Source organism: Equus przewalskii, chromosome 19 (assembly GCF_037783145.1).
Source record: "Equus przewalskii isolate Varuska chromosome 19, EquPr2, whole genome shotgun sequence".
Classification (NCBI taxonomy): Eukaryota; Metazoa; Chordata; class Mammalia; order Perissodactyla; family Equidae; genus Equus; species Equus przewalskii.
This window is the reverse complement of record NC_091849.1, coordinates 7,504,422-7,792,779: the sequence shown is the minus strand read 5'-3', so window position 1 is coordinate 7,792,779 and position 288,358 is coordinate 7,504,422. Positions and strand designations below refer to the sequence as shown.

General features: G+C 43.9%; 3 protein-coding genes and 2 long non-coding RNA genes across 40 annotated transcripts in view; 2 read left to right on the top strand and 3 right to left on the bottom strand.

Annotated features, from left to right (window-relative positions):
• The window catches only part of CAGE1 (cancer antigen 1), a 45,645-nt gene extending 15,899 nt beyond the window's left edge, over positions 1-29,746 (top strand). For 12 of the 16 annotated variants that reach the window (XM_070584008.1, XM_070584004.1, XM_070584006.1 and 9 more), the window contains 8 exons: positions 1,133-1,243; positions 3,396-3,476; positions 3,700-3,807; positions 14,498-14,602; positions 15,236-15,306; positions 25,376-25,444; positions 27,933-27,972; positions 29,473-29,746. In XM_070584008.1, the coding sequence (XP_070440109.1) occupies positions 1,133-1,243; positions 3,396-3,476; positions 3,700-3,807; positions 14,498-14,602; positions 15,236-15,306; positions 25,376-25,444; positions 27,933-27,972; positions 29,473-29,514 (627 nt within the window). In that variant the 3' untranslated portion in view covers positions 29,515-29,746. The remainder of the gene's footprint in view (positions 1-1,132; positions 1,244-3,395; positions 3,477-3,699; positions 3,808-14,497; positions 14,603-15,235; positions 15,307-25,375; positions 25,445-27,932; positions 27,973-29,472) is intronic. The other 4 variants (XM_070584013.1, XM_070584011.1, XM_070584005.1 and 1 more) reach the window with 1 other exon arrangement.
• On the bottom strand, positions 1,805-41,069 carry LOC139077238 (uncharacterized). The gene is made up of 3 exons (XR_011529572.1): positions 40,919-41,069; positions 35,506-35,615; positions 1,805-1,915 (listed from the first exon to the last, which is right to left on the bottom strand). It is a non-coding gene; the product is annotated as an uncharacterized lncRNA (long non-coding RNA).
• A 1,622-nt stretch (positions 41,070-42,691) lies between these two features.
• SSR1 (signal sequence receptor subunit 1) lies at positions 42,692-85,615 on the top strand. 2 transcript variants are annotated; one of them, XM_008517546.2, is made up of 9 exons: positions 42,766-43,063; positions 45,557-45,669; positions 51,100-51,187; positions 52,725-52,987; positions 55,074-55,150; positions 55,904-55,982; positions 57,865-57,958; positions 68,098-68,161; positions 84,770-85,615. In XM_008517546.2, exons 1-9 carry the CDS (start codon positions 42,985-42,987, stop codon positions 84,792-84,794), a joined length of 882 nt encoding a protein of 293 aa, XP_008515768.1. In that variant the 5' UTR covers positions 42,766-42,984; the 3' UTR covers positions 84,795-85,615. The 2 variants fall into 2 exon arrangements, with proteins under 2 accessions (XP_008515769.1, XP_008515768.1); XM_008517547.2 differs by lacking the exon at positions 84,770-85,615 and having other exon boundaries at positions 42,692-43,063; positions 68,098-70,453.
• Positions 85,616-88,106: 2,491 nt separating this feature from the next.
• On the bottom strand, positions 88,107-91,340 carry LOC139077240 (uncharacterized). Its single transcript, XR_011529574.1, has 3 exons — positions 90,711-91,340; positions 88,955-89,259; positions 88,107-88,868 (listed from the first exon to the last, which is right to left on the bottom strand). It is a non-coding gene; the product is annotated as an uncharacterized lncRNA (long non-coding RNA).
• Positions 91,341-101,562: 10,222 nt separating this feature from the next.
• Positions 101,563-274,686, bottom strand: RREB1 (ras responsive element binding protein 1). 20 transcript variants are annotated; one of them, XR_011529567.1, is made up of 14 exons: positions 230,441-230,760; positions 171,339-171,456; positions 167,506-167,628; positions 166,664-166,876; positions 161,889-161,978; positions 160,464-160,627; positions 139,049-139,193; positions 138,364-138,500; positions 123,677-123,866; positions 119,740-122,653; positions 112,210-112,374; positions 110,653-110,763; positions 106,428-107,252; positions 101,563-104,968 (listed from the first exon to the last, which is right to left on the bottom strand). XR_011529567.1 is itself a non-coding variant. In XM_070583990.1 (14 exons), the coding sequence occupies exons 5-14, from the start codon at positions 166,832-166,834 to the stop codon at positions 104,448-104,450; spliced, it is 5,322 nt and encodes a 1,773-aa protein (XP_070440091.1). In that variant the 5' UTR covers positions 166,835-166,876; positions 167,506-167,628; positions 171,339-171,456; positions 189,961-190,102; positions 192,218-192,384; the 3' UTR covers positions 101,563-104,447. The 20 variants fall into 20 exon arrangements, 19 of the variants coding, with proteins under 19 accessions (XP_070440091.1, XP_070440088.1, XP_070440090.1 ...); XM_070583990.1 differs by lacking the exons at positions 110,653-110,763; positions 230,441-230,760 and adding exons at positions 189,961-190,102; positions 192,218-192,384; XM_070583987.1 differs by lacking the exons at positions 110,653-110,763; positions 230,441-230,760 and adding an exon at positions 274,552-274,686.
• Positions 274,687-288,358: the final 13,672 nt, after the last annotated feature.

Here is a 288,358-nt window from a genome sequence, read left to right as displayed (position 1 = left end):
GGCTTTGTAGTATATTTTGAAATCAGGGAGTGTGATACCTCCAGCTTTGTTCTTTTTTCTCAGGAATCCTTTGGTTATTTGGGGTCTTTTGTTGTTCCATATAAATTTTAGGATTCTTTGTTCTATTTCTGTGAAAAATGTTGTTGGAACTTTGATAGGGATTGCGTTGAATCTATAGATTGTTTTAGGAAGCATGGACATTTTAACTATGTCAGTTCTTCCAATCGAAGAGCACAGAATATCTTTCCATTTCTTTGTGTCTTCTTCGATTTCTTTCAACAATGTTTTATAGTTTTCGGTGTACAGACCTTTCACCTCTTTGGTTAAGTTTATTCCCAGGTATTTTATTCTTTTTGTTGCAATTGTAAATGGGATTGTATTCTTAATTTCTCTGTCTGCTACTTCGTTGCTAGTGTATAGAAACGCAACCAATTTTGGTATGTTGATTTTGTATCCCGCGACTTGACTGTATTCATTTGTTTCTAAAAGTTTTTTAGTGGATTCTTTAGGGTTTTCTAGATATAAAATCCTGTCGTCTGCAAAGAGTGACAGTTTCACTTCTTCTTTTCCAATATGGATCCCTTTTATTTCTTTTTCTTGCCTGATTGCTCTGGCTAGGACTTCCAATACTTTGTTAAATGTGTGGTGACAGTGGGCATCCTTGTCTGGTTCCTGTTCTTAGAGGGATAGCTTTCAGTTTTTCTCCATTGAGAATGATATTTGCTATGGCTTTGCCATATATGGCCTTTATTATGTTGAGGTATTTTCCTTCTATACCCATTTAATTTAGAGTTTTTATCATAAATGAATGCTGTATCTTGTCATATGCTTTCTCTGCATCTATTGAGATGATCATGTGATTTTTATTCATCATTTTGTTAATGTGGTGTATCAGGTTAATAGATTTGTGGATGTTGAATCATCCCTGCATCCCTGGATTGAAACCCACTTGATCATCATGTATGATCTTTTTAATGTATCATTGTATTCAATTTGCTAGTTTTTTGTTGAGGATTTTTGCATCGATGTTCATCAGTGATATTGGCCTGTCATTTTCTTTTTTTGTGTTGTCCTTCCTCCTTTTAGCTTTACTGAAAATTTTTACTATAACTTCTCAAACTGTTACCCTTAGGACATCACCAATCCTGATGCTGAACATTTCAAAGAGAGTGAGAAAGTGAGTGATATAATGCTAGAAAAATTGAAGAGCTTCCACCTTAAAAAGAAAAATTTAGATATACAGGTACTGTATTTAGCCTTCATTCTAGAATTTGTGTCATTTTTGGTGAGAAAAATAGTCGAAAAAAAGATAATGTAAAAGTATAAAGAAACTCCTAAAATTTGGCTTTTTTAAAAAGAGAAACCAGGGGCCAGCCCATGGCCGAGTGGTTAAGTTCACACACTCCACTTCGGTGGCCCAGAGTTTCACCAGTTCAGATCCTGGGCATGGACATGGCACCACTCATCAAGCCATGCTGAGGTGGTGTCCCACATGCCACAACTAGAAGGACCCACAACTAAAAATATACAACTACGTACCGGGGGCTTTGGGGAGAAAAAGGAAAAATAAAATCTTAAGAAAAAAGAAAGAGAGAAACCAGATTACCTTTACTATGGCCCTGACTAAAGAGATATGTTGTTCAACATTTGCCTTGTTCTAGAACGTAAATCTGTATTAGAAAATCTCATTCATCTACCAAAAAATTGGGATGGTTATTTTTTCCCTTTTGCATGACACTACTGATTCCTGAAGAATAGTGTATTTTGACATTCCTGCAGTGATTTCAAACTTCATCACTTGGAATAATGGAGACATCGAAAACACATTGTTTTATTTCTCAAGTGGGACAAGGGTAAGGGAAGCGGCTCCTGGAATTTCTTCAGTTGTTCCTTTCTTGGTCTAGTGGTGCAGAGACTGAGGGATAAAATTAAGAGAGTAAGTTAAATAGAGAAGGTGATAGGATGTTAACTTGTGCCATTTTTAATCTGAGAGGAATAAAGAAGTGACAGATTAATCTGGCTAAAGGAATAAAAACATTCAAATCTGGGATCTTGGATTGTTGTAACAAATTCAGTCCTAGCCCATCAGGAAATTACTCCTCTGAACTGAGGTGGACAGAAAATTAGTTGCGAGTGTTCTGGGGAATCTCTTTGTCTCCTAGCCAACCTGTGGAGAAACACATCAGGGAATAAATAGACATGCAGAAAACCCACTGGCCTCCACTTCTTAAACCAACCTTCAAAAATAGGCCCAGTTCAGGTTGGAGCAGGAGGTTACAAAAATGCGATTTCAGATATTTATGTTCTTTTGGTAAATTTCTGTGTAATTGCAGAAATATTGGCAGATGACATGATGTGATGTCTGTGATTTGATTCAGTGAAGGGGAATGAGGGAGGAGGAAGAGGTTGGGGATATAAATGATACAAGATTGGCCATTAGCTGTTAATAGTTGAAGCTGGATGATAGTTGCATGGTGGGGTCATTAAGTTTTTTTCTCTATTTTAAAAAATATTGGAAATTTTTCATACTAAAAAAATATTCTGTGCAGTACACTTTTACCTCACTGATATTTGGAAAAGTTCATATACTGAATACTAAGATTTATTGTTATACTGAAAAAACAAATGAGAAATGATTATAAATTGCATCCAGAAAATCTTGGCTAATTTTTTTCTTTAAAGAAGAATTTTAATAGCCTGCCTGTAAAAACAGTTGAATATTAGGATAAGCTTCCTGGGGATCCCAAGCCCACCCTCAGGTTTGATGGTTTGCTAGGACCGGTGGATTCAGCATACAGTCGTACTCACAGCTATGGGGGACAACAGTGAGAGGACAGAGCAAAATCAGCAGAGGGGACAGGTGCATGGGGCAAAGTCCAGAGGAAACCAGGCTCAAGCTTCCCAGAGTCTTGTCCAGTGGAGTCACACAGGACAATGACTTGTGACAATGCCTGTGAAGTGTCATCTACCAGGGAAGCTCGTTAGAGACTCAGTGCCTAAGGTTTTTACTGGGAGCTGTTCACAGAGGCACCTCCTGCCTAGCAAGTACCAAAATACCAGACGCTCCAGAAGGAAAGAGGTGTTCAGCATTAACCGCATTCTCTGTACAAATAGGTGAGCATAGTGAGCCATTCACATCAGGGATGATGGAAACGCTCCCACAATCCAGGTCCCCAGATGCCACTCAGGGGGCAGCCTCGCTAGCAGGCCTTTCCAAGGAGGGCAGTCCCAGGCTTGCTGGGGAACTCTTTTCTGCACACGAGCTATGAAACAGTAGACCCTTTGGAGACCAGAGATTAGACTGTGCACGGTTTGATGATTTTATTGTAAATGGTATAAAATGTAGTTGTATTTCCTCTCCTTCTCTGAAATGTAAAATGCTTTTTTTTTTCTAGCTACTGAAACATAAAGACAGAATCACAACTTTTAGAGAGTTAATTGCTAACGAAAAAGCATTTCAAGATCAGGTTATTGAGGTGAGTTTCACATTTACTGTGTACTGTCTTTAACATACAAAAATACAACTTCAGATACTTATGGTCTTTTGATAAATTTGTTGAAATTTTTTGGCTTTAAGTTCTACACTTCTATTATTCTAGCCACTGAAGATGTCTTTGATAAACTAATAAAGTATTTATTGTCAAATCTTCCAAGGAGTGTGAAAGTATTGGAAGTGAGCACAAATATATTTAATCTCAGGTTACAGACTTTGATTCAAATGAAGCCAAGAAGGTCAGAGATGTACCTCTCTTATTGGGAGCCAAACTGGATAAGTACCACAATCTAAATGAAGAGCTTGATTTCCTGGTAAGAAAGAACTTTTGTTGCTTTGCTATCATTTTTATATGCAACATAATTTTATTACCAAGTTTAAGAAATTATCAACCTTCAAAAAATTGGCTTATTAAATTGTCACACACTGGCATAGTGGCAGTATTATTCATCCACAAAAACAGAGAATTGAAGTTTGCATTTTCAGGTTTTGAAATTTTGAATATTGTCCCACCTGATTTCTGTTTAGACTAATCAAACTTTTTTCTTTCAAAATGCAGAAATAAAAACTTATGTGCTACTTTTCATGGTGAATGAAGTACATTTGTATAGTTGCATGTGCTGCCACAATTCTCATAGCAATAGATGTTTACATTAACCATGATTGGGGTGCTTTGGGAAATAGCACTCATAGTTTACTTTAGATGGCATCTAAAGATAAAGGCATCACCACAAAAAAGAAATGGCAATTATGTGGGTGATGGAGTTGTCAGCTAATACTATGGTGGTTATCCTTTTGCAATATATAAGTGTATCAAATCAACACATTATATATCTTAAACTTACACAGTGTTATATGTCAATTATATCTCAATAAAGCTGGAAAAGATGAAGGCAGATAAAACAGGAAAAATATGGTAGAAGAAAATGAAAATATCTTAGTGTCTAGAAAGTTACAATCCAACTGCATCCCACTATAATGAAAAAGAGATCACTTAACATAATTTATTTTTTAATAGTTAGAGAAGTCTATCATCATATTTCTAAATTATTAAAAATTGGCATTCCTCTGTTTAAGAGGAAAAACAAAAATCCAATGCTGTGAGGGCTCTAATTCATTAATCTTTTTTCATTAAATAAGTAATTATTGACTTCCCATGAAAGGTTAAGCAATGCTAGTCACTATGGAGACAGAAAGCTAGATCACGGATAAGCCCTGCTTCCAAGGAATGTAGAAAAGAAGATAAAATACATAAATAACTATTTATGAGGAATCAAGGAAAAGTTTTTAAAAAAGAGACACGGGGACAAGCATCTAACAGAGGGAACGCTTGTCAAGTGACTGGAATTCAGAGGAAGAACAGAGGGCATCCAAGCGGGAGACTCGTGGAAGACTTTGTGAAGGGGATGAGAGTTGGACCTTGTAGACCAGTAAAATTTGAGCCTAGGGAGAAAAGAGGAGAGCACGCAATAAATCCATCATTCCTCATCAGCTTCTATGCCTCCTGGCCTGGGGGTAACGGCCATGAAAATGGACCTTAATCCCCCTAGCAGTGGGAAGCTGGAATGAGAACAAGGACACAAATGAAAGTGTGTCAGACACACCATGGTGCTTGCAAAACGTGCTACAGTCTGCCCTGTACAAACTTTATCTCAGAGAAGCCAAATAATTGAAGAGGGAGAGTTCTTCACTGAAGAATGTAAGCTTTTAAAAGCAGAAGAAAAGATACACTTAGAAAATTATATTTTGCATCCCTGAAGAAAATAAGCAATCTAGAGAATTATCGTAATTCCTTGTAAAACCTTTAAGTTCAAGACTGATAGGGAACTTCTAATGAATGGGTCAGATTGACAAACCTCTGAGCCAGCTGATCAATCTCAGCCCCACTAAAGGTGAGACAGGCAGACCTGTGCACCCTCACGTGATGCAGGAGGACACACGCAGCGCTATTTATAAAGTCTTCTCATCAGAACAACTGGATCTGAAAGCAGGCTTCTGGACCTGACTACCAAGTGACGATGGATAAAGAAACATATTAAATGACACCATGATAACAAAATCCAGAATGTGAAAAATTCTAATAAGTAAACAATTGGCATGAGAAAAGGGAGAGAGGAGAGGCACAGCTGTTGCAGAGTAAAAGAGGTTAGAGACTTAAGAGACAACTCAACCAAATGCAGTGTGTGAAACCTGTGTAGATCCTGATTGCAACGAACCCACTATGAAAAGACATTTGTGAGATAATAGCAGAAAACTGAACACAGTCTGGGTATTAGATAATATTAAGAAATTATTGTTAATTATAACAGATGTGATAGTGGTATCACTGTGTTTTTAAAAGCCCTTGTCTGTTAGTGATACATATTGAAAAGTATTTATGAGTGAATTCATACGATGACTAGGTTTGCTTTAAAATAAATAGGTGGCAGAGTGAGAGTGGAGTGGGGAGAGGTTGGAGACAGATGAAAATATAATGGAAAAATGTTAATAATTGTTGAAGTTAGGTGATGGGCACATAGAGGTTCATTTTACTACTCTCTGTACTTTTGTATGTGTTTGAAATTTTCCAAGATAAAAAGGGTTTTGTTTTTGTTCTTTGTTTTTGAAATGCAGAAGTATGCTCCAGTAGGCTCACTCCTCATTCTCTAAGGAACTCTGGGCCAGCAAGACTTGGTCTGCTGGAGTTAAATTTGATGACTCACACCTCCTCTGATGCTTTGTCATGTGCTTCTCTTGTGGTCCGTCTGACCCCTAGCCTTTGGTTCTTCTTCACGATTCTGATCCTGCTGTCTGCTCCATTCACCCCCTGACCTCCTCTCCACTGAGACAGGGTCCTTGACCCCAGCTTTGCCTTCTGGCTGGTTCTAGCAAGTGCTTAACTGTCAAGTGGAAAATGTCTCCTGGTCCTGGAAGCTCTTGATAAGGTATCTCCGAGTCAGGGATGTGGTCAGATAGTCTTTACCTAGTGTTATGGAAGATAGAGAAAAAGTGTTAATGCAAGCAAAAGCTTCTTAGGAAACCTGGAATTATGAACTAGAGAGTGCCAAACACCCTGGCTCTATGGCCAGGCCACTTGCACCTCAAGTCATGGGGCCTCGCTGATCTTCTTAGAGGTGTGTGATGGGCATAACAATGGCCCCCCAAAGATATCCACACCCTAGTCCTGGAACATGGCAAGAGAGACTTTGCATCCCTTGATAAAACAAGGCATCTAGGCAATTATGGCAAAAGGGACTTTGCAGATGTGATTAAATCAAGGACCTTGAAATGCGGAAAGAGACTATTCTAGATTATCAGGATGGGCCCAATCTAATCACATGTATCCATAAAAGTGGAGAAATTTTCCCAGCCACATGAGAGAGAGAGGTGACTACTAAAGGATGTCAGAGTTGCAATATGGCTGGCTTTGAAGGTCAGGGAAGGGAACAACAAGCCAAGGAATGTGGGCATCCTTTAGGAGCTGGAAAGACTCCCCTCAAGCCTTCAGAAAGGAACATCGTCTTGCTGACACTTTAGTGGAGTGAGACCCCCATAAGACTTCTAACCTACTGACTGTAAGATGATGTTTTTGTGTTGTTTTAAGCCACTAAGTTTGTGCTAATTTGTTACAGCAGCAATAGGAAACTAACACAAGATGTGTTCACCTCATTTTCTTTAGTCACTTCGATTGCAGTGCCTCATAATATACTGGAGCAAGTTAACATATTATTAACTTGAAACTATGTCCACAAATCTAGAATACAGGGGGACTTCAGAGGAGATTCAACCTGGGAAATCTTCCTCTGGAGGACTTCATGACTGAGCAGCCCCTCCTGGACTGCGTGAATCTCATTCAGCACCAGCAACTGGCTGGCTTCTCTGCCTTGGTGCCTGTCGTCCACACAGCACGGGTGAGCAGCTTTCCAAGAGGACTTCCTCCTCTGCTACAATCAAGCGTATGTTGCTGTGGACAAGGCCAGACATGGGCTCTTCCTCAGCCTAACTCAGCCCTGCCCTTGGAGCCTGCTTCTTCGAGATGCTTGGCAAGGCCCATCACAACTCCTGTGGGTGTGCCTGTACGCCGTGTGCTCCAGCACACGTGGGCAGGCCCCATGGGCAAGGAGAGCTGGGGAGAGGAGAGCATGCCGCTGCACCTGCTGTTAGCCCTCACGCACCCGGAAGTGGGGAGGTCTGGTTAGACCTTATTTCCTATCTCCACGTATGTAAGGGCTGTGATGCTCTCTTAAAGATTACTTATTCCAAATATTTCACATCAAACTGTGTAAACACAAATATAACAAATATGCAGGTACCTACCACCCGGGTTAAGAAATAAAATATGAATATAGTTCAAGCCCCCGTGGCCCCTCTTCGGTTGCACTTCCTCCCCTCCACCCAATGGTAACCATTATCCTGAATCTAGTGTTCACTTTTACCATGCATTTCTTTATTTCCTGCACACATGTGTATCTCTAAACAATGCATAATATTGTTTTGCATATCTTTTTTTATTGTATCTTGTATATCCTTTTCTAACTTTTTCCCCCTCAACCTTATAATTGCAAGATTCTTCCTTGTGATAGGAGTAGCTGTAGGTTACTCATTTTCACTCCTGTATTTTAGTGTATGAATAAATCATAGCTCATGCTAGAACATTTCAGACACATCCAGTCATTGTCCACATACTTTTACAGAGTTGAAATCATAGTGACATAAACTCTTCAATGTTGTTTTAATTAATATACCACACATTTTTACATGTTACTATGCTAGCCTTATAGATTGTATATTGATTATATATAATTCTTAATGGCCACATAATATTCCAGAGTGGAAATACAGGTTTTTTTAGCCCCTCCCCTTGTTGGATATTTGGGCTCTTTCCTTTTTTTTTTTGGAGGAAGTTTAGCCCTGAGCTAACTACTGCCAATCCTCCTCTTTTTGCTGAGGAAGGCTCGCCCTGAGCTAACATCCATGCCCATCCTTCTCTACCTTATATGTGGGATGCCTACCACAGCATAGCTTTTGCCAAGGGGTGCCATGTCCGCACCTGGGACCAGAACCAGCGAACCCCGGGTCACCGAGAAGTGGAAAGTGCGATCTTAACTGCTGTGCCACCAGGCCAGCCCCTCTTTCTGCTTTTATGTGGAGAGGTTTTTCCTTTGTGGGTTATTTTCCTAGAATAAATTATAAAAGTGAGATTACGCTTTTTTTAAAGCTATAAATATACATGTGGATCTTTATGTACATAATCAAATGAATTTTCAAAAGAGTTGAATTTTACCTTGCGGATATCAGTGTGTCATTGGTACTGTTTCACCAAAACCTTGCCAGAATTAAATATTATCACTTAAATTTTTTCTAACCAATTGCCCTTTGAGTTTATCCTTACAGTAAGATGGAGCATTTTTCAGTATGTTGCTGTTATTAATTGTGTCTGTGGGACAGTCCCACACAGATTTTAATATATGCAGATTTTAACAATTCTCATTTAACACAGATTTTAACACATGCACTATATTTTCAAAGAATAAGAATTGTGATAGAATAAATGTTCACTATGCAGAGACTCCAGACTGCTTTCCAAGCCAAAGTTGTTTTAAATCCATACAGCACATATTCCTGGGCCTAGTACCCCTCTGAAGATTTTTTTTGCTTTTTCTTCAATTTAGCTTGTCCCCAAATCTGATTTCTCTTCTACCTTCTCTTAGGTATGGCCACTGACTTGGGGGAGGGTGAGAAGGGTGAGGAGTAGGGGGAAGAGTTTCTCCATGAGAGCTGAGATCTTCACTGGAGGCAACAGAGGATGCCCACATCAAAGGACTAAACAAGGCCACAAACCATGCAGCATGCGAAAAGCCTAGGAGGGAAACCTGAAGAATCATCAACCAAATAGGAGGTTGGGATGGGGGCGCAGTGGCACCAGGCACAGGATCTATGGATCCAGACATCTAGGGCCAAGTGAAAGCCGGGCAGAAGGCTCCTCTGTGAACTGTCTGGTGGATGGGAGGGTCGAGGGCAGGACAAAGCTTTGGAGTTTGCTTCTCGCCGGAACTCTCATGTGTTTCTCTCACAATGATCTGTATCCCCTGCCGTGTTAAGTCAGGCGCAGAGAAAGTCACTTTACCAACCATCAGTTTCTCTTGTTTTATTCAAATTGGTTTTCTTTTGGTGGAGACTTTGAGTGGGTTCAATTCCTAGCATCCAGCTCTGAACATTCCAGCATCTCTGAGACATCAAGGAAAACACACCACATTAAAGGACAGCTTTCATTAATGGTGGTCAAACAACCATGTTCAAGGTTATCTGGTAGTGTCTTCCTTTACAAAAGAAAAATGTTGCCACCACTTTATCCTTTAAATTATTCCATAAATATTACTTTACATATTAAAAAGTACATTTGGTATGATTTCATGAAAATATTTTAGACTTTTTCAGTGATTTGACTTTAATAGACTGTCTTCCAAAACTTTTCTATTTTGAAAATTTTTTTAAACTTCAGAATATTGAGCTCTTAATGAAAAGACAAGCCAGAAACTGGGAGAAAATAATTGTAAATCACAGACCTGATAAAGGACTTGTGTCTAGAATATGTAAAGAACCCTCAAAACTCTATAATAATAATAATAAAAATAAAATAAACAACCCAATTTAAAAAGTAAGCAAAAAGATTGTAAGAGACACTTCACTAAGAAATACATAGATGGCAAATAAATACATGAAAAGATACTCAGCATCATTAAGAGGCAAATTAAAACTACAATGAATACCACTACAGACCTATTAGGATGTCTGCTAAAAAGACTGACTGGAAGACATTAAAAGACATTGAAGAAAACACAAATAAATGGAAAGATATTTTGTGCTCATGGATTTGAAGAATTAATATTGTTAAAATGTTCATACTACCCAAAGCAATCCACAGATTCAGTGGAATCCTTATCAAAATTCCAGTGGGATTTTTCACAGAAATAGAACAAACAACCTACAATTTGCATGGAATTTTGACCACAAAAGACCCCGTGTAGCCAAAGAAATCTTGAGAAAGATCAAAGCTGGAGGCATCATACTCCCTGATTTCAAACTCTATTACAAAGCTACAGTAACTAAAACAGTATGGTATTGGCATAAAAACAGACTATAGGTCAGTGGAACAGAATAGAGAGCCCAGAAATAAACCCATGCATATGTGGTCAATATATGACAAAAGAGCCAAGAATATACAATGGGGAAAGGACAGTCTCTTCAATAAATGGTGTTGGGAAAACTGGACAGCCACATGCAAAAGAATGAAACTGGACCACTATCTTACACCATACACAAAAATCAACTCAAAATGGGTTAAAGACTTGAACATAAGACCTGAAACCATAAAACTAGAAGAAAACATAAGCAGTAAGCTCCTTGACATAGGTCTTGGCGATGAATTTTTGAATCTGACACCAAAAGTAAAAGCAACAAAAGCAAAAATAAGTTGGGGCTACATCAAACAAAAAGCTTCTGAACAGCAAAGGAAACCATCAACAAAATGAAAAGGCAACCTACTGAAGGAGAAAACAATTGCAAATCATATATCTGATAAGGGGCTAATACTCAAAATATATAACGTACTCATACAATTCAATAGCAAAAAAGAAATAATCTGATTTAAAAAGGGGCAGAAGATCTGAATAGACATTTTTCCGAAGAAGACATACAGATGGTCAATAGGTACGTGAAAAGATGCTCAACATCACTAATCATCAGAGAAATGCAAATCAAAACCACAATGAGCTATCACCTCACACCTGTTAGAATGGCTGTTATCAAAAGACAAGAAATAACACGTGTTGATGAGCACGTGGAGAAAAGGGAACTCTTGTGCACTGTTGGTGGGAATGTAAATTGATGCAGCCACTATGGAAAACAGTATGGAGTTTCCTCAAAAAAATTAGAAATACTGTATGACTCAGCACTTCCACTTCTGAGTATTTATCTGAAAAAAAACAAAAATACTAACTTGAAAAGATATATGCACCCTCATGTTCATTGCAGCACTATTTATAATAGCCAAGATATGGAAACAACCTAAGTGTTCATGGATGGATGAATGAATAAAGAAGATGTGGTGTATACATACAACAGAATATTATTCAGCCATAAGAAGAATGAAATCCTGCCATTTGCGACAAAATGAATGGACCTCAAGGGTGATATGCTAAGTGAAATAAGTCAGACAGAGAAAGACAAATATGATCTCACTTTTATGTGGAATCTAAAAAAAAATGCTCATAGATACAGAAAACAGATTGGTGGTTGCCAGAGGCAGGAGATGGGTGTGAGAAATAGGTGAAGGGGGGTCAAAAGGTTAAAAAAAAAAAAAACCAACAGGGGATAAAATACCTTCCTGGAGATTTCGGGAGGCAGGAAAACTATGAAGGGGACATAGTTCAGGAGGGAGTAGCTGGGAGAGCGAATGACAGACATATCAGAGTTTGCTCAGTGGATGGAATCTGTGAGGGTACAGAGAAAGATGTTAACTTGGGGAGTTGGGGGGGAAAGTGAGTGCTCTGATTGAGTGAAAGCTGGGAAGGGACATTTAGGGAAACAGCCCAATATCCCAATAGAAATCCAGGCCCTGGAGGAGAGTGTGTGAGTTCTTCTCTAGTCTCATCCATGGGTTCTTATGCTGAACCTTTCACCTTCCTGATCTCAAAAAAAAAAAAAGGCTGTCGGGGGCGGCCCTATGGCTGGGTAGTTAAAGCCCTGTGCGTTCCAATCCACTTGGGTGGCCCAGGTTCACAGGTTTGGATCCCAGGTGCACACCTACTCCACTCATCAGCCATGCTGTGGAAGGATCCCACATACAAAGTAGAGGAGGACTGGCACAGATATTAGCTCAGGGCTAATCTTCCTCAAGGAAAAAAATTAAAAAAGGAGGAGGATTGGCAACAGATTTTAGCTCAGGGTGAATGTTACACACACAAACAAAAAAAATGCCTATCCATACCAAGGATTGGTGAGGATGTGGAGCCACTGCAATTCTCATACACTGCTGGTGGGAACGTAAAATGATACAACCACTTTGGATAAGACTTTGGCAGTTTCTTAAAAAGTTAAACATACACCTGCCATCCTTCTATTCCTAGGTATTTACCCAAGAGAAATGAAAGCATACGTTCATACAAAGACTTGTACATGAAGATTCCTAGCAGCTTTATTTATAATAGCCAAAAACTGAAAGCAACTCAAATGTGTGTCAACAGATGAGTGGATTAACAGATTGTGGTATATCCCTACAATGAAATACTACTCAGTAATGAAAAAGGGATGAACTACTGATACACAAGCAACCTAGATGAATCTCAAAATAATTGTGCTGAGGGAAAAGAGCCAGACAAGAGTAAATACTGTTTGGTTCCATTATATAAAACTCTAGAAAATACAAACTAATCAGTAGTGACAGAAAGCAGATCTGTGTTTGCCTGGGGCTGGCATAGAGTATGGAAGTTAGGGAGGAAAGGTAGGCAAGACGAAGGGATCACCAAGAGGCAAGAGGAAGCTCTGGTGGGAGGGGCGGTGATGGATATGTTCATTATTTGATTGCTGTGATGGTTTCATAATTGCATACATATGTAAAAATTTATCAAACCGTACACTTTAAATATGTGCAGTTTATTGTATATCAGTTATACTCTTAAAGTGGTTAAAATTTACACTCTTTAATGGGGACTTAAAATTTTGGATTCCTTTTCACTGTAATCCAAAAAGCTGATTTACAAAGCTATTCTTTTATCTCTAAAATAAATATCCTTTAAGAAATCTTTTGCTCTTCTTTCTTTAATCTGAGGTTAGCAAATAAAAAAATTCAATCTGAGGACTTAAAAGAGTTATTACTTTGAACTTGAAAGCCATTAAAGAAATTTAAAATGTGCCATGAAGTCTATAATGAAAAACAGAAGTGAGAAGGAATTCCTTGTTGCTTCAGTAAAGTGTCATGAGGGATGTGACGCTAAGAGTGGAACTCCACCCTCCAGGATGCAGTGAGGAGGTGCAAAGCAATAGAATGGAAAAAGCCCTATGCTAATGGATGACAAAGATGGATTTTAGTCTTTTCCACTTCTAGATATATCCTTTCAAAAATCTCTTAAATTCTCTTCGCCTTGGTTCTGTCTGTTAAATTGAGGTAATAATGTCTGTACTCCCTACCTTAAATAATGTATGTGGTCAGAGGAGTAGGACCACTGACTTGATACTGTCCCCATTAGTTTATTTATATAAGAGAGAAAGAACAAAAAAAGTTGCTATTTCTGCAGCAAATTTGTTTTCCTATTGCTTCCTCCAGGCTGTTTCACTACAGACGTGTAAGTATATTTAAAACATTAGAAGATTGATGGCCATTCTTAACATTGTTATTTAATGAGAACATTTCTGTTGTTTTCTTCTGTAATTGCTTTGAAAATTAAGGTAACTGCTAAGAGCACTTGTGAATACCCTTTCCTGATAATCAATCCTGGATGTCACTTTTAGAAATACAGTTTTTAATTTTTAATGGGTTTTTTTGCAAATAAAAATTGAACCATAGGTGAGAACAAGAAGTACATTTAGCTGAACTTTTTCTTTAATTCACAGTCATTTATGCAAGTGGGAATATTTATCAAACCTGAAATGCACCATCAAGCACATGAGTGCTTTCCTTCAGGTAGAATCATATATGTCTATACATTGGTTATATAGGGAAAGAAGGTAGTGAAGATTTGTGGCATTATAATAAGTACTTATGTTCACTAACAGATGTTTAATTACTTGCAAAGCTGTTTCATAGTATTAGACTGGAGAAAAGCTGAAACATCATTATAATCTGTCCATCTGTTCTCAGTGCAGTCTAGCTAGGATCTGGTCATAGCATCTCTTGACTCACCTATGGTACAATTCAGTTTAAGAGAATATTGGAATAAATTATAGCTGGTTGTTCTCATTTGTTCTTAGCATCCATGCTTTCATGGCAGTTTCCAGGTTAGTATTTTTAATGATGTTTCTCCATAGATTGCAAAATTGGGAAATCTTTTAGAGTCAAAAGAAGACCACTGCAACAGACTCATTGAAGAGAATGACAAGTATCAAAGACATGTAGGCAACTTACTAAATAAGGTACAGATTTTCTTACAGAAATATTTATCTTTTAAAAACTATGCCAAATATTAAAGTAACAGAATTTTGGAGCTAAAGAGGATCTGAGAGATGATATCACACAATTGTATCAATTCTTTTTACTTCATAATGACATTATAAAATGCCCCCATTTGCCTTTTAGCTGAAAGCTAGCAAAGAACATAATATCTGTCTTTCCTTCTGCTGTCATCAGTTTCAGGTCTTAGTATTGCTACTTCAGTTTGGAGGTAATTATAAATCTTGCCCACTTAGTGTTCTAGTTTACTTTTTAAAAACTGTGTTAACTTTAACCAAATGCACTGTAACTTTAATCAATACATACACTGCTTGTGTGGAAGACAACTGGATCATAGTTGACTCTTTACAATTGTGCATTTTTTGACGCTTCACTTTTTCTGCATGATGAGTAGACACATTATCATTCTATTTCTATTCGTATCTCTGATTTCAAAATATAAGGAAAATGTTTTGTTTATTGTAAAACTTTCATTGATGGAAGTCATGTCATTGAACTTCAATTTGTAGAGATTTTTAAAAATCAAAAAATAAACAAAATTAGATAAAAATTCCAGAATTTATCAGAGGATAATTTTTTAGCTTATTTTTTTCCAGGTTATATCATATGAAGAAATTATCGAATGTGCTGACCAAAGGCTCGAGATATCCCACTCCCAGATTGCACAGTAAGTTGAAAAACATTAAATTAACTTTTAATTTTGTAAACATTTACTGATATTTTATGTGACCCTCTAAATTACGAAGTTCATATTCTTAGATTTCAAGAAAAAGGAAAAATGTGCAGTTTTATAAATTCAGACCATTCTTTAATAATATAACTAGTCTATTTAATGTCTGGACTTCTTGGTCAGAGTCGAATCACAAGATGTTCATCTTCCTTCCTCAGAGCTCCCTTGATTCCCAGGGCTGGTGAAGGATTAGTGAGAAACATCCGACATTTTTAGAGGATACTATCATGGTATCCAAGTAAAACAACTTTGCAGTGCTTAGAATTTATTCACAGAAAGTTTTGGAATGCACACAAAAGGAAACATATCCATATATATGTTAAATATCAAGTAACCTTTCTCATTAGAACAAGATTCAGCTTGAAACACTCCGAAATTAGTGTTTTTAAATTCAGCAAAGTTTTTCCACTGATTTATTATCCTCCTTTCTCATATGCTTCTTCCTCCTTCCTTCCCCAATTTCATTTATACTGTCCTGGCTATCCTAGAGCTTAAGCAAAAGGTCCAATCTGACCTAGAAAGCACCCCCCAGCACAGGAACTTTCTATGGCACTAACTCACCACAAGATGTGAAACACAGTGTGGGTATTTGTACCTTGGGAAGTTTGCCTCTGTATTTCACTATTGTTTCTAAGCAGAATGAATGGTAAAACAATTTTCCCATTTTTCAGACTGATGCAGACAAGTTTTAAATTTGGAGGGGGAAGTGATGTTACACACTCAAGAGAAGTAAAATTAGACTCCTCCCTAGCTTATAACCAAGAAACTCAACCAATGCACAGTCCTCATGGGCTCATGAAATATCAAAATAAAGAATAACCTAATATTTTAAAAACAATATCAAACCATGAATCTAGCCAGATTGCTTTGCCCCAGTTATTTTTTTTTTAAGATTGACACCCGCGCTAACATCTGTTGCCAATCTTCTTTTTTCTTTTTTTTCCTTCTTCTCCCCAAAGCTCCCCAGTACACAGTTGTATATTATAGCTGTAGGTCCTTCTGGTTGAGCTGTGTGGGATGCTGACTCAGCGTGGCCTGACGAGTGGTACTGTGTCCGAGCCCAGGATCTGATCCGGAGAAACCCTGGGCTGCCGAAGAGGAGCACACAAACTTAGCCACTCGGCCATGGGGCCAGCTGCAGCCCCAGTTATTTTTAAAACTTATATTTCAGTTGAGTGGTGGATCCAGCTTGTGTTCAAAAAGAGACCTGGAATCTGAGTTTTATTAACTTTATTAAAAAGATTGTCAATTGTGGCTGCTTATTAGGATTCCCTTGAATGCTTTTTAAAAAATATCCAATGCCCAGGCCTTACTCCCAGATCAAATCAGCTAAAATACCAGGTGGGATCTGGGCATCAGTATATTTCAAAAGCTGCCCAGGTGATTCTAATGTCTGGATAGGTCGAGAACCACTGCCAGATATTGCGTAAGTTGATTTCGTTAAGTGATGAGCGTTGTCATTGATTTTTTTAAATCAAATATAGTCTATTATATCCATGAAGAACAGTATTTTTGTTTATAGTGAATTAGCTTTGATCTCATTAAAAGGTATGTGCTGCTTTAAAGTTACCAAATACACGTCATCAGAGCAATGTTTCTTTAAATTGGTGCTCGTCTATTCTGTTAAAAGTTAGCAGTGTTTGAAGTATCTTTCTTCGATTACATTCACAGGCTATACTGTAAATTTTCAATTCACATGCCTTGGAGTTTAGAAACAGCTGCTTACTTACAACAGCCGTTCATGATATTTGATTTTTCTAGAAGACTAAAAGAAGGAGCTTGGTGCAGTCCATTTTGTACATGTAACCAGAGTGCTCTTTCTGAAATATAAATTTGATCATGCCCCTTAAAACACGTTAGTGATTTTCCAGGACTTTTAGGTAAAAGCAAAAATCCTTAGCATGGTCTACAAGTTTCTTCATGATACAGCTCCTGCCTGCCTCTCCAATCTCATGTCACCATTCTCTGCCTTGCTTTCAGCCACACTGGAGATGTTATAGTTTCTCAAATGCATCACATTCTTTTGCCGCGTGGCTTTCGCATATATTGTTCCACCTGGAATGTTCAGACTACCCTAACCCATTATCGCCTACTGTCCTTCAAATCTCCACTCAAATGCCCTTTCCTTACAGGTACACTCACTGTCTTCCCAGTCTGAATCAGGCAGCTTTTCACAACGCTACAAAGATTCAGGTGGTCTTGCATCTCTTTCTCCCAAATACTGCTTCCTCTGTAACACCTGTGGCTAGGTCAGTTTCAGGTGTGGGAGTCCTGCTCCATACATTCCTGGCTCTGGAACACTTTCCTATGAAATGTCAGACTTGTTCTCTCTACCTCACTTCCTATCACGTCTATGACAGCATCTTGGTGAGAAGTGGATCCTCTCACAAAAATGTTCCTGTTCTACCTACAGATGGTCAACAGGCGCATGAAAAGGTGCGCAACATCATTAATCATTAGAGAAATGCAAATCAAAACCATAATAAGATACCACCTGACACCTCTTAGAATAGGCGTTATCAAAAAGACAAGAGGGGCCCGCCAGGTGGCACAGCCGTTAAGTTCGAATGTTCTGCTTTGGTGGCCCGGGGTTTGCCGGTTCAAATCCTGGGTGTGGACACGGCACTGCTTGGCAAGCCATGCTGTGGTAAACGTCCCACATATAAAGTAGAGGAAGATGAGCACAGATGTTAGCTCAGGACCAGTCTTCCTCAGCAAAAAGAGGAGGATTGGCAGCAGATGTTAGCTCAGGGCTAATCCTCCTCAAAAAAAAAAAAAAAGATAAATAAATCCATTGGTGTTGCCAGTTTTCTTTAGCAATACACTATTTAGCACTATCTTTTGGCCCTACAAGATATCCATATCCTAATCCTTGAAACCTGCAAATGCTACCTTATATGGCAAAAAAAAAGGTCCTTTATGTTAAATAATAATCTATTATTCTATTAATGTAATATAATATTATTGTATTAATTATATTACTGTAAGCCAACATATTAAAAATTAAAAAGGAAAAACCATATGATCATCTCAATAACAGAAAAAACATGTGACAAAATCCAACATTCATTCATTTAGAGAACACTATTCATTTAGGGCTAAAAACTCTAAACAAACTAGGAATAGAAGGGAACTTACTCAATATGATAAAGAGCATCTATAGAAAAAATACTGCTAAAATCATACTTAATGATGAAAGACTGAATACTTTTTCAAGATCAGGAACAAGATTTCTATTCACACTGTACTGGAAGTTCTGCTCAGTTCAGTCAGAAAGAAAGAAAAGCCATCCACATTGGAAATGAACAAGCAAAATGAACAAGCAAAAGTGAATTTATTCCTTAGATGATATGATCATCTGTGTAGAAATCTGATGAAATCTACAAAAAAGCTCTTGGACTGTTAAGTAAAATTAGCAAAGTTGTAGGATCCAAGATCAATATACAAAAATCGATACTATTTCTATATACCAGCAATGAACAATCAGAAATTTAAATTAGGGGCCAGCCCAGTGGTGCTGTGGTTAAGTGTGCACCTTCCGCTTCAGTGACCTGGGGTTTGCCAGTTCGGATCCCAGGTGTGGACATGGCACCACTTGGCAAGCCATGCTGTGGTAGGCATCCCACATAGAAAGTAGAGGAAGATGGGCATGGATGTTAGCTCAGAGCCAGTCTTCCTCAGCAAAAGGAGGAGGATTGGCAGCAGTTAGCTCAGGGCTAAACTTCCTCAAAAAAAACAAAAATTTTAATTGAAAAAATAAAAACATTTCAATAGTACCAAAAATATGAACTACATAGGGATAAATTTGACAGGAAATGTGGAGGACCTATACACTGAAAAGTATGAAACATTGCTGAGAGAGAATTAAGAAGACTTAAATAAATGGAGAGATAGACCTTTTTCATGGCTATTTTTTTTTGTTTGAGGGAGATTAGCCCTGAGCTAACTGCTGCCAATCCTCCTCCTTTTGCTGAGGAAGACTGGCTCTGAGCTAACGTCCATGCCCATCTTCCTCTACTTTCTATGTGGGACGCCTACCACAGCATGGCTTGCCAAGCGGTGCCATGTCCACACCTGGGATCCGAACCGGCAAACCCCAGGCCACCAAAGGGGAATGTGAGCACTTAACTGCTGTGCCACCGGGCACGCCCCTTTCATGGCTCTTAAGACTCAATATTGTTAAGACTTCATTTCTCCCCATGGTGATCTTTAGGTTCAATGAAATCCCAATCAGAATCCCAGCAGGCTTTTGAAATAGAAATCGACAAGCTGATTCTAAACTTCATATGGAAATTCAAAGGACATAGAATAGTCAAAAGAACTCCAAGAAAGTGGACAAAATTGGAGGGCAAATCTGATTTTTAAGACTTTTTATAAAGCTACAATAATCAAAACAGTGTGGCAGTGATGTAAAAATAGAAAAAAAGATCAACAGAACAGAATAGAGACTCTTGATATAGACCCACATATATTTGGACGACTGATTTTTGACAAAGGTACAAAGGTAATGAAGTACAAAAAGGATGGTGCCGAAATAATTGGATATCCATTTGTTAAAAAAAAACAAAACACTGATTTATACGTTGTACCACATACAAAAGTAACTCAAAATGGATAATAGACCTACGTGTAAAGCTAACACTATAAAACTTCTAGAAGAGAACATAGGGGAAAATTTCTGTAAACTTAGGTTAGGCAATGATTCAGATATGATTAATGAACATGATCCATAAGAGAAAATTTTGATAATTGGACTTCCTCAAAATTAAAAACTTCATAGAAAAAACAATCCCAACTTTATATGGAACCACAAAAGACCCTGAATAGCCAAAGAAATCCTGAGAAAGAAGAACAAAGTGGGAATCATCACACTTCCTGATTTCAAGCTATATTATAAAGTTCTAGTAATCAAAACAGTATGGTATTGCCATAAAAACAGACACATAGACCAATTGAACAGAATTGAGAGCCCAGAAATAAACCTATGCGTATGCAGTCAACTAATATTTGACAAGCAAGCCAAGAATACTCAATGGAGAAATGACAGTCTCTTCAATAAATGGTGCTGGGTAATTGGATATTCACATGCAAAAGTATGAAACTACACCCCTATCTTACACCAGTCACAAAAATTAACTTGAAATAGATTAAAGACTCAAATGTAAGATTAGAAGCCATAAAACTCCTCGAAGAGAACATAGGAAAAAAGCTCTTTGACATGAATCATGCCAACAGATTTTTGGATATGACACCTAAAGCACAAGCAAAAAATCAAGAATAAACAAGTGGAACTACATCAAACTAAAAAGCTTCTGCACAGCAAAGGAAACCAATAAAATGAAAAGACAGTTTATGAAATGGGAAAAAGTATTTGCAAACCATATATCTGCTAAGGGGTTAATATCCAAAATATATGAAGAACTCATACAACTCAGTAGCAGAAAAACAAAAAGTCCAGTTGAAAAATGGGCAAAGGACCTGAATAGACATTTCTCTAAAGAAGATATTCAAATGGCCAACAAGTACATGAAAAGATGCTCGGCATCACTAATCATTAGGGGAATGCAAATCAAAACCACAATGAGATATCACCTCATGTTGAGGTGAGATATCACCTGTTAGAATGGCTATTATTCAAAAGACCAGAGGTAACAAATGCTGCTGAGAAAGTGGAGAAAAGGGAACCCTGGTGCACTGTTGGTGGGAGTGTAAACTGGTGCAGCCACTGTGGAAAACAGTATGGACTGTCCTCAAAAAATTAAAAATAGAACTACCATATGATCCAGCAATTCTACCTCTGGGTATATAGCCAAAGAAAATGAAATCATTGGGTCAAAAAGATATCTGCAGCCCCATGTTCATTGCAGCATTATTTGCAATAGCCAAGCTATGGAAACAACCTAAGTGCCCATCAACAGATGAATGGATAAAGAAGTTGTGGTATATATATATACAATGTGGTACATATATATGTACAATGGAATACTATTCAGTGATTAAAAAAAGAAGGAAATCTTGCCATGTGGGACAACGTAGATGGACGTTGAGGGCATTATGCTAAGTGAGGTAAGTCACACAGAGAAAGACAAATACTGTATGATCTCACTTATATGTGGAATCTAAAAAAACAAAACAAAACCCAAGCTCATAGAAAAAGAGATCAGATTTGTGGTTACTAGAGATGGGTGGTAGTGAGTGAGGGAATTAGATGAAGGTGATCAAAAGGTATAAACTTCCTGTTATAAGTACTGAGGATGTAATGGACAGCATAGTGACTATAGTTAACAATGCTGTATGGTATATTTGAAAGTTGCTAAGAGAGTAGATCCTAAAAGTTCTCATCACAAGGAAAAAAATACTTTTTTCTCTTTTTTTTTTCCTTGTCTAGATATGAGATAATGGATGTTAACTAAACTTATTGTGGTGATCATTTTGCAATATATGTAAGTCAAGTCATTATGCTCTACACCTTAAACTTATACTGCTGTTTGTCAGTGCTGTATGTTAATTATATCTCAATAAAACTGAAATTAAAAAACAAATTTAACTCCTGCTCTTCAAAAGATATTAAGAGAATGAAGAAACAAGCCACAGTCTGAAAGAACATGTTTGCAAGTCATATATCTGATAAAGAAGTTTTATCCAGACTATATAACAAACTCTCAAAACTCAATAGTAAGAAAACAACCCATTTAAAATGGGCAAAGATTTGAACAGACATTTCACCAAGAAGATATATGAATGACAAGCAAGTACATAAAGAGATACTTAGGGGGCTGGCCCCAGTGGCTGAGTGGTTAAATTTGCGCGCTCTGCTTCAGCAGCCCAGGGTTTTGCCTGTTGGGATCCTGGGCGTGGACCTGGCACCGCTCATCAGGCCAAGCTGAGGCAGCGTCCCACATGCCACACCCAGAGGCACTTACAACTAGAATATACAACTATGTACTGGAGGGCTTTGGGGAGAAAAAGAAGAAAGAAAGAAGAAAAAAAAGATTGGCAACAGATGTTAGCTCAGGTGCCAATCTCTAAAAAAAAAGAGATACTCAACATAATTAGGAGGCAAATTAAAACCACAGTGAATATCACTGCAAATCTATTAGAATGTCTAAGAGACTGACCATACCAAGTCCTGGCGAGGATGTGGAGCAACTGATATGCTCATAGCCTCCTGGTCGGAATGGAATATGGCACAACCACTTTGGAAAACAGTTTGGCAGCTTCTTAAAAAGTTAAAACACACACCACCATATATGATTCAGCCATTCTACTCCTATGTATTGATTCACGAGAAAAGAAACCATGTATTTACAAAAACCATGTACATTACAAAAAGATCAATGTTCATAGCAGCTTTATTTGTAATGGACCAAAACTGGAAACAACCTAAATGTCCCTGAAATGGTGAAATTTAAACAATTTGTAGCCTAGCCGCACAGTGGAATACTACTCAGCAATAAAAATTAGTGAATGAGGGCCTGCCCCATGGCGGAGTGGTTAAGTTCTCGAGCTCTGCTTCTGTGGCCCAGGGTTTCACTGGTTTGAATCCTGGGCGCAGACATGGCACCGCTCATCAGGCCATGCTGAGGCGGCATCCCACATGCCACAATAGAAGGACCCACAACTGAAAATGCACAACTATGAACTGGGGGGCTTTGGGAGAAAAAGGAAAAATAGAATCTTTTAAATAAATAAATAAATAAATAAAATAGTGAATGAACTCTTGGTACGTGAAACAACATGGATGAATCTTAAAATAATTAGGCTGAGGGTAAGATTCCATTGTATAAAATTCTAGATAACATGAACTAGTCCATAGTGAGAGAAAGCAGATGAGTGGTTGTCTGGGGATGAGGGAACGAGGAGGGATGGGAGGGAGGGAGTACAAAGGTACATGAGGAAAATTTTGAGGGTGATGAATATGTTCCCTACCTTAATTGTGATGATTGTTTCCTGGGTATATACGTTTGTCAAAACATCAAATTTTACTCTTTAAATATGTGCAGTTTATTGCATGTCAACTATACCTTAATAAAGATGTTTAAAAAACAAAAACAAACCTGAGTGCCAAAATAGACTCCACGGGGGTAAGTCCAATTTCCACTCCCAAGTGGGAAGATCACGGCCCTTGTTGGCATGGTCCAGTTAGCACCATCATCCACTCAATGGTGCTGCTTTGCTTGCCTAGCTCTCTGCATGGGCAGCCAGGGCCCTCTGAGGGAGGACATCACTTCCTCCATGGTAAACCAGGGACTCTATTTACTTGGTCTTAGGCTGTAGCTTTTTGCCTTCAGCTCTATACACAGGAGTAAGTGTATAAAAACATTCCATTGGTGCTTTTTTGCACACTTGGAAAATTCCTTTACTTTCTTTTCTTGGGGATCCTTCTCCCCCAAGAGTTGGGGCCTTTCTTTTCAACTCTAGAAATACAGAAGACTTATTCCATGCCATTTCTCTGAAAATAAAGCATGATAGACTAAGGCTTTTGGTGTATGGAGGACCTATTTAATGTTGTCATCTCTTCTCCTGGGTTGGACAGCTTCTCCTCTCTACCCTCTGAAAACAGAAACCTGATACCTCTGGACAATGAGGCAGAGGTTTCAAAATGACAGTCCACAAGTCAAATCCTGAGACAGATGTGTTTTGTTTGGTCCCTATAATGTTTAAAATATTTTTAAGTTATTGCCAAAATTTAAAAAGGACAATTTCCTGCAAAGGTTTAGATTTCTATCTCCTCTTTAAGATCTGACGACATTGCTGCAACATTCCCACATGGCAGCACTTGGCAAGAGGTGAATAGCAACTTCTTCCTTTAGGTGAGGAATAGGGTATATTCTCTTGGCTTTGTTCGAATCCCCACTTAGCTGGCTTTACTCATTCCGCATACTTGCCTGACTCTCCCACAGGCATTTGAGGCTGTGATCCCTGCAGTAGAATTTCCTGCCCTCTAAGTGTCTGTTTACCCTTTATAGTAGGCTGAATAATGGCCCCCAGAGATATCCAAATCCTAATGCCTGGAACCTGTGAGTGTTCCCTTATATGGCAAAAGAGACTTTCTGATGTGATTAAGGATTTTGAGATAGAGAGGTTGTCTTGGATTGTCCCAGTGGGTCTCAAAGGCAATCACAATTGTCATAAGAGGGAGGCAGAGAGAAATGTGATGACATCGGAAGGCAATGTGACCATGGAAGCAGGGGAGAAAGGGCAAACCAATGCAGGACCATGAGCCAAGAAATAAGGACAGCATCCAGAAGATGGAAAAGGAAGGCAAAGAATTCTCCTCTAGAGCCTCTGGAGGGAGCGCTTCCCAACTAACACCTTCATTTCAGCCCAGTGAAACTGATTTTGGACTCCTGACCTCAGGAACTGTGAGAGAATAAATGCATGTTGTTTAAAGCCACCAAATTTGTGGGAATTTGTTACAGCAGTCACAGGAAACTATTACACCCTTGCTGGATGGGAAAGTAAGTTTAGGAGGAGACTATCTTAATGGAATTTGCCCTCCTAGGGGCAACAAGGGGAACCATTGGTATTTCTCTTGCTAAAAGCCATAAAAACATAACACAAGTAAATCTCTAGCAGGCCACCTGCATGCTGTGATCCTTCCTGTAACACTCCTACACATTTCCCCATGTTAAAGCAGTCCACAGCTCAGGGGTTTTGTATTTCACATGTCGCCTCCAGGATCATGTTGGGTTAACTCATACACAGTGGTCAGTTCTCGACCCACCGTGTAAATGATTAGAAGAACATCTACATGTCACTTTATAGCTTTACTGCTATCTGCTTTCCTTCTTCACCACTGGAACCTATGAAGGGAAAAATTGATCAAATGATTTGAGTTGCTAGGAAAGAATCCCAAATTCCCATATAGTGAGATGGAGGGACAATGTACAGAGAGCTAGACCACCATTTGAATATATCTACTCAAATCCTCCAATAAATATAACAAAAAATTAGTTTAGAAAAGTCAATTTCAGTCATAAAATTCAATTGTTTCTTCTTTCAGTTTAGAAGAGAGAAATAAACATTTGGAAGATTTAGTTAGGAGGCCCAGAGAGAAAGCCAGAAAACCAAGGTAAGTTTTTCTTTTTCTTAATAATAATGTCTTTAACTGTAGAATATATGTATAATAATAATACATTTTAAAAAAACTTTTTCCTTATCTCAATTTAAGATAAACAAGATAAATTATGTGAAAGTGTTTGCTGTTTTGCCTAGTATGAAATAGTTGCTTGATAAAAATGTTTTTTGTAGGACCTGAATTGGAGAGCCATGTTCCCTGCCCTCTTGGAACTTGCAATCACTTCTAAGGAAGACGCTATAGAGATTATGAGCTAATATTTTGTCTACAATAAAACAGCTTACCCTGCTATCAATATATATATAGCAGACCAGATTTTCTTACACTAATGTTAAATCTTATAATCCGTTACTTTAGAAGACTCTCAGTATTTGATGCTACAGGGTATATGCCCAAACCCTATGGAATTAATTAAGACCATAGTAGGATGTTAAAATGGGACTTTTCCTGGCCTAATTCCTGAGATGCTAAGAAAACTTTTACCATTTCCCAAAACAAGAGTGAGTTTTCCCCATGTGCAGTTTCTGAAGGAAATTTTGAAGAACCTGTGTCATGACTCATATCCCTTGGCCAGATCCAATATGTAAAAAGTGTAGAGAGTGGGGAATATTGGAGAAGAGATTTCTTTGACTCTGTCATGTCGTGAGCCCCCATCAGCCCCAAGTAATTCTACCTCTTTTACCTAAGCCTTGGGAGGGGTTTCTAGGAGATCAGCTAGAGAGAGAGCTTTGAAATAGTTTCATGAAAGTTGGGAAACATAGAGGATGAATGACTCATTCATGCCTGAAAAACTAAAGCAAGCTGTGGCAGCATGACAGAGGGGCAGTTGGGGTGGCTTGTTCTTTCTGAGCTTGTCATCAGGACAAAGAATGTATGCAATAGTTCCTTAAGAACTATGCAGGTAAGAGTCAAGTTATCTTGGGGTCTACCCAAGGCTTCCTGAAAGGATACCAGTGGCAAGAAGCTGGAGGGGAACATTAGATTCTTAGGTGCTGATCAAGCAGTGACCATCAGAAGAGAGATGCATCAGCCTGAGTCAAGGGAACTGTAGGACCCAGGTCCTCAGCAATGGCAAGCTCCAAAGAGAAAAAATCAGCCTTAGCCATTTGCCAAACCCAGAGACTCCGGAGCCACCCAGCCACATAAGAAATGTGCTGTTTCCTTACTTCTCCCTCCTGCTGCAAATGGAGGTAGTGAGCGAAGATGCAGAAACTGACCTCCAAGGGCAGGTGGGTCCACCAACTAAAGCCTTAGCTGCGAGAGGGAGAGGAGAAGTCTTATTTTTGAGTGAAGATTAAAGGATTGATTAATATTTAAGACTGCATATTCTGATAACTGAATTGAGACTGTGTTCATGCCTCACAGTCAAGACTGACCATTACCTTAGAGTGAGCAAAAATCATTGGGCTGCTGCCTATTCAGCTACTGGCAAAGGAAGAGCTTCCCCAAGTGAAAAAAGGCTAGAAGCAAGAGGCAGACATTAAAGTTGCATTTTGATTATGTCATGGGTCATGTTGGTTCAGCATACCATTTGCAAATACAACTATATTTTGAAAATCAAAACCCCTTAGCAGATTATACTAATATTTGCAAAATGATAGGTTAACTACAATTTTTTCCCTGATATGAAGGAATAGATCTCATGTCTGTTATATTACAGATGCTCCGTAATTGCTAATTTAAACTGAATATGAATCTTTTCTGAGTTGCTGAAACTGTGGAATATTTTTCTCCAGAATTATTTTAAAATAAGAAAATTTGCATATAAACTTAAAGGTTTCACTAGTTCAGATATTTGTCTACTTATACTCGGCCTATTTTCACAATTGATTTGAGGCCCATTTGTATAGATTTAGACTGGCCTTGAAGCAAGGAGTTGAAGTGAAACAGAAGGGATCTCAAGGCCCTTTCCAGCTGATAAGGCTGCTGCTTAGAAACTTAAGCCTTACATCAGCCGTCAGCCACGACCATCCGGGAAGCCTCCCGTTGACCGATTGACCTCAGTAAATTGAGCGTGTGACCACACTTCAGACTACCTCTGCCCCATCTCAGAATCATGGTTCTGCTTTTGCCAATTGTCTTCAGGAGTAGAAAGAGTGGGAAATAGGAAGATAAAAGTGAGCACTTTAATAGTCTCAGATGTCTTATTTTTGCCTCTAGTTCTTCATCATTTCCAAGGAAATTCATGAGGTTTTCAAGTCACAGCCAGAATCTTATCTTAAGCAGTAAATCTAGAAGAAGGTTAAAATGTAATGAGACTGTGGCCCAATATTTTTATTTATTTTTTAGTGAGAATAATCTATATATTACATGCTAAAAAGCTTTATCTTAATCTTTTAGGGTCTCATTGTTCTATCCTAAATGACAATTTCTCCTTGAAAGGAAAGGAAACTATATTAAATAGTGGCATGTTTGTTCACTATGTTAGTCCTCACACCCACCTGTTTTTTTTTTTTTTTACATTGTTTTCTCTTTCCTGTAGACTAAGAAGATTAGAAAATCATCCCAAGTCCATGACCGTGGTAGGTCCAATCTTCTCATTCATTGCTTCCTCCTCCTTGTACACACCAACCATATCTAACCACTTGCTATTTTCTAAACATGCTATGTTATTTTTATGCCTTCCTGTTACTGCCCATGCAGCTTCCCCTACCTGGAATGCTCTCTCCCAACTCCTTTTCTCCCCTTACTTCAGTTCCCACCTCACACATCTGCCAGCTCAAGCTGCATCCCCTCTATGAAACCTTTCCTGCCCTGTCTCCCGGATGGAACTGACTTGCTTCCTCCCGTGTGCCCATCCTGTACCCTTTGGTGTAACAGCACCTGTAACATTTCATCACAATTCTCTGCTTACATGTCCCTTGATTTAACTACAACTCTTTTAGTGCAGGATTGTCTCATATTCATTTTGGTATCCCCAAGCACCTATCCTATAATAGGTACTAAATGGGAGTCAATATTAGACAGACTTGGGACCCAGAACCAATGCTACCCTTGCTGGCCATAGGGGTGTATTCATGAATACTGTGGCCTATTTGTGATCTAGCTTTGTGAAGACAGATACAATCAAAGGGCATGTCTCCATATGCTCCACTGAGATCCAGCTGTTCTAATAGTTGAATTATGAGGACACCTTAATACTATCAATTCTTAGTTATACTGTGCTGGTGAGTCACTTCATGAATTATTCAGATTCTTGCTCCTATTCCTTCTTCATTCTGCCAGCTGGCAACCGAACCAAGGAAGACAAAACTCAACCAGCCTTATTCCTTGTCATACTCCTTGGTGTGAAAAAGGTTGAAACAAAAATATTGATTAAAATACAGTATTGGTATTATCTAAGTTCATCTATCCATAGGTTTTCCTTGAACCCCTTTTTCATATGTAATCAAGAATTAGGGGCTGGCCCCGTGGCCGAGTGGTTAAGTTTGCATGCTCCGCTGCAGGCGGCCCAGTGTTTCGTTGGTTCGAATCCTGGGCGCGGACATGGCACTGCTCATCAAACCACGCTGAGGCAGCATCCCACATGCCACAGCTAGAAGGACCCACAACGAAGAATATACAACTATGTACCAGGGGGCTTTGGGGAGAAAAAGGAATAAAATTTAAAAAAAAAATCTTTAAAAAAAAAAAAAAGAATTAGCTGTTTATGGGGGTGGGCCCTGTGGCCGAGTAGTTAAGTTTGAGCACTCTGCTTTGGCAGCCCAGGGCTTTGCCAATTCAGATCCTGGGCACGGACATGGCACCGATCATCAAGCCATGCTGAGGCAGCGTCCCACATAGCAGAACCAGAAGGACCTGCAACTAGAATATACAACTATGTGCTGGGGGGCTTTGGGGAGAAGAAGAAGAAACAAAAAGATTGGCAACAGATGTTAGCTCAGGTGCCAATCCTTAAAAAAAAAAAGGAATTAACTGTTTATGGAATAAGAATTCCTTATGTAATCAAGAATCAGCTCTTCTGTCACTGAATACTTGTCTTTCCTGAAAACTTAAGAAACATTTTTTCCTTTCATTTTTAGATGCCAGAAATTTTAGAACGAAACAGAAATGATTCAGATTAAACAGGACTGAAGATTAAACATTAATCATTTTTGTCAACCACTCCAGGAGCAGAGTCACTACTAACTGTGCCACCCAGATCAATACATACTGATGATGCTCTACAATCTGTATAAATGGTGAAATTTTACATTCCAAAAAATGTGATTACTTTTCTTCTTATTTCTTCCTGTGAACAATCAAACATATTCCACTTTAACATAAATAGATTAATAAAGTGGCTTCTTTTCCAAATATGTGTCTCTTTTTACTCTCACGGAATACCACTCCCACAGTATCAGTGACACGTAAAAATTGTTATGGATCGCACGTCTACGTTTTGTTTCTGTCTGCAAGATATCCTTTTTCTCTACAGAAAGGCAGGCTTTTCCTAACACCCACCAAATTTCAAAGGATACTAACTCTGAAATCCTTTGGAATTAAAGCCCAGATGAAAGGAGAGGAGTGTTTTTTTTTTTAAGACCTAACCCTTCTAATTTCCACCTTAACATAGTGTTGAGAATTAGTTCTGAATTTAAATATGAGAACCAGAGACAGCTGGCTTTGTGATGTGTCAAAAAAAATAAATGCACATAACGTACATATGATCCTTTTGATAAATCCCAGAACCGTGATGGAGGTGTAACTATGGAAGCAAAATACAGCTTGCGTGGAAGGGAAGAAATTATTTGATCTCACGGAAATTAGTTTTGCACTTAGGTAAGTACAAGAGGAAAATAGATGTAGAGTATATATCTGGCCCTGAAGGAAGTGCTGAATAAATCAAAGCTATTATTTTTGTTGAGCAATTCTATAAGACAGGTTTTACATGAATTTTGAAACAAAACTTGTTAATTTCTTAAATTCAAAAAGTTGCAATACAATTTAAGACAAACCATGAGAAATACATAGTGAGTTGCAGCTGTAACAGTGTTCTGTTTCAGAAAGTTAAGCACTGAAGACTTTGGAAGTGATTCAAGTTTTAAAAAGAGACACTAATATTAGTTCCATGGGATCCTCTGGGGAAAATTAAATATGATAGGAGGAAAATATTAAGATAAAGATGGCTAATGCAGCCTCTGGACTCTGCACACCAACGTGATGAAACAGATGGGATGGAGGGATTAACACAGGTTGTCTGCAAACAGGACTGTGTGCATAAGAGTTACATTTACCATGTGTGTTATTAGACATTTATGATCTTTCACCTACCGATTGTCCCAGAATGAATTTGCCTCCTTTGGTGCATGGCTCAAGGATGTAGAGTCTAGGCCAGTCCATCTTTTAATAAACATTTAGTGACTTTCAATAAACTGTATGATAGCATCTGTGTAGGATGCCAGGAATACAAAGAAAAATCAGGCAAAGATCACCAAGGACTGCATAATCTATTGAGGGAGATAGATAGATAACCTTTGTTCTAGAATGGTGTATAAGTGTCTATCTAGGGTGCTCTAGGAGCATGAAATAGCCCTGGGCTATGTGAGAAAACCTCAGGGAAGATTTTACAGAAATGATGACAGTTCAGCCAGATCTTCTTAGCTGACAAGGTATTCCCCAGATAGATGGACAAGGAAAGCAACAGCACACTCAAAGCCTGGAGGCCTGAGATACCTCGTTACACTCCCTGCACCATGAGTAATGTCTAAAACCTACGTTCTTCATATGGCAGGAGATGAAGATGATCATGAATAGCATTATATGCCATGCTAAGAAATTTGAACTTTATCCTTATGAGAAGCTCTGACGGATTTTAAGTAGAGTGATGTGGTCAGATGTGCATTTAGAAAGATCACTCTAACAGTGATATACTGGGTAGGTTGATGGTGGGTGATTCTAGAATCAGAAGTTCCAGTTAAGATACTGCTGCAGTGCTCCAGGCAAGGAAAACCAAGGCCAGAAACAAAAATAGTGGCAGTGGAAATAAAGAGCAAGCTATGAATGCAAAGCTATTTTAAAGGTAAAATGAAAAGACTTTGGTAACTGGTTAGCTCTGGGAGTGACAAGAGAGGAGTCTGGGAGCCTTTCAGGGTTGTGGGCGGGTGGTGGTCATCTTCCCGAAGCAGAGACTACAGGAGGGACAGCTGGTGTGCGCGGAAAGATACGATGAGTGTGAGGTGACTATGAAACATTCGGGGAGGCCTTTAATAAGTAGTTAAATATATGCTGAGAAGGATCCAATGGTCAGGGCAGGGACCAAAGATAAAGGAGAAAGCAGGGATTGACGATTCAAGGTTCTAGAGGAGGAAAGAGGGACGAGGTCCCACAGCACAGCACAGGAGCAGGAACAGTCCTCCTGGGAGACTGGAAGAAAGGACATCAAGACGGGCATATTCAGGCTGACTGTGAGCTGTGGCATGGGAAGTTGGGGCTCTCAGCTGAGAGCTTGCCTCTCTTCTTGCAGTAGGAGGCTCGAGGGGAGAGGCAGAGGTTTGAAGTAGCCACAGCTTCTGCCCTCACAGCAAAGCTTTGGCTCTCACCACAGGATATTACAAGGAGGCACAATGTCCCCTCCGCCTCATGGTTTCTGTATTTTTATCCACTTTCTTCTCTTTCCCCCAGTCGTTTGTTCCATTGATTCTGACCCAGCATATCTTCTTGAGGACTCGCTCCATCAATCATTTTGACTCCCTCACACCTTTTGTTTATAGCTCTTTAGTGAATTCTTACCCTAGCCTAAAAATAAATCCTTCCTGCAGCCCGCTTCTCTAAAGCGCTCCTGGTTCCTCTCTTTTCACTCCCCATTGTGCCTTCTGAAAGACTGTTATTTACAGTTCACAAACCACTTTCACATATTATCTTAATCAAGTAGGCTATGTCGACTCATAGTGTTGCTGATGTTTTCCATCTTGCTAGTCTCTCTATGCCACTCTCATTTTTAAAGGCTGTATAATATTTCATGGAGTGTATATACATACATCATCATTTATTTAGTCATAGTTTATGGACAGGGTTTCAAGTTCTTACCTGGTAGCCCAGCGTTCGTTGCCTTATGTGCTCTGGCCCCAGACTACTTCTGTGCGTCAGCTCATACTGTTTCCCTTTCCCAGAGTGCCCTTCCCTGCCCTAAGTAAACTCAACTTCCTGCCCTCTCCACCTCCACCACCCAGTTCCTCATATTTAAAACGTTTGTATCCTTCAAGGCCTAATTTAAATGTTGCCCTCATCTTTATCTGAAAGTACTACCTAGCTCCTCTGTTTCACCTATGACTTGCTAATGGTACTTAGCACACCTCTCTCTAAATTATAGTGCATGGGAGATAGGACACCACAGCAGAAAGAGCACTCAACATGCAATCATAAGATTTAGGTTCAAGACCCAACTCCTCCATACTAGCCATTGTGAGAAACTGAGTTCACAGTCATACTATTTTAAGAACAATTACAGGACTGTGTTAATATTAATGTAAAAATGTAAATATTTTGTATATTAGGTCTATCTTTAAAAGATTGTAACATTTGCTTATATAAATACAACTCCTTGTTATGAGTGAGTGACATATATAATTCAAATGTAGCAGATCCAGTCTGAAATATTTACAAAGGACTTTGGGAAATAGTATGAATTCATGATTGTGAAATTAGACAAAGTTCTTCCTATATTTGGCAAGGCCAAGCGTGCATGAAGAACAATTAGAATATATTCTTTAAGAAATTCTAGTGAGCACAATATGGTGAAAATTCAACAACACTCTAATACAGTTGAGAATTCGTAGGGTAAATGTGTCCAAGGTCAGAGATGATGTTCCAAGGAGAGAATTTTCAAGATTTCACAGTGCAGTTACTCCACTGACACATCCCTCCAATTCAGTTGAACTCAACATGCCTAATCAGAGAGCTTCGGAAGAATGGTGCTCAGGAACAACTCAGTTCTCTCCCTCCTGTGTGTCTCCTTTACCCTCACACTACTACCATATTCACAACACTTCTGACACCAGATGTGTGTGGTTTTCCCCCATCAAGCAAATCCTCCGACACTAGCTAGGTGTCCTATCATTTAACTCAATTCTGACACTGTCTACCTGGAGATAGCATCAGATCCCACAGGCTAAGGGCTCAGTCCCACGAGGCTGCCCTCACTCCACTTCAGATGCCATCACAAGTCCAGGTTGTCACCTGTGCTTCTGACCGATAGGCTACAAATCAGAAGTTTCCATGACATCCTCCTCGGGTTTGATTAATTTGCTAGAGCAGCTCACAGAATGCAAGGAAACACTTAAGCTTAACGGTTTACTAAAGGATACAGATGAACAACCGATGAAGAGATACACAGGGTGAAGTCTGAGAGGGTCCTGAGCTCAGGAGCTTCTGTCCCTGTGGTGTTGGGGTGCGTCACTCTCCCGGTACTTGGATGTGTTCACTCACCTAGAAGCTCCCTGAATCCCGCACTTTTGGGACTTTTATGGTGGTTTCCTCATGTAGGGATGATTGATCATTAACTCCATTTCCAGCTCCTCTCCCGACTCTGGAGAATGGGAGGTGGGGCTGAAAACTCCAAGCTTCTAATCATGGCATGGTCTTTCTAGTGACCACCTCCCATCCAGGAGCCATCCAGGAGCCCACCCAGAGTCACCTCATTAGAACAAAAGATGCCCCTAGTGCTCTTCGCACTTGGGAATTTACAAGGGTTTCAGATGCTCTGCACCCGGAACTGGCAGCAGAGACCAATACATGTATTTTCTATTATCTCACAAATAGGTAGAAACTACAGTACCTAAATACATGAAGAATCACTACAACTAATAAATATATCTTTTTTATATACTCTTCCCTTTATTGAGGGATGATTTACATACTGTAAAATTCACCTATCATAAGTGTACAACTCAATGATTTTTAGTAAATTTATGGTCATGCAATAATCACAATCTAATTTTGAAATATTCTATCATACCCTCCCCCCAAAATTTCCTCTAGCCTGTTTGCTGTCAATCACTGCTTCCACCCTCAATTTCTCCAGGATTCTGGTCAGTCTTGTTCCTGGAAAGCATGCAAGAGAAGGTTCAGCAGGATAAACTGATCAACTGCTGCGTTTGACCCTGGGGCATTGAGGCTACCACCTGGTTACATTTGGGTATTTCACTGTCATCTGCCATGATCCATGTAGTTTTTGTGAGGGCCAGCCGGCAAATTAAGTTGGTATTTGACAGAGACCATCACCCCTTTAAGATGTGGCACGCATCTTACCATTGCCCTGGGATGTGATAGTGCTTTTAATTTACTATCTTGACTGGGGAAGGGAGTGGTGGTGGCAGTCTCAGAAGCTTCCACTTAGCCTTTCATACTCTTAATAACTCTCATTAGGAACCAGTGTAAGTTTCTTTCAAGTATGTCCATTCCAACTGTACTTTCAGGGACCAGACACTGGTGGGGCTCACAACCTAAAGGACCCACTGTGAGCTGGGCCTGGGCTGGGCCTCCACTTATTACCTGGCTCCCATATACTCCTACTCTAAACAGGGGCCGTGTTGGCACTTTAGTTCCTGGATATAATGCCAGTTTAGACCTTGTGTCCAACAATCCTGCAAAGGGCTGGGTGTTCCCCTTTCCCCAATGCATGGATACTCTGAGTAAATGTCCACAGGTCCCTTTGAGGAAGGATGGGGTATTCACTACTGAATGGCAGTTGTGGTGGTGTTTCAGGCCTCCTCATCATAGGAACCTGGCTTCCCCTCAGTTACTGGGTTCCAGGATTGAGAACTGGCTTAGGCCCAGCTGAGGGAGAGAGCATGACTTTTTATGGGGGTGACCGCCCTCAGCCTCCTGATCTTTCTTGATTTCTTTAATTGTATAAATTAAGCAATACGTCTGAGTCCCAAGTATCACATTAACCCTGCCCTGATTCTCTACAGGTTATTCCTCCTGCCCCCCTCCCCCTCCCTCTCCCCTGACTGGGCAGCTCATGATGGTAATTGTTCCCACCTTGTTTCTGATGGTTAAGGGGTGCCACCTGGCCTCCATTCTCATCCTCATCCCCATTGCTATTAGCCCGGTTCCAAAACAGCATCTCTTACCCTCAGCCCTGGTCTACAGAGGACAGCTGATCACTGGTCTTCTCAGCAAGGCTGGAGCTCCTCAGCGCGTTCCTTATTGCTTTGGTAAACGGAGTGTCCTCCAGGTCTTCCTACAGAAGTAAGCTGATGAGTTTTCCAGCATTATGCAGTATATCCATTCTAACAGGCCTAGATTTAGGGGCCAGGCAGAGAGAAGGAGGGGCCAGTGAGGTGGAAGGAAAATTAGGAGAGCATGGTCGTCATTGAGCCTCGAGAAACAAGTGTTAAACAAGCAGGTGGGGAGGGAGGGCTCAGATGACGACTTTGGGATTTAGCAAGACGGAGATGGATGTTTGAGTGCAGTGGTGAAAACAGAAGCCCAGTTGGACTAGGCAGAGAAGAAAATTGAGAGGTGAGATTCTGAAGTTTTACTGTGTCAGAGAGCAGAGAAATAAGGCTGTCCCTGAAGGGGAACAGAGGCCACGGGAGAATTTCGCTTTTTAAGGTGGACAACAGTATATTTGTACTGACGGGAGCAATGAATTGAAGAAGTAGAAATTTATTATGAAGTAGAGAGGAGAGTGGGGTTTTCAGAACCCCACCTTTTTGGGCAGGAGACAGAATCCAAACCACAAATGGTGGATGGCCTTTGATGGAACTATAGAAGTTTTTATTGTAGCAGAGAGGAGGGTGGAGCGTGAGTGCACAGATGGAGGTAAGGGGTCAGGTTTGTGGTGAGTGGTCAGGTGATTGTGATTTTTTTTTCTGTTTTTTTCCAAGGAAATGTGAGCTGGGGAGAGGTCAGGAGAGGTCTGTGAGCTGTGGAGAAAGAGGACCAGGTGGGAATGGTGCTCTGGGAGGGCGGGGAAGGAATGCAGGCCCTGCTTCTAAGTGAGGAGTTGGGCTGGAGAGCCAGGATTCCTTTGAAAGTCCTTCTTATTTTCTTTCTTTTTCCCATCATGCCCCTTTTCATAAGGATCACAAAAGAACTTCTTTTCTTTCAGAGGTAAAGTATAGTACAAAAGCCCTAATTCTTTTTTTTAGCCCTTACTAGGTGAAAGAACACTTCTTTGCATATAATAGACATAACTTTTTCATTTTTAGGTAGTGTAGATGCAAAACAACCAATAACCATTCTATAGATAAGAGAGATAAGGTGAGTTTTACTTGAGCCAGGGTGAGGATTAATTATAACCCAGGAAGGCAGTTGAAACCAGCAAACAGTTAACCACTGATGATTAAGTAGCTAGGAACTAAAGTTTTTTCCCTTTTTGCAATGACTGATTATAGCTTTTAACTGTTTGCCCACCCCTTGTTAACTGCGCTCTTTAGGCAATATGCTGTCCGACTCCTACCAGGTTCCTATAGATAACATGTCCCTGGAGCCTGGGTCACCATGGTAATGGGTGTGTGAGGGGTTTTTCACGAATTAGAACCCCTTGTTCACTTCAGGCTGGTTGAGACCACCAATCCATCAACTGGGCCTGCACAGATATCTGATAAATGACCTTTTGACATCAAGAGGCTAAAAATTCCACCCTCAGATCATGCTAATGATGAGGATCAAGGCTGCTCCTGTCCCAAGGAGAGAAGTCCAAGGTGACCTGCCCTCCATACCGAGCTATATCATCCTCTGGAAGCATAGGATGTCCTGACCTTATCTGATTCTTATCTAAAGTTATAGGACCAACCAATAGCCAGATCCCACCTACACTGATACTATTTTAATGACTTTTTTATATAAGCTTTCCTTTGTCATGTAAAGAAATAACTCATATATCTATGCCTTATGAATTTAGCCCTGCCCTCATCCCATTGCAGCTCTTCCTGCCCACGGGTCCTGTCCCCATGCAGGCAGCTCTTCCTGCCCACGGGTCCTGTCCCCATGCAGGCAGCTCTTCCTGCCCACGGGTCCTGTCCCCATGCAGGCAGCTCTTCACTGCCTATGGGGCCTGTCCCATGCCGGCAGCTCTTCCTGCCCATGGGGCCTGTCTCCATTCTATTCTCTGAATAAAAGAGCACTACTGCCAGACCTTGAGAGTCCAAGAAATCTTTCGACTCCTCGACTCACTGAGCCCGCATCACCAACACCCTCATTTTGTGAACACATGTCCTAGGAAGAGGCATGGAGTCTGACTACGCTTGCCCAGATCATCAGTTGCCTCACCTCCGATCACCTCTCTCCACGTTTCAGACGACCTTGCACCCTACCCCATAAATATCCCTGAGTCCATATTTTTGGGGAAGCGGATTTGAGACTCATTCTCTGGCTTCCTCTCTTGGCTGCCTTGTGATTAAATCCTCTCTCTGCTGCAATCTGGTTGTCTCAGTGTTTGGCTTTCCAGGCCCAAATGAGCCTGGTTCCGTAACAGAATGTCCACAAAGGAAGAAAGCATTCTGGAGAAGCATGGTTTTCAGTAGTCTTATACCTTTTTGGAACAAAGAACATACATTAAACACACCCAGGATACATATTCATCAAAGTTTCAAAGAGGTATTCAGTTGCAAATTAGCAGGTCAATATAACCCTGATGTTGGGAAAGGGACTAATATGGGCATTACCATAGGGTGTCTGACGGGAAGTATGCATTCTTACCTGAAAAGCGTGCATTCTTTAATGGTTAAAGCAGTCATACAACGTATGTTTGATCGGCCATAAATCAGGCTTTTCAGTTCAAGCCAAATCAGTTTTGAACCAGAAGTTACCCCCTATAAATCGATATGTGAAAATCTCCTGTCAATATTTTTTCATTTCTTATTAGGTCTATAATTGAACTTAGGTTGCAAATTTGTGGAGGAAAGATGTCACTTGTAACAATACAATAAATTCAATAACTGTTTTCTGAGTTACCACTGGGCATCAGGTGCTGTTCTACAGCATTGAGTCAAAGGCCTCAAGAGCCCTGGCCTCAAGATGCTGAGAGAAAGGCGGCATAACACGGGACATACTGTGCTAGAAGGTAACAAGTGCTATGAAAAAGGGAGAAAGGAACTGAGAGGGCAGGGGAGGGGAAGCCGCAGGGTGTGGTTTTAAATTGGAGGTGAGGGTGAGCCTCGCTGACAAGGAGACAGTTGAGCAAAGGTTAACGGACATGAGGACGGATGTTCACTGGCTACCCAGTTACCAGAGGAAATGAAACAGAACCAAAACCGGTGATTAATAAATACATTCGCTAATGACGCCAAGAGAAATCTTAAGTAATCTAAGGAAAAGAAAGCTCTGCTCTAACAAATTCTAAGGGAATAAAATGACATAAGTGGAGAATCAACTGTGAATTTGCCAGAGCTGTATGAATGAGAATAACCAGAATGTGGTATATTCTTGGAAAACACATCTTCAAAGAGAGAGGTGCAGATGTGAGAGGGAGAGAATATGGGGAGACATCTGGGAGGACCTAAATAAATTAGCAGATGGAATTGTGAATTCCCTAAGGGAAGGATTGGAACCCAGTAAGCAGGAGAGCCCTGGGTGAGCACCAAGGGAGAGCATAGATCACAATAATGCAGAATTCATGAGCACTAAGATCAGGGCGAGTATTTTACTTCCCTGATCCATAGGCTACTGCTTTTTATGCCAGTCAGACAGCCACACAGGTCTCTCTGTTATCTGTTTGTATGTTTTTATTTTCCCTAAGTTCATCACAGCAGTCACCTCCAGAGTGGGCATGCTTTATTTGTTCCTGCTGCACCTTTAGTAGCTGGTTGTCTAAAATTCAAGCCCCAAATAAAATCCATTAGTAATCATTTAATAACATAACCGGAGTGAAAGTCCCAGTTTAATCCTAAACTGGCTTATCCTCACAGGTTCAGGCTATGTCTAAACATGTCCTGAGAACTGGAGAGACAGACCGACCAGGAATCTCCTTAACGTAAGGCATGAGAGTCCTCCCTGCTGGAAATCAGGCCTCTGCAGGGAAAAGAGAGTCAGTGAGACACCCTTGGTCCAGGGACAAAGAGGTGATTTTGAATACAGTGTAAGTCTGTATCTTCTACTATAGGTTACACTGGATTCCTGTGCTAGGAGGGAGTAGGGAGTTAAATAGAAGGATTGTCACCGACTAGTTACCCCAAGGAACTCAAGGGTGGGTTTGGATATTTTAACTGTTTTTCCAGATTGTTCTTTTTTCCTTTGTTATGTTAAGGAGATGCAATCACTAAACTCCCTGAACCAGACCAAGCCTCACCAGGAGAGCTATGCCTATGACCTTTGCCTTATTTTTAATGCTAAGATCTTTCCAGGAGAAGCTCAGGCCTTATTACCATAACCTGCAGTGTGTGTGGAAGCGTGTTTTCCAATTGAGCATGCACAAGCAAATACCCACTGCTCCCTTTTGAATGTTCATTCCCCATCCAAAGTAAATGTCCCTGCTTCCCTTTGTTTGGGGATGCCATTACTCTGGAAATCATACCTCGTGGTCTCCTATTTGCTGCAAATATCCTTTACTTTGTGAGACAATTACTTGTGGTGTATGATGAGGATTTTTAGGCTGCTTAATTTTAAATGAGGATTTTTAGGCTGGTTACTTTTAAAACTACAGATGAGAGAGGCAGGCTCCAAGGAGTAGAATTTGCTTGTCCCTTTGTTGGGAAACATTTACATTTCTAAGGGAAACCTCTACCTGTGAAGATGCCTCCCTCTCTGTGCCAGGAAGAAGGGGGATGGCTTTATCTCTAGAAACTCTTAATCAATGCCAGAGGCAAGAACTTAAGTTGGTTACTGTCTGGCAACCTCATGTAACTGACCCCCCCCCCCCCAAATCCTCCTTTGTCTTTAGCTGAGGATAAAATTCAATTGGTGACTTCTGCCATTTACTCAATCCGGTTTGATTCTTATCTAAAAGTTGTGGGACCGCCATATGGCCAGACCCTACAGGCACTGATACCATTTTAACCTTTTTTACATATTCTTTGTCTTGTAAAGAGATAACTCACATACCTATGCCTTAAATTTAGCTTTACTCACCACCCAACTTTGCAGCAGCAGAAGCAGCAGCGGCAGCAGCAGCTCCCCATGCCAGCAGCAACTCTGACTGCCCGTGGGTCCTGTCCCCACGCAGCAGCTATGCCCGCCCATGGGTCCTGTCTCCACGCTATTCTATTCTCCAAATAAAAGAGCACTCCTGCCAGATCTTGAGAGTCTAAGAAACCTTTCTTTCGACTCCTCGGCTCACCGACCCTGCATCAGTGTAGAGTCTGATTTAAATCACCAGGAGGGACCCCATTTCAGTTTTGGTAACAGGATGTGTTTGTCAAAAAACCTGCCAGACATCAGGAACTCAGAGCAGGTCTGAACTGAAACTCGTGAAACAGAAAGTGCCTCAAAGTTGGGGAGAGAGATTCTTCCCATGCCAGTAGAGTACTCAGCAGGGTTCAGCCACATCAAAGTGGGGTCACCAGTCCTGTTGGCTTTGGTACAGAGTGGAAGCTTTGGTACCTGTGCACAAGAGTGGAGGCAGCAGCAAAGTGGGAGGATGCCTTCTCACAGAGCCCCTCCACCTCTGGCGGGTGCCTTAGTAGCAGCAGCAGCAGCAGCAGGAGCAGCGGCGCTAGTGGCCTGGCGAAGTGGAGCAGAGCTGAGCTGGTTCAGCCCAGCGCTGTCAGGTTGTGACTTGAGTAGGCAGAATTAGACAGTGGCGGTAGCAGCCACAAGCTGCCTTAACAGGGGCCCTAAGGCACGAGGTCTTTAGCAGAGCCAGTGCTGGAACAGATCAGCAGATGTCCTAGGCCAGTGTGGCATGGAGGCTGGAATCAGACTGCCAAGTTAAAATTTTGCCTCTGCCATTGACTAGCTTTTAAGCCTTGAGTAAATTACCTTTCTGTATCTCACTTTTCTTAGTAATACCCAGTGTGGGGACCTGAAATTGGCCACCCCAAGATATGGCATCAGGATTATTTGAGGCTGATTGCTTTTGATAAACTGGGACAGGGAAGGAGGCTCTGAGGAATGGAACTTGCCCTTTGTTAGCACACATTTACATTTGCAGGGTAAATCTCTGTCTGTAAAAGGTGCCTCCCTCTCTGTACCAGGAAGAAGAAAGGAGATGACCTTCTCTCTAGAAACTCTTAATCAATACCAAAGGCAAAGACTTAAATCTGCATTTTATTGTGCTTCTCTGGTAACCTCCTGTAACTGACTTCCCTCCCCCTCCCAACGTTGGCATTTCTTTAAGGATTAAGCATCTTTCCTTAGGCTGGGAACTGATTGCTGCGCTCACTTGTGACCGCCCAGCTCCAGACAATCGACTTGCCTCCGGCTATGCCCTCTGAGACAGCAGACCACTACCTGCTGTGTCCATCAAGCACTGTGCTGACAGGGCAATCTTGTGACTATTGTGGGAGGGACATTTCAATCACATGTGAAACACCTTGTTTGGGGGTATATAACCACTCTGTGCACCCTACTTCTTGGGTGCCCTTTCTTCCTTCGAGAAGAAAGGCTCCGGACCATGGTTCCTCATAAAGCTTTGTTTAATTTTCTCTTGCTATTCTGTCTCATGTGAATTTAATTCATTCTCCGGCCAGACGAACCCACATTTGGGAAGAGGAAATGTCTTCCTCCCCTACACCAGCTCATTGGGAGTTTTAGAGATTAAATGAGATTACACATGAAACACAGTTCTAAGGGACAATCATTAGCAATAATAAACACATGAGAGTCAGTTTATTTATCTGATCATCCATACGACATGGATTGGATTGGTCCAGTCCAATGGTTCCTGGTATTCAGATTGTTTAATTGCATGAAATACCAGATTTTTGGCAGCAACCCAAAGCCAAACTAGATCAGAAGGAAACTGAAGGAAACTGTACAGCCACTGCTGCCCGCACTATGTATTTGCCAAATGCTCACTATAAGCCAGGCACTGTACTAGGTGATTTGTAACTCTGGAACCTCAGGTAAGAATTTAAGAACTGCTGCTATTTAACTTTGGGTGAGGGTGTGGGCAGATAGGGGACAAAGGTTTTACACTGTGTAGTTTTTACGCTTTTTGGGTTTTTTGAACAATTATCTATGCTAGAACATTTTTGCTTTTCAATGCCACCTAGTTCACGGTCCTTATATCACTATTATTAAAAATTATATAAAGACTTCTAAAAAAAAAAAAAGCACTCTACTGCGCCAGGAACCAGGCGGATCGTCATTCATATAAAGTAACCACAAACGACGCTAATTAACTGGGAGACACGGTCACGGTGGGGCACGCAGCAAACAGCAGGTCGCCAGCCCGCGGCTACCGCGGGATGAGAACTCTCGCGAGAATGTCAGAGGCCCGGGCAACCAGTCACGTGACTCCCGTACTGCCGGCGCCCCTCCAGCACTCCGAGCGAAGCAGCCACGTTGGCGGCGTTCCTCAGCCAGGGAGGGGGCGTAGCGAAAAGCCGTGCGTGGTACGTGCCCCGCCCCTCCCCGCCCGAAGCCCGGATGAAGAGTAACGCCATTACCGCCGGAGCCGCCGAGAGGGCTAGCGGACGGCGACTGGGCACCGGGCCGGCCGCGCCATGAGACTCCTCCCCCGGCTGCTTCTGCTTCTCCTGCTCGTGTTCCCCGCCACCTTCTTGCTCCGGGGCGGCTCTGGAGGTGAGGCGAGGGGAGTGGGCCGCGGGGCTTGGCCGAGAAGGGACACCAGCGACGGCAAGTTTGGGGCTGGAGGCGGCGGCGACTCCCGCGCCGGGCGTCCCCCTTGCCGGCCGCCCTCCTCTCCGACCCCGGCTCGGGTAGGGGCCTCAGCGCGCGCGGCCGCAACCCCGCTGGAGCCTCGGCCTCTGCCGCGCGGAGCGGGGGCACTGCCGGCGGTCTTGCGCCTCGGGCCGGGCCTTGCGCCTGCAGCAGTGGCCGGAGCTGGCGGATCGTCGGGTCGGGGAAGGAGGCGAGGGGCTGTGGGCCCGGCCGCCCAGGGCTGCAGCGGCGCCTTGGCTTGCTGTCGGCCGCCGCCAGCGCCGCTCCGCCCCTCCCTGCTCAGGGCTGACGTGTCCTTAGCGCCGGTGCTAGGAGACCTCCATTCATTTGCTGGAACCCTTGTTTTCTACACACCTGAACTCTTAGAGCGTCTTTCTTTTGGCCGTCTTCCCGTTTATCAGCACCTGATCCCTGTGTGTCACCAGGAGTCCTGACTTCAGAAAAGCTCCCGATCCTCGTCCCCACTGCCCACGCCTGTGCTCTGAGGCGGACTGAAGAATCCCTGTGGGATGTCTGTTACTTGTGCCCTCCTTTTCTCGCCTCTCTTTTTCTGTAACCTTTTTATGTTTTGTGGAAGTGCCATGTCCTGAAAAAATAGTCTACTTCGAGTTCTAAGTTTATTCCTTCCAACAGTTGACCTGGTGTGGCAATAACTTGGATAGCAGATCGTTGAAAATGTAGAAACTTGGCTTCTTGCCCTGGTTCTATCATGAACTTCGATCGTTTAGTTTGGCTGTAAAATTTAGCCTGACTAAACGATCGCTAGAATTTCATTCTCTAAGTTTGAGCAAGCTGTGTGGCAAAATGAGTGATGGTGACAGGTATCCACGAATTGTTTTGCAAAGAAGTGAAGTGATTGGCTTCTGTTTAGTGGATAGAAAACCAAGTGAGAATTAACCAAAACTGTGAATGAATTCATTTGCATATTTAAAGAGGAGTGCTTGCTGGTTTGTTCTCATTTGGGTTTTTTAAAGAAAATTTGTTCTACTTGTGTAGAATCTAAACTGTATTTTTTCAGGTTTTATAAATTTTCTTTTTAAAAGAAACATCAGTGTTTAAACTGGATTTCTGTAAACATTTTTGTGAGGAATGGTCTTTCTTTCAAAAGATGTGTTTTCTCTTAATTTTTCCCGTCGAAAATTGTTAGATTTTATAGGCATAAAATTGTTGCTGGTTAACATTAAAATAAATTGTTTAATATCCACTGAAAAAGGGGATGAAAAGACATTTTATATATTGAGAAGTCTTGAAATTTAACTAAATACAACTTTATGTCAGACAAAGATATTTTTCTTACTGGTTTTTTGAAAATTTGTAAAGTTAGGAATGACTTATAAATTATGAGTGCACTGTTGTAGTCTTTGTTCAGCAAGCAGTAAAAGCTGTTTTTAGTTCGTAATGGGTGATCCACTGTTCTTTAATATTTTGCATGAATTTTAACAGCCAGTAAGGACAGACAGGAAGAGACTTAAAATGCATGGTCCCTAATATATACTGTTTTTCTTGGATATTGCAGCATATGTACATGCTTCCTTTCCCACATTTTTTCCTTTACTGAGCTGCCACATCATCATTCTTTCTGAGAAATGTTGAGAGTTGCTAGAACTTTGAAATTTCTTTGCAGGATCTGAAGTAGATTTAATGTGACTTATTTAGAGTAGTACTTTTACCTATAAAATTATGATTTTTAATTTCTTGGCATTACAGTTATGCTTAACTTTTATTTTGATATTAAGTGTAGGGGAAATAGAAAAGTATCGTAAAACATGTTTGAAGCCATATGCAGAAATAAATGCTGTCTTTCTCTGCTATAAACCCTGAAGTTACCACTGTAGTTTTTACTAAACAGGATGTGTTTTATGCAAGCTAATTTTTGCCCTGGATACCATCAGATATTTGTTCCTTGGAATTACACGCTTTCAAGTTCTAAGAGTGAGCCATAGTCAACTGTAGTAACAGTGTTTCTTGCCTAGATAGTGAGATTGCTGTTTTCCTTTAGAGCTGAGTTTTTTGTTTGTTTTATAAAATGGTTAATGACAGGGATTAAATTTTGGAGTTTCTTTTAACACAAACTTATTTTCCTTAATTTGCTTAAGACAATTGTTTGAAGTTCTTTATCTGGGCTTCAAGGCATCTTTGGTTTCACCAGTTCATTTTTCCAACTGTTAGGTGCTTTTTAAAATTAAACAACATTTTCCATTAAAAGGAACATGCAGTTGTTAAGACTACTAATAAGATAATATGCATATTTTTAGATGCATTGTAATTTGGCCTCATTCGGGTGCACTGGGAGATTGAATTACTCCAAGGGGAAAATTTTCTTGCCTATGCCTGAGATTAAAGAACATCACTATTCCAGGGTAGTTAATTACTTGTCTTGTATTTTATTGTTAGGTTCGGTAGCAGTGGCTCAAGATCTTACAGAAGATGAGGAAACAGTGGAAGATTCAATAATTGAAGATGAGGATGATGAAGCAGAGGTGGAAGAAGATGAACCCACAGATTTGGTTAGTGTTACATATGATTTAAGATATGTGTATAATGTATCTAGAATTTATTCTTTTTATAGAAAAATTTGTTGTTAAAATTCTTGCTTCTAGAGGTTTGTTACTGTGATCAGAGTGGATTGAAGTTGGGAGAGTAGGGGCCAGTCATTGACGATGGATCATAAGTATTTTCTGGAACAGGGAGGGAGACATGAAACAATTCAAGATCATATGGTCAGAGCCTGAGTGTAACAGTATAGTGGGAATAGCACTGGACCATTTGTTGGTGGATTTGGGATACATACTACTCAGCTTTCTGACCTTGGGTAACTTATCTCTTTAGGTCTCAGTTTCCTCTTTCTTCTTTCCTTCATTCAATAAGCAAGTATTTATTGAGTCCCTTCATGTGCCAGTCACTGTTCTGAGGGCAGGGGTCAACAAGCCAGATATTTTCTCTGCTGTCATGGAGCTTATGTTCTTGGGGGAGTATATATGTGTTTCGGTGGTAGGGGTTGAAAAGCAGACAAACAATGTATAAAATGTGTTCTGTGAAGAGTAAGGCGCTTAGACAAGATCTCTTAGGAGTCATCCAGCTCTGAAACTTTTATTATATAATTATAGTATGACAGTAAGAATGTTGAGCTAGAATAAGGATTATTGTAGCATGCTTCCAGCTAATTTCATTTCCTCTCTTGGACTACTGTAATCTACACAGATTTTTTTCTTTCTCTTTTCATTATACCACACTTGAACCTGGAAGTGATTCTAGATTTTTGTGATTCTAGATTTTGTCATTTTTTTTCAAGATTGAACCAAAAGGAAAAGTCCCATTTCTTTTAAGTCAATATCAAAATAATTAGTGTCATATATAGATTTCTGCTCTTCTTTTGACTTATCCTCGTTTTTATGGAGTATGCCTTCCAACTAAGCTCATCTGCTTGCTATTTTGTTGATGTTTAAGTTCCCATTTTTATGCATCTGTACATACTCTTTCACTTGTGTAGAATACCGCTACCCATTTTTGTGCTTTCCTAATTTCCTCTCCTTCAGGAAAACTTTACTGATTACCCATGTATCAAGCCTTTCACATGTATGTTTACCCATACTTTTAGGGTTTATATTAGGGCTCTGCATCTTCAGCCTAGTTCATTAGATGCACAGCTTTAACTAGATCAATATATTCCTCCATCAGTGCTGGTAATAAAGATTTGACTGTTTTAAAAGTGCCACTTGTGGTAAGATAACTTAGAGTGAACATTGGAAGGGAGTTGATCCAGGAATTGAGGATTAAAGGTGATATTTAGGGCTCTGAAATTTGGGCGTCTACAGAAATTTAGTAATAGATTATATTGTTATAATTACTTTTCTGACATTACATGGGCTCTCTAGTGCTGGAATGTACTTACTCTGGAGGGAGTAGAGAAGGGAACTATTAGATCATTGTTACACAGTTGGCCCTCCAGCGTCTGTGAGTTCCACATCTGCATGTACAGAGGGCAGACTGGGACCCGTGCATCCTTGGATTTCGAAATCCGTGAGGGGTGCTGGAACCAATCCCCTGCAGATGCCAAGGGAAGACTGTACTTACAGTTTGGCTAGAACTTTTGTTTTGTCTTTCTTTTTTTTAAACATTGGCACCTGAGCTAACATCTGTTGCCAATGTTCTTTCTTTTTTCTTCTCCGCAAAGCGCCCCCACCCGCCGTACATGGTTGTATACTCTAGCTCAAGGTCCTTCTGGTTGTGCCATGTGGGACGCTGCCTCAGCATGGGCTGACCAGTGGTGCCGTATCCGTGCTTAGGATCTGAACTGGCAAAACCCTGGGCCACCGAAGTGGAGCACATGAACCTAACCACTTGGCCACAGATCCTGGCCCTAGAACTTCTCTATACCTTAATCATCTCCCTGCCTTGACAACCATTAGAGTTAAAAGAGCAACTCTAATTGTTCACTCCTCACCCTGGCCGATTAGTACAGAAGTGTTAGTACCCCTTGCTATGTTGCTTTTCTCAAATCAGAAAATGGTTAGGGCAAATTGAAGCAGAAAGGCAGGGAAGGTGTTTTCTTCCTTTGAACTAGACCATCCCAGCAGTGGTATGCTTGCATGGGACCGTGTAGGCTGTCCAAGAAAGGTAGGCCCTTAGATCCAGAGCTCTACAAAAGTTATTTCCAGAACTGAGCGCCCTAGAATTTCTCCGGTTATTATTTCCCAAGATTTATATTATCAGCTTGTACACAGTTGCCTTAGGTATCAAAGAATTGGGGGATTCGTAAGGGTCCTCTGCCACTCAGCCTATGTCTGTAGTCACGGGAGGGAAAGGAGATTTTTCCTAAGGCCTGAGACTCCAACGGCTGGTTTAGATGCAGGTTATTGGTTTAAAATTTTTCAGTGCAAACCTTTTTTTTTAAGTCACCTTGAGCTTTCCTACTCTCTTGAATATCCTCTGTCTCTAAAAGCTGTGGCTTGCACTGTAGCTTGCCAGCATTCTCTGAAAGTATTTTTCTTAAAGTCAGTGATAGCAATTTTTGTTTTTCGTTTTTTTGAGGATGATTAGCCCTGAGCTAACTGCTGCCAATCCTCCTCTTTTTGCTGAGGAAGGCTGATCCTGAGCTAACATCCATGCCCACCTTCCTCTACTTTATATGTGGGACACCCACCACAGCATGGCTTGCCAAGCGGTGCCATGTCCGCACCCGGGATCTGAACCAGCGAACCCCAGGCTGCTGAGAAGCGGAACGTGTGAACTTAACCGCTGCGCCACCGGGCCAGACCCGCAATTTTTGTTTTTATTAAAACGAGCTATAGTAGTAATAACACTAGCTAACTTAAAAATATTAGTAGTATTATTTAAAGTGGGTAGTATATTCAGATGGCTCTGAATTTAAAAGGTACGAGTTATATAGTGAAAAGTTGCTCTTGCCTGCCTGTCCTCCAGCAGCTGAAGTCACCTTCTCAGTGCTACAATTTCCTTACTCTCCTGGAGACAGTCTATAATAGCTGAAATATTGTGGAGCATTATCAGGTTGTAGGTCCTAAGAATTGTACGTCTTATGATATGCTAATTAGCTATAAGATAAATGAGTTGTTTGCTTTTGCTTACCTATACTCTCCAGTTCTTCACAGCTAGCATATCACCACCTTCAAACTCCAAAGTCAGTCCTCTTCAGTCTTAGCAACAACATTGCCTTCAGTGTCAGTGAAGGTCATCAAGTGTGAACTCTATTAGATTTTCTGCTTTCTGTTTCTAAATATATTATTTACCCATCCTTTCTACATTTTATCCTGTTTATTCACGAGTTGTCTTACTCTCTTCTAAGGCCAGTCCTACTCCCTCTGTCCTGGTGGGATCTGTTAAATTATTCTCTTTCCTTCTGTTATCTTCGAGCATTGATCCTGCTCAGCGACTTATTAAGCTACACATGTGCTCATTTACTCTGCTTTGTAGTCCTTCACCTTAAATTGCTGCACATTTCTTTTCTCTACCGGCATGCTTCTCTAACGTGCTCTAGTCCCATGTATCTAATAAAACTGTTGTTGCTGAGTCACCAGTGACCTAATTGCCAAATTCCTGGCCTGTTTTCCATTTTTATACTGTTGGAGCTCTCTTTAGCATTTGCTGATTACTCCTTCCTTGAGTTCCTTTGTGCTGGCTTCTGTTGCTCACCTCTCAGTTTTCCCTGCCCAGCTGCTGCTGCTTGGTCTCTCTCTTACTTTCGTCTCCCTCTGCTCACTCCCTTAATGTTGGTGAAACCTCTGGTTTCAGCCACACCAGCTTATATTGATGACTTTCAGATCTTGTTTCTAGCCACCTACCTTACTGAGCTCCATACCTGTATTTTCAGCTCTTTGCAGGATAGTACCATCTGTATGCTCCGTAAGTACCTCAAATTTTATATGTCCAAAATGGAATTCCGCATTTACCATCCGTCTTGTCATCTGTTTCTTGTTTTGATATGGCTCCAGTGATTCAAGCTTTTGCCTTGTTATTTCCATTTCTTTTTATTCCACAACCCCATTAGTCAAATCTTAGGGATGATTTCTTTTAACTGTTTCTCAAGTATACCTTTCCTCTTCATTGCTACAGCTTATGGGCCTGTCTTCCTGTCTCTGGTCTCTTCCCAAAAGTAGAAATTCACTGACTCTTACTAAATGAATAGTATCATTAAGGATACTTAAAATATAACATAATACAATTGCACAGGCGTCAAACAAATGTTTGAGTAAGCCTATGAGCTGAGTGTGGAGGATTTTTTTTTTTTTCCATTTTCTACCCAAAGCCCCCCAGTACATAGTTGTGTATTTTTAGTTGTGGGTCCTTCTAGTTGTGGCATATGGGATGCCACTTCAGCATGGCTTGATGAGCAGTGCCATGTCCGTGCCCAGGATCCAAACCGGCGAAACCCTAGGCTGCTGCAGCAGAGCACGCGAACTTAATCACTTGGCCATGGAGCTGGCCCCTGAGAATTTTTAAAATATAGGACAGTCTTTGCCTTTGAGAAGTCTGTCTGTTGGAAGAAAGAATATTTTACATAAATGAGAAGTTAAATGACAATAAACAAGGCTGTCATTAAGCATCTTGATTTATGTAGGGCCCGGACACTTCAAATGTATGAATAGCTTTATAATCCTCATTGATGCCTAGAGAGATGCTACACTGAGATTTAAAGTTAAATTAAAATCTGTTCACATTTTTTAACTGCTTTATTGAGATATAATTTGCATATCATATTCACCTGTTTTCATTATACAGTTCAATGATTTTTAGTAAGTATACGAAGTTCTTCAACTCTAATCAAGTTTTAGGACATCTTCATCACCCCAGTATGATCCCTGGTCACATTTTCTTTTTTTAACCATTTCTTCCAAGACGTGTGATGAATTTTCACAGGAAAATTGTTAATTGTGATGGAAATCTCTAGGCTGATGACAGGGTGATCTAGGTCATGGGTTGGCAAAATGTGGCCATGGGCCAAAGCCAGCCATGCCCATTCTTTGACATATTGTCTGTGGCTGCTTTCACACCAAAGAGAAAGCAGCCACAGAGTTGACTAGTTGCAACAGGGAGCTCATGGTTCCCAAAGCCAGAAATAATGGATATCTGGCCCTTTTAGTTTACCAACCCATTCTCTAGAACCTTGCAGTTCAAAGTGTGGTCTGAGTACCAGCAGCGTCATTTCCTGGGTATTTGTTAGAAATACAGGATTTCAGGCTTGATCCTAGACCTGAATCAGATCTGCAGAATCCTCAGGCGATTGATATGCCCATTACTGTTTGAGATACACTGCTCTGGAAGTTTTATTTTAACTGATGACATACAGTAAAATTCATACCACTGCTAATCTCAACAAAGCCTTGAAGAAGCAATATTTTCTCCCAGACTTAGTGAAGTCATTATCTTCTAATGATGTATTTTCCCTCATAGTAATTCCTTCTTAATGTTCTTTTTCTTAGGCAGAAGATAAAGAGGAAGAAGATGTATCTGGTGAACCTGAAGCTTCACCAAGTGCAGATACAACTATCCTGTTTGTGAAAGGAGAAGGTAATAGAGGGATGTTGGTTTTAATTCAGATACAGAAATTTTTAAAATGACAAGTTCACTTTTGGGGAAGCATTTGTAGTGCTTAAGGTTTTGATTCATCTTCGTCTCTTATGTTACAAGTGGGCTGTAAACGTATTTTTTTTAAAACCCTCTTTTATTTGTATAAATACCCATATATATAAGGTGGTATTCCTGTCATTAAAATAAGGAGAAAAATAAATACTACCCAGTTTAACTAGAAATTAAATGTCAGTTTGGAAGATACTGTTTTTAAACTTTTTTCAAACAACCACAGTAAAATAACTCATACTTTGAGTGTTAACATTAGTGAAATATTAAATCTTTACAATTAGGCCTTGGTTGGAGCCTAGGTTTCCTTAAAGGAAAATAAATATAATGTCTTCTACTTATTGAGGGCTGTGTGGTAGGCACTGTTGTCAAACACTTTGCATGTATTTTTTAATCTTAACAGAAATCCTATGAAGATAGTTAGTATTGTTAAACCGAGATTTAGAAAGGTTAACAGCTTGTCGAGGGTTACTCAGTTAGTAAATAGATTGTGGAGACAGGTTTCAGGCTCAGATCTGACACCAAAGCCTGTGCTGTGCTGGGTGAAACTCAGCTCTGTAGATTATAGTATGATTGTTGAAGACTCGTTACTTGAACTTAGTAATTTTCTCGGTCTTCTCAAGTTTTTTTAAAGATTAGCACGTGAGCTAACAACTGTTGCCAATCTTCTTTTTTTTTTTTTCTCCCCAAATCCCCCCTGTACATAGTTGCATATTTTACTTGTGGGTCCCTTCTAGTTGTGGCATGTGGGACGCCGTCTCAGCATGGCCTGATGAGCTATGCCATGTCCGTGCCCAGGATCCGAACCTGTGAAACCCTTGGTCACTGAAGCAGAGCGCATGAACTTAACCACTCGGCCCCCAGGTTTTTTGTTTTATTCCCACATGTGATCCAACTTTATGCCTACAAAAAGTATGTAATTTGATTAAGAGATTTTTTCCCATATTTTTGTAGCTTCCTCCTTGAGTCTTAAAATATGTATTTTGAGTAATTGCTTAAAGTAGATAGGGATTGCCTGATTAATTTTTTTTATGTTCTAACAGATAAAGTTTTTAGGTGAACTTCTTAGACTTTGTCTTTTTGTTATTCTTCTCTCCATTATCTGTACCAATAACAGATACTAAGTTGGTGGAAAGGTGACTTCATCAAGATATGTAGCCCTACTACAAGATAATCTACTGCAGAAAGTATGCAGCTCTTTCGTAGACCACGTAGTTTGGATGTGATCTGGTCTGAAATTGAAATGTTCAGTTAACTCAAGTTGGAGTGCTAGATTACGGACAAAAGGGTTCATTTGTACACCAACTCCAATTACTAGTTAGTAGATGATTGGAGTGCCCTATTCAAAAGGATTCTGAAACCAGGTTGACACACAGCAGGAAAGGGTGCCAAAATCCATTAGTAACGTCTGCTGCTTATTTTATACTCTTTGAACCTTTTCTAATCTTCTGTCTTTTTTGTTTCTTAGATTTTCCAGCAAATAACATTGTGAAGTTCCTGGTAGGCTTTACAAACAAGGGTACAGAAGATTTTATTGTTGAATCCCTAGATGCCTCATTCCGTTATCCTCAGGACTACCAGTTTTATATCCAGAATTTCACAGCTCTTCCTCTGAACACTGTAGTGCCTCCCCAGAGGCAGGCAACTTTCGAGTACTCCTTCATTCCTGCAGAGCCCATGGGTGGACGACCCTTTGGTCTAGTCATCAATCTGAACTACAAAGATTTGAATGTAAGGCCTTCTAAACCTTTTTTTTTTTGTTAGAGATGGGATAAGGGAAATTGACATTGTTTAATGAATATTCTTGTATTTATTTGTTGAGGTGCCTTGTCTGTGGTTGAAACTGTAATAGGCACTAGGGAGGCAAAGATAAATGGTCTCTGTCGTCAAGTCTATAATCCACTGGGAGAGATAGATGTAAAAAGGCAGTATCACAGTATGATAAGGGATACATACTAGAGATAAGTATATAAGGTGCTCTGGTATGAAAGTGGAAGTGACTTGAGCTGGATCTTAAAAGGAAAAGCAGCAGTAAGCCACACACACAGTCTACTGTTTTTGAAATAGTTTTAGCAGTAAGGTTTATAGTTTATGAGAACCAAATAGCCTAATATAAGCTCTGTTGTCAACTGTTGCCAGTCTTTTTTTTTCTCCCCAAATTCCCCCAGTACATAGTTGTATATTGTAGTTGTGGGTCGTTCTAGTTGTGGCATGTGGGACGCCGCCCCGACGTGGCCTGACAAGCAGGGCCATGTCCGTGCCCAGGATCCAAATCGGTGAAACCCCGGACCAGTGAAGCGGAGTGTGCGAACCTAACCATTCGGCCACGGGGCAGGCCCCTTTCTTACGGTTTTTAATGTATGTAGTATATATCCAATGAATGAATGAATGAGAGCAGCCCACTATAATTTTACTGCTGAGAGTTGACCTCTAGATGCCACATATTATGTCTGTCTTCAGACGAGAACACATCTAAACCATTTCCTTTTCAAAAAAGTTTTCAGAGAAGGAAATTTCACCCTCTCTTGGAAGCGTAGTCAGCCTTTTCATCTTCCTAGTGTCATGTTTACGCTATGTCTGAGTTAAATTTCTCATGCCGCAATGAAGTTTTCCTTTTTTTTTCAGTTAGTAGAGTAGGAAGGGTTTTTCATTCTTCCTATCTTCAAAGTAATGTATTAAGCTTCTTCAACTTTACAGTTAAGTGGCTTGAAGAATTAGATATTTTCTTTTGTTTTCAGAATTAAACTTAATCCAACAGGCATATATGTAGTTTATCTCATTTTGAATGTTAGTTTCATCAGTGCGTTCTGATTATTAGAATTATCAATAGAAGAACACAAATTGAAAGATCTTGAAGTAAAACTTAAATAGTTACAGTTTAGCAATAAGTGACAGTTTTGAAAAAGTACTGCTACCTTTGTGTGAAGCATCAAGCACTGAAAACAGCTCTCTGTGTATTGTCTCAGTGATTCTGGGGCATTTGAAAACTGAAATTGTGCTGAACTGACAGAACTGTTTCAAGACCACAACAGAAAAATATTTTGATACTGAACATCACCAACCCATTTATTATAAAGATACTGATTTCCAATCTATTGTCAGTTCCCCCCTGCCAGGAAGATTAGCCCTGAGCTAACTGCTGCCAATCCTCCTTTTTTTGCTGAGGAAGACTGGCCTTGAGCTAACATCCATGTCCATCTTCCTCAACTTTATATGTGGAACGCCCACCACAGCGTGGCTTGCCAAGCGGTGCTACGTCCACACCCAGGATCCGAACCGGTGAACCCTGGGCCTCCAAGAAGTGGAACCTGTACAATTAACCGCTGCGCCACTGGGCTGGCCCCCATTATCAATTTGAATTTGACTTTTGTTCAAGTCTAGTTCTTAAAATGATCTTCTGTTGCAGCTATTGTTGTGCATTTTTTGCTCTTCTTTGTTTTGGCGGACTACAGACAACAGAAGCTAGGGGTTCTAGTGTAAGAGTGTTGTGTGGGCTTTGTTTTTGCACAGTTTTATCTTGTTTTTTTTTTTACTTACCTGGTTCCTCATACTTTTCTCCTCCTCCCCCCAAAGAAATTGGGGGACAAATGCAAAGTTGGAGGCATTTTTTATTTTGTAGGAGAAAGTAACATCATGATGTTGAATCCCTGACATTGAATTAGGGCAATTATGTATGATTTTGTTGAGTCTTACTGACCTTCTAAGTGATAAGAAGGCTGTAGCATATCTGTTAGGGTAATGGTTTTAAGAAATCTTGTAAACTTTCATTCTTTCAATGCATTTCAGATTTTTGTTTTGGTTTTTTTTTTCAAAACAGGGCAATGTATTCCAAGATGCTGTCTTCAATCAAACAGTTACAATTATTGAAAGAGAGGATGGGTTAGATGGAGAAACGTAAGTAAAAGTAGAAATATGTAGATCTTGATCTCATTAGGTGGGACTGGAAGGCTTGCTCCTATCAACATATTTTTAAATGGTGAAAATGGAGTAAACTATATATTTGGTGAAATCCTTACTACATAAATCCATACTTTAGATGATTCTTAAAATTGTTAATTCCAAGTTAGAAAAGATAGTTGAAAATGAAAAAAAAATTTTTTTAAAAGATAGTTGGCTTTCCATCTTTCCCCTCTTTTAAATTCTTTTCCACCCTGTGCTCTTAAACTGATCATAAGCCTTATCTAAGTTGCATACCTCTAAAATTGCAATTGAAAACGTAAATCATAAGATTGTATCTTGAAATGTGTTCTTTGTGGATGATGAATCATTTCATACTGTATAATTATGTGTAATTCACCAAAAGTTATTTTTAAATCAAACTGCAAAATAATCTAATATTTGAGGGAGACAAAACCTAATGCAATTATAAAGTAATTTTTTTCACTTTAGATCATATAATTGCTTTTTTTGTTGACTAATTGTTCTTAGAGATAAAGTAAATTTATGAACTTATTACCTAGATCTAAGTTGAATTTAAAAAATTTTATTCCTTTTCCCAAGAAGTTATTTGGAAAGCTTATATTGTGTTAGAATTATAGTTGTAACTAGCTGTGGTGTTTCTTATGAGGTAAAGCAGAGTTAACAGTTTTAATTAGCTGTGGTATTTCTTATGAATTAAAGCCAGTTTGTTTTCTTCTTTTATATCAGAATCTTTATGTATATGTTCCTTGCTGGTCTTGGGCTCTTGGTGGTTGTTGGCCTTCATCAACTCCTAGAATCTAGAAAGGTAATTACGGATGAACAACTCTTATAGCCATAGTTGAAAAGTTGTTACAGTGTCGTCAAAATTAAGTATAATCTAGTTATTTGTGGCTTCTTACTTTCACCCTGAGTTTGTAAATTTACAGGTTTGTTGTACCTTTTTAAAATAAAACCGGAAGGTGAGACCTTGGATATTTGGCTTGGATTTGTTTAGACTTTCATACACATGTGCAATTAATGCCCTTTGTCTACACCCTCCAGACTGATCTTTACCTTATTGTTATTGGAATTCTAAATTATGCTGGAATTCTTATTCCTTAAACTCAGACATAAGATTTCATTGTTTACTACACTTTTTCATGGATGTTATTTTATTTTATCTGTAAGCAGTGCAGCTTTTACATTTGTGTTTATACTCTTAATTGTAGGGATAATGCATAATTAGCAATTAAATGAGTCTTTATTTGAAAAAGAAGGAATGAATTTGGCTGTATTTGTTCTGTCAGTCAAACTTGTGTTTTCTTGTTAGGGCCGTAAGGTGGCCACACTGAAGCATCCCGTCTTCATGGTTTCTCTCTCTTGACGTGGTGGCTAATTTCACCACCATGTCTTCATCTCCCTCTTCTCCCCCACCCTGCAAAAAACCCCAGAAAACAAAACAACTCATACTGCTCCTCTCAGTGGAAAGTATAACATGATTTGTGTCAAATATATATATCAACCAGACCCTAAACAAGTGCTAGACATTTTGGTGACTCTCTATTAAGCATTAATTCAGGCAGTCAAATCTATATTAAAGGGCCAGCCTGGTGGCACAGCGGTTAAGTTTGCACATTCCGCTTTGGCAGCCCGGGGATTGCCAGTTCGTATCCTGGCATTGGCGAGCCATGCTGTGGCAGGCGTCCCACATATAAAGTAGAGGAAGATGGGCATGAATGTTAGCTCAGGGCCAGTCTTCCTCAGCAAGAAAAACAAAAAAAAAGAAAAGAGGAGGCTTGGCAGCAGATGTTAGCTCAGGGCTAATCTTCCTCAAAAAAACCCCAAACTTTAAAAAAAAAGTCTATGGTAAAATTAGCAATAAATGTTATTAGTAAGTACTTGCTCTTTAAAAAAGAAATACTTAATGCTTAAATTTAATTTCCATGACTCACTTTGCCTCATTATTATAATAGCATTTTTGCCTACACTGTGTATAATGGCATCTCCAAATTTTTTTTCCCGTATGCATAAGCCATTTTTTAGTTATCTTTCTGTGTGTTCAGAATCAGTGTTTGGACTGTATAATTAACACTCTGTTTCATAGTAAATAATTAGTTTTTGTTTTTAAGAGCAAGGCTAGAGAATGGGATTGAATCACTTTCTTATTTTCTAGCAGTTTTGCTGCAAATACTGCTCTAGGGACAAAGTTTGAGATTGTTAGCTTAAATGAGATTTTATGTTCTTGTTCTGTCTGTGCCAACTGTTTAAGTGTATTTAGCTAACAATGTAGAAATCTGTTGGCATGCAACATTTCAGTAACTTTCCTGAATTTTGTTGAATATAGAAATAAATTTATTCTTTAAGATTTGATTCCCAAAGGAGAAGAAAATCATTGTATAATTAGAAATTCTTCCTTGGTCCACCAATTGTATAGTAATATATGAAGCTTTATAGCAGAGGAAAATGTCTTTAAAGCCTGAAAATAAATAATTGTTGTGAAAGTTTATTCCTTGTTATTTATTGTTTATAATTGGTGCTGGACATGATTTTCCTTTCTCATTAATAAAATTCTTAAGTAAGAGTATGTTTTAAAAGAAAAAACACCTTTGTCTATTAAGATATTTAACTTAAGTAGCTTGATAGATCTTTTTAAAAGTATAGTAAACAATATAATGGAACTCCTTTAAAGTAATGTTTTATATTCTCAGCGCAAGAGACCCATACAGAAAGTAGAGATGGGTACAGCAAGTCAGAATGATGTTGATATGAGTTGGATTCCTCAGGAAACTTTGAATCAGATCAGTAAGTACTTTTATGAACTTGGCTGGGAACCTTTTCTCTTAAAAGGAAATTAAATATCTTAGATTTAGCAAAAGTGCTTGGTCAATGCTATTCAGCATTCATCTTTTCCTTTATTTGTGTACAACCTAGCATAATTGATTAATGAAGGCTTTAAAATTTTTTTATGTGGTGTATTTATGCTTTAATTTAGAAACGTCCAGATCTACAGTTTTATATAAATATGTAAATTCTCTATATTCCTAATCTTTCTCCTGTCTCTTTTCTTTCCTTTTGCTTCAGTGCAGAGTAGAAGAGGTGAGGTGATTACCTTTTTTCGTGGCATTTGCTGTGGTATTGGGGGCTCTTGTATAGCACATGAATACTTTACAGTCAGCTTAATGAGTAATGGACAGTCTTCTAGGACTGTTTGTTAGAAAAACTACCCAGTATAGTTTGAGAGAAGAAATGGAAAATACTTCCTGCTAGTTTACCTAACAGGTATATTTCAATTTTATTACATATGCAGTCAGTTAGAATACTAATCTTTCTAAAAGAGTATAGGATGTTTTTTCTCCAATTTTAAATGGACTTTTAAAAAGCATTTATTATAAAAGCAGTGAGGCCTCATTGTAAGAAAAAATATAGTACAAAAGTGAAAAACTGAGATTACCTTTTGGCTCCACTAATCCCGTTCCCCATCAATATTTGGTGTTTATGTGTTATTCTGAGTATTTTCAATATATTTATCAGCATATATGTCTATTGTTTCCATGTGTTTTACACAAATATCATGCTGCACACACTTTCTACAGCCTGAGTTTTCACACTTTGCATATCTTTTTGAGATACTTAATAAATTTGCTTCAGTGTTTTTAATAATTAGATAGTAATCTTTTTTATAAAGGTGTCTGTCACGATAGATTAAACCTGTTTTGAATTGAAGAGTGTTATTTCCAGTTTTAAACTCTTACAATTAAAACTACTGAGGAAACTTAGATAATAGTAAGAGGTGGAGCCAGGATTTAAATGAGTTTGCAGTTAAACGCTCACCATGCTACCTAAAGTAGTATATTGTAAAGGGGAGTGAAGCATAGTTATCAGATAATACTAAGTGCTCATGTGTAAGCATTTATTAGAAATTTTTTAAAAACTTAATATTCTTATTTAAATTTGTGAGATTTAAAAAAATTGAGATGTAACTAACATAATATTAGTTTCAGTTGTACAACAGAATGATTCAGTATTCGTATATATTGTTAAATGGTCATCACAGTAAGTCTAGTTAACATCCATCATGACACATAGCTACACAATTTTTTTTTCTTGTGATTAGAACTTTTAAGATCTACTCCTTAGCAACTTTCAAATATACAATACTATGTAGTATTATTAATTATAGTCACCAAGCTGTATATTACTTCCCCATGACTGACTGATTTTATAACGGGAAGTTTGTACCTTTTGACCCCCTTCACCCATTTTGCCCACCCACCACCTGGGATAAATTCTTAAAAAGTAGAATGGCGAGGTCTAAGATTATGTACATTTTAATTTTTATGGAAAGTGTCCCATTTCCCTCCCAGAAGATAATGCCAGTTTATGTCCTCATCAGTGTACAATATTGCCTTTTTCTCCTCTGCTCTCACTAATCATTCTGAAGTATTAAATATTGTCAAATGTTTTAATCTGTCAATATGATACAAAGTGGTATGTCATTGTTTTTCATTTACAGTTAAGAGTGAGGTTTGGCTTCTTTACACACGTGTTTATTGGCTGCTTAGTATTTCTTTTCCTGTGAGTTGGCTGTTCAAGTCCTTTCTGGGTTTACAAATTGTTTTCCTTATTCCTTTCAGTGAGCTCTCTCTATTGAAACACAATTACAGTGTGGTAGGTGGTTTATTCAAAGTGCGTTCAGAGTAATAAGAGCATAGGAGGGCCTTCCCCCTCTAGGGGAGTAGGGAAAGCATTCACAGGAGTTGATATTTGACCAGAGTCTTGAAAAGTTGGATGAGGCGGCCTCTTCCAGGTTTGTATGCTATGCTAAGGACTTTTGACTTTCCTTCTAGGTAGAAGGCAACCATTAGATACTTTAAAGTAGAGAAATAACAAATTTATGTTTTATATGGTGAAAGCCTTGTGGAGGATGGTTAGCAAGGAGGAGCTACTGGAAACAGGGATAACAGTTAGATAATTTCAGAAAAACATATGAGAAATCCTTAGGACCTAAGCTCAGGCAGTAGTGATGGGTGTAAAAGGGAGTAGAAAGATGTTTCAGAAGTGGAGCAGAGTGGGCTTCTTGGATGTTTTAATGAGGGAAAGTGAAAGAGTGTTCTGCGCTTAGGCAGCTGGATGGAAGGTGATCTCGTTAATATTAGGGAATATGGGAAGAGGAGTGCACATGTGTGAGGAGAGATGAGTTTGGATTGTTGCATGTGAGGAGCCCATGGAGCTCCCAGATAGGGATGTGCGGTGAACGTTTGAAAGTTGTTGAGAGCACAAGTGAATAGAGCTTTGAAATCATTGGGACATATAGCATAGGTGGTAGCTGAGGTTATGGGAATAAATCTATCTTTGTAAGGAAAAACTTCCTATATCATCCTGACATTCAGTGTAGCAAAAAAGAGAATTGGGGTGAAGTGTAGACCATGGCCTCTCTACGATGCATCAGAATTACTTATGAAGTCTGTGGTATGTTTAAATACAAGTTCTTTAAATATAGTTGTATTTTAAATATCTTACACAGAATTAGCTGAAACTACTTTTGAAAAACATTAAAATTATAATTAAAAACTAAAGTCACTGTAACAGTTACGGGACCATTTCTTCAAAAGAAATTTTACATGTCAAATAGATTGAGAGTTTGGTTTCATAGTATCTTTCTCCCTGTTCATGAAATAAAAAGCTGAGAATTATTACAGTTATAGAGCAAAATTTAAATCATCTATAATTGTATTTTCAATTGGCAAATATTCAGTATCTGCTATGTTACAGTACTAACTAGGTTCTGAGTGATTTATTTGAAAGTTAAGAATATTACTTTTAAGAATTTACATTTCTACTTGAGGAAAATAAGGCGCATATATGAAATTTTTTTTTTTTTAGATTGGTACCTGAGCCAACAACTGTTGCCAGTCTTCTTCTTCTTCTTTTTTTTCCTGTTTTTTCTCCCCAAATCCCTCCCAGTACATAGTTGTATATTTTAGTTGTGGGTCCTTCTAGTTGTGGCATGTGGGATGCCGCCTCAGCATGGCCTCATGAGCGGTGCCATGTCGGCGCCCAGGATCTGAACCAGTGAAACCCTGGGCCACAGAAGTGGAGTGCGAGAACTTAACAGCTAGGCCACAGGGCCGGCCCCATGAAATATTTGAATAGTCAGAGATAGTATGTGATTATGTGGTAGAATGCGTAATATGGATAACATAAGTTAGGTAAAGGGACCATATTAGAGTCAGGGGAGACCTTGTTGAAGGAAAATTTAACTTATGTTGGGTACCTTCTATGTACTGGGCATTCGCTCTGTAAGGTAAGCTGCTATCTCTGTATTTACTGATGTGAAATTGCTCTTAAGAAAAAGTAACTTGCCAAGATTCACAACTAGCTTTGTCCGCATTCTAAAGCCCGTTTATTTTTCCCAGTGACACTTAATATTCAAAGATAGATATAGTTAAAGTCACTGAATATTTTTTAACAATACTTGCTTATCTTGCTCAAAATCTGATTGTTCAGCCTGAGTTTGTTTTAGGACCATGCCGTTACCACCAAAGACACTTTTATTATTCCTTATCTTTTCCCATTTTAAATGAAATCCTTTGTTTTGAAAAAACTTCATAAACAATGGAGCTCCTAAACGGCATTGAGCTAATCCAATTACCCAATTAAGGTGATAAACTTTTTATCAAATTCAAGAGATTTTGATCCTTTGCGTCCCCTAAGCTTATCGTTGAGAGGCATCTTATTTGTTAATTAGTTTTGGAATTTGAAAATATCTGGAAGACACATAACACACTGGCGCATAACCATACTCCTTTCTCACTATTATGACTTTTAGCAAAACCCTGGGAGCCTGGGAGCCCTAGACAGAGCCTAATCCTGTGAAATCAAAGGAGTCCTGAGAGCATTTCGGAAGTCGGGCTGGGCCGGCCCAGTGTCGCAGTGGTTAAGTTCTCATGTTCCGCTTCTCGGCAGCCCGGGGTTTGCCAGTTCAGATCCTGGGTGCGGACATGGCACTGCTTGGCAAAAGCCATGCTGTGGTAGGCATCCCACATAGAAAGTAGAGGAAGATGGGCATGATTGTTAGCTCGGGGCCAGTCTTCCTCAGCAACAAGAGGAGGATTGGCAGTCGTTAGCTCAGGGCTAATCTTCCTCAAAAGAAAAAAAAAAGACTTGTTTAGAAGTCAGGCGCTTAGAGGTTAAGGAGAAAGAAGCCTCTGAAAAGATAATCATGTTTTTTGCCAGCTAGTCTTAACTTGCTCTTTTAGAGTATAGATTTCTTTTTTTCCTAAACAAAAGTCACCTTTTTTAACTTGCTTTTTTAATACTGAGATATTTTAAAATTACAAATATGATGATGACACACTACCTCTAAAACATTTCTGTTTGCAAAGAAACATTTTCCTAACTGACAAATAACATTATCACATTTAAAGGATTATTAATTATATTAATAACCAGGGGGCCGGCCCTGTGGCCCAGTGGTTAAGTTTGTGCGCTCTGCTTCGGCGGCCCAGGGTTTTGCAGGTTCTGATCCTGGGCACGGACATGGCACTGCTCACTCATCAGGCCATGATGGGGCAGCATCCCACATGCCACAACTAGAAGGACTCACAACTAAAAAAGTATACAACTATGTACTGGGGGTCTTTGGGGAGAAAAAGGAAAAATAAAAATCTTTAACCAATCTATGTTGAAATTTCTCCACTTGTTTCAAAAATATCTTTTATAACTTTTTTCCCCCCAACATAAGTTGATGCATTGCATCTGGTTGTTATATCCTTTTAAGTCCCTTTTAATTTACAACAACTCAAGAGATTGGCTACCTGTCCTCTAGAAAAGGGTTTCTCAAATTTTGTATACAAATCACTTGCAAATCTTGTTATGATGCAGGTTCCGATTCAGTCGCTCTAGGGTGGGGCCGAAGCATCAGGCGTTTCTAACAAGCTCCCAGATGATGCCAGTACTGCCCACCCATTGATCACACCGAGTGATAAGGCTCTAAAAAGTCCCACCTCCAAATTTGTCTGATTGTTTTGTCCTGGTGTCTTTTAGTTATAGTTTATTTAACCTGGAAGATGTAAAGCTGTAGGCTTGATTAGATTTAAGTTGTTAGTTTTTGGATAATAGCATGCATTGTAGCTCATGAGTGCTGCTTCCTGTATCACATCAAGAAGCAGCATCTGATTGTCCCATCTTAGTGATGTTAAATCGAGCGCTTGATTAGGGTGGTAGCCGTATGATCTTTCTATGTAACCAGGAAGGGTTAGGTCTTTCTGCTTGCAACTTAGAAATTATCTGTGTGGTATATCCAGTTCTCTAAGCGACTCACCAGTTGATAATCCTTGCATGAATTGGTAATGTTTCAGAGCTTGTAAGTGATGAGTTTTTATTGAAATTTCTTCCATTTTTACTAATTGCCATTCTTTTGTAAAGTAGAGCTTTCCCTCATCAGCTGGGGCTTTTTGGTTACCCTAAAAGACAGCTCCTACTGAAAAAACAGGATAAATGCTTAATTCTTTCCTTTGTTTTCCAGTTTTCAAAGTAAAGAGTCTAGAAACCACCCAAATGGTGACAAATGAGTTTTTTCCTAATTTTCTCCTTTGTTATTTATCATAAACTTGGATTTTCATAGAATCAGTGTATTTCAGTTAACTTTTTTGGAAGTAACCTTGGTTTATAACATTATATAATTTTCAGATGTACATCATTATATTTTGACTTCTGTGTACACTACATCGTGTTCTCCAGCAAAAGTCTAGTTCCCATCCGTCACCGTACACACATGGCCTTTTGCTCTCCTCCCACTCCTTTCCCCTCTGGTAACCACCAATCTATTCTCTGTATCTCTGTGTGTGTTTTTTATCTTTCACGTAAGTGAAATCATATGGTATTTGACTTTCTCTGTCTGACTTATTTTGCTTAGGATAATACCCACAAGGTCCATCCATGTTGCCACAGATGGCAAGATTTCATCCCCTTTTTTTTTATGGCTGAGTAGTGTTCCATTATATATACATATACCACATCATCTTTATCCATTCATTTGTTGATGAGCACTTAGGTTGTTTCCGAGTCTTGGCTATTGTGACTAATGCTGCAATGAACATGTAAGTGCATGTATCTTTTCAAATTAATGTTTTCATGTTCTTTGGATAATACCCAGAAGTGGAATACCTGGATCACATTTTTACTTTTTTGAGGAATCTCCATACTGTTTTCCATAGTGGCTGCACTGTTTTACATTCCCACCAAGAGTGTTATGAGGGTTCACTTTTCTCCACATCTTCTCCAACACTTGTTTCTTGTCTTTTTAATATTAGCCATTCTTACGGGCATGAGGTGGTATCTTGTGGTTTCGATTTGCATTTCCCTAATAATTAGTGATGTTGAACATGTATTCATGTGTGTGTTGGCCGTCTTTTTATCTTCTTTGGAAAAATGTTCAAATCTTATGCCCATTTTTTAATTGGGTGGTTTGCTTGAGTTCTTTTTATATTTTGGATATTAAACCCCTTATCGGATATATGATTTGCAAATATCTTCTCCCAATTGGTAGGTTGTCTCTTTGTTTTGTCGGTGGTTTCTTTTGCCATGCAGAAGTAACTTAGTCTTTTTGATGCTCAAACATTGTTACAGTTTTGGCTAGACTTTAGGGATGTCATTGATACCGAGTGACATTGTAGGCCCATTCTGTGAACTAAGCTAGAATATATGCATTTTTTCAAATCATGAAATCCTTTTGATATTTTCAGTTTAATTTTAACAATATTTTTACTTAATTTTGTATGCTTGTCTTTCTTTTTTTCTCTAAAGTCTTGATTCCTCAGAGCCGGAGTCCTCAGACTTTAGCTTTCATCAGAATCACCTGGACTGCCCATTAAGCTTGCTGGGCCCCACCCCTACAGTTTCTAGTTGAATTGGTCTGGGGTGAGACCCAAGAATTTGCATATCTCAGTTCTCAGGCGATTTTAAGGCTGCTGATCCAGACACACAGAACCACTGTCTTAGAACATGATTTTCTTAGAGTAAAGAGGTTGAGCCAAATTGCAGATAATTAAGGAAAAAATAGCCATTTCTTTCAAAGATAGGGACATGTGCTTTGCGTATTTGAAGACAGAATGGAGAAAACCCAAGAGAAGTTTTGAAGATTGTGGAACAGGAGGTGTACATGGAAGTGGAAGGTCCTCCAGCTTTGAGGAATTCCCTTTGGAGAGGAATGGTGTTGAGGACTAGGATATTTAAGAGGCTGATACTTACTTAATTTGGCAAGAGCTTTTTCTCATCCCTGTCTCATGAGAATGTAAGGGAAGGAGGAATAATTTGAAACACTTTGAACCCATTAGTAGTAAGTTTTCCTGATAAGTTTTGCATTTCAGATTAGGGCACTTGCTTCCCTGATGTCTTTTTAACTATAATTGATGGGCTAGCTGATATTTTTTTCTTTTAAAGATTGGCACCTGGGCTAACAACTGTTGCCAGTCTTTTTTTTTTTTTTTCCTGCTTTATCTCCCCAAACCTCCCTGTACACAGTTGTGTATCTTAGTTGCAGGTCCTTCTAGTTGTGGGATGTGGGACGCCGCCTCAACGTGGCCTGACGAGCGGTGCCATGTCCGCACCCAGGATCCGAACCCTGGGCTGCTGCAGCAGAGCGCGCGAACTTAACCACTCGGCCATAGAGCCAGCCCCCTGACCAGCTAATTTTGATAGAAAATTATAGGATCTTTGCTTAATTACTAGTTTTTTAAGTGTATACATAGGAAAACCTTAGTCAGAAACTATAAGAATGAAATCTTTTATATAATTTGACTTTTCTTGTTAACTCAGGGATCCATAAGAAAACTTTTGACTTATAGCTCATTAATAAAAAAAAATCCCTCTGAAAGCTATGTATGTAGTACTACTCTCCCTGAGTAAGATAGAAAATTAGACAGATTATACAGTCCGAGAAAGGGAACAGGGACTGGCTAAAGTTGCTGTTAACATTTTTCCTTCGTCTTCTAAAAATGAAAAAAAGTTGCAGACAGTTAATGATTTTACTACAATTAGATAAATTTCTTTAACATCTTTCTTTTAAATGAGCAGTATAGGCATTTTCAGATCTCCCTCATTTGTTCAACATCCTTAAACATCATGCTTAAATGTTTTTTCACTTAAGTGATTTCTTTTTTCATGTTGTGTTTTCTACATGCATGAAAGCTAAAACATTTTGACCTTAAATAATTTATTGGATTTTTTTAGGTGTTTTTTAAAGTTTTTTTAGGGTTTTGAGAAGGGTGGTAAGTGGGAGATTGGGTTTTTCTTGATGGTGAAGAGCATTAGTATACATCTCAGTTACTGTTCTTTGCTGAAATGAAATGGCGCTTTCTGGGTTATCGAGGTATATGGAGCCACTTTCCCAAAAGCTCCATGACTCCACAATATTCTCCGACTCTGTTTCTCATTTGTATGCTTCTTAACGTTGATGTGCTAGACAGACAGGTAATGAAGCTTTTTAGACTCATTGTTAAGGTAAACTGAATCGGCTGCCCTACTGACAGGGTCAGATTCTTGTGTGTTGAAACAGGCATCACAGGTCCTCTAAGGCTCTTTTCCATGTATTCCTATATTTAAAATCCTGCTTCAGCAGGTTGAAATTGTTGGAAATCAATAATCACCACTTCACATAGTAACAGCTGTGTTCACATAAAAGCCTATTAGATTCCAAAGTACTTTTTGAATCATCAGTATATTAAGCATATTGTTTATTTTAAAAAAATTATTTAGAAATTGGTCAACTATGTAAAAGCAGTACTTAATCTAACCTTTTTGAAAATCTGATGAAAGTTGTAGTCTTTCTTCATCAGAAAAATGCTTCTATGCTCAGTTTTGGACACACATCATTACTAAGCTGTTTAATAAAGTAGCACGAGGTCAATTTTCATGTGATGTGTAGACTCAGTCGTAATATTTCAGTCATTAACTCTTAAGCAGATTCTTTTAAAAGAATTCTTAGCTTCTAAATATTCTTGACAAACATTTACTTATATATTTCTTAAATATAGGTATGGTCTAGTAATTTTGGAAAGTAAAAATTAAGCTCTTTTAGACAGATTTTTTCATACCTGTTAATGAAATGCTTACAAGTGAACCCCATACTTTGTTGAAAACATCTTTTTCCAGCCCTTCACTTTTTTTTAATGGGAAAAATAGAGTTTTTAACTTACTCCACAAAGAGCTTATCTTCCTAATATGTAAAATGCTCCTAGAAAATAAGAAAAAGACAATGGTCAGAGAGAAGACAGCCCTTCCCTTTTCAAAGAAGCTTAGAGATGACTCTTCTTACTGAGTGGAAGTAGAAGAAACTCATCACCAATTTATTTTTTATTTAATAGACCCCACTAAGAATCTAACATAAAAGATAAAGAGAAAAAAAAAGATAATGCTTATGTGCGTAAGATAGTTTTAATATTGATATACTATGTAATTTCCTTTATCCTGCTGCTTCTTCCAGGTAAATTTATGAAATTGCCAAAATTTGCCAAATGCATGGTTGCATTTGTAAATACTGTCTTTAATTTGTAACCAATATAAATTTGTCTGAGTTGCAAATTTCATATCTTTTACACTATTGCTAAAGTGTTTACTTATGCATGTATAAACATGTTAAGTTGTACATTCAAAATTTTGCAGGGTGGCTTCAACATTACAGTAACCATGATTAGATCTTTTCTCACCCTAATGGCAAAAAGTTTCATTTTAATTGTGTTACCTCTTGAAGGATTATTTTAAAGCTTAGTTTAAAAACCTAAATTAGATAAGAGGCATTTATTATTAGATAGTATCCTTGCATTTGTGTTCATTTTTTTTTAATTTAATGGTAAAGTTGAAGGAAAATGCTTTTTAAATGTCTTTTGAATCCAACGCACTCATAATAGTCAGGCAAGTTAAAACTTTCTCTTTTCTTCCAGATAAAGCTTCACCAAGAAGGTTGCCCAGGAAACGGGCACAGAAGCGATCAGTGGGATCTGATGAGTAAATGTTCCTTTGTGCAACAATTCAGTCTTTACTTAACCTGCCCTAATGTTTTTCGGCCTGATGGGAATTAGTGCAGAGAAGCCATATCACCATAGAAGGCAACTACTCCTTATGTGTGGACTGAGCAATCAGAGTCTGTGATGATAATATTGCTGAAAATGCACTGCATTCGTTTTTCTAAAGTAACAAATTTGGTTTTTTTTTAAACCATTAAAATCTGTGTGTGCGTGTGTATGTATGTGAGCAGTTGGTCTTACCGGAATCATTGTTGAACTACCTGAAACATGCCTTTAGAATACTAAATATGATGCAATTGTCTCTTCCTTTTTGACATTTTTATATTTTCCCCCCAAACGCAGTATTTGCCCGATAGGATATAGATGTCCTGCCTTGAACTGTTTTAAAGAAAACAATTTGTTTCTTAGAATAGCTCAAATCCCAATTGATGGCACAAATTAGCATTTTGTTGTTATTGTTGCTGTTTTACAAGTAGTATTCTAAAGGCACAAGCTGGAACAGCTGCTTTTTAGCAATAGAATTGTTTTGGTATCTTGCTGCTGTTTACTGTGATGCGCACCTTCAGAAAACTTCCCAGATGAGTTCAAGGAATTTGGGGATCTCTTGAGCAACAAAATTGTGAAACATGAAAATTCTGCTGATCTTGTTGTATAAAACCAATCCCACTCTTTATCGTAAAGAAAATGGTACATTTATGGAAACTGAGTTGTTTTGTCCATCATTGCTCTGTTTCTGACCTGAAGGATAGCTCTGGAATGATTTTAGACCCACTGAGTTTTTTTTTGTTTTAAGAGATCATTTTTCTCTCCTTAGAATATAGAAGCATCTTGCTTAAGAGAAGTTGCTTTGGTCACAGACTGAGCCGAAGGTAAATTTATAAAGAGAGAGAGAGACTCCAACTGATCCTAACCTGTAAAAGAAAAAAAAAAGAGAGTTGGGTATTTTTTAAATGGTTAACCAGTTTTTTTAATCTCATCTTTTGGGGATTTTTGATTGTTATATAACCTTTTTAAAGTTAATCTGAAGACTTCCAAAATTTTAAGCAGTTAAGCCGTCAGAACCAAAATTAAATTGGACTTCATAGAATTGTCTTAGAGAGTTACTGTGGCCCTAGGTAGTAAATTGTTTGGCATTATTGTCATACTGGATGAAGGGTGAAGTAAAATAGTGTGAACAGATAAGAGGCTTTTCCCGTCTGTCTTTAAGCCATATTCTCCCATATATATTTTGTAAGGAAAGGGTAAATGAAATTTAAGTGGCTGTTTAATTCCTGATCTGTCTTCATTATAATGAACTGACCCGTCTTCATTATAATTTACCCCACCCGTACCCATGCTCACACAAAAACAGCAGAGCAAAACATAGCCAACAAAAAATATTTCTAAGTTGTTTAAGTATTTAAACGTCTGAGCCAAAGCCAATGATAATAAAATAGAAGTTATTGTATAGTTGTTAATCGCTTTGCAAGTAGGGGCTAAGGTGTCAAATTTATATTGGCATTGCTGAACTATAAACTTTCTATACCTGTAATATAAAGTGTTTGAGTTTTTAATTGGGCTGTATGATCAGTAGTTTATTTTGGAAAAGCTCTATGAGCTCTAAGAAACTGCATGGTTTTTTGTTTAATGTAATATAGGAGACCGTCCACTTTCTCAAGGAATATATTCCAAACGTTTTTGTGAATGTCCAAGTTTGTGAAACTACTAGAACATAATGCAATGAGGTGTAATTACGAAATTTGAATGACCTATAGAGCATTGTATTGAATACCTGGTGATATTTAGGTAATGGCAAAGCCACACTGAGTTACAGGTGCCAGTCCTTGTGACTGCTAAGTAATTTGCCTTACATACCAGCCCCTTCCCCTTCTGAGGTTCAGATTAGTGCTTCAGAACTTATTTGTCATGTTTTATTTTTTTAGCATAGATTCGGAACACTTGAAACTCTTAAATCCTCAGATGCCAGGGGTGTTCTATAGTATCAGTAAGTGTTTAGCAGAAACTAACTCCATAATGAATGGAATTCAATTCCACACATGGTTTGTTCAAGCACACTTAATAAGTAGCCTATTTTTTAAATGTCTTTTTTAAATGTAAATATTTGGATGAAGTTTTTGTTTTGATATATTCATTTGCTACACCAACCATGGTTTCAGAATTCACGTTTTGAGCAACTTGGTTTCAGAATCTGTAAAATGAGCTGAGAATCTTGTATATCCAACCTGTCACTCAGATGTGTGAGAATAATGTGTTCATAAAGCATGGATCTTGCTTTGGTTGTGCAGCTTCATCATTCATTTCATGGTCTTACACAGTAAGTGACTTTGAGACTATTCCTGCCCTCTAACGTGGTGTCCGAGGAGGGGGCCGAGGGAAACGACACCGCCAAGGCTGAAGCCTGAGGAAAATAGAAATCAGAAGGAAAGGAGCGTGGACTTGATTTTAGTGAAGTTTTTAATTTTAAATAAGCTTCAGAAAATAGTGACTTTGATAGGAAGAAAAGGCAAATTTAGATCTTAAAAAAAATAAAATGTTAAAAAGCCATTGCCTTAAAGGTGTATTTGCAGTGCATCAGCCTGGAGTTGTACTTTGGCTCTGTTGGGGAGACGCAAATGTTGGTACTGTGACACTGAAACTTTTATTTAATGACTTGTGTTATTTTGGAGGTAGAATAATTAGATAAATGACATAATATGCAAGGCTCTCATATAGCATTTATCTTTTATGGTACAGTGATATCCATACCCTTGGTATGAAGGAAAATTTACATGATTTAGTGCATTTAAATAGTGACGTAATCTTTTTTTAAACCACGAACTCAGCCATACCCATTATCTCTCACCAAGATTCTGATAGGTTACATCCTTGATTTTTCAGTCTTTAGTTCCAAAATTAGATGTTAGCTTAAATTCAAAAACATTTCCAGATACACTTGAAGTAATCTACCACAGTTTTGGACAGTATCATTTATAGCTGTGCAATCAATAAGCTTGCTCTAATTTTATTAAATAAAATCCTACTTTTCTTTGAACTAGTATCTCCAGCTTAGTGAAGAGCAATGTGACACACAAACAAGACCCTTGTTAGTAGTATAAGTGGAACATTTCGATTCTGCTGTTAAGCTGATATGTATAAACATCATCCTTAGAGGATATAAGGAGGGAAGAACAAAACTGACTTGCAAACATCTAAGTAAGAATTTCTTTAGAACTCTTAGGAACTTTACTAATTAGTATTTGTAATGATTTTATCCTTTTTCATTTACACAAAAGGCTGGGACTTTTACAGTAATTATATAATCTGAAGGTCCTGGAGTTTTTCTTTTTTCAGATTTTGGAATTATTTAGGAATATGGCTCTAAGGTTGGGGTACCGTTTAGCTGCCTTTTTTAAGGCGGTATGAAAGGAAGTCATTTATTAAAATCAGCCATGCACTGTGTGCTGTTGGGCCTTTCCGCTCATCATCTCAGAAACCTTCACGACAACCCACTGCGATGGAACACCACTCAGCCTAAGCGGATGCTGCTCTCATTTTATTCATGGAAAAAACAGGACCTCCCGAGTTTCAGTAGCTTGCTCAAGGTTACATATTGAATATGGCTTCAGAGATGTCTTATTCTGAAACGCACACCGTCTTTCCCCTCCACCCTGTTTAAGATGGAAATTTCATAAAACCAAGCATTTATAAATGCTTGGTTTTCCAGAATCAATCAACCAGAAAGTTCAGATAACCTTAGTACTGAATATACTATATATATATATATATATATATATATAAGGGTATATAGTATACATCACTTTAGTGTACTGTACAATAGTGTGTAAATGCCCCTCAACTCCAGAACACTCTAAAACCCCAAAGAATCTTCTCTGCTGTTATAAGATTTATCTTAATGTTTGTGGTATATATATATATATGATTATTTGAAATTTGACCCTTCATTTTCTATATGATAATTCAGTTATCCACAGTACCCTGTGTAATCTCTGTTAATGACACACACCTCTTCAAATGTCCCCGATTAACAAAATCATCATTTTTACAAGCATTTTCAAGATGCATTTCGTAGTTTGATTGGATTGTCAAGTTGTAAAGGGTTGAAAGATTGATCTTCTGTTGGAGATGAGAGCAAAGGCCCTGTCCGTGGGCTGTACGACCAGAGAAGTGATAGGACTGGGATTACAGGTTAGTCTTCTGGCTTCTCTTCTTTCGGTTCAAATAGAGATTTCCCCTAATAGGCATAATGGAGCATTAAAAATAAAATCGAGTATCTCCTAGAAAACACAGGAAGGACAACCCATACTTAAAGTCCCTAAATCAGAGCCAAAGATGATTGACTAGGCCGTTTTTTGTTGCTCTGTTGTCCCTTACATAGATTTCTGTCACACTGCCTGTGACAGTCTCTAAGCTTGCTGACAGGTCTTTCTCCCTCTGCTGGACTGTGAGTCCAGTGTCTTTTTTTCTTTTTATCCCCAGCTTCTGGTTCACAGTTATCACCTGGAAACCTATCACAAGTGTTTAAAGAAAGAACAAGAATATGGGGCCAATTTTCATCCACCGTTCTTCCATGGGCCTGTGTTCAGAAGTATTCCTGGTGAGAACCCAGGATCGCTAGTGGTTCTCTGAGGTTGGACAAAGAGAAGTGTTACGCTCTGCCAGCTTGGGGATTAGAATATAGTTAGCTCTGCCCAGTAACCAGTGGTGACCTTGAGAAGGCAGCTCATCCCTGGAGTCATGCTCTTTTTTTTTTTTTAAGCCATTTTTTTTTTTTTGAGTGAGGAAGATTGCCCCTCAGCTAACATCTGTTGCCAGTCTTCCTCTTTTTTTTTTCCCCAAAGCCCCAGCATATAGTTGTATATCCTGGTTGTGGGTCATTCTAGTTCTTCGACAAGGGATGCTGCCACAGCATGAGTTGATGAGTGGTATGTAGGTCTGTGCTCAGGATCTGAACTGGCGAACCCCAGACCCCTGACTTGGAGCACATGAATTTAACCACTTGGCCACAGGGCCAGCTGTTCGTGTTCTTATTTTGTTTTTTGGGGTTTTTTTTTTTTAGGAAGATTAGCCCTGAGCTAACTACTGCCAGTCCTCCTCTTTTTGCTGTGGAAGCCTGGCCCTAAGCTAACATCCATGCCCATCTTCCTCTACTTTATATGTGGGACGCCTACCACAGCATGGTGTGCCAAGCGGTGCCATATCCGCACTGGTGAACCCCGGGCCGCCGAGAAGCGGAACGTGTGCACTTAACCGCTGCACCACCGGGCTGGCCCCTCGTGTTCTTTTTTAATTGAGAGATATTGAAGTGTCAATCTCAAATTGTCTGACTCTATTACCTACATACCCTAACCTAATACAATGTTATTAAATGATAACATTCCTCCTTAAATCTGGTCTACTCAGAGGAAAAAGAACTGAGGTATAGAATGGACTTTTGTCAGGCCACCTGGGTTCAAATCCCAGCTCCCCGTTAGCTGGAGGCAAGTTCTGTAACCTCCCTGGGCTTCAGCTGGGGCTGCCAGCCTCCTAGGGTTGTTAGGTGCTCAGAACATGGCCTGGCGCGTGGGGAGCCATGTGAGTGGCTGCTGGTGCTGCTGTAAAGCACCGTAGGCTAGTAACAGCCTTGAAGCAAGACAGGTATGTGTGTGTGTACTTCCTGGCCTTCGATGTGGGGTGACAGTTAAATTCTACTGAAGAGAAGGAAGAGTTAAACATGATTCTTGTGTAACTAAAGAGTAAAAGCCTAAAATAGACATGTAATGTGGCTAGCTCTGGCTTTAATAACCAACCAGAGCGATACGGCTGCCCAGGGGAGCTTTTGTTGTAATAACTCCGTTAGAACCTGCACATCCGATTGAGAATTACATTTTTCAGAACTCTTGGAGAGGCTGCGTGTATTTCAGGGATGCCACTGCTGTTCAAAACGTTCTTGAAACTCCTCACGGAATTTCTTTCAGCTTCGGACTGGGAGTCTCCCAAAGAAACTCAGTCTTATGTTTTTTCAGAGATCCATTTGTCTGATCAGCCATGTTACTCACAGTTACCAAAGCAGGTGCTCCAGTTTTAAAGCCATTTTAGAAAGGAGTATGAGAAATATTTCAGTCGAGGATAGTGTTGGGATGGAGCAGATGTGTGTCAAGCATCTGCTCTGTGCTCTCCACATGCGTTCTCACAGCCACCCTCAAACCCCGTTACCCAGGGTGAAGCGGCCTCATAGAGCCCAGTGGCCCCCGCTCTTCACATGGGGGCTTCTGCGTTCTCTGGCTTTGTTGGAGGAAGGCATACTATGAATACTGTGACAGGGAGCACACTCATATTAACGCACATAACAGACTTAGTGTTCTAGGTGCACGATTTAGGATTTGCTTGACATTTTCTCTGAGGTAAATGTCTTCTCACAGCCAAGAGTCAGGCTACGTTTATCATGACGTTACTCCGTCTTGACAGTGGCTCTCTCGAAGGACCTGTTGCCATCATCCTCGGTAGTAGAAGGTCTGAAGCAGCTGGTCCTTAGTACACATGAGAACAGGACTGCGTCCCCTTGAACTCCTCTGCGCAGTTTATTACTAGAGTTGCATGTATTTTAAGGTCTTTCGTTTAGTATCTTATCCTGTGCATAATTGAGTGACCTTGTCACCGCTAAAACATGCTGGTTATGTATTTTAACAATTTGTCCCTACAAGCTGATGGCACTCTGTCTCCAGTAAGTGGGAAGCAGGATGTAGAGCAGACTTCGTCTGCTGTCCTGACGCTGTCTGCGGAGAAGACGGTGGCGGGGCTCAGTCTGATGGTGTGAGAATGTTGTATCTTGACTTTCCTCCGTTGCATTCCACCTGGACAACGTATGTAGTTTATACTGAAGCCCTTCCGAGAAGTCCTCTCATTTCAGGAACACCGGTAAGATTCGGTGACCCACTGGTCACTACAGGGGCTTTTCACACGCTGGCTGATGGTTTCAAGGAGAAACCCTGTACACACGCTGTCTCGGTCATGTCTGTGCAGAGAGGACCTTACTGTACCGACTGCAGTCTACGCAAGGCACTCGAGCTGTTACTGAGCCTTGCTTGTTGTCACGAGGGCCTGTCTTCCAGATTCTTGAGAGACTTAGCTCCCGACCTGCACCTTCTTTCCTCTAGTCCTCTGCATCTCTGTCGGCTTTCCTTTTTTGCCCACCTGGGTGGAAACCTCCGTGTCTTAAGTCTTGTGCGTGATTGTCTTGCTCCTCCAGCTGCATTCCTGTTTTGGTGGTGGTTTTCCCTCTTTGTCAAAATATCTCCTGTGCTCTTGGCTTCATTTTCTTCACCAGGCTTTCAGCCTTTTAAATTTCCTTCAGTGTAGCTTCTTCCCCCCAAAACCTGCTCTCAGGATCTCACGACTCCCTTCTTGACAGCCTTCTTTGTCTCAGTTTTCGGCCTTGACTTGTGCATTTAACCCATTGGCCACCAGCCCCAAATTGCCCTTAGCTCCTGTGACCTGCTCTCACTTCCTTCAGGTTTCCTTTAACCCCAAACTCAGGCTCATCGGCCCTCCCTCTGTGCTCGTCTCTGGGCAATTCTGGCTTCATCTGGTAGCTGTGTTTATTACCTCAATCCTAATTTTCTAGACCTGAATTATTTTCTTAGTGCCATTCTGTGATTGGCTTTCACTTAAATTTTTTATTGTGACCCTAAACCAACACATCGCAGATGTTTATTTCCCTCCGTAAACGTCCTCAATCTAACTTCTTGTCATTCTTCAGTAACATGGCTCCAATTTGTCCAACATGGACAGTGATTCGCGTATAAGTACTTAATCAATTCTTTTTTCATTCTTCTTTTTGTATTTTTATTATAATATTTTGTAGTTTTTATTATAATTTCTTCTTGAGATACATGTTAATTGATTACTGTGATTTAAAAAAAATTTTCTTTTGAAAACGATCTTTTTAAATTTCTTTTTGTTGCCGTAACTTTGGTTTATAACATTATATAAATTTCAGGTGTACATCGTGTTCCCATTCCTGTGTAGATTACATCGTGTTCACCATCCAAAGACTAATTATAATCCATCACCACACACATGAGCCTAGTCACCCCTTTTGCCCTCCTCCCTCCCCACTTCCCCTCTGGTAACCACCAATCCAATCTCTGTCTCTGTGTGATTGGTGTTTTTATAACTTCTACTTATGAGTGAGATCATATGGTATTTGACTTTCTCCCTCTGACTAATTTCACTGAGCATAATACCTTCAAGGTCCATCTATGTTGTCACAAATGGCCGGATTTCATCATTTCTTATGGCTGAGTAGTATTCCATTGTATATAAATACCACATCTTTATCCATTCATCCTTGATGGACACCTGGGTTGCTTCCGGGTCTTGGCTATTGTGAACAATGCTGCAGTGAACATAGGGGTGCAGGTATCTTTATGCATTCGTGTTTTCATGTTCTTTGGATAAATACCCAGCAATGGAATAGCTGGATAATAAATTCTTATTAATGTTAGCTCTGCTATGAATTAAATTTCAGTTCTCTGCATTTCAAAATCTAAGGAATATAAGAACTTTAAAGAAATCTGAATTCATTCAGTCTAGGCAAAATACCTCTGGTTCAAATTTCTTTTTATATTTCCTAATTCACTGCAGGAAGTCTTGGGTTTGCTGTTTTAATTCTAGAACTTGCAAACTTGACACATGATTTCTGGCAGTGTATTTTTAATCAGGTTATTTATGACAAAACTTGCTTCTTCAGTATAAGATTTTCTGTGTTGACTGTCTGAGAATGTTATCTGGCCATCTTTTAGGACTGACTGTTTAATGAAAGTGGGAGTAATGAATCCATAAAACTTTTGTACAGCTTTGAGAAGTGTTCCTACATTATAGGTTCCTGGAAATCAGTTTTCCAGTTTAGTAAACCCAAGAGCACCTTTTTTCTTGGTTATTTCCATCAGTGTGACCTACCACACAAACGAGACTGCTGTCCTGTGAAATGCTTCTTTTTTATTTACGTATCCCTTAGTTAAATCTGGTCTTGAGAGTATTTGTGTGCAATATAAAGTATTTCCTAAAGTGCCAATGCATATTACTGCAATGTTTTAATGATGAGAAGCACAGAGTGAATCTTAAAGATTAAGCGAAAAAAGAATGGGGAAAAAAACCCCTACAATATTGACCTTAATATTTCCCTGGAATTTGTAAAAAGCTTCATATGGGGGCTGGCCCCATGGCCGAGTGGTTAAGTTTGCGCGCTCCACTACTGTGGCCCGGGGTTCGGATCCCGGACGTGGACATGGCACCGCTCATTAGGCCACGCTGAGGTGGTGTCCCACGTGCCACAACTAGAAGGACCCACAACTAAAATATACAACTATGTACTGGGGGGATTGGGGGAGAAAAAAGCAGGAAAAAAAAAAAAAAAGATTGGCAACAGTTGTTAGCTCAGGTGCCAATCTTTGGGGGCGGGGGGAAAGCTTCATATGTTTTCTGCATATAAAATTTCGACATTTCAAATAACAAAGTCTTATTTTCGAATAAAAATGATTTAAGATGAGTTTTCCATGTGCTCTTTGACTGTCAGCTAGTTGACTTTTCAGATGATGGTCCTGGGACACCTCCCTCCCCTCACACATGTATGGAGACTTGGGTTCCCAGCAACTGTAGAGACTGCGTACGCGGACCATTTAGACATTTTGCAGCAAGTAGAGATACAGTTTTTATTTAAGTTCCTCATCTGTGTATCAATGAGTCAGTAGTACCTAGAATTTCCTTCTTGTCAAGATTTATTGTAAGTAGTAGAACTGAATTATGTGTTCTTCATTGAAAAAGTAATTTTTTATTAGAGTCTGTGCAAACTTTGGAGATTTAGTCTTTGTAACTATGTAATGTTTTCAGTCTTTTCTGCAGAAAGGAAAAAATGAAGAAGCAAAAAATATTTAATTAGGACAGTAAGAACCAGCATTTTCTTTCTTCTCTACAGTGCTTGAAACACTCAGTATTAAATAAATTTCAGATTAATCCAAAGTCTGAAAAGAAATAGAAATGCTAGAGCAGTTGTTCTGGTAGGGTGGTGGATTTGTTTTTCTTTTCAAAACGTTTGTGATGTGCTTATATTTTATAATGGAAGAAATAAATGTCAATTTTACATTTATCTGAGCCTCCTATGATGAGTATGATAATCAACTTTGTGAGCAGCTTTTCTGTAGCTCAAAAAGAAAATGAGCCAATTTTTAAAAGTTGAATGTATTGTCCACTTTACGTATTCAAGGAAAATCAAGATCGAGTATTGCTGGAAAATCCTTGAAAGCGTTTTTCCTTTAAAGGAACCCAAGTTTCCCATCTGTTATTTTTAAAAATTAGTAAACTACCTGCATCTGCAGCTGGGTTTATGCAGGCACTGGACTGAGTGCTGCCCCCCTGCCCTGCCCGGCTGGAAACCCTCTGGCCTCCCCTGTACTTAGGGGAACATGGAGACTCCACTGCTGCCTGCAGGCCCTCTGGGATCTGGTCCTTACCTGTCTCTCACCCTTCCTCTGCTTCCTTCTGGCTCCTGGCCCTGGCAGTGAATCCCTCTGCCCAGGTCCAGCCCCACGTCATCCCTGCCTGTTACTTAGCCTCGCCTGACCTGCTTACCTCCTCAAGGCGGGCACTCACATCCCCCTCCTCATCGCCTTCAGACCCCTACCACTGTCTGAAATTACCTTGTCCTTCCATCACCAGTCACCCTCTTTTGAAATGTAAACTTCATGACAGCAAGAGTTTTGTCTTGAGCCAGCCCTGATGGCCTAGTGGTTAAAGTTCAGTGCGCTCCTCTTCAGCGGCCCGGGTTTGGTTCCTGGGTGCAGAACACACCACTCGTCTGTCAGTAGCCATGCTGTGGTGGCAGCTCACATAGAAGAACCAGAAGGACTTACAACTAGAATATACAACTATGTACTGGGGCTTTGAGGAAGGAAAAAAAAAGGAAGATGGGCAGCAGAAGTTAGCTCAGGGCAACTCTTTCTCAGAAAAAAAAAAAAAAAGTTTTAAAAAAAAAAGAATTTTGTCTTGTGTAAGTCACTGGATCACCCAGTCTAAAAACAGTACCTGGCACATAGTAGTTGTTTAATAAATATGAATTATTTAATCATCAACCATACAGTGAAGTAGGTACATCCCCATTTTGCAAATGAGGAGATTAAATACACAAAGTTAAATAACTCACTAAAAATCACTCAGCTGTTCAGTGGCGAAGCTGAGGTTGAAACACAGGCTTGTCTGTGTCCAGAGCCTTCACATGATTCTGCTGCCTCCCTCATAGTATGGAAGTTCTCCAGAGGCACCTGTCACCATGTACTGAAAAGCCAGGATAAAACAGCAGGTTGAATCGCTGTGCTTTGGATTCACGCATGCCCAAGTCTCGGGCTCGTGTGCGGACGTGCACGAGACTTCTGGGCTGTCCCGGTGGGCCGGTGCACGTGGAGGGTTTCAGAGAAGAGGTTGAGGTTGAAATGGCTTCTTGGTTGTACATGGCCACTCCACTTGGAAGCATTTACCAAGACAAAAGTAAGGAAACTGCAGGCTAGCGCCTGGGAGTTGCTGTTAGAGTGGTCACGTGAAATCCCTTAGGGGAGTTCTAGAAAAGAAAGTGAAACAGTAGAGAGATCCCAGCCGGAGCTTCAAAACAAAACATTAGTTCCTGACTTGTAACCTTAAATATTTTTTCCTGAAATGCATAATGACAAGCTTAGCGAATTACACCAAGTTGAAACAACTAAGTAAGCTGTCGTAGGTGCAAAGAAGTTGCCCACTGGCCATTACAGGAGCACCAAGAGGAAAGGGACCAAAGAAAACTATTGAAGTGCAAGCCCCGTTTAAATTGTGTTTCAAGTCAAGAGACTAGCTGTGTCATGGAGACTTTCTAAAAACACATTACTAAGTTTCTTATAAGGGAATAGTTCATTACTTGTGTCTGTATTTTCCGTTTCATAATTTTAAATTAGTAGTATTTCCTCCTCTTCAAGATTTCTCCAAATGATATGAAAACATTTTAAAGCATAACCGTTACCCCTGGGCTCTCTTGATACCCGTCCGCAGAGGTGTGTTTTGCTGCCCTCTGCTGCTCATGGTGGGTACAGCAGTGAACAGCCCATTCCCAGGGCTGCCCTTTGGCATTGCCAGAAAGGTGCAGAAGGATCGAGGAGACAAGACTGTATTAGGAATTGTTCTCTCCTAAAGCAAACTACCTCTTCCAACCAGTGCAACCCAGCTAACCTCTGCATGCCTGTGCTCCACTCCCCACCCCAAAAGTAAACCTCAAATTAGAGTGAAAATGGTGCTCTTGCTAAGACGTCAATGAAATGATTTAGATTTTTAAGTTATTTGAGTGATCATGTCAGTAGAAAGGTGAATGCTGTAAGAGTCACCCCTGTGGGTCACTGGTAGCGCTGGCTGGCCACACTTAGAATGGGTTCTCTGGGGTCATCTTGTCTCCCAGAGGAACAGGGTTTCAGAGGGCGGAGAAAGCCCCGCCCCCCTCTGCTTGCCTCCGTCCTGTCCAGACATAAACACACACGCATGTTTGTTCCGGAAGACTAAGCAGGTATTTCCGCTCACTGGACATCAGGAGTGTGATGGTTAATAGCTGTTGGAGTTAGCTCTTGTTGGAATCAAGACTCACCCAATTAGTAGCTGGGTAACCTTAAACAAGGCACCTACCTGGTCTCAGTCTGTTTCTCCATCTGTAAAATGGGGATAATACTGCCTAGAGTTACTCAGTGAATATTTACAAAGCCTCTCACTGTATGTCAGGTGTTTCGTTGAAGTTTTAAAGATATTGCATGTAGAAAAGCTCCCAATGCCTGGCCCAGAGGAACCTAATTTTCACTGCTTGGAATGCTCTTCCGCATTACATGAGCAACGTTCATTTGTCAGCCAACTAAAAACCATCATCTGCAACTTTTTTCCCTAGAACTCTGAAACATAAAAGGTGTTGTCCTCTTTTTTCCCCCTGTACTAAATAGAGCCTCATATAATATTAGCGTTGAAAAGAACCTTAGGAGTCGCCCGGTCCAGCGTTTTTTTGCCCAGTGCAGGGCTCTCCTGCCAGTGCGCGAGCCTGTATGGACCCTCCGCCTGGCCAGGTGGCCCTTTGCGTCTTTGAACAGCCCAACTTTTATTCGTTCTTTCTTGAATCCAAATGAGCTTCCTTGTGGTCTGTGTCCTAGTTCTGCGCCCTGATCATCGTAGGAAGAGCCTCCTTTCCCTCCCTTAGGACAGCCCTTTATGTATTTGAAGAGATCTCTCTCTCTTTCCTTCGTCAGAAATCATCTTTTATTCAGGCTAATGTAAAAATAATAACCACCTCAAGCTACGTGGATCTTTTTTTCCTAAAATATTCCCACAGAGTATTTTTGTTTTCAAGGGAAGACTGCCAGTATTTATTAAGATAATGGGAATTGTTTGGGCACATAAAATCTTACATGTTATTGAATAATATAAATGAAAGGGTCCAAAATGATTACTTGAGATAAAGGGTGAAAATAGTTGCCTTTAGGACTCTCCCTCCACAATGCATTACTTTGACACTTATTTCTTGCTCTTAGGCAGCATTTGCAAACTTAGTTGCCCATGAGATGGGGGTGGGGGCCGGGGAGAGGTGGGGCCGGAGGAGGCTTGCCTGAAGCACAGAGTTCGGGGCACCATCCCCAAAGCTTTGGACTCTAGCTCTGGGCTGGGGCTCAGAAATCTGCATTTTAATAAGCACCACTGGTACTCCCAAAACCATGCTGCCACACCTTCCCCAGGCCTCTGAAGGCACTCCCTGGCTGCGACGTCATGCGCCCATCTCCCCTGCTTGCCCCCGGGAAGCCCTGAACCAGCTGTATGCCAGGACGGCACATGCGCTGCAGGCGGCGGCCATTAGCCTGGACCTGAACAGGCTCCTTGCCTTCTACAGACATGGGGCTACTTTACTTGCCCCTTCCTATTGTTTCCTACCCTCTTGTTGGATGCCTGAGAGGCCAACTGAAATTAGTGGCGGTGGCGGTGGCTGACCCTTTTGAGCCCTTCCTGTGATCCAGGGACTCTTCTAAGCGTTTCACTTGTGTTCTCTCATTTCCTTCTCAGGGCAACCAGCCCTGTTTGAGGTGGATTCTCGTATCACCATGTTATGGCTGAAGAAACTGAGGCACAGAATGATAAAGCAACTTCCCACGGTCACCTAGCTTGTAGAGAGAGTAAGGCCACCCGGGATTTGGACACAGGCAATCTGACTCCAGGAGTCCTGCGCATCTGCTCTGCCACGGCTCCTGGACCTCTCCTGGAGGCGCAGGCCTGTGCAGCCAAACACCCGGTGTCCCAAAGGCACCTCCCACTCAGTATGGGCATTGCTCGTTTTCCTCCCCTAAATCACTTTCTCCTCCAGGATTCTCTCTCCCAGTTGGTGCCATCACTTCCACAGGAAATGTCCTTTTTACAGGTCCCCACCATCCTCCGGCCCCATGACAGTCTTAAATCCAGCTCTTCTCTGCCCTTTACCCTGCCCTGCCTCTCACCCTCATCCTGGAGGTGCTGGAAGCTCTTTGCTCAGTTCCTGCGTGGTAAGCAAGCACTTGACAAATGCCACAGCCCCGTCTGGTTGTGATGCAGCCGCTGCCTGCAGGGCTGCAAGCTGTGACCCAGTCTAGACCCTTCAGACTCGCCCCCACGAGCTGCCCTGATCATCGGAAGATGGCCCTCTGATCCTTGTTGCTCTCCCCTGCTTAAAACCTTTTGGCAGTTCCCCACAGCCTGCGGGACGCGGATCCAAACCTCTGCTCTTTGCCTCCGCCTGACCTTCGAACCTGAGCCCACTGGTCCCTGCTTGGAAGCTTTACTCCAGCTGAGCTGCTCATTCCCTGCGCACCACACGCGTCGCCATCTCCCGGCCCTTGCCCGGTCCGCTCCTATATGGGAGACGCTGACACCCCGCCCTGACCTGCTGTCAAGCACCTGGTTTAGGGGGAGCTTTGAATTTTGATATAATTTTGAACTTACAGGAAAGTTGCAAAATAGTATAAAGAAATTCCCCACACCCCTTCACCTTCACCCGGATCATTAATTGTTAGCATTTGGCCGCACACATACAATCGTGCGTCGCTTAACAAGGGGAATGTGGTCTGAGAAATGCGTCATGAGGCGATTTCGTCGTTATGCGAACATCATAGAGTGCACTTGCACAAACCTAGATGGTGCAGCCTACTGCACAGCTGGGCTACACGGTGCTAACCTTATGGGACCACTGTCGTATAATGTGGTCTGTCTTTGACCGAAACATCACTGTGCAGCGCGTGAGTGTACATTTTTTCTGATCTATTTGCGAGTGGATTGCAGACATCGTGCTCCTTGCCCCTGAATACACCAGCGTTTACCTCCTAAGAGCAAACACATTCTCTTACATAACCAAATCACAGTTACCAAAATCGGGACCTTTCACATGGACGCACTGTTTTCTAGTCCACCGGCTGTGGCCGGATTTCACTGCTCGTCTCAGTAATGCCCATTACAGCTGTTCTTTCCTGGTTCCGGAGCCAGTCCAAGATCACGCATCGCACTTAGTTGTCGTGTCTCCTTAGCTCTTTTCATCTGACACGTTTCCTCCGTCCTTCAGGATGCTGGCATTTCTAAGCAGTACAGGCTGGTTGCTTTGCTAGAGCTTGCGCACTGTTTCCTCATGAACAGATTCAGATTAAGCCTCACCGGCAGGAACAGCACAGAACTGATGCAGGACCCTCCTCAGTGCAGCAAATCCAGAGGCACCCCACGCTACTGGCTTGTCCAGTTGTTGTGACGTTGATACTGATGACTTGGGAAAGGTGGGCTCTTTAGTTTTTCAACCTCAGTTTTCATGTCACCTTTTTGAAAGAAGCTTTCTTAGGAGCCCTTGCCACCCCCAGGCACCCACCGTTAGGTCAGGTGTCTGTTCCCATCATGCCCTGCGTTAGTGCTCCATTCACATTGACTTGATTGAATCCTGGTGGTTGTGTATCTGTCTTCCCTACACTGCCACACGTTCCAGGAGAGCAAGGACCACGTCTTGCTCGCCGTGGCAGCCCCAGCTCCCAGCCAGGGCCAGGCACAGAGGAGGTGCTTACTATTCGATATTTGCTGAGTGAATGAAAGAATGAATGAGACTATTTGGGAGCTGATTCAGTTACAAAGCTAAAACCCCCAAATCTCTCCAGATGAGTCTTTGTGGGGTTTTTTGCTTTATGCATGGAGCATGGCTAAGTTTTTGGATTCCTTTTTATGCCAGATTCTCACTGAAGCATGACTAAATCTCAGTAAAGAGGCACGGTATTTATCTTGCTTTTGAGAATCACAGAATGGACTACTTTTAGAAACTTTGAACCCCAATCCTAGATTTTTCCATTTGTTCCTTCATGGGAGGAAGGCTGGGAGTGAGGGGAGGTTTTCTGGGTCTTTCATCATGTGACATATTTGGACTTGAAAGGGCAGCCTGAAGTGTCTGTCATAGTAGGACGGGCCCTTGGCCCGTTGCCGCTGTCCCGCCCCCACTGCACAGCCCGGTAGGGAAGTGACTCAAGGGCCATCCTGAGGCCTCTCAGGGGATCACTGTCTCCCTTTGTTGTTTCAGACGCAGGAGGAGGGAGACACACTGATGCTGTCCTCAGACCTCTCCTGCAGCTCTGCGTGCATGGTCTCCGGGCCAGGGCTGCGCACTCCTCGAGGCTGCTGCAGGAAACCCCTGGACGTGCGGCTCCCGGAGACCGGCCATCCTTTCTGCGCTGTTTTGCTATTTGTGAAACTTAGGACAGCACCAACCCACTCGGCTGGCTCCTCCGCTGGCTCCTGCTGTGAAGTCACCGCTGGGAATGGCTGCGTGACCAGGGCTTTGTGGCTTATGAGTAATGGCTGTTGTGCATTGTTTCTGGGTGGAGATTTCCCAGGAAATCAGGCTCCTTTGCCAGCCAGTAGGATGGGGATGTGGGTCCCCACCAGCGAGGACTGGATGAACTGTGTGGCCCACGCTGGAGCTTGTGCAGTCCAGCTTGCTCCTGCTCCACTGTGTAGATGGTGACTGAGGTCAGGAGACAGATGGCTGCAGGCGAGGTGAGCTCAGGAGCACCTGTGACATCATGGTGGCAGCACACACCTTCGCAGCTCCCAGGCTCACCTGAGGGAAACGTTGAAAGATGAGCTAAGTGGGGAGGGGCCTCACAAAGGGTTGGGCACCTCAGCCATCCCTGGGCCTCGGCAGAGGAAGAGCTGGGGCCGAGCTGAAGAATGCTCCACGGGCGCACAAGGAAACCCGTCTGACAGCACATGGGGTCCTTCCGCCGACTTGCAGAGGCCTGGCTGCCACGTGTTACAGGTGCTCAAAATGGCTCCCGGGCTCTTCTGTTATGCAGACAGGAATCATTAGTTGAAGTGCATTGAACTGAATTGGACTGAAATAAATTGAATTGAAAGGCACAAACAAGTATGAATCTCTTGCTGAGTGCCTGGCCCTGGAGCATCAAAGACACTTAAGACAGTCCCTGTCATCACACTAGCTGGGCCTGTAACTACCATATTGTGGCCTTGAGCAGAGTGCATTTGGGGCTGGGGGTGAGAATGGGGAGGGAGGAGGAGAGCGGCCTCAGGAGGAGATGCTCTCTGAGCTGAGCCTCCAAGTTCAGAGTGGGAATTGTGGAGAGAAGGAGGAAAAGGCAAGGAGGACATTAGGGTCCCAGGAAGGAGCAGGGGCAAGGGCACGCTGTATTTGAGGAATGACAAAGAAGAGGCGATGAAGCAGATGATAGCTGAGAGTGACACAGATTTTCACGTGCATAGACAGATTCACAGAGAAAGGGCATCTCAGGTGTGGCCTGTGCGCCCCATGCGTGGGAGTCACCTAAAGCAGAGCAGAGCTCTCCAGGAGCTGCGTCTGGAGCCTGCGTTTTAGAACAGACTCTACAAGTGAATCGAAGTTTGAGGCTCACTGGCGGGGGTGGGGATGAGCCTCTCTAGCTGATGGGGAGCCACTAAATGACTTTTAGGTAGGGAGTATCAGGATCAATTCCCGTGTCATTGTCACACTTCCAGGCACATCAGAGTCCCCTGGAGGGCTTGTTAACACACAGACTTCCAGGCCCACCGCCGAGATTCTGAGTCCCTAGGTCTGGGGTGGGGCCTGAGTGTGTATTTTGCTGGTAGGTTCCCAGGTGGGTGATGCGGATGCTGCCGGGACACAGGGCATTCTGAGGGATACTGACCTGGGAGGCATTTTGAGGAAGCCGGCCAGACCGAAGAAAGCCCCACTGGCTCTCTGACGCTCTGAGGACCAGAAGCATCTTTCTTATCTAGATAGCCATCCTAGGTTTCAGACCGTCTGCGACAGAAGTAGGGTACCCTGGGCGTGTGACAGATTCCAGTGCTCAGTGCTCCAAAAGTGGGCGAGCCTGAGCCGAGCTGCCTAGTAGCCCCAACTGGGGCATTCTCGGGTCCCGTGCCCAGGGTTATGCCATCTCCCAAGCAGACCCTGCTGACGCCCAGGGCTCTGAGGCCACTTAGACGCATTTCTAGGACTCTCTGCAATGCCTAGATTCCTGCAACCAGAAATGGTTCCAGTTTTCCCCAAGGTCACAGCTGAAATCCCCAGCTGCCCCTTGGAAGGGCTGTGCCTGCTGTCTCTCTGGGAGCCTGGGCCCTGTCTGGGTCTGGAGGGGTTTCTTTATTAGCAATCTACAAAGGATTGAAATAAGGCTTCTCTTGATATGACAAGTCTGTCTTACTAGCGTCCCATTTCCCACTGGCAAGGAGCTCTCAGGCCCAAAGGCACCACCAAACTAATTCCCAAATCCCATCTTTGTGGGTCTGTCTCCTGGGACGACTCCTGGTACCAACTCTGTGTCAATCAGGGTCCAGCCAAGAGAGGTGGACCCCTATGTTAATTTGAACAGGGTAAGTTTGATGTGACTATAACAGGGTTAGAATAATGAGGGATTGGCTAGTAAGAAGTAAAGGGGACTCTAAATAATATAGGAATAAAAGACGCAAGGAGCAGCTACTCCCCCGGGGCTGAGATGGAGCACTGGAGGGAGAGCCCCCCACCCCAGGGCTGAGGTCATCTCCTGTGAGACAGCTCTGCTGCAACTCCCTGAATGGCTGACAGGTTGCTGTTGGTGCCACACTGGTGGGGCTTGCTGGAAATCCAGCCTCTGGGGGACCAGGCTCCGCTGTTCCCGGGAATTGCCTTACTGGAGGAAGCTTGCTACACACCATTTGAGGGGGATGCCAAGGAAGCACTGGCTGCTGGGTACAGCTGCCCACCACGCTGCAGGAGCCTGGCCCTGGGGATGCCCGAGCCCTGCAGGAGTCAGCCCAGTGAGCACAAGGAACCTCTCCTCGTCCAGGGTCTCCCCACTGTCCTCTGCTGACGGAATTTAACACTGTGCAGCCAGCAAAGGCAAACATTTAAAGGGCCCAGGTCCGTTTTTTCAAAGCTGCCAATGAAGGGTGAACTTGGAGCTGCACAACACTAAAGTGAGAAGAGGCACAATTCTCAGAGATTGTCTGGTTCCTGACAGAGCCCAGAGCATAGGAGTTGGGCAACCCTATTCTCTGATCAGGGAAGTTGAATGGGGGAATCAGAAGAGGCCTTAAAAGCTCCTCTGTCAAATCCCCTCACATTCTAGATGCCAAATGCCTTGATGAAGGCCACACAGCTAGTGGGGGTTATGAGGGTGGCGCAGTGTGGCAGCTGAACCCCGTTCTCCTTGCTTCCTCACTCTGCCGTCCACAGGGCGTTTGCCTTTGAGATGGGCAAGCAGACTCTTGGTGTCCATTTTACAGCTAGGCACCCAGAGTCGAAAAACCTCCTCTGAATGGATAAATACTCCCACCCCAAAGAGAGTTCAAGTCACAGGTGTCTAGTTATAGGCCAGGGGAATTTCCTGCCTTTCAAAAACAAACAAAACCACACTTTCTCATTTTCTGAATTCTATAAAGATATGTTTAATGAAATGTGAGAAAAAGACAGTGTGAGGAACACAGCCCGTTACACACCCAGTTTGGGCACTGTGGGGCCACAGAGATTTGTCGACTTGATTTATAACACCTGGCGCAGTCCTTGGAACGTGGGCCATGTTCCCCTTGTGAGTATCAAGGTAACCATTTCATAGTAATGCTAGGTACAGCCCCAACATTTACTGAGTGCTTCCTTTGTACCCGGCCCTCTGCTACGTGATTTGCAAGCAGGAGTCCATGAAACTCCCTTTTCTGTTTCCTCCACTAACCCTGCAGTAATCCACTTGTCAGTTAGTGGTGGTAGGTACTCACAAAATCAGGCCAGGGTGGCGTGTTTGTTTGCTAGAGCTATCCTAACAAAGTACCATGGGCCGGGGGCTGAAATGACAGGAGTATGTTTCCTCACCAGTCTGGAGGCTGGAAGTGCAAGATCAAGGCGCCGGCAGGGTTGGTTTCTTCTGAGGCCTCTCTCCTGGGCTCGATGCTGCCTGCTCCCTCCATCTTCCCCGGTCCTTCCTCTGTGCACGCACGTCCCTGGTGTCTCTGCATGTCCAGGTTTCCGCTGCTTATAAGGACACCAGTCAGATGGGAGAAGGGCCACTTAACAGCCTCGGGTTAACTAGGTACTTCTTTAAAGCCCTGTCTCCAAATACAGTCTCGTTCTGAGGTGCTGGGGCTGGATTCGGGGGACACAGCTCAGTCCATCGCAGGCAGAGTTCCCTTCACTGTAACCTCAAGTAGAGACGTGGTTAAGGGCTTTGACTAAGAATTTAAGAAGTACCATCTGTCCCATTTAACTGTCCTTCCTTACCTCACCAGCCGGTTAATTTTGTCTTCAGATAAACATGTAATATTTGCAACCTCTAAACTCTTGAAACTATGAGGCACTCCTTCCATTTAGAACTCTAAGCGGCTTCTTGGTGAGCCTCTCTCTAGCATCAATAAAAAATTGAACTCTGGGCCGAATTTCCCAGCTGTCGCCACTACCGTGGTGTGAGACAATGCAGAGGACCTCGTCAAACGACCCGGACTCAGAGGAGATCCATGACGCTCTGCCGCTGCTTCTTGCACAGCCGCCAGTGGAGGGACTTGCTGCTTCCCGCAGACAGTGCGGACCTGGGGAGAGGAAGGGACAGTAGCGGGGTTCTCATCACGGCCCACGGCCCCTCCCGGCCTGGTGAGGAGTGCTGCCAGGAACTACCCACAGAGGCTCAGCCCGGGCCTCACAACACGCTGGCCCGGCACCCGCCTCCCCCGCCGGGGTCTCCCACTGCCTTTTAGAAAAGCGAAAGTTCTAAAGTGAATAGCTAATAGGTGAGAATTTTGTATAACATATAGAAGCACTTAGGTCAAGTGAGGGAGCCTGTGACTCCTTTTCCCTAGAAGCAGAAGGAAAATTAAGACTTTTCCTGTCCCAGCTCTGTGAAATGACTACAGAGGCCATCATCTGAGTCACTCTACCCTTTTGAAAGGGCTTCGTTGTCCCCACATGTCCCTGGATGTGGGAGATGGAGGGTCTCTCAGCGACAGCCATAAGCACTTGAGATGGCTGGGGACTGTCACTTTAGGGGCTCCTACTTGTCTGGAGCTCTGTATGCAGCTTGCATTCTGGGGATGGGCCTTTTATACCCATTTTGGAGATAAAGACATCGAGGTCCGGAGGAGCCCAATCGCACGCAGAGAGTGGGGCTCTTTGGCTCCAAATCCTGTAAGCTTTGCACTGTATCAACACCATCCAGGATACCCAGCAACGGCGGGCCCCAGCCCTCGGCACTGGGGAAGGCTCCGGGAGCTTTGAAAATTCCCAGTGTGTAGCCCCACCCCAGGGACTCTGATTAAATTGTCCTGGGGAGGGTCCCCCATCCCCCCATCTAAACAGTGCCCAGGTGGCTCTCAGGAGCTGCCAAGGCAGAGCACCACCTTCTGCGGAGCCCACAGTGGGCTCCGTGGGGCAGCAGGGGTCACTGAGGGAAAACTTGCGTCAGCTTGGCTTGGGCACAAACACCAGGCCAGGCACTGGCCCGCCTGAGGGACGAGGCCCACACCTGGTGTCCCCACCCACTGCACAGACACACAGCCCTGCAGGGGCTGCCAACTGGGACCTTGTTCCGTCTCTGAAAATACAGATACTGAGAAGCTAAAATGTGCAGGGCACTGGGCTAAGGTTTGGAGGGGACACAGGAAACAGTGACTGCCTCTGTCCTGTCCTTCAGAATGGCCGAGGAGACACAGCTCAACTAAGAAAAGAAACTGGAGAAAAAAGGACAAATACACTCCGATGTATGATAACAACCAAGTGAATATCTTCCGAGAAGAGCCACAGCAGTCAGGGAGGGCTTCCAGGAGAGGGTGAGACCAAGGAAGCAGAATGGGTCTGGGAAGAACCTGGCAGAGTCAGGATGTCTGGAGGGTTCCTCAGAAGATGGAGCAGAAGAGGGCGTGGCCATTCAGGGGTGTGGTGGCCCAGCAGACAGGGTGGGCTGGGTCAGGTTTGGGAAGTAGAGTTTGGGTGTCATTCTCCAAGGCCCTGGGGCCATGGGAGGTGTCAGGCAGGGATGATGACTCACGGGCTGCGTGCCAGCTTTAGTTCGTCCTGGTGTCCCGTCCTTAGGGCCCTCTGCAGCCGAGCGCTCACCCGTGGTGATGGATGGGCACTGGGAGGCGTCCGCTCTCCGGAGACAGGCGACTCTGGGCCGGGTCTGTGTCGCACTGCAACATGCACTCTGGCCACATCATCAGCGCAGAGTCATTCACTTCTTGGGGACAGAAGAAGGCGCCTTCCTGCTGCTTCGCGGGGAGAGCATCCCGGTTCCTCTGCCCCCAGGGACCGGGGAAAGCTGCTTCAGACTCCAGCTCCCTACCTGAGGGCGGGACTGCGGGTGAAGCACCCACATCAAATGGCTCTCACGCCTGACCCTGACATGGCCCTGACCCCGACACTGACCCCGACCCCGACCGTGGGGCTGGCCTGTCTTTGGTGAAGACAAGAGCTGCCCTTTGGGTCTGCTTCACTGGCCAGCTGCTCCAGCCCTCACGTGAGTTCTGCAGTCCTGTGCCCCCTCACTCTCCCCTCTCCCAATGGGACAGTCCCCTCTGAGCAGCTGGCCTTCTCACTCTGCTCCTCCCCTCCCTGAAAACATCCAAATACCAAGGGGTTGGCCCTGTCCTGACTTGAGTTCCTGTCCCTGACCACAGCTGATTGATCCGGGGCTGCCCACCCGGCCAGGCCAATCAGATACCCGTGCCGAGGATTCATGGCCGGCAGGGAGAGCCCTAGAGCCCCAGCACCCAGCCGGCAGGACAGCCTGGACCCCGCCCTCCGCCGTAAGGCAGCCAGCCTGTTCCCGCTGTTTGCCTTCAGAAGAGCTCAGCCAACCCCAGGGTCTGGTCCCCGCCTGCTGCTGGGCCAGCCCGCCTTTCCCTCCCTGGTGGGCTCGCTGCCTCTCCTCTGACCACCCCGGGCCCTCCCTGCCCTCCCAGGCCTGGGTGACCTCAAGCACTAGCTGTGGGGCCCTGACCAAAGGCCCTGTCCCTGGACACTCCAAGATGGACAGAGGTCTGTGAGACAGGGCTGAACTGAGCCGCATTTTGTGTTGCAAAGCTAAGCAGGGTCCTCAGTGCTCCCCTGTGTCACCATGGCTCAGACCCAGCTGGTCCCTGTCACCGGGTCTCCATGTAGCTGCTCTGCACCCCCGCTGCCGCAGCTTCCTGCTCCCAACCTTGTCCTTGGCAGGTAATCTCCGCCTGAGCTGAAACAGGGCAGCCTCCTCAGCGGGGCTTCCCAAGGGTCCTCCTTCCCTCCCAGCGCCCTGTCACCGTCCTGCGTTTTCCTCTCTCCCTGGGTCCCCATCTCAGAGGACAGGGCACCTGTTCGTCAGAGCCAGGTCATCCCTCCTGCCTGCGCTTTTAATCCCTTCTCCTTCCCCTCCTCCAGGACCCCGGGCAACCCCTGCCTTAGCAATGCATCCCTCCCCTCTGGGAGCAGGAATTTCCCTCACCCAGAACATGCTCTTTTCCTTTACCCTTAGAAGTCTCCCAGGCCCCTGTAGTCCCTTCTGGTGACAGTATTATCTGGCTCCTGCCCATCTTTGCCGAACTCTTGTCTTCACAGCCTCACCTCCACCCCCACGTCCCAGCTCCTTCCATCAGGCTTCTGCCTCCACCACCTGCCCCGTAGGGCGGCAGCCAGCGCCATCACCAAACCCGGCAGCCGGACTTCATCCTGCCCGTCCCGGACTGGGCACGGTCACCGGCCTCCCTCTTTGTTTGGCAGCGCTGTTCTCAGCTACTTCTCGGAGCTTCTCATCCTCTTCTCCGTGGAGGCTTTCTTCCCTGGGTATGGTGTCTCTTTCTGGCTCACTCTCCAGCACCCCCACCCCAGCCCTGCTTCCCTCCCAGTTTGGGATCTCATTCACTCCTGAGCTGCAGGTCCCTGGTGACTCACATCCGGCTCTAGCTCTCACCTGCGCCCTAAGCTACAGCCGTCCCCACCTGGACGTCTGTAGTGGGCCCAGAAACCCTCCCCCTCCTCCTGGTGGCAGCCCCTGAGTTCTCCTCTGGAGAACTTTCCACCCAGGCAGTTCAGGGACATCTGACTTGCCCACTGCTCCAAGAATGGCGTGTGACCCAGAGATGGGCATGTGGCTCAGACCGGCCAGAAAGATTAAATCCTGGGCCCCTCGTTAGAACCAGCAGCTGGGTATGCCAAACTGTTGAAAATGAGCATGTGCTGCTGGGGACACTATTGCTGCCCCCTAGGGGCCCCTCCTTGAGGATGAAAGCGACACCAAGAAAGCAGAATGGGGAGAAGGGACAAGGACATTCTAACATTGTCCCTTGAGTATCTGGATCTGGCTGTGCGTGAAGCTCCCACTCCTGGACTCTCAGCGATGTGGGCTAACATGTCCCATTTTTGCATGAGCTGGTCTGCGTTGGATTTTTTTAGTTGCCAGCAAAAGCCTCCTATAGGCACCTCAACCAAGATAGAACCCAGGAGCTCTACCACCCAGCAGACCAGCTCCTTGCCGGGCTTTCCCACTTCCTTCAGGGCACCACCTCCTCCATCACCCAGACTGCAAATCTGACTTTCCCAGCTTCCATCACACGCAGTGCCAAGTTGTCTCTCTCCATCGCTCCTCTCTTCTCCGTCCCACTTCAGACCCTCCTTACCTGTTGCCCACACTATTTAATGTCCTCACGGGGCTTCCTGTCTCTGCTCTACCCTATGCTCCCCTGCTCGGATGTTTGTTGAGTGCAGCTCTGATATGCTATGTGATATGCTCAAGGACCTTCGATGACTCCATCTGTGACCAGAAACTAGCCCAAGTGTTTGCAGCTCTCCGGACTCCCTAATGCACTTACTCATGCATTTCTCACGGTCCGCCGTGGGGGTCAGGAGTGGCCCCACTGCCTGTGGCAATTAGCCCTCTGCACTGGGGCAGCCCGCACCCTGTACTCCCTCTCTCTGCGCCAGGCCAGGCCTCCCATGCCCCACCCCCACGCCCCACCTGTTCAAGCCCTTCAAGGGGCCTCTCTCCAGAGCCACTGGGTCCCCGACCAGAAGTGTCCTCTGGCCCCCGAGCACCCACGGGCTCTGCGCTCGGCCGGCATCCTTCTCCCGCCCAGGTCCTCACATGCGTCCTTCCCTCCTAGACTTTGGGCGAGCAGAGTGTGCGCCTCACTCGTCTGCGGGTTTGCTGCCAGTGCCTGCACATCCGGGCACCCCCAGGGACTGGCTGAATGACCAGGGGAATGGACATGCCTGACCTCCACGCCTCCTGGGCTCAGCCCCCCGCCCCGTGATTCCCCGGTCTCCTTCCAGGTGGTGCTGACAGGCCAGGAAGCCCGTTTCTCACCTGCCTGGCCCGGCTCCCTGCCCCTGCTTTCAGAGAGAATTGCAAAACTCACCTTCAAGAAGCCAATTGCAAACACTTTTCTTGCTCCTTTCTTTTCCCCTAATTAATCAAAAAACTTAAAAAACAGCGCAGGGTGGGAGGGCTGAGCAGGCGGAGCACAGCGGCCTTTTAGGGCAGTGACACCTCTGTATGATGCTACAGGGGTGGATGCACGTCCTTACACAGTTGTCCAAACCCACAGAATGCACAGCTCCCAGAGGGCCCTCAGGTGAACTCTGCACTCTGGGGACGACAAGGTGTCAGTGCAGGTTCACCTGTCGCATTGCAAGTCCCACTTTGGTGGGGATGCTGATAATGGGGGAGGCTGTGCATGTGTGTCGGGGGGGTGTGAGAAATCTCTGTACCTTCCTCTCTGTTTTGCTGTGAACCTAAAACTGCTCTAAAAAACTGAAGCGCACACACACGAAGACAGTACATGACAGGAAGAACGGGCGTGGTGTAATTCAGGTTCAATAAAAATTACTAGGTGTTTCCCTCTTTTTATTCTTGCTCCCGTGTCCCCCGTCCCCTCTGCCCATAGCCTCCGTGACTTTGCTTTCTGTCTCCTTCGCGCCCAGAGTCCTCTCTGTCCTGCCTCCTCCCTGCGCTCAGGTCACCAAGCCTTCATGTGTCAGTCAGTCCCACCTTTCTCCAGCAGGATCCAAACCCTTGAGAATCAGGACTTCCCAGGCGAGGGAGGGCTAGGCTGCCACCTTGGGAATGAGCTGGGAAAGAAAGGCAGGTGGGAATGATCCGGAAGATTCTGGAAGGACATGGGCAAGGCAGGGGCGGGGCAGTTCTGCTGACTGGTATGACCACTTTTGACCCACAGGTCCCAGAGCTGGAGAAAGGGCATCATCGGTGAGTGGGCACCTACTCACAAGGACCCTCCTGCCAAAGGGAGTTCAACCTTAAAAAGGAAATAAAAAGCATCATGATGAGAGAAAGTGAGAGAAAAAAGGGTTTTCCTGCTTTTAGAACAGGGCTCCACATTTTCATTTTGCACCGAGGCCCACAAATGACACAGCCAGCTCTGGCTGAGAGCCAAGGGCTCATCCGAGGACAGGCTGCCCAACGTTCCAGGAAGGCAAGTCAGGAGGGCACCTACTCCAGAGTGCACTGTCAGGCCATGGCTGGGGGCAGGGGTCTGGGACAGTCTTTAATTTCTGGAGCAGTGGTTTTCAAACTTTCCTGGGCTTCAGAATTCTCTGGAAATTTCCTAAGAATGCAAATGGCTGGGTCCTACTTCCTGAAGTCCTGAATCAGTAGGTCTGAAATTGAATTTGTGTGTGTGTGTGTGTGAGGAAGATTGGTCCTGAGCTAACATCTGTGCCAATCTTCCTCTATTTTATGTGGGGCACCACCACAGCACGGCTTGATGAGCAGTGCTAAGTCTGCACCTGGGATCTGAACCTGCCAACCCTGGGCAGACAAAGTGTAGTGTGTGAACTTAAATCCTGTGCCACCAGGCCCACCCTGAAATTTAACAAGCATTCCAGGGAATTCTTTTCAGTGGGTGGGTTATCCACACTGAGGCGCCCAGCCTGAGGAGGAGAGACCGTCTTGGAGGTTCTGCCCCAGCAGATGCCCTGTGGAGCAGGGTGAGCCATCCCTGCAGACCGAGCCCTGCCTGACCCTCAGTTTTGGCGTCGTCTGTCTTGCAGCCAAAGAGCTGGCATGGCTGGGAATTCACCGAGCGAACTTGGGAATGTGGACGCCACCTGATTCCACGTTCCACAGGAGCATGTGCTGTAGGAGGTCATCGAGAGGACTGGCCGCCTGTTGACCGTGAGCTGGACCCGGGCTATCGGAGGCTCCTCACTAGGCCTGCCCTTGGAATGTACGTCCTGCCCAAGGTGCCCACGGTGGGCGCCGTTTCAAGGCCGCGGCCTGGAGACAGTAAGTGTTCCTGAGAGCATCCGGGCCGTGTATGTGGCTGAACCCAGCTGAGGCCTCTGTAGAAACTTTTAAGATGTGGCTGGAGGTGAGGAGGTCTGCTCATCTTGCAGCACCCAAGACGAGCCTTGTATGTAAGTCCCCTTGTTGTTAAACCTGCCACCTGCCCATCTAGGGGTTCCGCCTCGTTCTCTGTCTCTCCCTGCCCTCCGTGCATGGGGCCAGTTCATGAACCAACAGCCTGTGCTCCTAGTTTTTAGTAACTGTCCTTTCAGTGGACAACATGCATCATCACAGACACCCCACGACACCCACGTTCTGTTCTAGAATTTTTCAGGTGGGCAAGGCCATCTTAAGGCCACTCATTCACGGGCTGCCCTGGGCAAACCACTTCGGTGCTTGTCTCTGTTCCAAGGAGATAAGGATTTCTTTCCTTCTCAGCTCACTGGACTCGGGTGAAGACAAGAAACAAAAACCACAGGAAGACGCTCAGCAACATGCGAGTGCTGTATAAACACATTCGAGAAAGAGGAAGGAAAGGAAGTTGGGCCTAGCTAAAACAGGGATGTTCCACGAATTAAAATAGTATCGGAGAGGCGAAATGACTATTCTAATTTTTTCTTCTTATTTTCCTCAAATTTCCTAACTGAGCAGGTTATCACTTTTACTTAGAAATCCCATAAAAGAGCTGTCCCAGGACCACAGACAGAGGCAGGCTGGAGAGCAGCTGCACCCCACGCCGATGCCTCAGCCCGAAACGTCAGCTCCTGCCCTGGCTGCTGGGTGAGGATGGAGGCAGAGAACAGGCAGGGACAGGGACATCGCTCCACACAGCTGTGGCGTCCTCCCCGCCAAAGTCACACGGGAAACGAGCGTCTGCTGGTTTCTTATTTAGGACACTAACTTCGGCAGCCCAGAGTTGGAGGGGACCGTTTTGTTGTTGTTAAAGGGCAACCTTCAATTTTAAGTTTAAAATAAACCCAGTCATCCTCCTTGGTTCCTGGCCTCTCGGGGGGCTGGTGGTGGAAAAGGAGAGGCCCAGGCCTCCCGGCCCCCGGACAAGAGCTGTCCACAGCCCGCTGGCACGTCCTTCTCGCCGCTTGACCCTTCGAGGAGGCTGTGGGAACCCCCGAGCAGGGCCAACACGCAGCAACCCCGACGGGGGCTTTGGGAGGCTTCGGGTGGCATGTGTGCTCCGTGACTGACGGGGACCTGGAGTTGCCTCCAGAATCCACATGCTCTAAAAGCCCGGGGCTGCACCTCCCTCCTGCGAGATGCTTGCTCTCTGAGTGAGGAGTGCGGCTGGCTCAGCAGCAACCGACCGCTGGGGCATCTTCTTGGGAACTGGGCTCTGGGCTCCGGACCAGACTTGTCACACTTCCTTGTGCACCGGGTCCCTGGGGGCTCCCGGGACCGTCCAGGTGCTGATTAGCCGGGTTGGTGGGGCTGGGCTCAGTTCCAAGCGGCTCCGGGGATGCTGACGGCACCAGTCCTCAGCGCACATTTTGAGTAGCAGGGGAGCCAGGCCTGGGCCTCCCCCGGTGCTGAGCCCGCCTTCACAGCCTGTGGAGAAGGGCCTCCCCCCAACGCCAGGCAGGCGCGAGTGAGCACCAAGGCCGGCATGGAGGCCCGGGGCTTGGAGGGGGCAGGTGACTGGACCGCAGAGGCCGGCTGCCCTCTGGGCTGCTCACCTCCACCTGCCCCCCGGGGAAATTCCATGAGGGCATGTCCCTAGTCCCGGCCAACGTGTGCTGAGTAAATTCTGTCTTTCAAACATAATGATGTTCTTTCCACTGATAGGACGTCCCTAGAGGAGTCACATTCACAGAGACACAAGGTAGAATGGGGCTGCCAGGGGCTGGGGGAGGGGGTGGGGAGTTAGTGTTTAACGGGGACAGAGTTCCAGATCGGGAAGATGAGAGAAGAGTTCTCGGGATGCGTGGTGGTGATGGCTGCACAACAGCGTGAAGGTACGTAATGCACTGAACTGGACACCGGAACAAGTTTGAGAAGGCAAATTCTGTGCAGCGTATTTTATCACACGCACAAAAATAACACGTGAAATCAGCAGCAAGAGGTAAATTCCTTAACACTATTTCCAGGGGGAGAGCGGACAGTAACAAAAGGCCCCGCTTTGACCTAAATTCTCCAGGCACAGAGGGGCTGATGGTCCCCTTGTGGGTCAGGAGCACTGACCTTGGAGTCAAGCGAGTCAAGGTCAAGCCCAGCTCCACCATTGACCAATTGTGGCTCCTCCAGCAAAAGCCAAATCAGATACCGTGTGAGGGCGCAATCAGCAGGAACAGGTGATCGATGTGCTCGTGTCTGTCTGCTATCACGTGCCCACTCTGCCTCGGGAACGGGAGTCAGAAATTGAGGGCAGGGCCATTGGGATTAATGGCCACTCAGCCCATCAAAGCTCGTGTTGTCCAGGCAGAGCCGCCAGGCTGCACTCAGTCAGGGACTCGAAATCCTGAGGTTCCCCAGCCTCCAGGAAGAGTCCCGTTGAGGGGTCTGGTGCTTGGCTGTTCTGCACTGCCGTTTGTCCCTCACTCATCCTCAGGACTGTGCACTTCAGAGGACAGGCAGGCAGGCCGGTCCCCATGGTGGGCCTGGATAAGGATGAGGCCGGTGTCAGGGATGGAGGGAGGCTGCTGTTTCTTTGGGACCCACCACAGAAAAACTCGAGTGCCCCTGGCCACAGGGACGTCAGCAGCCACTTCCTAGAAATAGGATGCTTATGTGGGTGGACAGAAAGGATCGAGGATTTCTTTCCCTTTTTCTTTTCTTTTCCTTGGCAACATATCCTTTACCAAGATTATTTTTCAGGAGTGAAGCCTCCCTTTTTAAAAGTGAATCCTGAACATCTGGCAGTCCCAGCTCACCTCCGAGCCTTTGCTCTGGGTGGACTCTCAAAGCTTCGGCTTCTGTGGCTCACTCACCTGATCAGTCATCTGATCTGTTGGCTCTCCTTGAAAAGACCCCAAATCCAACCACTTCGCAAGCCCTGCGCCCCGTCACTCTGCTCTAGGCCACGGCCATCTCCTGCCTGCATTACTGGGACGCCCCTCGATGGTCTCCCTTCATGCGTCCTTGGCCCCCACCCCACTGTCAGCATGCAGCCAGCATGCCCCCTCTCCTCCTCCACTAGGGGCCCACCCCTTGCTCATTCCACTCCAGGCACAGCGGCTCCTGCGAGGCCCGGCATGCTCCCCGAGGGCCTTTCTCTCCGAGGCCCTTCCCAGACACCTGCATGGGTCTTTCTTACTGCTTGCTGTCCTGGGACCTGTCTGGTCATCTCCCCGATCCCTCCCGAGCCCCGCCCGTTCATGGCCCACTCTTGCCCTTGGAGTTGCATCAACTGTGCATCTATCTTCCTTGTCTAGTCTGTTTACTACCTCCCACCGTCAAAACCTAAGTTCCACAAGGAGAGAAGCCTGTTTTGTTCCATGCTGTGTTCTCCGTGCCTAGGACAGTGCCTGGCTCACCGTGGCTGGCCAGCAAACGCTGTGTACTAAATGCATAACCGAGGAGGCCTGGATCCTGGGAAAGAACAGAAAACAAAACACCACTGAAGCTCAGTTTAGTTCACAGGCCTGAGCTGCCTCTTGACAATTACAAAAGTAAAACTGATTTTTAACGTAACTCCTTTCATTTTCCCCTTCTAAAAGGGAAAGGAAACGTCGAGAAGAGGGTGGAGGGGACGCAGAAAGAGAGCACAGCGTCTGCTGAAGATGGCACTTGGTCACGTGAGGGTCACCTCTGCCTGACCTGGATTCTCTGAAGGCACAACAGAAGAGAAAACCCAAACCTGATTTTTTCCCTAATAAACAGATTGTTCTTCTTCTTTTGTTTTGGTGAGGAAGATTCGCCCTGAACTAACATCTGTGTTAATCTTCCTCTGTTTTGTATGTGGGATGCTGCCACAGCATGGCTGACAAGTGGTGTAGGTCCGTGCCTGGGATCTGAACCCACGAACCCCAGGCTGCTGAAGCAGAGTGTGCTGAACTTAACCATTAGGCCACAGGGCCTGCCCCAAAACAAGATTATTCTTAATGATGAGGCTTATGTAAATCACTATTGGAGCCAAAAAATAAATTCTGTAAAAAAGGTCCTCTCTGCACGTGCCTAAGTCCCTTTCTCTTCCAGCACAGCTGCCTGGAGAACTGGACCCCACCTGAGACCAGGGTTTCTCCACCATCTATCCAGGATTTCAGCCAGCTCATCCCTGGGCACACAAGTTCAGAATAGGCTCAAAAGTGGGGTAGAGAGATGGATGGCCCCAGAGGGAGGGGAGTCTGCAGGAGAGGGCAGCTTATTCCCGGGAGGCCAGAGTGGTCTCACATCTGGAAGTGGGAGAAGCAGCAGCCCAGAGGCACTGCATTTGCTGGACATCAGACCTCTTCGTAAGTGACAGGCAGAACTCTTTTGGCAAATTCCACCTTCTCCCCTCCTATATGCCTCCTCTCTCCTAACCCAGACTGGGGGTGGGGGTGGGGTGAGGTGCGGTAGGGTTGGGCTGGATACACGCCGCCGCTGGGAGGGTGGAGAGGCCTTTCCCGCAGGTCTGCACTCTTGTGTCTTTTCTATCACTTGCCTCTGGGGCCGCCCCTTTGCTCTTCACATTGACCAGGTACAGTCCAAATTCTGTCAGGACAACTTTTCTGCCTACGTCGGGGGCTGTAAATGTTGCTTGTCGGTGACTGGCAGCACCCACCTCCTATAATTGGAGAGGTTGGGGGCCTTGTCTCTTTGTGAGCTCCTTGTTCATTTTACCATTCCCAAGTTATTTGGCTGTTTCATCTAACACAAGTTCAGGCCCCCCCATTGCTGTTTCATCACAGCTCGGCTCCTGGGGCTGGTGAGGGAGGGGCGTGTGGTTGTGTGTGTGTGTGTGTGTGGGCAGCAGGGGGCCCAGGGGAGGAAGCCTGAAGGACCAGAGCACTGCAACTCTCCTCTTGCTGTGACCCGGCGCTTAGAGCTGAGAACGGTCAGCACATTTTAAGCATCGTCTATAATTAGCTTCCCTGAACCCAGCTGCCTTCACAGTTGCTGAGAACTGCCGTGGAAGATTGGAGACTTCGCCCATTTGCTGCTTTATGATGGCAGGCCTCCCCCAAACAGGACTTTGGACCTGCTCCATCGAGCCCTGGGGTCACTGTAACGTCAAGGTCTCCCCACCGCCACCCGCATGATCACTGTTTGAGTGAAGGGAGTCCCCCTCTACCCAGGGGCAACTAGACCCCTTAACACTGGGAGAAGGAGAAGGCCGAGCAGACTTCGCCAGAGCTGCTGCCTAGGAAAGAGAACTCCTGGCTTTAGCTGTTTCTAAACCATGACGCTGCTGCAGGCCCATGGGCCGCCGGCCACCCTGGAAGAGCCAGCCCGGTGCTCCGAGAAGTCCAACAACAGGCCACAGCGTGTGCTTCCAACTCCACGGGCGAACACAAGAAGCTTCTTTCTAAAGACGCCACCTGCTGGGGTGACGAGCGGTTCCTGGGAGCCCATGCTGACAGGGAGTTGTTGTGAGACTCCCCGGACGCCCTGGCACCCGTGACCTGCCGGAGCAGGCTGCAGTCTGGGGGCAGGAGAAGCTGACAGGATGACAGCAAATAACAGGACGGCTGCGTGACCGGCAATCTGCCGTTTTGAAATATAACATTTATTGCTTAGATGGTTTGATACAGAATAGCTTTTCTTCTCATTCTGAATTTGGAAGTACTATACAACTGAATACAAAGAGGAACAAAAAGTACCAAAACCAAACGTGTGATTCTGTTCGTGTGGCATAAACCAGTTTTGTACATAACCTGTAGCAGCAGTTTGTAAGTTCCCTTTAGAAAAATATGAATTCTACACATTTATTATTGTTTCCTGTTTAATGCATGGGCTGAAATCACTAGGATCAACTTCCTTCTTGAAGAAAGAGAGGAGGACAGAGAGGAACGGAGGGCGGAAGGGACGACGACTCTTCCTGAAGCGCACCCGGCTGCGCAGAGCTTCCCTGGGGCTGTCCGCACACGCCCTCTGGGGTGTCTGTTTTGTTTTCACAGCCAGGAGTTTCATGTAGTGATTGAATCTCAGCATTGTGTCCATAAATCAAAGAGAAAAACAAAAGAGAAGTTGCACCTCAAAAAACTTTTCAGAAGATCCATATATATATAATTTTTTTGTAAAAGCCCTGAGAGAAGGAGAAAGAGAATCAAACAAAATGTGTAGAAACAAATGAGCGGGACATGCAAACTAAGCTATGATTCACCCAGAGTTTAAACAAATCACAAATTTCACAGTTTAATATCGGGGGAGGGGGCAGAACAACGAACAAATAATACATTTCTCAACCTCACTAATAAAATGTGGCAAGACCTTATCGACTACGAGGGGACAGAGGAAGCCTGGATAAAGCTTTGAATCAAGAGTGATGATTGCGAGCCGCAGCCTGGCCGTGCCGTCGGCTGCACCTGCTACATTTCAGCGCAGCGTAGAGTTAGGTCGTGGCTTCTCCCCACAGTGTCTCGAGTTTTAGTGTGGGGAGTTGCAGAGAAAAACAAACACAAGAAACCCCAAATAATAATAACAACGAAAATAACAACAATCGTCATAAAAAGTTCATGGATGCACAAACTGGTTCTGATGCAGCAGACCACGCGCGGCAGGAAGGGAGACGGGATCATTGGTTCTGATTTGTGTTCATCTAGAGTAAATAACACCTTGTTTTGAAACTGGTTCATACATCCCTAATACAGTTAAAAATCATATATACCTCAACCTTTTCCTTTCACATGCAACGGTATCACTTTTCATTATCTCAAGAATATCTACCTTCCTTTGAAGTGTGGGCGGTTGGATTTTGGCCACCAGAAATTGGTGTGGAAGTGGAGAGAAAAGGGTCTGTGTGTGTCTGTGCATAGTGGCACTGAGAGCTGCCCGGGGCAAGGGGCCTGGTAGGGGCAGCTCCCTGGGGAAGGCAGGAGGGGCTGAGAGGTGAAGCAGCGCAGGAGGCCCCGCAGCACGAAGGCTCGGGCGTCCTAGAGGTCTTGGCTGAAGGACAGGATGCTGAACCCAAGCTCAGCTACAGTAGGATCTGTTTCTCTTCACTGCTGGTGGCTACCGTGAGGGAAGTCTATTGCCTGCATAGGACGGATGCTCGCGGAAAAAACACTGCCTTTTTGCACCCAGGGATTCAGGCGATTTAAAGCAACTAGAAACAGCACGTTTATCTTCCAGCACCAGCCCCAACACACAGGAAGGTAAATATCCATCTACATCTCATCTTCCGTCTTGCACGTGCAGTTTTATTACCAGTAGTAGTAGTATTTCCTCGCTTTGCAAATGACAGTAGCACAGGTGGGTAAGGCTTGGGCTGATGTGGCAGGGAGACCAGTGAGTAACAGGTCTCCTCTCTGCCTGGCTTTCTCAGAAGCCCCGGGCGCACGTGCCCTCGCTCGCCCCTCTGAGCTGCTCCTGGGCCGCGGGCGGGAGGACCGTCGTGGCCCCTGCTGGATTCTGCAGTCCCGGAGGAAAGGCTTGTCTAAGTACAGTAGAACAGCCACCGCCCGAGGGCGCCAGGGACAGCTGCGGGCAGACGCTCACACGGGGACTGGGCGGCCCAGGTCTCCCAGGACAAATATTGCCCATTTGTTTCTGCTGACTACAGAGACCAGCAAACCGATCAACTAAAAATAATAATAATAATAATATTATTAATACATATACCGAGAGGGGGACTCCGCTACGTGACCTCTGTGCCTGTTCTCTATAGGTCAGGTTGCCAGGGTAATTCTTCTCTGGAAGTTAAGAACGGAAGTTCTGAGACTTGGACAGTGACAGCAGGTCTAATGCTGAAAAAGTGGACACATGAATGAGGCTGAAGCTAGACTCTTCCCTGGTTTTGGCTTGAGCCAAATTGGACACCTTAATCAACCACATCCGGCAATACTGAGGACCGAATTACAGCTCCACCGCGTAGCAAACAGAACAAAAGAAAAGGTCTATTTGAGAAAAGAGCATCTTATCCATACTTCCTGTGGTAATTTACATGAAATTCACATCATTTTCTTCCAGTTATTGGCTACGGGTATCCAAGGGCATGTTTTTGTCTTCTGTTTCCAGCTCACAGAACAAACGTTACTATCACAGATTCACAAGAACGAGCTCACACACACCAATACAGAAGGTAACGTTAATGCTTAAATGAAAAGGTCATCTCCAAGTAATTCATTAAAATATTTGCTTTGTTTTTTAAAAAGTCATTTTGGGAAAACACAACACCCAGGCTGACGCCGGGGGACTGGTAAGTAGTTAAGGCACTCGAGTTGACGGCTGCGCCTCCCGCGCGGGGACGTGGTCAGGCTATGGCACCGGGCGAGATGGCCTGCTCCTGCTCGGCCCTCGCTCTCTCAATCTCTCTCACTCCCCAAAGCTGAAGGGCACTGAGGAAACCTCATGAAACATAGATTCAGGACACTTTGCTCTGCTGGCTTTCATCTGTGTGCTGGGGGCCACGACGAGCGGTCACTCCAGCCCCAGGAGTGGTGAGGCGCCGTCGGCTGCGGCCAGGATGGGGTGGGACGGCCTCTTGCTGTGCAGCTCCAGCAGGTCTTGCACCAGGGGCCCCGGGCTCTCCCGCTCAGGGTCACCCTGAGACGCCCGCTCCGTGGGGCTACCCACTGGAGTGGCCTTGGGAGCACTCCGGCCCGCTTCAGCCTGGCCGGCACCAGCCATCCGACCCGTCGCCCTCTCTTCCCTGTGGCCGGAATCCTTGGTGGCGTTGGCCAGGCTCTCCTTCCGGCTCCGGGTGACTGTCACGTGGTTGCTGGCCGGTAGAGCTGAATCTGCCTCGTTCTCCGAGATGGGGTTGTTGCCACTGTGGGTGGACTCGCTCTCACTGTCCTCCTCACCCCGCTCGTCCTTGTCGCTGTCCTTCCCGTGGTGTTTGGCATGCCTGGCTTTCTGGTGGACCCGCTGATGGCGAACCAGGCTGTGCTTCAAGGTGAAGGTTCGCTCGCAGGTCTGACATTTGTACGGCCTTTCTCCTGGAACGACGGGAGAAAGAAATTATGTCTGTTAACGGTAAGGCCGCCAGCATCCACCTCCCTGCTCGGTGTGAGGGCGGCAGCCATGCGAACGAGCAAAGGGGCAGAGGGTGGCAGGGGCCAGGACTCCCTCCTACAGGGGAAACTCTCTGTTGTGCAAACTGTCAAAAGGGGAAGCAGAAGTGTGAGGGGCCGGCCCCGATTTCTTTCTCCCTTTCTCTCTCAACCCAGGCTTTTCACATACTGATCCAGGGACCAGAATCTCAGAAGTGGAGTCCTCAGGGACATCCAGACTGGCCTGAAAAGAATCTCGTGGAAGGACAGCGGTGGCGTCCCTCCCACAGGGACAGGCACCATTTCCCAGAGCTCTGCCCAACAGTGGCCCCTCCTAAGTCAAAGGTCCAGACACTCTGTGTCCTGATACGGAGCAGCTGGGGCTTTCCCTCCTGCTCACAACGCGGACCTGTGAGCAGCTGAGAAGACCAGCTGCCAGGAGCCCAAGAATATCTCTCTGTTGGGAGCCAAGCACAGGAGCCTCCAAATCCCCTGAGCGCAGGGCCGAGCTGACTGCACGAGGCGGGGGTAGTGTGCGGGGAGCATGTGCACTGCCGGCTGTGGCAGAGAGGGAGGAGGAAGGCCGAGAGCAGGACACAGGGTTTTTTATTTTTGGGGAGGATATGTTTGCGTCTTTTGGCTTCATGATTTTATCCAGGTCTCCTCTTTACCGAAACAGCGGTCCCTGCCTTGGGGTTTGTGGCCTCGACCCCACGGGGTGGTGAGTTCCGGGAGGAGCAGGGACGCGTGAGCAGGGGCGCCCTGATGTGCCGTGCAGCAGCCAGGTGAAGAGCCCTCTCAGTTGTGTCACCCCAGCTGCTGCAGAGCCACGGGGAAAGCCCCTCCCGCTGCTGGGCGGCTCTGCCGCAAACTGCCTGCCCGACGGCAACACAGCTGCCCAGGCGCCCGGCAGAGCCTGGGGTGGCGAGCGCCACAGAGCGCCTGTCCCTGCTGCCTGCTCAGGACTTGACGAGACCACACGCCCCAACTGCCCAGCACCTACTTCTTCCAGATACTCAAGAGACAGGGCAGCCATCGTCTCCATTCTGGGGAGAGGAAGACCGAGGCTCAGAGGACGGAGGGACGGACCAGACGTTCTCAGAGCCCCAATGCCGAGGGACGCTCTGTGGCTTCGCTGCAAGAAGCCTGCAGTTTCAAGTGCTAAGAAAAGAACTCGTTAAATCCCTGTTTCCCGGGCTTAAGGCGCACGTGTGCGAGCTCAGGAAATTCCCTCTGGCCGGGTTTCCATCACTGCTTCAGGGGAGGCTCCTCCTACAGACTGAGGTGGGCTGGAGGGAAGGGACAGAATCAAAGTCGCCCCCCTTGGCAGGCTTGGAAACCAGGGCCTTCCCGAAACGACGCCCCGTGGCCACCCCAGGCTCTGCAGGAGGCCGGCCGCCCCTACCTGTGTGGGACCGCATGTGCCGGGTCAAGTCCTGCAGGGACCAGAACCTCTTGTTGCACACGCTGCAGACCTTCTTCCTCTTGTCGGCCTTGCTGGCCACGCTTCGGGGGGAGTCTGTCTTTGGCTTCTTGTCATCGTCACTCTTCTCCGAGGACTTCTTCTCGGTTGTGCCCTCCCCATCGGAGGCACCCTCCACCTCCTCGCTCTGCTTCTCAGTGGAGGCTTCTGACGAGGCCTCTCCCTCAGCCGGCGGCTCCACTGCCAAGGTGTGGGCAGGCTTCTCCTCTGGCTCAGGCGGAGGGGAGGTGGTGGGGATGAGCAGAGGCCCCTCGGCTGCTCTGCTCAACTCCTGGCCCTCCCGAGGAAGCGCGCCTTCCTCCTTGGGCTCCTCGCGGCCGTGGGCCTTCCTGTGGCGGCTCAGGGTCCCAAGGAACTTGAAGCTCTTGCCACAGATGTCGCAGGCGTGCTTCTGGTCCTGCTGGGTGGAGCCTCCGCTGCCCACATTGCCAGCATCGCCCTCTGCCAGCTTGAAGCCCATCAGCTTGCTGGCGAGATTGAGGTCCAGGCTCTTGTTGCTGACGGTGTCTTCCTCTGGGCCATCTGCATCCTCGTCCGTCTCCTCCACCCCAGGCTTTTCCTCCTGCTCCTGGCTCTCCTCGGCTGCCTTCTCCTCCCTGTCCACAGCCTTCACCTCCTCTTCGGGGAGCTCTTCTTTGACCTGGCTGGGCTCAGAGGTTCCCTCCATTGTTGGCTGCTCTTTCTCCCGAGAGGTGAGGTCCAGCACCTCGCCTCCTGTGGCCAACATCTCCACATCTGACTGGCTGTCTGTGTGAGCAAACACAGGGCATAGGGTGAGACTGAATGCCACCAAACATGCCACTTTCAAGGGCTCTGTCATGACTCAGCTGAACACACCCCCGAAGCCTGTACCCCAACCCCAGCAAGGATTTCTCTCACCCCAAATCCTCGTCACCCCTTACATGCCGGAGGGCCAAGATGAATCTGGGGTTAATTCACAAAAGGCAAAAAAGAGCCTCCACATACACACAGATTGGGGGTCACAGGGCTGACCGTGCCTCGGAACTCCTGCCCTCCCCTTTTACTGCCCACTAGCCATGCCCGGCGCCCTTCACTGCCACACACAGGGATGGTGAGGCCCCCAGGAAGGTGAGAGCGACGCAGGGCAGTGCAGACAGAGGGACGGCGAGAGGAGAGTGGGTGCATTCCAGACTTGCAGCACTAGGGAGATTGAGGAAGCTGAGCTGTAAGTTATTTTCCAGTGCAGAGAGATTATACAAACATGCGACATACACAGGACTACCCCCAAAGACGGCATCTGGTGAGCAGCTCTGAGAAATGGCTCAAAGCATGTGTTCTGTGCTATGGGGCACGCGCTCCCGCCTGACGGCTGATTTCCAGGCAGAGTTCCAAGGCGAAAGCGGCCCCATGCACACCTGGGGGCCTCCCTGGCTGCTATTAGGACCCCATGTAGGGAGTGGAAACATTTCCTTCTGTTTGTTCCTACCTGTCCACTCTCCACAGCAAACCCAGAGGTGGACAGTCCACCACAGTTTGTACCGACCTTCTTAAGGGATGGCACTGTGGCAACACTAACAACACTCAACAGAGGACAGTATTTATCAAAAGCAACGTTTTTGAATGAGGACTTAATGACTTTTCTATTATGTGCTATGACAGTGACGCTATCTGCCGAGACCTACCATTTAACTACAGATCCAAAGGCCAATTTATCACTGCAGGGACTCAGCAGCTCCTCCGAGAATCAGGCTGACGAAGTTGTTTCATGGCACATACGTTAGATGCACCTCCCTCGTTACGCCAGGTCTCTGATTACAGTGCTGGAGCCAGGAGATCCAGGCATGTGACCCAGACCCTCACCTGATGGGACAACACGTACCACAGTGTCCACCCAAGCCCATCACTCTCTGAGTCACATGCTTATTTGCCATCAAGGCAGTCCCCGGGCTGGGGACAGAGGAGCTGGCACCACCCCTCCCATGGTCACATCTACCTGAGACTTTTGGTTTACCTACAACCAAGTGGAAGCAGCACTTCCACTCACATCATTTCATTGGTTTTATTCTGACTGTACTTTTTGGCAGCTTCTGTTTGAGTATCTCAAAAGGTTTCAGAAGGAAACAAGTAATTATGGTGTGAATATAATATTTCTAACAATAAACGATTTTTGAAAATTATCCAAAAAGTTTAAAAAAGATGAATTTTGAGATATATACACCAACGTCTAGGTCCCAGTCTAAGGAAAAACTAGATATCATTTTCTTGAATCACTCTAATACAGAGCACCTATTAAATGGGTCTTGGTATAAACTCTGTAATAAAAAAATACAGAATGCTCAGTTTCTTATTTGCTGGCTTTGGGGGTAGTTACATTGGAAAAAAAGGCTTAATCTCTGGTTACTACCTATTTGTCACAGTATATTCTAGGCCGTCACTCTTAATTATTAAATTTTTTTCACCAAAGAACATAAAGTTTAACTGTAGTAGAACATATTTAAGATGATCTTGAAAAAAAAAATAATGAATTCTGAAACCAAACCCAAGTAAATATAGTAAGACCAGACTGCTCTCACTCTCGGGCCGTTCCCTGGCATGAATAATGGAGAGTTCACCCTAAATGCAACGAGAGGCCAACTTGCTGCTTCTGGTGAGCAGAGGGGGCTTGGCTGTGCTCTACCCAACTTCCACTAGGGGGAGTGGTCTAGCAGGGCAGCCCGTGCCCTTCGAGTTCCAAGCAACTCCAACAATTCTTATTAGCGATTCTTGGGAGCAAGAGACTTACCCTCTTCTTATCTCACGAATATCCAGCTTATAACATCAAGTCCTATTTGGATTCCGCAGTCCTTGGCCACCCACACTTCCAAATGCAAGAAGTGAGCTGATGACTCTCTTACTCGGTGCTACCTACCTTCAAGTGTTAATTCTCTGTCCCCATCAGTCCCTCATTTGTGATGCTAAATCTAAGAAACCGCTTGAGGAAGCAGACGGAATCCTGAAGTCACTAGTAGATAATAAGCCCAGAGCTCCTCCTGCGGGAAAGTGCAGACTTTCACGTCAGCTCAACAATGAAGTAGCTATTGCTTCCTAGAAATTCCATGTTACTCAACTGATGTGACAAACGACCAAGCTAAATACCTAATCTGATTGGGCAGGGGCACAGCTGTGCAGGAAGTTGCTCTGTCTGCTCTTCACCTACCGAGCAGCAGAGCAGCACTTCCTGTGGTGCAGTCCACGCTGGCACGTGGGGCTTCTGGGCTGGTAAGGGAAGCCACCATTAAGGGATGGTTTAAAAAAACCTCCACGTTTATAACATGCATACTGATTTAAAAAGTCACAGGTAGGTGGCCACAAATATGAAGGCTCCTACAGGCATCTTCGGAGGAGGGGCCAGGGCACCTCTCTGCCCACTAGAGAGTGAATGAAGAGTTTCAGTCTAACTCTGAATGGCCAATGTGCCCCTCTAGGCTGGAAATGCCCCATCGGAGCATTTTTAGCATTCCTTGGGGGAAACTCTAGGGTACATTTCTGTGAAAGGCCTTATGTGAGTGGAAAAGTCAGACCTACATCATAAAACATGTTTAGGGATTTTAAGAAAATGTAATCTAGGCATATAAACCCAAAAAACCCAAGAACTTCCTTGGTCATTTCCTGCCTTTGTTTTTGTACGGTCTTCCTCCAAGGCCTCACCTTTAACTTCATGGGAGGGAGCCCCGAAAGAAACTTCCAGTCCCCCCACCACGCTCACCTGGTTTTAAAACTCTCCTTGAAATCACTCCCCCATCCCCATTCTCCCTCTCTTGAATCTCTGACGGATTGCGAATACAATTAAACCAAACATATATTTTCTCTTTGCTGGTTTTACATTACAACTTTCAGTGAATTTTCGTTTTTCAGAGGCTTTGTCCCTTAAAGAAAACCTACACAGCTTCTGGGGCAGGGCGGAGGTGGGGGAGGCTCTGATGGGATTTGGAAAAACAAAACTGGGAGCTGCAAATTAAAAAAATAAATACAGCTTCAACGTAAAACTTGGTGCTCAATCGAAGCTAAGATAGAAATTCCAACTAGCTTTGTGTCTGCAGGCTTCTTCAGATGCCCCCTCGGACGTCAGCAGGGGTCCCAGGTCTGGTGTTCCTCCATATGATCAAGAAGTTGAACCCAAAATGTGCATCCAGCACACGGTTATTACCCTTTAAGACTTGTCTGCAAACCAGGAAACCAAGGGCTCCCGTGGACTCCCTCAATTATCTGCTGCTTTCCCTCCTTCAGAGCCACTAGGGGTGGGATCACAGGCGCTTTCCTAGAGGCCGAGAGAAAACATGTCACTGTGGGTTTCCTCGGGGTTGAACAGCAGCTCACCCAGTGACCTTTGGTGCCAGAGGATCCAAGTCGTGGCAAGAGTCTGTGGGCGTCTATGCCTTTCTTTACTCAAAGATCCTGGCAAATTTTGTGGAACAGGAAGCTGGAGGGAGGAGCCAGCAAACTGGCCTACACTTTTACGTTCCTAGAGGGTTGGATCTTAACCAAAGGGCCTGGCAGTTCACGGGCTTGCTTCACCAGGGTGGTGGTGGGGTGCCCACGGGTGGGCAGAGGGTTCCAGATCAATTCCTCTTCCTGGAAACCCTACCTGTTCAGATGTGCCCACTCCCCCTGTAACTGACACAGAGACAAGGGGGCTGGGATTAAAACCCAACACTGACTCCCAGAGGGGGTGAGGGGGGGCTCCCAGACAGCACCCTACCCCTACCCAAGTCTGAGGGAGAGAACCACAGGGCACCATTACAACCCTAGAAAAGCACATTTAGGGGGCATCTCCTCGGCTTCAAGCAATGGGGAAAGGTCAAGATTTCAAGATTTGCCAAAGTGAATCCCTACCTGTAATACTGCTACCAACCAATGGCCAACCAGCCGTGTGTCTAAGTAAACTGCAGCAGCCAATTTTTTGTTTTGTTTGTTTTGGGGGGTGGGGGGCACAGAACCCCAGCAGTTGGAGATGACGGAATGTGCTGAATAGAGGACATGAGTAAATACAGAAGCTGTAAGGAAAAAAAAAAGGTGGCAGGAGACGCACTGGGCAGCCGTTAATTGCTCTGTAGGGGGCTGGAGGAAGGAAGCACATATCAGCACATGAGAATAATACCCGGATTCAGGTCAAGCAGAGATGTGATTAAAGAAAGGACATGCAGAGTGCTTTTTCAAACAAGACAAAGTTTTCTACCGGGAAGAGAGTTATTGAAAAGAAAAACACCCCCACCCCACCCTGCCCCTCCCTGTCAAGGGCTGGGCACCATGAGTTCCTGCAATACCCTGACATCTGAGCAAGCCCATCCCTGCTCTGTAGGATGCAGCAGAGGCTGGGATTGGAGAAAACAACACCCTGAGCCTTGAAGGTTTCACATCCCTTTTAGATGTGATCCTACCAAGAGCTAGGACTGTTCACCCTCCCTCACACCCCTCCTCCAGCCGGCCCAACAGCAGGAACAGACGTCCGCTGGGAGGGTGACATCTTCCCTAGTGGCTCAGAAAAGCAACCTAGGGGCGCTGTCCCTGTTTCCCAAAACCCAATCCTGCTCATGCTCCCAATCCTTGGCAGGGCGCACCTTGCTGGACTGCGGAGTCCTACAGAGAAGAGGAAAAGGCAGCCCCGCCATAGCTCGGAGGGCCGAAGTTGGCTACGATGCTAACCGAGTACTCCGAGCGGCCCTCCTCTCTCCCTCTCCTCCTCTCCATCACCTGGAAGCACTACCTGTGCTATCATGGGGTCCAACATCACTCTCTTTTGACTGGGGGATAAGCCCGTTTCTTCTCAGGGAACAGTTGGTAACTCCGTGTTTGCGCAACTGGTGGCGTTCACAGTTAGATTTGGTAGAAAAGAAGGCATCGCATTTTTGACAAGGGAAGGGTTTCTGACCTGAAGCAGGAAAAAAAATATATATTTATCTGGCTTTCTACTGCAATGAAAAAGAAAAGTTGCTTTCGATTCATTTTCCTGGGATTATCAGCATTTGTTCCCTCCCCTCCTCCACCCCTTTAATAAAATAAACAAAACACATTAAAAAAAATACTGAGAATATCAACCACTCAGGTGCTCATTTTCCCTTATCCTCAGTGGAATAGAAAGAAGGTTTTGTCTTCAAAATACTAAAAGTTAACAATGAGACCAAGATACATACGTTTAAAGTAAAATAACAGTATTATATCTAAAACCTTAAATAACAACAAAGTGAGTAAAGCGATTTTGAAGCACAGCAAGAAAAACCTGGAGTCTGTCACAAAGAGAAGACACTTATAGAACTCCCAGCACGGCAAGGACTATGGATGCTGGGAATCAAATGGGATGAAGGAACATGCCCAGGGGCCCTCCTAGAGGAATCCTGAAACCCTTGATGTCTTTGGGGCCAACCCCCTCCTGCTGACCTGGGTGGGGCTGGCCTCCCACAGCAGACCGGAAGTGGGGAGTCTGACTTCTCAGGACTCCTCCTGTCTAACCTGCTGAGTCGTCCTGCAATGACCTCTGGCCAAGGTCACTGTGGTCCTGGTTGGCATGACAGAGGTCTGCTCTAAGAAGCATTAAAGCTTCTTTGTTCCCCTGCTCTAAGGTCCTGCTCAGGAGTAAATAAGTGACCAACAAATAACTGAGTCTGGTTAGGAGATTGCTGCTCCACTCAACAGGCTGCGCCTGAAGAGAAGCCGCTGAGCAGCCCCCTCCCACCCCAGCTCCACGAATGGGGTAAACTGCTGAGAGAGGAGTGTATCCCCCACCCCCAGCAGTTATCTGCTCTGGTGTGCCTGCCTCTCCTTTTATTTGCATTCCTTCTGTACTGTAAACACAATATTTCAAAACGCAAGCTAGGCTCTTCTGCAATCATCCTGTGTTTGTGGGGATGGTGTGAGGGGCAAGCAAGGGCCAGGGCAGACAGAGTGTGGATGGAAAGAAGGGAGGGAGGAGGACAGGGGAGAAGGGAAGGGAGTAGGTGGGTTTCAGGAGAGAGAAAAGGGTCAATCATTTACTGGATCACTAGATTCTTCTGTTTTCCCCCATACCAGATTCTAAGCTTCCAGTTTCTGATTTTACAGGGGAAAAGGTTCATGTACTAACAGACACAACTTCGGCACTGCAGCCTAGCACTTCTGTCTCATAATCTTGGGGCTGCTACAATCACATACATGTCCAGAACTGGCAGGAAAGTCAAACACGCACAGCTCCTTTGAAACACCAATTGCAGGGCCTTCAACCTTCCGTCTAGATCACCATCGAACGACGCCTAAGTCCAGGCACTTACTGCGAACACCATGGGCCCGAGCCTGGGGTTTGCAGAAGGGGAAGGAAGGTCTAGCACTGCCAAGTCACACAACTTTGGGGGGTGCCATTCACCCCCCAAGCATGCTGGTGTGCAACCCTTCATGGCTGGAATCACGGTACTGCCAAGTTTGAGCATCAGTAGTAATCAAAGAAAGGGGACGTTCATTCCCTCCTGAGCTGAGAGACCCTCTCAGGGGATGGTTCCAAGTCACCAGTGGAGCTATTCAAGAATACAGATGCCTGGGGCTGGCCCCGTGGCCGAGTGGTTAAGTTCGCGTGCTCCGCTGCAGGCGGCCCCGTGTTTCGTTGGTTCGAATCCTGGGTGCGGACATGGCACTGCTCATCAAACCACGCTGAGGCAGCGTCCCACATGCCACAACTAGAAGGGCCCACAACGAAGAATATACAACTATGTACTGGGGAGTCTGACTTCTCAGGACTCCTCCTGTCTAACCTGCTGAGTCGTCCTGCAATGACCTCTGGCCAAGGTCACTTGGGGAGAAAAAGGAAAAAACAAAATCTTAAAAAAAAAAAAAAAGAATACAGATGCCTGGAATGATCAAAGACTAGGGAATCAGGGGCTGGTCCAGTGGGGTAGTGGTTAAGTTTGTGCACTCTGCTTCAGTGGCCTGGGGCTCACTGGTTCAGATCCTGGGCACCTCATCAAGCCATGCTGTGGCAGGCGTCCCACATAGAAGAACTAGAAGGACTTACAACTAGGATATACAACTATATGATGGGGCTTTGGGGAGGGGGAAAAAAAAGACCAAGGAATCAGAAACCTGGGAAGGGTGGAATCAGAAGCCCGGAAACCCAGAAACCCAGCATGTGAGCCTGTAAGGAGCTTCACAAGGGCCCTGCAGGATGAAGTGGCGAACCCACCACCTGCCTTACAGTGGTGCCTTACAAAGTTCAGCGGGCGTTTCCTGCTAAATTTATAAAAATGCCCACGTTAAAAAAAACCCCACATTTTTGTGTCAAGTTGTAAAGTATTTTAACTTTTATTGCGTACTTTTCAAATTTCTTCTTTTTGCTAAAAATTGGACATAATAATTATTTGGGCTCCATTTTAAGTAAAAAAAAAAACCAAAACTTTTTCCTTTAACATTTTATTGTCAAAAGGCAACATCACAGCTTCTCTAAGTCAGGCTAGACTGCGAGGAAGACAAGTCAGAAGCTCTGACTATGAACTGGGATACAAGTCTTGATTTCAAATGAAACAACTGGTTTCTTGCTTCTACATGATTTACTCTGTAATTTTCACACTGGTAAATGCTTCACTTTTACAGCTAGTGTGGATGCTAGGCTGATGTGCCATGATGATGAAGATTCCTATTAAGGCTCAATTCAAAAAACAATTCAATGACGCGAAAGTATTGCATCACATTATGAAGAGTCCCAAAGTGACAACTAACAGGAGTCTTTACAAGTTTACATTTTATCGCGTAAGTTTTACATCTGAAACAGCAGCGTGCTCTAGATTGCATGGACAGAGGAGAAGATGAGCCCTTTCCATATTTTATAATCGTACAGGTGTCAATAAAACTTGTTGACTGGTAATCTATATGGAAAGTTTCAAATGATTTTATTTATTTGGTAACTGCCACAAATTACTGATTTAGTGGGGTGTTTTTAAGTGTAACCACAGGATATCAAAGACCTATGATATCCCTCCACTTCCAAATTGACTGGTAAAAGTCATCAGCTGGCCAGTTTTCACTCTCATAGAACAGTCAAGAAATGAAGAGGGAAATTTTATACTAAATGATGTTATCTGCCAGGGACTGGGGAAACAGCAAGCAGAAGAACGAACAATGATGACATGGCCTCACACCTTCAGACTTCTCTCCATCGCCCTTGCACCCTCTCAGTGAAGGTTTCTTTCCATATTTTCTTTCTTTCTCTATTTGGCAGGGGTGTACACAAGGCTGGCTGTGTAAAAATGTCCAAAGTTGCCACTTAAGAGAGTTAAAAGTAGCCAAACACAACCAGTGTCAGAGTGCCTTCCACACTTAGCTTTGCACATCTTACTGATTTCAACTCCAAAGCCTGTTGCCTGTGAGCAAGTGCGTAGGAGAGGTGAGTGGGGAGGGCCCCAGGCTGGCAAAGAAAAGCAGTTAAAACCAACCGTGAGAAAGTGAGCGAGCCAGGGACCCCCAGAATGTCAGAGCCAGGGGGCACCTCAGGCATCCCCAGGTCCCAACCCTTTCTTTTTATGAGGAAAGGGAAGAGAGGAGGAAGAGGATTAGGACAGAGGCGGGAACTGACTGGCTGTGTTTTCTGGCACTCGCTCCTCCACTTGTGGCCTAAAAACACACGAGACGCTCACGAGGGGAAAAGGAAGAAACCGTGAACTAGCCTCTCCTGAAGAGGCAATACTGTTCAGCCAGAGAAAGGTAACTGTCTCCGATCAACAGGACGCTATGGGCTGGGAGAGGGCGGAGAGGAGTGAAAAAGGAAATACAGCTGTGTGTGGAGAGCACGCTGGGGGATATGAAATATGACAGCAGACACCAGCTTCCTCATAAAACACAACTCCTAGAACTAGAGCCACACACAGAGAAAGGCCTGAAACCATGTGCCCCTTGCCTGCAGCAACAGTGAGGCCCTAGATGGACACTTGACATCAGGTCTACTTAATGCTGCCCGTTTAGGGGGTGGAGTGAACCGGAAACATGTCTATGAGACAATGTACACACATGACGATAATTCTACACATTTGCTGAGAGATCAGGAGAAAGCTGAGTCTCAAGACCCAGACAGTTTGCCTAAATGCAATCTAAAACTGGACCCTGCTCAAGCTTCTGGCTGGAATGCAGCTCGATTTTAATGCTACAATGGAAAAAAACGCCTCTCCCCTGTATAACACCTGTTTACAGGATCATTTCAGAGTCCGTGTTTAATTTCTGTACTCTTTCATATGTGCCTTGGTCTTACTTCAAAGTTTCTGGAGGGAGCATCTCACAGAAAGCTAGGCAGCCAGGAGACAGGCAGCTCAGAGATTCTTCAATAGCAGAAGCATCTACCAGGAAAACACCAGTGTGTGGGAAGAGCGAGTGGATCAGATGATTTCCCAAGCTCCGTCCAGCTCTAGCGCTTGATGTACGGAAAATGTTCTAACATAGCACCAGACACCGCCAAGTGCTCTACAAAATTATTTAATAGAGGTGATGCTGAGATTGTTGCTGGAAGCTGAAGCAGGGCGACAGCAAAGGAAGTTAACAGAGCCCAATGAGAGCCGACCTTTATACAATGTCTAAGCATGTGGCTAATACCACTCTGTGGCCCTTAAGTCTTTGATGAATGGTATTCTGGTCCACATCTGTGTTCTATCTTATCTCAAACCACTTCCCAATCTTCTGCATCGGGACATGTCAGGATACAGGCAGGCCAAAGGAGGTACACTCTATACACCTTCAGATAGAGCACCAGTAGCCACACCAGCCTGACTGTGGGGCAGCTACAGGGAATCTGACCCTGTCTTTGAACTCCACCTCTACTGCTCATTGAGTAGGCAAATTACTCAGCCTCTGTGAGCCTCCATTTCCTCATGGCAAAATGTGGACAACACTGCCCTTATGGGACGGTCACGAAGACTAGCTCTGAAAGCTCTCTCTCCCAACCCTGTACACAGGGATGACCCCATGAGTCAAGGCCTGCAACCCCCACTACAAGATCATAATGTGATAGCATGTCAGGGATGGGGCTGAGACAGACATAGCCATTACGGGTGCAGTAACTGTGAAGGGAAAAGGGGCAGAACGTGTTCATATTTACATCCACTCCATCCTACCTGCCTTAAACAAACTTCCCATCTTCCTTGCTCAGTTTCTGATGCTACCAAATTTTAAACCAACTAGGACATTTTGGCATTCAAAAGCTAGGCAATCCAAACGACTGGATTCACAAGTGGGAACTTACATCAAGCATCTGCAAAGACACAGGTACAACCCTTGAAAGGAAAGACTGTCTGCTCCAGCCCTCTTAGGGAGGCTGTCAGCTTGCCAAGCAGACAACGTCCACGAATAAATGGCCTCATCTGGGGAAACATGCACGGGATCTCCTAGCACACGGCTCCTAGCTGGAGGAGGGTGGTGGAGAGGCTGGGTGACAGCGGGGGGAGAGCAGAGGGTGAGGCAGGGCAAGAGCCGCCCTCATCATCAGATCCAGACCATCTGCTTTCTGAAAAGCGGTAACAGAAATACTCACTTCTCCAGAGACTCTGCAGGCAACAAACAGGTGTCACCCAAAAAGGGTAGCAAAAGACACTGCTGTGTGGAGCACCTTCTTTTGAAGATGCATCTTCTTTCTGAAAGGCTTTCTTCATCAGAACTGTTACTTTGTCAGGCTTAAATGATTTCAAATGGATAGAAAATGATGGCCTGAAAATGCAGCATACACTTCAGACATCTACAAATTCTGTGTCCTGTTAATTGAGTCCTCCATGGACAGGCACGCCATTCAATGCTCACACGCCTGCTGCCATTCAATTCCTGGATTTGAGGCCCTACCACACCAAAAACAAATGCCGCGTCTATGCTGCACCCAGCTTCAGAGACTCCACAGCTTGCTCTCCCCTCCCCATCTACTCTCTGCTCACTTTTCTTTCACAGGGATGACTCTGACCTCACTCCTGCTGTTCCACCTCCTTAGCAGAAACAGGCTTCTTCAGAGCTTCAAGTGACCCTCAAGCCTGAAGGAAGCGTTTGCACCTGGAAATAAGGCGCGGCTCACACCCAGTCCCCACTGCCTTCCCCTCACCACATGTAAGCTTCGTGAACGTAGGGTTGCCAGATTTAGCAACCAAAAATACCAGGATGCCCAATTAAATCTGAATTTTAGATAAACAACAAATAAGTTTTTAGTACACCCCAAATATTGCATGGAAAATATTTATACTAAAAATTGTTGCTTATGTGAAATTCAAATTTAACTGGCATTCTGTATTGTATCTGGCAATCCTGTACCACACAGCTCTTTATTTGGTTTTAGGTCCTATTAATATTTGGGTAGTATCTCCAAAATGTTAAGGATCGCAGTTAAGATCTCACCTAATTTATCCTTGGAGTCCAATGATATAAATCTTGTATGAATATTCAGTAAATTAAAATTAAATTGAGAACTACGCAGTCATTTGACTACTAGAAGTTGCGAGTATAAAATTATTTAAAGTGCACTCCTTATCTTAAACTTCTCTTTAAAAATCAACATATGGAAACTAACATTTGAAAAATACTTTCGGATGCCTTTTTGGTAATTTCAGTCTGCTTTTTAGACTATTTATATGTGCGTGTTTCTCTGGAATAGCTGACAATTTTAGTATAAATAAAACTTTAAAAGAATTCCAAAACTACTCGTCACTGATTTTTACAATATATAGGGGAAAATGCGACCACCTTAGTGAACTGAAAGATAAGAGCAAAATTTGCAATATTTCCCTTTAAGAATACCTGGTGGTCAACACAACATCACAGAATGTTTAACATTTTAAAAGCTGCCTTGAGGATGTCGACGCGCAATTTCTCCTGCCAAAGCACCAAGTTGATTCTGGCCCAACACCTCAAGACCAAGTTCCACTTCTCCCTGGCTGCCTCCCGTGCGTACCCAGTACATAACCTTGCTACCTTCTCCAGAAGGAATGAGGCGGATGGAAGTAAGCGATCCGACTGGCCTACGACCACGTTCACCTACAAACACCTTACGTTTCACCCCTCCCTTTACCAGCCACCCCTGGAGAGCTCAGACAACAGGAACAGGTCATTCTGGTTACAAGACCACAAGCGGAAAAACCGACAGCAGCATCAGGCAAGAGCCCGGCCTCTGAGACTGAGGAAGGAGAGAAGGTAAGAATGGGGTCATAGGCAAACAGTCCCGTGCTTTCGACTCCCACCCCTGCTTCTCCCTCACCCGGCTGGCCAGGCCACAGCCTCCCCGCAGGGGAGGAGGACCCACAGCCTGGCAGGATCCTCTTACCAGTGTGTGTGAGCATGTGCCTCTGGAGGGAGCTGGCCCAGGGGAAGACCCGGGGGCAGTGAGGACAGTTGATCTTCTGCAGGCAGTTGGCGTAGGAGTTGCGCTTTGCCCTTAGCAGCTTATCTTCTGGGGGGCTGCCCTGCTCTTCATCACTGGGCCCGTTGTGCTCAGCAGGCGCTCCAGCCACCTCATCCTGAGTGTCGTCCTCCGCGGTCTGCAGAAACGGACTGAACTTGTTGGTGTCTGTAGTAGCCAGCATCTTCTCGATGCTGGCAAACTCCCCACTGGAGTCCAGGTCCATGCCGCCGCTGCTGGCTTGGGGCCGGCTCCTCACCCCCTTCTTCCGGCCCCTCTTCTTTGACAAGCCAGCTGGCCCCTGCTCGGTGGGCGAGGCCGCCTCTGGGCTGTTGGCAGCAGGGGGTGAGTCACTGGATTCTTTTGGACTTGCGGTGTCGGTGGGAGCGGTGGCAGCTTTGGGGATGGTGCCTCCTAAGCTGTCGGAAACTGTGGTGTTACTGCCAGTGCTGGTAGGCCCTGGGTCAGCCACCTTGGTTTTGAGCAAGGTGGGGGCAGAGGACACAGATGAGATGATCTGGGCAATAGAGGCCAGCGGAGGCAGCTCTTCTGTCATAGAGGGCTTTGGCAAGAGCAGGGGGGGCTTGGGGCGCAATGGCCGCAACAAGGCTGGGCTGCTTATGAGGGTAGAGTTGCTCAAGAGTGGAGAACTGTTGACCACGGCTGAGGAGTAGATGGGGACCGCAAGCTGAACAGAGCCCTGCAAGGGCTGAGTGTGGGTTTCCAGGATGGTGGTTGCCGAGGTCCCCACTGCAGGGGCCATGGGTTTATCCAGGATCCCGCTGGGCCCCACGGGCACCGGCAGGGTAGGGCATGGTGGTGGACAGGGTGAGGGCTGCTCCCCACTCCCTGATTCCTGCTCAGGCTTCTTGGCTTCACCAGGAGCAGCTGTATCCTTATCTCCTCTCCTGAAGTTCTTAGGGATGGACAGGTCGATGGGCTCCATGGAGCAGTCATAGGGGGCTGAAGAAGAAGGGCTCAGGAAGGAGGCGGCGTTTTCCTGCTTCACTTGCACCAGGGCCAGGCCCTTCTGGGAAAAGTCCAGGGGTTCGTTGAAGTCCACTGCCAAGCTGCTAACGGGCTCCAACTTGACCGAGATGTGGGGAGGCGGAGGCTGGGTGGGGCCCCCGTGAAGAAAGCCATTCTGGGGCTCCAGGAAGGTGGCGAGGGGCTTGCGCTCGCCAAAGGCCCCGCTGCCCTCCTCTAACCTCCCTGAGGCCTCGGCAGGCGCTTCCACAGGGCCCAGGCCTTCAGCCGCTAGGACGTAGCTCTCGATGTCATGCTCGGGCACGTGCAGGTGCTGCTTGAGGATGTGGTGGACGCAGTTGCGCTTGGCCGAGAAGGCGGCGCTGCACTCCTTGCACTCGAAGGGCTTGCGGCCCTTGGGGCAGCCGCCCAGGCCACGGCCGCAGTGCGTGCGCATGTGGATGCGCAGCGCGCGGTAGTGCTTCAAGTCGTCGCCGCACAACCGGCACACCGTGTCCGGGGAGCAGAAGGCATCCACCATCTCGGCCGCGCTGCTGGTCACGTACTCAATGTTCTTCTCGATGTCCTTGCGGGTGGCCTTGAGATGCTTTTTGCGCAGGTGCCGCTCGCAGTTGGCCTTGACGGTGAAGGGGTAGTGACAGATCTTGCAGATGTAGGGCCGCTCACCGCTGTGTGTGCGCAGGTGGCGGATGAGCGCGGCCTTGTCGGCGGCGATGTAGTCGCATATGTTGCACTGGTATGGCGAGATGCCCAGGTGGGAGCGCACATGTGCGCGTAGCACCCCCGAGAAGGCGAACACCTGGTTGCAGAAGCGGCAGGGGTAAAGAACTTTACGCATGGCCGGCGTCTTCTTGCTGCCAGGGCCCGTCATGATGGCCTTAAGGTCTCCCTCCGTTATCTCCTGCTTGATCTTGGCATCCATGCTCAGGGGCAGCAGGGCCTCGATGATGCTGTCCTGCTCCAGCTGCGTCTTCATCTCGGCCTGGCCCGGCAGCTCCACACCTGGCTGCTGCAGGAAGAGCTGCGCAGCCGTGTTTGGCTGGGCCCCGGACTTGGACTGCAGCAGGTGGGCGTTGGAGGCCGCCTCCACGGAGCCTTTGAGGAGCTTCAGGGGTGGTGGGGGGAGGCTGGGGCTGATGCAGCCCGGGGAGGCCTGCTGGGCATTGATGAGAGGCGGGGGTGTGGAGGTGGCTACCACTGTCCGTGGGGCGACCAGGGGCTTTGGCTTGAGAGGGGGCATGTGCTTGAAAATCGCCTGCAGAGGGGTGGCGGGGGCCTTGGAGAGAGGCGGAAGACTGATTTGAGGGGGAGCCGAGGCTGCCATCTTCAGAATCTGCTGGATGTCTGCCAGCTCGATGGCCGACTCCCCAGAGATGGGCTTGACCACAATACTACTGTCTGGCTGGATGATGAAGCCCTTCTGGAAGGGCTGCAGGGACAGATGCTTCATGCTCTCCTTGGTAGCAGGGAGGACCGTGAGAGAACCGCCCAGGGAAGCAGTTTCAAAAGGAGACAGGCTCAGCATGTTGGTGCAGCCGGGGTCCTGAGGTAGCTGACACTTGAGCGTCTGGAGCTGTATTGCTTGGTTGTCATCCGGCAGGGGCTCCTCAGTTGGGGCAGGCCTGACGTCTTTGGTGTGCTGCAGGCCCAGCAAGGCCAGGAAGACCTTCTGGTCCAGGATGTCACCAGGCAGGGTCTTGGCCTGCAGCCTTTCCCGTCCCTGGTCCACGGCAACATGGGTCTGCTTGTGTAGGGCAAGCGAGGAGAGCATGGGGAACGCCTTGTCACACGTGTCGCAGACGAAACGGTGCTGCTCGCTGATGCACCTTCGCAGGTTTGTTTCGCACCAGGCCTGCACAGAAGCCAGGTTGGCAAAAGGAAGGAAATAAAGAAGAGGATGTAAAAATAATCACTCAGCTGAGATGCGAAAGTCTCTGTTGTAGGAGCAGCCGGCCTTTCTCCATATGTAAATAGCTGACTCTTCCCTGCTTGCTAACTCCCAGACTGAATAAGGAAAACCACCAAGCAGCTGAAGAATCATGTTTGCTTGATGAATGACATCGATCCCAAGGGTATCTCAGCAGGGAAGCACTGAAGTATGGTTAAGTAGTAATACCATGAAGGTAGGATTAATCCTCTTTTTAAAAATGGGTGCCTTGCAAAACTAACCGAAGGTGACTATCTGCCATTAGGGGAGATCCAGCTATCTCTGTGATTGTGGGAGAGAGGGCGGGGCCTGGAGAGGGGCACAAGGGAACCCTGGGGGGTTATGTGAGTGTACATATATGGGTGTATACATATGGAATAATTCAATGAACTTGAGGCTTCTGTGCTTGAAGAATTTCACTGTTGATTATCTTCTAGCTTAATTTTTTAAAATTGGAAAAAAAAGAGTTTCGAAGTAGTTTTAGCAGGTCTTTTATGAGCTGAGAACAAATACAGCTCAGGTTAATAATGACCCAAAACATTTTAAATACAAACAACTACAATATTGGAAATATTTAGCTGTAACACAGATATTAATCAAATATTTGAAAAATACAAATTCAGTTCAGATAGGGCTGGGGTGGAAGTGGTGAACAATTCACAACTTTAAACCCAAATGCCCCAAGAATGGGCAAAAGCACTGATGAGCAAGACTCATGCAAATTAGTATAAAATTCAACACAAAACATAAAAGGTTACCTACCCCTCCCAACTCAACAAGCCAATGAAGACTGAAACGACCAAGTTGAATTTCAATAGAAAAGGTGCTATCAGAAGACAAAACCCAACTGACAACATTTTAAGGGAAGGAATAGCTCAGGATGAGGAAGTTTAGTCCAACTACACAGACCGTGGAGGTGGCTGCAGCTCCTTGGGCCAATCACAATACCTGAGAAATCCGAGGAAACTTCCTGCAGGAGAAGTCGGTGAACCCTAAGTCATGGAGGCCAGCAGGAATGGAAGGGTTGTTCTGTATGAAAGGCCTTCCCATTGCGTCCCTGGGAAGTTGTTTGTGGACAAGAGCATTGTGGCGTAGCAATCCTCGATGTGTTCGAAAGGTGACGCAGCAAATGTCACATCTAGAAGAAAGGGACAGGATATGAGGCGGCAGACAAGTCAGAGCTTCCACCCATCCATTAGCCTTATTATTTTATGTTGCTTCATTTCACTTGAGCAAAATAAAAACACTATGACATCAAGAAGCTAGCTTGCTCCTACAACAAAAATTCTCCCTTTAAGACAAATTATATTCTACCAACTTCGAGACAGCCAAGCTTTGCAGACAGCACAGGTGTGTCCAGTAAGAAGCTAGCTGGGAACCTGAAGCCACTGGTGCAGGCCCACTTGTTTTTACCTGAATCACACAATGTGGAGTGATCATTTCCCTCCCTCAGCTCAATGGGCTCTAATCATCAAAAATGTTTAAAAGTCAAAAAGAATGAATTTACACAGCATCTACAGCAATCAAATCAACAATCCTGGCATCTGATCAGGACAAAATAATAAATTCTCCAACTGAATTAGTAGCACGTGACAGTGATTATGTGTTCAATTCTGACATTGTTACCATCTATCTGAAAAATAATGGTAGTTCCAAGTACTGAAGGCACACCAAGTGCAAAGCACCCTATAGGGGCACTGTGCACGCCCCTGCAGGCAGCTGGGCATCCTGACCTTCATCTCACAGATGAAACCAGTGAGGCCCCAGGACATCAGGCAACATGGCTGAGGTCACACAGCAGTAAGAAGCAAGGACAAAATGTGAGTCCTTCCACCCTCACCTATCCCAAGCCTGACTCCCTTTTTCAGAAAGACTCCCACAAAGGCAGTCCATCCAAAGGTCATCACTCTTCACTTCAGAGATGACCTCCCACACCTTAAATGTCCTGGGCCACAAAGATGTGTAACAAACACCATTTTATAACGGCGTGTCTCCATTTTCTCCACTTTTCATACCAATATTGTCTTCCAGGTCTTCACTGAGAACAATTTAAAAACCACAGAACCATTATGATATTATTAACATGCCCTAGACTGAATACAGCAGCTACTAGAGTCACTCGTGGCTGTTTAAATTTAAATTAATTAAAATTTCCTCAGTCACACTGGCCTCATTTCATGGGCTCAATAGCATCAGGCAGTGCAGAGCTAGCACATTTCCAGGATCGCAGAAAGCTCTATTGGACAGTGCTACGTGGTAGTATCATTCCAAGTATGTACATGTACAAATGCCTCTGACCCTCACAAAACCTCGAAGGTTGGTCCTGTTATTGTTTTACAGAGAAAGAACTTGGGGCACAGAGGGGTGAAGCAACCTGCTCAATTTTACACTGCGTGCACCTTAATGGAAATTTTTTTTTGCTTTGAAATTCTTCTCTGGAAATAAAGAGATAATGAAATCACCCGTGAAGCAGCTGAGCTCATTTTCATCTAGCGTTGAAAGAGAGAAGTGCCAAGTATGTGCAACTCTGCTTTTCTTATCACGCTGTGGCAGGACACAGCAAACATGTTCCTGCCGTCTATCCAGCTCGCCTATCTCCACTGCTAACTCGGCTACATCTCGCCATCAAGATTCCTGTCATCATTCAATTAAATTTAGAATACTGGGTTCCCACGAGTCGCTCAAAATGCAAAACTCCTTTTGAGGGAATTCTGTTTAAGCTCAGCAACTGTGACAAAGGCTCCGGGAAGGGATGACTTCAGAGAACCCAGAACACCTTCTGGAAGTTCTCACAGCCATAGGCCCAGACAGCACAGCTTCCCTCTCTCCCCATGGCCCTGCTCCCCGGTGATCCCTTGCATGCAGGCCATGTTCTGGGGGGACAGACCCCAAACCACAGAAACCATTCCCTGTCTTAAATACACAGAGGGCTAAGTCACAGGCTACGAGACAGTTCAGCAGGGAAGCAGAATGGTCGCAGCTACTCTTGGTGAGGTTCTTTCTGGCCAGAACACACTCAAGCTCCACACTGCACACGCAGGGTGGGCTGCACCTCATGGAAGCTCTCTTCTGTTCTACTGCCCTGGAAACGGCACTCTTTCTATCACCCTAACTTTAGTCCTCCCAGGCTCAAGTTCAACTGCACTCCACGTGGTCACCAACCCATCACCACACCACTGGTCAGCTGAAAGCTCTGTACTGAACTGAAAGGATGAGAGCAATGTCTGAATCAAGGAAATTTAACACTGACCAGATATTTCATGATATTGAGAAATCACTGTTCATTTTTTAGTTATATCGATAATATTTTGGCTATGCTTTTTTTTTTAAAGACTTTTTCCTTTACAGATCTATAATGAAATATTTATAAATGAAGAGATGAAACCCAACTGGTCATGAGTTGATAATTCCTAAAACTGGGTGATGGGTACATGGGAGTTCATTACACTGTTCTATTTTTGCATATGTTTGAAATGTTTTTTTAATATATTTAAAAGAGAGGAACATCTCATTACAAATGGCTAATGAGAGTGGGCTGACCATTTTGCTTCTTTCTCCAAGTTTCAACAATGTCGGAACCACTATTTGTGGCAGGTGCATGTTGGGGGAGCTTGATTTATAAAAACTCCAGAAGAGAAGCCCCCACAGCCAGTCTTGTGACACAGGCAGTGCGAAGAGGGCATTTCCCCAGTAGAACTACTGGATAGTCAGAGCATCTAGGCAAAGATGGAGGGGCTGGGGTCTGGAGGGAGGCGCCCAGGGCTCAGGAAGCCACCACACATGGGATTTACACACAGGCAGAGCGAGCCACCCAGGGTAAGCTGGGTGGTCAAGCCTATGGCCCATCTGATTTGGTGCTTTTATGAACACAAGATAATTCAGATTGTCTCCCTTCTCCTCCCTGTGTCCTGTCTGGGCTACGAGCAGGTGAAGTCTGGGGAGTTGTGGGAGATGGAAGCTGGTCAGTGCCTTCCCTGAGAGCTGAGAACAAGAGGAGGTAAGACAGACTGGGACCAGTGCAAAGGCTGTAGAGAGCTATCAGCCAGTAAGCCCTACAGGCATTTTCCACCTGAAGTTGACAATAACTCACTCTTCCCAAATTAATAATTAGCACTGATTACATATATTTTGAGTAGAATATTTGCAGAGTGTTTTAAATTAATTTTTACCAGAGTTGGGCACTGTCTTGGATGCTGGAACATTGCAACACAAACTCATTTCATCCTAACGACCCAGCGAGAGAAACAGCACTAGTAAGAAGGATTCAGTCACACCTGAAGGTGGAGGCCTGTTCCTTGTTCACCTTTCCCCTGTGAAGACAGCAGGGCTTACTGCACCTTGCAGAGAGGGGCTCATTAATCAAAGTCAGGAAATGGAAAGGCTCATAAAAAAAACTTCATGTACATATTAAATGTTTTATTCAACCTAAAACATATACAGTTGACTCTCATTATTCGTGGATTCTATATTTGTGAATTTGCCTACTTGCTAAAATTTATTTGTAAATCCCCAAATCAATACTGGCAGCACATTTGTGGACATGCATAGAAAAGCTGAGTTGCCCTATGCGCATGTTCCCAGCTGAGGTAGAACAAGGTGACCTTCTGCATTCGTTTCAGCTCTCATTGTAAACAAGGGTCCTTTTTGCAGTCTATTTAGTGCCACATTTCTAACATTTTAGTGCTTATTGCTGGTGATCTCACTGTTTACAATGGCACCCAAGAGTAGTGCTGAAGTGCAGTCTAGAGGACCTAAGCGCAGGAAGGCTGTGGTGTGCCTTAGGGAAGAAATACCTGTGTCAGATAAGCTTTGTTCAGGCAAGAGTTATAATGCTGTTGTCCATGAGTTCAATGTTAATGAGTCTATAGTATTTATTAAATAAGGTGTCTTTAAACAGAAACACATAAAACAAGGTTATGTATTGATTAGTCGATTAACATGTTGTGACCTGAGGCTTGTAGGAACCTAACCTTGTATTTCCTCTAGGAACAATGGTTTAGCATTCACTAGTCCTGTGTTTATGGCGCCTTTAGAGAACACAACTACTGCAAATGACAAGAATCGGCTGGAAATTCATTCACCCATGTTTTCATGAAGGGAGGGCCAAGGACTTATGTGTGAGCTTAGTTCCACTGAATGAATTGCATGTTGTCGTTACTGCATGAATCATATTCATGATACATCTCTGACTTCCAGTTTTAGAGTCTTTATGGTAGAGCAAGAACTCAGATTCTTGCAAACCAAACTAAAGTAGAATCCTAGATTTTTATGATTACTTCTCCCTACTGTTCACAGGTGTTTTGCCTACCATAAATCTGACAGCAAAAAAACTCCCAAAACACTCTATCCAATCTGCACTATAAACAAGTCTGCCCAACTTAGTTTTCAGAGACAATTCTTTTTTTTTTAAACAATATTTCACTGGCTTATATAAAATTTAATTAAATTACAGTAAATGATTACAAATATTACTGACATAAACAGGCTGGGAAGAAATAATACCGACTCTTGGTAGCATGTAAGTCAACTGCAAAAGGTGAGCAGGTGGGCCTGAGAATTGGGCTGCAAACTCTGTGAACTGTACAACACCTTATAAGTAAACATTTTGGAGCATGTGTCCAGAGACACGTGTGTGTATTATGTATGATACATACTTGCACGCATATATAATATGCCAGGTACATTATAAAATATAAAAATAGAAATGTTTAAAGGGTGAGGTAAGAAAAGTTCTATTATTTTTTTCTTGTACCCCAGAGATCGTTCTGAACACCTTATACCTTTGAGACTACTGCACTAGTGCATAGCCTATTGGCCATGAATATTCAGTGTGAGAGGCATCATAAGCAGTTTTCATCACTTATCTCCTCCTCCATTCTCTCATTCACTTTCAAATCCCTCCTGTTTCTGGCATGTAGGACAGAATTTCACACATGGTAGAACTAACCAGCGCCAGCCACAAGCTCTGTGTCCTCTGTACAAGGCAGACTTGGAGCAGTGGGGGCACGGGCTCAGGACCAGAGACACTGGGAGGGGGAGTTCAGACTGTGACCTTGGACAACTTCTATCATTTGCATTTCAGTTGCCTGCTATGTCAGATTCCCCAAACATCCTGAGATAAGAATCCCCTCGTGACCTTGTTAAAAAAATCAGTCTTGGGGCCCACTTCAGATCTACTATAATCAGAATAACTACAGGATGGGTCTAGGAATCTGTATATGAACAAGTACACCAGGTGACTCTCTAGTTGAACGAGTTTGGAAAACAAATAATAGTAAAAATTAAGTGAGAGGATCTCAAATCTATACACACCTTAAGCTACAAGTCTGTGGGGGCTCTTTCCCTTTCCTTCCCTAGGCCTCAGCTTTCTTTCTCATCTGTAAGATGGGGATCTTTAGAGCTACGGCGAGTAACAGGTAATAAAATGCTTAGAAAACTGCAAGCTGCTATTCCAAATGTAACCAATGTTTTATATTGCAAGGACAAAAAAATCAGGAATAGTCCATTTCCTGGCAATTACTGCAAACATGAAAATGCAGGAAAAATGGACTTTTAATTTCAAAAGGATGTGTTCTCTCTTTTCACTCTCAACAACTTCACCATAGACTCTACTACTTCTGTTTAATCTTGAGACCCAGTGGGAGAAACGTGTGCTCTTCCTGGCCAGCCCTCTGTTTTACACCACCTGCTTCCTCATCAGCTCCTGCCACTTCCCCTGCAGCCAAAGCTGGGAAGAGAAGCGCAGACCATTCCAGCGCGCAAGCGCACGCAGAGCCTTTTAATAAAGTCCAGATAAGGCCTAGATGCAAAACCTCACACCTCTGTTTTCATAGGATTTCAACCAAGATGCTCCTATTTCACTTCTAAAAAGATAAAGAATGTCATCTCACAAGCAAACTCCTCGAAAGTGGCAGAGAAAAAAAATTCTGCTTTGAAACCAGAAGCACATTGTGAGGCTGGTTAAAAGGAAGAAAAAAAACACTCCGAAACACTGCCTTCCATTTCACACTCGGCACCTGCTGACAGGTCTTCAATAAAACCAGCACCCAGAAACATTTGGATTGGCCTTTGTCAGCAGGAGACCCCCGGGGCAACCAGCCCCCCCAAGGCCTGGGAAGAACGCTTTGCACTTTGTTTCTGAGCAGCTCTTCAAGGACAATGGAGGTCATTGTAAATCTGAGGGTGATGCTGCTGGATGCAGAGCCGGCTGCAGGCACCAATCTTGGGGTATGTGCTAACCTCACTTGGGCTTGTCAGTCTTCATTAAGGCCACAGCCATTGGTTGGGTGGTCCCTGCAACTCTCCCCTCACCCCTGGTTTGGAGGATATCTCAACCCTGCCAGGAACTTATGATTGCAAAATATTGAGATGGAGTGGAACTGTACTTAGAGTTGTAGGAGAGGGGGAGTGATGTAGGGTGATTTCATTTTGCAAGTGATTTTGACGATATGCCAGAGGGAAATTTCACAAATCTGAGAAGCTGCTTTCTGATTTTCTGGCAACAGAGGTGGTTCTATGTTGGAAACTGAGAATAACTTTTCCAAATGGAACCTAACTTTGCTTTCAGTAAGATAAATGCATTTAATGAGAGAAGTATATAAAAGAAGCTAATAGAAGCCTACTACCTCTTCTAAAAACAAAATTTCCTTTTTTTAAAAAAAAAAATCACATATTGAAATAGATTAAAGAAAAAAAAATTCATCAGTGGAAAAAATTCCAAAGGCCAATTTAAGTTGAGATTACATATGAAACACTGGGATGAATGCTAACATCAACACTCAGCCCCTCCTCAGCTCACAGAAGGATGATCACCTGCATGTGAACTCAAATCATTTTGCTCACAAAAATAGTGTTTCTGTACCCTGAGGCAGATCACCAGAGCCTATGTGACCCAGAGAACACCTGAATTCCAGCACATGTAGCAAATGCTTCTGTAAGACAGTAAGAAAATTTAATTTGGAATACTGGAGTGGATTGTACCACTCCAGACTCCTGGACATGTGACATCCCAGCCCCTGAACTGTGGATCCTGCAGGCCTGCTTATTCCTGGGGCAGGGGCTCTAGTGGTTCTCTTAGGGGTAGTGGTGAGGGAGGAGCTGTAGATTTGGGGTAAGCAGAGCAGGAGCTCTCAACAGCAGAGGGGAAAAGCAGCTGCCTCCAGCTTATCTCCTCTCCCCTGTCTGCCTCAGCACCATTTGTAATGTCACTGATGGGGTATGGTGAGGTGTGAGCACAGATAGGAGAGGGCTGGGGTGGGGGTCCCCAGGGAGGGAGGGAGATGACTCCTGGAAGCATGCAGTGAGTGAGCCAAGTTTCCACTGTGGCCCCTGGTACGCCAAGAAACAGATGACAGGATTGGGGGCTGCAAAGCTGGGGGCCAGAGGGAGGCAGCACGATCAGAGAGCCTTCAACATATACTTTATCCAAGCCCTTCCTGTTCCTTCTTCAGAAATGAAACAAATGAGCCAAATCCCACAGCACACAGGCTCTGGCCTAGAGGTTGGCTGGGCTGGAAAGAGCACATTGCTAATGTAGTCAGAGAAGACCGACTCCCACAGCAGTGGCAAACTGCACTGTTCTGAAGCCACAGAGACACCCGACCTGCCAGCCAGTGCTCAACCTCTGCCTCCGACTGCCACAGGCAGAAGGGACGGCAACTGCTAGAAGGAGCCAGCTCTGCTACGTCAAGGAAATACTCCCCTTCCTTAGCTGTGAGTTTGTCCTTTCAAATCTCAGCGGACTTGAATGCAAATGAATGATGTTCTTGTTCATACCCAGATCCATCACTAGTCTTAAAAAAACAAAAGTTAACATTTAAAAAAGTCATTGAATTGAGGACTGACATGAACCACAGCTCGTCGAATGGGCAGGCACCAAGATATCTGTTCTTATATGACAAATATTCTTGTAAGAAGGCACTACATCCTTCTTTCTTATTTATTTTTTTAAAGAAAACGGTGTAATCTGGCCTGGGGTTGAAATGTGGTGTGATAAATGTGCTATTATGGTATGGGCATTCCGTGTAGGGAGGAAGGTACAAGAAAACCTAAATGGAGGCAGCAGTTTTGATGGCTCATAGTAGGCTACCAGCTACTTCTCAGGAATAACTCTCATCATTAAAGCCACCAGCCCTGAAATAAGGAATGTGTAGCTACTGACTGGAGTGGATTTCCCAAATAACCTTCTTGTAGTACCTAAAATGGGAGGGGAGCACGCATACACATCGAAGATTAAGAGTCAAGCCAAGATAAATTTGGAGGCAAATTTATTAGCAATGGGATTTGTAGAAATGGAAAACAAGGCCACCAAAAAGCTTTTCTTTTTTGTTTTTTTAACTTTGTGCATACAACAATTTTGGGATTAGCTCCTCCCAGTGCTTGCCACACTAATATTGTATTCATCTGGTGATCTTAACCCTCCAGATCAAGATGAAAACCCTGAAGTTAACAAAAAAGCTTAAGAGCAGCCCAAAGAGATATCCCCCTACTCAGGTGCTTTCTCAGGGTACTTTACTTTTACATCATTCCATCAAGTCTACCTTCATGGTAGTTAAGGGACAGGCAGATGACCCCCACTATCAAGAAAGGGTTAAAAAAGCTAAACATATTTTTGAAAGACTGTTTTGGCAAATAGCAAACATCAAGAAATGCATTTCTTTAGAATCTCAGGTTTCCCCAACAATCTAAGGAAAATGATGTGCAGTTCTATTATTTAAAGGTATCAGTCCCTTCAAGTTTCCAACTCTCTGGCTTTCACAGCTGGATTACAAAATTTGGTAGGTAGGACTCAAACCAAGTCTAAATAGCCATTCAGTTTCTCAATCTTTACAAAAACAAAACTAGATAAAGGCGGCTCTTTATAACAATGAAGACTAAAGCACAAACTGCTTTCATGTTCTCTGTCAAGTAAACAGTACCAGGGAGAAGCCCAGAATCTGACTCCTTCTTAATTTCATTGGGATGGGATACCCAAAGAATAGCACAAATCTCTAACTGTACATGTTGCAAGGTTTAAAATATCAAAAGGGACGCACATTCTAAATAATAGTATCAGAAGTGTTCATTTCGTGTTCGTTACAGTGGGAGGACTGTGGATTGCCCTCTTGATCCTCATAGCAGTCCTCAAGTCCATTTTCTAGACGGGCAAACTGACCCTCAACTCACTCAAGGCTATGGGGATGCCTGACGGCAGGCTGGGATGGAGCCGGCAGGTGTAACTCCACTCTGCTACATTGCTATGCTGACGGTTCAGAGGACAGTTATTTGCAGGTGGCCCTGCTCCTTCTAAAACCCATGTCACATTCTTAATGCCTGGACACTGGACAGTGGCTCAACGGGGAGCCTTTCCTACCACTAACACTCCTGAGCTGCCAGCAGGCCAGCCCCTGTCATCAGGATCTGTGAAATACCTTGCTGAGAAAGCTGTAGATCACCCCAGCTACTTGCTTGAAATACTGAATTTCTTGCTCATTATAGTATTTTAATTGAGAGACTGACATTCCTTTTTCAAAGGGATTTCATGCTTCATTTTTCCTGCTCTGTCTCCAGAGGCAAGAAGGGGTAAGCACAAACAACCTTTCCTCAGAGCCCCACCCGGTTCAGACATTCCTCTCCCCTGTGCCCACCCTCCCCTCCCTCCACCTCCCTCCCCTCCCAGCCAGAGAACTGACATCCAACAGCTGCACTAATCTCTCCCAGTTGCTGGGAGCAACAGTGCGGCTCTGTGACAGGGGCTGCCCTCCCCACACCCAGGAAGCCACCAGGCTGCACACTGCGTCCCGACCCTGCTCAAACTGTTCAACCAAACCAGCGTGGCGTGAAGCCAGGGCAGGTCTGAGGGACTTCACAACTGGTGGGCTGGGGTGAGCCCAGAAGTCCCAGAGAGGCTTCCTTGGGCCAGAGAGGCTCCCTTGGGCCGAGTGGAGTGGGGGCAGATTTGACAAAGGCACCTCCGACTTCCAGGCCAGCCAGGGGGAAGTGTCCTCCCCTCCACCACCAGGCCCCAGCATTGTTTTGAATCTGCCTCCAACTGGCAGAGCCTCAGACCCCTGGGACACTTAAAGACAAGATGCTGATGAATATTTTGTTATATCCTTTCCCTATTTGTAGGATGACATTTAACAAGTGTAGGACCAATGCTATGTGAATTGTCTTAGTGTCTCCCTGCAGATGATGGGTGTGTGTGTGTGTGTCGGGGGGGGGGGGGGAATGTGCAGTGAAGGGAGTTGAACATTCTTTGGAACACTTGAGAATCCAGAAGAAAGAAGGTTCTGGCACCTCTCTACCGCCAGGACAAGGGAGGTTCCTCAGCCCACCCTCCACGCCTGCAGCAGCACTAACCCTGCCTCACACAGAGTGTGCTGGTCAGAGCCCACTCGGGTTCCCCCATCCAAATTCCTGACACAGATTTAAGGGCATCGCCTTCAAGTTTTTCTTACAGACAACCAAGATCAAAATTCAATCAGACGGAGGAGGGCCTCGACCCTGAGGAAACAGTGAAGCGCCGCCATACTGGAGGTGAACGTGGAGGGACGCCATACACCGACGGGATGAGGCTCCCTCTGCCTGGACCACTGGGCCCTGAGTCTACCCCCTTCACTCTGTTTTATAACCACCCTTTCTCTTGTTCTCTGACTGGCCTGAGGGACCCTATCTCCAACATCACGATTTTTTTCTCAAGTCTGGGCAAGTGACTGGCACAAAATGAGTACTTAATCATTCGCTGGATACATTTTAACTGAAATAATTTAAAAATTATTTATTACCTGATCTCCTTTAATCAAGAAGCTGTATTAAGATTATACAATAACTTTTGCCAAATTTCACCCTCAGCAGCAGCCACAGAGCCATGGTGACTGTCCAGCTGTCGCCCCTCCCAGCCTAGCTCTGGTGAGCCTGAGACAATTACTCAGACATGAAACCAGGGGCCTCTGCAGCAAAGCGCTGACTTGGCTCCCACCCCTGCCACAGGTGGGCTTGTCCTAGACCTGCACCTGCGCAGTGGGCAGCTGAGCACTGCAAAGGTGGCTAGTTCACATGAGATGGGCTGCAATAGTACCACATGCAGGATTGCAAAGACTTCACAGATACACAAGAATGTAAAATATATTGCTGACAATTCTTATAATGATTATATGCTGACATCATGTTTTGGATACAGTGGTATAATCAACAAAGCAAGATCAATTTCACCTGTTTCTTTTTACTTTTTAAAATGTGGCTACTAGAAAATTTTAAATGACATATGTGGCTCACATCCTATTTGTATTGGTCAGCGCTGACCTGGACTTCCCTCTCAGCTAACTTGACTCGTGGCAGTGTACGGCTTGTTACTCTGTTCTATTCTTATAACCAAGTAAGATATCTAACACCCCGAAACACCCTCACACAGGGATGTTGTCCTCTTTGCATCCACCTGCTTGCTGAATACTCTGTCTATCACTTCCAGTTCCAAATGCCAGCTCTCAATAAGCCCAGCACTTCTCCTTGTCTAGGGGGCTGTAAAGAGGGGCCAATATACCGCTGGTCACGCCAGGGCGCAAGTAACACCTGACACTAAGAACTAGAATTGCTACAAGTGGCTTCGTGTCCTCCTTTTGCTCTACCCTAACACATCATTAATTTGAAACACAGGAATGGAAGAGAGCGGCCTCAGCGTTTACACGAGTTTGGATTTCCAAAGCTTTTTATTAAGGAACAACAGGCACCTTGCCAGCATTGGGGGTGGGGAGCAAGGGCAGGAGAGAGAAGCCAACAGCTGTTTTGAGTTATAAACTTGCTATCTAAACTGGTAGCATCCCACTGTGGTTCTGCTGCCTCTGGGGTTTGCAAATGGAGTTGGTGTCTCTTTTAGCTCTGGGTTAACAAGCAGTCTCTCCCACCAACTACTGTCACAGTTCACTGCCCATCTGGGCCCTGCCGGCTCATGCCTGCCCCATGGCCTCCTCTGATAGCAGACTATTATGTGCAACGGCAGAGCAGAGAGGAGAAAAGGGAAATTATGTTCTGTAATCAACTCCTTTTGGTTTCTAGACGCAAGCCCCACCCCACATAGCAACAGCCACTAGACAGGGAATGGCCTGCTTGCCCCCTACAGTGGATGTGAAACAGCCTCTTCTTATGGCAACTGCCCGATGCTGTGGGTACAGCATCCTGGGGCTCTAGTGGGATGGAAGCCTGCCAGGAGGGGCTGAGTCTCCGCCAGGCTACAAACTTCTCCAGTAAACCCCTCACCAGACAAAGGGCGTTATTACTGAGTAGGCAAGGAAACCAGCAGAGCTTGAGGTTCCACTTCACAGCCTGTCTGCCCTGTCAGCCTTGGAGTCATGGTGAGTGAATTATCCACCAAATCGTGCAGAACGGGACAACCAGTGTCCAATGCAATTCCCATCTTCATCCGCTCTGAGTAGCCAACCCAGCCTGTCCTTGGAGTAGGTGCTTGTTCAAAAGGCCCCATTCCAGGAGAACCCACACCCTCGTGCAGGCCAGCATTTAAGAAGTGACACTTGATCTTCCTCTATCACTGCCATACACTGTGCTGTGCAGGCTCCAGCTGCCCAGAAATCTCTTGTGAGAGTCAAATTATTTTCCCTGTTGGACAGAATTATCTAGAAGGGGGCAAATGGGTAGTTCCTGAGATGATATCTGATCACAGAATAAAGCATGAAGTGAAATAAAACATATGGAGGAGCTCAGGGGCAGGCAGTGCCTTCATTCTTGTACTGCCGGGTCAGACGACTATTTTGGCAGGAATGCTAGCCAGGAGTGGGGGGTCCCACATGCTATTCTGCCTCTGCCCATGACTCGCCACGTGAGGCTCATCTGGTAACTTCACCTCTGTTTGCTCAGGTCCTCGGTCGACAGAGCTATTTCAATATTTACCACCCGCCACAAGCCCACATCCTGGAGATGCTGTGGACGTTAATGAAACCATGAAGTCAAGTTCCTGAATCTCTCAGAACTACAGGGCCTACAAAAGGAAGCGCCAATGCTTTCTCTCAGTAGACAGAGGAACAGCTATTAAGAGACATAATTGCAGAATTTAAGGCCTGAAAGGGAACAGAGGGATTAACTGGTCCAGCTCTTCCTCAAGGCTCAGATACAGCTGGTCGAGGTCCCATGTGAGCGGAGACAGGACTGGGATCCCAGGGTCCTGACCGCCAGTACATGCCCACTCCTACGCGTTCCTGAGACAGAGGAGTTACATAGACATTTTATAGCACTTCAATTGCTCAGTAGTTTAAACTCTTCATAAATTCTTTTTTCCCCCTCATGGAAAAATGTCAAGTTACTGTGATTAAGGATAATGATATTTGACATGGCTTTCAGTTACCATACAATTAGGCTTTTTCCCCCAACACAAAAGTCTTTAGCTTGCTCAGATCTTTTCACTTCTAAGTCACAACCAAACTCGTGTCCTGAGGAAGGAAACCTGGTCCGTGTATCGATGAGTCAGACGAACAGATGTCCAGATTTCTACACTCCCGAGCTGCCTTCCGAAACCCAAAGCTGCAACCACGCATGTGCTGGCCTCTGCTCAGGGTGAACCTTCAGCTGTGCCCTTCAGGATGTGCTACTTTCAAGTCCACCAGACGCTCCCCTAGGTGCCTTGTTCTCTTCAAAGCCTAAAAACTATGGCAGTAGCATTTGAAAAGTGGGGATTCCATAGGAAAAGGTTTCAAGCCTATCTGTTCACCAAGAGCACAGGACTTTGCGCCTGAGGAAAAAGTTCTCAGAGAAGGTAAAGAAAGAAAGCTGAGCCCTCCCAAGCCCCAACCCTGAATTCTGCTGAAAAGTCAGATTACTATCCACGTTTTCTGCCTGAGAAGGCTGAGGATCAGAAAAACTGGAGCCAGCAAAGACCTAAAATTGAACCTGGACCAGCAGAACAATCACCTATCCCTGGTTTTACTGTGACTGGCTTCACTATAGGTCAAGGGTCTTGCACGAAGTAGAAATTTGTCTTGCCTTTTTTTTTTCTTTTTGTGAGGAAGACTGGCCCTGAGCTAACATCTGTTGCCAATCCTCCCATATTTTATGTGGGATGCTGCCACAGTGTGGCTTGACAAGTGGTGCTAGGTCCACGCCTGGGATCTGAACTTGTGAACCCTGGGCCACCGAAGCGGAGCACGCAAACCTAACCAGTACACCACTATGCCAGCCCCTCAAAAGGCTTTCTTATGTTTCTGTGCTACCAGCATAATCCAGTCACGCACACCAGATAGGCCCTTCCTGTGCTGACCACACACTGGAGCACAGCTAACCATCATTTGGGTTGCAACACCTTCTGTGAAGAAAATGCATCTGCTGCCCAAAGACCCCTTGTGATAGGAGACTCCCTGTGCATGGGGGGCTCATGGTGATTGCTCCAGGGGCCTCGCCAGGAGCGAAGGAAGCAGAGTGAAACACAGTGAGCACATCCTGTGGCTACAGCCACCTTCTCTCTGACACTTCTCAGCCTAACTTCTTCTCTACAACACACACCATTCTTAACTGCCTTATTAACGTCATCACACCCAAGTTAAATCATTTCAGCCCAGTTTGGAGTAAGGGAAATAGGATTATGTCAGATGCCAGGAGAAAGAGGAATGAAAAGAGCTTTCCAGGGTAGAGGTATATTCCGCCCTTTCTCCTACCTTAGTGGGTTATCTGAGTGAGTCTCCATGTGGGTCTCCAGTCCATACTTGCAAACAAACTCCTTGAAACATACTGGGCAGTGAAACACTTCATCAGCCTTCTTCTCCAAGTCACCCGATTGCCCATCTTCCACCATCTGAGGGCAAAGAAAAAAGTGAGATTGTGAAAGGGGCCTCCCACATGGGTTTGCTTCAGAAAAGAAGCCAACACTAAATCCAGAGACTATATAAAAGGATTCTCCCTCCTACATATTAAGGATGCTAATGACCACTCTTTCATTCACAGAAAAAAATACTCACTGAATGATACCATCCATCCATCCATCTACCCATCCATTCAACAGATATTTATGGAGCAGCAGGTAATGGACAGGCACTGAGAATGAAAGAGTAAGGACAAGAGACTCTTCAACACTTAGGAAGCCTCCATTCTAGCTGGAGAAACAAGCAGGGGAACAATGAGAAAGCTCTTCATGCCATCAGTGGGCTCAGCGAGGGGGCTCCACAGAGGAGGCACACACAGGTACTCTTTTCTGCAGACACCTTACAAAACAGGGTGGGAAAACACAGGAGAAAAGCTTAGGATGGATGTCTGCCAAGTCCCCGAACCGCGAAAATAAAGACTAGAGCTATTTCTGCCAAGAGTCCCGTGGGTAGACACATCTGCGCTGGGAGCAGAGAGGACCTTTTTAGCAGGTGCTGGGTCTTCTTTCTCCGAGTCGGCATCGTGACTCAGTTTCCTTTTGGAGGACAGCCGCCTGCGCTTCAGTGGGGATGGAGGGGCTGCAGCCGTCGCACTGTTAGGGTCTTTCTCATGAATCTTCATATGCCTAGAAAGAACATACACACACAAAATGTGATTTAGCAAAAAACTGAGTTGGTTTATTTCTTCTACATTTCTTATATTTTATTTAGGGGTTGGTACTTAAATTTTCTTTAGTTAAGAGATACGGGGTATAATTTATACAGTGACATCTCTCTTTCTAAAACCGTATAATCTCCTTGAACTCTTCTTAAAGCTCTTGCAAGTGCTATCCAAAAATGTTGCTGTCTGTTGGAAGACATTCATGAACTTCACTGGTGCTAATGAGATGAAAACAAACCATGTGATGACCTGTTCACCTTATTTGGACAAAATGTACTATTTTAAGGACACATAATTCTATGGACTAAAGAACTCCCAGATACTGCTAGTTCACAAACCAAGTAATCACTCTGTATTTGCCCCCAGAACCCAACGCCCTCCCATCTACCACTACTACGTATTCTCTCTCTTTTGCATGTTGGGGGTCAAACTTGAGAAATGCTGACAGAGCAAATGTCTGGAGTGCTTAAGATCTGAAAGCCATTCCATTTTGTTCATGGTATTACTTGGATTTATAGATCATGAGAGTAGCTGGGACAACGGAATGAGTAAGTTACATGTTGCAACCCTAATGTCTACAGACGAGGAACACACATATAAGAAAGTATTACATATAGTATGTTTATGTTCCCAAAAGAGAGTTTTATGGGTGACCTGATTTAAGTGACTTATGTTACCAAGTTCTAAAAGAAACATCCTAAGAACAAGGTCCCTAGATCTACAGGGAAAGAAAGAATGACATTACAAAAAGACAGTCAGTCTTTTTGTAATTTCCTTACTTTGTGACATAAAAGGTTTAGTTTTCCTCAATGACAATCATCATCACCACCATCATCCTTGACTGGGGTTAAACTATGCCAGATGTAGGAATGTAGTCACAGCTTTTTATAAATAATTCTGTTATAGGATTATCTTACTGGAGAAGTTCTTAGGAATGGGAAAAGACAGCAAAGTTTTCATAAACTATCCTACCGCACTTCTAGAAAGAAGCTCAGCTCAGCTCACTTCGTGCTGTGACTTCTTTAGAGACAGGGTAAGGATGCAAAGGCTGAGAAGCTTGTGAACCAGGAGCAGCAACCATTCAGGCTCTCAGGCCAATGATTCAATGAGATGGCTAAGATGCCTTTCCCACACATGACCCCTGCCCCAGGATACCTGCAAGTCTTCTCTTCTATGAGTGAGTGAAAGTAAGATGCTGGACTTGTTCTGACTCTGCAGACATTAACTTCTGGTCATACTGTCTCCCTACGCAAAGAGCACCACCCCAACCACCCACCAGCGGGTTAGATGTGGCCTAACCTTTGAGGAAATGGACCTCAGGCAAGGAGGCTCAGGCCAAACCTCTGTTCTCTTAGGGGGAATCAGTGTGGTGGAGCAGAAAGATCTAGTGGGAGAAAACGGAAAAAAATCACAGACAACTATCATGCCCACCTCCACATAATTCCCTGCTTAGATTAGGTAAGGATGCTTTATCACCAGTCTTTGGTCACCTAAAACCTTGGAAAAGTTAATGGAAATAAACAGCCTTGTTGTAAGTGCCCCGTCTATTCTAAGGTGATTGGGATTTAATATCAGGGTTTGGAGGGAAAAAAGAAAGGCTGGCTTTCAATAAATTGCTCAAAATTAATTTGAAACATGAATACCCTTTTCTACAGCCGATAGATGAATTATGCAGATGAACGTGAGGCTACGATAACCCGTGAGAATGCTGGAAGTCAGAGACTGGCAACTGGGAGCAGTTCACTAGCTTACTGCAAGCTGCATCTTCTCTATCACATGATAATAACATTTACAAAACGATGCTTTATTATCTAGTTCTTGGGATTCCTGACAGAAGCTGTTTTCACAGTGCAGAGGAAGAGGAGGGACTAGAGTGAGCACTCAGTGAGGATCTGGTGGCAACTTTACACAGATCACTATCTCCATTTTGCAGATGAGGCCACTGACGTGTAGAGAGGCCGACATGCCCAGGGCCTCACAGCTGGGACAGACCCAGGTGAGCCAACTCCAGAGTTCACAATTTTTCCCCAAACTGCCTCCAGAGGCCAAGCCTTTGGATCTGTGTTCTGGATTGAAGGCTGGAATCTTAGGGCTCTCACCTGAACCCAAACACTTCCTCTCCGAGTGACTGTGGCCCAAGGTCTAGCAGCTGGTACCAAACTCTAACTAAATTTCAACAGGAGAACAAAGGGCCCACGGTCAGGCACAGAACATTCCCACCTGCAGTATTGCCTGTCTTATTCTGAAAAGCTGGGCCTGCCCGTGAACTGCATCATTGCTAGACGTGGGGAGCGGAGACCAGATCAAAACAGTCTCAAGGGCTTGGTGGCAAGTACGAGGCTGCCGAACACATCACCCCACTCCACTTCTCCAACGAAGCCCAGCTGAAGCCCCAGGTTCAAAGCTCAAGCAATGCTCCATTCTAGGGTTAAATCTCTGGTTGTTGGCTAAGACACGGGGAGTTCCCAATCCGTCTTTTCAGCTACATGGTGACCAACTGCTGCAGCCTCATTTAAGGACTCAATTCAGTCAATAGCTGAGCTGCAAAGATCTGGGAGCTCCAGCCACTTCTGAAGACGGATGTGATCTGTAGTTAAAGATTCTCCCTACTCCGACCCCTTCTCTTCTTCCCTGGCCTCTGACAGCAGGAGTGGTGACATTAGCTGTCCATTTCCTCCTAAACACTCACAGGAAGTGGGGCAAGTCACCATGATGAGCCAGCAATGGCCTCCTCCTGAAGAGCACAGCCAAAACAGAGAGGAGGGCTGGTGGGAGGAGACAATTCTCTCTCCCCTCTTTAGAAGGCCTGGGTCTGTTTTTCTCTCAGGTTTTATTTCAAGGGCTAAATTTATCTAATTTCCATGTACCCTAAGAGTCGATAAATTACCACAAGCCTCAGAACTGAAAGGGAGCCGAGATGCTATCCAGCCTCCCACTCAGCACAGAAAGTCCCTCTCCACAGCACGCTGGAGAGATCATCACTGAGTTCTGCTTGAATACTTCCAGCAATAAGGACCTCTCCATTTTCAACAGCGCTAATTGTTAAAACCATCTTCTCCAGGTTGAGTCAAAAATTCCATCCTTTCTTTAAATGTCTGTCTGTCCTCGTGGGCAACACAGAATCAGTCTACATTCTCTTCTATGTGGCAGCTCTTCAAATAGTTCAAGACAACTACTGCATTTCTCCAAAGTTTCTGTTCTCGAACTGAACAACTCCAGCACTCCTTCAGCCAACCCCCTCAAGCTCTGCTTTCAAGTGGGTTGAATTATACTGGTCGCTGCTAATCTTGGAATACTCTCCGGCTTGTGAATATCCATGAAACGTTGGATCAGAAGTGACCACCAATGTGGATATGGCCTGAGCGCACTGGGCACAGGACTGGGATGACTACCCCCAGGGGCTATGTAAACAGAGCTAGGGTTCCCTTGTGCGTGTTTGACAGCAATGTCACACCCTCAGTTCCTGCTAAGATTGCCATGATTTCTTTGTTCAAACTGCTGTCAAGCCTGTCTCTTCTATTCTGCACTTGAGCAGTTAACATCTTTTCACTTTCCAGGTTGGCAAGGATGAGAAATGTGCAGTGCTGGTGTGGTTCAGAAAACTGGTTCTCTCACTCACTGTCAATGGGAGTGAAAATTGGTAACAACCTGTCTGCAAAGCGGCTGAGTATCAGCAATCAGAATTTTAAATATGTATGCCCTTTATCCCAGTAATTCTGCTTCTAGAAATTTGTCTTAAAGAATAATTGGACGAATGTGCAAAGATCTACACACAAGGACTGATGTATGAGTATAATTCACAGACAGATACACTGCAAAAATACTGACAATTTCAGGATTTTCAACCGACTGGTCTTGATATTTTGAACTGGTCACCCTGCTTTCTCTCTTGTCCTTCTTTCTAGTATCCATTCTCTACACAGCAGCCACAGTGAGCTTCTAAAATATGGATCAAATCATACCACTCCCTTGATTAAATGCCTCTGACGGTCTGTTCTTAGAATTAAATCTAGCCTCTGCCTACTTCTTGGACCTCATTTGTTGGCCCCCTACCCTGATCCCAAGGCCTTTTCAGACATGCTAGCTCCCTCTGGGTTCCTCAAACTCACCCAACTAGTCCAGCCCCGTGGCCAGCGCACTTGCTGCTCCTTCTCCCTCAGCTGCCCCACCCCAGACCTTCTAGGGCTGGCTCCTGACATTCAGGTCTCACACCAAGCGTCTCACCCAACTCATGGAGATGCTCTCAAGCCTACTACCCAGTTTTACTTTCTTCACAGCACATACCAGTAACTGAAAAATATCATGTATTGACTTGTTTGACTGTCTCCTCAGTCTCAATTGAAAATTAAGGTCCATTATAGCAAGAACATTGTCTCTCTTATTCTCTGTACCATTCCCTGGTACATAGTACGTGGTCATTAAATATCTGACAAATGGCTAAATGGATGGATGAATGAAGCATATGCAGAGAATCTGTTACACTTGCAGTATCACTACAATGTATGTCCTGTTTCTTTTTTTTTGAGGAAGATTAGCCCTGAGCTAACTACTGCCAGTCCTCCTCTTTTTTGCCGAGGAAGCCTGGCCCTGAGCTAACATCCGTGCCCATCTCCCTCTACTTTATGTGTAGGACGCCTACCACAGCGTGGCGTGTCAAGTGGTGCCATGTCTGCACCCAGGATCCGAACTGGCGAACCCTGCACCGCCAAGAAGCGGAACGTGCAAACTTAACCGCTGCACCACCAGGCCGGCCCCGTGTCCTCAGTTTCTAAGACATCTTATAATTTACCTTACTAGGATTTAATGTGAGCAAACTTGACATGAGATTGTATAGTAAACAGTGCTGTACTGAAGGGACTTTAATGAAAAACACCTTGAAGATGAACACTAAGGATACACGCTATTTTCTTCACTTATTGGAATTAATCTGTGTTCATACATTCAAAACTACACCTACATTCATAGTAGAGAGAAATCAATGTAAAGTCAAAGTAAGCTTCTGCTTTTGGCATAAAATTCTAGAATTTTCCTTTGGAGGCATACCACTTCAACAGAAGAAATCCTGCCACACTGGGGTCTAAGCAGAACTCTTTCAGGAGTCAGGTGAAGTTTTCTCCCATTTATAACGCCCAGGGGGGCTTTTACAGTAATGAACAAAAATACTGCAAATGTTTTTTAAACTAGGAAAAAAATCTAAACCTGAGTACTTTTTAGCACTGACAGGAGCCTACTTTGAATCTTAGAATGGGTGCTGATTTTCAACTCAAAGTTTTCCTCCTGTAAATGTAATAATTTATTTTCTAAAATGTGAAAAGATCCATTTTAGCTAGAGTGGGCTGTCAGAATACTGCACATATCAAAGGTGAAACAAATACACCTTGTACAAGAGCTGAAGGCCAATCTAGTAACTCATAGGAGACAGACCAACTCCTACAGCACGTCTCTCCCTTCTTCCCTGAATCTCCTTGTTCCCAGCTCCAAATACAGGAACTTTCTGCTGACCTTTCTTAGGTATCGAAGTCAACAGATTTGGAGATGGAGGTAAACTCTTAACCATTCAAGTACTGGCTTGCTCTGAGAAGCCAGCAGGAATTCAGGTAGACAAAAAGCAAATTAGGGTGGGAAGATAGTGCAGTAGATAGAGAGACCATGTGATGGCAATGAAGACTTAGGGTGGTCTCAGAGCACTGAGACATTTTAGGCTATACATTCTGGTTCTATTATCTAGTAACCACGGAAGACTCCACAGCTTCAGTTTCCACATATGTAAAATGGGGATAATACTAACAATTTCCCAGAGCACTGGTTTTCCAACTGTAATCCTCCAACAAGAAGCAGTAGCATCACCTGGGAGCCTGTTACAAATGCAAATTCTCAGCCCCACCCCCAGAACCCTGGGTTTCCACAAGCCTTCCAGGTGATATTCATGCCTGCTCAAGTGTGAAATTCTTCAACCCTTCATACTGTTCACAGGTTTGTTTAACTATCTGACTAGGATGTTGACATTTGTTGGACATAAGCATTAAACCTCTCTCAGGCTCACCTTACAATATACCAGCAGTCCCTGCACAAGTTTACCAATAAATACATTAACAAAAAAAGCTGGGAAATTTAACATTCTCAAAATTTTTGGGGGCGTAAAATCCTTTGGAAAACTCTCAACAAGTTTACAGGATCACCTAGTAGAAGGTATCTTCGTGGCAGGTCTCAAACATGCTTCAAGTACTCTCATCTAATTTACCTGTGAAGGTCAAAGCTCAGGCAAGATCTAGATGCTTCCAGTATTTGTTAACTTTTCCATCTTAACTTCCTCATAGGTTTTATTAGTCTAGGAGCTAAATTATTTGATCCTCTGAATGAATGGCATTATAAGGAAGGTCACTCATTCAGTACACAGGACACAAACCATACAGAAATAGCACTCAGCACCACTTGGGGGCCCTGCAAACTGAGGTCAACAGGTTCCAACAGGTTTTCACAGCCTGATTATAGACCCATACCCATCTGTATGGGTGCTTAGCTTTGCTTTTCCAACAAAGCCTTGTGATAAGCAAAGAGGGAATGAATGAGATTAAGAACCACCACTGTTCTATACCTTACATTTGGGGCCAAAGAATATTAAGTTTCCAGAAAGATTTGTGTACGTTTCCATAACAGATTTTGTATGTGTGTGGGGGGGTGGGGGGTTTAAGGGTGAAGAGCTCTGAGTGATGCTTGTAACATTAATTGAGTCCTGTGCCAGTTAATCAGGGGATGGGGAGTGAAGACAGAGGTGGATGAGGGGTTGGGGAGAGGCTGGCAAGGCATCAACCAAGCGATTCCCAGTGTGGCTCCACCTGTGAGCTCAAAGGCACCTTCTAGTAATTCGGCTGTTGTTCAGGTTCAGTCATGCTTATCCAGAAGGCAGGTCACGCCAGCTGTGTCGGGGTGTGGAGGAAGGTTTGACAGTGGTGTAAGCAGCCTCTCTGACTGTAGAGACAGAACTCTCAGAAAAGTCTAGAAGTCAGCCTAGCGTGAGGTACAAACCTCAGAGAGGCGTTTCCCACTGTCTGCAGGCTGGCTGTGGGAATGCCTCTAACAGGCTGCTCCCAGGGCTCTCGAGATGCTCGTGGTAAAATGTTCGGATACTGCACCCACCCCACCATGGGCCAGTGAGATTCCATGTCCTCTGACATGGGCCATGTGACCAGCGGAGAGTACGACAAAGAGAATTTTGCACCTCAGTCCTAATATAGACATTTACTCCTACTGCCTCTGCTCAGGGGCAAAAGATGAGCAAGATGTCTTTAAAGACCACATCCCACACACCATTTTTTCTCCACAAGCTCCTCTTCCTCTGCAGAATTAGGAAAATGTATCCCAAGAGTAGATAATTTCTCTCATCTTGTTGACTGTAGCCTAGTGTTCTGGTGGTGTCAGTGTAAAGATAAATTGAAACTATATAAGAAGTTAAGAAATTTTAACCCAGAGTAGGATGTACCAGGGGTTCAGTTTCATATTACTCATTATCAATTGCCTTTACACTATCTACCTCCACAGCTCCTCAGCCCTGAGCTGCTTTCCAACCCTGACTCAGGTGCACAGTTCTAGCTGGACGCCAATTTTCGCTCTCTTGTCCCATTGTCTCCTGTCTCTGGGTTCCTTTGCAGTGTTGGAGAAAGCAGTTCCATCTCCATCTTGGTCTCATGTAAGACCTTGGTACAAATACTTCCTCACTGAGGGACAGAGCTGGGACTATGATGCCTGAAGATTATTTTTCCCTCAATGTCTCCAATCTCCCAGCCATCCTTCAGGTAGGAAAAAGACAACCTTTTGGCTACTGCATTCTTGTCCCCTACTTCATGTGAGACTGGAAGCTGCTGACCTCAGAACACACTCAAGGTCCAACATTCTCTAGTTATTGACTGTCTACTTAGAGAATAGAGGGCCCTTCACTGTTCATTCTAAAGCTCCTTCCTCCTCTCTTAACTTTCAAACACAGCATAGGGGAGCTTGGCAGTCGGCCCACGTCAATAAATATCAACCTTTAAAAATCTTTATTCTAGACCCTGTTCCTAACCACTATGCCTCTGAATCAATACACCCGAAACCTTCTTGTAAGTTTTCCCCCTCGGCCTGCCCTTATTTTGCTAAAGTAATTTTTCATTTGTTATAATACTCTCCACACGTTATTTGGCTCCCTCGATACATGTTTATAATATGCACAGAATACATACTACATATTTCCATAAAATCACAGATTCTTAAAAAACAAACAAAAAAACCTCAGAGGTTGGATGAGCTGACCTCTCTCTCACCCAGAGAGAATTCTCTAATTCATGGAGAACTGAAATTGGCCTGCTTGGACAGTCCCTGTGTTAATCCAGAGACACAATAAGGAGAAAGTTACCACTTCCCCTCTGCCAGTCCCTTAGATACTCAGGGCAGCCGCCATCTTGTAATGGACTCTTTCCCTTCCCTGGGCTAAACTCCTTCCATTTCTTCAACATTCCCATACACCCGGGGTCCCAACCCCACATCCCAATGCTGGCCCTATCCCAGGAGTGACTCCTGTATCTGTAGGTGATGAAGCCCATCTGAAGTTGACACTCCCCAAGTGGCCTCACCAGCCCAAAGCCATTACCTCTCAGGGAAGCAATCGCCCCACCAAACCCCTGCTCCTCAGAGAATGCCTTTACACTGCCAATCCCCAAAACCTAAGCTTCAAGGTAGAATGGAAATGCTCAAGTCACCAGACCCTTTTTCACTTCAGCCCTGAGGGGAGCTGGCTTTAGCTTTCTCAGAGATGGCAGAACCCAGTTATTCACATCCTTTTTCTTCTTGCAGAGGAGGAAGAGATGACTATCTCCACAATAAGGTAGTGCCAAGTCACTGTTTGCTGCTCCTCAGGCTCTTCCAAAAGAGGAACAAGAACTGCTTAGGCCGGGCTGTTTGAGATGGCCTGCCGCAAGCCAAAGCGGGAAACGGAGGGTGCGGGCAGGAGCACTGTGAAAAGGAGAGTCACCATATTACATTACTTAGGGGCCAGTGAAAAACAGCTGAGAGGGAAGGGGGTACCAAGATCAGGTCACCTCTGATTTGGGAGAGAAAAAACGAAAATGAGTCCCAAGAGAAACATCACCTGAAAACCAACTAGGCCACAGAGGCCCTTGTCTGTGACTGCAGTTTAGTCACCGCTCATCCTTGCTGGGCAGAGGTGAAACAAATAATCAAACGATGCGCTGCAAGAGAGAGTACCACGCTGCCCCATCTACAGCAACCCAGGGAGAGAGGGAGCCCAAGAAGAAGGGTCCAAGACTTGCTTACATTCTTAGCTGAACCCCCTAACATCGCAGATCTCAGTTTTCCCACCTGTTAAACTGGAACAGTCCTCTTGAGCAAGCTGGGTTATATAAGCATGAGGAATAAGAATTAAGTGCTGACACCACATACCCAGGAACCCATTATGAAACTGAATCTCTGGTTTAAGGAAATATAAAATCTCTCCCCACTGAAGGCCAACAAGCTACCAACCCAGAGCCCTGGAAGAAGCAGAGGAGAAAGGCCCACCAGCACACACACACATGCCCAAGGGGAGGCGAGTGAGGAGCCAGTGTGATAAATACGTGTGCTACGATTTCTGTGCTGCTTGTTCACTTTTTAGTGGGAGGGAAGGGGGGCAGATTTTGCTGCTAATCACCTTCCTTCACAAATCTGAAAAACACTGACAGTGAGTGGGCACGTTTCGATGTTTGCTAGCACCAGCTTGTTCAGCCCAAACAGGTTGGACAGGTTGAATATTTAGACAAAGGCGGAAAAACGCAAGGTATAAAGCAGGACGTGCTGCGCAGGAACTGCAGCCAGCACCCGGCAGGTTTACGTTTGTGATCTAATACTGGCCATCAGGCCCGCTCTCCTCCTCCCCTTCCTCTTCATATTGCTACTTTCATATTATAAAACTAAACGGGACATACCCTAAGGACCTGTTCAAAGTTCTCAAGACATTAGATATGTGGAGTAGGGAGAGAAGAGAAGGGGGCGTGTCGTACTCCTAGCAGAGGCCAGCCCTCCACTCGTCATCTCACCCCTAGCAAGCACATACCTTACCTTCTGTGACCTAATTTCTTGCTCTCACAATTACCAGGTTGTTCAAGTGTGGGCAAGCAGGGATGCTCCAGATTTTGATGCTATTCACCAGTTTTACCTGGTTCAACTGAGCTTTCAAAATATCTCAACAATATATGTCAAAAACACTCTACTGCCTGCACTCAAGAGAACATTTCTTTTGCATCTGCTTAATTCCAAAAACAAACTAATAGACAAACATGACCTCTGCCCAAACAGAAGAAAACTTAAGTTATAAACATCGGCATCCAGTCGGCCAAATGATAATAAACTATTTAATTCTGGAGCAGATTAGAAACTTGAGAAACAGTGACAGGACAAAGAAGGCTGGACTGGTGTTGAACACATCCTCACACTGGGGTAGTTCTATGAGTGAGCTCTTTTTGGCATAACTGAACTCAAACTGGTCCTTCAGAGAAAAATGCAGAATAAGAAGTGAGCACCAGCCACAAGTATATTTTTTAAATATCCTTGCAAAAAAACAAAATAAGCCATGCTGGTTGCTATGGGGTATTAGAAAAGAAAAAAAACAACACTAAGGAGAAGGGAGAAAGTTTTCCAGAATGTCAGTCTAGCAAACACAAAACAGGCTATACAAGAGACTAGCCATCAAAATGGGTCAACTTTCAGCTTTGCTATTTTCTTATGCTTTTTTATCTTACTTGAAGAATAAAATGCTGTAACAAATCACTCTAACCTGTTGTCTCAGAGAACAGCTTTCTATCATTTGCAGATTTCTAAAACATAAAGTAAGAGTTCTGAAAAGGACCACAGACTCTCATCTAATAGTGCGAATGGAAATCCACACGAAAAATATAAAAACACTACAGAACAAGCAATCCCCGCAAAAGAAGTGTTCAACTTGGAAAAGGAAATTTAGGTATATGGCACACAGATTCTCTACAAAACAGTGCTCAGACTGTCCGGTTCTTAGAACGAAGCTTATGGTACCTTTGTGGTTGAAAGTCGCAGAATCTGTTTTCTTGGTTTTGTAAATACACATGCTTACCAGCATGTAGAAGGGACTGGTGGGTTAAATTTCTTAAGGGAGAAAAGAAAGGAAGGGAACCACAATTTGTTGAACATCTCATGTGAGCCAGAGGCTTGGGTATTTTTATAGCGTTTAATTCTCATAACAAATTCTGTGAGCAAAATGTCAGCCCCATTACAGACGATGAAAGAGAGGCTCCCTTCGCCATTCTGTGGAGCATCCTTTATCAGCCCTAGCCAGAGAGGAAGGAAGAGTTCTTAGAAGCCACACAGAGAGGCTGCCTTTATGGAAACCACTACTGAAGTTAAAATAAAAGCATACAGGTTTCAGTTCTAGCCAATGAGATGTAAAGAAATGCTAAGAACATTGAAATATAATTAAACAGTAAACTCATTTGGTGAAAGCTTAATAATGCTATTGAGGGAACGAGTAACAGACATTTTGCTGTGATAAACAGATTTGTAAATGTTCACTCTCAAGGGGAAAATTCTGGGCATCTTAATGATGTGAACTCTCAAGAGAGTACAAAGCATATTAACTGGTACTATACTTAAATGATTTTTTTTTTCTGGTTAAAAAGAAAAAAGTTTCAACACTAGTTAAGGAAGACATTTCTAAACTAGACCTGAAGTATGTCTGACTATTTCAGTACACAGAGTACTAAATATCTGGCAACTGCTTGATACGCAAGTACTATCATCATGAAACTACCAAATATTCACTCAACACCCCCCATGTGTAAGGATCATATGTCCAGCACAGCTTATACTGATGCTGACAGTGTATATATCACTAAAATCTCATTTACACAAACCACTCAACAATCTTTGTAGAGAGCTGCATGAACATTTTTCATCTTCTAAGTGGAGCTGAATGTGTTAAGATCTCTGAGCATCCCAGGAAAACATTTTCTTCTGATCTGTTATCCCCACTAAGGGAAAGATACTTAGTTGTAGATAAAAGAAATGTTATTGTATAATCATTTTTTCCTTCTTTTTTACAGAAAATTTTCAAAGGAAACAAAACACCCATACAGTCTTGGGCAACGTGTCCTACAGATTTTTATCCTATAAATAACTTCTTCCCATGCAAACTGATCTGATACCTTCCTTCCCTCCAAGGAATATGTCACGGAAGCAGGCACCTGGTAACTAAGACTCATTTCAAGATGGGACTAGCTGAGGCTCTGAGTGCCCACCTCCACCCTTGAGAAGTAGCAAGTACCAAAACTAGTTACAGATGGTCCTCAGAAACTCGTTATCACCATGACAGAAGTTCACAGGGCCCTTCCTCTTGTTAGGCTCCAAGGGTAAAGAAGTGACTAACCTCTACTTCCTACCTCTGCTCCTTGTGTCCTTTAATGCTGGCCACCTGTTCAAACACCCAAGTTTAGTCATGTGCACCAAAGCTGGCTCCGCCTAAGCATTTGAGAGTAGTGTGCTAAATTCGGAGCCTTCATGGTCTCATTTATCATGGAGTAGGTCAAATTTCTGTGCAGTGAAGGGTTTCTTCCAGCATAATAGGAACACATAAGCCCCTGTTCCTGAAGACTGTCCATTATCCAGTGGCATCCTCAGGGTCTATGTCTCCTGTACTTAGCAACAGAAACAGTCATGCTCATTGCAGTAGGAAAGAAAGCCTGTGGCGAAACAACTAGATGATGTTCCAGGGATTTCCCTTCCTCATCTTCACTCTTCTAATGACACAGCTGAAATGAGAACACATCCCTGCTCTCTGGAGAACGAATGGAGAAGTTAGTCAGGAAAGCTTGCTCCCGCCAGAGTCTTCAGCATGTCCTTAACATAATGCATATAGTCATGTGCTGCATAATGACATTTTGGTCAACAATGAACCACATACACAACAGTGGTCCCATAAGATTAGTACCATATAGCCTAGGTGTGTAGTAGGCTATACCATCTAGGTTTGTGTAAGTAGACTCCATGATGTTCGCACAACAAAATCACCTAATGGTACATTTCTCAGAACGCATCCCCGTTGTTAAGTGACACATGACTATACTCCACAACTCTCTTTATAGCTTAAAAGTCTATAGTTTATAAAATGAAGAATAAAGTGAAAATTAATTTCCTATTTTTCCAAGGCAATCACGATCTGCAAAGGAAAATACCCATTTCAGAAATAGGATTTCTTCCCAATGAGTTCATTTCAATCTTCTCTTTCAAGTATCATCACTTCTTCACAGCTTTGCAGTCCAGCACTTTTTGCAAAGTTTTACAACTGCAAAGCTCAATGCCCTTTTTCCTACATTGAGCTTTCCCAGAGGGCGTGCTCTGGCTCAGTTTCCCAAGCTTGTTTTGGAAGACAAGCACTGCTCACTCCAAATTTTCAACGTGGGAGCAGCTGATAAAGAGTTCTGGGAAGTTACAACCTGGAGCCACGGTGATGTTTCCGTGATGCATGTTTTGCACTTGATAGCAGCCTATTATTTTGCCCAGGAATGAAGCTGTGGTTAGAAAGGTTTGGGATAAAGGATTTTCAAACCTCAAAAACATGACAATCCGCAGACAGGGAAGTGGCAACTAGAAAAACTGCACCAGATAGGGTAATAAATTGAGAAGGTCTCTCCCCCAGGCCTTTTCCAAAATGAGCTGAAATGTGCATCACTAGTCACCCTATTTACCAAATACACAATTACTTTCAAAATATCATTTAAGTTTATTTACTAGAATTAAATTATAAGAAGTTATGGGCATTATCGGAGCTATAACACACCTGTCAACGTGATTACACGTAACTTAATATGCTACCTAAGTCTCTGAAGTTTATTTTCTTTTACTAATATAGCAATCTACTGAGTTGATTGTGTGCTGAGGGTCCTCTCATAAAACTAAGATAAAGGAAACTACACAAGGTGTGACTAGCCTTATAAACACAGGTAACAAACACATCCTCATAAAATGATTAGTAGCCAAAGGAAACAGTGAATTGCTTTATCAAGTGGGTGTTACAAAGAATACCCCAGTATCACTTACGAGTAAACTGAAATTGAAAAGGACATAGTTCTTGGGGTCCATGTTGAGAGACTATAATGAGGTCCTCTGAGTGCTGCAGCAACAAAAATCTGGGGTGGGACCCAGATCTGCCTCCTACCACACGCTGCTCAACAGTAAACACCAGGAAGGCAAGGCTTATCAGGAAGAATGTGCTCACACACAGAGATACGCATCATGCGTGCCTGTGCAGACGACCTTCGGGACAGGGGGGTGAGTAGGAGGGCAAAGGAAGCTGAACTATGTGTTCCTAAAAGACACTGTGTTCCAAACCAGCCTTGTGGAATCAGAGAAATGGATCTAGAAATCCACAACACAGGGAATCATGTCTCAGCAGGGGTCCTACTGTATCTGTGCCCCTCAGGGGAGAGACTGAAAATCAGAGCATAGGTCCATGTCACACGAAACTGGCAAAGAAAAGAGGAGCCTAGAGTAGGTTGTAAACAAGACAGAATGGGGACACGTAGGGGTGGGTGCCCAGGGCACACAGGCCAAGGGTCTCTAATCATTCAGCTCAGCATGGGCTCCAGAGCCGCCACCAGTGAGCTCCTGGCTCTACTGGATCCTAGCCGGTGCCATACACCTTGGGAACAGAAGCAGCAGAAGGGAAATGAGAAGAAGAACTTCAGTCTCAAGCACCAAACTCACAGTTGACTGACTTCCTTCTAAGCGAGGGTGCAGCTAATAGAACTTGGGTTTTCATTATTCTTTTTAATTCATGCATACACATCCCAGGGCTGCTCTGGCCCCTGATTAATGTAACACAGGTATGTGCTTAGGAAAGATCACAGCTCACCAGTTGAGTCTCAGATTCTGGAAGAGATCCACCAGGAGAATCCACCGGGACAAATAAATCTAATTCCACTCTCTCTGGCACATTTTTCTAAGTGTTTTCACATTTTTATAGTTTTTTTTTTTCAAAAGTACAGTTTCACCAACAAATGAAGGTGGTAATGACTGACTGATTACCCAAAACTAAATGTTCTTTTAACCCATTATTTGCCATTTTCTGCAGAGAAGACAAAATAAATGTGGCATGATAAACTCAAATATTCTAATAAATTTTTGGAATTTAAATTACAGATTTAGTATAGCAAAATGCAAAAAACAAACAAACAAAAAACCAACCCCTCAATTTATTTTCTGGCATTATATGAATGTTTAAATCAGTATATTTTCCTTCAGTGCCACATACAACAATATTAGTGACCATTTATTTATAAGTACTATTTATTTAGCAAATATTATCCCAAGTGCTTTGCATGCATTAATTCATGAATTCCCATGATGAAGGTACAGATATCACTGCCTTTTGCAGATGAAGTAACTGAGACACAGAGAGGTCAATAACCTGCTGAGGAGTGGCCCACTTCTCACAGACTATCACAAGGGTGCCTTCAGCTATAAAACTATAAACTCAGAAACACCTCCCACCCGCGATATTCCACAGTACACTGTAAGCCTTCAGAATGCTTTCATAAACATTACTGCGTTTGAGCACAAGTTATAAATGAGGTATTACTATGTCATTTCATTAAAGCATAGAAAAATCAAGAGGTTGCTGCAAAGTTCTGCAGAATTAGGGCTAGAATTCATCCCCCAACAATTAGTCCTCTCCTCCAAATCAAGATGAGTTATAATAATTAGAATCAGTACAAAACCTAAAATTAACAGAAACATCTCTAAGACCGGCTTTTAAAAAATATTTATAAACAATAATTTACAAACAATGTCAATATACACTGTTCATAAATAAGCAATGTATCTTAGGGTAATATCAAGGGCTGTGCTATAAAAAATTCAAAATCACTTGTAAGTCTATCCACATATACTCAAAGAATATACCGTAATAAAATTCAGAAAAAAGTCATTCCAGGCTCATCAAACACAGTGTACTACACTAGTAGGATGGCTGAAATAGTGTTCTATATCACAATGTTCTAGAACAAACATGGAACTGTTTTGAGCGGAGGGGAAAGAGTGAAAGAGAACTTTTTTGCTAACATGCAAAAAATGACACAAAAGCTTCATCAATTATTTCTTACATAATAGTTAAAAGCATGGCCTCAGAAGCCCGACAGCTCATGTTCAAATCTGAGCACTATCTGTGACTTTGATCCTAAGCAAGTTTCCTCGTCTGCAAGATGGGATGATAATTCTACAAACCTTACAGGTAGAACACATAAAAACAAATGGAGATCAATGAGGAAATAAAAGACCTGAACAACGTATAAACCAGTGAAACCTAATAGCACATCTAGAGAGCACTGCATCCAACAAGAGCAGAGTACATATTCTTCACAAATGGACGTGGAATATTCTCCAAGACAGACCATATATATGCTAGACCATAAAACAAGCCTCAATAAATTTAAAAGGACCGAAATCATACAAAGTATGTTTTCCTACTACAATGGAATGAAATTAGAAATAATAGAAATTTGGGAAGTCACAAATATGTGGAAATTGAACAACATACTCCTAAAATAACCAAGAGGTCAAAGAAGAAATTACAAGAAAAATTAGAACATACTTTGAGATGAATGAAAAAGGAAACACAACATACAAAAACTTATGGGATGCCAACTAAAGCAATGATTAAAGGGAAATTTATAGCTGTTAATGCCTGTATTAAAAAGGAAATTCTCAAATCAATAACATAATCTCCCACACCTTAAAACACTGAAAAAAGAAGAGTAAACTAAAGCTAAAGCAAGCAGACAGAGGGAAATAATGTTTAGAGTGGAAAATTAATGAAATAAAAAACAGAAAAGTAATAGAGGAAAATCAAGAAAACCAAAAGTTGGTTCTTTGAAAAGACCGATAAAATTAACAAACGTTTAGCGAGATTGACAAAGAAAAAGAAAGAGGACTCAAATTACTAAAATCAGGAATGAAAGAGGGGACATCACTACTGACTTCACAGCATAAAAAAGGATTATAAGGGATACAATGAACAAGAGTATGCCAAACAATTAGATAACTTAGATAAAATGGCCAAATTCCTAGAAAAGACACAAACTAGTGAAAATGACTCAAGAAGACATAGAAAATCTGAACAGCAAAAAGACTGAGTTAGTAGTTAAGAAACTTCTCAATAAGAAAAGCCTAGATGGCTTCATTGGTGAATTCTACCAAATATTTAAAGAATAATTACTACCAACTCTTCACAAACTCTTGCAAAAACCAGAGGAGGAGAGAATGTTTCCCAACTCTTTCTATGAGGCTAGTACTACCCTAATACTAAAATCAGACAAAGACATCACAAGAAAAGAAAACTAGAGACCAACATTTCTTATGAATACAGGCAAAAATCTTTAACAAAGTACTAGCAAACCAAATCCATCAACATATGAAAATGATTATACACTGTGACCAAGGGGGATTTAGCCTAGGAATAAGGTTAGTTTAATATCCCAACCAGAATAGAATAAAGGACAGAAGCAACCTGACCATCTCAATAGATGCAGAAAAAGCTTCTGACAAAATCTAACACTCTTTCATGATAAAAACACTCAGCAAACTAGGAATATAAGGGAACTTCCCCAAAATGATAAAGGGCATTTATGAAAAACCCACCACTAACATCATATTTCATGGGGAAAGACTGAATGCTTCCCCCCTAAGATCAGAAATAAGACAAGGGTGTCCATTCTCTTCACTTCTATTTAACATCATTTTAGAGGGTCTAGCCAGGGCTAGCAAGCAAGAAAAAAAAAAAAAAAAGGCATCCAGATTGGTTTCAAAGGAAGAAGTAAAATTATCTCTATTTGCAGATGACATGATCTTACATATAGATTATCCTAAGGTATCCACTAAAATAACTATTAGGATGAATAAACAAAGTCAGCAAGGTTGCAGAAACAAGATCAATATAACATTTGATTTATATTTTTATACACCAGCAATGAACAGTCAAAAATGAAATTAGAAAACAATTGCATTTACAATACCACCAAAAAGCATAAAACACTTAGGAATATTTAACAAAATAAATATAAAACTTGCACTCTGAAAACTATAAAACATAGTTCAAAGAAATCCATTCAGACCTAAATAAACAGAAAATATCTCATGTTCAAAGATTTAATATTGTTAAGATGACAATACCCCTAAATGGATGTACATTTTACAATTCCTATAATTATCCCAGTTGATCCTAAAATTCATATGGAAATACAGGCAATCCAGAATAATAGCCAAAGCAATCTTGAAAAAGACCTAAATTGGAGGATCCACAATCCCTGATTTCAAAACTTAGGAAAAAGCTACAGTAATCAATACAGTGTTACGTCTTAGGATAGATAGATATATATATATATCAATGGAACAGAACTAAAAGCACAGAAATAAATCCTTACATTTATGGTCAACTGAATTTTGACAAGTATGGCCAGACAATTCAATGGGGAAAGAAAAGTCTTTTCAACAAACAGTGCAAAAGACTGAACTTAGACTCCCTTCCTTACACTATACACAAATATTAACTCAAAATGGATTACAGGCTTAAATGTAAGAATTAAAATTATGAAACTCATGAAATTCCACTTCATACCTGCTAGAATGGCTGTAATGAAAAAGACAGTAACAAGCGTTGACAAGGATGTAGAAAAACTGGAACCCTTACACACTGCTGGTGGGAATGTAAGTGGTGCAGCCGCTTTGGAAAACAGTGTGGCAGTTCCTCAAACGCTAACCATGGACTTACCACGTGACCCCAAAATTCCACTCCTAAGTACATATCCAAGAGAAATGAAAACTTCTATCTACACAAAAAGTTGTACAAGAATGTTCACAGCAGTGTTATTCATAATAGGCAAAAAGTGAAAACAACTCAAATGTTTTCAACTGATGAAGACATAAATAAAATGTGGTATATTCATACAATGGACTATTATTTGACAACAAAAAAGAAGGAAGCACTGATACACTCTACAACATGGATGAATCTTGAAAACATTATGCTAAGTGAAAGAAGCCAGTCATGAAAGACCACATATTACATGATTCCAGTTATATGAAACGTCCAGAATAGGCAAATCCAGAGACAGAAATTAGATTGTGTTTTCCTAGGCTAGAGGGTGAGAAGTTCTGGGAAGTGACTGCTAATAAGTATGGTGATAAAAACACCCTAAAATTGACTGTAGTGATGGTTGTATAACTCTGTGAAGACACTAAAACCCACTGAAACATACCTTTGAAATGGGTGAAATGTATGGCATATGAATTATATCTCATAGAGATAAAAAAAAAAATAAATGGAAAGTTCTTAGTCTAATGCCTGATGCACAGTGCACCACAGCTTTAGCTATGACTGTGTAAAATGCATCGTCAGAGACGTCACTGTAGAAAGCGGTAACTAGACCTTTTATAGGTGTGTCTAACGTGTCATAGTCAATCACAGATATTGTCTCAAAAAGGAAATTTTCCAAATCAGGGGTGATTGGGCCTAAGACCAGAGATGTCTCATGGAGGATCATAATCAATATGTGGTCAGAGCCAAAGCAACCACGAGGCGGGTTCTTCAAACCAATACACCCTATCACCGGGGGGCTCGGTAGGAGAAAGCAGGGAAACCGCCCAAGAAGGGAACAGGCAATACCTCTAGGACCAGATTTCGAGAGAGCAAATATGTAAGGGACAAAGGATTTTTTTTTTTTTTTTTTGCAGGGAGTTGGGGTTGATGGAGCAGGTAAAACAAAACAAAATGGCAAACAGAAGACAAAATGATACTAACACGCTGATATGGTGGTAAAAAGCTAACATGTAAAACATCACATTAAAAAAAGGTGACAGTATTCACGTCCTTCTTTGTATCCAAAAACACTCCTAGGAGGAGATGAGGGGCGAAGAGGAGTGAAATTTATGTGGAAAAAAGGAAAAGTAAAACACTCCGTAAAAATTCTCTAAAATATTGATACCTTTCATAAAGTCATGCTATACCTTACTTCTTGGAGTTCAGACTAAGAAATCCACAGTCGTCAAATGACTGCAGCATTACTTAGAAATGCAAATAACAACAGATAACACTTCCTGAGTGCTTACCATGTGCCAGGAACTCTGTGTAAACTCATTATCTTCTAATCCTCGTCCTAGTCCAATGAAGTAGATACTATTAAAATTCTCATTTTAAATCTAAAATCCAGACATTTAGCACTATATCAGTGTGTTCCAAGAATGTACACCATCGGTGGTTCTAAAATGATTTTAGGTGGAATAAACTGGACCGCCATTTTAGTATTTACATACAATAAAATATTGATTTCACGATAACTACAGCAAGTTTTCTTTTGAAATAAATGTGTAAAAAAAAAAAAAGTTACTCAACTTTTAAAAAGAAAGCAGCATTACTAATGCCTGAAAGAAAATATGGAGAAATAAAAATAGCCTTATTTTCTGAGGTGAAACTTTTATTCCCTTTAAAATGTTTTCCCAGAGTTCCAACGTTCCTAAAATGTTTGTGTAAAAAAAAAAAAAAATAAGCATTTAAAAAAAGTCTTTCTGTTCTAATCCCTTAAAACATATGTAATCATTCTAGAAAGTATATTTTCCATGGGTTTGTCTCATGAAATTTTAATATGCCTACCTTTGAGCTCTCTCCTACTTCTGAGCCTCAGGAAGTAAATTTCTGACATGAATTAGATTTTCTTTTTCTTTATTTTATCCTATCTTATCCTGAAGCTCCAGGACCAGCCCACTTAACTATTTATTCAAAGACCCCAGAAATTTTTCCATAAGGAAAAGACCTGTGGGGAATCTGGTAGGCATATGCAAATAGTTTTTAAAAGACAAGGCCATTCGTTGAGGGTTCCTCTGTATCTAGTAAGCTGCCCACCTCCAGCCCCCAAAGAAAGTCCAATTGCTAGAGGAGGAAGGATTCTGTGTTTCATCCAGTGATCCCCAAAGGGCCAAAGACCTAGCACAGGTACTTCTGTTTTCCACAGACATCTCTAATACACTGAAGATAGTATGCACAGGCAAACAAAACCATCTCTGGCTTTTCCATACAGTGAACAGGACTTGAGAACTCTTTATGCCTTTAGGCAAGTCCCCTGATGACTCAGAGGCCCCTTTACTTTCTTGACCTCCAGATGCCTGCCACTAGGCAAAGGCTGTCCTTACCCACCTGTGCATGTTCCCATTGGTGGTAAAAGACTGGCCACACACAGTACACTTGTAAGGCCTCTCGCCAGAGTGCACCAGCATGTGGCGGTCCAGGGAGCTGGCCGAGCTCAGCGACTTCCCGCAGATGCTGCACGAATGGTCTGCCCCTCCAGTGTCTGTGTTATGCTGCAGAAAGCAATTATCAGAGTGGTCACTTAAGAATATGGGTCAAAACTCAGCTATTCTGAAATGTGAATTCAGAGCTTTACAAAAAAAAAAAAAAAAAACCAGTAAAGCTTGTCAGCTATTTTTTTCTGTTTCATGTGATATCTTCTTGAATGTCAAAATCTATCAGGAACACAGGCAAATAAATATTTTGTACGATCTTTTTCCATTCCCATGTTCCAGTTTTGAAATATACCTCTCGTGCAAGGCTCAGAGAGAGGTGGAGTCTTTGCAGGTCTTTCCTGGAGACACATATAGATCCACTGACCACATTTATTAACATGAGCAGAAAGACTCTCAACTATGAAGCAAACATGTGAAATATGGTCCTCACATTAAGTCAACATCCATTCTTCAAGTCTGATGACTCAGTTCTGCTGTCAGAGAAAGAGAACTGAAACCTGCATAGTTTAGAGTTCTGGCCTCTGAAATGTGTTAAGGAGGAACATTCTATCCACACCCAAGTTACTAAATGATGTTACTATTACTCAGGACCATGTTATGATTTTAATATTGTCAATCCTTCTTTGTTCTAGGTTCATCAATACTTTGTCATGAATCAGCCATAGCAGGTGAGGGAGAAGGATAAATCTCATAATACAGGAGGAAAGCCAAAAGAGATCCCAAATCAGGTAAATTCCCTGTTGCATGACCAAGTTTATAGCAATATAAAGAAAAGGGGTCTATACAATCTCACTGTACTATAAGGAGATTTGGTTCATACTGAAAAGTTACGTATGAAGAAAAGTCTTCAGTTATATGTGGTCAGTTAACCAGATGTTTGCTAAATTCTGTAAAGGTATGCTGTGTTGACCTGGGACTTTGTCACAATAACATGGACACGCAAAAATTATTTCATAACCACCTGTCAAAATTATTACAATATTAAATCTAAATTAAACAGGGCCACAGGGGACTAGAGACAGGGGGCTGGCCTGGTGGTATAGTGGTCAAGTTCACACGCTCTGCTTCAGTAGCCCAGGGTTCGTGGGTTCAGACCCCAGACACAGACCTACACACTGCTCATCAAGCCATGCTGTGGCAGCGTCCTACATACAAAATGGAGGAAGACTGGCAAGGATGTTAGCTGAGGGACAATATTCCTCACCAAAAACACAAAAACAAAAAACCCACAGCCACAATTCATTCATTAAGATCAAATCACCTTGCCCTCTCTTAATAAAGAATGATTTAAAACAAAAATATAAAAGCAGCAGCAAACCTGACGAATGTGCATAGTTAACTGATGCTGTGTAGTGCAAATCTTTTCACACAGGGGACAGTTATAGGAAGACTTCTCCTCTTTCGTTTCCTGAAAAGATACAATAAAAGGGAGGATCAATTTCAACTCATAGTAAACTCATGCCTCTTGTTTCTGTTATAAGCACCTGTGACTCAAGAGCTGTAGCCATTAAACAGCAGAGAGCATGGGCTCTGGAGCCTGTCTGGGTATGATCCTGGGCAAGTCACCATCTTGTCTGCCCACAGGTTCCTCGTTTGTAAGAAGGGAAAAATAATAGCTCCTACCACGTCACATGGCGATGAGGATTAAATCAATTAACAGGCATAGCACTAGAACAGTGCCTGGGTACAGGTAAGTGCTCAATAAGTATTAGTGTTCTGTTAGACAGACACCATTGAATTAATCATCAGTGATGGTGAAAAACTAAGCATCAAGTGACGGCAGAGTTAGAAAAGGAATCTATTTCTCTCTCAGTCCAACCCAGGCTCCAGTCACTATTTTCTACCTCGTCTTGAGACCTCCAAGAACACATGAGAGGTAATGAAGTTCTCATGACAAAAACCCACCCTCAGAATGATAGGAGACCTCACTGCCCAGCTGTGTGCCCAATGGGCCTCAACACGACCCTTTTACTTGCTGCTAGCACTTGCTTGACACCGCTCATAAATAATAAATAAAAATGCTGCCCCCGTTGAACTGTATGTGACAGGGAATGAAAACCCAAACTGAAGATTTCCACAGAGGGTGACAAAAGAACTAGATCACTACTTGGCGAGGTGGCTCACTTTGTGTTCCCTCAAAACACACAGGACAGGCTTCCTTCAAGCAATATATTCTACCATTTTAAGGAAAAGGACAAGGTCCTTCACTAACCATATGCTACAGCTCCTCTTTCCAAGTAAGTCATAGAGAGTTGCCATGGATGTGACCGCCATCACATCCTCACCCTCAGTCCCCAAGCACCACAGGTCTCCATCCTCACCCTCAAAACTAACAGGATCAAGGCTTAGACACCTTTCCCAGGAATTTGGAATTGAGGTGCTTAGAGACTAAGATCAGTAGAATCACCTGGGGAGCTTTCCGAAATACAGATTTCTAGAACGGACTCATGACATGCTGAATTAGAATCAGTGGGAGTGGGGGTAGTCAAAGGCAGAAATTGGTTTGTTTCCTAAGCTCCCCAGGAGATGCTAATATGTGCCCAGGTTTGGGGATGACTAAATTAGTAAGTCAGGTTATCATGAGCACTTGAATTGGAAGTTCATGTAGAGTTGGGGCTGGACCCAGCACTGGGGTCAGCTCAAGCCATGAGAATGCAGCTGGGGAAGACACTGGTGCTGGAAGCGGGAGACCAGGTAGCCTGAGAAAGACAAAGCCATCGTCTCTAGGGCTGGACACTTGGGTGTCTTTTCAATAGACTTCTTTTCACCTGCACTCATTTGAAAGAGTTTCTGTTCCTTGAAAATAATACCAATTATTGAGCACTTACTATGTGCTAAACGCTGTATGTACAGAAATGTAAATTTTTTCACAGCCACTATTGCAGAACCCATTTTCTAGATAAGGAAACTGGGGTAGAGAGAGGCTAGTAATCTGCCCCAAACCAGAGAGCTATTAGACCCAGGATTAAAAGGCAGGCCAGGTGCTCGACAGCCCATGCCCTAAACCACTATGCTATATAAGTCTGACCAAAAAAAGGATTAACCCCAAGGCACATAAAGGAAACACTCTTGTGGTTGGCTCATGAGAGATGATGAAAATAAAAGTCACCCTGAAGACTATAAAAACAAATGGCACCATAAACCAGACGGGTGGAGTGAATGCACGATGATGTCTGGTACGTAGCTGCCTGCACTGGTTCTCTCTCATTCCTCCTGAAAGACTAACCAGCCTCACTGTAAGCAATACAAACCCTTCTCTATTCTGTGGCACTGGGTCTGAGAACTAGGTCTGCTACACATTTTCTTCACTCTCAAATTTTAAAAAATTACAGATCAGAACTCTAAGGAAGTTGACTAACCTAGAGACAGGTAAAAAAACCTCACCCAGTCATCCATACACTTCCACTCCACTCAGAGGTATACTGTGTGTGCGTTCGTGAGGGGAGTAGGGGTGTCAGACCTCAGCCCATTCTACTACAATCAGAATGGAGCTGGCCAAGAACCACCAAACAGGAAAACCAAAAACAAACGAAGTAACAACAAAATAAGAGCACTCACTCTAATGATGAGGGATATCTCATAGCCAGGCCAAAACTCAGTCTCTAGGGTATTTTTCTTAAATTATTAGATTAGTGATAATATATATTTAAAAAATTTTTTTTAAATAAAGGGTCACTGGTAGGCCATAAATAAATGTTAAAAAGCCAGGCCTCCAAGTGGCCAGCCTCTTGAGGAGGCAATTTAAAAAAAAAAAAAAAATCATCTTGCATTCACCTTGAGGTAGAACCCAGACATACTGGGAAGCTCTGGGGCTGACTGGTACCGCCTCTGGGGTTGATCATGAACTGGACCCCAAACACTCTCTGAGGCTGACAGTGACCCACTGCAGACCACAATACGGGTCCACAAAATCCATCATGGTCTGAGAGTTCCAAGAAAGTTTGTAGACTTACGTTTAATTTTTAAAAACAAACCAAACAGAAGAGAGAGCGCCATGATGCTGGAAGAGGCCCCAGTGGAGAATTGAGAATCCAGTTATTGCAGCCATGCTGGTGGAAGGAGCACATTTCCTGAGCTGACAGATAAAATTAGCAGCTAATGTGATAACTAACCCTTCCATAATGAAACAATTTGGCACCCTTGTCAGCGTCCAGCTGTGGCTAATCTGTCCTGGAAGTCAATGCTAGCATTGATGGGGCTTCTCCCCAGGGCCTCCTCTCTTGGTCCTCCCCATCCACTCACAGCTAAGATGCTGCACACTCTCCCCCAGGGTATTTTGGTTTCTTTTTCAATGCACTGTCATTCTCCTGGTACCCTGGCCCAGACTTCCCTTTCAAAAACTAAACCAGTGCGGTGAAGAACCCTGGAGGACACAGAAGGTAGACGAAAAATGGCCCAGGCACATCTGCACCATTTGCTTCCCATACCTGGAGAGCAACTTCCACTTAAATGCAGAGATAAGGTACTGTGGGTCCCCTCCATGGATCTGCCTACTATCTCTGAACCACTGGGAAGGGACCAGAGCCTGGGCTTGGGCCAACTCTGCCTGTGCTGGGGCAATGCTGGGCTATTTAAGGAAGAGTTCGTCCCTACCCACTCCACTTTTTCCTGGTAGAACAGAGGAGAATGAGGAGACAATGACCTCATCTATCTCATCATCCAGAAATGTTTGACACCTGACACAGTACCTGGCTGGAAGTAGGAGCTGGGTATATATTATGAAATGGGTGGATGGATGGAGAGATGGACAGATAGATGGATAGATAGACAGTCATGTGAGAGTGGAAATAAACCTTTTCTATCCAGAGCTAGTGCTCCTTCTTGACCCAGGCCACAGTCATACAGGCTGAGTATTTTCTCAGGTACCCATAGGAAGAGAGGCACGTGGAGAAAAAGGAAAGAAGAGAAAAAGATATCAGTGCTCCAACCCTAAAACATCATTTAACTTTGTCAAGTCTTCAGCCTTGAGAAAGGTGTGGAGAAAACAGACTCTCTCTTATGCTACTGGAGGGGTGTTAGGCTGGCACAACTTTTCCTGGAGGGCAAGTTGTATCAAAAGCCTTAACTAATGTTCTCCTTCTAAGAATTTACAGAAAACCATCATAGATGTGCTCAGATAATTCTGTATAAGGATGGTCACTACAGGATTATTAATAAAAAAGAAAATTAACTCACAAAAACCCAACAGATTTACTTTCCTGCCCATCTCTGGTATCTAGACAAACTCACAAGACTGCCTTTTCCTGGAGGGTTTGGTATAATCCCATTAAATCAGTTAAACCAAAACTGAACAAGGAGTATCAGTTCACATTATATGGATTCAGAGAAGAAATGAGAACTATTTGCCCCCTGCCTCATTCCTCCAGCTTTGTTGAACATGTTACTAATGGGATAGCAACACCTTTCCAAGTGCCCCATTTGTAACTAATTAAAAGATTCATCTTATTTCCCAATGGAGGAGACGTGGACTTCTATAACATCATTAATCCTTTCAATCCTTGCCCACCCATTTTCTTTCCCACTTCTCTTGATCTGATGCCCACTAAAAACTCAAAGAGGACTAAATCTCATCTTAAGTGGAATTCTCTGGAGCCAAATTCTGTCCTTTGTCAAGGATGGAAGAAAGGCGCACAGCAGCTCCAGCACAACCAGAACTTATTTGCTACCTAACCTGAAGACACTTAAAAAAAAAAAAATCAAGGGGGTGGCTTTGAAAACCCAATCAACTGGCAGTGTGAATAAGGAAATGAACCAAGTAACAGAAGAGGAACATGTCAAGTTCTTTGCCTTGGCCATCCCATGAATGAAGAAAGTCTGCATTCAAATCAAGGTATGGGGCACGGAATAAGGGCGCTTTGACCAATAGTGACACCAGAGCACAGAAAATTTTCTCCATGAAAAGAAACTGACATAAGCTATGAGAAGTTCACTCTTGAAAAACGATTATGGCCTCTGGGTATGTCTGTTTAGATGTGAACAAATCCAAGGTTTTATCTTAGGAAGCTGGGGCTCGCTCAAGGGAACATCCTTCTCCCAACGGTCTCTCAGAGACTGAAACCATCAGACATCAACACCTAGCACACAAAAGCTTACCTGGTTCCTTCTGCCAATCCGATTTGGTCCTGGAGGCTTCGTGGGGGACTTGATGCTCTGGGGGCTCCCGCCATTCTCGGCAACCTTCCCTACACTCATTACTGCTGACATCATGGTGTTGACGGAAGACAAGTCTGAACCTTCCAAGCCAACGGGCGAACTTGACGTCATTGGGACAAGCGTTTAAGCTTCTAAGAAGCCTCTGCCATAGAACTGAAAATTGGAAATTGCCCATGTGATCACCAGAAAGTTTAGGCTTCTGTCAGAGCCAAGCGGCACTGGCCATGGCTGTCATAACTAACTGTAAGTCAGGTCAAAATGCCTAAAACCCTTCTTCCTCAGTTCCAGCTGACACTTGTGCCATAATGATTTAAGCTTTCATCTAAATGAAGTGTTGTCATACCAAAGACTAAACTTGCTGCCTTTCTGAGTGTATGCCACCGACACAACTCAGAAAGCCACCTGAGGCAGGTGTCTTTGTCTTTCCTAATCTTTCATTAGACAGAGAGTGGGAAAGGCTAAGCCAATAATCAGAAAGCCCAGGAGATGCCATGCGGCCAGAGCCCTTCTAATAACCTAACTCATTTACTTCTACGTGAATGTTCTAGACCTAACAACTGACGATGAGAATCTTCAGGTTTCACTTAACTTTACTGCTACAATACAGTGATTTTAATGGGAAGCCCAAATTGTATAAGACAATTGAGAAGCCAATCCTACCAGAATTATAACCAAATTTCAAATCAGCATAAAAAAGATGTTTCTTAAAAGATACAAGTAGGTAATATACCTATACCCCAGAAAATGGACAGAAGAGAAACCAAGCCCCCACTGCCAATTACCTCCATTTTCTGCCCCAATTGATATACTATGAGATTTTCCCCTGCTATAGCTATCATCCACGTGGAGTAGGAAATGAGTCTGTTCACTTCTTTTTTTTCTTCTCTTAGTAAGTCTCGTTGACACTGGAAGGGAAGCAAAGGCAAAAAGATTCAGTGAATGTCTTTTCACTTAGTGAAGAAAAACTGAAACCATTTATTTGCCCTCATCTCAGACCACCGTATTCACGAGAATACAGGGAGCACAAATGAGAGGTGATTTCTAAGTCGTCGTCTTCTTCCAAAACCACATTCTGTGGTTGTTTTTCAACCTTAACTGATGTTCCCTACAGAGCTGTCACCCTCACTCCCAACAGCCAAAACGATTTTGTGGTATTTTACTTTCTGAAGCTCATATTTATACACATACACTGAATTTTCTTTAATACTCTACCCCAGTCCCTCACAAGGACTCCCAGACTCCCACTTGACCCACCTCCCACCTCTACCTAAAAGTGACCGAAGAAAAGGCGGTAAAGGAATTCACTAAAGGTTCATAGTCTAGAAGGTATTAGGTCAAACCTAAAAGGAACCTGCTAATATGAATAAAATGACTAAAGGAAAACTACAGCCATGGCCATGTCAAAATTTACTTCTGCCAGCCTTTTCTAGTTACAGTCCTTGCAAATGGAAGTACTATGGTTGTAAGTATGGCCAGAAATGAGTCTACAGGTAAACCTTTTCCCACATTTTATCTGGGAAGATATTCTACAGCTAAAGCGCTGCCAGTAAGCCACATACCCTGTTATCCCACAGCATGCATTAATAAATTCTACAAGTCTACAACGGCAGCCTCAACTACAGCTCATTATCTCAGCAGCAAAATGAATGCTCAGGAACAACACCAGAAAGAACATGATTTCTTGTGGTTTCCTCCTTCCACTTTAGGGAACATGACCTAGGAGATGACACATGGTAGCAGCCAGAGCAGCTATAAATGTGTCCTGCAGCAGAGCAGGAAAGGCCTGGGGATATGACTTTATTAAATGAGCCTGCCATCAGCTGAGAATTCCCAAGCTAAAATCTTACCAAAAGAGCCAAAGAGAATCTCAGGAACAGTACTTTTCTTGTCAAGAGACAAACTGTGCCTTCCTTGTTAACAGACATTTTGAAGATAGGAACCTAATGGTTTTCCAGAGGGTAGTAAAAGGACTAACTACAGAAACATACAACTGAAGACAACTGAGCCAGCCTCACCCCTCACATCTTCCCCATAAAGAGACGACAGCTATGTCTAGAATTAAAGAAAACATCAGGGGCTGGCCCCGTGGCCAACTGGTTAAGTTCACATGCTTTGCTTCAGCGGCCCAGGGTTTCGCTGGTTCGGATCCTGGGCACGGACATGGCATCGCTTATCAGGCCATGCCGAGGTGGCATCCCACAAGCCACAACTAGAAGGACCCACAACTAAAAATATACAACTATGTACTGGGGGGCTTTGGGGAGAAAAAGGAAAAATAAAATCTTTAAAAAAAAAAAAAAAGAAAAAAAAAAATCAAACTGCTGACTTTCCACGAAGTTTCCTGAAGCTAGACGTCCATTTAAACTTATTAAAAACTGTGCTTCAACTTCCTGTTTTTAACTGTCTTTGAGAGTTTATTTGGGAGATTTCTCTCTAGGAAGAAACATGTGACCTAAGTATTAAGTATGCACACACGTAAGTGTGCACACATACACACGCCATTTTCTTGATGGATTTCTAACAAAAGTTTCATCAGTTCCCTAGAACTATTGTAATCAATCGGGATATAATTATTTGTTTGATTCAAATAAGTGGATACCTTCAATACCAAAATCATCTTATTCTTTTAAATGCATTTCCCCCATAGTTTTAATGTACAGCAAATGATAAAATAACTGACTAGAAATCTTCTTTATTGCAATTATGTCAGTAAAAAGAAAGTTAGCCTTTCTACCGATTTATAAGTCAGAGTTAAGAAGATGAGCTTACTTTTGTCCTATTATTACATTTAGAAAAGAAAAAGGTGATAGAATTGACTTAAATCTGGGAACAGGTTAAACACCTTTAGGACCAAATGTAAAATTATGTCACAAAAAATAGATTCTATCATTGAATAGGGAAAGAAAATGGAGAGGAGAGAAACAGACAATACAAAAATTAACAAACATATATTCACTAAACAGAGCCAAATTGCCAGTTAAGAAATTTTATCACAGTCACTGTAACATCAAAGATACATTCTTGCAAACTACCTAAGTATCTTAAATGTACAATACCAGCAATTGTCATGATCGCTAATCAACATAAAGGCTGAAAACTGCAAGGGCCTATGCCAACTGGAAAAAGAGAAAAGTCATGGAAACTTGTTGTTTCCCATCTTGTCTGGACAGGAAGGCATTTGCTAAATTTATTTCCTGCTTTAGGATAAAGTGTAAAGTGTGACACTACCCACTGATGATGCCAAGATCACCTACATTTACTTCCTTTTCTTAGTTTAAGTGTAAGTAAACAGCAGTATTTTTTTAAGAGACTCTTCTCATCTCTGATCAGAAAGTGCAATTAACAAAATGAAATTTACAGCTACACGTTTCAAAAGAAGAACAGAGTCAACTGGACTCCTCCCTGAAAAGCTGTTTCAAAACCAACCCAAACCAGCCCCTTGGAGCTATTACAAGATTTTACTCCAGTCTGCTCTTGTGTCTTACTCTTGAGTTCTCTCTCTGGGATGATGGAGCAGAGAAGAAGGCAAAGAATCTAGTGTGAAACACAATGTAGCTCATTGTTTCATGTTAGAAAAAAAAAATCCACCTTAACATTAAGGTGCATCTGTGGGCTAATTTATCCAGAAGTCAATTGGCCAGTATTAGTCAAGTCTACCTAACCCATGCCTGACCCTGGACTGTACTGGGGCAATAACCCAACCATCTGATAATCCATCTCAGGGGGGGATGAAAGACAAGTTTAACAATTTAAGGTCCTTACAAAGCATATTTTTCTTTATGGATATTCATAGTCTTGGTATTTTCATTCTCTTCTTTGTTCCCTGACACTATCCTATTCAACAGCCCCACCATTGCAAAAATAATAATAATAATAATAATAATAAACAAAATAAAAACAAAAACCACTGGCCCTATTCTAATACAATCTCCAACTGGAACCAGAGAGGACTGGGAACCCTGATGAAGCTCTCAAAGTCACAGATATGAAAAGAAATGGTCGTCTTCATTGAATGGCCAAGTGGACTGGCCTAGTGTTTCAGGTTTTTTTGTGGGGGGAGATTAGCCCTGAGCTAACATCTGCTGCCAATTCTTCTCTTTTTGCTGAGGAAGACTGGCCCTGAGCTAACATCGTGCCCATCTTTCCTCTACTTTATATATGTGGGACGCCTGCCACAGCATAGCTTGCCAAGCGGTGCCATGTCCATACCCGGGATCTGAACTGGCAAACCCCGGGCCACTGAAGTGGAAGGTGCACACTTAACGGCTGCGCCACCAGGCCGGCCCCCATGGTGTTCCAGTTTTTACCAAACAGTCTGAATCTGGGGGTGGGAAGGGAGAAGCAGGCACTGGGGATGTCTTAAGCGTTGTTTCCTTGAGACAAACACTAAGCACTCCTTCCGAAATTTCTCATCCCACACCTCAGGCCCATTAGATCAGGAAGAACTAGCCATACACAGTTACAATTTCACTGTGGTTGTGCATCAAAGCCTCTGAAGGATCTGGAGAAGAAGGAGGGCAACTCAAAGAGAATGTGGTGAGGGAGAGGAGGGGCCAGGAAGACTCAACACTCAGTGCTATTGTGACTCAAGGAAAGTCAATCATGTTTAACTGACCTGTTTTCTTCGTCTTATCAAGCTGGCCCTCCTTACTGAGGAGCTGGCGCTGGCCAGGCCCAAACGTGGGCGGGGTCACACCTCAAAGCCACCACCTCTGGAGCAGAGTCGGAGCAACCTACAAAAATGAGAAAATGTGACATTAAGAGGGAGTCAAGACCAGAAATGATCCTGTCTCTCCATTTTCTCCACTTAACACCACTCGGAATCACAAATTAAGGACAAGAGAACATTTGCTATCCCCTGCCTGCACTTATAAGTAAGCTTCCAGTTCCTACATTGATTCTACCCAGAGTCAGCTGAGCAAGAGGGACTAGAGTCAGGTGTCCCTTAGACAGACAGGAATCCCCAAAACACGCTCCAACAACGTAGACGGCAACATCACCCATGAATGCTTGGATCACTGGCTCCAGGTGGAGCTTTGAGCATCTGAATGGCATGCTAATAGCAGAGGCTGACGGACGCCAGGATAAGGGGAAGAGAAGAACAAGACAGCAATAAGTGCTGTCAAAGACAGACAGGAAAAAAGAAGAGAGCCGAAGAAAGTAAAAAATATGGAACTAAACAGTCCCTCAACGTAAAGGAGATATTATTACATCTTTTCCTGAATGATGAGGGAGTGTCCATAACACAGCTCAAAAAGGACCAAAGCAAATCTTTTCCTTTCTAGAGGGAAGATTACAGAAAATTTCTCAAACTACATACGGCCTTCAAGAGTTTGAGAAAGTCTGCTCTGGGGTGCCAGAGGCCTCAAATCCTGACCTGGGAGAAAGCTGTGTTTGGCCCTCTACAAAGTCAGAAAAAACTGGAATGCAGCATTTCGCAGAGCTACAAGCCTCAGTCACATTCTCTCGGTCTCTGAAAACAGCATCCTGTAGCTAAACTGAAGAGTGCAAAACTGGGAGAAGACTAAAGAAGTGAAATAAACTGCCACGTGGACAAAACCTGTCAAGAAAGATTTGCATGGCGTTATTTTCTCATTTTTTATCCCCTTTCAGAGTGTCTGGAGGAAAGCTGCCCAATCATGTCACACACCCCGTTATCATCTTGAATCTTACTCACTTTGTCCACACACAGTTATTGAGCACTGAAGGCAGGCAAACCCCTGCTAGACCGGTCTGTTGGGGTGAGAAGGCCCCACCAACTCTTTCTATGAGAAGCAGCTCAACAATTTCTGACACTGTAAACAGTTTCTCACTCTTTATATCTCATTGGTTCAATTGCTCCATCATTTTTCTTTGCCCCTTTCTCTTTTGAAAAGTTCTTTGTATTTTGAATGAAGTATCAAGAAATAAGGAGAAACTCATAGAAACAGTGATCTCTTAAGCCTAGAGGAACCCTTATTACAACCCAGAAATTCTCAGTGTTTCTTGGTGGCAAGACCCTCCTTGAGGATCTGATGAAAATTATGGACCTTCCCATAGAGAAATGCACAGAACTCTACATCCAGCATTTTCCTTCAGCATCAAGAGGGTCAGGGACCCCAGAAGTTCATCCCAGGATAAGTAGGATAAAAATACTGGTTTTACTTGATATGGAAGCCACCTTCCTTTTAAACTATGAATCTAGTCAATTTTATTTAAAATTCCTATGAGGTTTCAGAAATACACAGACAAAACATCCTTTGAGATTATCCCCATTCATCCAAACTTAAAAGATGCCTAAGGTGAAACTAAACACTGAAAAAAAAAAAAAAAAAAAAAGCAAAGTTTCCCTCTGTTATTATTTATTTTTTATTTAATGGCAAATTTTATTAGGAAGCCTGGAGAGAAAGAGCTCCATAGTTTTTTTTTTCTAGAAACTGCCAAGATCTCCGAATAAGTAAAGTTAACTACAGTTCTATACACAGTTAATAAAAACACATCAGAGAGACAAGTCTCTGGAATTAAAATTTTTTCAGAATCTTACCAAGAATCTTATTAAAATTTGGACTCGCTCCTTCCCATCATTTAGAAAAGATACTGTGAGAAGTCCATCAAGTAATCTCCTCAATATACACAGGGAACCAAGGGGAAGAGAGGGCCAACCTGACAGACATGACCCTGAAGCTTCCATCCTCTGATCTTGGCTGTAAATGATTTGGATATTGAGAATATCTTGCAATGAAGCTGAGTAACAAGAGCCACTACCCTGCTTGTGTTGGTTCCACCAGGTCCGAAGGATTCACAGAACTCAGAGAGTGGAAAATACAGGACAGTTCCTGGAAGAAAATTCAAGATACCCCTTACTTCTATCACCACTGCCTCAGAAAAAGAAAGAAAGAAAGAAAAGACCAGTGAGGAGAGGCTGTGTCCTAGAATATGACTCCTGTAGGGGAAATGTGACAGAACATAGGCTGGGAAGTTGGAGGGGTGGGTCTCGGGGCTCCTGAGGGAAGATGCTGCATTTCTGCATTTGCATTCCCACACAAGCTCTGCCCAGATCCAGTGGAAGCAGGCTAACTTGAAGAGGGCAGAGGTCCATCACTGAGGATGAGGGGGAGGGGAAGATCAGCCCCCAGCCTTTGAGGAGATAAGCGACAATGCTATGCAAAGCCAGAAAGAAAAGATTAAGGAGCCCATCTCCAGGTCCAACAAGATAGCAAAGAAGAGATGAAAGATAAGAGGTAAGATGGTCTAGAAACAAAGCTTTCCAGCTTCTGAAAACGTGGAGGATTTGGAATGAAATCTAAAATCTGTCCTAAGGCCCCCAGGAAGGATGGGGTAAGTTTTGATGCATGGGATGACAGTAGATGCCCCCAGACAATGTTACAGTGAGCTTTACAACACTGAACCAGGATAGGATAGGCACAGTGCAGAGCCTACACAGATGTCTGCTAATACTTGGGATGCTGGATCCACTGACTGGAACAGCCTAACTGGCTAGTTCTGGCCAACCCAAAACAGGCTAAAATAGTCTGAGTTAAGAGGAGTTCAGATACTAAAATGCTCTGAATTACCACAAAGCTTAACAAGCAGCAAGGAAGCAAGGACATCTCTGAAGGACAGCCTGAGGCAGAGAGGAACTATTCTTCCTCAGTCTTGGCTATGCCAGAGACAAAACCAAACCAGACTAGTGTCCCACCCGAGCAATGGCTGCTCTCCCCTGCCTGCAAAGCTCAGGGCAAAACCATCTCAATACCCAGGACAACCTCGCTAGTGCTCTGAAGGCTAAGACAGCTGTGATGACAGCTCTGAGTTCCAGGAAGTTGATGTGTTTCTCGGCTTAGGGTTCACTCTATGCCTTGGATAGGGCGGCAACCCGTGCAAGTCACCCTCCCTGCTCACTGGCACGGACCTTGGTCAACTGGAGAGAGCCTTGGAGTGTCACGTAGAGCATTCGAGCAGGCCTGGCACAATCAGGCACCATGAACTGCTCCAGCCAGTTCTGGATCTTCCCCCTTGGGTGAGGTGGGACCACTAAGCAGAGAGGGATGCACCCCTTGGCACAGACCACGTTCAAGACAGCAAGGTGCGGAGGGGACCCAAGACCACGTATGTGGGCCTCCCTGACTTGGGTTGTCTTCTGATTTCCACCTCAATACTACAGGAAGTGTTCAGACTTTTTAAATTGCTATTCAAAGCCCTCCATGCTCTGGCCTCAGTTTACCTTCTGGCCATCTTGCCCACCAGTCCCCACAGCTACCTCTCTGTTCAATTATTTCCCCTAGAACATCCACCTGGACTCCTCTCCCCATTCCATCCCTCAGGGGCCACTTTCCACATGCAGGTTTCCTGATTCCCACTCACCCAAGGCTCTTTGTTTCAAACTCTATCTCTGTAGTAGTAGTATTAGTAATAATAATAATAGTATTAATAGTAATAATAATGTTTTTGAACACTCCGTGCCACATACTAAGTGTATTATCTCATTTAATCCTCTATGAGGATCAGTCCCACTGTACAGATGAGAAAACTAAGAGTAGGGGTTATGTAACTTGCCCCCAAGATCAGGGTGGTAGAGCAAAGTGAATCCAGTTTTTAACCTCTGTTAAGTTTCTTTTGGACAAAATTTGCAACTCCTGGCACAGGGCTTGAGAGAATAGATGCACTCCCTCCGTCATGTTCTCTGACTTCTAACAATCATACTGAGTCACTTCTGCCCCGACAGATGGCTCAGCGCCTGGCCTCCCATGTCCGCCTGTTTCTAGGCAGGAAAAAGGAGCTCTCTCCTCCCACCTTTACCTCTGCCTTCCTCTCTCTGGCAGGAGGCTTGATTGGACTTCCACCTCAAACTAGAAAGTTCACTGCACAGGGCAAGAGTTTGCAATCACTCACTGCCCTTGTTGTATAAAGCAATGGGGAACGCCACGTCCTACACTCTTGTGTTCTAAAAGTAGCCAGCAAGCAGACTGGAGGGAAGCCACTCAGCTCTGCCTGAAATCCCAAACAGCCCAGTCCTGTCGGAATGGCTGGCTCAAACTGACCCACCGATGTAAACTCAAGCTCAGAAGTGACCTGTGTCCTCTGGGTCACTTCTGCTTCCATGGAAATTGAATGCAGACCTGGAGCAAGAGGAAGCTCTAGACAAGGGGGCCCACACTCTCAGGTCCTGAGTTCCAACAAGGTGTGTGTGTAGTAATGGGGGGGAGTGGGGGTAAGAGATAGACAGCATAGAGGGTGGGGAGTGAGTAGCCAGAACTGCACAGATCAAGAATTAAGCAAACACCATGCAAAGGAAATCTTACAGTCTAATCTAGTCAGCGAGAAGTTAACTACTACTGACCCTCCAAAACAGCCACCCCAAAGAGCAGTCCCTGTCCAGCAGCATCATGGACCTTTGTGAGAACTGCAGATTCTCAATATACATAAGTCACTACGTTGTACACCTTAAACTTACACAGTACTCTATGTCAATTATATCTCAATAAAACTGAAAGAAAAAAGAAATTCATATTCTCAGGCCCCACCCCAGAATTACAGCATCAGAAACTCCTCCGGGTGTGGGCCCTGCAGTCTTGCTAGCTCCCAGGGGATTCTGATTCAGCCTTGAGAACCAGAACTTGTCTTTATACAGGATTCTGAAAGAAGGGTGACACAAAACCAAGGATCTCCCTGAAAAACTTTCCTTCCATGAAGATTTGGAAGGAGCCACTGGTTTATCACACCCCCAGAGCAAAAATCCAGGTGCTAGAGCAGAGACTCAGATGCCAGTTCTAATTGAGCTTTACTTATCATAATAAAACAATAATAAATAAAGGGGAGGGGTTAAGATTAATCTATGAGGGCCTACTGAGCTTCCTCAGGAACAGGAATGGGTCAAATATGAGCTCCAGACAGGGCAGGGCCAGCCGGCAGTGCACAGGAAGCAAAACCACTCAGCCCGGGCCTCTACGTGGCTCTGGATCCTCAAAGCCATCTCTCCAGCAAAAAGCATTTCTCAAGCTTGTGTCACTAGTGGAAAAGCTCCCTTGAGGGTGCCATGGGATGGTCTCTAATGCTGAGCCCTTCAGCCAGGATTTCTGATGGCTCTGGATACCCACATGGTCCCCCCAAATCTCTCCCCTTCTCTGCTGTTCCAGGGCAGTAAATGTACCACAAGAGGCGGGTGAGGAGGAAGAGTTAGGGAGAATGACTCCGAGGGAAGGCAGCCCTACAGCTCCCCTCACAGCCTCAGAACTAGTTCACTGTCTGCTGGAGCTGGTCCCTCAGTGGGACCCATGGATGAAAGAGAACTGAACGGAGATCATCCCTACAGCCTAGGCGGCTGTCCCTTACTGATTATGTTTCACGTACCCAGTGGCGACCAGGAATATCGCAGTTGATGCTACTTTTCAAAAGGAACATTCAGGGGGGGCTGGCCCCGTGGCCGAGTGGTTGAGTTCGCGCGCTCTGCTGCAGGCAGCCCAGCGTTTCGTTGGTTCGAATCCTGGGTGCAGACATGGCACTGCTCGTCAGACCACGCTGAGGCAGCGTCCCACATGCCACAGCTAGAGGAACCCACAACGAAGAATAGACAACTATGTACCGGGGGGCTTTGGGGAGAAAAAGGAAATAACAAAATCTTTAAAAAAAAAAAAAAAAAAGGAACATTCAGGGGCTGGTCCCATGGTGGAGTGGTTAAGTTCATGTGCTCCACTTCAGCGGCCTGGGGTTTATTGGTTTGGATCCTGGGCGTGGACATACACACTGCTCATCAAGTCATGCTGTGGCAGTGTCCCACATAGAAGAACTAGAATGACTTACAACTAGGATACATGATTATGTACTGGGGCTTTGGAGAGAAAAAAAAGAGGAAGATTGGCAACAGGTGTTAGCTCAGAGCCCATCTTCTTCAAAAATAGCAAAAAAAAAAAAAATACGCCATGAACATTCACACATTCACTGTTGTTAGGTAAGGGGACATCTTAATATTCAGTAAAGTGTGGGGGCAAGGAGGGGCTTAGGGCTGAGGGACCGCTTCTCTCTTAAAAATAAAAACCACTTGGATGTTTTAATTGTTACATTACATAGAATTTCAGCAGGGAGGCAAGTGTTGACTCGGAAGACAGGCTTCTTGCTTAACAAACTTATCTATGTGAGTCAGATTAAATTTACTATTTACAATATGAACTGCTGGAAAGGTGGAGAGATTTTTCTGGTACAGGCAAGATAAAACCATCCTATGGTACCCCATCGTTCTTCCTGCATCTCTCCACAGGGCTCTTGGCTTCTTTAGAGTGAGGAAATGGGACAAAGTCTTGATTATAAGCTTTTCTGTCGGTAAACAAGACTGTGAAGAAGCTGACTCCACTCCTTGCAGCCCTTCTCCAGGGAGCATGTCTTACTGACAGGATCTAACTACTGCCAGACTCATGAAGCCAAGACGCAGCTGCTACATAGCAGCCATTTGTTACCCAGGGCCCTGCTCTTCCAGGAGGGGCTACAGCGGCCCTCAGTACGTGGCCACGTCCCTCTCCCTAGGTGAGCCAGTCTTTTCTTAAACACTGTTTTTCTGCCTGGCCACCAGGATCTGGTATTTCATCACCTTCTTCCCCAACTTAGTAGAAACCTGTATGGTTCTCTACTCTGCCTGAGGAAGCCAGTGAGAAAGGGGGCAGGTGGCCAAGAAGGCCTGAATAAGGGAGCGCTCACACTGGGCAGAGGGTCCACCAGGCCCCCTCACCTACCCCAGGGGCAGGGCAGAGTCTTCTAGGCTTAGATGTGTCACTAAGAGTGCCCACCCTAAAAATCTGCTCTCCTGGCTTATCGGGAAAGGGTGGAGAGAGGCTTCCACATCACACCTTGGCTGAAGAATTTAAAAATAGAAAAGGATATTGCTTTAACAGAAAACAGGATTTAAATCAGAGTATGTCAGAAGTCTAGTATATATCCAATTACATGCCTTGCAGAGTACCCCTTCCCAGTAACTAGGGGGCATTAGCTATTTGTGACAAACTCTGGGCCAGAAAATGTGTTAGGCACTTTACACACATTTAATCCTTCCCCAAATCCCACAAGGTAATGATCAGATTATTTGCTGGATATTACACAGCTCTTAAGGGCAGGACCAAGATGCTAGCTAGGGGTTGTCTGACTCCAAAATTCTTGTACTTTCTGCTGCACCACAAAGAGGATCATTGAAAAACCATTCAGAGAAGGGTCATTAGCAAACCAGAGGACTAGGAGACCAAGTCCAGGGGAAAACAAGAAGTGGCTGAAGGAACCAGAGATGCTGAGCCCACTGAAGAGAAAGAACAGGAGACACACAAGGTGGGCCGAAAACACCTAAAGGCCTGGCACGTGAAAGGGGGGCACACTCCCATGTGTTCACCACAGCAGGAACGACGTTTGGGTACAGGGCACAAAGAAGCCGGTCTGGAACTCCATAATTCTCTACACCAGAGCTTTGAACAACTAGAGCTGTCCACAGATGTCACAAGGCCCCAGGGGTAATGAGTTTGCTGCCCCTGGGAGTATTCATGCAGAGGGTGGATAACCATAACTCAGTCCTGCAGTGGGTGGTAACCAAATCAGATCATTCTTCTGACTTCCAGATTGTGTACTTCTAAGAGGACAGTCCCTTTTCCATAATACTGTAAGATTCAGAAGCACGCACCAGGAGAACAAACCACAGCAGTGTAACTTAAAGAGCATGAGATGTGGAGTCTTAAACCTTGGACTGGAAATTCAGCTTGCCACCAATGGAGCAACTTTAAGTTTCAGAGCCTCAGCTCTCTCATCTGGAAAATGAAGCTAATACTAGCTCTCCTTAACTTACAGTACAGAAATCAAAGGACTATTCATTAGAACACTGCAAATGGTATAGCAACCCCCAGTATGAGCTACTGATGCTATTTACCTCCCAACGTTCCAGTCTATGTGGCCCCTGGGCTGGCTCTGCCCAGCTCCTCGATTCACCCACGGACCTCCCCTATTGCACTGCCAAAGCTTTGAGGGCAAGGGACAGTTTGATGACTTTTAAAACAAAATTCTGCTCCAGCCTCCAAGATTAGTAACGAAATACAAATATAATTTAGCTTATGACAAATGCAATCCCACTGACAATAAGGAGCAGAACAGCTGCTGCCACACTTGCAATGCTGTTTGGCGCCCAGGAAACAAAACCGCCTCAGCTTCAGTTCCTGCTGAAACAAATCCTGGTCAGCTTCATATTTGCTTCATCAAGGAAGTCCTCACTGCTGGCTCCACAGGGACCTCACTCTTCCCCATATTCTCCATCACCTCCTCCCTCCCAGCTACAGAACCTGGACATACTGTGGCTGACACTCAGCAACTTGTTCCAGACTCTCAGGCAACTGGACCCTAGTCAGTGGATTGCTCTGGACACTCCTCTGAAGTAGATCTCAGTGACTCCAGTCACATTTACAGCTTTGGGAAGGAAGCTGGGGTAAAGTTCAGTAGCAGTTTGTAGAGCGTTTTAGGCAATATCCTGCAACTCTTTCACAGGCTCTGAGGTTGTGGGGCTGGCCTTCCCAGCATGCTCGGTAAAGGGTTGGCAGCAGAGGCTGCAGAAACAGGATTCTCTACTTTTCCCCTGAGGAGGAGCTGGACGCAAGCTAACCACCCCAAGGGCAGGTGGTTAACCTAGGATCTAGGCTTCAGATTCCCAGAATGGAGTCTGTGCAGGACGACACCCCTTAAAAAACTAAAATTACTTTGTGGAAGATAAAAGTGTTGTTCGAAATGCTTCTACCCTGACAGCTCAGAGAAGGCAGTGGAAGGAGGAGATCACATCTTTCCTTGCCCCCTGGAAAAGTGGTCAGCTGTGGTTGAAATTTCACAGTGGGTAATCAGACATTACAAACTGTCAGCTGAGAGTGACTGTGCTTGGTGAAATTACCATGCCCAAACGACCAGGAGCTCTGCCGGCCGCCCTCTGTGCCAAGTAACGGGTGACCTTTTTTTAACCTCTGTTTTGCCTTTAAGAAAATTATTCACCATGCTGTATCTATGAAGAAAAACAAATACTCTGAGATATAAGTGGTTGATAAGTGTTTATCACAAGCCAACCAACCAAAAACACTAGGAAGAAAATGGTGTTTCTTAAAGTAAACTGAGCGAAACCCAAAAGCTATTACAGGGCAGGATGGGGCGCTGGGAGGGAGGTGGCGCAGGGGGCCGGTTTCTGCCCAACACCCCCAGCACTAAGGAGCAGAGGCACCTCGGAGGGAAGGTGGCGTGTGGGGGCGATTAGAGCCATCCTGGAGCTGGAGCAAGTCTGACGCGCACAGTTCCTCTTGGCGTGTCTCCCCTAAGCCGCCGGGCGGTGATTAGTTCACGACAACTGCACTCCACCGGCTGTCTAATTGCGCTGCTGCTGCACCAACACAAAGGGCTGAGCCCCCCAGCCCAGCAGGGTCTGAAACAGCATAATGGGCCCAAAGCACACGGGTTCCTTTGGTCTGACTGAGCTCACATTCGCACTGACCACGACGAGGCTCTTCGATGTGGGTTCACATTTCACAATCCCCACCCTGAAACAGACAACCTCTTTGTAAGCTCCTAAACTTCTCCCCAAAGTTGCGAAGAACAGGAGGGAAAATCTAAAAGGGGAGATCAACACTAGTCTGACGGAACCCTTCTCTTAAACTCTCTCACACGTGCGTGATAATTCAGCCAGTACTAGAAGAAAACCTGAGAGGAGACAGACACACAGCTGAGAAATCAAGGATACTGGGTACACCATCACTGTGCGCACGGGGCTGTTCTGTTCATCTGCTCAGTCCAAGCACAGCCTGACACTTCCACCAGTCCCAATGGGTCAGAGACCTCCCCAGGGAAAATCTCTGGAGCACAAAGATTTGGAAGGGCAAACAGACACCAATTTAACTGAAGCAGTATGTAATGCAACATTTCCAGTCAAACGGACTCTGGGTTGAAAAAAGACCGGCATCTACTAACATTTTCATGACATGAAAGTGTGTTCATGAAACCACGTCCTGCTTCTCAGATAGAGTTCCTTAACACACTTGCAATCATAAAGCTGAGGATCTCTTGCTCACCACCTCCATTTTACTTGAATGCCTGTGATAAAGGCACCTCCTGTTGTTCTAGAAGAACAACCCCACTCTTTCCTTTTATCTTCCCTTAACAGTTTGCCATCCAGTGATAGGAGGGGCCTCGCCTCCAACAGTCCGCACTTTTATCTCCTGCTGACCACGCAACAGCACGGAGCACAGGGCTGGATTTCCTGCAGCTCGCCTGGAGGGGCTGTTTGGCTTGTTTAAATATTACCGGCCTCCAGAACCCTGGAACAATGCCCAATCAACACCTACCCGGCATCCATTTCAGCTCCAACTTTAAAAGCTTCCAAGTCCAACGTACCAGCACTCCCTGCACCTCAGTGTGGGAGAGCCTTGATGCTTCCAAGAAAGAGAACTCACTCTCTGGGCTCACATATATATTTGCTTTCTGCCTGCAGCAAACATGAGAGCTATCTTCATCACAGTCCAGAAACCCCAGAAGTTAGTTACAGTAGCTCAAGGTAAACTCTGAGTTTATACCACCATTATTAAAATAATTCAGTAGCATTTAATAACATCCTCTAACCACTGGAACACAGAGCAGTACACCATGTGCTTCCTTGGGTAAGCAAATGGCCTGTAATACATTGGCCCCCTCGTCTGCAGAGTGAGCACAGGCCATGATCTTTGAGTCCCTCCCAGGCCTAACTGTGTATGAGACTCAACCCTGCTGGGATGCCCGGGTGTTTTTATGTCGGGTCTCAAAAGCACTTCCACCTACCTAACACTATGAGCATTCCTGTGAATATCCAGCAACAAGAATAGCAGCAAACTCCACTCATTAGTGAATCAAGGTGTCTGTAGGATCATGTGCCACTAACAGCATGGGATGATGTGAGGGAGTTCCCACATCAGCGCACAGAGGACCCTGACTCCCTGTCATTCAAGGCCAGGAGTTCCACTTTCTTGGTATCACACCAGCATATGTGAAGTTAATGGGTTCAGAGGATGATAGGATCAGATGTTTAAAACAGTCCCCCAGAGTTCCTTTCTGGGCTGTAAGGAATCTTTCCAAAGTCAATTAAAGCAAAGAAAAACTCCCTTGCCTGAATATCTCTTAACCTTTTACAATCTCAGAGGTAAGAGGGCTAGGGAGGAGAAAGGAGACTGAGTGATAATAGTAGGCAAAGCCATGGGGAAAATGGTGGCAAACGAGAGACAGAAGCCAGGTTACAGATTAAATCCAGGACACCAACTTCTATGCCAACACTCCAAAACGAAGCTGGTATTTTTAGGATCTTTTTTTATGAGGCTAGATAGTAGAATGAAAAAAGGTGTGTAGAGAGCAGAGCAGCCATGCTGTCTTCATGCAAAATTGAGAACATTGCCTTCTGTGTGGCCCCTCTCCTATAGCCACAGGACTCAGCCCTGCCGTTAGCCCATCTGAGCACAGGAGCCAGCTAACCGGTTCAGCCCCACCGGCCAAACGGCAAGCACTCTTCAACATCCTCAATTTCCTCCCAGCCATGAAGTCAGGAACAACCTGTACAGACAAAGAAAATAGAAAACTTGCAAAACAACGGCATCTACCGTGCTCACTGAATATGCCCGAGGAAATTTTTTCAAAGCTCTTTAAGATGCTTCATTATAATTCTGAAAAGAAAATACAGTCCACTACACCCAGGCACGCACATGTTCACACAAACCGAATTTCATGCTCTGCCGGCCCCACAACTAAAATGCAGAAGTCAAAATATAACTCAAGAGAGTGGCCCCAGTTACTTAACAGATTTGGAATTGTAACTGACACCTTTCCATAAACTATATTATATTAGAGGCCAGTTATATCCTGGCATGTTCCCAATCTGGAAACAGAATTTTCCTAAGAAAAAAAAAAAGGACTAACAGATTATATAACAATTTGCTACCTGTCTATGGTGCAAATGATGCTTGCAGGAAAGACAGAGATGTAAGAGAAAACTTTATCGTCTCTTTATTTCTTATAGTTAACCCCTAATGCTGTGCTCTGGGCAAGGCAAGAATAATCCTTTTATGGCTTTACCCACAAGAAACTACTAACTGTGCTGATAACTGTTTTTTACCCTACTAGGTTTTAGCCTACAAGATTCATTTAATGGCCTAGGAGTTTGGAAGACAGATATGTAAAGTAATTCTAGTTCCACCTACTTTACATGGAAATAGCACCATGCTATTTGTTCTAGTCAGGTATTCTGTACATCCCAGATTTATAGTCAAATATTGTTATTCCCATTCATAACATTACACAAATGCTTCTTTAATTTTTTTTAGCTTAGAGAAAGAGAAAACAAAAGGACCCACTGATCCATCAAAGTTGCCAGCCCTTAAAACTTTCACAGCTTCTTTGCACTTATCATGTCTATGGCTTCAGCCACCAAACAGGTTTCATTTAAAAACTAGGTCTCTTTAGTTTCCTGCAGTGTGAGTTCCAGGCTCACCCTTGCTCCTTTCAGTGTGCTTGAGCCAAAGCCTAGGAGAGTGCACAGAAAATATGCGTTCTCTGCTCAGGGTTAAAACGAGTCGCTTAAGACATTCTCTACTCTTTTTGTACCCCAGATGCAGGGCAAGATTCTCTATCAATGTGAAAACCTGAAATAGGATGATCATTCTCAGACATTAGTTTACTGATGTCCCAGATGTTAGAACCACCAACAGCTGGAAGACAGAGCCCCTGGCCTCAAAGGCTGGTACTTAGGCTGGAGAGGTAGAGTAGGCAGGAAACAAAGAGATAAATTCTAATCCCAGGGAAAATGGATTATGAGCCAAACACTTTAAGGGCTGCGGGGCTCCCCAGCGGTAAGTCATCGAGTGTGAGGACAGGAAAGTAAAAACAAACCTGAGCTTGAAAGAGAGATGGGCTTTCAGAAGACAGTGCATTCTAGTTATAAGGAAATGCATGGGGGAAAAGCACCGAGACCCAAGAGGTATGACTGCGTGGAATGCAGTGTTTCGAAAGCATTAGCTCCTAAATTCCTACATTTTCTCCCTTCTCCAGCAAAATGAGAAAAACCAGACGATTTACTGAAATTCTCACAATGATGAATTTATTAATTTTTTTTAGGTTAAAATGCCCCCTTTTAAAATGAGATGATAAAGACAGTAGATGGTTGAGACTGTTTTTTAATGCCCTTACTTGGCAAAAGAAAAAACATGGCAATCCTGTGTCTAACTGCCAAAGTTTTGTCTTAGGTTTCTGGCCATGAAAACAAAGCCCTTGGGAGCCACGGGATGATACCAGTGCATTGTAGAAAGGAGGGAGGGCAGAGTGGGGGAAATGGCAAAGATGGGGCCAGCACAATTATGCTGAGGTCAAGGTTCCATCTCAGAGGGATGAACTTGATCCTGTGGCTGTGGGAACCAATTGAAGGGTCCCCCACTTTTTTTTAAACCGTGGGATGAAATAATCATATCCATATTTTAAAAAGTTCTTGGCAACAATTTGAAAAATGGACGATTAGAGGGATATAACCCAGTTAGGAGGCTACTACAATACAGTCTAAAGGACAGATATGAGGAGCACAGGGGTCCACGGACCAACCTGGCTGTGAGGAGACTCCGGGCTTCCTGCATTGGCAACAGAGTGGATGGCAAGGCACTTAACTGAGTTGCAGAAAAAATTCGCAGGACAGGAGAGAGTAAAGAGAATACAGCAGGAAGGGACTAGTTATAGAGGAGCAAAATTAAGCGAGGAGTTCTCTTTAAAAGAAAACCTAAGAATGTCCATAGACAGAAAGGAGCAGATGGGAAAAAGGAGATGGGGTTCTAGGGGAGGTGGAAAGGAGGGCCAGGGGGCTGCCAGGCCCCGGGAGATGAAACACTGTGGTTGACAGAATACCTAACATAGGTAGCCATGTACACATACTCATTCACTGTCAAATTGGACTCTGCTAACAAAACTGATCGCCACAAGTGGCTGATGGGCCGGAAAGTGCTTAAAAAGCCTTAGTTTACAGGTTACAAGCCTACACAAAACTTTAAGAAATATAAAACAAAAGAAAAACAAAATCCATCTTTTTCTATCTTTCAAAGAGCCTATCATATAAAACTAACACGTTAGATACTAGGTAAAATATTTTATTGAATTGATAAGATCCAGAGCAGCAACGTCCAGTTCAAAGCTCCGCAACGATGAAAATAATCCCTATCTTCTCTGTTAGCCACACATGGCCACTGAGCACTTGACATTAAGCTAGTGTGACTAAGGAACTAAATTTTAAATTTTTATTTAAGTTCCATTTAAATTTAAATACCTACACATGGCTAGCAGCTGTCTGGCTGTTGTACTGGATAGTGTAGGTCCATGGTCTTTTTTTTTCTCCAGTAATCTTGGGTTACTAGATTGTAGTCCTTAATTTGTTTGCTTCCTGGGGTTTTTAAACCCAAAGGTCAGAATAAAGATGACAGAGAATAGTTTTACCTGCAGGCATGGGAGGGGAGTGAGCTGATCCCTGAAGTAACTTACTATGCTATGATTCTTCATTCTTCCCAGTGTTTATCAGTTTCAACTATAAAGGGAAATAACCCATGAAACTAACAATAGAAGGACATCTCCTAAACTAGACTGACTTCTCCTAGGTGAGTCATCCCCACCCTGTCCCATCTACCCCAAACCTGCTCAGCCCTGGTCCCACCTTAAACATGAAGGTCAGTGTGTGAAAACATAGGAAATGTTTATAAAGTTAGATCAAGTTTAAAAAGAAGTTAGTACATTTAAGCATTCTATGATGTTATGATAACGTTATTTAAGGATAGAGTATGGAAGATGCAACCTGAAATATGTGTGATGGGACTATAGTGATTTTTAAAAAATAAAGCATAAATTAATATCACTATAAATTTAATTCTTGTTATTTAAAATTTTTTTAAATATACAAAAAAGAAAATAATCAAACTGCATCCCTTCTTAAGATGTGAAACTGTTCTCCTCCCTCCCTCCCCCACTTTACGTATCTTTAGTCATAGCCCAGAGCCTGGCACAGTAGGCATCTGTCTAGCTCCTTCTATACAATTAGGGGTGGTATGCTCAAGCTGATAAGCCTTGTTCTACAGACAAGTACAAGATTCATACCCTTGAAACTGTATTTTTATGTGGTATTCACTTTTTTGGGAAAAGAATTCATATATTTGATCAGATTTCAAACCTTCCTTTTTCTTGTTGAAGATGAGAGCAACCATGTAAATCACTTCGAATAGTATTTGACACATGGCAATAGCTCAATAAAAATTAGTGAAATCAATCCCCCAATTTCCCAATGCCTGCTATAAACAATTATAATTTTAGAACAGAATTCATCCTACGGAAAGGAAGCAGAGGTAAAGAGATCATTGTGTGCCCCATCTATGTCACTGCATTTATGTACCCCAGTTGTATTTTGTTGTACCCCAGTTATTCTAGAAACAACTGTTGGAACCAAGTTCATTTTCTGATGCTGACTATAAGGTTAAAACTTTCTGAGTGTGTAGTATCACCATCCCTAGGCCATCAAAGGCAGCAAGGAGGTTTTCTGTAAGATCCACGTCTAGGTGTAAATGTGGCCCAAGCACAGCAATTCCTGGGAATCTCAAAGGGGTCCCAGAATAGAGGGTAGTCTTGTGGAGGATGTTTGTTTTGCAATTAACAAAAGGAAATGGGGGCGTTAGCGAGCCTTTTAAATAGAAGCCAAGAATTAAAACTGAGGCTGTCTATGCACGGAACAGTTTTTATTTAAATTGCAATGCATAAATAAAATAAATTGGCTATAAAAGGGAGGATTATATCAACTATAAAATTCAAGAGTCAACCAGGGGAGTGAGAAAAGGGACTGTGATTAAAAGGTGTTGGTTGGGGTAAACTGTTTTGGTCCTTGTTTTCTCACGTGTCCTTTGAAGCTGAAAACCAACCAATTTTTTCTGGCCTTCAAAATGTCAGAAGTTTTTTGTGTTTCGTTTTTTTTTTTTTAAAACCACCTGTCTGAAAAAATAAACAAATTGGACCTGTACTCTCCCTTCAAATGATTTGGGGGGGAAATACTCTACCTAAGGCCCTCAAATACTTCTTCATGATAAAAATGCATGTCCTATAGATGTACTACTAGTCTTAGGGCCGGGGGTTGGGGGAGGAGTTCCAAGAGCTCACCACCTAGGTGAGGGAAAAAAAAGAAGAAAACACGGGAAGGTAAGAGAATGACATGTTGTCCATGCAATACTAATTTTAAATCCAGAAAAAAACACTGGCATGTGTAACTGGAGGGGTATCAGAGGTGGAAGAGAGGCTGCAAGGAGCTGATACCCAGAAAAGACCAGAAGCCCTGGGGCCAGGTCCTGCTTACAGAGGGTGCATGGGGGCAAATCACAGGGAGCTGGCACAGCTGGGACTGGGGCAGCAGGGGGTGTCAGCTCTGTGTAGGCCTGAGAGGATGATGTCAGAGTTTTAAGCAAACTTGTCTGAACATGGTATAGTACTGCAGGGGAGGGAGACTAGAAATGGGAACAAAGGGAATAGAGAGGGACAGGTAAACCTCAAAACCTTTCAAAGACCTGCAGAGACCTGGAAGCAGGCTGGATATACAATGGAAAGACTGGAGGGAGCTAAGCAGTAAGTGGTTGGGCTAATTTCTTTTTTAAACACTTGGAAAGTAAAGAAAGAGAGAGGACTCAGAAGGGAAGGTCTTAGTGCTATGATATTAGTATATGGGTGGGAGATCGGGGCTAATGGGTACACGTGGGATTGATCCCTCCCTCTGTAGGGAGGTAAGGCCTAAGCCAGGTGAGCTGATGTAATTCAGAGATAAGAAGGTCCAGAATGAAGACCCATTTTAAGCCACAGAGATAGGAATAAGGGCTGGTAGGAATAAGGTCTCCAGGAGGGAGGAGAGTGTCCAGATAAATGTGAAAGCATTAGCAATGAAGGGGCATCACTCTCTGAGTCTGGAAACATGAAAGAGTAAAAAGAAGAACATTTGAGGCATTGCTCAAGGAAGCTCAAAGTTAGATGGTCTTAATCTTGACAACACAGTAGGCACTCCAATATTTTACTGGTTAGTAACATCAAGAAAAGAGGCAGTCGGGTCTTATGCTGTGAGTAGGAGGAAGACAAAAGGAGCAAAGGACCCTAGAGAGCTGGTGGGAGGGAGCACAGTGGCAGTCAGAGATAAATAAAGGCCTCCCCAGCAGCCAGGGAAGATGACGCTTAACAGAGGGGGGCCCTCAGTTTGTGTAGGTATTTATAACCATGTGATCTCAAGGTGCTCTTGAACAAGAATGGGCTCATGGAAGCAGCTAAGGGGCCCTCTGTAAGTCTCTCCTACTCAGGGTGAGTCTGGCATCCTGTTTCCTACTCTGGATGGCTGGGTTAGGAGAAGGGAGGAAAACCGTGTTATTTCAAATGGTTGCATCTTTTATTCCTGCTATTTGAGGCAAGCCTATTACGTTTCTTCCAACAGATGCCCAATTCACACATGTAGCTGCTCTCCTAAACAGTAAACAAGTAGATTCTATCTACAAATACCAAAGGCACCAGGTCTCCGAGAGAAGAGAAAACGTTTTCCAAACACCCAGCCCAAAATGGCTTTCACATTTTTTTTTCTTTGAAGCTGAACTTTGCAACTCTAACCCAGATGCGCCTCAGTGAGGAATGCAGCTGGGAAATCCGCAAGGGAAGTGCTGGAGTTGGTTCTTAGGAGGCATAGAGCCCACCGAGAGCAAAGGGTCCTCGCCTTTCTCCAGGGTAGGCTGGTCTGGGCAAATCTGTGCACAGGGCTCCGTGATTCAATTAGTGTGAGTTCAGTTGCTCTTTTTTAGGTCAGTTCTTTCTTTTGTTTAGATCTGACTCAAGATTTACTTCAATTATCTATACCTCTGTTAGCGCACCTAAGCAAATTAAACCATTTAAAGTGATGAAGGGAAAGGAAGTGATGAGGGGAGAGGAAAGGAAGGAACTGGATCTTTCAAATAACATGTGCAAATAGCCTCCTTCCTCTCCCCTGTACCGTCTCTATTCCCTTAAATTACTAAACTCCTAGACAAGCAACTGTTTCTCAAAGGAAAATTCTAGACTCTAAGTCTGAATGTGAAAACCCCGTGGTTAAGCCCTGGCTTGCAGAAAACTAAAAATTTCAGCAATTCTGGAATGAAATGTTATGTGTAGAGCTATACAAAGCGTAGCAGCTGTTCCCAGCCAACATGAAAACCGAAAGGGGTGATGCTATCTTTATCCTCTACCTAGAGTCAAAGCTGGTACCGTCCGGGACAGAGCTGCCAAGGAGCTGTCTCAGTTCTAGTCTGCTGAGCACAACAGACAAAGAAGGCAAGGGGATGCATGGGCCAGCAAAGTACACCCAAACAGCAACAAATAATGACCCACCTGGAAGAGAGAAAATGCAGTTAACAATTAAAAAAATTTAAAGGACGCAAGGAAACAGAACTGCTTGAAAAGCAGTTCTCAATGTCATTTGGAAATGCTTTTAAATCAGTCCAAAATTCAAAAGATTAGATTGTGTCTAACTCTGTGGAAGGGGGAGAACTTTATCAATTTTCTTGGAAGGAAAAACACATTTTCTTTATTAAGACTCAAGTCCTGCTCATAAAAACTTAACAGAAACCTTCTTCAGACCACCTCATGGAATCAGGCCTCAGATCAGTGTCTCAGAGGGCAGATGATGAAGCATGAAAGACCTAAGAATCAAAAGGGAAGGTGACGAGAACAGGGCTTCTCTCATAAGCTTGAAGCTTACACGTAGGTTAACTGAAGAAAATGCTCTTCTGGTGTGACAACTACCTCACTCTGAGAAACACTTCCCACTAGCAACTTAATTCTACCCTTAACAACCCTATTCTATTTATTGTTCAGTTTTAAATAACTGGGCCACTGCTGTCTAGCCACGCATCTCCAGGATTGACCAATACCATAGCCAGCCCATCACACACGTAAACCACCAACGACTGAAGCTGGTAGTGAGGCGGCTTAACTCGTAATGTGAACTGCCACCAACACACCACACTTCCTGCTAATTCTGACAGACTGTCTCCATTCAGGAAAAAGTTAAAAAGTACCACATGACCTGGTGGGTTACCAGATCAGTAAGCAGAGCTGCAGAGCAGTTAAGGAGTGGACTTGGGAGCCACACTGCCCGGGTTCAAAACCTGCATCTTCCACTGTCCAGCTGTGATGAGTGGCTTGATCTTGCAGCATCGCCCTTACACAGTTAATGGAACCTCTCCCTGCCTCAGTTTCCTTATCTGTAAGATGGAGACAATGATAATACATAGTTCGTATGGTTGCTGTGAGAAAACAGATGACTTAAATCTGTAAAGTGCTTAAACACGGTCTGGGACATATAGTGAAGACTCCCTAAGTGCTTCCTACTATCATATCTGTGTTCACAAGCGACCATATGATTACTGCACAAATATACTGGCAAGTGCATATCGGCATTTCAGGGTTGATTCACTAATGATCAGTTCAACAGGTGCTAAAGACACTCCATTCATCCAGGGCAGTGGTTCTCCAACTTTAGCATGCATCTAGAGAGCTTACTACAAAAGCTTTCTAGGCTCCATCTCCAGAGTTTCTGATTTAGAAGGTCTGGGGCGGGTCCTAGGAATCTGTGTTTCTAACAAGTTCCCAGGTGATGTGGATGCTGCTGGTCTGGGGATCACACTTTGATAACTACTGCTCTGTGGAACAGTTAACTCCTTATGTTCTATGCTTCAAGCCTAAGCCTTACCCAAATGTGTACAGTGAGCCTTAAGGAGATAAAATTAGAAAGGAGAGTAGCAAATATGCCCATGGCAAAGAGGTTTGCTGCTCAGAGAATATCCATATGTTCTTCCACACTGTGTAGCACCCCTATACCTCTGCATGTGGCAGACCACATGAAAAGTTCTGGCCAAGGGCTGTGAGCCAAGATGATGTGACTTAATTCCAGGCTGAAGCTTTTAAAAGCTGACGTGTGACCTGCTAGCTCTTTCCTTACTGTGGCAATCTGGAAGCAGATATAGGATAAGGGCAGCCTGGATCCCTGGGTCACTGCTTGGAAGGGAGCTATACCAGAGAGCTGTGAGACATGCAGGTAATGAGCTGTCCACAGTATACTACCTTCCAGACTATATGGAATTAAGCATAATAAAGATTCTCCTCCCACAAAAATTACCACCACCCCCCCAACACACAGACAGCCAAAACAAACTGTAATCTAGAACAACTCAACAACAAACTAGAAATGTATGAAATACACAAAATTAAAAGAACTAGGTAGACAGCATTTAGAAATATGTGCTAGAATCACATAGGTCCTTTCTGGTCTCTAGAACAAAACAGCACTTCTCTGGAGGGCCCTCTATGAGGAGGACTTGAGGTGAGTGGGACCTACAACAATCTCAAGGGTGGGGGAATTTCTTGTTGGAATTCTCCCTAACTCTTTCTACAGAGGGCAGGAGAACAAGCCCTTTGTGTACACACAAACACACACACACACACATTTGAAAACTCATCTCCAAAGGAGTTCAGCAGCTCTCTCCTCCCCAATTAGCACTGACAAAGCTCAGGTTGACAAGAAGGGATCCCGCTGCTTCTGGCCTTCTCAAGTTCCTAGGCCCCTTGAGCGCCTCATTCTCTGGGTGTGTCACATTCCATCTCTTTAGGTACTTCAATGTGGCCAAAAAGAAAAAAAAAAAGTAAACATTCACGTGATGCATTTGGTCACATATTCTAACTCAGCTGTAAAATCAGAGTTGAAAATAATAAAAAGGCCCCCATGCTAAAAGCTGAATTTCTCTAATACGTTTTATAGCTATTCAGCTATTGGGTTTTTTTGGTGAGTGGATTTTTTTCTTTTTTCATTTCTTTCAGGAGACATGAAAAAAATCATCAAAAAAAAAGAAAACTTGAAAAACTAAACATTTCTATTTTCAAAAAACTCATATGACATACTACCTTTAAGACATTACGGAGACCAATGAAGTCTCCCTGTACAGACTAAAACAAGGCTACTTCTTTACTTTTCATTAAGCAGCTATCACTAGGGCACATTTTCTCAGGATACCAGAGATAACAGGAATAATGAGCAATCAGATAATAGCTGGGTTTATTAATAATCACAGAGCTGGGGCCGGCCCCGTGGCTGAGTCGTTAAGTTCGCACGCTCTACTTTGGCGGCCCAGGGTTTCGCGGATTGGGATCCCGGGCGTGGACATGGTACCACTTGTTAGGCCACACTGAGGCCACGTCCCACATGCTACAACTAGAAGGACCCACAACAACAAAAAAATATACAACTAAGTACTGGGGGGGGGGGTTTGGGGAGAAAAAGCAGGAAAAAAAAATCACAGAGCTAAAGAAACTCAGCATCACATCTTGCTAGTACTCTCCTGTAAGGCCCCTGATAACTCCGTTATTTAGCAAGTTCATTTTACAACACTCATAATGTATCCTCAAATCAGAGTCATTGTGTGTGATTCTGCAAGAGAAATGTAATAGCAATATCCACATTTAGAAAACGAAATCCATACAAAAGTGACCTCGTGTGATTTTTGTAATCTAACTTGCTCAGTTCATTTCTTCCATACTTATGTTCATAATGAGAGAATCAAGCTATAAAGTAAAATTCCTGGGAGTTTATAAACATTATGCTTTATAAAGCCAAAAGCTCCCTTCCATTTACTTATGCCCAAAGAGCATAAGAGAGTCTGCAGACTTCTACACATGTCCACATGTCAGGAATTTATTTGAGAGCTTAACAAGATGGTTCTCTCTATTCCCTCGCCTAGCCGGGCCGGCCACCTTCTCCTAGAGCAGGGAATTGCAGTGCACTCATCAGCACAGCTGCTCATCTTTGCTCTCACTGCTGCTGCCTCCTCCAACTTGCATCCAAATAAATCTTAGGCCACAGAAATGTCATGTCCCTGCAATGTGCAACTTTTATGCAGACCTAAGGCCATGACCAAAATCAGTTCTTGGCTAAATGACTCCCAAACCAGCATATCCCACGCACTCTGAAGTTCCTTCTCTCCATGGACTCCTCAGCACAGAGACTGCCTGCACTTGCTGCTCCTGGGGGCTGGTTTGCAGATCATATGACTGCTGAAATCCCTCGGATAAAAGCAGGCATTGTCCACTTTTCCTTGAAATCTCAAAATCCTGGATAAGACCAGCAATCAAGTAACATTTCAATCCTCCAACAACCTTAAATCAATTGATCAAATTCTTCTCCTTGAGTCTCAACTCCACCCCTTATAAATAAGGCAATGTCCAGTAAAAGCCATTTCAGTCAGCTTTTAAAGCAGACTGACAGCATTTACTTTAAATAAAAGATTAAGATTAGTTGAAGGGGGAAAAGGTTTTAAACAAACAATGAATGCTATGGACTGAGATGCTAATAACTGCCCAACAAATTTCTGCCATGCCTTTAAAGTGCTCTGGGGGCATCAGAGTATTAACTGAAAGCATGCTCCCTTCCTTCTTCACGTTTGGCCACCAGTCACACAGATGAATTCTCTGTGCCTATGATTCATGGAGGCTGATCTCCAGGCAGCCAGCAGCTGTTCCAATCCATGCCTGGGTGTTTCCCTCCCCTGCACCTCCAGCTCCACCACCCCAATCTCTCAACAGTTGTCCTTGAGGCCCGCCTACCCAGTGGATGCTGCAAGCACATCATCTCAAACAGAGCCAGAGCAGGAAGCTACAATCGCTTCACACAGAATGAGACACAAACCCTTGCACCCTTTGCCACATCCCTCCTGCAAGCCCTCTCTGTGCTGTCCCCACCCTAAGAAGTCAGCATGAAGACTTGCTCCTTGCTTCCTGGGAAGCAGTGGTTTTTATTACTTTTCCATGTGCTGTGAGCATCTAACATCCAGAGAAGTAATTCATATTTCTTATATGCAATTCATATACATTTTCCTTTCCTGACAGTCACAAACATCTAACCATAAGGGAATACTTTCCACCTTCAGCATGGCAATCAGGAGGTATAGTTTCCAAAGATATTCAGAAGACAAATTTCAAAACTAATTACACTTTCAAAGGGAACGATTTCTCTTAGTTAAAACACACACACACACACACCCTACTTGAATCAGGAGCAGAAGTTTATACCACCCTTATTCATATGTTAACAATGCATTACAGCAAGAAAGTGCACAAAAGACTTAAACAAATCTCATACTGTTATAAGCTAATATGTGAGTATTTAAAACACATCTATGAGTATGATTAATAAACTTAGGCCCCGAAATGCTTGATATTTAAACAGATAAAATCAAAATGCCTGAGAACCATCAGTAAGTATTAGCTACCCAGGAGAGTTTCAACCCCAGGATTTCCACAAAAATGTCAAAAAATACTTAGCAATGCCAAGAGAGATTTTGGTGTACCACCACCATGGAATGCGATGGGGGTCTTCATTTGTAAAATGGAGATACTGAGAAGAATAAAATTAACAAATAACCTAAAAAATATAACAGTCTCTGCTGAGTAAGCACATTTAATTTTTCAATTTAAGATTATTCCTCACAGCCAAAAAAGCCACATGGACACTACTCCAGGTGACATGGACACACACATGAATTGTGGAAGAATATGGAGTAAAATGAAGGCAAACTCACAAAAACAGACCAAGTGACCTAGAAAGTCCCTTCCAGCTCTAAATTCTAAGGTTCTTAGAATGAGCCTATAGTTGAGACGAGGGGTAAAAATCCACTCCTTCCTTCCATTTGTCATTTGATGGTTTAAAGTTAATTTGTTAAATATTTAAGTTTTCTAAGGCTTCCTTTAAGCTTGGAACTCCTTTTCTACAGAGACTGTGTCTCCCAGGGTATCCATGATTTGTTGGGTCTTCTCTTATCACCTGCTTTTAAAAATCCATGACATTTTGTGTATTTTGTCAGTTAAAAATATGAAAGAATAGGGGCCGGCCCAATGGTGTAGTGTTTGGGTTTGCAGGTTCGGATCCCAGGCACAGACCTAGCACCACTCGTCAAGCCATGCTGTCGCGGCATCCCACATAAAATAGAGGAAGACCAGCACAGATATTAGCTCAGTGACAATCTTCCTCAAGCAAAAAGAGGAAAATTGGCAATAGATGTTAGTTCAAGGCCAATCTTCCTCACCTCCAAAAAAGGGAAAGAACAACTCACATTAGGAATACAGATAACCTAGTGAGGTATTTGGACGTCATTTGACTCTGTTAGCGAATCACTTTTTTCCCTGCAAATCTGGACAAAATAAATAATATTTTAGTATATATCTGAAGACACTGGAAGGTTTATTCTAACACTTCATGTTAACTCATAAAGCAGCTGCACATCACTGAGAGGAATTGTAGGGGGAAGTATTCAGAAATTAATTTTCCATATAAAACTCCTGGGTGTAAATCATTCTAAAGTATCTTTCAAACTTCCCCATCTCCTTAAGCAGAGCATAGTGAATCAACGTATGATTAATCTAACCTTTTTGGGTGATGACTCAGGATCATTACAATGAACAACTATTACACAAGGTGCCTTCGGAAACTAGTGTAACGTCCCTTCTACTTCAGTTTTGCCCCTACACCACATGGCCTTAGTTGGCCACGCTTTTTTTTTAACTGAGATCATGGTGGGTACCCATGCAATTGCAAAAAATAACAGGGCTCCTTGATCACTTTGCCCCATTTCCCCCAATGGTAACCAGGGGTAGGAGTGTCAGATCCAGGACCTCCTACTCCTGTCTGGTTTTTGAAAGCTTTATTTTACATGCTCAGCGCTGCCCCGCCCAACCCCCCCAACACACACCCTGCTGGTTCTCCCTCCCTCACATGAATATTCTGCACCTAAGAATTCGAAATCAGTGACCTCCACATAAGTGATATATTACTTTTGAGTCAACTGAATACTAATCAATTGCTGTGTCCAAACTTGTAAATGACACTCTGGCAGTACCCAGTGTCTTACTCTGAACACCATCTATCAAACACTGTTAATAGTTTGAAATGAATACACATAGCCTAAAAAAATTTAATTTTTCTTTTCTGGACTCATTGGTATTTTTAAGGAAGTTTTAACTTATCAGTCACTTGTACTACTTGGAATGATTCAATTATATAAGTTAAAGGAAGAAAGTTCTAAAAAAGATATGATAAAGAGCATAATGAACGTGCTTTAGAGACTTCAGTAAATAAGAAAACTGTCACTTTGTTCTTCTACTGCATTAGGAACTTCTCAAACAAAGAAGCTTGATGAAGGCAGACAGAAAGGGGCTTATCAGCTTAAGAAAAGGGAAGGATGGTACAATTAACTGTCACACAGTCAGATATAATTCACTCTGATGAGGCCAATGAAAAAACAAAGCAAAGAAAGTGCCCATCTTGTCTCTTTATGTGATACCCAAATATCCCAGCGTCGCAAACCACTTTTTCTTCACGGGTTACCTATACACGTGGCCTAAGAATAAAAGCAATAGCCTTTGGAGGAAGCAGGGAAAGAAGGAAAAGAAAATAAGAGGAGGAAAAGGAAGAAGTCGCTTATCTGAACCACAAATGCCTCCCGCTGCTCACTCCAACAAGCTGTATCCTAGGTATTCCAAGAAAAAAAAAAACAACTGCATTTCTTTCTTATTACTGTCTCCTCTCCACTCCACAGACCCAGGCCTGCCAAGTGGAAAACGGCTGCCATCAGTTCTGCAGAGAGCTGCGTGTTCTGCCCTGGCAATCCGAAGGTGGAGTGTTGTAAACACACGACGACAGCTCAGGGAGGATCAGAGAGGAAACAGAGGGGTATACAAAAGCCACTTCTCCACTGGCCACCAACAATGCACGGTACAGAGCAGAGCTCACCCTCACAGTATTAAAAGATGCTCCAAAAACAAACAGTTGAAGACCGGGGACCATAAAACACAAAACGCATGTGGTGTGAAAGACACTAAGAGAAACAAGGTTTTTATTCTAAAACAGATGTAAAAAGAGAATTCAGTTTCTTTTCACGTGACAGTAGTTTCTTTAGTTTTCAGAGTGCCAGACACACTAGGATCAGAAACATGTTTCAAACAGTGTGAAGATGGAAAGGAAAAAGCCCCTTCCCCCTCCTTCCAAAAAAGAAAAAAGCAAGCCATGACACACCAGAAATAGCCCGAGTTGGCTTCTAAGCGCCGGAGGATCTGTGCATTAGGAGAGTTCCCTGCAATGTGTTATAGTGTGCTCAAGCATGACTATATATGGTATGTTTACAGAGGGATTAGACACAAACACCACGCAGAACTTATATCAGACCAGAACTGGCTTTGAAAGAGCTTGCTTTCTCTGCATTTATGGCCATAAGATATTCCCTAAGCCCAAGCTAACTTCGGAAGCTTCAAGAAGCAACGGTCTCATGACATGCTGGCACTCAGAGTGAGGGACTCCCCCTCACTGCCCTCCATGTCTCCATCCTAACCTCGCCTCCTCCCCTCCCACTCCCCACCCCCACAGGCCATCCACCCCACAGGCCCACAGAGGCATAACTGCACAGTGAAGAATGTCTCTGCTGAATGGGGCCTATGTTACATGACGAAGGGCAAGGACAAGCACGCCATCGATTTCTCAAGAAACAGCTGGCAAGGCTGAGGCCTCTCGCACAGGCTCTCTCGTCTCCACAAAGTATTTTCATCACATCAAGTGTTCTGCCACGGAGAAGGAACGTCAGACACCAAAGTGGGGAGAGGGACTGGGGGAGCAGGGGACAGTCTGAAGATGTTTTACTCCTGGGAGAGGAAAGTGGGAAGGGGGGAGGGGAGGTGAAGAGAGGGGGAGAGAAAGGCTTCATCACTGGCTTTAACAGTCTTGCCCAACCTGTTCTGCGGTATGTTCTGTTAACTCCTTTCTGGCAAATGGATGCAAACAGCAACCCCTTTCTTTCCTCATGTCTTCCCCACAGCCATAGTGCAATTTAAGGCAGACTTGTAGAGAAAAGTCTCAAAGAAAAACGCTAGCCCATTACTAACTGAACTCAAACGCACAATTTTCACCATATAGCATGAGCTCTTCACTAACAGCTCCCTGGACTGTTGTCTCACTGTAAACTACCAACTTCCCAGCCCTCTGCAGCTCCTAACCCTCCTCTTCCCCCTGAAAATATGTAAATCCTCCGATTTAGGTAAGTCAATGTTAGGATGAGGTAGGCCCAGTTTCATGCACTTGAACGAAGCACTATGTAAGAAGAAAGCATCAAGTTGCTGGGATTTTTCTTCCTCTTGATGTTTTTTGCTTGACATTAGGCATTTACGGGGTTAACAGACAACCTGCAGACCAGAAATTTACCTGCTTAGCAACAGGAGCATCAACTAAGCCACACTGGTTGTTTTGACACAGGAAAAGCAGTTTCTACCTGGTGAAAATACCTGGTGATGTTTCACTTGCCATTTTAAGCAACACACATATTAATCACATGAGATGAGCAGCCAAGAAACTACGGTAAAGGGAGAAAGGTCCAATGAGAGTTTACCCACCTTAAAGGTGCAGCTCAAAACCAAGCGTGAAAATGCAGGACCGTGTATGGAAAATGTGCTCTAAAAGTTAAGAGCAGACTCCAGCTTGAGAAAACTGCTCTTGGAAGCAGTAAAACCGGGGCTCCCTTTCTAGTGAAGTTGTTTGTAGCCGTTTAGTCTTTACATCAACCTGAAGGACTCTTCAGGTCGTGGAAGACTTAATCTTCACAGAAAGGCAGATTGCCCCCTCTAAACAGTGAGACGAAAAGGAAAGGATGAATCTCACAAAAGATTACACTTTTTTCCTTAAACACGTTTGTATGTCACAATCTTAACAAAAATGTAAATGTAACCCTAGGCCTGCATAACTTCTTTGAAAGACAACAAATAAATACATTTCTTGAAACCCAAATATCTACTTTAAAATTCAAATACAGAAAAGTTGCTGCACATTCAGCAAATGACTATTTCATTTTTGGAAGCTCCAGGATGCCGAGTCTTGTAGAGTTAGTTGTTATAGGATGTTTACTGCTGTTTTAACAGAAATATGTCTCCTTAGCCAGAGCAAGGCCTAAAAACAGAAATAACAATTTTGTGCAGGTGTCGAACATGTAAAACACAGCAGAAAAATGTTAATACACTCTTTTGACTAAAACACGATTAAATAAAATGTAAAGAAGGAATAATGTCAAGGTATATATAGATATAATATATATAATTACAAGGCCCAAGAATATATAGGAGAAACAAAAAAAAAAGCCAGAAGTGAAAATTTTTTAACGTTAATGGTATCATTCTTGGATAGGACCCTTTTTCAAGAGGAGAAAATAATGATAAATTGTTATTTGTAATGATGATATTCAAAATACTCTAGAAAACCACATTAAAAGTTTTGATAGCTTCCTTTAAACTCTAGACTGAAGACAATACCTAGCAATACTTGGTGACAAAGAGATTGTGTGTAAAGCTTAAAAAGAAGGAAATATAATGCCCCAGGAAAAGACAAAACTTTCTAACTGCAACACAATTTAAAATAAAATTTCAAAGTCACCATGCTTCTTTGAGATTATTTTTTAAAAAACATGTATGCAAAACCAAGCCACAAAAATAATCTTCTTTAATAAAGTAAAACACACTTATTTAGAACCCCTGTACTAACAGCTTGAGCAAGTTAAAACTCATTTCTGAAACCTACATTTCAAAAATTAAGTTAGGTCAAAGAAACTATAGTGTGGACAAAATGGTGGTATTTAAAGCAAAAATCTGGCCTATGTAGAAACAAAAAAAAAAAAAAAAAGGAAAAAAAAGGCGGCAGTGATGTACTCTGGTCACAGGCAGAGTGGGCTGCAATGCCAGTTGTATCTAACAGTTGTGCTCGAAACAACAAATGGTGCATTCATAAACTGCAAAAGCAGAGGCTGTTCAGAGGCTGTAAAGTCTGCACACGAAATGATGAGCGGTCGACTTTCCTGTTGTTCCACAGTAAAGGAGTAAAAAAGGACTGAATTCAGTTAGAGGCACAGACTGTCCCTTCAGCTGTGGCAAAATGGTGAGCAAGAGAGTCTAGATAAAGAGGCCTCAAGCACCATTTACCGTCTCCTAACAGGAGCTGGGCCTGATGATAATTGAGTAAACACCTCCACGTTCGATAATACTGCAAGAGCTGTGTAGGGGGAAAGGCTGACTAAAAACCAGAACATACACCCTGCCCAACCCTTTTTAAAGAAAATATTCAGCATCCCCAAATCCACAGCCTCAGACCAAGGATTAAATGTCCATAGCCTTATTCCCCGTGACATAACCTCTCCACGGCCTTAACAAAAGAAACATCTGGTACCAGCTACTCAGCATCCCTGATAATTCTGTCAGAGTGCCGATTTCTTAAAAAATTAATTAGTGGCATTTACACCTGCCCGTGCAGACGGCCCATCAGGGTTCTAGCACAGGTACCACAATTCCTCGCTTAATAGGAAACTCGAGGTTGCAACAAGCATCAGATGGGAGAATTTTAAGGCATCGTTTCCTAACTCTCTTTTCAAAAAAATCTCCAGTAACTCAAACGTATTCGTCTCATCAGACATAAATGTACAAGTAACCTGTTTATACATACAGTTTTGAAAGATTAGGGGTATTCATTAGAATCGCCAGGGAAGCTTTTTCGACTGGACAAACGCCAGCCTTACAACAGGCCTACTGAATGTGAGTCTCCTCGAGTGTGCCAGGCACGTGTGTCAGGGGAACGTTTTTCCCCCGCTCAAGCATCACTGTTTTGGACGCTATGGCTCAGCAAAAACTGATTACCAGAGAAGGCACACCAAAAATGAAGCAAGTCACAAAGTGGAGGGACTGTGCGATGGACGCCACTGGAGCTGGCCTACGACGCTCATAGGGCGGGGGCGAAGTCTCCCGCGCAGGCGGCGGGGCCCCCGGTTCAGAGAGCAGGCCACGCGACGCGGGTGGGCAGGAGCCACGTGCACCATCCAGGGCCAGCTCCCAGAGCGGGGCCTGCCGGGGAGGCCAGGGCACACTCCGCCGGCGCCCCGGTGGCACAAGAGAGGCTGATGGCGACCCCACAAGCTGTCGTGCTCACTGGTCACGTACTTGAAGTACACACCACCAAGAACCGCGTGCCAGACGAGGGCTCGGTATGACTATCAGCACCCTGCTCCGGAGGGGACCGGGGAGACGCCGCCCTCCAGGAGAGGCGCAGCTGCAGCTGCAGCCCCGTGGGCAGCGCGGGGACTCCCGGCCCGACGCCCCGGCCGGGCTCGGTTCTCTCTGGCCCGCTGCCTCCTTTCTCAAAAGGCGGGTCGTTTCAGAACGCCGCCCAAGACTGCGGGAGCGCACAGAAAGGACCAGAACGGTCCTGCCTGCATCCTCGTCTCCTCCCCCATCCCTCTTCCTTCCAGCCCCTCCTCCCTGTACAAGGGCTCTGAGGAGGATTTCCTAGCTCCTTAACAGCCATCAGGTACATCCGCGGTTCTAACGCGGACTTATTCTGGGAAATACAGACAGAAGGCGGCCGGGCAAGCTCACGCCTATGCAAAACCTCGGAAACTTTCCAAGTGGGCACAGGCTAACTGGCCTCACAGCAGCCGCCCCCCCCCCCAAAAAGGAGGGGGAGGACGGCGCTCGGGACACATACATTTCCTAATCTCTCCCTGAGACGAATTCACTTTTTAAAAACTAGCTCAATTACTAAACGGGCTCTTCGCAAATCTCCGGCGGTTCTTTACGTCGCCGCTCAGCCGCCGCCAGCTGAGAAGAACGCATCAAGGTCTTCTAGGAAGAGCCGCCGGCGCAGCCCACCCGGAGGCCAGCCTCGAGCCCCGCCCCCGCCCCGCCCCCGTCGGCGGCCGGCCAATCGGCGCCCGCCGCCCTGACTGACGGCGCCGCTGCCCGCTCACGGGGCCGCCCAGCGCGGGTGCCGAGATGGGGCGGGCAGCCCGAGAGGGCCCCGGCTGGACCAGCGCCCCCCCCGACCCCGGCAGGCCTGGCCGACGGCCGCTCGCTTCCCGGTCGCAGCGCGCGGCGAGGAAGGGCACGGGCGAGTCCCCCGGGCCAGCAGCTGACGCGCTTCCATCAGTGCGAAGGCACTTCTGCTTAGACGGCCTCTCCTATGCACAAAGGCTCCTCGACCCTGGGCAAGGGCCAGCGTGCCCAGGCCGCCCTCCGCCCCGGCGGTCTCCCCGGGCCCGGCCGGCCACCCCTGAGCCCGCGGCTCGGACCAAATCCATCCCGACCGCCTCAGTGCAGGGCTTCCAGGGAAGGGACACGACCTAAGGCGCGGGCCAAGTTCCCTCGTCGCAGCTCTGCCCTTCAGGGCTGGCGGCATGGTCGCCAGGGCAGACGCAGACACGGCGCCCCGTGCGAACTTCGAGGGCTGCCACACAGACGGCGTTAAGGGCGGGAAGAGGGTAATTTTTATTGTGAGTCAGCAATTGTAAAACTTGCATGTCCTTTAACTAAAAAGGAGCACAAATCACATTCCTATTTTCGAAAAGGATACACAGAGGCGAAAGTTTTAGAATATTACATGATTTCCCAAACAAGCATGTTTATTCTGTATTTGGCAATATTTCATTCTAGCCCTTGGTTTCTGACCGACTGTGCTGACTCCAGAAACGAAATTGGTTATCAGAGGGCAATCCCAGATAATCTGAGAAAGGAAAAAAAGGAAATCCCTATAAAACTGAAAGAGATTTTCAGAGAAACCATAAGAAAAGTTACAGTAGTTCTTTTTTGGGACCTGAGAACCTTTCATCCTAGAAGGAGGCCCTGAATAAAGCTGAGACTTTTTTTTAATGAAAGGAAAGAAAAAACAATGTTTTAAAATCACTTGTGCCTTGCCATTCAGAAGCAGCATCTGAAGAACTCTGTTTTAACCCTAGTACATAGAAAGCCGAGGCAAAGTAACCTTGTCTTAGGCCCACATGACCAAAGAGAAGATACTTAAAGCGTGAAACTTGGTGTCTTTTCTCTAAGTTCTCAATAATTAAAAAAAAAATTCAACGTCCATGTGACCTTGGACTCTCTCATTTTCATCTGTCTCTTGCAGTACACTCTCTTTGCTAACCATTCAGCACACTGCAAGCCCTGATAAAAGTAGTTAATGTTTACTGAAACCTGCGCATGAACTGTACTAAACCCGATAGGAGTGAAAAGGCAAAGTTCTGTTAACAGGATCCACGTACAATAAAAAAAAAAAAAAAAAGAGGGGGTGGGGGCCCAAGAAGGGAGGAATCTTCTTTTTCTTAGTTTGAACCTAAAATTTCTCACTGATGAATGAGTCCATATACATCACCAAAATGCTTTTAAATCTATTTTGTTATTTTTTTGGAAAATTTTTGACACGAATATACTTCAATTATTTAACATTTTTCTAATTTTTTTTTACAGAACTTAAAAGTGAAACCAATTTCTTTATATCTCATGTTCTCTTACAGTTTTTTTGAGGGCCCAGCTATCTGATCAATAACCAGTTTTAATTATACTCCCAAACATTTGTTCATCTGAATAGCTGCTTACAGGTTATAGCTGAAGAACTATTTCATGCAAAAACAAATTTAACATTTCAATGGTTACCATCTAAAATATTTTTTCTTCCCTTGACTCTAGTTTTTCAAATGTAAAAACAGTTAATTTCAGTCTAATCAGATGTTTAATTCTAACACTTCTTACCATTACATTCGTTCTGAGTATACGGAGTTAAATATCAGAACTTACTGATATTTTTAACTTACTGATAATCTCTTTTTTCCCCATTTCCACACTATCCCCTTTTCTCCCAATACTTCAGTTAAAATACTATTTCAACTTACACACATACACACACACAGACTGTATCCAGAACAGGATGCTCTCAGGTGTTTTAACGCCAACTTTCTCTCTCCCCCATCCCCCCTTGCTTAAAGGGCAGCAATAGAACCAGTCACCTTGGAAACAAACATCACCCAGTGTTTGCAGAACAAACAATGGTACCTTTTCAGCCAGTACCGGGCAGGCAGGCCAAGGGGCAGCCGAGCAACTCTGGGCTGTACAGGAGTGTTAACATATTGCATTCATTCAGTGCACGAAAAAGTAGTTCAAGACTGAAAATGAAGTGCTCTCAAATGTGTGAATCTTTGGCTAGGAACCATAGACAAAATGACTAAGGTTTAAAGTCAAATAAGGCTACCCCTGCTGAGAAAAAAATCTTTTCATTATTTTTGGAATTGTTTTATATACCTAATAAATAAGGTAAACTATGCTCTTGTCACTGAGCATTATCTTCTCCAGCAACTAGGAAGAAGTTGCTTAAAATCTTAAAAAAAAAAAAAAAAAGCGTGTTTCACATCTAATTATTCCTACAAAACCATCAAGTCATTTTTCTTTTAATATGCCACCATCTACTGGTTTTTAAAACATGTATATTGCTTGGCACCTTAACCCACTATGAATTTCTGATATTGATAAAGAAATCTGACCATAAGCTAGAAAATTAAATGTCAATTTTTTAAAACACTGCCAAACATACACATAAATCTACAAGGGCCCCTGGATGACAATAACTACTTTTTGACCTTGGATAACAATTACTAAACTTTCATTTATTGAAGACTTACAAAAGCTAATTATCTAGGGTAGCTTAAGTTTTAGGAAAGATTCTGTTGTTTCTGTTTTTAAAAAAGCCCAACTGGAGAGTTAATAAAAAAAATATACAAGTGTTCTTCCGATCCTTTCAGAATGAAATTTTTAAATGTTAAATGTAAGTAACAGTTTCCTCCTTCTTCTGGGTGTGTGCCGACGTTTTCCTTCCCACCAATTAAGAGAGAAGGCTGGGCCCAACTGAATTATTTGGACAGGAGTTTGATGTCAGTTAAATACCACAGTAACTGGCATTTTCTATCACCTCCAGACTAAGGGACAAATGCCTAATTAACATGGACCAACATGCAGCTTAAACTGGAAAAGTGCCTGTCCTTTTCCTTTCTTTTCTCTTTTCTCAAAGATTTAGGTCTTTAACATCCTTGAGTTAAAGTGCACAAAGGGTGTCTAATGCCATCTGACTGAGGTGTAAAAGTCTAATTAACTAATGCTTTTTTTGCAGTGACAGTAAATCAGTTAACATTATTAATCTTCCTGACTGGGCATGAGTGAGTGAGGGGGCGACTGAAAGGGAGCTAAATGGTTATCCTGGGTGCCCTTGAAAATAAAAAGAAACTCTGCAAGTGAAGACTGATAATCGTAAAAACTACTGAGAAATACTTTAAAATACCACTGCTAGGCGTAGCACCAGGCCCCATACTCTAAAAACTGAACCTGTGGCTCCAGGCAGGGAGAGGAAGAGGAGGAGTCAGGCAGGCCGCTGAGAAGTGACTCTCCTCTCCCATCCTTTCCTTCCAGCATCTCAGAGTGAGCGAGCGGGTGCCCAGTGAAAGCAGAACTGGAGCCTTCCAGTCCTTTATCTGATATTGCACCTTTCCAAGTAGTTTTTTTTAGTAGACCAAACAAAAATTACTACCTGGAGTAGTGTGGGCAAGTGCCTCCCACAGTTAGGCTACTTTCAATTAATCAGTAAAACAATAACCATCTTAGCATTTGGCTTCTTAGTTTTATTGCCTATTCAGTAGCCAAAAAAAAAAAATGCACATGCATATCACACTCATATTAGCAAACCATAAATTTATCGAATGCATTCACTGAATGCCAGAACTGAAGAGAAAAAGCCAACAGCCAGACAACAACTTCTGAACCATAGCTTAGTCTGTACCAAAACAATGGCAGTAACTGCTGTCAGCCTCTCCACCCTCTGCTCTGGATTCCAACTCCCTGTCCCCCCTCCCTCTCCCTGCACCCATTCCAGACGGCGGCTCCTTCCCTGGTGGCCCAGGGTGGGTAGGGGGGTGGGGGCAGCCTGGACCAAGGCAGGCACTTTCTTAGTCCCTCCTTGCTCCTGCCTCCTCTCCCGCACTGCTGTCCTGGGAAAGCTGGGGGACAGGACTGAATGTGAAGAGTCAGCACTGGGCTTTGGGGAAGGAACTCCCAGTGCTGAGCCACTCCCATCTCCAGATCCAGAGGAGCAGCGAGATCCAGGGTGATGACCCCAACCGCAGCAGCTTCCTCCATCTTCTCAAAGTACATCTCAAAGGGGCAGAGTTGGGAAAGGAAGTGAAAGATGGAGGCCCAGGTGCTGTAGCGGCTGTATCTTTCCCCTCCTCAGTGTTTCTATCAAGTTTCTGTTTCACTGCCCCTCAAGGAAGGGCTATGTGACTGACTGCACACCTTTTTAATGAAATTCTGTGGGAAACCAACAGGTTTAACAACATGCTTTTCCGAAGCTACCTGATAATAAGGTACTCCTGAAAGCATCAGGGTCAGAACTCAATCCATTTTGAATAAAGATATTTATGCTTTGTTTACAGATTTGTCTTTAGAGACTGTCATTCACTACTTTGTGCACTATAACACCTAAAAATCATCTTTTCTCCTGTATTCCTAAGTCTATTATGTATTCATAACTCCCTCCTCAAATAACATCCCTTACAAAAAGCATAGTTATTTACTATTATCTCCATACTGCCTAGTCACTGGGACCTGGTGCCAGCTACTGAAGGGGGAAAACCCCCAGCTGATTAAATAATTCTTCAAAATAAACTAAACTAAAATCCTTAAGATATAATTTCTAGCTCCTTTCTATTTTTTAAAGATAATTACTAACATCCATAAAACAAAGGCAAGAGAAGGCACTGAGGGAGTTCCCATTCAAAACAGACCTCTCTTAGAATCAGAATTGTAAAACTGCTTTGGAATTCTTGAAATTATGTTTGGAGGGTTTTTTCCCTGGAAACCCTTGTGAGGTGAGCATCCGTCAAAAGTAACCATCACCTTGAACGCGCACCCGGGAGTCTCCCCGAGTCTAAGTGCACCAGTCTGGGGACGTCCTGGTCCCATTGTACAGAAGGCCCCATCCCTGTGATGAGGTCAGCTGACTCCAGTCACATGCTGCCTCTCTAACCCGCTCCACTTAATGAATGTAGTTCCTCCTGCCTGCTTTGTAAAAATCCAGTTTTATTCTTTGCAGAAAATACAAACGGCATGGCCTTTTCAGGCTGGTAGCTTCCTTTCAAACCCTGCTCTTTCCTGGGCTCGGCTGGTAAGTGCTTATTGTACACCCTGTTTTGCTAAGAAACTGCTGAAGATTGCCTAGAACAACTTGAAAAAGCTATAAAGTTTGACATAAAGATTACACGCAGCATGTTTTGAAAATACAGAGGCACCACATGAAACGTGAACAGAATACCTGTGCCAAGCCCTGACTCCTAGAAAAAGGTGGAATGTAGGGATGATTTTCCTTCAGATAAAAAGGAGGGATGAGAAATGAGGCAGCTTCTCCTACCTGCATCTTGAGGGGGTAAAGCAGTGCAAGAACTTCGTTGTCAGAGCCCAAGAATAGCGTTATAAAAGGCATCGCTGTTGCATAACAATTACTAAGCCACTCACACTCCCATTTTAAAGAGAAAAAAAGAGGACCACAGGAGGATGAAGATAAGGTTTTGGAGGAAGGTCTCACTTCACTGGCAGGTCTTTGGGCTGCTGCCCTTAAGCCTTAAAGCAGCTTGCAGGATGCTTAGAATTCCCCTAGTTTTATGGTACTTTTCCTTTATACAAAAGGACAATAGTGCCTAGGACCTCACAAAGGTTTTTCTGTTTGCTTTTACTGATTAAATAGAAAGAAAATGCTGCCCGGGGCAACATCATGTCACCTCCTAAGAATATCATAACGGAAGGAGATACTGCCCATTTTACAGATGGAAGAACCAAGGCACAAAGTGTAACGTCTTTGAGTTAATGGTAACCAAGGTTGGGCTTGCATTCAGGACCTTAGTCTCCTAGTTAAAAATCCAGGCTTTTCTCTAAGAGAATATACGAAATTAATTAAAAGGGCCAGGGAGATATGTCATGAGGTATGTTGAACCGTTTCTGATTCAATTCACTTCTCCAACAACATTCCTTCCTTTGAAATGATAAAGAGAACACGGTGGGGTGGGCAGCTCTGGAAACTTCACTAGTGAGCAGGTGGGAACGAGAAGCATCTTCCTAACTGGTCATCTGATGGCCCTCAGATCCTCCAGCTACACAGTCGTTCCTGGAGTCCACTTGCCCTTCAGAACCAATCTAATTGTTATTTCCCTGACTTTAAAAGACCTTGAGTGACTCATGTGCAGGATCTGTCTTCCTGTAGAAAGGGGTCTCTAGGGAGCTATCTCAGGGGGTCCACTTATTCGTAAGTTCATCAAGCATCTATACACCCAGTAAATCGTACACATGTATGTACTATTACTTGGCAAGTGTATGAAGAGGCTGTTGTAATTAATAAACATAAATTCCACTAAAAGTGTCATTTCTAAGAACTTTTTGTCAGGGCTTCCAACAGATTCTAAAAATATAACTAAAATTATGCTTGGTCTGGAAAAATTTTTTACATTAAAAGAGGTCCTTACATTTGAAAAGATTGGGAACAACTGCTCTAAAATGTCCAAGTAACATGACATTGATTAAAGCAAAATACCCACTTAAAAATACAACCACAGGTAAACAACATATGGCATCATCCGTAACATTCACAACACTGTCCGCCGTAAGATGGAAAACACCTCCCTCTCAAGGGAATTTGACCCTTTGGAAGGACTTTCTGAATTGCGTGATTTGTTTTTCATTGGTGACTCTCATTTTCTTTCGAATAATAAGAGGACAGATAATATACTAGTCAAAAAATATATATTGTCAGTTCAGTATTTTTCTCTTTAGAATAAATCCATTTCTGTTTACATATTCATAATTTACAGTAAAAATTTTAATCCTAGATTGGCTTCATTAAATTAGGAAAATACCCTTCCTGGCCCTACACAGTGAGTGTCCAGGGAACGCAGAATAATTACATTAGCCTATGACCCCTCCTCACAAAATATGGCACATCAAAATTATGTGATTTTCATGTCAAAGAACATTTGAATACATCAGAAAATACTTATACCACGTTAAGTTTTTAATGGATATGGTATAATTTAAAGGCATGTACAAGAATGGGCTTTTTATTGTCCATGAATGTAACAAATCTCGTTTTTGTAATTTGTATATGTATCCACAGAAGAGCACCTAGGAGATAGAAAGTTACTTCTGACTCATGAGAGGAAATATTTTTACTTTCTTTTCCTTTGTGCTGTTTTTAGATTTTTCTTCTTTTTTGTTAATTTAGAATTTCTCTTTGGTGAATATGAGTTATATGTGCAACAAAATAACAAAAATCTAATGGGAAAAACAATTTTTATACTTAGGAAAATTTCCTTTGTAATCTCTGATTGACAGGATGACAGGTGGTTTTTATTTTCTTCATGCTCCCTCGTATTATCTACAGTAAAAATGAACATTTTATAATGAGAAAAAATGTTTCCATAGTACTGTGATTTTGATTTACTGGCTTGGTCGGGTATTGATACAATCTGCTCCCTAACATCCTCAGCAGGAAGGACAGTGGCTCTACCACACACATGTTCGGACAAGCCCACTGACTACAAAACTCCAGGCATCTGGACTTGGCAGGGCCGCTGACACTGAAGAGAATGTAATATGCAAGACCAAGGCTGCCCCCAGCCCCACCCCTGCATCTCCGGGGCCTCATGTTCCTCACCTGTAAATGAAGGGGGTGTAAGGAGGAAAACTGGACAACGATCCCTGAGGCCCCGTCCAGCACAACATTCTGACTGTAAGCAGAGAAGATGCAAATACAGTTTAATCAAATCTTGCTGGTCATAACCACTTGCCCACGGTAGCTTTAAACTGATTTCGCCAATTTTACTACTTTTATCACTTGACAGTATAACAAAGATAGGAACATTGGATTAATACAACACTTTTTAGAAGTTTCAGAGGCTAGCAAATTTTCAGCTTGGCTAATTTGTATGGCAACACTATCCCAAATGAAGGCATGCAGACGAGAGGCTGGAAACGCAGCAAACCCAGCGCCGCTCATCAAATGTTCGCACTGTGCCAGATCCTGGCTAAGTATTTATAGTGTTTTATATCATGCCCTACAATCCCATGACATAGATCTGATTACTCCCTAAATTTTACTTGTGTAAAAAAGATCTGTTAGAAAAACAAGATTTGTGGTGTGAAGAGCAAAAGTTGTTTTCCACTGTGGTGTGTGCCTAAGGGCAAGCCACCCAGCTGCTCTGTCTCAATGCCTCCACCTATGCAACAGGAAAATAGCCCGTCTCGTTCACTCACTCAACAACCAGTGACTGAGCACCCCAGATGTGCCAGGCACTGTGGGAGGTGCTTGGGATCTTGGTGAACAAAATGGATTAAAAGGACAAAAAGCCATCATGGTGTTGCTTATAATACCTCGAACAAGGAAAGCAGATAATTCGTGCTGAGAACGCAGGGGGTGCTTGATCAACCTTAGCGCCCTCTCTTCCCCCTTCAGAAATGGAAAAAGCATTAGAAAACAAATCCAACAGAAGCCAGTTAAGTCAGCCCCGAAACAGAAATTTTTACCTAATAAACAAATACCAAAGAGCAAAGATTAAGAGCATTTGTGCTGGTGTCCTCTGGCCTAGGCTCAAATTCTGACTCTGTCACTTCTTGCTGGAGTGACCTCAGGCAAGTTATTTAAACTCCACTAAGCGTCAACTTCCCCATCTGTAAAATGGAGATAACAATGACCTCATAAGGTCGATGCAAAGATTAAATGAGACAAAGTACAAAAGGAGGGGAGGGAGGTTTAAGTGCCTCCTGTATATTAAGGGCACCTGGCATGATTCGGACCATCTCTTCAAACGCCATCTTGTGGAAAATCACACCAGCTTGGTAGGGTTGTTGTGAGGGCTACGGAGATAATGCACGAAAAGCGTTTAACACAACTGGCGTACGAGGGTACACATGTTTGCTTCTTAAAAATGACTAACAACACAAATGAAGGAGGAAGGGGCAGGGATGACGTCATATCCCTATGGCCAGAGCTCAGAAGAGAAAGAGCTGGGGAGGCCACACCTGGGGTTAGGAGCCAGGAAGAACGCTTTGCTCCTAACCCAGGGGCTCAGTGTCCCCAGAGCGGGATCAGATGCAGGTGGTTGTGAAATGACAAACCAACCGAATCTGAGTCACCCAGGGTGGCATCCGGATTGTGTGGATTATGTAGGGCCTGGCTCCGGTCGCCTCTCTTTCAGGCAGTTTCAGCTTCTCCAGAAGGCTGAAAGAGCAAAGGAAAGAACGGAAAGGGATTTATACTCGGCGGGTTTCGAGAGGAAGGTGTATTGGCTGCGGAGGGTAACAACGACTTGGGGGAATTATCAGTAAAACTCACACAGCCAGACCTCCTCTTGCCCTCAATTAGGACAGGTGAGGGCACCCTTCTCTCCGTTTGGGCTGCAGCAGACAACATCAGCTTATCTGTCAGCACCAGGAATGCCAAACACTCGACAGGACTTGAGAACTGGGTGTGGGGGGTGGGTGGACTGGGCTCAAGTCCCACCCCAGGCTGCAACACCTGGGGCCACGAGCAGATGCTCTCACACACCACATCTCAGGACACACACGTGCCAAGAAAGTTTTCCGCCCGACCTTGAGTAAACCAGTGGTAGGAACATATAAACCAACATGCCAACATTATAAACGTGAAGTGGTATATAAATGAAGAAGCACTCAAAAGAAATATACCAGACCAAAGGGTCCAAACCCAAACCTTCCATGTCAGGGCCCAAACGGCTGCCCTGTGCCCCCTTCCTCCCACACATCACCCTCTCGAGGGTGGCTCACCTGGAGTTGGTAACTAAGAAGTCAAATATTAAGCCAGAGTATGTGATTCAGCTTTTAAACAAGTCTATGGCTGTAAAGAAATAAAGCCTCCTGTGGTATACATCACGCCATGGCTCTGGGCAATTCAGAGATCCTGAGCACTGCTGGTTCATCCCGCACCAGCTGACGTGGGATGCGCCCTCCGCCTCGGGCCAGAAATAAACAGTGAAGTGAACCACGGCAGCACCTAAAGCACAGACGCGGCCACGCTCCCCCTTCGGAGGGTGTTGCCAAAGCCTCACGAAGCCAACGGGTCACTTCTCTGCTTAAAACCTTAGGACTCCCTCCCACTCACAGAAGAAAAGCCCCAATCCTGCCCCGCCCCGCCCCGCCCCAGGGGGCCCTCCAACCCTCTCATCTTCTAGTACACAGTCCTCAACCCCAAATTGCACCCAAAACTCCAAGCTCACCCTGCCCCTTCCCGCCTGGACCTCAGCCCATGCTTCTGCTTCTTCCCTAAGCCTCAGGCTTCCCACAGGGTCCACCCTGTGCTGAGAATACCTTTCACAATGTAAACTCCCGAACGCAAGGACCACCATGCTCCACACCACGCGGAAGGCTAGTGTCCTAAATGCAGGAGTGGCTCCATTAAGGATATTCTAGACAAAGTCTGAGGCATTCAAATAATGTGTTATCCTCAAATCCAAGCAAACTGTTAAAGAATCAAGACAAATGATCAAGCCAAGTACCAAGGTACCAAGTGTAAGGAGATTTTGTCTAAGAAAAGAATGGCTCTGAAGACTGTGCAGATGGGCCATAAAGCCTCCTGGTGGTCTGACACCAGCTGCACAATCTCAAGGTGAACATCTCCAGCCTCGGTTTCCTGTCCTTAAAAATACCTACCCCTCAACTGTGGACTAACATATACAACCAGCCAGCACGAGGCCCTGGGCACACCCAGAGCCTGCCTTCCCTGACCCTGTGTCCAGGCTGCTCAGGCAGGCAAAAGGAACCTGCTCACCAGCGCTTTCAGATGCCACCCCACCGCAATTGCCCTCCTGGAGCCACAAAGCCCCACCACAGCTTGCCAGCATCCCACCTCCCCCCGGCACACGGCACAATTCTAGCTCAAAGAGAACACGTTAGAAAACAAAACTAAACAAAAAAAGGTTGCCAACAACTCGTTAAATCGTAACATATAAAAATCAGTTTTAGGTGATGAAAGTGATTTAGGGATGTGTTCTGTCCAACCTACCAAATCTACAGGAGGCCTACCCGATTTTTCACGACTCTCTCAGCCAGGTCTCTTAGTCTACGAGCACAGGCTTTGAAATGTATACAGTCACACATGGAAAAAAAAAAAAAAAAAAGAGCACGTCCTCCCCAGAGAGAGGCCTCTGAAAACCTAAAAGCCAATAGTGTGTCTCTACAATAATTAATAAACCACTTATTTGTGTTTGGGGCCTGCTATCTGATTTTCTTCATATTCCCTGCTGCAGACTTTTTAAGTCTTGGGCACAGAACACTCCTTTTCCTGGCTGACCTCATTCGTCCGCAGTGAGGGAGGTGGAACCCGGGCGAGGACCGGGAGCATCTAAGGGGCAGAGCCGTTCCCTGGGGGAGCGCAGATGCTATGCAGGTGAGCAGTGAGGGGAACTAGCTGGCCCTGCTGAAAGTCGGCTCCACAGGTATGAACAGATTCTATTTCTACCAGAGGCTTTCAGCCCCTGAAGGCTTCATCCACAGGGTTAGCAAGACTGCAAATTAGCTAGCCCTCTGCCTGCTCCCTCTCCAAGCCAGCATTCGCTCCCAAATAAACAGTCCCCTTCCGACACCCAGTGTCCACCCTCAATATTTTCAAGGGAAAAGAAATGAGTCTCTCTCCTCTAGCTAATTCCACTACCAGCTGAGCTTACATAAGTACCAATTGATAAAACCCAGCTAAGGAAGTTTAAACACTGTTGAACTGAATTCTATTTGCTACAAATAAAGCTCCTAATTAGGAACATTAGACAACGCTTTAGAGGACAGCCCACATGTCCCGTGCTGGAAAATCTCTTGAAAAAAAAAAAAAGAGAAGAAATTATTCCATTAAATAAGGCACCAAATTCCAAGTTCATATTGCACTTTGCTGAAGACACTGTCTCCTCCCCTGCCTAATTTTTCTAAGGGTTAGCAGCATCCCTTCTCTGAGACAGAGCCGCTCACATCACGGCCCTCCTTCACAGCATTTGATGGCTCACAACTCCCTACACAACCTAGCTGTCTATTTTCCCAGAGTCACATCTCGACACGCCTCTCACCCTAACTTGACAGAGCACCCCCAATCCTATTCTCCAGTCACACTCCACTTCCTGCCCTAGCTTGTCTCCAAATAAGCCTCGTATTTTCATACTCCAGGGCCTGTACTTATGCTGTTCTTTTGCCTATAAGTTCATTTTCCCTTCCCCACATGCCTCTCCACGTGGCCAACCCTTCACATTTGAAAACATCACTTCCTCTTTCCCTGACCACTTCCCACTCCCCGGTCCTCTGCCTGTCCTGCTATCTCTGCTGGCTGTGATGCACTGGTGAGTTTTAGGACAGGGACCACACCATGTTTCACTCATCCTTGTGTTCCCAGAGCCTGGTACCTGGGGTAGGTGTCAAGAAGCAGTTCTTGATGCGGGGAAGCTGATGGTGGTGTTCCACAAATGACGGAAAAGAGCACAGAATGCTAGTCTCCTAATCCAGATCTCTTTTCACTACTCTTCTGCTGAAACTATCAAAATTGCATGAGCAAAATAGCAACGATAATAATGAAAGTAGTAGGCAATAGAAGACAGGTCAGTTATAATTGAGCTGGTAGCACATAAGGCAGAAATTTTCTATTTGTTCCTAATTTCAAAACAATCCACAGACTCACCAGAAACAGGAAACAGACCATCAAGTGCTCATGGCAATTCAAGATCTGTCAGCTCCATAACTTGCTCAGGCATTCCCCCCAAAAGGGCAGGCACAGTGCACACTGATGACCACCCCCCCAAAATATTCTAAGGGAGATGGGACATCCTCCATCACTGTCCTCCAGCCCACATGGCTCCTACTGCTTAAAAGCAAAACAACAAAGAAACAACACCTCCTAGAGGCTATCTCCTTTGAATATGGACAAATTTTAAGATTAGGTTAGTAATTAGATCGATTCAACTGCTGTGCTGACTTCACCAGAACCACAGATCACTAGGTCTCTTCGATCAACGATCCTGATCCCCAGTACCAATTCTGAGGCAAAATCTTGAATTTATCTATTAAATAAAATGACAATACCTATTATAATATTGAACAAGGGACCTGTTTTCAAGGCCTTGGCCCTACAGAAACCCAAGGTGACACTAAATCCCCCAAATGCTTACAGAGCTTAGTTTCCAAGCTCTTCAAGAGGGCCTGACACACTCTGCTTAGTCTGAATCGGAGCTCAGGCACTTTTAGTGAGGATAAAAGTGGGTGTCCACAAGGAAGAATTTAAGGCCCAGGCTCGCGCCCCACTACCCACCACACAGAGGCCCAGCAGAAGCCCCAAGTCCAAGCCCGTCCTCTTCCACTTTAGGGGCATCTCCCACCACAGCTTCTGTTCTACCAGAACTCCTCTGATGGGAACTGGGGGGAAAGCCCATCCTCGCCTAGATATGAGGATTTGTTGAGGGCCTCATCCACCTCACCTCTGGGTCTCTCTCACACTGCTGGCCCCACACACTCTGGGGGCAACCACTTCTGTGAACTAACCCTCCCTCTGCAAACCTCTCACGCCAGCCAACCCCCATCCCCCTCCTGATACTCCACAGAAGGTACGATCTGACTCATTTTGTCAAATACCAGAGAGAATGAGCTGTTTCATGAGTAGGTTTTAATCTGCTATTTAACCCAGCAACCCCATGACACACGTGTTCTTGCCCATCTTTCCCCTTGACGTGTACCACAGGGATCTGCACACAGCAGGTTTTCAGGGATATTTATTTGGTGACTATATCTTGTCACTATGGAAGGCAGTGTGGCGGTGGTTACAAGCACAGGCTGCACTTCTGATTCCTACAAGCTGCTTGCCTCTCTGGGTCTCAATGTCCTCATCTGAATAATGGGGATAATAATTGTGCCTACATCACAGGGTCAGAAAGTCGTGAGGAATGAATGAGAGGACCCATGTCAAGAATTGAGGACAATGGTAACTAGCTGGTGCTCAATAAGTGTAAGATCTTATACTACTGTTCCCACTGCTCTCGTGCTGAGAATTTTTCCACCTGAAAAGCCTAACAACCAAATAAGGGTGAAAATTAAAGAGGATAACTTGAGATTTTTGACTTATCAGAGTGGAGTCATATGGATTATGTCTAGCAAGGACAGAAGAGAAACTGAAAGGCTTAACTTCTGGTTTATCTGACTTAAAGCAAACACGGGCGGGCTTTGTCTAGTGATGCTTTTCACCAAAGGTGGTCTGTAGCTCAAATGCCATCTGTTGAATTTATTTAGATGCACCCTGGGTGGATTCATTTGTAATATGAATAACCATGTCACAGTTTCTGCTGTTTCAGGCTGGATTTCTATGTATCCCATTTTCTGTGGAGACACAGGAGGCAGCACTGGCTACTATCAGACTTCCCAGAGACAAGCCGGCCAGAGAGGCCCTTCCAGAACTTCACTTAAGATAACAATGAAATAAAGTTGCCGGGCCATTTTGATCACGTTCTCTAAATATAACAGTTTGGCCAGTGCTAACCATACTGCCTCCCCAAGACACAAAACCCCCTTTTTTCCTTGACTATACCACAGCATGGACACATGACCACACACACCATCTCCTCTCCAGTGGACGGATAAGGACACAGGCCAAGCTTCAGAAGACACGTGCCACAATTATTCACCCACAGCGACATCAAGAGCTGCTCAAAAGAAGAAACAAAAACAACAACAAAAATGGTAAGAGGGGCGACCACCCCCATTCTCAGCACTTCCTGCCATGACTTGACCAAACGTGTATGACACTCGCCCATCCTAAGAGAGCAACCGCTTTCCTGAGGAAAAGTCACCTTTACAGCACGTCTCCCAATGCCACATTCTTAGCAAGAGGACAATGGCTTTAGCTTCAAAGAAGGGACACGTCCCAGCCACCCTGAGGCAGCAACACATGACCTGGCCTAACTGCCCTTTGAACTTCCCTGAAGAAACTCCACTAAAATTCCAAAGTGTGTATTTCTTTATTAAGTTGTTTCATTAACCTCTTCAGGAGCTTTACAGAAAATACATTCAACTTTCATTCACTTCATCTTAACACAGCTGACGGTCTAACAACTCCAGAACGTAGCCATGTCCCACAGTCTAAAGCCCAGGGAACCCAACACCACCAAGCCCTTCAACAAGTGACAGCAGGGATGCAAATCCACAACTGTTTAAAGAAAAAGAAATTACCTAGCACACAGCGTGCACTGTCACCACTATCTAGCGGGTATGGATGGGTTATCCAAAAGTGAGCATATTATTTGTCACCAGACATTGGCTACTGCATGTACTACTGACACCAATTCTGGATATTTATCACAAGGCTATTATCTAGTAAGCTATCTTTGCAACAAACTTCTTATTGGACCTCCAAATCCATGCTTCTGCTTGGGTCACAGCAAGGGAAAAGACTCTGAGTTGTTTGCACAGTACTTTCAGATTTAAATTTTCAAAAAATACGGTTAAACCCAGTTTTACAAGTTTTCTTCCCAGCATCTCCTTACCAAGCTATTTCACTTAGAAAAAAGTGGGAGGGGGCAAGGTCTTTGCTAAGTTTTTTTCCCCTAATTAGTTGATCTTATCAAATATAGGGCTGGAATAATGTGTGGTGTCTGTTCTAATGGTTTCATGGGCGCGGTGATGCGAAACATCCATGCTCCTAAGCAAGAGATGGAAAGTCATGTTCTACCCAGTGTGGGCAAAGGACCAGCACTATCTGGGGTCCAATGAGACGCTGGGGTTACATCAGTCAGGACTGATACCATAAAAGAGAAGCGTCTTTGGGGCATGCTGGGGCTCACCTGAGGTTTTGATGAGACATTTGGATGACATCAGAGAAAAGCATTACCCAAATCTGAGAGTGCTGCTAAGACTTTCTTGTGAGATCGTCTTAAAGGATGGTGTCCCAGTTCACATACAGGGGGTGGCTGTGCAGGCAAGTGAGGCAGACACCCCCTCAGGAGGCAGGATTTCCAGTGCAGGAGAAGGTAACTGAAGGTGTCACTCGCTGAGTGGCCCAGAGCACTCCCTGACGGAACCCTCAGAGGGTCAGATTGCACAAGGCAGCATGTCTGTGCTCCAGCTTCTACTTTTTACCAACTCAACGGAAACCACGTCACTTTCTATCTCCTCGTTCCACAAAGATTTTTATTTGCCTTGGGAAAAAAAAAAAGTTAATTAGCACAGTAAAAACCCAAGGACTGCCTGGGGAGAGCAAGTCTGCCATCACCAGAGGTGCTCAAATACAGGCTAGAGAATCGCTCAGTGGGGAAAAGTCCCATTCCTTGTGGAAAGGATTAAATCTTTCCTTTGGCACCCACCAATCTAGCGTAAAGCCCAGCACGTAGTAGATACACAACAATGTTTACCGAATGAACTTTGTTTTCACACATACTGGTCGAGCAAAATACTGATGTAGTTCTAAGACAACCAGAATGTCAGCTGACCACTGAGGAACTAAGAAATAAGTTGGAAAAGCAGGTCATGAAAGGAATCCTGACACTCCTAAGTAAAAGGCTTGAGCAATTTTAAGAGTTCTAAATTGGTTCTTCCCGAAGCCTGTTCCCAACCTCCATGCTCACAAGTCAAACAAATAAACAATGGTTTATCCATCACTAAAACAAACAAAAAGTTAAATGCTCTTAAGCTTTAGTTGCATATCTCATCTGAACATCACTCAGAAACTCAGGCCATCTACAAGAAATCTTCCAGGTTCCCTTTGGCATCAGGAAATTAAAAGGAAAGAAGGAAAAGGAGAGGAGGGAAGGGAAGGAGGAAGCCGTTCATTTGTTCCTGTAGGAAAGAACATAATATCTTTCTCACTTTTATGTAAGTACTTTTCATGCCTCATCCATGCTAGGTGTATCATTAACCCATGAAAACACAGCACAAGCAGAGAAAATGCTGAAAAAACTCGAAAACATAAAAATACAACTCTTTAAAGGGTGGGGAACATACCTCGTTCATGAAGCTTGCTCTATCCGGAATTCTAATCTCAAAGAAAGCCATCACCATCCACCCACTACAAAGCCAGAGACCTGGAAGTCATCTCTCTCTTCCCCCACCCTCTCACCCCTCCCCTCCCCTCCCTAACCCACCCTACTCCACCCTAAGCAGCAACAAGTCCTTCCTACACCTTATGGCTTAAATCTCTATCAAACCCATCTAGGCTCCCCATCTTTACTGCTACCATACTCCAAGCAGCCACTGGTTTTCAAAGTTCTGAAAAACTAGTCTTCTCACCAATCTTGCAAACTGAAGGCCAAATAGTTGCTTCCTTCTAGTGTAGTCCATTCTCCACTCTGGTCAAGAGTAATTTTTAAAAATGCAAATCTCATCATTGCCAGTCCTTGGCCTAATACCCTTTATGGCTTCCCCAAATTCTTCAAAAAATTCCAAATACCTGTGAGCTACAAGCAGCATGCTCTAGCCCCTGGCTACCTCACCATGCATGTCATTCACTCCTTCTGTGCCTTTTCTTCCTCCACACACACACACCAGGCTTCTCACACTTTAGTGGACACACCTTCCTCTCCAACCCCAGAGCCTCTGTACAAGCTGTTTGTTCTCCAACACACTCTTTCCCTTTCTTCACCATCCTTCAGATATTAGCTCAAATGCCACTTCTGTGGGATCTCTTCCTTGACCTGCCTCCCAGCATCTCCCACTCCTCCCCCAACACACAGAGGACAAACTTAACTGCATATGTTCTTGTCAGGCTTAACTTTTAGCACTCAGCACGGATGTAAATGACTTAGTGGTTGAATGTGTCTCTTTCAACCTCCACGAAGCTAGCAACTCTCTTTCTCATACTAGGACCCTTGGTGGTTATCCCAGCCCTCACGTAGTAAATATTCACATATTTATCGAATAAATAAAAATCAATCAATAAAGACCTGTAGATGTTAAAAAAATAACACTACATAGCAAGCAAATTTGGGGGTGAATAAAATGCCTGTTTCCAAAAGGAGACTGAATCTGATACTGAATCCAACTTGATGTAGTATTTTAGGAAAAGGGGGTTGTGAAGCCTTACTACGCTCCTGAATAAATAACGGTTCTCCGAAACCTTATTTTCATGATTTTAGTGCAAATTAAATTCAGAGACCTGCAAGTTAAGCTTCCTTTAAATTATACTTGGTTTAAACTTTTAAGTAGAACAGTTTAATCCAATATAGATTTCAACCAAGTCATGGGAAACCTGCTTGAGATGTTCACTAAACAGTTTTAGGAAATTATCCCTCAAAACAATTAAAAGCCCTAAAGTGGAAGAGAAAATGGCTTTTAAAAAATCTGTTTTTCACATCAGAAAGGAAAATATACAAGCCTCCACAGAAATAAAATTAGAATATTATGTCTGAATGCATCTGCCAGATCTGAGCCTAAACATTAGTTATCAGGTAAGCATATTAAGAAATATTTCAAGACAGTAATGTATTTTTAATCAACTAGGATTTCATCTTACATAAAGGATACCAAGACTTTCCAGCATGCAGCTAAAATTTTTTTTTTTTTTAAATCCTTGTTTGAAATGGGAACCCATTCACATGATTCAAAATGTCAGGGTACAGGAGGATCCACAAGCAAAATGCCTCTCTCTCACTGCATTTTTCTGCTATCGCCCCTGTTTCTGAAGATTTATGTACCTCTTTTAAAAGAAAATTAACATTTTAAGATGATTTCCTGTATTCAGAAGTTTTTTTCTTTTTTTACAATAAAGTCTCAGCAAAAAGGAGGCCCCCCTCAAACAATGAAAATGATTCTTTCTATAAATATGATCTATCGAGTATGTATACTGTGTGCACATACACACAAACAAAGCAAGATCTATACCCTCTAGGTTTCTGGTTTGGTATTCTGTCTTAAATCCAAGGAGTAACGGAAGAAAGAAAAGTTAAATTATACACAGACCAACACTCCTATTAACTCATACCACTAATGAAACAAAAATCTAACTAAGCAGAGAAAATGGGCCCACACATTGGAGCTCTGAAATGATTCTGGTCTTTGATCTGTGTGCCCATCTCTCCTATTTAATATAAACTTCAAACCAAGAGCCATAAAAAGTGGTTATAATTAGTAAGGGCCCTAGTGTGACAGCTTTTAGTGCAATCAGGCATTAACAAAGATTTTTTTTCTCTTTAATTCCGAGTAAATTAAGCAAAGTTTTATTTTAAAATTTCTGTAATTTAAAATTCTTTCCCACCAGTGTGCACTTAGCACCAAATTTCTGCATGATGGGTGTACTGAAGTCGTTAGTTTACTTCTGTTTCCTCCTCCTAATTTGTGCTGATGTTTAGGACTTAGCTTCCAAATTATATGTGCTCTTCTCCAAAGATAACCTGCAACTCTTCAAAAACTCTCATTTTTGTATTAGAAAACAAATCCCATCGACACATATTATCAAACAAGCACCAACTATGCCATCTTAGAGCTAGGTGAAGAAGATGGAAAAATATGAGTAAAAGTCCCTCCCTATTCTTGAGGTGAGGAACACATGTCAACAGGTAAATTACAATACAGACAGAGTGGATAGATGGGGTGAGAGTTTTTCTGGATGGAGGACCTAACTCTCCCCGCAAGGTATTTGAGATGCGTCTTGCAAGAGTTAAGAAATGTTTGCTAGACGTGGATGGGGACAAAACAGAATGAAGAATCCACGCAAAGGCAGAAGCAGTCAGAAACTATTCAGTGCCGCAGAGCAGGGAAGAGAGAGTGACAAGCGCTGAAACTAGAAAGACAGTTTGGAAGCTGACGACGAAGGTCCTCGTGTGCCAAGCTGAGGAGTTTGGACTTCTTCCTGCAGACAACAGGGAGCCAAGAGATGTTTTCAGCAGGCAAACACCATGTGCTGCTTTAGTTTTTGAGCAGAGCGGAGGATGAACTGGAGTAGGGAGGCACTGGGGGCAGGAAATTAACTTAGAAGGCGTTTCCAACGTGATGGGGCCCTTAGGGGCAATGGGACCACCCATATCAGAGCCGGCCTGGAAAGAAGCTTCAGGGAGGGTCTGGTGACTGGCTGAGAGAGGCACAAGTCAAGGACACCAAAGTGCTTTCTGGCCTAGAAGACCGGGCGGATGGTGCATTTCAGATCACCTTCTAGGAGTGCAAGAGATGACTTGTATTCTTACAAGTTACTTCTGAGCTACCTGCAGGGTGATCCAGTGCCAAAGGTCCCAGCTTGGGAAAAGCTGTAAATGGTGATAGAGAGCAGGCAGCCACCGGTTCACAGGTTTAGAGGGAAGGGCAGAAAAGCACTAGAACTCTAGAACTCTTCTGACCAGGTACAGGAAGGCGAAGGCGGCTTTAGAGGAGGGCACGGAGCACCCCCAGCACAAATGGACGTAAATGGGACCCTGACAGTCTGCCACTGGTTTAGGAAGTAAAAAAAGCTACCTTCAAGAGTTACACATTTCTATAAGGTAAGAGGGAGCCCAGGTCACTTTGGGGACAACTATCACTTCCCACCATCGGCAGCCCTTTCTTTTCTGGAATCCAGTCTCCCTCCTTCCCGGACTGCACACGAGGGGTGGGGGCACCTGTAGCTAAAAGATCACTCCTGTCACTATCCTGGACGTTTCTGATCTGGGGAAATTCAGTTTTATGTTTGTATGCCACATATTTTTCTTTAGATCAACCACCTTTTCAAGTATTTGAGGTCTGGGAGTCCCAAGAACATAAAAATAGCCAGAGTCTCTTCCCCTTCATTCCCTCGCCATCCCTTCCAGCCCTTCCAGCCGTGGCAGCAGTCTGTCATCCATCCTCTCAAAGGAGATGTATGGACAGAAGACCAGGCTCCAAAACACTGCCTTGCAGAAAAGGTGGAGAGTCACATAAGGATTTTGCAAAAACTTGAGAAAACAAAATAAGGGAGATGAGGAGTACAGAAACATTAACTGTGAAGCGAGTAAGGGCTAGTTCAAACACTAAAAAAAAGCGGGTGGGGGGGGTACACTCCACATGATTTCAAACATGAGGGAGAACCAGCAGATACAGCACCAGAGCAAGTTTCCTACATAACTGAAGAAGCGACTCGGAAAGCTGAGCCACCTATCAGAACAGCCTCCCAGTGCCAATGAATCTGGTTTGTTTTAGAAGCAGATGAGTTCTAGAACTTTTATTTACTACGGGGTTTTAAAATATATTTAACGCCACTTAATGTTTTCCCCAACCGAAAATTTTCTGTGAAATCTTCACCCTGCCAACCATGGTACCTCACAGGCATGTAATAAGAGCTTACTTGCTTCATGAAATTTCAGATCTCCAAATATATCACATGCAATACAGTGAGGACACCCAGGCTCCTTGCGCAGCAGACGACCCAGGCCACAACTACTGTATCTTTAAAAGCAGGCTTTCTCAACCTCCACCTACTAACATTCTGGACTGTGTTCTCCTTTGTTGTGGGGCCCTCCGGTGTACCGTGGGATGGGGAGCATTATCCTCTACCCAATAAAGGCCAGTAGCACCCCTCCCCAGAGGAAGGCAATCAAAACTGTCTCCAGACATTGCCAAATGCCCCCTGGGGGCAAACGCACCAGGTTGAGAAGCCCTGCTTTAAAGGTCAACCAAACCTTATGACCTGCCTTTTCCTTTAAATCCATCCCTAAGTGAAATTCATTAATAATAATTTGCTAATTCTGTTTGTCTCTGGGCACTCAAAGCAAAAAGAAAGTTCTGTATCTCCCTAATTTAAATACAAACCCCTAAGCAAATTCTGCCTAAAGTAATGGAGCAGTGCACAGTTCTGGAAAGGAAATCCAGAGTGGATACCCACAAAGCTTCCTGAGCTCAAAATATGCCACTTTCTTCCATATATAGATTTTGACTTTCTGGAACACTTATTTTATCCTTATAACAACCCCATGAGGTAGAAAACCTACTGAAAAAAATGTATATAATCACATTCATCAACAGAAGTGTCACCAAAGGCTAAAAAGTTTCTTTTGTGAAAAGGATCTGGTCTAATTTAACGCAGATAACCTGGCACTGTATACTTAGTGCTAAGTCTTCTGAGGCCAAGTTGACTTTAAAAAGCAGGTGTTGTAGGAGCCTGGCCCGGGTTAGGAGTGCTGGGTCCTAGGTTTGATTTATTACCGGCCACCGGGTGCACACTGGCACAGCTGTAAAATGGGTTAACATACTCAGCCACCCTCACTGGGTTTCTCTGAGGATAAAATTCGAATCTTTCGAAAGGCCTTCACAAGAGCAGGGTGAAGTTAACTTTGTCCAAGGTACACCCTAATGAAAAATGAAATTGTGAAAGTAATTAAACCACTAAAAGTCTCAAACATTCTTATAACTATCCTCTCCCACAGTCTCTGAAAAGGGGGGCAAACGAGATGAGAAACCAAGCAAGCCAGGGGAAAAACAAATAGAGCCATTTAACAGCTTTATCTCATTACCCCCACTGACACTGTTTCGCTGCAGTCTGGCCTGCTGACAAAGAATGTAGGGGTTTTCAATGAGCTTTCTCCACCCCACCAGGACCACCCGCCCTCGCCCTCGCCGTCGCCCTCTCCCTCTCCGAGTCTGAAAGGCCTCAGGTGAGTCCCGCAGCAGCAGTCAGGACCCAGTCTCCAGTCTCGCAGACTTTACAGAGGCTTTCAAATTCTCCTAGCATTACTTGCTTGAATCACACTGAACAAACAGTCCCCACCCTCTCCCACTTCTTTTGTCTGAAACACCTATTCACAGGCAGCCACCTTTATTGATGGGCAGACTGGCTCACCTGTACCCTGAAGTACCATCAGAAACAAGATGCACCAGTAGCTGGAAGGAACAGCTCCCTGCGCCCTCCTCCCAGTGCCTTCCTTCCTCTCCACCCCACCCCATCTCCACCAAGCAACGAGGCTCCAGCTACATGAGGCTCCAGCTACACGAGGCTCCAGCTACACTCCGGCTTCACTTCAGACCGGACAGGAAACACCCAGGGAAGGTGACAAGAGAAACCGAGATCAGGCCCGTCAATGACACTGTCCCACAGAACGGCTAGCAGAAAAGGAAAAAGGCAGTCACCCTCACTCCCCATCTTCCTCATTCTTCCACCTCAGTCGAAATGAAAGCACAGCAGACGGTTTTCCTCTCTGTATTCTGCCGTCTACAGGAGTGGGGGAAATTAAAAATAAGTGGTGCATTTCAGGAGGCACATCGCATGCCTCCCTCTGTGTTTCATATGGTACACCTTTTACCTCTGATTTACAGCGAGGCCCCCCAGGGCGTGGAAATCACAATCTGACCCCTGCTTTTTGAAGAAAGCCATGGCTATTTCTACCCAAAAATCACTTCCTATGTCTAAAAGAGAGAGAAAAAGAAAACTCATTTATCCTGCCCCCCCCAAGAACCCATCCAATTTCTTAATTATATTTCGATATAAAAATATTACTCAACTTTGCCTGTTCAGTAGGTCAGACGTACACAAGTAACCCGGAGGCAGGGGAACATCTGACTTACAGTGGGTTTGCCTTTCAACCCTGGCTTCAGTTAGATTTCAACCACTTTATTTCAACGAAAAATTTCAACATCCTTAAACATACTCATAGCAGACATGAAATGTAAATCACAATCCTTTTTGTTTGTTTTCTAACATTTGGTCAAAGATACTCTAAGCCTAATATAATTATTTTTAAAAAGAACTGGACTGAATAAACGTAGACGAGGAGGTAGAGTGAAAAGGACAGGAGGAGTATCAAAAACCTGATCTAAGGGAATGATAATCTCAGCAAAGGGGAAGAAAACTATCGTCCTGTTGATACTATATTGCATTTTTATCTTTTGAATGCAAATCTATCTAATAAAGAGACATAAAGACATAAAGTAAGGCATCACTTTATGGATGAGGTAGATTTTCCAAAACAAACTAAACAACCTGTTACTCATAAATGAAATAAGGTGACGTTACCCACACATATCCTCAACCACACATATCCTCGGGAAGGGAAGGCTTAACCTGAACACTCGACAAATAGACAAGAAGTCCGCCCAGAGAAGGTGCCATCTGATACCAGAGTTGGTCAAGAGAGCACGAACTTCAATTAAAAAACACTTACAAAAGAGAGAGAGATTATTTAAATATGATAACAAAAAGAAAACAAACTTAACATCCTACCTTCCAAGGTCAAAGGACATGGAGGATTCAGGAAATTAATTAAATCTAGCAAATAATGTAAAACAGGGAAGGACTCTCTTTCAAAAATGCTTTGGTTAATTTTAGCATCCTTCTGTTTAGCTGCTTAGCAACACTTATCCTATGACCTTTTAAGCACCACCTACTTTTCAGAAGGATAATGAATAGAAACATCAAAAGGTTTCACTTCTGACTGTCTCTAGTGAGCACATTTAACCAATTTTTGAAGGAGTTAAATTTATTATTAATTATGCCATACAAAACCCTAAAAGGCTAGAATTTTTTAAACGTCATTAACCAGGAAGTTTCCTTAGCTGGGGGTAATAAATGATGTTGACAAGTGAGCCTAAGATAGTAAACAAAGATTTCCAAACTGACCTAAGGAAGTAGACCCCAACACAGCAGTTCAAAATTGAAGAGTGAAAAATGAAAGCAGGTAACCAACAAATAGCTGTTGATCAGATGCAGGACTAATAAGGTTAGATTTATTTTCTTCCTCCAACGTTCTGTGCCTGTGTTGGAGGCAAATGAGATTTCAGGACTCTGCCTGAAGAAATCTAAAATAAAAGACCCTCAATCAAAAGGTCACTTGCTGGATGATGTAAATAGTTAGGAATGGATGCACCACCTGTGCCAGCTGAGTCAGACCCATCTTCCCCATCACATAACAAACACTTGTCTGCCATAAGGGCTTAGACTGAATTTCTGATGAGAAATAAAGTAGTACCTAGAAAAATCCAGAGAATGATATGCATATAACAGTAAGCATCAGCGACATTTAAGAGTATCACATAACCAGCAAATCCTCTTTAAAAACAAAAAATCCTAAAATGCAACCCGTGTAGTATAAGGATGATAAAACAGGGTAAGTTCATTAACAACCTAAAATGGAGCACTACCTAAACAAATAACTAAATCAAAGAGTTCTCCCTTTCTTTTGTAAAAGGGGGGGTGGGAGGGAAGGTATTTTTTCACACATTTAAAACTTGATAAAAGCCATTCAAATGTTTAATTCATCAGTGTAACCAAAGCTCAAAACACATCAAAGCAGGATCCATCAGCCGGTACCCAGAAGGCTCCCTCCAAAGGGCAGAAGTAAAAAAAAAAAAAAAAAAAAATTAGTGGCTCATCTTCGCATAAATTATTTGAGGAATAATTTCAAACCCATTCCTTCAAAAGTTCTATGTGACTCTTGAAGGAAGCACAGAACTAAATGTCTTCAAAAGAAGGGAAAAAAAAAAGTTTCAGCCAAGACTTCAGCCTCTAACTTAGACTTCCGGGTTACATTACGTTTTAGAACCATACCTGCCTACTCCAAAAAGCACTAGATCTAGAGGATGCTTTCAAAGCCCATGGAGAGAAATCACCTCCCAAAATAAAACAAAAACTATTCTGTTCTTTGCAGTTCCCTTTTCTCTACGTTCCACTTCAATTAAACTTATTTCGGAATACACTCGTGCGCATGCACAGAATAAAGATCTCAAAAATATAGGATGCGCGTTAGCAACTCAGCCTTTGCAGAAATCATCTTGTCTCCTCTTCAAGACAGAAATACCTCGCTATTTCCAGCATCCCTATCCAACAGGCAAACTTTATTTCCACTGGCTTTTAAAGGGCTAAGCTTAAATCTAAACTCTAAAATAAGCATGAGGCTTAATTTTTTATACTCCTGAAAACCCTCAGACAGGTTTTTCAGCATGTCAAAAAACTATATTTTTTATTCACCCCCACCTCTCTCCACCACCACCACCACCCAAAAAAAGAAGAAAAAACTCTAAAGTGCCCCGAATGTGTGCTGCTGCTGGCTCTGAAGCCGTGTAGAATTTCGTAATGGAATGTGAACTGCTCGTCCGGATCTGGGCTCACGTTCTATCTTCTAACCAGTAAGGAGCGAGGGAGGGCAAATCTGCTGAGCAAGGAGAAATACTTTCCTCCTCTTTTATAACCCATCACCGATGCACCACGGACCTGAACGCGAGCTGCACGCGGCGCCTGTCAACCGGCCCGCCAGCCGGCCGGCCGTGCCCGCGACCCCGGGGTCCTCGCGCCCCCCACCTCCCTCCTCAGCCCGGGGCCGCCCCCGTCCCCCTCCCCGAAAAGAAAAGTGGCCCCGCTGAGGAGTGGGCCCGGCCGCCGTGCCCCGCACTCACGCGCCTCGCGGGCCCCGCGAGCGGCCGGGGAGCGAGTCACCACATCCTCGACGCGACCCTCGGCCCCGTCCAGAAAACACGCCGCTTCCCAGGGAGGGGGCCGGCGACGGGAAGGACCTCCCCTGCTCCTTAGCAACCATTAAGGTCGCAGTTTCCTAAGAGACCGCGAGTGGGGAGGGGGGTGCGGGGGGCCCGGCCCGAGGCTGCCAGAGTGGGGGGAGCGCAAGAGTCCCCTGCTCCTCGACGTCTGCCCGGCTCACCCCCCCGCCCCCAGCTCGGCGCTGCAGGCCGGGATGGGAGGAGGAAGAACTCGCTAAAAATTGGTCCAGCGGGCGGCGGACAAAAGTTTCCGAGAGCGCTCCACAGCTGGGCGGCGAAGCGGGCCCCGGCGGCCGGCCCCGCCTCGGATGCTCCCGGCCTCCTTCCTGTGCTCGTGACGGCGCCGGGCGCCGAGGTTCCCCCCCACCCCCAGCGATGCAGGCTCCGCTCCACACCGATGGCTCCCACGAAAACACGTACACCGCCAACGGAAGGGCAAGGGAACAATACGCGCAGACACAGCTCCGGCCCCAGCCCCCTCCTCCCCTGGTCACCCGGGGGCCGTGGTCGGTGTAGCCACCAGCCACGAGCTGGGAACGGGCAAGGGCGCAGGGCTGCCCGCGGCCCCCTCCCGGCCGGCGCCGTCCGCCGGGGAGGATCAAAGTCCGCAGAGCAGGGCGCGGCGGATGCTCCCACCGCGCAGCCCCGAGCGGGCACCCCCAAGCGAGCACCCCAGGCGGGCACCCCGGATACCTTGCGGCGGCAGACGGGCGCCGTCATCTCCGCGCTTCTCGGCCCGGGAGGGACTCGAAAGTATGTAGGAGAAAAGTTTCCCCTCCCACATGGGGGGGAGGATGTCGGGGGAGAGAGGGCGGAAGATGGAGAGCAGCGCTGGGAAGATGTCTCTGGCCCGCGGTGCGCGCACCATCCGAGTCCCGGCGGTGCTGGTTAAAAATAAACTCCGCGGCGGGAGCAGCGGCGCGGGTCGGGCCGGATTCCTGTGCTCGGACGGCTAATATGGATGCGCATCAGGTCCTAGCGGCGGGGCGCTGCGGCGGCCGCGGCGGCTCGCGCTGGGAGCTGGTTGGCAGAGCCGGCAGCTCGGGAAGGGGAAAAGGAGCAGAGGAAGGGGAGGAGGAGGAGGGGGGAGGAGGAGGAGGAGGAGGAGCGGCCCGGCGCGCAGCCCGAGGGGAGAGGGCTGCCCAGCTCATCCCGGGCCGGCCCCACCGCCCCGAGCGCACGTAGCGCGGTGTGGGGCGCTCGGGTCCTCTGCTCCGGGAAACGCCGAGTTTAAAAAGTACAACGCGCTCTGCAGACTTCACCCTCCCCATCCCCAAAAGTTCTTTAAAAGGTCGCTCCCGCTCAGCCCCAGACATCTCGCTGCCACCCAAGGACCGCGAGCCGGAACCCCGGGCGCGTACTTACGGAGGGGCAGGGCGCTTGGCTCCCAGGCATGATGCAGTGGGGACCGGTGGGCTTCGGGGAGAGAACGAGGAGAGATGCAAACTTGTTCCGGAAAAGGAATCAAAATGGCGTTTCTGGATGTGCAAAGTTCATCAACTCCGCAGTCACTTCCCCTCCTCCTCTTCTCCCACAGGGAGGGAGGTGGGCGAGGATCTGGCGACCCCGGCGCCCCAGCGGTCGTCCCGGCCCCCGCCTCGGCCCCCCGCCCCGCTTCCTCGCCCGCACGCTCGGAGACTCGCTCTCCCCCTCTCACCCTGATAAGTAGACACATCACGTGTTGCTCCTGCGAGTCTCCTGGGGACGTGTTACTGAGCGGCGGCGGCGGCGGCTCCGGCTGGGGGGTGGGGGGACCGCGGTACCCGCCTGTCCCCACCACCGCCCCCGCCCCGATTTTAGCGGGGTGACCGCAGTTTCCATCCAGGGATGGATGGAGGTGGAGTCCCCCACCCCACCCCCACCGCAGCCCCAGGTTTGCCCCATGCCCTCCGCAGGCGCCCCGGGCCAGGGGAGGGCAGGGCCGCCCCAGGGGAAGGGTCTCGGTCGCTGCAGCTGAGCGCGATCCCGATCAGCCCAGCGCTCGTCGGCTGGCCACCTTCTTGGACCACTGCGCCCCCTCCCCTCCAGCCCCTCACTGCGGGCGACTCCCCGCCCCCGGCTTTCCATCACTTCACTCCACGGTTTGTTTCACTATTTTAACGGCGGAGGGGGAGAGGCAGGGATGCTCCGGAGGCCGGGAGGGGGTGGCGTAGGGATCGGGGTCCCTGGCCCGGCAGTCCTTGAGCCCCACCCGCGCGGCTCCCTTCCACGCGGTCCTCGCACTGCAGCCAGGTGGGGCCCGTAGATGATGGGGCATGAGATTAAGGAACCCGCGCTTCACCCCGCCCCCAACTTTGGGCTGTTTCTCTCCCAGGGCCCCGACCTTCCAGCTCTGGGGCTGCCGCCTGGGAGCATGTTCTCCGTCCAACAAATTCAACGCTGACTCGGCTTTTGTCACCTTCCCTTCCCCACACTCCACAACTGATGCTTAAGCGGCGGCTGCCTTGCCCCCAAGAGGCCGAGGATGGCAGAGGCCCCTACCACCACTGTGTCCCCACCCTTCGATGGCACGGCTGATGCTGTGTCATCCACGTCGCCCTCCAAGGCGTCAGGGAAGCCACACGCAGTATCTCTTTTTCTCAGAGAGCTCCTCTTTCAACGCCGAAAAGCAGGGGCCCTCCTCTGAGCTGCTCTCCAGCTCTATGCTCCGGCTACCGCGCTTCGCCCTAGCTGCAGTGGCCCAAGGTATCATCCAGCCGAGAGAAACCAGGCCCGGGCTGTGCTTCCTCCATAAAGCAGCTGACATGTTTCCAACTGTTAATACTTTTCCTACCGAGGTTCTGAAAAGTGGCCTGTTCTCGGCCTTTGGAAACATCTTCAACAATAAAGGTGAGTGAGGTTGTGGAAAATAAACATCACACACACCCCAAATTCTAAAGATGAATGTGCCTCTTACTAGTTGCAGAGAATACTACTGTAGAATTATGCATTTGAGACTAGTTTGGCAAGATGATGTTATACATACCGAAAGCTGGCTACTCGCCACTTACTATGACCTTTGACCTTGGCTCTGTCACACCAGCTCCTCAGAGGAGATGCTTGTACACCATACAAAGTTGCAAGCCCAATCTTGGGCCTTTAATTTTCCACTTTCAATGGAACTCTGGTTTTCAAGGCTGCAGACAGTAGTGTCTATCTAGGGATGGACTAAATGGATGGATTCTGGCCAAGACAGAACTCTCTAGAACCAAGCAAAAGCAGTTGGACCATTACCTCTGACTTGAGATAAGTAGGCTAAACCACTGCCCAAGAGGGAACTGATTCAGCTGGCTGTTTCTCCACGTCCAGAGTCATCAAAATTAAGTATTCAGAACCTGTTATGTTTCCCAGGGTCTACTGTTTACTGAGGAAAACTCTACCCACAGAAACTTTAGCACTTGCATTTTTCTAAGCCTCACCACCCCGCCCCCCCGCCATGTCCTAAGTATGTTATCAAATGCTTTTTTGAAGACAGGCCTGCCTGTGGAGGAAATGGGCAGGCCTCTAAACAGGAGCAATAGTTCACACAGTCACCAGAGAATCAGTGCCTGGAGCTCCCGTGCTGTAGCGCGTTCCAATGAGAAGGCACAGGAAGGGGCATGGAAGGATGCTACTTCATTTCCTTGCCCTGCCTCGGATACAGGAGTTAGCCTTTCCTGGTCTCTCCATTCAGTGGTAAGTTTTGAGTAGGAACAACATCAAAGTTGGAATTTTGCTTGTCATTTAGCTTATTCTGTAAAATACATTAAAACCTGCAAAGCTACATGAGTTTTCATGACAAGTCACCACCTTTATAATGTCACTTAGATAATACTGGCAACTAAAAAGAGAGGAAACAGTTTAAAAGTCTCTTTTATAAATTGAATTCTAATGATATGGGGGCCCTGTGTTCATCTTTTCTAGCTAATTAATTTGGAAGACAAACGACCTGTTCAAAGGTCTGTTTGTTCATATTACATATAAATATCATTTATCTGACAAATATTTATTGAACATCTTATAAGTAAAAAGAGTCATGCTATCAAAACCACGATGAGATACCATTTCATGCACACTAGGATGGCTATAATTAAAAGGACAGATAATAACAAGCGTTGGAGAGGATGTAGAGAAATTGGAACCCTCACACACTGCTTGTGGGAATGCAAAATAGTGCAGCCACTTTTAAAAAGCTTGGCAGCTCCTCAAAATGTTTTGTTTTTTTGAAGAAGAAGATTAGCTCTGAGCTAACTACTGCCAGTCCTCCTCTTTTATGCTGAGGAAGACTGGCCCTGAGCTAACATTGTGCCCATCTTCCTCTACTTTATATGTGGGACGCCTACCACAGCATGCTGTGCCAAGCAGTGCCATGTCCGCACCCGGGATCTGGGCCAGCGAACCCCAGGCCGCTGAGAAGCAGAACATGCGACCTTAACCCCTGCGCCACTGGGCCGGCCCCTCAAAATGTTAAACATAGAGTTAGTCTATGACCCAGCCATTCCACTCCTGGGTACATACACAAGGAACGAAAACATATGTCCACACAAGAACTTCTACACCAATGTTCACAGCAGTATTATTCATAATAGCTAAAAAGTGGAAACAATCCAGATACCCATTAACTAATGAATGGATGAACAAAACGTGGTATATCCATGCATGGAATATTATTCAGCCATAAAAAGGAACAAATTACTGATCCATGCTACAACATGGATCACCCTTGAAAATATGCTAAATGAAATAAGCCAGACTGAAAAGGACAAGTATTATATGATTCTGTTTATATGAAATGTCCAGAATAGCCGAATCTATAGAGACAGAAAGTAGATTAATGTTGCCTGGGGCTGAGGGTTTGGGGGAAAACAGGGATCGACTGCTAATGTGTAGAGGGTTTCTTTTTGTGCGTGGTAAAACTGTTCTAAAACTGATTGTGGTGATGGTTGCACAGCTCTGAATATACTAAAAACCACTGAATCGTATACTTTAAATGAGTGAATTGTATGGTATGCAAGTTATATCTCAATAAAGCTGATATGTATATACATATGTGAAATTGTGTTAGGTTCTATAGTGGAGAAGTGATACAAAATTGGTAAATTTATGATTGGTGCCTTAAAAGAGTTTATAATCTAATCTCTGCATCCACATGAAGTAATCATGAAATATCAACCAACATGTGAAAAGAACCATTAAATAGGTACAAAATTCAGGGGGTTAGAGAAAAGAGATCACTTCTATTAAGAGTAACCAGGGAGGGGCCGGCCCTGTGGCTGAGTGGTTAAGTTCACATGCTTGGGCCTTGGTGGCCCGGGATTTCACTGGTTCAAATCTTGGGCATGGACATGGCACCGCTCATCAGGCCATGCTGAGGCGGCATCCCACATGCCACAATTAGAAGGACCCACACCTAAAAATATACAACTATGTACTGGTGCTGGGCAGAGGGGAGCTTTGGGGAGAAGAAAAAAAAAAACCAAGATTGGCAACAGATGTTAGTTCAGGTGCCAATCTTTAAAAAAAAAAAGAGTAATCAGGGAGCCAGCCCTGATGGTCTAGTGGTTAAAGGTCAGCACTCTCACTGCTTCCACGGCCCGCAATCATTTCCTGGTTGTGGAACCACACTACTCGCATCTGTCAGTTGCCATGCTGTGGTGGCAGCTCACAAAGAAGAACTAAAAGGACTTACAACTAGGATATACAACCATGCACTGGGCCTTTGGGGAGGAAAAGAAAAGGTAATCGGGGAAAGCTTCCTGGAAGAGAAAGCAATGGAGTTGAGCCATGAGAATGGCCAGGAATTTTGTAGATGGAGATTGGAATTGGAAGCAGCAGATGCAAAGGCATGATTGCAGCAAGCCGTGGGGCCTGTTCAGAGATCAGCAAGGATTCTAGTGTGGCTGGATTATAACATATAAGGAATACACAGGCGATGAGACCACAAGGTAAAGAAGCTGAGGCTATACCATTAAGAACTTTGAATACCATCCACGGCAAACCTCAGGTTTGAGGGCCTGAACTAGGGCAGGGAGAGAGGGAATGGAGAATCGAAGATCAAGAACCACTTCAGAGGAAGAACTGACAGAAAAGCAACTGGTGGATCAGAAATGGGGGTTGATGAATTGAGGGCCAAGATGATGGCTGAGTCTTAGCCAAGTGACTGAGAGAATGACGAAATGAGAAAGTCAGAGGTCGAAGCCATTTGAGTTGGAAGGTGACAGAGTAGGTGATACTGAGCTCAAAGTAAAATAAATGGAAACATTGAGCTATGCCATGGAAGAGAATCACAAAGAAAAAGGATGTGGGTGTTGGAGACGGCCGCTTGGATGCAGTGACACAATCCTCTTAATCTCACAAGATGTGTAGATGTCTCCCAGGTCGGGATGGGGGTGGGGGGTGGGGATGGGCAGGGCACTCCAGACAGAGGGAGCTGTGAGTAGTAAGCACAAGGGCACAGAGGCGTGAAACAAGGTCAGCTTCCTGAACTGCAAATACCTCAGTCTGTGGCTGGAGCAGAGGGAGGAGGGGAGGCAGCCAGAGATGGGGCTGGAGAAACAGCCAGTGGGCCAGACTGCCCAGAGCTCTGCGCACCTCGCACCTGACTTGGACTTTATCCACCGGTGAGGCCCTGGAAGGGCTTACGGAGGAAGGTAGACAGAGCCTCCCTCATGGCACTGTGGAGAAGGGTCTGAAAGACTGGATACAGGAAGCCTAGTTAGGAATTAATAGAACGGTCTCTCTAAGAAATACAAAGGACATAGTAAGCCACTGGCCGTAGAGGTGGAGAGGAATGGATTGATCTGAGACATAATTAGGAAGTAGGATCAGTAGAATTTGACCAATTTGATAAAAGGAAAAAGGAAAATCTCTCTGGAGCACTGACCAAGCGGTGTGGCAGCAAACCTGCTCTCAGATTTGGGTACCTGGACGGTGGTGGGGGCATTTCCCAGTGGCATGAGTCATGGGGAGAGGAGAGTGGAGTGTGGACGGTGAGAGGAGGTTGGACCCAGGAAAAAGGCCTGGAGAGACATCTAAAGGACAGAGATGATGGACAGTAAAAGGCTAGGGGCTGAACCCAGGGAAATGCCTGCAATCAGGTGGATGAAGAGGGGGGAGTGGCAAATGCTCTCTCTCTCTTTTCCTCTAAAGAAGCAGAACAGCCAAAGAAGTGGGGCTTGTCAAGAAAAAAGGTGGTCAACACTGTTAACAATACAGAGAAAGCAAGGCAAGTCTCTGAAGAAAGGGTGCGATCTGAGAAAGTAAATTGATTTGAGAGCACCAGGCAGGGGCCAGAAAACATGGGGGTAAAGAAAGACTGGAGGAAGAGGAAGTGAAGGCCATGCTCTGCTGAGAAGTGAGGTCATAAAAGAAGGGAGAGAAAGGAAAACACCACCAGCAGCAGTAACAGCAGCTAATAGTTGCTGGACACCTACTACATGCCAGGCACTGTTCTAAGGGCCTTACATGTCTTATCTTGCTCAATCCCCTCCACCCTCCAATCTGGTAGGTGCTGTTACCATCCCATTCTACAAGGGGTGAAACTGACACGAAGTCCCAACATCACACAGCAGGGACGCAGCAGAGCTGAGCTGCACAGCAGACCCAGAACCCACTCTTCTATTAGTGTTGTTAGTCAACTGAGAATTACATAGTTTGCTAATAAAAAAAATAGCTACTTGATGTCTTGACTAACCTCAATAAAACAGTCTTGATCGGAGTTTTGCTGAAAGGCCATTATTGTCTGTGCAGTTGTTTACCAAGGATTTAATAGGAAAGATAAATGAATGCGCATCTTTAAGTATTGCTAATTTGGTTTATAACCATCCCTCCTTCACATAAATCTAAGGCACAAGCCTCTTCCTCTTCCCCAAGAGTTATGTTCCATATGTGCAGACTACATTCTGAAGCTGTAGCTGGATATCTTATGGATTCCAATACACCTAGTATGGTGAGGCTAGAGATGACCTAGCAGAGTCCACACTCTGAATGTCTACACTGGTGGTTCTCAACTGAGGTGATTCTAACCCCCGGGGATGTTCAGCAATGTCTAGAGACATTTTTGGTTGGGGGAGGGGTACCACTAGTATCTATGGCTAGAGGCCAGGGATGCTGCTTAACATCCTGCAGTGCACAGGACAGCACCCACAACAAAGACTTATCCAGCTCCAAATGGCAGTAGTGCCGAGGTTGATAAACTCTGCTTGACAGTGCCTTGACAATCACCTCTAGGAACATCAGAGTCTGGGAAAGGGGTTTTAGAATGAGTGCACCACCCAGACCATTGATGTCAACAGGAAAGGAATGCAGATCCAGACAGGGAGGGAATACAGATATATGAAACAGAAGACAGCTATTGAAGGAAAGTGTGTGTGTGTTTCTGTTTGTCTGCCTATGAGGCAGAGGAGAAATAATAAAGAGATCAGCCTTGGAGAAAAAGAGGGATAATTCATATTCTATACAGGTGGGAAGGAAAAAGAATAGTAGGCACATACTGAGAAACATTAGTGGGGGAAAAGGCAAGTTCTGGGAGTTCACCTTTTTTTTTTTTTCAAGATTGGCACCTGAGCTAACATCTGTTGCCAATCCTTTTTTTTTTCTTCTTCTCCTCAAAGCCCCCCAGTACACAGTTGTATATTCTAGTTGTAGGTCCTTCTAGTTGTGGCATGTGGGACGCCACCTCAGCATGGCCTGATGAGCAGTGCCATGTCCATGCCCAGTATCCGAACTAGCAAAACCCTGGGCTGTGGAAGCGGAGCACATGCACTTAACCACTCGGCCACAGGGCCGGCCCCGGCTCTGATGGCTTTGAATATGGAAAAGGAGCAGTGCAGGAGAGCAGCATGGGGCTCAGGCTTAAAGAGAGAAGAAATCAGGCATTGGTGGTAGAAAAATTCAGCTGTGTTTTAGCTTCAGTGCCTTGGAGCCACAGAGAAGAGACAACATATGGTAGGGATTACTGACAGTTGGAAATTGAAGTGAATAAAATCCATCACAAGGGGCTGACATTGGAAGGGGGCTGAGACTGTAAGCACTGGGCGTGGTCAAGGGACACGAAGACGAGGAAGAAAAGCGGGTTCAGTGGCTGGGAGGGTGAGGCAAGGGGCAAGGGAAAGAAGGGGGCTGAGAGCAGGGAAACGGATGAAGACCTCAGGAGAGAGAGAACCAAAAGACTTGTGTGAGATGGAGCAGAAATCCTAATCACAGCATGGAGGAAATGGAGAAAATTATGAAGCAAGGACAGGACATGAGTCCTTGACATGCGTGGTCCTGTCATTGAAAATGAAGAAGGGGATGGCTTGAGAGGGAAAATGTGAAGTTGGTCACTTAGGCCATTGTGAAGGAAGTGTGTCTTAGAGATCAGTAGATGACTGGGGCGCAGATGAGAAGAGGCAGGCATCAACAGACAGCACCAATGTCAGAGGAGGTGTTATGGGCTGAACTGTGTCCCCTCAAATTCTTATGCTGAAGTTGTAGCCCCTAGTACCTCAGAATGTGACTGTTTTTGGAGATAGGGCCTTTACAAAGGTAATTAAGTTAAAATGAGGACATTAGGGTCGGCCCTAGCCAATATGACCAGTGTCACCATAAGAAGCAATTAGGGGGGCCAGCCTGGAGGCATAGTGGTTAAGTTCACATGCTCCACTTCGGTGGCCTAGGGTTTGCGGATTTGGATCCCGGGTGTGGACCTACATACCGCTCATCAAGCCATGCTGTGGTGGCGTCCCACATACGAAAAAAAAAGAGAGGAAGATCAGCACAGATGTTAGCTCAGCAACAATCTTCCTCAAGCAAAAAGAGGAAGATTGGCAACGGATGTTAGCTCAGGGCTAATCTTCCTCACCAAAAGAAGAAGAAGAAGAAGAAGAAGAAGAAGAAGAAGAAGAGATTAGGACACATACACACAAGAGGGAAGACCATGTGAGGACACAGCAAGAAGGCAGCATCTACAAGCCTAGAAGAGAGGCCTCAGAAGAAACCAGCCCTGCCAACACCTTGTTCTTGGACTTCCAGCCTCCAGAACTGTGAGGAAATAAATTTCTGTAGTTTAAGCCACTCAGCCTGTGGTACTTTGTTATGGCAGCCTGAGCTGATTGATACAGGAAGGAGGGACACAAAGAAGATGGTGAGCTTGGTGTGAAAGGGACAGTAGAAAATATGTTCATAGACTCCATGGCCTCCCCTGTGAACTGGGAGAGTCTTCTTGAGAAAAGGCTTTTGAAGGAAGTGGTATCTCCAAGGACACACCAAGCTTCCGTTGGGGTGCAGAGGTAGGGGAAGTGCTGTGGAGAAGGCTGAGAATTAGAGTGTCTTAGAACAAGAGATGGATGGGACATCTCTTGAAAGTAGGGACTTGTCTCGGCTGACGATTTCTGCATCCCAGCGCTAGCACAGGGACTGGGATATTTAGGTTCTCAATAAATCCATTTTTCGAAGTGTGCTGAGGTGGAAGAGGCATGGAGGAGGGGTGGGAATGCGCTGGAAAGGATTGGGGGCGTAGGGGAAGTTGCTGGAGGAAGGTGTTTGCCCAGGAGTCGTGAGTATAGCAGAAGGCTGAGGCGCAGGTGGTGAAATGTCACTTAGAATTTCCAAACCCCCTTAGTAATGAGGCCAATTAAACTCTCCCTCTCAGACAAGCAGTGCAGTCAGAGGGATGGGTTACCAAGAACACCTTGACACAACTTCTGTCATTGTAAACACGTTATTACTTTAGCTACCCAGATACCTTGAGGAATGAATTATTTCTGGTGCTTGATGGTTTTCCCTTTACATGTTAACCAATTGGAGTAGAAATTTTTCTAAAATGTATTATAACTCCCTTGCTTTTTCTCCCTTTTCTAAAAAATCAGAATGTTAACATATGAAGAAAATGACATCATAAACCTCAAATATTACATTGGATTGTCATACAAAGATAACTTTTTATAAGCAAGATTTATACTAGGCCACAAAATGGTCACATCCATTAAGAAACTATTCATCCTTGAGGTATGTAACAGCTATTTGCTAGCATATCCTAGTTCCAATTTGAGTTTTTGGTCTGCTTTTTGTTATTTTTCCTCCCTCACTATCTGGCTATTCCCTGTTACTTCTTTCTGAACTCAGTGTGCCTGCCCATAGCAATCTCCTCTTCCCTTTCTTATTGAGCGTTTCTAATCTACAGTGGTTAGGAAACTGGATAACCAACATTGTTAGAAATGTGTCAACATAAGTGTGAGGACCAGCATCTCCTTTTGCTGCCCAGAAGCCAAAAGTTGCTTATTCCTGTTCCCAGTTGGGTTTCAGATTGATGAGTTGTTAGCATACTTCTAAACTATAAAAGTTGTTTCAAAGATATCAGAATATGAGGGAAGGTTAAATAACTCATCTAAGCCAACCTTCCTTCCATGACATAAGTTTATTGCTTACTAGAATTTTAAAATGATGTAACCTCAGGGGACACAGAAAGGGCCAGCCATCCCTCCTCCTGCCTTAAGACAAGAAGGCAGATGTTAGAAAAAACTGCTCCACTCTCACTGGATGAAGTTTCTTTCTTTGCCTAAAAGACTTGTACTTATAATTCAATATTTGTTTCTTTGTAGGACAGAGCTCTTCATTCACAAACCAGAGTATAAGTAAGTGAAATGAATACTTCTTCAAAGTAGTCTTCAAAGTAGCATGCATGTGTACCTTTGTGTGTAAAATTGAGACTGCACAGAACCAAAGGAAAATTTCTCGGTTTCAGTTAAGTAGAGCCCCAAACCGTACGTGTAAGTGGAGACCACTGACACTGCTTTAGTATTCCCAATGACTCTGTCCACACTGCCAGGCCACTGGTCATCTTGCTCACAGAATAGGTCCCTATGTTCCCAGGTCAAAGGATCAGACAAGAATTTTCAAGGGTAAAAAGTGTTGAAGAAGTTGTAGTAAATCACACAACTCAATAGCCGTGAAAAACCCTGACAATTTGTGAACACTGAAAATAACAATGTGTATATCCTAACAGACAGAAAATTCTCTCTCTTTCCCTCAGAAAGAAAGAAAGTCATTATCTAGTGCTTGCTTGTTAGCACAGTGACTAGGGAATTAGGACAATTTTACCCACTGCCTCTGACTTCCATAAGGCAATGGACTTAGCAGTTTCACACACAATCTTATACACACCTCAGGTAAGTAAAGGAGTACACGCTCAAAAAATAACATATTTTAGGGGCCGGCCCCGTGGCTGAGTGGTTAAGTTCGCATGTTCTGCTTCAGCGGCCCAGGGTTTCGCCGGTTTGGACCCTGGGCGTGGACATGGCACCACTCATCAGGCCACGTTGAGGTGGTGTCCCACATGCCACAACTAGAAGGACCCACAACTAAAATATACAACTATGTACTGGGGGGATTTGGGGAGAAAAAGCAGAAAAAAAAAAGAAGATTGGCAACAGCTGTTAGCTCAGGTGCCAATCTTTAAAAAAAAAAAGATATTTTAAAGTATGGAGGCTGACTTATGTTACTTCTTTATGTTACTAAAGAAACTTGACATTCATTTACCCATTCAGTCAACCAGCAATTGGTAGACACTGATGATGTTCCAGGCTTCACGTATAACAGTAAACAAAGCACATAAGATCCTTGCCCTGGTGGGTTTTACAGACTAAAGGTCTGTTGGGTTTCAAACAATACAATGTCATGAAAACTTTAAAAGCTACACTGCAAGTTGCTTCCTCAGTGGGACCTTTTACAATAAAGCCAGTGTATGCCTCTGTTGTGGGCTGAATTGTGTCCCCACAAATTCATATGTTGAAGTCCTAGCCCCCAGCACCTGATAATGTGACCGTATTTGGAGACAGGACCTTCAGAGAGATAATTAAGGTAAAGTGAGGTCATCAGGGTGGGGCCTAATCCAATATGGCTTGGTGTCCTTATAAGAAGAGGAGATTAACACACAGACAGAAGAACATGTGAAGACACAGGGTGAAGATGACCATCTACAAGCCCAGCAGAGGGGCCTCAGAAGAAACCAACCCTGCTGACACCTTGATCTTGTACTTTTAACCTCCAGAGCTGTGAGGAAATAAATGTCTGTTGTTTAAGCTACCCAGCTGTAACAGACTAATACAGCATCCAAAGCCTAAACTTCATCTGCCCAAGTATAGGGAATATTTGTAAACTAGAACAATTTCATCAGAACCATAAGCTAGGATGTTGGGATACAAGCGCCTATGTGGAGACACAATAGAATGAGAAGACCTCAGAGCAGCAAGACAGGATTAGAAGATATTATGGCAAGACAAATTTGTGATCATCCTAAAAGTAAAGCCAATTGGAAGCAATCTGTTTAGGAATTCAAAATTAACTACTAAAACTATTATACATCCATGAAAAGAAGACCTTACACCTATTAAAATAACCCTGGAGAAGAATGCTTAATTTCATTTAAAAAGTTCATGATTTACTTTTAAGTAAAAAAAGCTGGCTACCTATAGATAATCCCATTTTTGTAAGCAACAACAAAAAGTTATACTCACATGCAAATAAAAAAAGACACAAGGAGTAAACACCAAAAAATTAAACAGTGGTTATTTTGGAGTAGTGAGATTATGAGGGATTTTTATGTTTTGCCATTCGGCTTATATCTATTTTCTCACTTTTCTGCAATAAACATGCAATGATTTTGTTACAAGGAAGAAAATGAAACAGTTTCATTGAATCCATTACATGAAGTGACTGTCTTTAGTGTCATAAGTATTTCTATCAAAGTCAAGGACGTGGAGCAATTATGTACAGAATGTAACAGACAACATAGGTCATTCAAATTTTAAAATACACGGCTCTCTCCACATCAGATCCAGTCCTCTTCCCGCCAGTTTATCACCACACTATATCTGCTCTTCATATTTCCTAGGCATTCCAGCCACAACGTTGTGTAGTGGATCATGTTTTATTCCTAAATTGAAATCCAAGTTTTAGGCTTCAACTAAAAGAAGAGTTTTTCTTTTTTCTCCAGTTTCTCAGAAATTGGATTTTATAAAGCAAAACAAGGACTGCAAATACACTTGGAAGTGGCAGGTTACAGTGGAAAGAGCATGGATTAGGACAGGAGACAGCCCTGGGTTCCCTCCTGGCTCTGTCACTTACCAGCTGTCATGAGCACAGGTGTCTCACTCTAGTGAACTTCAGGTCCTTCAACTATAAAACAGACGTAATAACCACCTGGGCATTGTCATGAGGATTAAAAGAGATGACATGTAGAAAGCACTCAAAAAAGGCATCCGGGCCATGGTAGGTGTACAGTAAACTGTAGCCCTTGTTATCTATTTAAAAGTTTGATGCTTAATATTGACATTTTGCAATCAAACACATATATCTTAATTCAATAAAAGTGTTAAGGTTACATCAAATTCACTATGCAATCTTTTTTGTTTTAAGAAAAATAACGGAATAGTGCCACATCAAGGTCATTATTTCTTAACTGCTACGTGATAATCATCCATTTATGACTATGTCTATAGAGGTGGATTTATATGTGTGTGCATGTGTGTGCATATAAGATCCTTATAAAGTAAAGTTGCTCATAATCGTTCTTAATGTTATTTAAATTATATTATAGTAACTATAGACAAAATAAAATAGTTATAACCAAAATACTGAGTTATAACTGTTCTGCAGTCATTAAAACAATGGCTTATTTTATAGAAAGGGACAGACCTGAGTAATGTGACTCTATGATTGGTCTAGTTGGTCCTGTTATTTCAGATGAATTTGGAATAAGTGCTGCTTTTCATGTGATTACTTTGACAGAAAACTTGAGGCACACGGAGAGTGCATAATATGCCCAACTTAAACAGCTAGTAAGTGGTGGGGCCAGGTTTGGAATCCAAGTCCTCTGAGTCTATAGCCCAAGTTCTTTCTACTGCACTGTATAGGATGACAAAAAAATTTATACCGTGAGCAGTCTGTATGTCTGTAGTTACACACAGAAACAAACTTGCAGTTTCAAAACAAATAGACAGGAGGGAGAGGGGTTGGGTGCATCTAGATATTAAACGTGCAATAAAGCTAGAATGCACCTAATGCATTTATGCTATATACCATGCTATAGTGCCAATGCAATGATCCATTTATCAATGGAATCAAACAGAACACCTCAAAGTGTTTGGTATATGATGAAGATGGCACTTCAAATCAGTGGGGAAAAGGATAGATTAGTCAATATAGTTGGAACCATTGAAAGGGAAAACAATTCACACCAACTTCAAACTAACTTTATACCAAAGGCTAAAACTTATTCCAAATGGATTAAAGAATTAAATGTAAATATAAAATGATAAAAGAACCAGAAGAAAAATAGCTAACTATTTATCTGATCTTTGGGAGTACAGAGGGTTTTTTAGGGAAAAGGAATAAACCATAAAGGAAAAGATGTGCATTTTCATTTACACAACAAATTTAAATTTAAATACATTTTTTAAAAAAGCACTATCAGCTAAATTGAAAGGGAAATTACAAACTAGGAAAAAAGCATATTTACAGGTAGAGGTGGTTAAGAGCCTCAATATAATAAAAGCTACACTTTATTGAGCCCTTATTAAGTATAAGAATGCTAAGCACTTTGCACACAATATCTCATTACAATCCTATAGGCAGATACAATTAGTTCCACTTTTAAAATAAAGAAATGGAGACACTGAGTGGCTAAGAAGTAACATGTCCCAAGTCTCATAGCTAATAAGTAGCAGAACAGAGATCGGGATGTAGAAAGCTGAGTTCCATGCTTTCGCTCAATTTTTATGATCTTTGACTCTTATGAGTCAATATAAAAAGAATACCTCAGTTGCAAAATGGGCAAAGGATATAAAAGAGCAATTCACAAAAGAAACATAAATACTTAATAACACAGTTTAAATGTTCAACTTCAGTAGTAATAAAAGAAATGCAAATTAAAATATGCAGCAAGATTTTTCCCCCTATCAAAGTGGTAAAAAATGTTTTCAAATTTCAACATCTAATTTTGGCAAAGCTGAGGAAAACAAGATACATGTTGTTGTGGGAATGATTGTTTTCACTTACTCTGAACAGAAATTTGAAAATTTAAGCATTATGTCCTTAAAAATGTGTACCTCTTTCAGCCAGCCACTCTACTTCTAGGAAAAAAAAAAAAAGAATTTTAGAAACTTTCCTAAAGAGATGTATATAAGGATATTTGTATAAGGATGATTGTCATTAGATTATTTGCCATCATGAAAAACTGGAAACAAGCTAAAGGTCGACTAATAGGGCTTTGGTACAGAAATGGTAAAATATCCACATGATGGAATAACATGTTAACCATTAGCAGTCATAAAGTGGAAGGCTACATAAAATGAGGGAAATGTTCAAAACACAGTTAAGGGAAAATAAAATCTTATAAAACTGTACGTGCTATTTCTAATTTTTGTTTTTGCGCTTGTCCACATTTTCCAAATTTGCTACAATGAATATATATTACTTTTACATCAGGAAAACAATTGTTATGAAAATACCAATAAACTTGAACCAGAAGAATACCTGGTTTAAGATTAGAGAATTTAAATATGGTTTCTACTTAAAACTTAAATGTTCTAAGTTTCAGTATACATAGGAATTCAAAGTAAAAATCAAAGATTAAAAGGTTCCCATGGGACCCAAACCAGATATAAAAGCAAAGTACAGATTTCTATGTATATAAAAATCTGATGATTAGGCCACTAAAAGGAAAATGCGCCCTGCCCCCAACTCACCTCCAAGGAGATTAACTGCTTTTTAGTACTCAGATCCATAAGGGGACTCATGAAGACCTCATACAGAGACAAGTATTTTTAGAGGAAATAATAACCTGTATACTCAAGACAGGATTGATCTTTAATTTTTATGCTTCCTCTTAGGTAACATTAATACTGTAATTTGTAAATAAAGTTGTTCAAATTGTATGAATCTTCCAAGATAACTGATTTCTAATTTCAAAACACTTAAAAAGAACTGAAATATACTTCTCCAACATATGGAGCATCCATTTCAAACCAGAGCCAAGATTATACTTCACAGTGAAAATCTAAAGGAATTCTTTTAAAAATAAGAATAAAAAGCTCTCAGAAAGAAAAAATTATTTAGTATTGTTCTGTAAGTTTTTTTGGCCAATGCAATAAGACATGAAACAGATAGAGATTTAAAGTTTGGAAAGAAAAAGATAAAATTATCATTAATTAGAGACGGTATCATTGTATAACTAGAAATCCCAAAGAAATGAATGGAAAACTATATTCAAGAGGAATCTAATCCTAACAGCTTTCATTTCTTGAAATCCTCTGTGTCCAACACTGCAGCGCTGTATTCTCAGAGCCACGCCTCTGGTTAGTAGTAGAGCTGGGATTCAAACCCAACTCTGACCCACTCCAAAGACTCCAAAGGCTGTGTTCTTTCCAATATGTTACTGCTTTTCTCTGTCAAGTAGATAGTTATAATGTGTGCATGCACACACGCACACATGCACACTTCCTATAGGAAAGCAATAAACATCCAGAAGTACAATTTTAAAAACCCATTTACAAAGCAACAAATTCAACAAGGTTTGTGTGTAACCAATAAAATTTTAAAAGACACTCAGACACAACCTGGACATATATCTAATAATAAGTAAAGAGAGATGAAGCAAGATTTAGATAGGAAGACTAAAATTTCATTTCTAAAACGTATATTCTAAGTTAATTTGCATGTTAAATGCAATTCTGATCAAAACTCCAACTGGATAAAATATTTTATAAGGAGAAATGTAACAAAGTAATTCCCACGTGCATCTAAAAGAAACAATGAGGTGAGAATAGTAAAGTAAAATTTGCTACAGAATTATAGGAAGAAGAGATACTAGACATTAAAACAGTTATAAGTCTATTATTAAAAGAGCCTGGGCAAGAAAAAACAAAGGAATTAACAGAACAGATTAGATAAACTAGGACTAGATCTGTCTAATATTCTTACCAGAAGTCAGTTTATGATAAAGGAAGCACCAATAATCATCAGAGAAGGAAAAAACTATTCAGTAGTCAATTATTGTTGGAATAACTAGTTAACAATTTGGGGGAAAATATCAAAGTAAAGTCTTACCTCATACCATACACCAAAATAAATTCCTTGTGAATGAACTAATTAAACAGAGACGTATTTTTAAAACAGAAAACAGAAAAATAAGATAAAAACAAAATTTGTCATACTCTTGGACAGAGAAAATGTATCATACCACTGGAAGGGAAAGAGTCTTTAAAACTCAAATGCAAATAAGGACTAGACATACATAAAATTAGAAATTAAAGAGACATAAATAAAAGAAAGACCACAAATAACCTGACCACATAGAAATATGAACATGAACCTTCTCTATGTCAAAGATAAAAAAGCAAAAAACAAACCTAAAAAAAAAATCATCTCTAACAAAAATTGTAAAAGAAATAAAACTTAAGCAGTTTTTAATTTTTCTCTATTAAATAAGAAAAAAAAGTCCAAAGTCCACCAGGATATCACAAAATGAGTGGATACTTTCATATGCTACAGTGCAAATGGCATTGTAAATGGGCACATACAAATGGGTAAATTAACACACTTTACATACATATTATTACAATTATCTCTTTAAAAAAAAGAAGTAAAAACAGACAGGAAAAAATTTACCAAAATGATCAAGAAATAATGTCAGAGTGATGAGAACAGGTTATACTTTTTCTATTTCCCAAATTTTATGTAACCGTATCACTTTATTATTTTACTAATTTAATTGGACTTATTCTTACCCATATTGAACTTCATGTGTTATATCCTTGGATTACAGAATCTCAGTGATTTTTATAAAACCCAAAATCTGGAATTGGAGCCACAATTTTCAACATCAACTAAAAAGCAATCACTCTACTTAAAACATAAACTTACGATAAATAGGTCTTGCATTTTTCCATTTACTCTGGAAATCTAATGCCTTTGTGGCAGGTGAGTGTCTTTTTTTAAAGCAGCAGGAGGGGTAGAATATCTTTGTAAAACTGAAAAATGTGCCAGTGAAAGCACACCCCTCAGTGGACCAGGAAATTAAGGACCCCTGCCCCTGCCCACGTGCTGGGGAGGAAGATCTTTAAGGAATCCCAACCCGCCCCAAGCCGCTACAACGTCCTTTCTCCAGGACACAGCTAAGAGCAAGTCCTGATCACACGTCTCTTATCTGCAGTTGCCCAAAGAGCCTCAGAGCTTAGCTGGAGCAGACCAGAACAAGTGCTTAGATCTCTAAACTCCACGCAACAAAAAGGGCAAGGAGCCTTCTCCTTGTGGCCTGCTCCATCACACAGAAACACAGTAGGAGAGTTCAGCTGTGCATGCCACTAAACACCAACATTAAAACAACCATTGTCCACAACCATCGTGAGATACCACCCCACACCCATTAGGAGGCCTAGTATCAAAAAACCAGAAAACAACAACTGTTGGCAAGGATGTGGAGAAAATGGAATCCTTGTGCACCGCTGGTGGGAATCTAAAACAGCACAGCCTCCATGGAAAACGGTATGCAGTTCCTCAAAAAATTAAAAATAGAATTACCCTGTGATGATCCAGCCATGATCCAGCAATTCCATTTCTGCATATATACCCAAAAGAACTGAAAGCAAGGTCTCAAACATATTTGTATACCCACAATTCACAATAGCCAAAAACTGGAAGCAACACAAGTGTTCATAGATGATGAACGAACAAACAAAATGTGGTATAAACATACAATGAAATATTATTCATTCTTAAAAAGAAATGAAGCACTGACACATACTAGAGCAGGGATGACCCTTGAAGACGTTGTGCTGAGTGAAATAAGTCAGTCACAAAAGGATAAACACTGTATGATTCCAGTTATATGAGATTCCTAGAGTAGCCAAATTTACAGAGACAGGAAGTAGAATAGTGGGTGCCAAGGGGCTGGGGGAGGGAGGACTGGGAGTTCGTGTTTAACGAGTACCAAGTTTCAGTTTGGGAAAATGAAGAAGTTCTGGAGATGAATGGTGGTGATTGTGAAGGTACCTCATGCCACTGAACTGTACACTTAAAAATGGTTAAAATAGTAAATTTTATGTAATGTGTATTTTACTTTACCACCACATATATATAATATATATGAAAAGACCATTGCCTCATGAATACTAAAGGCATCCGTCACGATCAGTGAATATTTTATTCAAAAACGCAGATTTGCAGCTAGTTCCTGGAACATCCCAGGGACGGAGGACACTCCGTGGCCGCGTAAACGGGATGTACACTCAGCCGTACACGCAGCCAGTTCTGGGTAACTGAGAGCACAGCCAGGCTTGCTCCTTAGGCTCGTATGACTCAAATCAAAAAAGAACATGGGACACCACAGGAAACTGAATGCTAGAACCATAAAACAATGCAGAGCAATTTCCTTATCGCCATCTCCCCATCTTAGAATTTTTAAAAAAGTGATTTACAAAGGGCAAAGTTCTCAGCCCACGGGAACTCCTGGGGTTTGGCTCATGTGGTGCTGACAGAGTTCTTTCATGTTCCATAGAGAATACTCGAGGGGCTCTTGTGTGGAGTTGCAAAGGATGACACCACGTCATAAATTAGAGGCAAAAATGAGGCCAGCTGAGAGGTCTGGTCTGAGTCCTTGCTTCAGCGCTCTGAGCTCCCGTTTCAGGGATTATTCTGAGAACTTCATTTAGCTACAGTCAAACACGTCAATTTGTAACTTGCCTAAATAAGTCACCTGTCCCTAAGCCGGGGTCCTGAAGCACCATTCAACTCCTTCAGCATTGTTTGCCGTACAAAGATACAAGCACACTTTTCTTTTTAAAACCTGGTCCAATGGCTCTCTGAAGCTGTCTTTAGTCTTCTAAAGACTCTCTGGCCACCTACTGGATTTTTTCAGTGCAAGAGCCGGGCAGAAAAAGAGCAACTTACTGCCCTTGTTCAAAGGAAAGCGAGAAGAGTTGCAGACTCGAAGCTAGACAGATTTTATTATTCAGTACCCGTGGGGATTTGCAAGAGAATAGCTCAGACACAGTCTGTTACTACCCTCCTCTCAAGGAAAAAGCCAATTATTCCTCCTACCTATGAGTTTAGCAGGAGTGTGGAACGTAGAAGCTTTTATGACATCTTTATCCTGGGCACAAGGAGGGAAAAATCAAAGGTGACAAAATTCAAGTACCTTTGCTTATTTTTTCTAAGTTACCAGGAAGAAAGAGGTTTAAATGACTTGTCAGTTTTTTCACATATCAAAAAGGATTATCAGCTACTTTCACTTTCTAACGAACAGCTCTAGTCTTCTAAACGAGTTCTGTGTTAGGCGTTTAATTTAAACTGAAGTCGTTTTGATTAATAAAGAGATGTTGAAAAAACCCACTTTTTTTTTTTTAAACACGAGCATTGTGTTAGATGTGGCCCTTGAGATCAGAGAGGGAAGCTAGAAAAAAATGGAAGTCACGACTCATTCAGGAAGAGCACACCGAAAGCGAAAGATTCATTGATGAGTTTCTAGCTCTCAGACCGTGTGTGTGGTGGAGGAGAAGTACGTTCGAGGTGGAAGCTGACAAGGGCTGGACTGACGGGGAAGCAGTAGGGCAGCTGGGCTGCAGGGTGTGCTGGGAACTGCTGAGTTGTTCCTGCAACCTTGGTCACAGCTGTGTGTCACAGGGTCCAAGAACTATAATTTTTCAAAAATGGATCAGGGTTTGAGAGGCGCTGGCAGTCAGGGACTGCGCCTCAGGTGCTAACCCTGACGGGTGGTGCTGCTTCTAAGGAGAAGGCCCAGAGGAGGTTTCAAATGCATACACGTCAGCATGGGATGGATCTCAGGGCCCGATGAATGTAATACTCATATCTATATACTCATAATACTCATACGTGCATGAGGAAACTTGGATTCAGAGAGCTGACGAGACTTGCTGAAGGTCCAAAGCTATCCAAAGCTGGGATTTGGATGCGGGCCTCCCGACGCACCGAGCTGAGTATTCTTCTCAGGACTTGAGATCTGAAAGTACTCACTGGTGCTGGCATCAGTCAGAAAGAGCTTGACAAGGCCACGTTGCTGTGTGCAAGCACCATCAGTGTCTGCTATGTCATCAGGAGGCGTGGCATTGGTACAGATCCCCGGAACCCTGCCAAGCTCTCCAGTTGTCTGGTGGCAGCCTGTTCAGCAGTAAAAGAAGTCAGCAAAAGAGGGGAAAGCGCCCAAATGGCCAGCAGGCTAGGGTGCAAACACACGGACGGCTTCCCCAGCTTGCATCTCGCGGGTGCTCTCATCAGCCTCCAGCCTCTCTCTGGGGAAATTCTCACTGCGTCTCAAGTTGCTTGAAGCATTGCTTTTACTTCCTTCTCTGTTCTGTTTCCCTTCCAGCTTTCCAAGCAGCTGAGGATACCCCCATGGACATGGTCTCCTTCGGCTTTATTAATGCTAATTGTAGGGGATTTCAGAGCAACAAAAACTTGCACTGGAAACACGTTTGGATCAAGAAATTGGACACAAATAAAAGCTCATATGTACCACAAGCCCTGACTCAATCTGGAGCCGAGTGGTTTGCCTCGGCGAGCTCATTTAACCCTTGCCACTGCCCCTGGAGGCAGGTACATGCCCCCCCTTCTGTAGAAGAGAGGTTCAGAGAGGTTAAATTGCTCAAGGTCAGAGTGAGCCCGTCAAGTCCCTGCTTTACTACCACCATCCAGACATCACACCAGTGAGGGTCTGTCCGACCGGCTTGGCCCCTACTTGAGATAAGAATTCTGACTCTCTTCAATGGTGCGGTGGTTAAAACAGATGAAAAAATCTGACTTGCTTTGTTCACACCACCCTGAACTGCACTGGTCTGCTGATACCTTGAGGATGGGAAGTAAGAGGGCTGCTGAAATGCCAGGCAGAAGGAGGAGCTGACAACCCATTTTCTGAGATGGTAGAAAGGGAAGTAAACTCACCATTGCCTCTTGCCAGTCGAAAACACACTGAGCTGTAAATACTGGACTGGGATTGCTATTCTTCCTTTCCCCACGTGCAAACCAAGGCACCGGATCTGAGGACGGTGGAGAACGGCCCTTATTTAAACCCTGCTCTAAAAAGTTACAGTGGTAAGGAGGACTGTGGGACGAAAGGAGGAAACAACTGTTCTGAGCAGAGAGGTATTGTTTTCCTGCCTGCCCCGAGAATGTACCAAAACTTCACCAAGCTAAGAGAACAAAGGTTAGGAGCAGTTGACACGTTGGGCAAGAGCTCGGCTGAGGCTGCTGCAGCTCTGTGAACGCTGTAAGCAGCCCCGGGAAAGGAGAGGATGTGAGAAGATGAACCATCACACGCACAGGGAGAGGGCGTCATGGGCAAGCTAGCTAGAGCTAGTAATTTTTCAACAGAAGAAACCATCCAGAGGAAACTGGTAAAACGGAACATTTTGAACTCAGATACATGATAATTGGTGGTTCCTCTCCACACAGTCTACCATTACCAGCTACCTCTTCGTGCTTCATCAGCTACACTTATAACGAGGGTTTCAAATCATAGAATGATATGAGCGGAGTTAGTATGTAACTCAAAAACCTGGCAAACAGGGGCCCTAATTGCACCTTGACATGAAGATCATCTGTGGGTACGTACACGTGTGCTCTCCAGTTAGAAGAGACTTAGTTCCAGTTCCTGAGGCTTCTGAAAGACTCCAGAATTGGGCACAGGTTTTACACTGTTTTCTGGAGGGGCTGATACAAGACGCGGTCACTACACTGGGCTCTGACCACAGGTCACAATGTCTTTCTGATGGTTGATGGGGAAAGTTCTCTGGGAGGGTGGAAGGGGGAGGGGTCCTAGTGCATCAGACAGCTCAGAGGAGACTCCTCCAGGACCAGAAATACCTACCGCGGCAGCTCCCACAAAAACCCAAGTGGCTGCAACTTACTGGCTTTGAATCCAAACACACTGTAGACTGGGCCCGCCACACCTTTCAGGGTCCAAAGTAAACCATTTATAGGCCCAGAAAGGTCACCTCTAAGAGACGCTTGACAATAATCTGCCCTGCCAAAGAAAGAAGTGATTTCAAATCTTAATTGGCTGCAGCAGAAGTAAGATACAAGGAAACAGGCCTTGCCCTGGTTATCTTATTGGCGTCTGGTACCCTGTGGGTGGGCTCTCTGTTTCATGCTGTTGGTAACTCCTCTGTAGATATTGTCAGTTAGATTCACCTGGCTGCTTTTGTGATAGAAGATTCCCACCCTGGATGTGAAGTTTCTTCACTGCTGCTCTCTGCACCTGGGCAAGAACACAGTCCAAAAGATACACTGCAAAACATATGGCAAGGCCAGTCCCTTTCTCTAACATGGAGGTGGGGATTGTTAAAGGGAAAGTTTATTGTTTCCTTAAAAGAGAAAGACTACCTAAAGCAAAGATGCTATAAAAATGCACAAACCCTGGTTCTATTTCTCATTAGCTGACAACTTAGACAAATTATCTAACCTGAGTTTCTATTTCTTCACCTATAAAGATGTCAACATTACGTACTACATAGGATTGCCATAAAATGAAATCACGCACACAGGCACTCAGCACAGGGCCTGGGCCATAGCAAAGAGCAGTATTCATTTGCTCAGAGGTTCACTTTCTACCAATTCCAGAGTCGCAACTGCATACCACCTGTATATGCTGATCTTTTATATACTGCAAATGCTATAAACAATTCTGATTTCTCAACACTTTCATCAGAAGTAACCAGGAGAGTAGAGATCTTGTCTCCTTTATTAATTGCCATAATCTCAGTGTTAACTAAATATCTGCTATATGAACACACTGATAAACAAAGTGGAGATGCCAACACTATTTGGAACAATTCTGTGTATTTACTTCTAGGTCTGTGTCCAGGCAGTGACGCAGGAACATTTCTTAGATATCAGGGACCACATTACTGCTCTGTGTACCATTATTAGTGCATGGTACCAACAAAGTCTATGGTAAGCACACCTTTTACACAAGGGTCCTCAAACTTTTTGGTCTCAGGACTCCTTTACACATTTAAACTTATCGATGACCCCCAAAGAGCTTTTGTTAATGAAGGTTACATCTATTGGTATTTTCCATATTAGAAATTTAAACTGGGGCTGGCCCTGTGGCCAGGTCGTTAAAGTTGCACACACTGCACTTTGGTGGCCCTGGTTTGTGGGTTCAAATCCCGGGTGTAGACCTACTCCACTCATCAGCCATGCTGTGGAGGCTTCCCACATACAAAGTAGAGGAAGACGGGCACAGATATTAGCTCAAGGTGCATCTTCCTCACACACAAAAAAAGAAAACTGAAGGTAGGTTAAATTTATTAATTTATCTAAAATAACAACGATAAACCTATCACATATTAACATAAATAGCATATTTTTGTGAAAAATAACCCTATTTTCCAAAAGAAAATTTAGTGAGAATACATTGCTTTTCATTTCTGAACATCCCTTTTAAAGGCTGACTTTACAGAAGATAAGTGGATTCTCAACATCTGTCGAGATATCACACATCACATACCCTCTCGGTTAGTTCAGAGGAAAAACAAATCTTATTGTTGTAAAAATGGTCTTGACCTCATGGACCCACTGAAAAGATGTCAGGGATCCCTAGGGTTCCCCAAACCAGACTCTGAGACCCACTGTTCTACCAATGATGACAATAAAGCCCCATATTTGTTTCTATTAAGGATGGTCTTCTTTTACAAATATCTGAATTTCAAATTTCAAAACTGAACCCTATTTTTAATCATTTGCCTCGATGTATATGTCCTCGTTCAGCTGGAATCTGCCAGCACTCTAGCTAACAAGGATGTAATCCTTGGATCCTACAATGACAAGCATACCTGTGTGTGTGTGTGTGTGTAAAACAGAACTTCCCTAGCAGGGGAGCTGCGAACCCAACATGTCCAAAACTGACCATTTATTGTACCCCCAAACCTGTTCCTCAGTGGTGAGGGTACTATAATTTTTTCAAGTAAGCATATTTTTCATCTCCCCAAAGACAAGTCCTTCATGGCACAAGCCTGCATTATCTCTGACTGTAGCTTTCACCCAGAAAGTCCACGCTGCCTCGGCTTCTCCTGACCTCCTTTTCCCAAGCACTTCCTAAAAATCATGCTTCCTCCTTAGAGACTTCTTTAGGAAGAGTAGTAGAAGATTCTTCTTTCCCCATCCAGCCTAAACACAGAATTCCCATTTACCAAGCCACTGCTGGGCAGATTTAGAAGCTTCATAAATGGATCTATTGGTTACATGTAACCAGCTTGTATGAAGTTTCTTTGTATCCTTGAAATAAACTGGAAAATAGAATTTTATCAGTTCGTGTTCATTTATAAAACTATTTTTAGTAACTCAGGCGTTTGCTTTGTGCCCCATGTATACAGTGAAGCAGAGCCTAAGACACAGCATTATAAATCAGATAATTTTATTACAGGGAATCCCGCCACTTCACATCAAGTTCTCTTTGTGAAGACCCATGGAAGGAAGGTCCTGGTGCCCAGAACAAAACTGAATTTCTCCTGCACAACTGGTTTGTCGTCATATTAGAAGGGCCCTCGGAATCTTACTACTAATCATTTCTCCTTTTTGCTTTGAGCACTAGGAAGCTCAAAGCCAACTCTGAAACCCACATCTAGCAAATGATCTGGTTTTCACGACACATATTTTGAGTATCAACCTTACCCCAAGCTTTAGCTTACATTTCCACGTTAGCTTCCATCACCTACTTACGTATTTGTTTTAAATACTGTTGTACCACGAGTATTTCTATTATCGCTTTTTGGGATGAAGCAGGTTATATATGAATAAGTAAACAGGGTGAATCTTTAATCTACTTGAAACCAACCTTCTCAGGTGAGCTCTGGAGGAGAAGGTGCCAAAATCAGTTGTAGCGAAGTAAGAAGCAGGGAAGCCCGGGGCCACGTGTTTTCTGTCCATATTGTTACTGCGTTTCCAGATACACATGAGCCGTTACTGAGCATTACACACTCTTACCTACCACACTCTGATCCACCTGGAGGGTGTTCATGGGCAGAAGTTCCCCCGGGATTAGAGAAATGAAAGAAGAATGCCAGGTAAGTTATATGTCCGTATTATATTTTCCCTCTCCACAAATACCTATGAAATGCTATTATCTCTTCCCCATTTGACGTGTGAGAAAACTGAGGCTCAGAAAGGTTAAGTAACTTGCCTAAGGTTACACAGATGGCAAGTGGAGAAGTCAGATTATGAAACCAGGTCGGCAGGACTCAAAAGCTCCCACGGGTGTTCATTTTGTGAAAATTCAGGGAGCTATTTATCTATGATATGTGCACTTTTCTATGAGGATATTATACTTCTTCAATAAAATATTGAAAAGAAAAGAAAAAGGCCATGGGGCTCTTCTACTATTTCTCAGTGTGAAGTCAATGTGACAAAATTAGAATGGAGCAGAGTGGAAGGACAAAGCAAAGGGTCAGAGGCCTGGGCCCTGATGTTACTGCCTTAATTATTCGATACTGATGGGGTTATTTTTAAAGAAGGAAATAGTCAGTTTAATGAATGGATTCTTTATTAGAATCTCCATATCTCCACTCATATGCCCATTCTCCAAGGACATTAGGTCCAAGGGATGGCATAAGTTACAACCCACGTCTGTGTGTCTGAGGCACTGACAATAAGGTAGGAGGCCTGGAATAGATTAAAAAGTAATAATAATAATAATAATAACAACAATATGTACCCTTTCCTTTTATTATCTTTTTGTTAGGTTTTCTTCTTCAGCATTAAGAAGATGTGTAAGCAGGGGCCAGCCCGGTGACGCAGCCATTAAGTTCGCACGTTCTGCTTCCGCAGCCCAGGGTTCGCTGGTTTGGATCCCAGGTGCAGACCTACACACTGTTTATCACACCATGCTGTGGCAGGCGTCCCACATATAAAGTAGAGGAAGATGGGCACGAACATTAGCTCAGGGCCAGTCTTCCTCAGCAAAAAGAGGAGGATTGGCAGCAGATGTTAGCTCAAGGCTAATCTTCCTCAAAAAAAAAAATGACGTATGAGCAACTGGAATACCCATAAGTGGCTTTTCCACTTTGCTGGATATTAAACTCTCTGGCAGGCCTGGTAACATTTGAAGAGAGTCACCGGCCTAAATAATACATAATACAGAAGGTAAATCTGCCTTTAAAAAGAAAGCCCTACCATACGAATCATGTTGAAGTTAAAATTCTTATGGCTTATTCATGACATGATTCAGCTTGATGAGGGCAGTGCGAGCATAAAATCAGATTAAAGGAGCAGAAGGAAGGTGTTGGGTATGAGGAATCGTTGTAGTCTGGCCACTAACTAGTTATTTTTAATCAGTCACTTGATTTTCAGTACGATGGAGAAAGTGAGCTAGATGACTTCTAAGGTTTCTTCACGACCAAACACTCTGCAATTCTGAAGTGGTTCAAAACAATTATATTGAATTCCCACCTTCGTAGGGCACAGTACCAGACACTGAACATCTTCCGTGAAAATTAAGGATCCCGATGAGGGCAAGACGGCGACCCCGCCGCACAGGGTTAAGGAGAGGGAGCACCTAGGGACAAAGCCATGACGTTCCTTCAGGAACAGCTCTGGGCCTCCTCCGGACCCGAGGCATCCGTCAGCCTTGTTGTAGGCCATGAACCTGGCCGTGATAATATCAGCTCTGAAGGATTCTTCCCTGGCCCAAGGGCCAGCAAGGACAAGAGAACCAGGGGACAAAATGGGGAGGCCAAGCAAACGAAGAATAACACTATAAGCCATTGAAAGGATCTCTTTAAACCCCAGAGTGATCTTAGTGACTGGGCTGTCTGGGTCACTATCAGATGAACAGCAATTCTCCTCTAGAAAACAGAAAATCCTATTTAATTGCATAGTGAAAAGCAGAAAATACAGAGGATGAAAGCTAGTTTCTGGAGAGGGACAGGCATTATCTTCCTATCACAACCACGACGCAGAAGCTGTATGACCACAGGCAAGTTTCTTCCTGTCTCTAAGCCTTAGTTCCCTGTTCAATAGATTATTAATAGAAGTTAATGAAGAGGGCGCTTGTGAGGAATAAATGGGAAAATACACGTAAAACACTTAGCACAGAGCTTGGTACAAGGTAACAGCTCAAAGGCCAGCAGTTCCCCCACTCCACCCCAAAGCCCTCTCATGTATGCACGGGCATCTGCTGAAAAGCTACTAGTTTCTCTGCTACACCACAATTTCCTGTATATGCCTTCCTTTTGTGGAATCCCTACCCGAAGCCATGGGGACTCTAAATGCTCAGTAAAGACTTACTAATGCAATGAATAATTTATAAGGCACACACAATCCCAACACAGGATTATGATCCGAGTAGACCCTTTGGGCCCATATCTGCTGGAGCCCAGTTTATCTGTAATTAACGAAGAGTCAGGATTTTGCTTTGAGGATCCACAAACACCGTGCTAATTCTGCATCAGCTGTTTCACTCTGGGCATGTTATTTAACCTCTCTGTGCCTCAGTTTCCTCTTTTATAAAATGGGGCTAATAATACTAGTCTACTCGTAAGTTTAAATGTGAAGTGCTTGACACATGGCACTTAACAGATGTTGGCTATGTTAGATTAAATCTCTTATGAAATTTCTCCACCAAGCAACACGTGATCAATGAAAGCCTGAGCCCATACCTTTGGAATTGTCATCAGGTCCTGTCTGACGGTCAGAATCACCAGGGGAGCTTTTATGTTTTAATTCTTTTAATTAATTTATTTATTTTTGAGAAAGATTAGCCCTGAGGTAGCATCTGCCGCCAATCCTCCTCATTTTGCTGAGGAAGACTGGCCCTGAGCTAACATCCGTGCCCTTCTTCCTCTACTTTATACGTGGGACGCCTACCACAGTATGGCTTTTGCCAAGCAGTGCCGTGTCCGCACCTGGGATCCGAACCAGCGAACCCCAGGCAGCCAAAGTGGAAGGTGCAAACTTAACCGCTGCGCCACCGGGCCAGTCGGTCCTAGCGGAGCTTTTAAAATATTCAAATCCCTACCTCCTCCCCACCCCTTGTCTAGGTCACGCCCAGGAATCTGCACTTTCAACGAACCCGTTGAGTGAGTCCCAGCAGACGGTCATTGAACTGATAAATACCGCCTGGAACATGCTGAAGAAACCGGATCAAATTTTGGGTGATTTCCCTCTCCCTCCAAGAGACGGATTTATGGTTTGGGTAAAAACCATTAAGAACACATTGGTTTTTTCATTGGTTTCACTTTGAGTTTCTGCCTCCTGCAATACAAAGTGAAATCACCCAGGGCCTCGCAGCTTGGGTCTCCGCCTCCCACGTGAGGCGGGGTACCGCATGACCAGAAAGCTCAGAACTGAAACCAGAGGAGACACAAGGCGAGGGGAACCTGTAGATGTGCAGATATATTTTTTTCTTTTACTTTCTTTCTTTTAAAAAAATTATAAAATCTTGACACTCCTTCCGTCAGAATTCGTGCGGATGAATCAGTTCAGCGCGCATCTACCATCAGAGAGCTGGCGAATATCCAAATCAGTTGGGTGGTGAAGCTACAGCTAGACATGGACTGACTACTGCCTTTTCTAAGGAGAATAAATGAAGACCAAATGAAAATCAACATTCTGGTAAAAAAAAAAAATATTATAACTCCATAGAGATGTCTGTGACAAATGGAAAAGGAACAATATAAGATTTTGTCCAGAGAAAGATGACTTACACTGGATGCAAGTCAATGTATGAAGATGGGACTCCACTCTCATGGGGTGTGGCATCGTGAGTACAGAACTTGGGGGAAAATAAGAGCAGCGGAAATAAAACTTAGGAGCCGGCCCCATGGCCGAGCAGTTAAGTTCCTGTGCTCTGCTTCAGCGGCCCAGGGTTTCGATGGTTCGGATCCTAGGTGCCGACATGGCACCACTCGTCGGGACACATTGAGGCAGCATCCCACATGCCACAACGAGAAGGACCCACAACTAACATATACAACTACGTACTGGAGGGATTGGGGGAGAAAAAACAGAAAAAAAAAAAAAGAAGAAGATTGGCAACAATTGTTAGCTCGGGTGCCAATCTTAAAAAAAAGAAAAGAAAAGAAAACCTAGAAGGGTCTCAAGCACACTGTGGGTGGTCTATAAACAAATACTGAAATATATTAATCTCATAAATTTAAAAGAAATAATGACCTGAAAGCTGCTTGATATACAAGATACAATGAACCAGACTGCCAAAATGCTCAGACGGGGTTCAACAACAGAAGTCAATGGGATACAACAGTTCAAAATTATGCAAAATGGGTAAAATGTTCAATCCCATGAGACCAGAGCAGTAATTGTGATGGGCAAACACCCAAACGGAAGTGTCCATATTTCTTGTCTGCCCTAAGCAGCATCTTATGCCATACAAGCACTTAATAATTATTAATCAAAGATTATGATAATTGGCTCATAAAATATACTAAATAAAAACACAATATTGTACACACCCCAAGAAACATTTAAAATACTATTTCAACATCATCAAAAATATTAAGATTCCTAGATATATATATATATTATATATATTTCTATATGTTATATGTACAGACGATCTCGGACTTATGATGGGTCAACTTATAATTTTTCAACTTTACAATGGTACAAAAGTAATTCGAGGGGCTGGCCCCGTGGCCGAGTGGTTAGGTTTGCACGCTCCGCTGCAGGCGGCCCAGTGTTTCGTTGGTTCGCATCCTGGGCGCGGACATGCACTGCTCATCAAACCACGCTGAGGCAGCGTCCCACATGCCACAACTAGAAGGACCCACAACGAAGAATATACAACTACGTACTGGGGGGGCTTTGGGGAGAAAAAGGAAAAAAATAAAATCTTTAAAAAAAAAAAGAAGTAATTCGAATTCAGTGGAAATCGCACTTCGAACTTTGAATTGTGCTCTTTTCCTGGGCTAGCACTATGCAGTGGGATTCTCTCCTGATGCTGGGCCAGTGGCAGGAGCTGCAGCTCCCAGGCAGCCCTGAGATCACAAGGGTGAACAACCAACAGACTTATAAGCATTCTGCACCCAGACACCCACGCTGTTTGTCATTTTCAGTACCGTATTCGACAAATTACATGAGATATTCAACACTTTATTATAAAATAGGTTTTGTGTTAGATGATTTTGCCCATCTGCAGGCTAGTGTGAGAGTTCTGAGCATATTTAAGGTAGGTGAGGCTAAGCTGTGATATTTAGTAGGTTAGGTGGATTAAATGCATTTTCGACTTAGGATATTTTCACTTAAAATGGGTTTATCGGGACGTAACCCCATTGTAAGTCAAGGAAGATCTGCATATATAGCAATATATTTTATATATATTATATATAGTTTTATAAAGAAAATTATAAAACTTTCTTGGGACATTGAAGAAGATATAAAGAAATCAGCATTCATGCACTTATGTAATGCCTACTATGTGCCAGACACTATTCTAAGCACTTTATACATATTATATACAACATTTAATCATTTAATCCTTTCAATTATCCTATAAAAGACAGGTACTATTATGATCCCTTTTTACAAGTAAAGAAACTGAGGCACACTGAGGTTAAATAAATGCTTCAGGGTCCTGTGGCCAATGGGGAGTGGAACCAGGATCTGGAACCAGGATCTGAAGCCAGGAAGCTGGGCACCATCCTTTAAAAGGCACGCTGCCTTTCCATGTGGTAGACTCTCTGTTGTAAACGTGTTAGTTCTCCCCAAACTGGTCTATGGATTCAATGCAGTCCTAATAAAAATTCCAGAATGTTTTGTTAGGGAATTTGAGCTGTTTCTAAAATTTATATAGAGGGGCAAAAAAACAGGAGCACCAAGACGTGCTTGAAGCACTAGATGGAAGAACAGGCCCTCCCAGATATATCGCAAATTCACTATGAAGCTGTGATCATTAAGATAGCGTACGGTTGGATCGGGGATTGATGAAGAGACCAAAGGAACAGAATAGAGAGCACAGAAACAGACATAATACAAATGGCCAATCGATATATGACACGTACAGTATTCCAGATGAAGTGGAAAAGATGGACATTTCAATAAATAGTGCCTGGACAACAAAATATCTATTTAGATTTTTAAAAAATGCTCTAATGGCCTGGCGGTTAAAGTTCAGTGCTCACTGCTTTGGCAGCCTGGGTTCACTTCCCGGTCACAGAACCACACCCACCACCCATCAACCATCAGTTGCCATGCTGTGGCAGCAGCTCACATAGAAGAACCAGAACGACTTCCAACTAGGATATACAACCATGTGCTGGGGCTTTGGGGAGGAAAACATAAAGAAGAGGGACCCCTACCTTACAACATTCACAAAAATCAGTTTCAGATAAGTGAAATACAATAAAATAAAATGTGAAAGGAAAAACTATAGAGAATACAGGAGAAATCTTCATGAACCTGGGAAAGAGAAGAATTTCTCAAACAAGATACAAAAGTATTGACCATAAAGGAAAAGACTGATAAACCCAATGATATTAAAATTAAGAGTTTGTGTGCATCCAAAAGCATCATAAACAGGGTAAAAAGACGAGTCACAAAGTGGGAGAAGATATTTGCAACACATACAATTGACAAAAGATTCATACTAGAATAAAAGAGTCCTACAAATCAGTAAAGAATTGGCAAGAAAAAGACAATCCATAGAAAAATGGGCAAAAAGTTTGAATAAACACTTCCGAGAAAAGGGTATCCAAAAGGCCAATAAGCCTTATAATTAATCAAGGAAAAGCAAGTTAAAACCACAATGAGACATCACTTCATATTGACTAGATTGGCAAAAATTTAAAAATCTAACAATACCAAGTTGTGGTGAAGACGTGAAGCAGTAAGGACTCTCACTCACTGTTAAAGGGAGGACAAACTGGAACAAGCACTCTGGAAAGTCATTTGGAATTAGAGCATCAAGTTAAAACTACACCCAATGACTGAACAATCTACCTCCCAAGACACTCTAGAAAAACTTTTGCACAACTGTACTAGCAGATATATATACATATAAGAATGTCCTCGGCAGCCTTTGTCATAAGAGCCAAAAGCTAGAAACAGTTCAAATGTCCATCAACAGTAAAATGGATAAACGCATCGTCGTAGCGCAGAGGAATACTAACCAATGAAAAGGAACAAATCACAGCCAAAGGCATCAACGTGGCTAAGTCTTGCAATCATATTGTTGGTAAAAACAAACAATTTACATGTTTAAGTATTTAATACATACCAGACATTTGCAAAACTAAGTGATGTCATTTAAGGATATCTACATAGCTGTGAACTTCCTTGGAGAGAAGAGGGAGGTGGGTTTGAAGTAGAGAAGGTTCTAAGGCACTGTTCTATTTCTTAATCTGGATGGGGTTACTTGCATGTCCACTTGCTAATTAGTCTTTAAACCATATATATTTATTTCCTACACTCTTCTGCACATACGCTATGTGCATAATTTCTCACTATTCCCTTGAGAAATTGCAATTGCATCTTCCTGGATAGGAAAGAGGCCTGCCTTTTAAAAAGAAAAGCACGCCACAATCAAACTTTCAAATTTAAAAATTCAAGGACACATTTCCAAAGATAAACCATTAAAGACAGCAAGACCGTTCAACTACAGGAACCCTGAGTAAAGGCAACTATAGTTCACCAAAATCTGATTTTACAACTATTTTTATAAAAGCTAAAAGATAAAAGCTGATAATTAACATGGATGTTGTACTGTATTATACACTAAAGGAATCACCATGAAAATAATTAGAAAAGAGGTAAGAAATGCAGAGCAGAGCAAATACCTGATGACATTTCAGTCACATTGTAAAGGCAAGCTATAAAATTTAAATATACCACTATAACAACACTTCTTATTTAATAACTTTTATATTTCTTCATTTTTTGCCTTCAAAAAGAATTAACAGACCTTACCCAAACCTAAGACTTTCCACTGTGACTGCAACTAAGCACAGAACTATACAAAAAGTACAAATTATTTCCCCGAAAGTCTAAATTCATACTCTGACAGCAAATAAATTTCGCTCTGCCAGAGCGGAATTTTCTGAAAATGGTTCTGCATTTGTTGTTACCAGGAGGCCACTTAAACCTCACCCACTTGTTTAGCTGCAAAGATTGAAACAAAATGTTTGCTGGCAAAACAAACACTGGTTTTAAAATTCTCCACTTGGGCTGCTGGATAAAACACTTGTTTACTGAAACAACTGTTTTATTTGGAAAACGCCTGCCAGTGTGGACACTTTCCAAGAAATACACCAGGATGGGCTAGGATGGTGATGTCATGCCCTTGATAAAAGCGGGCATTTTAGTGTAACTTCACAAAGTTTACCTTCAGAAAATAGAAGAACAATGGGAAAACCAATCTGTTAAAAAAAATCAACACCCCAGACCTAAAATGCTCTTACTGAGTCATTAAACAGGCCGGTTCCATCCCCCCAAAGCTAATCTCTAAATAATCAAATGAGTCTAATAAATGACATTCTAATAATGATAACAGTAATAATTAGGATTATTATTTTAGAGCCAAGCCTCTCCCTTTCAATTTATTCTATGCCTTTTGGCTCTCATATGTGACATGGTATGAAAAACCATTTCTCTGTTAATAGAGAACTCTGAACTCTGAAATGCCATTATTACCACAAAATGGGATTGAGCAGAAGGCAAATCTAACTTGAAGCCCTTCCAAGGAGATTTACTTTCTTAAGTGCCAAAAGGAAACGTCCTAAAAGATAGCCTTGGGACCTTGAGGTTAGTTTCATAAGGAGGCACCAGTAAACACATTACTTTTGACCAAATAAGATTCCCCCGACCAAGCTTATGAATATTCATCAATAGTTTCCTGCTAATGTTAGGCTGTAAGAAATAAACTGGATCATTGTCATAGGCCATAATAATGGCCTCCAAACTTTAAAAGTGCATCCCCCATCTTTAAAAAACATTTTGCATATATCCAAAAATATGCATATTTTTATTTATATACTACTATTAGACATTATAAAACATATACACAAATGGACAATGCGAAAGACTTAATAGACATTTCTCCAAGGAAGATAGTCATGTGCTGCATAATGACGTTTTGGTCAACAATGGACCGCATATGTGACGGTGGTCTCATAAGATTAGTACCATATAGCCTAGGTGTGTAGTAGGCTATACCATCTAGGTTTGTGTAGTAGCCTCTATGATGTTCAAACAATGACAAAATCTCCTGACACATTTCTCAGAATGTGTCCCCATCTTAAGCAATGCATGACTGTATACAAACAGCCAATAAGCACATGAAAAGATGCTCAACATCACTGTCATCAGAGAATGAATATCACAACCATGAGATACCACTTCACATCTACTAGGGTGGCTCTAATCAAAACAAACGGAAAATAACAAGGGCTGGTAAAGACAGAGAGAAACTAGAACTCTCAAATCTTGACGGTGGGAAGGTAAAATGGTGCAGCCATTGTAAAAAAAAGTTTGGTGGTTCCTCAAAATGTTAAAACATGGAGTTACCACATGACAAAGCAATTCTACTTTTAGGTATATACTCAAAAGAATTCAAAACAGGGATTCAAACTGATACTTGTACACTCACGTTCACAGCAGCGTTATCCACAATAGCCAAAGTGGGGAAACAATGCAATGTCCATCAACAGATGAATGGATAAACAAAATGTGGTATACACAGACAGCGGAATATTATTCAGCCATAAAAAGGAACGAAGTACTGACACGTGCTACAACATGGATGAACTTTGAAAACATTATGCTAAACGAAGTAAGTCAGGCCCAAAACGACATATACTGTATGATCCACTTATATGAAATATTTAAAATGGGTATAAAATGCAGAAAGTAGTTTAGAGGGTAAAGGTGGATATGGGGAGTTATTGCTTAGTGGGTATGGGGTTCCTGTTTAGGGTGATAAAAAGTTTTGGAAATGGTGATGGTTGCACAACATTGTGAATGTAATTAATACCACTGAATTATAGGCTTAAAAATGATTACAATGGCAAATTTTACATTATATCTATTTTACCATATTTTAACAAAGTAAAAAAACAAGACAAGATAAGAATACAATAGAGGTTCTAATATTTTGGTCTCACATTTCAGTGGGTCACCTTGCATGCTACGGGGCTGGGGGTGGGGTGGTGGGTGGGGAGGGTGCGGTTCCAAAGACAGAATAAAAATTAGTGAACTGGATACAGGGTAGAGGGAATACAGGGGAGACAACAGGGTCCGAGTTTTGGTGATGCCTACACCTCAAAAAGAATTTCTCTTTCTTTTTTTTTTTTGAGGAAGATTAGCTCTGAGCTCACATCTGCCACCAACCCTCCTCTTTTTGCTGAGGAAGACTGGCCCTGAGCTAACATCCGTGCCCATCTTCCTCTACTTTATATGTGGGACGCCTGCCACAGCATGGCTTGACAAGCGGTGCCATGTCCGCACCTGGGATCCGACCCAGCGAACCCCGGGCCGCCAAAGCAGAACATGTGAACTTAACCGCTGTGCCACCAGGCCGGCCCAAGAATTTCATTTTTAATTCCAAAGGAAAGAGGAACCCTTCCTGTAACCTTTCCATAGAACTAAATACGTGAGTTCTCGTCATACCTCATTCCACAGACCTGGAGATCCCAATCACTGCAAAAACACCAGGAACCCCCTCCTTCTCTTCTACTACAAGGCATCCATTGCAATGGCAGCTCACTCATTGCAAGTGCCTGCCTTACAAAACAGACTGCTGTTTCACTCAATTTATGCTCTCAGGTAAGACTCAAGTCCAATTTAACATACTCCTTTTCAAAGCTGTTTTCAAAGTCATTTTCATCACTTCCCCTCGCCTCAAGCTCAAGAGCATCAATCATGGGAAAAAGTGACAGGAAATAATAAAAAGATTAACAGCTCAACATCAAGAAGCACCTACACTGCTGATGCCCAAAGTGTCAAATAGGAGGCTGGCGGAGGACCAAAGTAATCAAAAGTAAAACACACGGGAGTTGGAGGGCTAGGCTGACATTTCAGGAGGCAGAAGGCCTGCTGAAGCAGAGGAATGACAACGCAAAGGGGCAGAGCTGTAGAACACTATATTTCTGTACTAACACGAAGGACAGTAATTTCCTACACTTTCACCACAGAGTTTCACCGTGAAAACAGGCTCTTGTAGATTGCTGGACTCTTTGATTTTAAAAGCTGGAGTATTCTTCTAGTAAAATATAAGACCTCAGCTTTAAAAGAAAAGTCAAAATGGAGATATGCTAGACTCCCAGGACCATCTGGACTTAGGTTTTCTATAGATCTGTGGTGCAGCAAAATGAATTAACTGCCACTTTCCTGTGACAAATCAGTTTAAGCTCATGACTACACTGCATAGGGAAGGACAAACATATGCCACGACTGCAAGATGCAATAGTCGATTGATACCCTTCAAATCGCTCGAGTGACAGGATCTTATTAAAAATAACTCCGTGACTCTCAAATTCATCCTTTAGAGAGAGCTCTCATCTGAAATCTGTATTTCTATACCATTAGAGTCCCAAGAATCCAAAAGTCTACAGAAAGTCTGCTTCTAAATAGAATTCAGTAAATGATATTTGGAGGGGTGTGTGGGCACAGGATTGATTGTGAATACTTAGGTATTCGTACAAAATACACTCTCCCCCAAGTTCTTGGGGAAACTAAATTGCTGACGCATGGCACTGCTACCATCAGAAAAGCTTCCATAGGTAATCAAGCCCTGTCATGAAATCTTGGCTTTTAAACGATGAGTCCTCCAAACATAGAAACATATATATCAGGAATATTCTTGTTTAAAAGCACCCAGTTTTAGTTCCAACACTGATATTGTTTCAAAACACTTTTCTCAAGGCCCTCTAGCATGCTATATTAAAAAAGCTGCCAAACTGGTTTTAACACATCTTCTCAGGACTGATAAGCAACAGTTTACTAAAGCAGTTTTGAGTAAGATAAACTCAGAACGATTCTATAAGTTTTCTCAAATTTGGCAGCACTTTTTAATGGAAGCTCGTTAAATGAGCTATGGATTTCCAAAGCCACGAGAGAGAAGTGAAGGCATTTCTCTTTTGGTAAAACATGAACCCACGACTTCTTTGGAACTGCCGTTGGCATCCTGTTGGACTGACCAGCTTCAAACCTGTTTTGTGAGTATCATGAATAACTGAGTGCAAACACTGAGGAGTTGTGAAAAGAAATTTTATAGTGTAAAAAAAAAGCAGTGAACTGTTCATAGGTTTGCTTTGACTAAGAACTTCCGTGAAAAGCAATAATGTTTCCAATCTTTCTTGTGAATCTCACTTCACTACTTAACTTAAAACTTGTTTCATTTAATCATGTGATCGTGTACATGATAATAAATTTAGAGGTTCTCGCTCATTTAGAATTTTCTGGGCTGTTAATGCCCATATTTTCACAAATAACAATAAGATGTATTTCACTAGAAAAACTAAGACAACAGCAGCAAATAGTACCTATCCCTCAGTGTGCAGCAAGAGAATACAAAACACGGAGTATACAAAACTTTATGTACTCCACAGAATACAAAAACTCTAGGAAGTTGTGTAAATCACATTCCGTAAATTCACATTTGACTGAGCGCCTTCTCTCACTCTACACTCACAACTTCAAGAAAACTTTAAAATCTCTATCAAGAAGCTAGCACTATTTCTGGCTTCCTAAAGGAACCTCAAGCACACACCTGTCTTTATCCTCTGTTCTATTAACTGCACAACTCGCTTCTGTGAAGGACACACTCGGCAAGCCCACCCCACGAGAAGAGCATCCATCCGCTTCTCTAGGAGAGGGTGTGAATGCTCTAAGTGTTTGCACCTAATGCCACTCGCGCTCATTCCCAGTTTTTTATGTAACCTGGGTTTCACTTTCTGACATTTTCCGAATGCTCTCTTATATTCTAAATGAATTTAAGAAATCTAGATTCAATTGCATAACAATATGAATACACTTAACAGTACAGAACTGTACACTTAAAAGTGGTTAAGATGGTAAATTTTACGTGATATGTATTTCACCACAATTTTCTTTTAAAAAGCACCATATTCTATCATCTACTCTTCTTCAGTGGGGGAAAAGAGGCTCAACAACAAAACAATCCACCGTTGGCTTCAACAGTTGAGACTTAGAAAAATGGATAGTTTAAATCCTGTGTACAGGGGAGAGGAGCAGAGGATGCTGCTCCTACAACTTCCACTATGAATGTTTATCACTCGTCTCTGCCTGCTAGTCCACCAGACATGTAATAATATGGAAACGTGACCTTGTCTCTTTATAACTTAGAAACGAGAAAGGAAAAGGAAGAGCAAATGATAATCTGTACTCAGATAAGTAGCACCAGGCTAACTGAAAGTTAGCTGTGACAAAGTGTTTGACTGCTACCCAATAGGACAGATATTTGTTTGAATGAAGACAGAAACAGATACATAAATACACAGGTATTCCTTTAAAAAGGTGTTAATAGTTGTCGCATTTGAGGAAACCAACCCTACATTTCTGTCTACCCCTTTCCGTCTAAGCTAGAGGATGTGTGTTTAGAGCCTACAGCTGGCCTTGCCTGACCTCTGACTGCTCAGCTCCCTTGAAGAGGATCAGCCAATAGTCTTCTGAGAATGCTGTCAAATACCACACCCTGGTCTGCGTATCCAAAGGTGCAGGAAGTGGTGTGCCCAGAGCCTGGGTTATTGCGTCATCCTCAACATGCTTGGATGGACAGAGCGTGAGTCACTCAGCACCATACATAGCTCTTCACCCCACATCTCCTGCCTACCTAGCAGGGCAGAGGACTTCTGACACATCCATCCACGCTTCCAAACCAGTGCTAAATTTGGAAAACAGCAGGTCATCTGGATAAAAACAGCTTCAAGCACTGCCTATCAATGACTGTCCATCAGATATAAAGGCAAAAGAAGTTGAAACCAACACACGAAAAGTAAGAACTCTTGCTCTCCCAAGGAGAGACAGAAGGCACAGGGGGGAGGACTGTAGAACAAACTGGCTAAGGCACTGGTTGCCCAAAAGGAATCCATATCAGAGTGGCCTGGAAAGGTTATTAAAAATACGGACTGCCAGCCCAGGAGATTCTGATTCAGTGCCTATGCGTGGACCCCTTAACCTGATGAGCCAAGTTCAGGAACTGCTGAGTTAAAGCACTTGGGTTAGAACAGTGCTGAGTCAGTAGACCAGCTCTCACTAGAGCCCCAGGAATGACTACCTTGTCGAGCTTTATGAGCAAGGAGGAGAATTTTGAAAAATTATATATATAAATTCTAATTGTGAATGTTCCCTAAAACTGGTCCTTTGTCACCAAGTTCAAATTTAGGAGTTCATTCCCCACCTCTGACCAACCACCACCTACTTCTATGTAGATATCTTGCATCTCTACTTTCAGCCAAAACCCATCCATCTTCCCTAAATCACCTAAACCCAGCTGCCAATCACGGCTTCAAATTCCGTTTCTCAAATCAACCCTTCAATTTACCTTCAACACTGGCTTCCTGTTCCAATTTCTGTTGACAGTACCACCTCTCAAGGCATCTCGAGTTAAATCCTCAGTCATCTTGGACTCTCTAAGTCCAGTGCCCTCCATATCCAAACACTATAAAACACTGTCGATTTTCCTTTTATAATAACTCAGAAGCATTGCCTTCCAACCAATTCCCATTAACACTACTCTTATCCAGGCCCCCTTGGATCCCTGTGACAGCCACTCATGGTCCCTAAACTCCCACTTCAGCCTAACTTACAAGATTAACCTCCCCCAAATCCAACTTTGACCATGTATTTCCCTTGCCAACATCCTGTCATAATTCTCCATTACCTGCAGATAAAGTCCTAACACTAAACTTGGCCAGGGAGTCATGGTCCCTAAGTGGTCTGTCCTTAACCTATCATTCAAATGACTAATTTCATACTTGATCCATCTCCTGTAGCAAAGTGGACCTATTCAAATTGCCCCAATGTGCCCTGCAACTTTCTGTCTCTTGGCTTATCTCACATCTACCACTGGGAAAGTCTTTCTCTTTCTAGCTCTAAAATCACGTACATCCTTTAAGGCCTAAGTTCAAGATCTCCCTGTGGAGCACTTCCTGATGGCTACCACCTGACAGCTACCCTCCCAGAATCCGCCCAGCACCCTGCAACATAGGAGCCTTTCCTAAGTAAGGGTGTGTCCTGTCCTACTTTCCCTTTCACCCTCTGCTCTCTGCCCCACCCCCGGAAGCTCCCAGGGCACTTTATGACCGACCTCTCCTTGACAGTCTGGCCTCTCCACTGACTGCCTGGCAACATCTCCCTAAAAAGAGCAAACCTTTATTCTTGCACAGAAGCAATACAGGTTCATTGCTAACATTTTAGAGAATAAATAGAAGAAAAAAATGTTTTAAATCTCATATCATTATACTTCTCAGCTCATTATAACTTTCACCTATGAATCTACCATCTCTTCTTATGCATATGTCCACATATTTTTTACTGGTGTTTTTGACTCCTGAACACTTAAACTTATATATATATATATATATATATATATATTTTTTTTTTTTTTTTTTTAAAGATTGGCACCTGAGCTAACATCTGTTGTCAATCTTTTTTTTTCCCTTCTTCTCTCCAAAGCCCCCCAGTACATAGTTGTATATTCTAGTTGCAGGTCCTTCTAGTTGTGCTATGTGGGACACCACCTCAGCATGGCCAGAGGAGCGGTGCTAGGTCCGCGCCCAGGATCCGAACCAGTGAAACCCCGGGCCGCAGAAGTAGAGCGCGCAAACTCAATCACTCGGCTGGGGGGCTGGCCCCAGGTTAAACTTATATTTGTCATCTAGTTGTCACCCCTAACAAAACCATATTAGACTGAACTCTTTTAGGAACATGAATATGCTTCTCCATAATCCCCACAGTGCTCAACACAGTTCTGTACACAAAGTAGGTGACTAAGACGTTTAAAGCATATGTTCACTCAAAAAAATATCTGGGGGGGGTGGCAGTGAGTAAATGGTTATAAATGCATTGTCCAAAATAATCTATGTAAAAACCTGCTACACTTAGATAATGTCTTGAAAAGTGCCTCAAAATTTATGCAACAAATGTTTTAAATATACAAGAACACTTCATAATATTAAGGACCCTATTGTTAATCCTGTCTTAACAGATACTCATTCCTTAATTTAATTTGCTTTATAAACCTGATATGTAACTAAAATGAAGATCACCCTATATATAAATGTGAATTCAGATGAAATTTGGTGGCGGGGGGAGAGGTGGGAAGAAAAAGCAAGTTAGTCACTTCCTTTTTTACCTAAACTTTCAATCTGCTTCTCTAGCAACAATTCTGGTTTGAACCAAGATCTTAAAGTCTAATCATCTCAGAAGGAAATCATGCTCCTTAATACAGTGACAAAATCCAAGATCATGAACGTGTTCATTCTTTTCAGCTTTCCAGAAAACGTTTGTATAACTCTGCCATTTTCACTCAGAATGCAAGACTATTCAACGTAAAGAGTAGCATTTGTCAGCTTCCAACTATAGCTGTTCTACGGTTTAGGCAAACACCATAAGTGAAAATAAAGACTTCTGCCAGTTGAACTGAAGATCCTATATCTAGAAAGTAATGTAGGAAATACAGTCTAATACCCCAAAGACCAACTATTATTATTATTCCCATTTTACTAATGAGAAAACTCAGTGAAGTAAAAAAAAACAAAGTAAACTGAGGATGGATAGATCACCACAACAAAATAACCTCCTCTTTTTTATACTTAGAATATGATCCAAGTTACCAATTGTTGCTTCCTATGAATATATACTCTTAATGTAATACATATCTCAATCTAGGATTCTTCATCTAAGGTTGCCTTGGAAACAAATTTACGTTGATTTCTAAGTCAGCTTTTCAGATAACTCTCAAGATCTCTTCAGAGGATAACACACCCCTTTTTGCTTCCGAATAAAACTCCAGCAATCGCACATTTCCTCCAAGTCTGCAGCTTCCTGGCTCCATGCCCCTTGCTTCTGCAGCGCTCCCCTGCACTCTGTGACTCAGGTCCACCGGACAAAGCCAGACACAAGCACACACAGGATAATACTCAGGAAGGGTGCTCAGGAAGAGTCTAGGCTGCAAACTCAGTAAGGCTGAGCTTTCCTTTTCCAAATTCTTTTAATTTTTTTTCCTTGACTCTGCTCCTGTCACTGGTATTCAAACCCAAAGCCCATCACTTATAAGCTTGATTCCTTCCTTCCCTAATCACATGCCTGGTGGGTGAGGTGCCACTGCGCTCAGGGGGGAACTAACTCGGCGGTTCTCACTTCTTCTGCTTTGACCAGGGCTGGGTTTTTTGGGTTTTTTTTTCTTCTTCTTCTTCTTCTTCTCCTTTCAATAAAGGCCTTTTCATGTTTGTTTCTCAGGCCTTTCCCAAACACAAAACTGTCACTGTCCCCTGCTCCTTCCAACTCTAGGATATCAACTTCAAACCTCTGTATCAACCAAGTCAGCGTTTGTTAGGAACTTAGGTCAATTTATGGCAGGCCGGGCCGCATTTGAGAGATTCAAACTCTTAACGCAAAAACGTTTATCTTTTCTGAAAAACTGAAAAACAAACACGGAACAGGGCAAAAACCCACTCCTCCCCAGCGTTCCTTTCACGTCTTGGTTCAGTAATGAGAAAAGTTAATCCACTCCCCAGTGCAACAAGGGCAGCCTCCTCCCGGTCAGGCTCACCTAGAACATTCACTGCATCATTGCATCCAAGCCAGACTTGGTTACTGAGGCAACTAAGTTTTTCTTCCCAAAGGGTCACAGGGAAACACATCCCTCGGGATCCCCTGGTAACCGTCCACCGATAATGCTGGGGAACCACAACAGCAAAAGACTCGCTTTCCAAGGCTGGTGCTGGCCGCCTCCGCAGGCAACGGCGAGGGGTGCGGGGGGGGGGGGGGAGATGAGGGGGGGTGGGTGCGCAGCGTCCAGTTACATTCCTGACCCACTTTCGCATCCCCTCCCTGCCCCTCCTCTTCCTCCTCCTCTCGGGCAGGCCGCGAGGGCACCAATGCTCGGAGAGTCAGCCGCCAGCACTCCCTAGGCCTCCGCGGGCGGGGCGCACCCGGCGTCGGGCTCTGCAGGGGACCCGGAGGCAGCCCGCCCCCACACCCAACCCCGGCTTCCCCTGCGCGGCCCCTCCCTGGTCACATGGGCTCGCGAGCACCTGTTGGCGACCACAGTCCCTAGCGGAGCCCCTCCCGCCGCCCCGGCGAAGCCCCCTGCGGGAGGAGATGGGAACACTGCCCCGTTCACGTTTTGCAAACCCTGCTTTGCTCAAGGAGGGCGCGGGGGCCGGCGGGCGACGCCTGCCCAGCTGCTCAGCTTTGCAAAGTGCAAAAGCGCCCCGGCCGCGCGGCGACTGGGTGGAGGGGACCCTACCCACCCCCGTACTCTGCCCCTCCCCCCACCACCGCCGGCGGAGCGGGGAGGTGGGTGCGCCCGCCCCCAGCCCGACTCCGCTGGAAACCTGGGCTCCTGGCGAGCGCCGGGCGGGGATGCTGCCGGGTTGGGCCGGGGCCGCAGGGGCGAGGGCAGGTAGCGGGTGGTGACGGGTTGGGTGTGCGTTCCGAGCCGCCGAGTCCAGGAAGGGGGCGGGAAGCTGCCGTCTCAGCTGCAACTTCTGAGCGTGCAAAGCAACTCAGCAACTTTGCCTGCGCCGCGCCCCTCCCCCGCGCCGCCGGGCTGGGCCGGGGGCTGCGCGGTGCCTGGGGGCCCCGGCGCCGGGCCCGACGGGGGACAGATCGGGGGCTCAGGCGAGCAGGGAGGGGGCCGGGCAGGGGCGGCAGAAGTGGCACAGCTGCCAGGGGAGTAGGACTAGGGGTGCGCCTCCACGCGCCGCGGGGCTTGGAAAGGACGCGCGGCCCCCGCCCCCCGCGGCCCCCACCGGGCCGGGCCCGCGCCTGCTGCCGGGCTCAGCGCGAGGAAGGGGGCGGAGGATGGCGGCGGAGCCATGGAAACTGTGCCGGGTGGATAAATAAGGAGAGGGCCGCCCGAGGCCGTCCCCAGGCTGCCAGCATCTCGGCGGCGGATGCAGCGCTCTGGAAGCGCGGCCGAACTCCTACAAGTTTTTCCTCCCGCCCTGCAGCTCCGGGCTGGGGAAGTGGGCGCTTCCTGGAGAGGCAGGCCCCGGCTCGGAGGAAGGCTGGTGGTGGAGACTGGCCCCGGGGGAGGGGAGAGAGCTGCGAGGTGTGGGGCAAAGGAGAGTGTGAAGGTGACTTCGGGCCTCCCGAGGTCATCGGCTGTTTGTTACCAGCCCGAATGACGGCACGAGGCCCTGGCGGGTTCTGGCAACCCGAAGAGCCTGGGGAAACCTCTAGATTCGTGTTCAGAAAGATGGATTCGCCCAGTTCAGACACTCAGAACTAACGAAGAGCTAAACCTTGGCGTAAGCGGAGGGGGGGTGGGGGAGGGGTGACGACGACAACGGGACCTGGACCAGCCTGAAGTGGCACAGGCTGTCCCCAAAGTCATGCCCACATCCCCGTCAGGACTCGGATTGGCAAGATGGAGAGGGATGTAAATGGGTTGACTTGGGCCACGCGGGTGCCCTCCTGCGCGGGAAGCCTGAAGAGCCAGGCGTCCACCGCACCCTTGCCCTGGAAGCTGATTTGCTAATCCTCCAGCCTCCCCTGACACTCACGTACCTCATCTGACTCACTGTGAGGTCACTGATCCTTTACGCCCAAGTCTATTGCCTGTAAAGTGCTGGCGATTTTAATGGGGGTTTTATGAAGTTGAGTCACTTCAGGGTGTGGGGCTCTTCAGAGGCAGAGGGGTCACGCCGAGTGAAAGTGAACTACCTTGGCGGAGAAGCCTGTCCACCAGCTGAACGATTTAATTACATGCCATCTTGATTTAAAGAGATTTACGTGCGCGTGAGGACAGCTGGACAGTTACATGCCGGTGTGGACCTGGAAATTACTCTTTAACTGGACGAGGTCTATTTCATACTGAAAATGAGTGACCAGTATTTCTTTCTTTCTTATTTCTACTTCAAAATTTTTAGTTCTTTTACTTCTTAATAGGAAAAAACAGCCTTTTACCCTCTTCCTCTGAAATAATTGTGAAAGTTCTCCGCTAGAGCTTCGGTTTCCAGAGAACGCTAGATCCTCTGGATGTCCATAGGTGATGTTTGAGAAAAAGGGTTCTGTGGGCATAGATTTCATCGATTCCAAGATGCACATATATTTCTAATTTTAACCTTTCTGATGTCACATTTGATGGCATCTTAGCATGGAGTCCCAGTTTAATTGGCAGTTTTTCTTTTTTAGTGGCACATGAAATAAGGAAGTTTGAGAAATGCTGAGTTAAGCAAGTTAAATCAAGTTTATTTGCTATACAACAAAGAAATGGAACACGTGGCTTTATAAAGGCCTTTCAGAATCTTCAGTGTGCTGAGGGGTTTGTGAATCACTGGGGAGAGGTTATAATATGCAAACTTTCCTAAATGTGTTTGTCCCATGGCTGTTTTTTGTGAGCATTATTGCTTAGGAGTAGTATTCCTTTCAGGAAACGCTGCTCAAGTTGGACTAGATTTAAACTCAGTTAAGGGAAATGTTCACATTTTAAAATGGTACCCAAGTGTAATCAGGAATTATTAAATGATACACTAAATTTAGAAAAATTTAGTCTCATTACTAAAAAGAGAGAGACCATTTGAGGAAATATGCAAAGGCAGAACTGTTGGCATTCAGCTGTAGTAGAAACTGAATCAGGAGCATCTTTAGGGAACTAGTCTAGTGAACACTGAGCTCATCAGAAAATTCACGCGTCTGATGTATACAATTGCTGAGACACTATCTCCTGCGTTGTTTTGATTTGTAGAAGTTAATAAAAATGCCTTATTTAAATTAGACTGGCGCTAAGCTACTGGCCAATTACTCCAAAACATTCCCCCAAAAGTTATGGAAAAATAAAAAATGGTGAGTGTATAGAAGTATACTTTCAGTTAAATTTTAAAAAGAGAAGAAGAAAAGCGTATAAAAATTTCCAAAGAAAGGTGAAATTTAGCATAGGCAAGAAAAAAATGCCTATCATTCATCCTTTACCAAAAGTTGGAGGCCAGATCAGATCTTTATAAATGAATAAAATGTTCTACTTGGACTATTTCAAATACAAATAATAACATTTAATTTTTTAGTATGAATCTAAAAGATATGTTTTCATTTATTAGCTCATTTCACGATACAATAATTCTGTAAGGTAGATGGAGCTGTCATTCTTACCCTCAGATTGTAGCCATCCCTTCATCTATGTAATAAGCCTATATTGAGTACCTACCAGACTCCAGACATGACACTAGGCTTTGATGATAGAAAGATGAATATGAGAATACCCTGCTCTCTAGAAGTTCAAGTCTAGTAGGAGAGATAGATAAGTAAAATAAATAATTGTAGTACAGTATGACATTGAGGCTTAAAAGGGTTAATGACTTACCCAAGGAAACTAGAGTCAGGATCTGACTGGTCTTAGGATTTGAAATACCTTGCTGTCTTCTATAATAGACATGCTCTCATCTTCGCAAATAACACCATGTAGATATAGTATTTGAAATTAATTAGGCATAAAATCATACATGTTAAACTTTAAGAGCCAGAAAGAAATTTAGGGATTATATAGGCTAACCCATTCATTTTACAGGCCTGGAAACTGAGACACAGAGAAGAAAATGGATTTGCTCAAGGTTACACAGTTAGATAATGACTGAATTAAGATTAGAATCAAGGTTTCGGGCCTCCCAGGTGACCCCCAGCTCTTTGCGCTGTAAGATGCTGTCCTGCACTGAGAGAGAGTGAGAAAAAGCTGTGGTGGAGCCTGATTCTACTGTGGTGTCGGGCGTGGGCCCATCTCAGTGAAGGCCTAGAGCGATTGTTGAATCTGTGATAAAACGCCCCATGACTAAGCACTTATTTAAAGAAATGTTTCTAAGAGGAACTGCAAGGGGATTTCAGCTGTGTGAGTTCCTTAAAAACGGCCACTATCCTTAAAAATTGAAGATATATTTGATAAAAAAAAACAAATATGGGACATTTGGGGAAAATGTGAACGCTGACAACTACATATTAAAGAACATTAAGGAATTATTCTTGCTCGTTTAAGTACGAGTAGATTTGCGATTATGCTATTTTAAAAAGGAGTTGTCATGTCTTAGACATGTATAGTGAAATATTTGCACTGAAATTTTATGATGTCTGGTATTAAAATAATCCAGCTTTCTTTTGGTGCAGGATGGGGGGAAACGAAGCCTATAAATGAAATACGATGTCATATACTGAAACCAGGGGGTAGGTATGGGAAAGTTCATTAGACTATTATTCCTCTGCTTTTATGTATCTTCAAAATTTTCCAAAATAAAAAGACTTTTTGTGTCCATATAAAAGAAAAATTTATTAGTCCTCCCCTCGCCCCGGAAAAAAATCTCTTCATCGTGCTGAAATACCTTCTTGTTGGAAGTTTCAGAAAGGTATTTTTCCTAACAGTTGAGTCAAAGTTAGGGAGAAGCATAATCAGTTATTTTAATTGCTAACATTTGCATAGGCTAGCGCCTTATAATTTACAAACCATATTCACATCCACACAGACCTTTCCTCACTCTCCTGATGAGCTTAGGCCTGAAGTTAAAGCAAAGGCCCTTTACTGTGTTCTCTACAGAACAGTGTCTGAGTGCCGGGACCGTGGCGTAGTGGTGGTTAGCGGGTTCGGATCCTAGGCACCAACCTCTGCACTGCTCATCATGCTGTGGAGGCACCCCACATACAAAATAGAGGAAGATTGTCATGGATGTTAGCTCAGGGCCAATCTTCCTCAAGCAAAAAGAGGAAGATTGGCACAGCTGTTAGCTCACACACACACATGAAAAGAACAGTGCCCGAAGCCCTGTCTGAAAATTAAATTTTCTTAGCACTTTTAGAAGATAGTAAAAATCTGCAGGATTTCCAGGAATTCTGAAGATTAGCATATATTAGGCTGCGTCTGCCTCGCAAGAGGATTTTTTTCGCCTTCATTTTAGGTACGCAGAAGGAGATGTGCTATGATTTATTTCAGCCAGCTAATGTTCTTCCTACAGAATATCATTAAGTCACTCCCAAAGCCACATCATCATGGAATCTATAGTATTATTAAGGGCCTCTTTGTGGCTAAGAAGAGTTGGTGCGTTACTGTTTTTATTATAAGATTTATAGAACTGGTTTATGATACTGTATTCTTAATTGTATGGGTAATATATTTAAAACACATGTGGTAGCTACAGTTCTGGTTCTATTTTGAGTGACTTTGGGTTTTTTCTCCTTTCTGTTCATGTAAGGTGTACCTGCATCTGGAAGCTATCAAAATATCACAAAGACAGCACAATGAATATGGTTAATTAAAGGGATAGACACCATGGAGGTTATAACAAAATCACTATTGTTCAATAAATATTTTATTGGCAATACTTCTTGTTTTTTAGAGAGCTGGAAAACTGTAACATGGGTGGGATTTCCAAGCGCATAGAAATGAAACTAATTTCAAGATGAGACTGACTTCACGTGCTCAGATGTTTAGGGGAAAGTAGTTTTCTCTCACCTTGCTTAAATTACAGAAGGCACTTTAAGGACGTGTCGCGCATCCCTTCCTGCTTTCACATCATGTTTCTGCTCTAAGTCAGCGGTTCCCAGTTGGTGGCTGAATACCCGCTCAGGGACACTGAGTTATTGCAAGGGCTCAGAGTGCTTTACATACAACAAACACTTTGTGTAGACTGAGTAATAAAATGACTGGCAGAGAAATGGACTCTGTCCCAGTGTATGTGTTTGTCATTACTTAATAAACTACAAATTCATGTAAAAGCTCTCTAAATTTATATTGTCACTTTGTCCTTATGCATCTTTTAAATCAATGAGTATTAGAAACACAACTACCATCTTACGTATGGAGGAGGGCAGAAAAGAAGAGCCAACTCTAGGTGAGAAGCTCCTCATCAATTTGGCAAAGCAAATTCACTCTCTCGCCTTATTCCGTGTAACAGATAATAACTTTTTTTTGTTTTATTGTATGTATATGACCTAAGAGATAAAATGGTGCCGGGGATAATTCAGTGCGCTCATCGGATTTGTCTTATTATTTGGCTACCAGAACTGGTGTCCTGGGCATACCTTCCTTGCTACTTTTTTATACTTACCTAATCTACTCGCTGTAGTGTCCATAGCCAAGAAAAGTTTTCACTATCTGTGCGCACTATCAGACATGAAACACCCAGGATCTGAATCCCTGTGGGAACTTTTTACAATAATGGAAACTTAAAAGTGGGTGGTGCTGGGGGCCAGCCCCGTGACCAAGCGATTAGGTTCACCCGTTCGGATCCTGGGCGTGGACAGGGCATTGCTCATCAGGCCATGCTGAGGCAGCATCCCACGTGCCACAACTAGAAGGACCCACAACTAAAAATATACGACTATGTACCGGGGGGCTTTGGGGAGAAAAAGGAAAAATAAAATCTTAAAAAAAAAAAAAAGTGGGTGGTACTTAGAAACGCAAATGTTCAGAGTATCTCAGAAGGCTCTCAATACAGAGTAAACGTTTATTCTCTAAATTTCTGCTTGCTCTTTGTACGCTCTCCCTTAGCACGGTGTCTTTTTCTTTTTAAAAGGTACTTTAGTATTGGATTGTTACAGCCAGCGGGCAAGCAGATGGCATCACTGCTGAGAGAGGTTCCAGCATGAAGGATGATGCACTGAGCTCCCAGATCATAATTGGAGGTGGGATTAGGTGGAAGTCTTGTTTGTTAATGAATCCTCTTCATTTCATTTATTCTCCGATAATTATTTGCCGCTGAACGAAGCCCTTCCTCTGCACCTGGTGTATTACAGTAATCTTCACAACGAATCTACTCTTATTCTTCCATTTTACGGATGAAGAATTTGACACTTAAAGCAGTAAATAATCTAAGCAGCCAGTGAGTGATAGACTTAGAATCTGAACCTATGTGTGTGACTCCAAACCCTTAACCAGCACAGACTACTCATTCCTTCTCAGAGAGGAATTTAAACTCATGGTGGGCCTCCTCGCCAGCTCTTGGGTCCAATGCCTTAAGCACCTGCATTTTCTTATCTTTAGAAAGGCAAGAATGACTGTAAACTGAACCAAAATAAAGACAGCTGTTTCCTTGAACCATCCATCATTTGTCAGTTCCTTTATCGCTTCCCAGCGAATAGTAGGTTAGTAAGTGGCTTAACTGTTACCAAGATGATGGGCACATTCTATGCACAGATGGCACTGGGCTAGTTCTAACTTAACCTAATTACTCTGGCCTGTCTAACTTTTCACTTCTAGAAATAGTCATCAAAAAAGGGAAGACTTGGAAAGACTTATTTAGGTCTTCCTACCTTAAAGAAGAGGGAAATTAATTCTGAGGCAAATGAGTCCTAGTTTTCCTGTGGAAAGGGAGATATTTATTATTTGTCTAAGAAGAAGATAATTAAGAGGATATTGCACACAATAGCTATTAAGTCAGTGAGGACATGTGGAAGCTGGAGGATCCCACTACTCAACACATATGGTGGCTCAAAAAATGGGGCCTCTTCTTGGTTTGACTTCGCCCCTCGCCTCTCTTGAGTGCTTTGAGGCGGAACCCACGCTCTCACCTCCTAAACTCTTGTCACGACCCCAGGCTGTTTTACCATCAGCTGAGGACTATCTGGTGGTTTTCCTCAGTGTACCTCTCATTTTGAGATGGATGGAGATGAAGCCTTTCTAATCCAGTAGGATTGTCTGCCAGAAATAAACTCTTCCCCCTCTCTCATTAGGAAGACAAAACCCAAATGTAGGCAGTCGGATGGGCTGACACCTTAAAACATCTCCCGTGTACTGTATAAACTGTCACCATTCCCTTGGTACAGAAATAAGGGGAAACCTCTTATATTTGGGAGTGGGGAGGAAGGGACGTGTCTCGGCAAGGCCAGCAACAGTGGTTTCCAGGCCCGAGGGAGCCGTGAGGCAGCACCGCAGAGAGTGTGTGCTAAGCGTCAGGTAGAAGCCTCCGCTGGCCCTAGGGGAGCGGGGTTGGAGTCGGGGGGACTGGACAGCGGGAAGACCGGAACACTCCCTCTTAAAGCAGCTGACTCCCCTCGGTGAGACTGAGAGGCTGCATGCTTTGTGGAAATGGCTGAAAATATAGCGTGAGGTGAGGCCCTGAGAACTGGCCACCTGCCAGTGGCAAAGGCAGAAGCCAGGGTCTCCCGCACAGAAGATGAGGACAATGAACAGGGCCTTTGCACGCCCGGGGCCTGGCAGGCATGCCTGCCAGGGATTCCGGCTCTCAGTCCTGCCTTGTGAAAAGAGCTCAACTTTTTAATACTGTTTGTCCTCTTGCCTGAATAACAAAGAAATCGAAGGAAAAAGGCACATCTGTGTCCCCCCCCCCCACCGCCCTTTAGTTGGTTAATTTGGGTTACAGTTGCAGTTTGCACTGTGCCTCTAAATTTCATATTCAAGAAAAAGCAGTATTTCAAACCACAGATTCAGCTGCCAAGAGACAGTTTGCTCTGGCTGTTGTTCTTGACCAGATGAGGCTGGTTAAACCCTTGTCAGCCGTACGTTGATTTGTTAACGCTACCCGTGTCCCAGGTAGCAGGCTCAGATGGGTCTCAAAATAGTCCAGGCACACACGGTTGATAAGATCCCAGTGGGCAGAAGGTAAGCTTACACCATCCATGACCTGACTTCTGGAATAATCGCTGCTGCCCTTTGCTCCAGAATCCAGCTCTAGTGCATTAAAAAGTGGAAAGTCCTCAGACAGTTGGGGGTTTAGTGTGTGTGTGCTTTCCTTGAAGTTGGTTAAACTTCCACTCAGCTTCGGAAGCTTGTAGTAAGCAGTTCACAGGCTTTTCTTGTCTTTCCTTTCCTTTTTCGCTTTAGAGGGACAGATCGCCAAACAAACTTTCTGGTGGCCATTAAGAAGGACAAAATTCTTTGCTGAAGCACAGGCCAACGTTTTACAATGCATGGCACACATCAGAAGCTCTTGGCACACGCTGGGGTGCAATTGGGTTCTGGAGCTCTAGGGACAAAGAGCGCTGCTAATTTGTGCAGCCGCTGCTTCAGAATGGTGAGCGGGAAGGACACTCATTTAAGGAGCAGGAAGTCAGGGTATTGGCGTGAATTGATTTTCCAGGCTAAGTAACGCTGGCGAAGGAAGGGGAAAGCCCCATGTGGGAAGAAATTTCAGTATCCGCCGAGCTGTGTGCCTGATGTCAGGTATCCTGCCCCTCCCGAGAATGACCTGAATTTCCATGCCTTCTCTCCTGGAAAGCTGCCTCTCCAGGGGAATGTACTCTTTTATAGAGGGAAGCAGGAAGTGAGGAGTCGAAGCCCCAGCTTCCTGGTTGGGCTGCTGACTCACACTGTCATCCTTCGGGTGATTTCCTTCATTTCTCTGTACCTCAGTTTCTCAGTTAAATGAAGAATGAAAATAGAATTCACCTAGAGGCGTTGGGAACACCTAATTAATGTTTACGTTTCTTGAGATAACTGGGATTAAGAGGTCCTATTACTTCAAAGCATCATTACATGGAAGATCACATCTGTATTGTCAGCTCTAGGCATCCGTCTGCATAAATAGCATTCAGAGTCTCTTCTCAGGTCACCTTTCTGACTATCCACTCCATGATGTCCCTCCTCTTTGATTCTCTTCCACGTTGACTTTGAGTTATGTGATTTGCATGAAGTTGTTTCTAAAGGGAAGGAGACTTTAATTTCCCAGTGCTCGTTGCAGAACCTGGTAGCCCATAAATGTCTGCCACAGGGCTGATTAGATGAGAGAGAGAGACAGAGAGACAGAGAAAGAAAGGTTTTCCAGGAAAGAGATAGGCTGCTGCTAACGGCAGCCCTTTCAGACACAACTCTCCATGTTCTTTTAAGGAATTTCGGCTGTCCCTTTGTACTTGATTTTCTTTTCCCCTTTCAAAGTGTTGACTTCATTGTTTGGCTAGAGTGAATACATCACTTCCTCTTTGGGGGGTCTGTGTTTTGTCTCCTGCTGGGTCTGAAATGTCATGTAATTTGTTGGGTTTTCCTGGATTATGTTGGGAGTTTGTTTGTTTTTTGCTGTTCCCAAAGTCGTCACTGGTCACCAGAACCCTCGCCACTTCTGCCTCCTGATTAATGATGTGATAGAAATTTGCAGCCCTCAGTATTTACCAAGAGATATGTATTTGTCTGTAACTGCTCTCTTGGTTCTGTTGCCTATAAAGGGAGTTCCCCTGCAAGGGCAAAAAACCAACAAAGCCCCACACTGCTGTTATCTTTTCTTCCTGCTGTGCAGCCAGGCTGCTCTTTTGCTTTCTCATTGTCTGAACTTCATTGAAGAGTGGATCTCCTTGCCTCTCATCCACGATATGTGCAAACCTCAGATCTTTCCCTCTTCAGACTTACCAACCTTTCCGTGCCTCTTCAGAGATGACTTTTTCCATTCCTGGAAGCAGCGTTTCTCTGCTCTCCTACGTAGATTTTGCTAGATACACGTGAAATTTATTAACTCATTCCACAAGCATTATTTACTTACCGCCATGTGCCAGGCACACTAGACTCTGGGTGTGTGATGGGGTAGGGAGACTGAGTTCCTGCGCTCTGAGAGCTGTTTCGCCGGCAGGGAAGGGGGTGGAGGTGCAGGTGGTGATGGGGAAGGTTGAGAAAGACCCACGGACTCGTAAGTTACAGTGCAAAGGGAAAGATTTCTGCAGGTTCCTGGGATCCAGTACTAATAATATTCATAGCATGATATTATTGTTTATTATAACAAAAATACTTCCCTGAGCTCTTACAGCGTGTCAAGCGCTATGCCAAGTAATCTCGTTTAATCCTCACTCGGCCGTTTGTGCTGGATTCTATTGTCATCCTTATTTTCCCACGAGGAAGCAGAGAATTGGGGAGGTGAAGTGATGAGTGCAGGGTATTTCTCACTTAGGCAGCAAGGCTATGCTGTCCAGAGAAATAAAGGCTTGTCAGGGCCCTTTGGGACAGGGTCCTGCCTGTACCTGTGACCACGCTGGAAATTAAGTCATCTCTTACCTGTTTCCCTGGAAAGAAAGAGCTTGTTTCTTGTGTCCCAGGAAGATTGTTGGTGGAGTTGCTCTGCCGTGAAGCGCATCGATGCTCCTCTACTATATTCCTACCTCAGGGTTGTCTTAGCAAGCTCTCTGTTGGACTTAGGGGAAACTGTGGGCCATTCTGCCGGCCCAGTGAGAGGTACCTGCTTAGAAAGGGATTTTTTGGGATGATATCAGGGGCTGAGTAACTCCCCTTTTATCTATTCACAAAGAAAAGAAATTCTTTCTCATGTGTTTAAAACTAGTAAGATTACCTTGTAGACCTCAGATGAGCATTCCTGAAGCTGCTGTGCTTGCCAAGGTCATCTGCTATGTTCAAGGGGCACATCACAGTGCTTATTACTCGACTTTCGGCATCGTTTGCTGCTGACTGCCGTCCTTCGAATGAATCTCTTTTCTTGTTTTCCTAATTTTCTTCCTATCTCTTTGGGCAATGCTTCGTTTGTCTCTTCAGTGTTGGTGCTCTCCAAAGACATCTTCTCTTGTTCCAGGGCCCTCTCATTTTCAGAGAGTTCTTTCATTATCAGGGCTTCAATTATCAGCTTGATGTGAATTTCTCTCAAGTCTCTATCTCCAGGCTGGGTCTTTCTTCTAAGGTATGGAACATTTGCCCAACTAGTTGTGTGGCTCACAGTAACCTCAAACTCAAAAGGATAAATAGTGAACTTGTCCTCTTTCCCCCTCACTCTTCTTGCATCCTCTCTCTGTGACGGGTGCCACTGGCCATCCATCCATTTGCCTAAGCGGGGGGCCTTGGCGTCATCCTGATTCTTCCCTTTCCCTCTCCCCACAGCAGCTCTTCCTTCAGCAAGTTCTGCTGTTTCTTATTCTATAATTACCTGAATCTTTTACTTCTCTCCGCCCCATCGCTACCGCTGTATTCATGCTCCTATCATTTGTGGCTGCTTCCTGCAGAAAGCTCCTACCCAGTCCTCCCTGAGTGAATTCTTGCTCCTGCCCAGCCGTCTCAGCTAGGCAGCCAGAGTGAATTTTCTAAAATGCAAATCTGATGATGCGACTCCTCCACTTAAAGCTTTCCACTGATCGCTGCTGCTCTTAGGATAAAATTTAAATGCTTTGACATGGCTTGTGAGACCCTATAGGATCTGACTCCAGCTTTTGCTATATTCCCTCACTTCGCATTCATAATTCTCCAACTTAACATGCTACCTCTTGCCTATATAGTGTTTAGTACATGCAAATCCATCTGCCTGGGCTATTCTTCCCTCTCCTCGTATGCTTTTACCTGGCATTATGGGCTGAATTGTGTCATCCTCTCCACCTCCCTTCATATGTTTTTTTGTTTTGTTTTGTTTTCTGAGGAAGATTAGCACTGAGCTAACATCTGCTGCCAATCCTCCTCCTTTTTCTGAGGAAGATTGGCCCTGAGCTAACATCCACGCCCGCTTTCCTCTACATGTGGGATGCCTGCCACAGCATGGCTTGCCAGGTGGTGCCACGTCTGCACCCAGGATCCGAACCGGCGAACCCCAGGCCACCAAAGCGGAACATGTGAACTTAACCGCTGCGCCACCGGGCCAGCCCCTCCCTTCATATGTTGGTGTTCTATCCTCCAGTTCCTCAGAGCATGACCTTGTTTGGAGACAGGGTCTTTACAGAGGTAGTCAAGTTGAAGTGAATTCATTAGGATGGGCCCTGTTCCAATAATATTAGTGTCCTTATAAAAAGGGGAAATTTGGACACAGAGATATGTATAGAGAGAAGACAATGTGAAGACATACAGAGAGAAGATGGCTGTCTCTAAGCCAAGGGGAGAGGCCTGGAACAGATCCTTCCCTCACGGACTCAGGAGGAACCAACCCTGCCGATACCATGATCTTGGACTTCAGCCTGCAGAACTGGGAGATAATACATTCCTGTTGTTTAAGTGGCCCAGACTGTGATGCTTTGTTATGGCAGCCTTAGCAACTAGTACACCTGGATAATTTCTGCTTATCTTCTAGATCTAAAATTCAGGTATCACTCAGCTGTGACCTCCTAGATGGAGCTAGATGACCCTCTTCTGTTCCCCTGAATCTCCCACTCATTGGTACCTCATTCTTTCTATTAGAGCATGTGTCACTCTATATTAATTGTTTTTTGTCTGTGTTGGCTAATAGACCTGTGAGGGCAGGGACAGAGCAATCTTACAGGCCATTGTATCTCCAGAGCCTTGCATGTAATGGGGTAGAGGCCTATAGTAGGTATTTATTGCTGCATAAAAAATGACCCCACACTTTAATGGCCTAAGAAAACAAATATTTATTACATCAGGAGTTCATCAGCAGCTTGACTGGGTGGTTCTCTCATGAGGTTGCAGTTAAGATGTCACCCAGTCATCTGAAGGCTTGACTGAGGATAGAGGCTCTTCTTCCAGGATGGCTCCCACATATGGCTGTTGGCAGGAGGCCTTAGCTGCTCACACCTGGTGAGCTTCTCCAAATGCCTGTTTGAGGGTCCTCATAACGTGGCAGCTGATTTCCCCCAGAGAAGGTGATCCAAGAGAAAGAACAAGGAAATTGCTAAGCCTTGTATGTCCTAATCTGAGGTGGACCGTTATTTTGGCCATATTGGCCACACTGTATTCATTAGACATCACTGAATACAGTCACACTTAATGGGAGAGGAATTAGGTTCCACTCTTTGAAGGGGAGGAATATCAAAGAATTCGTGGACATATTTTAAAACCACTGCAGGACTTGTCGAATAAATGAAGACGTGTTGGATAAATGCACCAAGATAAGACTCCTCCATTCACTGATTCAGCTGGATACTTGCTGAGCGTTTATTGCTGCAGGAGTTCCCCTGGGTAGAAGGCCAAGAATTCCCCTGGAAGAGTGGAAAACATAAAAGTCGAGGTGGCACTGGTGCTTCATCTCTCAAACAGGTGTGTGACAAAGTCCAAAGGGCCGCTCTACCCCAGGAGCCCTGCCATCACTGACCCTAGACTATCCCAATTCCTATCCTGACTTTACCATCTCCATTGTTTGTTCCTCTCACGTTACCTTTAATAACAGCTCTTTCTTCTTTTTATTTTCTAAGGTATATTTTGGAGCCATTTTCATGATAGTTTGTCCCACATCTCCTTGGATCATCAGCTCTTGGAAGACAAAGCTGACGTGTATCATGTTTAGTACAGAGTTTTGCACACACTGGTCACTGAATAAATGTTAACGGACAGTGTGGGTGTAA

What these genes read in the sequence shown, in the direction of transcription:
- SSR1 (XM_008517546.2), top strand. Translation starts at nt 42,985, where the DNA reads ATGAGACTCCTCCCCCGGCTGCTTCTGCTTCTCCTGCTCGTGTTCCCC. An exon ending in GCTCCGGGGCGGCTCTGGAG is followed by an intron (nt 43,064 to 45,556) that starts GTGAGGCGAGGG and finishes TTTTATTGTTAG; the next exon opens with GTTCGGTAGCAGTGGCTCAA. An exon ending in AACTCCTAGAATCTAGAAAG is followed by an intron (nt 55,983 to 57,864) that starts GTAATTACGGAT and finishes TTATATTCTCAG; the next exon opens with CGCAAGAGACCCATACAGAA.
- RREB1 (XM_070583987.1), bottom strand. Translation starts at nt 166,834, where the DNA reads ATGACGTCAAGTTCGCCCGTTGGCTTGGAAGGTTCAGACTTGTCTTCC. An exon ending in GGATTGGCAGAAGGAACCAG is followed by an intron (nt 161,979 to 166,663) that starts GTAAGCTTTTGT and finishes GTATCTTTTCAG; the next exon opens with GAAACGAAAGAGGAGAAGTC. An exon ending in TAACTATGCACATTCGTCAG is followed by an intron (nt 160,628 to 161,888) that starts GTTTGCTGCTGC and finishes TGCTTTCTGCAG; the next exon opens with CATAACACAGACACTGGAGG.